The 288,358-nt window shown below is 42.9% G+C and overlaps 1 protein-coding gene and 1 long non-coding RNA gene across 3 annotated transcripts; one reads left to right on the top strand and one right to left on the bottom strand.

The window, feature by feature from the left end:
- Window positions 1-64,229: 64,229 nt before the first annotated feature.
- On the bottom strand, window positions 64,230-258,868 carry CNTN1 (contactin 1). 2 transcript variants are annotated; one of them, XM_056573941.1, is made up of 24 exons: window positions 258,624-258,868; window positions 187,380-187,463; window positions 164,595-164,718; window positions 154,652-154,778; window positions 151,246-151,421; window positions 136,868-136,963; window positions 129,227-129,433; window positions 126,167-126,263; window positions 123,339-123,520; window positions 121,667-121,791; window positions 121,036-121,153; window positions 120,369-120,519; window positions 113,621-113,748; window positions 105,818-105,990; window positions 100,166-100,292; window positions 89,140-89,298; window positions 88,011-88,160; window positions 87,823-87,893; window positions 87,437-87,671; window positions 82,799-82,902; window positions 76,407-76,593; window positions 73,884-73,996; window positions 70,222-70,378; window positions 64,230-68,838 (listed from the first exon to the last, which is right to left on the bottom strand). In XM_056573941.1, the coding sequence occupies exons 3-24, from the start codon at window positions 164,644-164,646 to the stop codon at window positions 68,759-68,761; spliced, it is 3,015 nt and encodes a 1,004-aa protein (XP_056429916.1). In that variant the 5' UTR covers window positions 164,647-164,718; window positions 187,380-187,463; window positions 258,624-258,868; the 3' UTR covers window positions 64,230-68,758. The 2 variants fall into 2 exon arrangements, with proteins under 2 accessions (XP_056429916.1, XP_056429917.1); XM_056573942.1 differs by lacking the exon at window positions 258,624-258,868 and adding an exon at window positions 219,883-219,905.
- Window positions 220,214-256,035, top strand: LOC130369135 (uncharacterized). The gene is made up of 3 exons (XR_008892675.1): window positions 220,214-220,257; window positions 252,270-252,322; window positions 255,791-256,035. It is a non-coding gene; the product is annotated as an uncharacterized LOC130369135 (long non-coding RNA).
- Window positions 258,869-288,358: the final 29,490 nt, after the last annotated feature.

The following is a 288,358-nucleotide window of genomic DNA, read 5'->3' as shown; positions in this document are numbered from 1 at the left end:
ACAAAGTTGTTAAAATTTACAGTTCAAGCATACCTTTTTCTGCTTTCTAGCAGCTTTAATCAGGTTTAAAAAAATGCTCTTTATTAACCACTTAGGAACCCTGGGTGTACAGGTACGCCCTCGCTCCTTGGTACTTAAGGACCCAGGGTGTACCTGTATGCCCGTGTGCAGCGGGGCCCGGACCAGGATGCCTGTTGCCCATGACAATGCCCCCCCCCCCATGTCGGTGATCGCTGCAACTCAAACCGGCGATCTGCGGTGATTCCAGGTCATACGGAAATAAATACCCAAAATAAAAACTTCACCCCTCACAGAATGTAACAAGGAGTATAATGAGCCTTAACACCCCACAGGTTTTGGACAAATTTTCTGTAAATTTGGATGGGAAAACGAAAAAATAATTTTTTAACTAAAATGCTGGTGTTACCTTAAATTATTCATTTTCACAAGGGAAAATAGGGAAAAAAATCCTCCCAAAATTTTTAACCCCATTTCTAAGGAAATACCCCATATGTGGATGTAAAGTGCTCTGCAGGTGAACTACAATGCTCAGAAGAGAAGGAGCGCCATTGGGCTTTTGGCGAGAAAATTTGTCCGGAATTGAAGGCCACGTGTGTTTACAAAGCCCCAATAGTGCCAGAACAATTGACCCCCCCCCCCACATGTGACCCCATTTTGGAAATTCCTCACAGACCCCTCAAGGAATGTAGTAAGGGGTACAGTGAGCATTTACACCCCACAGGTGTCTGACAGATTTTTGGAACAGTGGTCCGTGAAAATGAAAAATGTTATTTTTCATTTGCTCAGCCCACTGTTCCAAAGATCTGTCAAATGCCAGTGGGGTGTAAATGCTCACTGCACCCCTTATTAAATTCTGCGAGGGGTGTTGTTTCCAAAATGGGGTCACATGTGGGTTGGTCCACTGTTCTGGCTCTACGGGGGGCTTTGTAAACGCACAAGGCCCCCGACTTCTATTCCAACCAAATTCTCTCTCCAAAAGCTCAATGGCGCTCCTTCTTTTCTGAGCATTGTAGTGCGCCAGCAGAGAACTTGACGTCCACACATGGGGTATTTCCATACTCAGAAAAATGGGGTTACAATTTTTTTTGAGGATTTTCTCCTATTACCCCTTGTAAAAATGTAAAATTTGGGGAAAAACCAGCAGTTTAGTGAAACATTTTTCATTTACACATCTGACTTTAACGAAAAGTCGTCAAACACCTGTGGGGTGTTAAGGCTCACTGTACCCCTTGTTACATTTCTTAAGGGGTGTAGTTTCCAAAATACTACGCCATGTGTTTTTTTTTTTCCATTTCAGAAAAACTCCCTCTCCAAAATCCCACTGTCGCTCCTTCCCTTCTGAGCCCTCTAGTGCACGCACGGAGCACTTGACATACACATATGAGATATTTCCTTACTCGAGAGAAATTGGGTTACAAATTTTAGGGTGATGTCTCTTCTTTTACCCCTTGTAAAAATTCAAAGACTGAGTCAACAAGAACATGCGAGTGTAAAAAATGAAGATTTGGAATTTTCTCCTTTACCTTGCTGCTATTCCTGTGAAACACCTAAAGGGTTAACACAATTACTGTCATAGAGGGGGGTAGTTTTTATAATGGGGTCATTTATGGGGTATTTCTAATATGAAGGCCCCTAAAATCTAATTCAAAACTGAACTGGTCCCTGAAAAATTTAGATTTTGAACATTTTGTGAAAAATTTTAAAATTGCTGCTGAACTTTGAAGCCCTCTGATGTCTTCCAAAAGTAAAAACTCGTCAACTTTATGATGCCAACATAAAGTAGACATATTGTATATGTGAATAGATATATAATTTATTTGGGATATCCATATTCCTTATAAGCAGAGAGCTTCAAAGTAAAAAAAAAAAGCAAAATTTTCTAATTAAAAAATTACAAGATTTTACCACTAACATAAAGTAGAATATGTCAAGAAAAAACAGTCTCGGAATCAGAATGAAAAGTAAAAGCATCTAAGAGTTATTAATGCTTAACTATCTTAGAAATAACTTTATGTCTGCCTGGTAGTGTGCTCACTACCAGGCAGACTTCCCCAGCAGGCGTGACGTCACTGATGCCTGCTGGAGGGGTCGACTTCCGCCCTTAGTTCACCTATACAGGGTGCCTCCAGCTGTTTCTCCACTACAACTCCCAGCTTGCCCTGACATCTATTGGCTGTCAGGGCATTCTTGGAGTTGTAGTGGTGAAACAACTAGAGGCACCCTTTGCTGAAAACAATTTTGTAATGTAACGGTCACGGGCCCTGCTCCCCTCATAACACCCCCCCCCCCAGTTCCTTAAAAGACCATGGCCACGGCCATGGTCACCAATTGTTCTTTGCAATTAAATCACTTATTTTACCATAAAATGTATGGCGCAATCAAACAAATATTATTTATGTGGGAAATTTGAAAACAGCAATTTAGCAAATTTTGGAAGGTTTTGTTTTCACGTTGTACACTTTCCGGTAAAAATTACGTTTTCTTTATTCTGTGGGTAAATATGATTAAAATGATACCCATGTTATATGCTTTTCTATAATTGTACCGCTTAAAAAAAATCTCAAACCCTTTTAACAAAATTTGTATGTTTGAAATTGCCCTATTTGACCACCTATAACTTTCAAATTTTTCCGCATATGGGGCAATATGATGGCTCATTTTTTGCGCCATGATCTGTAGTTTTTATCAGTACCACTTTTGCTTAGGTTTTACTTTCTATACATTTTTTATTCATTTTTTTTTTTTTATAAAATGTGACAAAAAAAGCAGTAATTTTGGACTTTTTAAAAAAATTTTACATTTACGCCGTTCACCGTACGGGATAATTAACAATATAGTTTAATATTTCAGACTTTTATGCACACGGCAATACCAAATATGTGTATTAATTATTTTTTTACGCTCTTTTGGGGGTAAAATGGGAAAAACTGACATTTAACTTTTTTATTGGGGGAGGGGATTTTTCAAATTTTTTTACTTTTTTATTTCAAAGTTTTTTTTACTTTTTTTTTACACTTTTTATGTCCCATTAGGGGACTATTCATAGCAATTAGTTGATTGCTAATACTGTTCAGTGCTATGTATAGGGCATGGCACTGATCAGTATTATCGGTGATCTGGTGATCTGCTCTGGCCTGCCGGGGACCTCCGGCCACCATGCTGGATGATCGGATCCCCACGGCAGCGCTGCGGGCGATCCGATCATCCATTCAAAGTACCGCACTGCTGCAGATGCCGTGATCTGTATTGATCACAGCATTTGAGAGGTTAATGGCGGACATCCGCGCGATCGCTGATAGCAGCCGGGACCTGCCGCGCATGACACGAGCACCGCTCCGGTGCTCGCGATCATGGCGGCGCGTAAATGTATGCCATGGTGCGTTAAGTACATTTATGTCCATTGTCGTTAAGGGGTTAAAGTGACAGTGGTCAGATGTGCAAAAAATGCCCAGGTCCTTAAGGTGAAAATGGGCTGGTCCTTAAGGGGTTAAAGTCAGCAACATTCGGATATCCCCTATAAGTCAGCGCTGGGACCGCTGTGTGATTGACACACAGGTCCCAGTGCATAAACCACTTATTCTTCTTTATATGCGGGGACGCATAAACAGTGCCCATTCTCCTGAGCCCAGCAATGATGTGATGCAGGCGGCCACAGCAAGCGCTCGCTCCCTAAGGCCCTATACACGGCGTAATGCAGTAGCGGAATGCCCATTCTCCTGTCTTCCTAGAGTGCGCTGCGGTGATGCGATGCGCACGGCCAGCTCATTCTGCCACCCATGGGGAGCGAGCGCTTGCTGTGAGAGCTGGCTGCCCGCATCACATCACTGCTGTGCATAGGAGAACCGATACTGTTTATTCTATTACAGTAGACAACTCGCCACCCACATATAAGAATAAGGGGCCTATGCGCTGGGACCTGTATATCAATCACACAGTGGTCTTAGTGCTAACATACAGGGGATATCCGACTGTTGCTGACTTTCATAAAAAGCATTTTTTAGCCCAATTAAAGCTGCTAGAAAGCAGCAAAAGGTATGCTTCCACTATAATTTCTAACAGCTTTGTCATACTGGGGCTAGTTTATGGGGGTTAAAAGACATGACAGTTGCGCTTTAACTGCAGGTACTACTGCCCCCAACATGGAGCACACTCAGCTCCATGCTGGGAGCTGTAGTACCTGTATTAACAGACAGATCGCAACAGGTGTCAGAAGTGACACTCGCTGTGATCTGTCTATTAATGCAGGTACTACAGCTCCCAGCATGGAACAGAGTGTGCTCCATGTTGGGAGCAGTAGTATCTGCAGTTAAGGACAGATCACAGCGGGGCACGGCTGCTCTTCTCTGGTCCCCTGCACTTCCATATATAAATATACCTATTATTCATATTTCCCCACAGAGAGTTGTGATTGGCTAGAACCATTTGGCCAATCACGGCTCTCTGTGGGAAATATGAATCTGTGATGTGAAGAACTTTACATCGCAGAACATAGTGCAGGATTCATCCGAATCGATTCGCTCATCTCTAGTTGTGACAACCCGGTGAGGAGTACAAAGACACATGCATTTTGCTAACAGTCAATGATGGTGGTGGGAGTGTCATGGTCGGTGGCTGCATTAGTGCTACTGGCACTGGGGAGCTACAGTTCATTGAGGGAACCATGAATGCCAACATGTACCATGACATACTGAAGCACAGCATGACATTTGAAGACTGTTCTGCAGGGCAGTATTCTAACATGATAATGACCTCAATAACACTTCCAAGATAACCCCTGCCTTGCTAAAGAAACTGAGGTATAGGAAGGATAATAATGTATTTAATATGTATAAAATAACATACATAAATAGGTGGTTCACAGGGCCCTTGTGAAACCACCCCTTGAAATAGCCACAAATAAAATCACATGAATAATATTGCACTGTGTTGATATTAAATATAGCCAATACTTAGAATGCCTATATTTAATATCTACACAGTGCAATATTCATGTGTTTTTTATTTGTGGCTATTTCAAGGGGTGGTTTCACAAGGGCCTTGTGAACCACCTATTTATGTATGTTATTTTATACATGTTATATAAATTATTATACCAATATCTATAGACTTTTGAGCTCCAACATATTATTATTTTACTTTTCTTGCATTTATACACCGTGGGTATAGGTGTTAGGTTGGGTTGCTAGCTGGTGCCATTTAGTATCAATTGAGCCGTATCCATTTTTTCTCTAGGTACTTAATTCCCCCTATTAGGTAGTGATACTAGTAGGTAAGTAGGTAATTTCCACCTCCCCATTAGGTGGATGCCCCAACAAAGTAGGTAGGTAGGTTGGATGCCCCAGTAGGTAGGTAATTCCCCCTGCCCTATTAGGTAGATGCCTCCAGTAGGTATGCAGATAATCCTCCCCTATTAGGTGGATGCCCCAAGTAGGTAGAAAGGTAATGCCCCCTATTAGGTAGAAGCCTCCAGTAGGTAGTTAGATTATTCCTTCTCCACCATAAGGGTATGTTCATATTGCGTAATTCCCGTGGAATTACGAGCAGTGAACAATAACATCAGCAGGGAACAATGGGTCTTCCGCAGACCCATTCACACTGTGGAATTTTAGCAGCGGAAATTCATCTGCACAAATTGATTGCAAAGGTCCACGAGCCCTGCATTGCCGTTAGTGGTGACAGCGAAGGGCAGCGCGGTCCTACCGCCTACCGCGGTCCTACAGCTGAAATTGATCTGCACAAAGAAAGAACATGTTCATTATTTGCGCGGAAGTCCGCAAGCACTGTATAGCCGTCAATGGTGACAGTGCCAGATGGAATCTCCGCTCGCGGAATTCTGCGAGCGGAGATTCCGTTCACATTACGTAGTGTAAACATAACCTAAGGGAGAAGTCCCCAGTAGGTACATAATTTCCCCTCCATTCAGTAAATGCCCCCAGTAGGTAAGTTACCCCCCCCCCCACACACACACACACACACACACACACCAGTACATAGATGACCTATTAGGAAGTTTTCCTTAGTACTTCACCTCCAAAAATATTATAAAACTCCCACTTACCTTGCCTCTAATCCACTCGCTGAAGAAGGGCCCTCTTTATCCTCTGCAGTGGGTTCCATCACCTGGAACAGCTCAGGACCTTTCCCTGCAGACTCTGCACAATGAAATTATTTAATTGTGTGCAGCCTGTAGAATAAGTTCTGTGCGGCTATGCTAAAGTAAAGGAGCAGGAAGGGCTGTTTCAAGCCAGACTTCCTGCAGATGTACAGTACTGAGTGGTAATGCATACAAGTCATTCATTTTACATTCTTATGGGGCTGCATTAGGTGGCTCTCACTGCACCCTCTAGCAGCAGCACCCATGCTGCAGTGCCTGAAGCCAGTGCCTCACTTGCCTCATTATAGCTACGGCCCTGTGTGGCGATGCAGGGCCAGCCCTGGTAACAATTATAGCAGTAAAATAAACTGTATGGGAACTTAGTAATGTGTACATTTTTGTACGTTATTAAGGGGGCAACCATCTTGCTTTACCTGTTTATAACGGCATTTACAGTTCTGCTTGGCAACAAGCTCCATTGACATATTCATAAATAGACTGAAGCTGGTCTGTTAATATGAATGAGAACGGTGTCTGGGCGTGCACAGTGACTTTTGCAGATGTCATTCTACAGTTGCTCCGTGAGCAACAGCTATTGTGTATCTCTGTTAGGGTATGTTTAAATTGAGTAATGTGAACGGAAATATTTTGGCAGCGGCCACTAGATGGAATCTCCGCTCACGGGATTCCATCTGGCAGCTGCTGCCGAAATACTTTGGCGGTAGGACCGCGCTGCCCTTCGCTGTCACCACTGATGGCAATGCAGGGCTCGTGGACTTTTGCAATCAATTTGTGCAGATCAATTTCAGTGGCGGAATTGTCCGCTGCTAAAATTCCACAGTGTGAACGGGTCTGCGGAAGACCCATTCACACTAATGTTAGGAGTTCCCACCGCGGAATTCCGATGAGGGAATTGGGCAACAATTCCTCAGTGTGAACATGCCCTTATCTATACACTGGTGTTACCTTTTGCTGTAATCCTATCAGTGTTGATAAAGAAAAAAAAAAGCAAAGGCGCTCCTTGTGGAGTAACGTAGGTGGTATGGGTGAGAAGATAAGGAGATTCAATAGCGCTTACCAGATGAGGTTGTGCAACAACATACACAATAATGGCTAAGTTGTGTAGTTAGATAAGGTCCATATGCAGCCTTCCTGGATATGAGTAGAGTATTGTAGAAAAGGGCTTCGTTTAGACCAGGATTCGTGGCACTGATTAGGACACAGGACTCATAGGATCGGGATAATATCCATCAGAATTTATTATCAATAATGCAACGTGTTTCGCTGCGCATGCGCAGCTTCTTCTCCTGAAGAAGATGCCCATGCGCAGCGAAACGCGCTGCATTATTGGTCTAAACGAAACCCTTTTCTACAATACTCTACTCTTATCAGTGTTGATAAAAGGTGCTCACAACTTAGCAGGAGAGGGCATGGCCCAAAATTTGGCATACAAGATTACTAAACTCCCCCTTATTGCCTTTTAATACCTGATAGCTTATATCGTAGAAAATACAAACCCACACTGAATAATAATTTCACTTTATTAGCTTGTGCACCATGCTACTGTATGCAATACAATTCCACACAATCACACTGAACTATGAGTTTATTTGGTTTGTTGAATGGATGCATTTCCTGATTCCAAATAAATCTTCATGCCTTCCAGGATTTGTTACCATGACCATTTGTATGAAAAAGTTTCAAATTTGTATAAAATACGATTTTTCTAGAGGCAAGCTGTGAGCCAAGATGGAATGAGGAAGCATTTTTCATATTTAACTCCAGCACATTGTAGAGTGCCCCTTTGAGAGAAATGAGCATTTGTTTCATGTAGAACAGTAAAGAAAGCTGAAGATTACCTATGTGTACCGTTTCCAACAATGCTATGCCTTCCAGCTGCAGGCTTGGATTGTCAGCCTTGATTTGTGTTCATTAATCACAACAACAAGTACAAGCGAGCACAGTTCTCTCCTCCAAGAGGTGGTGATTAATCACCACTGATTGGTCCTTTAACTCCTCCATGGCTGGGAATACCAGGCATAGTAGCTATTGGACCTGTGCCGTCTAGGCATGAAAAGGTTAACTTCATTTTGACTCATTTTAACACAGATGCTAGCTAAGAGCACATGAAAGCCAGAAATGCTTTCATAATTGGCAGAAGTACATACACAGAAACAGGTCAAAATTATAAGAGTATTGGGAGATGGGAAACCAATTATGCAAATGCAGACTCTTACAACGTCAAGTACTTACCACCAGAGCTGCACTCATGAGTTAGTTTGACAAATAATGTTAAAGAATTACCGTAAATTTGTATATTGTACTTACTACCTATAGGAAAAGCTTAAACTGTTCCCTTTCATATCTTACCTTTTACATTATGGGGGCACTGATCTTATTTAGTGCCCTTTTCTAAGAGGCTTTGTGTACTTATTACTGTTCACTTTTTGATGAAGATTCTAATATTAATAAAGAAACACATCAAAACTGACAAATGAACATGTTGAAAAATGCACATTGCACCAGTGAGAGAACTTAATAGTTTATTCCAGCAGATCTATTATGCCTAAAGGGCCTTTTACATAGGCGGATTATTGTCTGAATGAGTGTTTGTAAGAACACTTGTTCCTAATGATTGCCCCATGTAAAAAGGCCCTGCATTAAGCCTACGAAAGCACCAGCGCAATTTGTTAGCTGATCTCTGAAAATCATTGTCAGCAGCAAATCTTCCAGTACCCTGACAACTGGCCTATATAAATGTAAATGCTCCTTTTAACATGTTGCATTGTCATGTAGGTTAGTATTATTTTAAATCCAATATTAATTATCTTTACATTAAAAATGTCATAACAAACCAGCATATAACCACCCTCCTTGGTTTGATCACTTTTGCATCTGTTGAACATTTGGTTTTAAATCCACTTTGTGAAAAGCTTCTACAAATGTGTATAAAGAGATGTGCTTTATGTTTGATTAAGGTGTATTTTTGGTGGTAGTAGTAGTAGTAGAGGGATAAATGCTTGCTTTAAGAGTGGTGATAACTGACAAACAAAGACGCAACTTGCAGCTTCTGGTACCCAATGCAAAAACTGCAACAGGGCCCCCATGTGCCATTTATAAAACTGGTCTCTTATGGGACAGATGTACCTTGGGACCCCCTTAGGCACCAGGGCCCCAATGCAACTGCTACCTCTGCACCCCATATAGCTATGTCCCCGCTGACAAGTAAGGTTTACAATCATGTAGCTTTGGGCAATTTAATTAAAAGCAGCATAAAACAAGGACAGCCTCACTTATTACAATGGACTATGATTTACTCCATAACGCTGCAGCATTTTGGCTGAATCATAGCTTTAAAACTGCCTGGGAATTGGATTCCAAGTCACCATGGTAGTCCCAGATAGTTTTTCCCCGTGCCATTGATCTTAATAGATAGATCTCTCCGTATACACAAATAAGTACAGATCTATCAATTAATGCTGACAGGGTAAGAAAAAACCTCTGGGACCACCCTATTAACTTGGAGCCCAGCCCCATTCCCAGCCAGCTTTATGGTAAATCAGCTTTATTAAAGTTTTAACAAAAAAGAACAATGAAATAAACAACAGCATGGGTCACACATGTATTATACAAAAAGGGTGGGCGCTGGGACCACATCAATAAGAACATGGGATTAGATAAGGCAGGTACACCATTGGAATCATCACAGGAGAAAAAAATACAATAACACAACACCCAACATCCACTGGCAAAAGGCATCAGCAGAAACCCAATATAGGTATGCAACCCCCTCTAAAAGGCAATGCAATGCGTGACCATGAACAGAAAACAGAGCACATGGCCCCAGGAAAAACAAGAAAAGAACAAGAAAAAGATAAGAAAGATAGAGAACAAGAAATAAAAGCAAGAGGAAGGGGGAGGGAGAGGGAAAAAGGGAAGGCATGGGGAGGGAAAGACAGGGTAAAGGAAAAACTGCACAGGACAAAATCCAACGACAAAGTCAAACCACCCAAGCCAGAGTCCCAGGACTGCCATACCCTAGTAAAGGCATCAATTGTATCCTCATCTGAAGCAATTATTTCCTCCATCGTACTCATACGTACTCTATTCAAGGTCTCCACAAACTCTGCTTTGGATGGTATCACTGGGGATTTCCAATGACGGGAAATCACTACCCTTGCAGCACCCAGAAAATGTCTCAGAAGTCCCCTTTTGGCCCGAGTAAGGGAGCCAGGGAGAGGAGACGAAAGAGCAATTCTAGGAGACAGTGAGAGAGAGTCCGAGGAGACCCTGTTGTAGAGTTCAAACACCGATTCCCAAAAGGGAAAGAGAACAGGACAGTCCCACCAGGCATGCAAGTATGGTGCTCTGCCACAACGCCAAAACGTCACGAGAGCCGTCGGAAACATCTCATGGATACGAACCAGGCAGTAATACCACCTCGACAGGATTTTAAAATTGAATTTCTGTATGCCAGAAAAGAGAGAATCCTTGTGAGTTTGAAGGGAAATATGAGATAAATCATCAGTGGTGAATTCACATCCCAGATCAACCTTCCACCTAATCAAATAGGAAGGTTTCGCCAGATCCTCGATTGTACATCGCAACACTCCGTAAATCAAAGATATCGTGCGAGAGGGAGAGGAAAGGATGCATAATTGTTCAAAGGGTGTGAGTGGCTTATGGAGTTGTCGTTTGGGGAGCAATGAGGAATAATAATACCTCAGTTTTTCATATGTGAACCAACCCCCAAGTGGTGCAGAGGGGAAGGAGGCCAAGGGCAGTAAAGCTGTATCTGAGGTGACGTCGCAAAGCCGTTCTGTGCAGCTGAAAAATGGGGGTGCTGCAGGAGAGATAGAGGGGTCCCCAGCAGCGGGATCTAACATCTTATCCACTATTCTTTTGATAGGGGATAAGATGCTTAGCGCCTGAGTACCTCTTTAAGAAGCTCAGATTTATTGGTATTTACTTTAAGATGACTAAGATCCCCATATTCTGCAAATTCTGATGGTATTTCGGGCAGGGAAATCCCAGGATTAGTTACATACAGGAGGAGATCATCAGCCCATAGGAAGAGCTTATAAGAATAGTAATGTAAGAAAAGGCCAGGGATGAACGTGTTTTGCCTTAAGGCCACTGCCAGGTACTCCATAGCAATAACATAAAGAAGAGGGGACACCCATGTCTGGTTCCATTGCTAATGAAGAAGGGTGTAGATAAGGTACCATTAACCCTAACCTGTGCTGTAGCACCACGATAGAGAGTCATGATATGTCCATGGAAGCAAGGTCCCATACCCAGGTGAGATAAGGCCAAGTTTAAGATGTCCCACCCAACCCTATCGAAGGCCTTCTCGGCATCAATAGAAAGTAAACAGACAGGTAGGTCACAGGACCTGGTGGCAGCAACGAGAGAAAATGTTTTCAGGGTGTTGTCCCTGGCCTCTCGACCGAGTTAAAGGCCCTCAACATAGGGGAGGTCACAAGGTCAACAAACTGTTTATAGATACGAGCCGTAAAGCCATTGGGCCCAGGGCACTTCCCATTTTTAAGACCCTTAATGTCCTCCTGTACCTCCACAGGCTCCAGCAGGTGTTTAAGATGGTCCCATTTCTCAGGGGGCAGAGAAGGGAGACTACGTTTAGATAAATACTGCTCAACCTTACTACGGAAAGTAGAAGGAGAGAGATCTGAAAATGTGGCCCTTGTTTTGCTAGGGACTGGTAATAGGAGAGGAATTCAGTCACTGAGTGAGTGGTATGGACCTTACCCAAGGTAGGAGAATAAAGTGAAAGAATATACAGAGAAGAAGTTTTGGGATGCAAGGCCCTAGATAACCATGTGCCACTCTTGTCCACAAATTCATAAGAGCCACGGTGCGCCCTCTCCCTGTAGCAGAACAACTGCTGGTCAAGACAGCTGAGCAATTGTTGTCCCACTGTGGACTCATTTATTAGACACTTCCAGAGAAGCCATAGCCTCAAATAAAGAGCATAGTTTTTGACCATTGGATTTTTTGAAGCGAGAGACGCCAATGTGTCCATATCGTGCATTTTAAAGCCTCCCATTGGGTGGAGAATGGGGTAGGGTCAGATCAATGTATCTCCAGGAATTCGGAGTACAATGAACCTCAGAGGAACACATAGTATATTGTATCAAATTGTCGTTCAGCCATCAAGGAGAAGAGATGAGGGCCACTATCAGAGAATTGAAACCGAGCAAGGACTGGGGCATGATCCGACCAAAGTATGGAATCAATGGAGGACAAGGGGAAAGCAGAGAGTAGGGGGTGACTAACGAAAATCATGTCAAGGCGACTATAAGAATTATGGGCTGGGGAATAATAAGTGAAGTCCTTGACCCCGGGGTGCACTACAAGCCAACATCCACCAAGCTGCAGTCAAGGACTGCCTTACGGAGTTTACAGAGTTCAGCGAAGGACAAAGAAGACTTAAGGGTCAAAAAATCAAGAACAGGATCCCAAACCAAATTAAAGTCACAACTGAGGATTATCTGTGAAGGTCCAGCAAAATTGTCCAACATACGAAGAACTCTAAAGGCAAACATCACTTGACCGTGGTTCAGAAAGTAAACAAAAGCAACTGTAAATAATCGGTAGGCATATGAGAATTGGAGAAACAGATAGTGGCCCAGTGGGTCTCTAGAGGACTTCAAGATGGTAGGTGAAAGGACCGGTGAAAGGCAAGAGAAGCCCCCTTAGATTTGGAATCAGCATTGGTGGAATGAAACCAAGTAGGGTACTGACAGTCCAACTGGACAGGCAGAGGTCTGAAAGTGAGTCTCTTTTAAAAGGGCAACCGAGCCCTTATGTTTATGGAGGTAACGGGATATTTGCTTACGCTTCTCAGGCGGATTAAGCACTTTCACGTTAAAGGAACAAACCGATAAGGTATCCATGGTGGATCAACAAAAGGAAGGGGAGGGGAGCTGGGAAGGGAAAAAGGAAAATGAAAGGGGTGGGAAGGGAAAGGGCAGGAGTCAGAAAAGAGGGAAGAAGAGGGAAAACATAGAAAAGTGACAGGAGCCAACAAGGAAAGTCAGAAAGGAAAAAGATAGAAGAAAGAAAGAAAACAATCAGGAGAGAACCAAACCAGACAAAAGTCCCAAAACCCAAAGGAGCACAGAACCTAGGAAAGCACGGGGAACCCATCCTCCGCAGACCCACAGCAGGGGCAATACCAGCCTACTACGGAATAAGGACAGAGAAAAGGGAAAAAGCCCAATACAATACAAACTATCCCCTCCTACAACCAATCCCCGCCCCCAACCCTCCAAATGACACAGAATAAACATACAAAATACAAATAAAAGAAACCCCAGGTAATACAAAACTGAAAACAGACATAAGATAACACCCAGCAGGATTAGGAAGACCCTCTGACTAGAGTTCTTAATACAGGAAAAACTTTTCATCAGAATGGAAGAAAAGGTCCAGCAACTACAGTATACCCGTTAAACAGGTTTCAAGGGAAGAACAGGAACAATACATTCAGGTTACTGGAAAATAAAGTGCAGAAGAACCCCTTGCCCGGCCCACGACCAGGCACCACCGATCATTTCTCGTGGGCGGGCCGGGGGGGGGTTGGGGGTGAATTAGGCACATGGGGGCCGGACAGTCTGGGAGTTCCAGAGTAGCAAGGAATTTAGAGAGATCCCCCAGGTGACGGAACACAGCTTTCTTGCCCTTATAGCGAACAGACAGTTGAAAGGGGAAGCCCCATCACGAAGCAGTTCCAGCAATGGCTTCAACGCATGGCGTTGCTGCAGAATGGGTCTCGATAAATCAGGTAAGAGCATAACAGTAGACCCATCTAGATCAACCGGCCCATTGTCCCTGGCTGCAGGTATGATTCTGTACTTCTTCCTTTAAAAATGGAATCGGTAGATCACATCACAGGGTGGAGCATTATCGGGGGGGTTTAGAACCCAGTGAATGATGAATACGGTCTAACTCAAAGGCAGTCGGGTCCTCAGAACCTAGGAGCACCACAAGAATTTCTGGGCCGTGCCATCCAAATCAGGAGGTAGCACCGATTCAAGAATACCACGTAGATGTATATTATTCCGTCTATGGCGTTTTAAATTTCCCCTTTAAGGGAATCCACCTCACGTCTGTAGCTGGCTTCAAGTCTATGCACACATTGCTCAAAGTCTTTCTTAGTGGGGAGAGCTTTAAGATAAGATTTCAGGTCTAACTCACCCTCCTAATTAGAGTCATCACACACGGAGCCCTGCGATGCATTAGAGAGTGGGGGAGAGTGAGGTGGTGCCACTGCAGCCATTTTGGAGGGAGCAGGGCCGCGTTCCACAGTCGCCTAGCTGGAGAAGAAATGCATGATGGAGCTAGAATCTGTGTCTAAGGAATTGGCAGTCATCCTCAGCTTCTTGTGAGGCATCAGGAGAGCCGGGTATGAGTGCTGGGGAGCCAGGGAGGGCCGTAACAGAGGGCTTGCCATAAGCAAGCCATGCCCCCCCGGACAGTTTTAAAGCTATGATTCGTCTTAAATGCTGCAGCATTATAGAGTGAATTATAGTCCCTTGTAATAAGGGAGGCTGTCCCTTTTTAATGCTGTGTGAAAACTAATGACATGTTCCCTATAAATTATATCATAGTCAGTATCTCAATCCTACCACATGCCCTTTTACAAGTTTGTTGAAGCCTATTACAGAACATGTTTAAGTCTAAAATATTGCTGTTTGCTATTTGTCTTAAGAATCTTTGCTACATACTTGAAGAACAAAGCCATTTGAAGGGTTACTCTGGTGTAAAATTATTGTTTTCAATTCAACTGGTGCCAAAAAGTGAAACAGATTTGTAAATTACTTCTATTTAAATATCTTAATCGTTCCAGTACTTATCAGCTGCTGTATAATACAGAGGAAGTTGTATAGTTCTTTTCAGTCAGACCACATTGCTCTCTGCTGCCACCTCTGTCTGTGTCAGGAACTGTGTCAGAATACAGACAGAGGTGGCAGCAGAGAGCACTGTGGTTAGACTAGAAAGAACTACACAACTTTCTCTGGAGCATACAGCCATGGATAAGTATGGGAAGGCTTAAGATTTTTTAATAAAAGTGATTTACACATCTGTCTAGCACCAGGTTATTTGAAAAAAGAAAATTCCACTGGAGTACCCCTTTAATTGTATTGCATCTTCTGGGTGGGCCATCTGGTTTTATGTACTTTTGGCTGGCCTTTCACAGTATCTAGGCCTTTAAGACTTTAACAGGAACAAAATAGTACACCACTTAGATGTACATATGTGGTATCCACTTATGAGGGGAGGACAATGCGCTCCAGTATGCTTAAAACAGTATTTGTCTACAAGACCAGCAGGTGTGTACTTTTGGATGGCCTTTCACAGTATCTAGGCCCTTAAGACTTTCACAGTAACAAAATAGTACACCACTTAGATGTACGTATGTAGTATGCACTTATGAGGGGAGGAAAAGGCATTCCTCCCCTGACCCCCTAATAGGTCCCCAAGCTTTTTCAGCGTGACCCGAGCCCTATAAGGGGTTCAGGGTGCTGCGTTTCCCTACCTTTTTTTGGTCTGCACCCCTTCCCCATATAATGGTATGTGATTTCCAATCACACACTGTTATAGATAAAGTTACACACACCAAACACACACGCTACATACTCTCCACACACACAGCCACACACAACCAGTCTAACCCCCCCCCCCCCCCCGCCACCGTAGAAAAAAGGTAATGGCTCACCGTGCATTTTCGGCAGCGGAGGCTTGCGCTTTACTTGCCTCTGACTCCGAATCTGCCAGTGAGGATGGCCTACATTCCTATGTTCTTCCTCGTCCTCCTCATCTAGAACTGATGATCAGTCTCCTTTGTAGCGGCGGAGATGCCACCAGGTGAGGCCACGCACCCCCCATGAAAGTGACCCAGTGGCCGGCACTAGTACGAGTGGCCATGCCGCTTAGGAGTCTGACTCCCCAGACAATTTTACCGGAGCCCCCTTCCGGTGAACCTGTCTGGAGACCCCCAGAGGCTTATCAGCCACGGATTCCTGAGTTTTTAAGTGACTCAGGAATCCGGATTGACACGGCCAGATATACTGAAATTTACTATTTTAGTTATTTTTTCAAAGACAGCTTTGTCAATCTAATGGTGGAGCAGACGAATTTGTACGCCAAGCAGTTCATCGCCCACCAACCAGATTCTTTTTTGGCCAGGTCCAATGAATGGTACGCCATTGATGCAGCAGAAATGAGGACATTTTGAGGCCTTGTGCTGCATATGGGCCTGGTCAAAAGGCGCAGTGTCAGACAGTACTGGAGCGGGGATATCCTATACCAGACCCCGCTTTACAGTATGGTCATGACACGGAAGCGGTTCGAGGCCATTCAGAAATGTCTCCATTACACTGATAATGTGGCATGTCCACCCCAAAGTGATCCCGCCTATGACCGGCTTTACAAAGTGAGGCCTTTCATAGATCACTTTGGGGCCAAATTTTTGGAGGCCTACGTACCGCTCAGGGAGCTCTCGGTAGATGAGTCTTTTATCAGTTTTACGGGGAGACTCAGTATATTCCCTTGAAGCGGTATATTCCCAGTATATTCCCTTGAAGCGGGTGCGGTAAGGCGTGAAGCTCTACAAACTTTGTGAGAGTACCTCCGGGTACACTTACAAGTTTAGAGTATATGAGGGATGGAATTCCCGTATTGAACCCCCAAAATGTCCCCCCACTCTGGGTATTAGCGGGAAACTCGTTTGGGACCTTGTGCACCCATTGCTGGATAAGGGTTACCACGTGTACGTGGACAACTTTTATACCAGCATCCCTCTGTTCACACCCCTTGCCGCCAGATCCACGTCCACTTGTGGGACTGTCCGGGAAAACCAGAGAGGCCTCCCTCTAAATTTTGTTCAGTCACCTATGCCCAAGGGTGAGTCCCATGCCCTTACCCATGAAAACCTGTTGCTGGTCAGGTATAAGGATAAGAGGGATGTCCTTATGATGACCACGATTCATGGTAACGGCAGCTCACCTGTCCATGTGCGAGGTACCACAACAACGGTCCTCAAGCCTGCTTGTATTCAGGACTACAATCAGCATATTGGGGGAGTTGATCTCTCTGATCAAGTCCTCAAGCCATACATCACCATGCGGAAAACACGGGTATGGAACAAAAAAGTTGCAGTCTACTTGTACAGGTTGCCATGTACAACTCTTTTATACTGTCCCAGTACGCTGGCAACACAGGGACATTCCTCCAGTTCCAAGAAGTCCTAAGGGTCCTAATCTTTGCTGACCGGGAAAGAGCAGGCCGGACTTCCCAAGAAACTGGAGTTATAGGTGCCAGGATCGTCCCAGGCCAGCACTTTCCAGGTGAAGTACCCCAAACTGAAAAGAAGGGACGATCCCAGTGGGGTACTTCCATACTCAGAAGAGATGGGGTTACAAATTTTGGGGGGTATTTTCTGTTATTAACCCTTGCAAAAATGTGAAATTTGGGGGGAAAACACACATTTTAGTGGAAATTTTTTTTTTTTTTTACATATGCAAAAGTCGTGAAACCCCTGTGGGGTATTAAGGCTCACTTTATTCCTTGTTACGGTCCTCAAGGGGTCTAGTTTCCAAAATGGTATGCCATGTGTTTTTTTTTGCTGTTCTGGCACCATAGGGGCTTCCTAAATGTGACATGCCCCCCGTGCAAAATTTGCTCTCAAAAAGCCAAATATGACTCCTTCTCTTCTGAGCATTGTAGTTCGCCCGTAGTGCACTTCAGGTCAACTTATGGTGTACCTCCATACTCAGAAGAGATGGGGTTACAAAAATTTTGGGGGGTATCTTCTGCTATTAACCCTTGCAAAAATGTGAAATTTGGGGGGAAACACACATTTTTGTGAAAATTATTATTTTTTTTACATATGCAAAAGTCGTGAAACCCCTGTGGGGTATTAAGGCTCACTTTATTCCTTGTTACGTTCCTCAAGGGGTCTAGTTTCCAAAATGGTATGCCATGTGGTTTTTTTTTGCTGTTCTGGCACCATAGGGGCTCCCTAAATGCGACATGCCCCCCGAGAAAAATTTGCTCTCAGAAAGCCGAATATGACTCCTTCTCTTCTGAGCATTGTAGTTCGCCCGTAGTGCACTTCAGGTCAACTTATGGGGTACCTCCATACTCAGAAGAGATGAGGTTACAAATTTTGGGGGGTATTATCTGCTATCAACCCTTGCAAAAATGTGAAATTTGGGGGGAAACACACATTTTAGTGAAATTTATTTATTTTTTTTTTACATATGGAAAAGTCGTGAAACCCCTGTGGGGTATTAAGGCTTACTTTATTCCTTGTTGCATTCCTCAAGGGGTCTAGTTTCCAAAATGGTATGCCATGTGTTTTTTTTTTTGCTGTTCTGGCACCATAGGGGCTTCCTACATGCGACATGCCCCCCGAGCAAAATTTGCTCTCAAAAAGCCAAATATGACTCCTTCTCTTCTGAGCATTGTAGTTCGCTCGTAGTGCAGTTCAGGCCAACTTATGGGGTACCTCCATACTCAGAAGAGATTGGGTTACAAATTTTGGGGGGTATTATCTGTTATTAACCCTTGCAAAAATTTGAAATTTGGGGGGAAACACACATTTCAGTGAAATTTTTTTTTACATATGCAAAAGTCGTGAAACCCCTGTGGGGTATTAAGGCTCACTTAATTCCTTGTTACGTTCCTCAAGGGGTCTAGTTTCCAAAATGGTATGCCATGTGTTTTTTTTTTGCTGTTCTGGCCCCATAGGGGCTTCCTAAATGCGATATGCCCCCCAAAAACCATTTCAGAAAAACGTACTCTCCAAAATTCCCTTGTCGCTCCTTCGCTTCTGAGCCCTCTACTGCGCCCGCCAAACACTTTACATAGACATATGAGGTATGTGCTTACTCGAGAGAAATTGGGCTACAAATACAAATATAAATTTTCTCCTTTTACCCCTTGTAAAAATTCAAAAATTGGGTCTACAAGAACATGCGAGTGTAAAAAATGAAGATTGTGAATTTTCTCCTTCGCTTTGCTGCTATTCCTGTGAAACACCTAAAGGGTTAAAACGCTGACTGAATGTCATTTTGAATACTTTGGGGGGTGTCGTTTTTATAATGGGGTAATTTGTGGGGTATTTCTATGATGAAGACCCTTCAAATCCACTTCAAACCTGAACTGGTCCCTGAAAATTAGCGAGTTTGAAAATTTTGTGAAAAATTGGAAAATTGCTGCTGAACTTTGAAGCCCTCTGATGTCTTCCAAAAGTAAAAACACGTCAATTTTATGATGCAAATATAATTTAGACATATTGGAAATGTGAATAAAAAGCAGAGAGCTTCAAAGTTAGAAAAATGCTAAAGTTTTAATTTTTTCATCAAATTTTGGGATTTTTCACCAAGAAAGGATGCAAGTATCGACAAAAATTTACCACCATGTTAAAGTAGAATATGTCACGAAAACACAATCTCGGAATCATATCGGAATGATAACTAAAAGCATTCCAGAGTTATTAATGTTTAAAGTGACAGTGGTCAGATGTTCAAAAACCGCTCTGGTCCTAAGGTGTAAAATGGCCTGGTCCTTAAGGGGTTAAGGACCCAGGACGTCCCCGGACAGAGATCGGAAGCGGATGCCTGCTGAAAGGCCCCCCATGTCAGAGATCGACGCAGATCGCAAGGGAAATCGCCCCTGCGATCTGCAAAGTTACCGGGCTGATCGGGTCTCTGGGACCCGACCGCCCGGAAATTTTGCATGATACCGGTTGTCACAGAAAGCCAGGATCATGCTGAAGTATAGGAGTGAGGTGGCAAGCCTGCCACCTCCTCCTATCCTCTGCGATTCCTCGGTTAGCTAATCGACCAATCGCAGGGGGGGGGGGGTTACTTCCTCCAACCCTGCCCGGCCCCTGGAAGTCCGGAGAGAACGGGAGGAAGACCGGAGGACGCGGCAGGGGACGGGGGAGTGCTGGGGCCCAGCGCTGGTACTTACCTCGTCCCTGAAGACCCGGATCCCAGCGGCAGAGACGGCGGCGGTGGCGACAGGTGAGTGGATCTTCGGCGCCGTTGCGAGACCTTTTCAGCAGTCCAGACCGAAGCTCCATCTGCTCCCCTTGCTCCATCTGGTCCCCTTGCACTACAACTCCCAGCATGCCCAGACAGCCCTTGGCATCTGGGCATGCTGGGAGTTGCAGTTTTGAAACATCTGGAGGTCCACAGTTTGGAGACCACTGTGCCCTTCCAGATGTTGCAAAACTACACATCCTCAGCATGCCCTTACTGTCCAGGCATGCTGGGAGTTGTAGGTCTGTAACATCTGGCCCTTCAGATGTTGCAGAGCTACAACTCCCAGCATGCCTGGACAGTTTTGGCATACTGGGAGTTGTAGTTTTGCAACATCTGGAAGGGCACAGATTGGGAACCACTGTATTAGTGGTCTGCAAACTGTAGTCCTCCAGATGTTGCAAAACTACAACTCCAAGCATGCTGGGAGTTGTAGTTCGGCAACATCTGGCTCTAAAGATGTTGCCGAACTACTACTTCCAGCATGCCTGAGATTGTTTGGGAGCTGTGGTTTTGCAACAACTGCAGGCACACTGGTTGGGAAACATTGTCTGTTTCCTAACTCAGTGTTTCCCGACCTGTGTGCCTCCAGCTGTTGCAACATTATAACTACCAGCATGCACTGATAGACTGTGCATGCTGGGAGTTGTAGTTTTGCAACAGCTGGAGGTCCCCCCCCCCCCCCCCCGTGAATGTACAGGGTACATTCACAGGGGCAGGGGGCTTATAGTGAGTATCAGGCTGCAAGTTTGCGATGCAGCAAATTTTGTGCGGCAGCTCAAACTCGCAGCGGGAAACTCGCTGTAATCCCTCGCCCGCGTGACTGTACCCTAAAAACACTACACTAACACAAAATAAAATAAAAAGTAAAAGACACTACATATACACCTACACAGCCCCCCTCCCCTCCCCAATAAAAATGAAAAACGTCTGGTACGCCACTGTTTCCAAAATGGAGCCTCCAACTGTTGCAAAACAGCAACTCCCAGTATTTCCGGACAGCCGTTGACTGTCCAAGCATGCTGGGAGGTTTGCAACAGCTGGAGGCACCCTGTTTGGAAATCACTGGCGTATAATACCACTATGTCCACCCCTATTCAAATCCCTAATTCAGGCCTCAAATGCACATGGCGCTCTCACTTCGGAGCCCTGTCATATTTCAAGGCAACAGTTTAGGGTCACATATGGGGTATAGCTGTACTCAGGAGAAATTGCCTAACAAATTTTGGGGGGCTTTTTCTCCTTTCACCCCTTTTGAAAAGGTGAAGTTGGGGTCTACACCAGCATGTTAGTGTAAAAAAATTAATTTTTGACACTAACATGCTGGTGTTGCCCTATACTTTTCATTTTGACAAGAGGTAAAAGAGAAAAAAGCCCTCCAAAATTTGTAATGCAATTTCTCCCGACTACGGAGATACCCCAAATGTGGGCGCAAAGTGCTCTGGGGGCACACATCAAGGACCAAACGGGAGAGTGCACCATGTACATTTGAGGTGATTTGCACAGGGGTGGCTGATTTTTACAGCGGTTTTGACAAACACAAAAAAAAAAAAACACATGTGACCCTATTTCAGAAACGACACCCCTCACGGAATGTAATGAGGGATGCAGTGAGAATTTACACCCCACTGGTGTCTGACAGATCTTTGGAACAGTGGGCTGTGCAAATAAAAAATTTTGTACAGCCCAATGTTCCAAAGATCTGACAGACACCAGTGGGGGGTAAATGCTCACTGTACCCCTTGCTACGTTCCTCAAGGGGTCTAGTTTCCAAAATGGTATGCCATGCGGGGGTTATTTTGCTGTCCTTGCACCATAGGGGCTTCCTAAATGCGACATGCCCCCCCCCCCCCCCCCCCCGAGCAAAATTTGCTCTCAAAAAGCCAAATATGACTCCCTCTCATCTGAGCATTGTAGTTCGCCCGTAGTGCACTTCAGGTCAACTTATGGGGAACCTCCATACTCAGAAGAGATGGGGCTACAAATTTTGGGGGGTATTTTCTGCTATTAACCCTTGAAAAACTTGAAATTTGGGGGGAAACAAACATTTTAGTGAATTTTTGTTTATTTTTTACATATGCAAAAGTCGTGAAACCCCTGTGGGGTATTGAGGCTCACTTTATTCCTTGTTACGTTCCTCAAGGGGCCTAGTTTCCAAAATGGTATGCCATGTGTTTTTTTTTTTTTTTTGCTGTCCTGGCACCATAGGGGCTTCCTAAATGCAACATGCCCCCCGAGCAAAATTTGCTCTCAAAAAGCCTTATATGACTCCTTCTCTTCTCGCCCGTAGTGCACTTCAGGTCAACTTATGGGGTGCTTCCATACTCAGAAGAGATGGGGTTACAAATTTTGGGGGGTATTTTCTGCTATTAACCCTTGCAAAAATGTGAAATTTGGGGGGAAACACACATTTTAGTGAAAACATTTTTTTTTTTTTTACATATGCAAAAGTCGTGAAACAACTGTGGGGTATTAAGGCTCACTTTATTCCTTGTTACGTTCCTCAAGGGGTCTAGTTTCCAAAATGGTATGAAATGTTTTTTTTTTTTGTTTGTTTGTTTTTTTGCTGTTCTGGCACCATAGGGGCTTCCTAAATGCAACATGCCCCCCAAAAACCATTTCAGAAAAACGTACTCTGTGAAAAATTGGAAAATTACTGCTAATTCTTTGAAGCCCTCTGATGTCTTCGAAAAGTAAAAACATGTCAACTTTATGATACAATCATAAAGTAGACATATTGTATATGTGAATCAATATATAATTTATTTGGAATATCCATTTTCCTTATAAGCAGAGATCTTCAAAGTAAAAAAATCATAATTTTGGAATTTTTCACCAAGAAATTATGGAAGTATCGACAAAATTTAACCACTAACATAAAGTAGAATATGTCACAAAAAAACTTTCTCGGAATCAGAATGAAAAGTAAAAGCATTCCAGAGTTATTAATGCTTAAAGTGACAGTGGTCAGATGTGCAAAAAATGGCCGGTTCCTACACTGAAAATTGGCTGGGTCCTTAAGGGGTTAACTCCTGTTGTGGGAGGGGCTACTGTCCCTACTTAAAGCATTCAGGTTGTCTCCTACACTGATGTCCTCACTGCTTGCCCAACCCGACCGACCCTTTTTTATTTATTATTTCATACTTACCTTTTTACATGGTATGCCCACTTTATAGGCATACTTTCATTCGGTGGCTAGGGCACAATTCAAGCTGCTTATTGGATATATAAGGTAAGTCTTACTCAGTCATCATGCTTGGTCAACCTCAGGTCACGATTTATGCTGCATTGTAGTATAGAGGTAGTCAGGTTCGAGGCTTTCTGATAGTTGCCCTGACCACAAATATATATATATATATATATATATATATATATATTTATATATACATATATATACTCTTTAACAGTTCCGCACACTGAATGAACAAACGCACACCAAGTTATTTCTCTTTGCTAGGGCTGTTATCTTTCTATCTGGGAGTAGTGAGCTTCTGCTAAAGGCTGTTTTGGAACCTAATTGAATCAGCTTGGATCCTTACTATGTCTTCTGGCCTCCAGCAAGCACTATCCTGGTAATAATGGCTCTCAGCCACTAAAAAATGTCACCAGTAGCCAGGAAAATGAAAATATGCCATAAAAATGATTGACAACATAAATATACTTTATGGATTATGTCAATCAGCTAAATCTAATACATAAATCACATGTAGACACCTAACAGTAGCACAGTAATGAATGTAACACACAAAATAACCCTTTGTGTTTGTTTGTAGTGGTTGTTATGTTGCACTATGGAATATTCAGTTATGTTAAATAATTAATAAAATTAAGAAAACCTCAACAACACATGGTGGGTATAACATATCACATTATAAAGGAGGTACTCTGTTGACAGGCTGGTGTTATGTTTTTTATTCTTTAGTGGATTGTCTGATACTCCGAGGTGTTCTTATATATCAGCTTTTCAGAATTTGTATTTTTGTTTACTCACAATTTTTTGATAGTATGCTTTGGTACAATTTTTTGCTCAATGTTTATGAATTAAAAAAAAAAAGTATGGTGTTAGCTTGTCCATTATAATTTGTTTCCAAATTCTTTATCTGTTATCAGTTGAATTTGTCCATTTAGCCTTATTTCACTTAATTAATGCATTATAACTGCAGGCAAAATTTATAGTATATTAGAGGCATTATGGATTGAACACATTGAAGTTCTTTATTGTACAGGGGAAATACTGTATTTATTCCCTTATAACACGCACTGCCGTATAACACTCACCCTAATTTTTTTCAAGGAAATCTGAGTAAAAGATAAATAAATGACTTGGAAGCTCTAAAGCTTATGCCACATCATCCCCCCCCAAGTCTGACTTCCCCTGTGCCATCTTTACCCCCCCCCCCCCCTGTTTGTTCCCTGTGCCATCTTTCCCCTCCTCTGTTTGCTCCCCTGTGTCATCTTTCCCCTCCTCTGTTTGCTTCCCTGTGCCATCTTTCCCCTCCTCTGTTTGCTCCCCTGTGCCATCTTTCCCCTCCTCTGTTTGCTTCCCTGTACCATCTTTCCCCTCCTCTGTTTTCTCCCCTGTGCCACCTTTTCCCTTCTCTCTCTTTGCTCCCCTGTGCCATTTTTCCCCCCTTCTGACTGCTCTGCTGTTTCCCTTTTTTCTTCCCTTGCCTGGCCTGTGTCTCTCTCCGGATGCGCTTCATCAGGCTCAGGTAGCGCGTCTTGCGTGGCTGTGAAGTCACTGAAGCAAGTGACAAGGGACGTCTCTTGCTGGCTCCTCTGCGCGGCATCAGGGAAGTTACTTATGAGTCCCCGCAGCTGACGATGGTCACTGATTTAAAATGGCCGCAGCACCGGCTACTTGCTTAAGATCAGCAAATAAAACGCATGTAGGGTTTCTGCATCATTTAAAATGTGTGTGTTATATGCCCATAAATACAGTATGAATTTTTTATTATATAATTTCTGTAGCATTTATCATTATTCAAGACCTCTGCTTCCTGTTATTCAGTAAGAACCTTTATTGTTTATTTCCAGTGGATAATAATTTCTCTTGTTATTAAGATGTGCACCCCAGTGATCATTACATGACCAGAACAGAGTTTTATCTCCTTTAAGTACACAATAAAGGCTCCTATCGACTGACACCATACAGGTGCATTCACACTGCAGTTTTTTCTCTGTCTCACTGTTTCCTTTACAATACGTATAAATTTGCTGTATACCAAAGTGTATTTACCTGCGCCATTGTGTACAGCAAAAAAAACAAATGTTATATATGTTGCAATCCATTTTTTTTTTAGGATGCAAACCAAGGGGAAACAGTTTCTGCTGCATATACACTTTTCAAGTGTATAAAATGTATATGTAAGGGGTACTCCTGTGAAAATGTTATTTAATTTTTTTAAATCAACTGGTGTCAGAAAGTTAAACAGATTTGTAATTTAAAAATCTTAATTGTTCCAGTATTTATCAGCTGCTGTATGCTCCACAGGAAGTAATATTTATTTCAGTCTGACCACAGTGCTCTCTGCTGACACCTTTGTCCACATCAGGAACTGTCCGGAGTACAAGCAAATCCCCATAGCAAAACTCTTCTACTCTGGACAGTTCCTGATATGGACTGAGGTGTCAGCAGAGTGCACTGGGGTCAGACTGAAAAGTACTCCAAAAGAAATACAACTTCCTGTGGAGCATACAGCAGCTGACAAGCACTGGAAGGATTAAGATTTTTAAATAGAAGTCATTTACAAATCTGTTTAACTTTATGGCACTAGTTGATTTAAAAAAAATAGTTTTCCACAAGAGTACCCCTTTAACCTCTTAAGGACCCATGACATATGCGTCCCGGTCCCGGTCCTGCGATATAACGTGGGGTCAAGCGGTGACCCCGCATCATATCGCGGCGGGCCCGGCATCATAGTGAAGCCGGGACCCGCCTCGGCACTGAGCGCTGCGGCTAAAAACAAAAGTAAAAGTGCCCGGCTAGCTCAGGGAGCTGTTCGGGATCGCCGCGGTATAATCGCGGCGTCCCGAACAGCTGTAGCACAGGAGGAGGTCTTCTTACCTTCTCCTGTGCTGTCCGATCGCCGAATGAATGCTTCAAGCCTGAGATCCAGGCTTGAGCATTCAATCGCCGAAAACACTGATTGATCCATTCCTATGGAGATGGATCAATCAGTGTAAAAGATCAGTACATGCAATGTTATAGCCCCCTATAGGAGCTATAATATTGCATAAGAAAAGTGTAAAAAAATCATTAACCCTTTCAATTATCCCTTCCCCTATTAAAAGTTTGAATCACCCGGCATTTCCAAAAAAAAAAAAAAACATTATGTAAATAATAATAAAAATAAACATATGTGGAATCGCCGCGTGTGGAAATGTCCGAATTATAAAAATATACTGCTTTTTAAACCGCTTGTTCAATGGCGTACGCGCAAAAAAATTCCAAAGTCCAAAATAGCGCATTTTTGATCACTTTTTAAACCACAAAAAAGTTAATAAAAAGTGATCAAAAAGTCTGATCAGAACAAAAATGGTACCGCTAAAAACTTCAGATGATGGCGCAAATAATGAGTCCTCAAAGCACCCTGAACACAGAAAAATAAAAAAGTTATAGGGGTCAAAATATTACCATTTTAAACATATAAATTTTCCTGCATGTATTCATGATTTTTTTCGGAAGTGATACAGATTCAAACCTATACAAGTAGGGTATCATTTTAACCGTATGGACCTACAGAATAAAGATAAGGTATAATTTTTGACAAAAAATGTACTGCGTAAAAACAGAAGCCGCCAAAACTTACAAAATAGTGTTTTTTCATCAATTTTGTCGCACATTGATTTTTTTCCTGTTTCACCGTAGATTATTTTGTAAAATGACTAATGTCATTACAAAGTAGAATTAGTGACGCAAAAATTAAGCCATTATATATAATTTTAGGTGAAAATTTTTAAGAGTTATGATTTTTTAAAGTTAAGGAGGAAAAATTGAAAATGAAAAAACGGAAAAAGCCCGGGTACTTAAGGGGTTAAGGACTCAGCGGGGAGATTTATCGAAACTTGTGCAGACGAAAACTTCCCCAGTTGCCATAGCAACCAATCAGATTGTTTCTTTAATTTTTCAGAGGCCTTGCTAAAAATGAAAAAAGCTATCTAATTGGGCAGCTTTTCCTCTGCACAGGTTTTGAAAAAATCTTCCCAAGCGAATTTTCGCTTTTGAACTTTAGTTTTTTCTTCCTCTACTTCTAAAAATCATAACACTTTCAATTTTGTGCCTATAGACATATTTAATGGCTTGTTTTTTGCGTCACCAATTATACTTTGTAATGACATCACTTATTTCATAACATATTTTGCGGCGAAACAAAAAAATGCTTCCGTTTCTACGCAGTACACTTTTTGGTAAAAATGACACCTTATCTTTATTCTGTAGGTCCACACAGTTACAAGGATACCCAATTTCTGTAGGTTTTATTTTACTACTTATTACTTCTTCATTTTTCCACATATGGGGGTAAATGAGGGCTCATTATTTGCGCTGTGGTCTGTAGTTTTTATCAGTACTATTTTTGCTATGATAGGACTTTTTGATCACTTTTTATTAATTTTTTTTATGGTATATGAAGTGACCAAAAATGCACAATTTTGGAATTTGGTATTTTTCTATGTGTATGCCATTGACCGTGTGGTTTAGCTAACCTAATATTTTAATAGTTCTGTACCACATTTGATTATTTTTATTTTTGATTACCGTATTTATCGGCATATAACAAGCACTGGCGTATAACACGCACCCCCATTTTAACATGGAAATTTAAGTAAGAAAAATAAAATGTAAAATAAATTACTTGGACTAAATGCCACATCACCCCCCCCCCCCCCAACTTTGTTTTCTTCTGCACCTCAGTTTGGTCCTGTCCCCTCCAGTGCCACATCATTCCTTCCCTTTTATCAGTCCCTGTGCCACATTTACCCCTCTCATCGCTACCCCCCATGTCTCATCATCCCCCCATGTCTCATCATTTCCCCCTGTCATAGACCACCACTAGCCATACAGACATTAAGCATTTAGTGCCTCCCCACCATAATTTCCCTCTGTCTCATCATCCCCCACCCTGTCTCATCATGTCCCCCTCATCATGTCTCCATCATTATCCCCCCACCCCCTCATCATGTCCTCCATCATTCCCCCTCATCATTTCCCCCTGTCTCATCATGTCCCTCATCATTCCCCCCCCTCATCATTTCCCCCTGTCTCATCATCCCCCACCCTGTCTGATCATGTCCCCCATCATTCCTCCCTCATCATCCCCCCCACTCTGTCTCATCATTCCCCCCCACTCTGTCTCATCATTCCCCCCCAACCTGTCTCATCATCCCCCATCATTCCCCCCCCTCATCATTTCCCCCTGTCTCATCATCCCCCCATCATTCCCCCCTCATCATTTCCCCCTGTCTCATCATCCCCTCATTATTTCCCCCTGTCTCATCATCCCCCCATCATGTTCCTCCTAAGAGTGGTCTTCAACCTGCGGACCTCCAGATGTTGCAAAACTACAACTCCCAGCATGCCCGGACAGCCAACTGGAGGTCCGCAGGTTGAAGACCACTCTTCCCCTTTCCTTACCTGGCTGCGCTTCGGCAGGTCGAGTCCGGTATAGGGTCTTGCGGGCTGCGGTCAGTGAAGCAGATGAGTGACGTCCTCTCCCGGCTCCTTGCGCAGCATCAGGGATGTCACTTTTCAGCGGCGACTACAGGAAATGAAAAGTGACGTCACTGATGCGGCGCAGAGAAGCCGGGAGAGGACGTCGCTCATCTGCTTCACTGACAGCAGCCCGCAAGACCCGCCGCCTGACCTGACCTGCCGAAGCACAGCCAGGTAAGGAAAATAAAAAAAAACTATAAAAGCAGGGAAAAGGGGCAATGATGAGGGAGGGGGGAGGTAGGGAAAATGAAAAGTAAAACTGTCACTTGTTTTCTCCCGCACTATACACAGGTACTGGTGGATAGTGCGGGAGACGCTGATTAAAAGGTAGGACAGATCCAGACAAGGAAGGGCTCATTTTAATCAGCGTCTCCTGCACTATTGCGGCTTCATCGCAATGGTCCCGATCAGCTCCACTGAGCTGCCGGGATAGTTTCACTTTCATTTTAGATAGAGATGAGCAAACTTACAGTGATTCGATTCGTCACGAAGTTCGCGGCCCGGCAGTTACTGACTTAAGCCTGCATAAATTAGTTTAGCTTTCAGGTGCTCCGGTGGGCTGGAAAAGGTGGATACAGTCCTAAGAGACTCTCTCCTAGGACTGTATCCACCATTTCCAGTCCACCGGAGCACCTGAAAGCTGGACTAATTTATGAAGGCTAAAGGAAGCAACCGCCGAGCCGCGAAGTTCGTGTTGAATCGAATTACTGTAAGTTCGCTCATTTCCAATTTTAGACAAGGCGATTAACATCTAAAGGGTTAATGCCGGGCATCGGCCTGATCAGTGATGCCCGGCATTAACCCTGGGTCCTGGCTGCTGACAGAAGTGGGAACACACTGGGTTTAACAAACACTCAGCCCATGAGCATGTTTTAAATGCCATGTACGCCCTGCGTCCTTAAGGACTCGGGCCCAAGGGCATACCTGTATACCCTGTGTCTGCAACAGGTTAAGAGGAGGCAAAAACACAGTGCAAACCCACCCTAACATTTTATTATGTAATTAACAAACCTAGTAGCTTAAACTGTAAAATAAAGATTAAAATGATGGCCATGACAAGGAAGTAGAATACACTGCCAGATGCACTAGTATTTCTAAATATAGCATATGAATATTGGACATTAATTTCAATGGTTATGAGCTACATGTTTTACAATCAATTTTAATTATGTTCCCTGTAAACCATCCTGCCTGAAATGCATGGCTCTTGTGGCCCCTTTTGTTTTCTCTGGCTGCTTGATATTCTTTGCCATGCTTTCCTCCCCTTGCCTACATCTCCCAGCAATCATTGCAGCTCTGCTCTTCCAGTCCCCACCGTCCTGCTCTGAGCATTAGAGAGAGGTTCAGTGTCTGACTGACTGAGGCTGCACACGTCTCTCAGCACTAATGAGAGCATGACTCATCAGTGCATAGCAGAAACCTTGTGGTCTGTGTCTTTTAGGAGGATGGGGACTGCTTTCAGAGAGGGAATTGGACAGAGACAGTGTAGATGGCCGGATGATGTCATTCCCTCACTTCATGCATGTGACAACCAAAGAGGAGAACTGTTCAATATAGCTAATGAATGATATTAAGACAATTTAAAAAGCCTGATGAGAGGAAAAGGATGGGCTATGGGTTTAGTTGCCCGGAGCACCCCTTTAAACTTACATGACAGTATTCTGACATCAACTGCATATAACTCATCTCAACTAAGATGAGTATAAGTAGAGCATGTCTATAAATAACATTTTCTATAACTGAACTGCGCAACAGTGTAACGCATTTTCCTGATGTGCCACAATGGATGAGGACTTCTGTTATAACCTTGTGCTCTTGGATAGTAGACATTCTAGACATTCTAATTAAAATCTACCTGCCTCAGGCAACTAACAGTGGGCACACTAGTTGTCTGATGAGTTCTAAACATATGGAGATGAAGAATGCCAATGCCATCCTGGGTCTTTGTGTGATAGGACATTTGCTGATGCCAATTACTGTACATAATTTATTGCTAGTCATTAGTTTTGTTGTCATCTGGTGACTTTGTAGCATGTGAAATGACAGCTTAACAAGTTTTTATATATATTCTAAAGCAAATGGCGAATAGAAACATGAAATGGTTAGTGGAAAACTTGGGTTGATAATCAAATTATTATACAGACTCCCCAAAGAAACTTCCCCTGTTGTGAACAGTTTTCTAGCTACTACAAGAATTCAAGGAAAGCAGATTTTTTTTAAGGGGTTGTCAATGATGTTTAACCCATTAACAACCACCCACTTACTGTCTTTTGGCTGTGGCTGGTGCGGGCGTTCAGTCTGCAGCAATGTTATTTAGCATTGCTTCTTGGGACCAGGGGAGCATCCCCGTGAGAGCTTCTACGCCGTTCTGATCCCTGCTTGTTTATTTTCTATGCATTAATAAATTGCATATTACATCTTATTAACATTAGGCATTTTCCCATCACACAGACAGAATGCTTGAGCAGATGAGATGTGCTGGCTTAACTAAAATATGTCTGTGTACAATTAATGTATATAACCAGAGAGCTACAGTGTATATGCTAAACATATCTATAGGCCCACATTTAGCCGACCAAGATCAAAAGAGTCTCCATTATGTGTCAATATACTTTTTTTTTTTTTTTCTTGCTGCATATTAAGGCTGAGTATGCTATTGTGTACAAAGGCATCCCACAAGGAAACCCTGTAAAAAAAAAAACAAAAATATATATATATATATATATATATATATATATATATATATATATATATATATCCTGTAGAAAACTGATCTGATATATACACAGCAAATTCAGTATGAATCTACCCTAAGTCGATTTCGGATAGCCGTGGTCATGACGTCATGTCCCGCCTTCTCCATTCATGTCTAAGTCAGGGGGCGTGACATGAATGGAGGCGGCGGGCATTATGTCACAACCATGGCTGCCTGAAATCAGCATTCTGATCTTAAATGTTAAGAACGCGGAGGTACCGGGCTGGGGTTTGCAGGGGTCCCAGTGGCTGGACACCCTACGGTCAGTCATCTTATCTCCTTTATATAAGGGATAAGATGTCTAGTGGTGGTGTACCCCTGTAAAACAATATCTGTTTATATGTGATCTAAGACCATGCAGATATAACAATAGAGCTGACTAAGAGCAGCTTTCATTCAGAACTGGTACGTGGTCAATAATTTAATACCAGCTTCATCGCTGCAGACCCTTCAACTGGAACCAAAGTGATCAGGCGGTTGTGCTAAGAGAAAGGGTTTCCCCCATACATAGGCTAATAGTCTTCTCATTCTTTTTGACCCAGATGTCTAGCTAAGGTAAGCACCGTGAGGTATGAAAAGTGGATTGAAGGCTCAAAGATTATAAAAAAAAAAAACACCTATTGTATGGTCCCGGGAGGGCAAATATGACATCATAAAAATAAAAATAAATGAAAATTTGTCATTGTTTCAGGAATTAGATTAAATTTATAATTAAATTTAAAAATTAGAAACTTTAGAAATTAATAAAACTAAGGCGGTGAAAACAAGACAACATACAAGTGTAACAGCCTCCAGAAAACAATTTGTCATGACTAATGATACCCTTTAATATAGAAGAAACATAATGTATTAGTTAACCCAGGGGCATAGAAATCACAGGGCCTCGGTGCAAAAAATTGCCCTGGGCCCCCCTACCTCCCTACGTTCCACTTCCCCAATCCCTGACGGCCCCTTTACTCTGCCTCGGCTGTACAAAGATATTAATGACTTACAGGCAGGGTTGAACTGGGAACAAAAATAGGTTCGGGGATTTTAAAATAAGCAGCCCATTTTTATGGTGGGGGTCCTTGGTTCAAGTGGCTGTTCAGCTGTTGCAAAGCTACAACTTTGTCTGGAGAGCCACCGATTGGGTCAGACAGAATACACAATATCAGTGACCTGAGTGACGTCTTCTCTGTTGTCTTTTCTCCCTAATCTTGTCTGGGCCCCAGGTCTTTTTCCAGATACATCTGGAACCCGCACATCATTGGTTCCTCACATTGATAGGAGATCCTCATTCTCTATATAAAGACCTTAATCCTTATAATCCTGCCAAATACTGTGTCCCCTGAATATAATGCTGCCAGAAACTGTACCCCCTGAATATAACCCTGCCACCCACTGTGCCCCTAAATATAATACTGCCAAACACTGTACCCTCTAAATATATTATTGTCACACACTGTACCCCATGAATATTATACTGCCACATGTTGTAACCTCTGAATATAACCCTGCCACACACACTGCCCATAATAATAACTATACTGTTTCACAGTGTTTTTTCTCAGTTCAGCTGAATCCCACCACTGCACTGTCCTCCTACAGACCCATATGTCCTCCTCCAGGCTCCTCTGTTCTCCTCATCCTCCTCATGAGGCGTCCTCCATCCCTTTTATCCTCCTCATGAGGCCTCCTCATCAACCAATTGCACCCCCCCCCCATCCTCAGTCTCCTCATCACCTCATACACTGCCACCCCCTCCTGCACCCCATCCTTGTCTCCTCCCCTCCGTACCCTATCCTTGGTCTCCTCATCATGCAATATACAATATAGTATTATACAATATATATATATATATATATATATATATATATATATATATATATATATATTACAGTAGATGTAATGTATTTATATATATATATATATATATATATATATATATATATATATATATATATATATATTTTATACAGTACATGCCTGATAATGATTGCATATAAAAGTCCCCAAAAAATAAAAAAAGACTCTAAAATTATATAAAACCCCCTCCCCTAGTAAAAAAAAATCCCCCTTATGTTCTCATTTTACAAAAAAAACACCAAAAATACCAATTTTTTATCATATGATATGTTGGAATTATTATTTTTTTTTTATGTAAGCGATCAAAAAGTCCCATCAAAACAAAAAGTATACCAGTAAAAAGGACAGATCACGGCGCAAAAAAATTAGCCCTCTCCCCTGTATAAGGAAAAATTAAAACGTTGTAGGGGTCAGAAAATGACAATTTTATGCATACCAATTTCTGCGTTACAACCAAACCCCAAAAGGATGCAAAATTGCAGCTTTCTTATAAATTTCCGCCCACAAATGATATTTTTTGGGTTGGGCTGTACATTTTGTGGTAAAATAAGTGCTGTCCTTACTAAGTTCAATTATTCATGCAAAAAACAATTCCTCATATGGGTCTGTAGGTGAAAAAAATAAGAATTATGGATTTTACGAGGAGAGGAGGAAAAAAAAAGTGCAAAAATAAAAAATTGGCTGTCTTTAAGGTTAAGCTCAAAATTGCTTCTTCTGTAGTGTGATGACAGAAGAAGATATTTTTGGGTGAAACTTTGGATGAAGGAGGCTTACTTGGCTGTGCAACTTTATAATCACGTGATTATTTTGGCTGTATTCTTGTGCACTGGTATATATAGGGGTGTAACTTACATCCCCCATTAGCCTCCACTGTTTATTCCGTTTTATCTGTGCTGTCCAGGCATGCTGAGAATTGTAGTTTTGCAACAGCTGGAGACACACTGTTCGTACAACACTCAGAGGTAAGTTAGAGCAGTGTTACCTACGCTATTGCTCATTAGCTTTTGCAACACTACTACTCCCAGCATTCCCCGGCAGCTGCAGGCTTTGTAACTGCTGCAGTTTTACTACCCTCAGAAAGACTACAAGTCCCAGCATATTATAAAAGCTGTAGACTCTCCAGCTGTTGCAAAAATTACAACTCCCATCATGCCCTATAGTGCAAAACTCCAAGCTCCGCATGCCCTGATAGACCTAGGCATCTCTAGCTTGGTGTTTTTCAAACAGTGTGCCACCATCTGTTTTAAAGCTACAACTTCAGCTTCCCGGGCATGCTGGGAGTTGTAGCTTTGCAACAGCTGGAGGCACACTGTGTTGGAAACCTGCTCAAAACCACAAGGAAGGAACATCTTATCTCTTTCTACCACAGATGTGTCCTCGAAACAATGGTTCATTATATCTCAGCTTAAGCAAATGTACCCTTGTATCTAATTTTTTGCTGACTACGCAGATTTACTGTTTGCTGTCTTTGATAAAATTTAAAGTTCACTGTGCATGTCCCATATACGTGTACAAGAAAGTTTTTTTTAAGTAAAGAGACAGTCTTAGAGACTGCACTCGACTTGGTCACAGCTGATGTGTCTGTGTCTTGATTTGAGTGGCAGGTGGTGTGGAAGGAACGTAGGGTGACTGCAGCCCCTTACAAGCCTTCCACACACTAATTGGGCATCCGCCGACAGAAGATGTCTCGGCCTTTGAGGTTGAACCTAACATTATCTGGCGCCCGAACAGGGACCCACTGACGCTGAATCACAAGGAGTATCTCAGATATAGTGCGGGAACACTACGGCTCGGGCCTCCGGAGACCACAGATTGAAATCACCTGGCCAGGTAAGGAAAAGCTTTATTTTTCTTATATCTGTGGCTGTGGGTCCTGCACTTAGACTGGGTTTTAGAATAGCTAAACTCCTGTGATAGTGGGTCTATTTGAATAGACAAAGAACCATATACCTTCTGTCGGTTGGATAAGTACATTGTTACTCCGCTGGGAGATATGGAATGAATGTATGAGCCAAGAGAGGATGGTATGTGATTTTATGAGGGTATTGCCGAACTGATCTGTGAAAGCGCCTAACGGGGTCACAGATTATGCTTAAATCCCATATTATCACATAAACCATTATCTGGTTGCTAGCATGAGCCTGGAATACATCATAAGTCCAGGACAGGTTTTGTGTGATAAGCCCGTGTAGTCTCGGGGAATAAGGTGTGGATAAAAAAATAAAATAAAATAAAAACACACCTAGACGGACACTGACCCTATAAGAGTGATGTGGATGACGGTGAAAAGGCCAGGTGAGCCTTTTAGCATATTAGTCGCCTAGGAGGAAGGCAACGAGGGAAAGACACCTTACGAGGGTTTCCCCAATAAGTTACCTAGGACCGGACGGCTAGTATGAGTTAGCTCATGTCTAATACAGAATTGTCATACATCACAGGAAAAGGCCAGGAGAGCCTTTTAATCAGGTAAAGGCCAGGAGAGCCTTTTTAACCTATTAGTCGCCTAAGAGGACAGCAACGAGGGAAAGACACCTATGGGTTTCCCCAATAAGCTACTTAGGGCCGGACGGCTAAGGATGGGTCAGCTAATGTCCAAAAAGAATGATGGAGAACCCCACATACACGCTCTTAAAACAATCCTTGAAGAATTACACGGCAAGGATGCAGTAATCCAGACTGTATCTGACTATTTCCCTAGTCTAGAAGGTTCGGACATGAACAAGGACGTAATACAGAGACTGTTTGTACGTGCTTTTGTGGAAAGGTCTAAGACCCCAGAGAAGGGAACAACTGAAAGCCCAGGGGGTAGGACCTGACCTACGGGGAGCCCCTAAAGAGACTACAATAGCATATGTCTCTGAAAAATCCCGAGGTGGGGATCAGAATAACAAAGGAGACAGACCCCGGAAACCCCCAATTTGTTATTATTGTGACAAGTCAGGACACATAAAAAAGAACTGCAGAAAACGTATTGCTGATGAGGGGAATGACAAGCAGGACTAAAGGGATGTACGGAGTTAAGAATGAAATCAGAATGTGACAGTGATGGAATACTGAGTAATCAGCGTTTGGAAAGATAGCAGGTTATGGGAATGTTGACAAGTTGAGTTGACTAAAGCTAAGTGAAGGAAATAGAAGCTTTCTGTGAAATCTATGTGTATGTTTGTTATTGCCATACAAATGGTTTGTTTTGTCAAGTTGTGTTGTCCACTGTGTATGCAGGACATGGTGTGTTTAACATGCTACATTTTTACGTGAGTCTTGTAATGGTAGAGAACGTGAAATGAAACACTTTTTCTCTTATGTGAGGTATGATACCTTTATGGTCTAAATATAGCGTCTAGGGACTAGCCAGCGCCAAAAATTCCAAGAGGAGGAGCTTGTACGTCACATACTGTAGACAAAGAAATAAGTGTTTACCTTATGGGATAGTTTGTGAAAACTTTTTAGTAAATGTGGAAGTTGCCGGATAAGTGGAAATTCTGGAGTATGCAATGTTTTAGTTGAATGAAGCGGAATATAATCTCTCAGTGAGACTGTTTTAGAAGGCTACTGATAAGCTTTTTGTGTTCGAGTAGATATATATATATATATATATATATATATATATATATATCTTTGTGTTACTACTAGTTTTGTTTGGTTGTGATTTCTGATCTCCAAAGATAATATTCCATGTTTGTGTTTGAACACTAGGTCTTTGTGACTTTTTTTTTTGTTTACTAATCCTGATCCCGTGTCTTGATATCTGTTTAATATTTTATTTTTCCCTATCTAATTGTATGTCACAGATCATTCTTGGATTAGTCATTTAACCCTTGCCTCTTCTTGCTTATGCTGTTCTGTTTAACACCCGTGTATTGTACAGTTCAGGAATAGGCTGGTGACTAGTTGTCATGCAATCTGTGATTTATTGCTATGTGAATCCCTTTTTGTGTTTGTATTTTTTGAGTCTTAACGGTCCGTCCCGTGTAAAAGCTGACACAGCATTCTAACCTGTGTGTGAACAGCTCGATGCTGCAGAGGGGGGCAGCCCCCCTTCCTGTCTTTATCCCTGAAGATTTTCTGTGTGAAAGCGGCATTCCTGTAAAAGTTTGTTTCCCTTGTTTTTCTTGTGATTATTTAAATGTAGTTTATCTCTTATGATAAAAATATTAAGTCACCTTTTATTTTGCGTAATTTTGCCATAGTGCTGAAACCTTGTTGTCTTATTGGGTTAAGACATTACTCAGGGGACGGAGCCAATTTAAGAAGACTTGGTTCCCTCAGACAACTCGCGGTCTGGGATAGTACCTGAGGAAAGACCTGCTATACACCTAACCTGGAGGATCCAGTTCTTTCAGATGATGATGTCAAAGGGGGAAATGATGGAATTGGGTAGAAGAGACTCCATTTTGTCTTCTAGAGAATCACATTTTTTTTTTAAGTCTAAGTGACTGCATTCTATAATTCTTGTTTTTTTCTACATAACTCCTGTGAATAGACTAGAGACAATTAGCATCTTATATTCAAGGCTAACGGGATACAAGGAAGGAACATCTTATCTCTTTTTACCACAGATGTGTCCTCGAAACAATGGTTCATTATACCTCAGCTTAAGCAAATGTACCCTTGTATCAAATTTTTTGCTGACTACGCAGATTTACTGTTTTCTGTCTTTGATACAATTTAAAGTTCACTGTGCATGCCCCATATACGTGTACAAGAAAGTTTTTTTAAGTAAAGAGCCAGTCTTAGAGACTGCACTCGACTTGGTCACAGCTGATGTGTCTGTGTCTTGATTTGAGTGGCAGGTGGTGTGGAAGGAACGTAGGGTGACTGCAGCCCCTTACAAGCCTTCCACACACTAATTGGGCATCTGTCGACAGAAGACGTCTCGGCCTTTGAGGTCGAACTTAACAATGCCCTTATAGCTTGTCAGGGCATTTTGGGAGTTGTAGTTTTTGAAAAAGGTTCGGGAGCAGCAACTAGGGCCCCAGCCAAACATTAGAAAGAATGGACTTTCTGAGTAAGTTAGGTAGAAACCAACATACAGTGCTTCCCCCCCCCCCCCATATAGTGCTTCCCCCCCCCCATACAGTGCTTCCATATACAGTGGACTAACACATCTACCTCCCCTCACCATCCACAATATCCTCAGACAGTCCACTCACCTCCCAGTGCTGCAGTCTGCTGCTCCTGTGCACTGCTGCTGGGAATGTCAAGGGGTCAAAGGAGGAACAGGTGAGGGGCTTGGAACAGGCCCTCTGGGCCCCTCCTGGCTATGAGGCCCTGTCGCAATTGCGACCTTTGTGACCTCTATAGCTACACCACTGAGTTAACCATAAAGTTCACTAGATACGATTTATAATCTAGCTTCATTTTCATAATGTTGCTGTAAAACCTATAAATATTTCTCTGTTATAGTACCGCTTAAGGTTTGCCAGTAGATGGCTCCATAACATCACTTCACCTTTAGGAGAGTACAAAAATATCAGTGATAGTTTATTGCCACCTGCTGGCAAACTTTAGAATATAAGTAGAACATATGATATCGAGTAAGTTTGTGATAAATTATTGAAATTGCTTACACAAAGTAAAAATATTACTCTGCACCTAAAGTGGATCTGCCATCTGAATGTTGTCACACGCTGCCTGCAGACAAATATAATATTACAATGAGCTTAATGGACCTTTTATTACATATAGTGGGTATAAAGGATCCCAGATGTAAAACTAAATTTGCATGATGAAGGCATTTGTTAGGGGAGACCACGATTACACTATTATGTTCCTACACATAGGGAATTAGTTCACCAGATTTATTTACACAGATTTGACTATTGGGAACTCGGGAACAGGGACGTCCTTAAGCAGAAAGGTTAGGCAGTATACAATCTGACGGGAATTGGACAACTGCTATTGATAACTGTCACGATGCCGGCTGGCAGGTAGTGGATCCTCTGTGCCAGAGAGGGATTGGCGTGGACCGTGCTAGAGGATCGGTTCTAAGTCACTACTGGTTTTCACCAGAGCCCGCCGCAAAGCGGGATGGTCTTGCTGCGGCGGTAGTGACCAGGTCGTATCCCCTAGCAACGGCTCAACCTCTCTGGCTGCTGAAGATAGGCGCGGTACAAGGGAGTAGACAGAAGCAAGGTCGGACGTAGCAGAAGGTCGGGGCAGGCAGCAAGGATCGTAGTCAGGGGCAACGGCAGGAGGTCTGGAACACAGGCTAGGAACACACAAGGAAACGCTTTCACTGGCACTAAGGCAACAAGATCCGGCGAGGGAGTGAAGGGGAAGTGAGGTGATATAGGGAAGTGCACAGGTGTAAACACTAATTGGAACCACTGCGCCAATCAGCGGCGCAGTGGCCCTTTAAATCGCAAAGACCCGGCGCGCGCGCGCCCTAGGGAGCGGGGCCGCGCGCGCCGGGACAGAACTGACGGAGAGCGAGTCAGGTACGGGAGCCGGGGTGCGCATCGCGAGCGGGCGCTACCCGCATCGCGAATCGCATCCCGGCCAGAGGCGGTATCGCAGCGCCCCGGGTCCGTGGAACCGACCGGAGCGCTGCAGTGAGAGGAGTGTAGCGAGCGCTCCGGGGAGGAGCGGGGACCCGGAGCGCTCGGCGTAACAGTACCCCCCCCCTTGGGTCTCCCCCTCTTCTTGGAGCCTGAGAACCTGAGGACCAGACTTTTGTCCAGGATATTGTCCTCAGGTTCCCAGGACCTCTCTTCTGGACCACAACCCTCCCAATCCACTAAAAAGAAGGTTTTCCCTCTGACCTTTTTAGATGCTAAAATTTCTTTGACGGAGAAGATGTCCGAGGAGCCGGAGACAGGAGTGGGGGGAACAGATTTGGGAGAGAAACGGTTAATGATAAGTGGTTTAAGAAGAGAAACATGAAAGGCATTAGGAATACGAAGAGAAGGAGGAAGAAGAAGTTTGTAAGAGACAGGATTAATCTGGCGCAAAATCTTGAAAGGACCAAGATAGCGTGGTCCCAACTTATAGCTAGGGACACAGAAGCGGACATATTTGGCGGAGAGCCATACCTTGTCTCCAGGGGAAAAAATGGGAGGAGCTCTTCTTTTCTTATCCGCGAATCTCTTCATGCGTGAAGAAGCCTGTAAGAGAGAATTTTGGGTCTCTCTCCATATGATGGAAAGATCACGAGAAATTTCATCCACAGCGGGCAGACCAGAGGGCAAGGGGGTAGGGAGGGGGGGAAGAGGGTGACGGCCGTACACCACGAAAAACGGGGATTTGGAGGAAGATTCAGAGATTCTGAAATTATACGAGAATTCGGCCCAAGGTAGAAGATCTGCCCAGTCATCCTGGCGGGAGGAAACAAAATGTCGTAAATAGTCACCCAAGATCTGGTTAATTCTTTCTACTTGTCCATTGGATTGAGGATGGTATGCAGAAGAAAAATTTAATTTAATCTTGAGTTGTTTACAGAGAGCCCTCCAGAATTTAGACACAAATTGGACGCCTCTATCCGAGACGATCTGCGTAGGCAACCCGTGAAGACGAAAAATGTGTACAAAAAATTGTTTAGCCAACTGAGGCGCTGAAGGAAGACCAGGAAGAGGGATGAAATGTGCCATTTTGGAGAATCGATCAACGACCACCCAAATAACAGTGTTGCCATGGGATGGGGGTAAGTCAGTAATAAAATCCATACCAATCAGAGACCAAGGTTGTTCGGGAACAGGCAGAGGAAGAAGAAAACCAGCGGGCTTCTGGCGAGGAGTCTTATCCCGGGCACAGATAGTGCAGGCTCGCACAAAGTCCACCACATCAGTCTCTAGAGTCGGCCACCAATAGAAGCGAGAGATGAGTTGCACAGATTTCTTGATGCCCGCATGACCTGCGAGATGGGAGGAGTGACCCCATTTGAGGATTCCGAGGCGTTGGCGTGGAGAAACAAAGGTCTTTCCTGGAGGAGTTTGCCTGATGGAGGCTGGAGAAGTGGAAATCAGGCAGTCAGGAGGAATGATGTGTTGAGGAGAGAGTTCAATTTCAGAAGCATCTGAGGAACGAGAGAGAGCATCGGCCCTAATGTTCTTATCAGCAGGCCGAAAGTGAATTTCGAAATTAAATCGGGCAAAGAACAGAGACCACCTGGCCTGACGAGGATTCAGCCGTTGGGCAGACTCGAGGTATGAGAGGTTCTTGTGATCGGTGTAAATAATAACTGGAAATCTTGATCCCTCCAGCAGATGCCTCCATTCCTCAAGTGCTAATTTAATGGCTAGAAGCTCTCGATCCCCGATGGAGTAGTTCCTCTCCGCCGGAGAGAAGGTCCTAGAAAAAAACCCACAAGTAACAGCATGCCCGGAAGAGTTTTTTTGTAGAAGGACAGCTCCAGCTCCCACTGAGGAGGCATCAACCTCCAATAGGAAGGGTTTAGATGGGTCAGGTCTGGAGAGCACGGGAGCCGAAGAGAAGGCAGACTTGAGTCGTTTAAAGGCGTCTTCCGCTTGAGGAGGCCAAGACTTGGGATCGGCATTTTTTTTGGTTAAAGCCACAATAGGAGCCACAATGGTAGAAAAATGTGGAATAAATTGCCTGTAATAATTGGCGAACCCCAAAAAACGTTGGATGGCACGGAGTCCGGAGGGGCGTGGCCAATCTAAGACGGCAGAGAGTTTATCTGGATCCATTTGTAGTCCCTGGCCAGAGACCAAGTATCCTAGAAAAGGAAGAGATTGGCATTCAAACAGACATTTCTCAATTTTAGCATAGAGTTGATTGTCACGAAGTCTCTGAAGAACCATACGGACATGCCGGCGGTGTTCTTCTAGATTGGCCGAAAAAATTAGGATATCATCAAGATATACAACAACACAGGAGTATAACAGATCACGAAAAATTTCATTAACAAAGTCTTGGAAGACAGCAGGGGCGTTGCACAGGCCAAAGGGCATGACCAGATACTCAAAGTGTCCATCTCTGGTGTTAAATGCTGTTTTCCACTCATCCCCCTCTCTGATGCGGATGAGGTTATAGGCGCCTCTTAAGTCCAATTTAGTAAAGATGTGGGCACCTTGGAGGCGATCAAAGAGTTCAGAGATGAGGGGTAAGGGGTAGCGGTTCTTAACCGTGATTTTATTAAGTCCGCGGTAGTCAATGCAAGGACGTAGAGAGCCATCTTTTTTGGACACAAAGAAAAATCCGGCTCCGGCAGGAGAGGAGGATTTACGGATAAAGCCCTTTTTTAGATTCTCCTGGACGTATTCAGACATGGCAAGAGTCTCTGGGGCAGAGAGAGGATAAATTCTGCCCCGGGGTGGAGTAGTGCCCGGGAGGAGGTCGATAGGACAATCATAAGGCCTGTGAGGAGGTAGAGTCTCCGCTTGTTTTTTGCAGAAAACATCCGCGAAGTCCATATAGGCCTTAGGGAGACCGGTTACTGGAGGAAGCACAGAGTTACGGCAAGGGTTACTGGGAACCGGTTTTAGACAGTCCTTGGAACAAGAGGGCCCCCAACTCTTGATCTCCCCAGTGGACCAATCCAGGGTTGGGGAATGAAGTTGAAGCCAGGGAAGTCCAAGGAGAATTTCCGAGGTGCAATTGGGGAGGACCAAAAGTTCAATCCTCTCGTGATGAGATCCGATGCTCATTAGAAGGGGCTCCGTGCGGAAACGTATGGAACAGTCCAATCTTTCATTGTTTATACAATTGATGTAAAGGGGTCTGGTGAGACTGGTCACTGGGATGTTGAACCTGTTGACGAGAGAGGCCAAAATAAAATTTCCTGCAGATCCAGAGTCCAAGAAGGCCACAGAAGAGAAGGAGAAGGCAGGGGCAGACATCCGCACAGGCACAGTAAGACGTGGAGAAGCAGAGTGGACATCAAGGATTGTCTCACCTTTGTGCGGAGTCAGGGTACGTCTTTCCAGGCGGGGAGGGCGGATAGGACAATCCCTCAGGAAGTGTTCGGTACTAGCACAGTACAGGCAGAGGTTCTCCATGCGGCGTCGTGTCCTCTCTTGAGATGTCAGGCGAGACCGGTCGACCTGCATAGCCTCCACGGCGGGAGGCACAGGAACAGATTGCAGGGAACCAGAGGAGAGAGGAGCCGAGGAGAAGAAACGCCTCGTGCGAACAGAGTCCATATCTTGGCGGAGCTCCTGACGCCTTTCGGAAAAACGCATGTCAATGCGAGTGGCTAGGTGAATAAGTTCATGAAGATTAGCAGGCATTTCTCGTGCGGCCAGAACATCTTTAATGTTGCTGGATAGGCCTTTTTTAAAGGTCGCGCAGAGGGCCTCATTGTTCCAGGATAATTCAGAAGCAAGAGTACGGAATTGTACGGCATACTCGCCAACGGAAGAATTACCCTGGACCAGGTTCAACAGGGCAGTCTCAGCAGAAGAGGCTCGGGCAGGTTCCTCAAAGACACTTCGAATTTCCGAGAAGAAGGAGTGTACAGAGGCAGTGACGGGGTCATTGCGGTCCCAGAGCGGTGTGGCCCAAGCCAGGGCTTTTCCAGACAGCAGGCTGACTACGAAAGCCACCTTAGACCTTTCAGTGGGGAACTGGTCCGACATCATCTCCAAGTGTAATGAACATTGGGAAAGGAAGCCACGGCAAAACTTAGAGTCCCCATCAAATTTATCCGGCAAGGATAGTCGTAGTCCAGAAGCGGCCACTCGCTGCGGAGGAGGTACAGGAGCTGGCGGAGGAGATGGTTGCTGGAGCTGTGGTAGTAACTGTTGTAGCATAACAGTCAGTTGAGACAGCTGTTGGCCTTGTTGCGCAATCTGTTGTGACTGCTGGGCGACCACCGTGGTGAGGTCAGCGACAACTGGCAGAGGAACTTCAGCGGGATCCATGGCCGGATCTACTGTCACGATGCCGGCTGGCAGGTAGTGGATCCTCTGTGCCAGAGAGGGATTGGCGTGGACCGTGCTAGAGGATCGGTTCTAAGTCACTACTGGTTTTCACCAGAGCCCGCCGCAAAGCGGGATGGTCTTGCTGCGGCGGTAGTGACCAGGTCGTATCCCCTAGCAACGGCTCAACCTCTCTGGCTGCTGAAGATAGGCGCGGTACAAGGGAGTAGACAGAAGCAAGGTCGGACGTAGCAGAAGGTCGGGGCAGGCAGCAAGGATCGTAGTCAGGGGCAACGGCAGGAGGTCTGGAACACAGGCTAGGAACACACAAGGAAACGCTTTCACTGGCACTAAGGCAACAAGATCCGGCGAGGGAGTGAAGGGGAAGTGAGGTGATATAGGGAAGTGCACAGGTGTAAACACTAATTGGAACCACTGCGCCAATCAGCGGCGCAGTGGCCCTTTAAATCGCAAAGACCCGGCGCGCGCGCGCCCTAGGGAGCGGGGCCGCGCGCGCCGGGACAGAACTGACGGAGAGCGAGTCAGGTACGGGAGCCGGGGTGCGCATCGCGAGCGGGCGCTACCCGCATCGCGAATCGCATCCCGGCCAGAGGCGGTATCGCAGCGCCCCGGGTCCGTGGAACCGACCGGAGCGCTGCAGTGAGAGGAGTGTAGCGAGCGCTCCGGGGAGGAGCGGGGACCCGGAGCGCTCGGCGTAACAATAACAAATTGAATATTGCATCTTTACTGGATAATAAACTGAGAGGGACAAAATCTGCATTAGAGTTCACAAGAATCTACCTCCATGATAAGTAATTCTTTATATGATTCTTTGTTTCTTCCTCCTCTGGTGTCTCTGTGAGATTAATTGTTTAGTCATAAAATATTCATGTCAGCACTTTATCTGAGATGTGTATGAACATTAATTGGTTTTTAATTAAAGAATTAGAGGTTAGATTTCAGTCATTTTTTTCTCAGTGTTCGTGTAAAGTTGCATACACTAAAAAGAAACAATCAACGTATCAAGATATTGCGTTATTTACTAGGCCACCCTTAAAGGGGTACTACCGTGCTGACAACTCATCCCCTATCTAAAGCATAGGGGATAAGTTGCCTGATCGTGCGGGGTCCTGCCGCTGGGGACCTCCGCGATCTCGCACGCAGCACCCCGCTCTCATCAGGCCCCGGAGCTAACATCCGCTCCGGGTATGATGACGGGGCCAGTGATCGTGACTTCACAGCTCCGCCCCCGTGTGACATCACATTCCACCCTCTCAATGCAAGTCTATGGCAGGGGCGAGACAGCTGTCTCGCCCGCTGCCATAGACTTACATTGAGGGGACGGAGCGTGATGTCAGATGGGGCGGAGCTGTGATGTCACGAAACTCCGGCCCCGTGATCGCTAGTCATCAGACCCGGAGCGATGTTCGCTCCAGGGCCTGATGAAAGCGGGATGCTGCGTGCGAGATCGCGGGGGTCCCCAGTGGCGGGACCCCGCGCGATCAGGCAACTTATCCCCTATCCTTTAGATAGAGGATAAGTTGTCAGCACGGTAGTACCCCTTTAATGATAAAACTCTTGTTTTTTTTTAGCTGGTCAGTGCTCCAACACTCGCCTACAGATCAGAAAAAGTGAACTATGAAACACAGGTTAATCAATCTCTCTGAGACAAAGCTGGCCTGACCCTTCCATAGCAACTACAATTTTTTGCAGTTTTTATGATCTGGGGAGACCTAATGTCAGGCCAGGCAAAACAATAGAAAGCACTTTTGGTGGGAGCTGCTATTATTAATGTAAAAGTAAGTGAAGCTAATGAGGAAGGGAATGCTAGGGAAATAAGTGGGTCAAACAGCAAGGTGTCTACAGTGGGGATCAAAAGTTTGGGCACCCCAGGTAAAAATTTGTATTAATGTGCATAAAGAAGCCAAGGAAAGATGGCCACATTTCCAAAAGGCATCAAATTACAGATTAGACATTCTTATAATATGTCAACAAAAGTTAGATTTTATTTCCATCATTTACATTTTTAAAAATAACAGAAAACAAAAAATGGCGTCTGCAAAAGTTTGGGCACCCTGCAGAATTTACAGCATGCACTGCCCCCTTTGAAAAGCTGAGACCTGCCAGTGTCATGGATTGTTCTCAATCATCATCTGGGAAGACCAGGTGATGTCAATCTCAAAGGTTTTAAATGCCCAGACTCATCTGATCTTGCCCCAACAATCAGCACCATGGGTTCTTCTAAGCAGATGTCTAGAAATTTGAAACTGAAAATAGTTGACGCTCACAAAGCTGGAGAAGGCTATAAGAAGATAGCAAAACATTTTCAGATGTCAATATCCTCTGTTTGGAATGTAGTTAAGAAATGGCAGTCATCAGGAACAGTGGAAGTTAAAGCAAGATCTTGAAGACCAAGGATTGTGAGAAAAACAATTCAAAACCCACGGTTGACTGCACAATTCCGCCATAAAGATCTGGCAGACACTGGAGTTGTGGTACACTATTCCACTATAAAGAGACACTTGTACAAATATGGTCTTCATGGAAGGGTCATCAGAAGAAAACCTCTTCTACATCCTCACCACAAAAATCAGCGTTTGGACTTTGCAAATGAACATATAGACAAGCCTGATGCATTTTGGAAACACGTTCTTTGGACCGATGAGGTTAAAATTGAACTTTTTGGCTGGAATGAGCAAAGGTACGTTTGGAGAAGGGGAACAGAATTTTATGAAAAGAACCTCTGTCCAACTGTTAAGCATGGGGGTGGATCAATCATGCGTTGGGGTTGCATTGCAGCCAGTGGCACATGGAACATCTCACAAGTAGAAGGAAAAATTGATTCAATAAAATTTCAGCAAATTTTGGATGCTAACTTGATGCCATCTGTGAAAAAGCTGAAGTTAAAGAGAGGATGGCTTCTACAAATGAATAATGATCCTAAACACACCTCGAAATCCACGGGGGATTATATCAAGAGGCATAAACTGAAGGTTTTGCCATGGTCTTCACAATCTCCTGACCTCAACATAATTGAAAATCTATGGATAGACCTTAAAAGAACAGTGTGTGACAGACAGCCCAGAAATCTCAAAGAACTGGAAGACTTTTGTAAGGAAGAATGGGCTAAGATACCTCAAACAAGAATTGAAAGACTCTTGGCTCGCTACAAAAAGTGTTTACAAGCTGTGATACTTGCCAAAGGGGGCAGTACAATATATTAACTCTGCAACATGTGTAAATGAAGGAAATAAAATCTCACTTTGGTTGATATATTATAAGAATGTCTAAACTGTTATTTGATGCCTTTTGGAGATCTTTCCATCTTTCCTTGGCTTCTTTATGCACATTAATACAAATGTTTACATGGGGTGCCCAAACTTTTGATCCCCACTGTATGCTAAAGTAGGTAAGAAGCTGCTGTGACTACAACGGTAGCGAGTCAGAGGTCCCTGTAACTATTGGTGAAGTAGGTAGTGGGACTGTGCTGTCTACTGGAGCAGTAGGTAGTGGAGTAGGTAGTGGCTGCTGGGAAAGGGGCATTCACTGTGACTATTGGGGAAACTGGAGGGAATCTGTTGTGCTTACTGGGGACATGTGTAACTGCTTTGATCAATGGGGAAGAAAGATAAAAGGGTCAAAAATACTACTATGGGTGAAAGAAACAATGTTGTAGCCCTTAAAGGGAGATTTTTTTTTTTTATAGCTATGGCCATTCTATAAGTTATATATAAAAAATAAATTAAAATAAACCGCTACTCACCTTGAGTTCTCCAGCTGTGCTTCCGGTATCCTTCATCGTCCCTAATGCAATCATCTTTCATCTTCCTGGACCCAATACGTTATGGGCTGCTCAGCAAGTTGTATGAAATCAAGATTCATCAGACCAGTCGATTTTTTTAACAGTCTTCCACTGTCCAATTTTGGTGAGCCTGTGAAAATTGTTGACTTAGTCTGCAAAGTCTGCTCTGTTCCTGATCAGTACAGGAATTAAGAAATAAGAAATGCCCTTATAATAATAGGGGGGGGGGGGGTAACAGTTCAAAGAACACTGTATAGTAGATGAGGTAAGGAAAGTTAGGATACCATCTGATATCAGGTTCTACATTTTTATTCAAATGTCAAGATACCTTTAGAGAAGGAATATCAATGTATACAAATATGATGTCATTACTATGTGGTATTTAATGTGGTATTTAGGGATTCTTTAAGTACTGCCTGACCTAATGTAGGAAAATTATTAATTACTTTTATAATAGCTCCAGGGGCAGAGCTTGAGTTTACAAAGGAAGGCAGCTTCTGAACAGATCTTATGAGAGGAGTGTAAGCAAGCAACTGGCAATTTGGTGGATGGAAGGCAGGGCTAAAGTCCTGCAGGAACTCATGGGAATGGAGTTCCTGCACTTTTTTCACAGCAGGAACACTGTTCCCATTACCATGAGCCCTGCAGGACCAGCCATTAAGTGGAAATCTTGGGTGAGTTCCTGGACTTTTTTTTTTCCACAGGACTTGACCCCTGATGGAAGGTATGTATCACTGAGGTTTCTAGACTCAGGGACAGAAGACTGGAGTTTGGGTCCAGGTTTTGGGAGTGTCTCAGGTTCCCAGATATAGGATTACAGGTGTGTGATCACTGCTAGAGAGCAGGAGAAGGAATTGCTGTGGAGCAAAACCAGTGTGTCTGTAGAATATTGAATGCTGATACACTGCATCAAAAGCCTGAATTTTGAGAATGAATGTGCCAAGTTTATGGTGAGAACTTCAGAAGTTTATGTTGGTGTAATGGACATTTAAGGTTCTGTTTTACTGCATGCTGCAAGCCAAACTTTTTGCTGTATGTGAACTGCTACAATAAACCCAGAACTATTGAACTGTGAACCTTCCTTTTTGGCTCTGTCTGCTTGGTGGAAAGACTGTTTGAAGGGTCCCGTTCTACAAGAGCCACTTATAAGGTGACTGGAAATCTGCTTAAAAAAACAAAACAGTTTCCCCCGATCTAGTTCTGAGGACTACAACACTACTGAAGACAGGGATAAACTTTTCAACTAAAAACCTGCAGGCTGCTCCCAGTCACCACACTGTGTAGCAAGCAATAAGATTCCTCCTCAGCAGCACTTCAGTGGCCAGAGAGTATATCACAATCTGCATAGCAACGCTGCTGGGACCTGTCATATCTAGTTATTTCCCGGAAAACCGCCAGAATGATCCCTAGCATTTGGGTAGGACAAAGAGCTTCTTACCAGTGTCTGAGGCCTGGAGCTAGCCTGGAGCTGCATGTACTAACTCCTAACTGCAAGCGCAATACCTGAGTTGACAAAAAAAAAACTGAAAAAACAAGGGGCTATGTGATGTCCCAGAGCGGGATGACCTTTTGCTGCCCTGAACATTGTGTGATGTTCGTTTCTGTGTGTTTCATGTGTATCCTGAGTTATTAAGCGGTACTCCGCTGCTCAGCATTTGGAATAAACTGTTCCGAATGCTGGCGCTGTGAGCTCGTGACTTCATAGCCCCACCCCCTCATGACATCACACCCCGCCCCCCTCAATGCAAGTCTATGAGAGAGGGCGTGATGGCTGTCACTTCCCCTCCCATAGACTTACATTGAAGGGGGCGTGATGTCATGAGGGGGCAGAGCTATGGCGTCACGACGCGCCGACTCCAGCGTTCGGAACAGTTTGTTCCCAACACTGAGCAGCGTCGTACCCCTTTAACCATGGTTACCTGTCCTGTTTGATATACTGTATAGAGTTTAGTCTGCTTTGTTTTAGTACAGTTGTCGAGTTTTAGTATTTTGTATTGTTCATCCTGCATTTGCTTTGTGTGGCTGTGCCTTTTGTCAGTCTTGTTTTGACCTTGTTCATTCCTGCTACTCCTAGGATAGAATTCTGCTCTGAGCCTTGGGCTAATCTATCTAGGAGTGAGTAAGCCTTGTGCCTGTACCCCTGTTTGGTTGTATTTAGTATTTCTGTTTCCTACTAGGCCAGTATCTTGATCCCTCAGTGGCGAGTGCCCGCTGGCTAAGAGTCTATTTGGCTTGGGTATTGATGTCTCTTCATGTTTGGAGTGGAGTGTCTAGTGCGTTTTTTGTTTTGAATCCGGTGTGAACAGAGCCCTTGATTTCCTGACCAGTTTTATGTTAGTATGCTATTTCCTGCCTTGTTTGTATTTGTTCATGTGTCCTCTGAACTTGTATTAATTTGTAGCTGCGTGGTATTCACATTATGTTTCTTACTAGTTCCCTGTCTAAGTACAGTTTTGTTGACTTTGACGCCCATTCACTTTAGTACAAGGAAGGGACTGGCTTCAAGTTGTCAATCCTTCAATTAGGGTGTGGATGGGCAAGTAGGCAGGGGAAGTGGTCTTAGGGACAGCTTTAGGGCTCACTTCTCCCTGCCCCCCGTTCAGGATCCACTGTTTAGGTAACTGTAGCCTCAAAGGTCTCCAGCTCTAAGGTCTATCTCTTTAAATGTATTTCAATGTATTCAGTGCATTTCTCTGTCAATATATATTTTCTGCATAGACTGAGCATATATAGGTGCACATGTTTGCGTTAGACTGGCCTTGGCCAGAGAAGGAGTAACACTACACATCTACAGCTCTTTACAGCATGTGGTTGAGGTTATGAAACTTTTAGCCATGTTGATGCTACTGTAAACATTGCTGATTTTCTGCACTGAAATTCCACGTGGGTAATCTCCAGAAAAACTGCCACACGTGACCATACCCTAAAGGTCTTTTTTCACTATGAACTCTTGGTCTTTTGGAGTGAGAACACTGGGAATAAAATATGGTCTAATATGTCTTTCCATTTTGGGCCGAAATCATTTAATAAAAATTATTGCTTTTCCTATACTGCATTTTCCTTTACAAACACTGCCAGTCATCTTACAGAAGGCTGATGTCAAACTGCTATATAGTAGTAGACATATGGAGGAAAAAAGAACAGATATGGTGCTATCTTAGAGGGCGGAGCCTGGCGGCAGACTGGAAAGGCTGAGCAAGACTGAGCTCTCCTACCACACACCCATGTAGTACTCATGTATTTACACCCTCTTCATCCCACTTGTAATGGGCAAAATTGGTCACTACCAATCTGGTGACTCTGCTGGAACACCTAAATCCCACAAAAACCTGGCTGACGTCCCTACATTCTTTGTTAAGAGTTGACCGCTCCCCTGACGAATCATCCAAGATGATGCCTGACCAGGCTTCGTGCTACAACTCTGAGGAGGAGGGAGGCCAGGACAGCGAGTCTGAAAGAGCAGGCGCCTCTGCTCTAACCCTAGCCTTCTTGAAAACGTTAATAAATAAAGCCCTGACTCAGGCTTTAAAACCAGTTTGTGCAGACCTCGCAGAAATCAAAGCCAAAGTACAGACCATTGGTTTCCCCACAGAAGCACTGGAAATGGCGTGCACAGAGCGTAAATCTCACTTAGCCATGCTGGCCACCAAGACGGAACTGATGGAAACTCATATAAATAATGCTCCAACTATGATCGAAGATCAAGAAAATAGAAGCAGAAGAAAGAATGTATGCTTTAAGGGCTTACCCGAGTCCTGGGTGAACAAAACACTCCCCAATATGGCGAAGGAGATCTTTGCCGGCCCCCTAGGTCCTGAGTGGGCTGCTTGCATTGTCATAGAACGCATACATAGGGCTCTACGGCTGAAACCCAAGCCGGATGAACCACTGAGAGATGTCATATGTGGCCTATTCTCCTACGTGGATACTGCAGCTATCCTCCAGGCCACAAGATTGTAGAGAACGATCTACTATGGTGGTGACGAAATCTCTCTTTATCAGGACATTGCTCCTACGAATCGGATGAAGCTGCTGGAAAAGCTTAGAGACAAGGGCCTCCAGTATGCATGGCTGTTCCCTTTCGGCCTATCTGTTCTCAAAGGTGGGAAACGTATTGTCATAAAGACCCCTGCTGACCTGGAAGCGGCTTGGTCCCCGCTGGGTACCCTCATGGCTGCCGGTCTTGGAGCACGTTCCTCTCCTACCACTACCTTGCACAGAAGAATGGAAACAAGTAACCCATTCCCAGGCACAGAAGCCCAATGGACGCATATTGCTCTTGCCCCTCCACCCCCCTTGCACCATCATTTTCCCCTCTAGGTCATATCTGCTGGAACTGCCTCTCCTCCTGTATGCCATTAGGACCAATCCAGTGCTGTTGCCGCAATTTGGTGGACTCCTGGATGAATAAATGGTGAAACCCCACACTACCACCGAGGTGGACCGGCTCGCATCTCCTTGCCAGTTATTTACTTGTATTATCATCTGTTTACTCATCTGTATGCTAGTTGTTGAGGGCTTCCCCTTTTCCATCACCTTTTCCTCCTCCGTTTATGTGCATTGCTGTATATTTTCCTGTCCTCTCCCCTGCTGTCCTTCCTCCTCTGCCCTCCCTCCCTTTTTTACATCTTTCCTTGCTGTTCCCGATTTCCAACATTGTGTTCGCTCACCCCTGAAGGTTGGTAGCTGTTCAGCTACTTCGTTATATGATTACATTGCCATGTTTGATATGTTTTATATGGTCTATATCTACCTGTTGCCGGATTACTTTTAGTGCTATGGGAGTGCTCCACAGGTTAGGTGCTCCTCTTCCTCCCCCTACTCTTGACACATATCTCTTATCTTTTTTTCCCTTACAATATTCTTGTCTCCTGACTTCTCTCGCTCACCCCTACCTCTGTTTTCCGCTTCTACTTGCAGACCCCCTAGGGTTCCCTACTCCCATTCTCCTACTAGCTCTATTGCAAACAACCTAGCTTATACATAGTTGTGCTACCCCTCTCCTTACAAACCTTCCCTACTTGCACCTGACCTATCCCACCCTTGCTTTCCTCTGCTCCTCCCCCTCCCTTCTCTGTCCTCTGACTCCGCACCCCTCTCCTTCACTTGTTGTTTCTCTTTCCCGCCTCTCTCATCATGTCCAGCCTTTATTGTGTATTGTTAAATGTCCGAGGGCTGCTGATGCTGATATGTCTCCATGACAGGAGTTGTAGTTTAGAAACAGCAAGACTCCAGCTGTTGCTAAATTACAACTTATATCTTTCCCAGACAGCCAAAGGCTGTCTGGAAATGATGGGAGTTGAACTTTAGCAACAGCTGGAGGCTCTCTGTTTGGCAACACTAGTTTATGGGCATTTTCCCTAAGGGAGGGCACCATAAATGTACTAACCAATTTTCCATGTTTTTTTCTCATTTCAGATCCGTGTATGCGGAGGAATTCTTCAGAATTTGTGGACTATGTCGATGACCAGCGTTTTTGTTTTTTTTAAATTAACAAAATGGTTAAAGGGTTACTCCGCTCCCCAGCGTCCGGAAAATTGAGTTCCTGAATGCTGCGTGCGGGCTTCTGTGTTCACGCCCGCCCCCTCATGATGTCATGTCCCGCCCCCTCAATGAAAGTCTATGGTAGCGGGCGTGATGGCCATTGCGCCCCTTCCCATAGACTTTCATTGAGGGGGCGGGACGTGACATCACGAGGGGGATGGGTGTGAACACGGAAGCCCGCACACAGCGTTCAGAAACTCAATGTTCCGGATGCTGGGGAGTGGTAACCCTTTAACAAGGGATTGTGAGGAAGTGTTTTTTGGAATAAAAGTTTAAAAAGTGTTGTCTCTTTTTTATTTACTTTACAGGCTTAGTAGTGGAAGATGTCTGATAGACAGTCCTTTTACCAAGCCGGGCTTAGCGTTAGCCATAAAAACAGCTAGCGCTAACCCCCAATTATTACCCCAGTACCCACCGCCACAGGGGTGGTACCAACAGGCCGGGAGCATCAAAAATGGCGCTCTTGGGTCTAGGCGGTAACAGGATGGCGTTATTTAGGCTGGGAAGGGCCAGTAACAATGGTCCTCGCCCACCCTGGTAACATCAGACTGTTGCTGCTTGGTTGGTATTTGGCTGAGAATAAAAATAGGGGGAAACCCAATGCGTATTTTTATTTATTTATGCAAAATATGTGTGGGGGTTCCCCATATTTTCATTCTCAGCTAAATACCAACCAAGCAGCAACAGCGTGATGTTACCAGAGTGGGCAAGGACCATTGTTACAGGCCTGTTACCGCCTAGGCCCAGGAGGGCCATTTTTGACGCTTCAGGCCTGTTGGTACCAGCTCTTCCTGGCACCCCTGTGGCAGTGGGTACTGAGGTAGTAATTGGGGGTTAGCGCTAGCTGTTTTGGGGGCTAACGCTAAGCCCCGGCTTAGTAATGGATTCCGTCTATCAGACAGCTTCCACTACTAAGCCTGTAAAGTAAATTTAAAAAAAAACACAACACTTCTTAAAAACTTTTATTCCAAAAAAACACTCCCCCACAAGCCCTTGTTAACCATTTTATTAATATTAAAAAAAAAAACATACAGAATCCAAATAAGTTCTCTGCATACACGGATCAGAAATTATAAGAAAAAAAAAACACGGAAAATTAGTTAAATTAGCATTTCCAAACAGGGAGCCTCCAGCTGTTGCTTAACTACAACCCCCATCATTTCCAGAAAGCCTTTGGCTGTCTGGGAAAGATATAAGTTGTAATTTAGCAACAGCTGGAGTCTCGCTGTTTCTAAACTACAACTCCCGTGATGAAAAAAATGAGCCCTCACACATTCCCATATACAGAAAAATAAAAAAGTTAAAGGGGTCAGAAGAGGACAATTTTGAACATGCAAATTTTCATATAAACAGTTATATATATATATATATATATATATATATATATGTGTATATATATTAAAAATATTTAAATTAGCTCACCACATCACCTTCACCGGTAGTGTGTCCTGCAAAACAGCTCAGGCTCCATTTAAGAAGTCTCAGAACTGATTGGGATTTATGCCAAGCCAGAACTCTCTACAGAAGTAAAGAGGACCCATCTGCAGACAGCTGTTTCGGGGTGTTTGCCCCTCGTCAGTACAGAGCAGGGTGATCTGGCTTGGCTGTGGTGAGAGGCCTGTGGCTTTAAATGGGGTCATTACTTTCCTCAGGGAGAGAACACCTCTTCAGAAGCCCGGGGAGTGCTAAATGGCCTAACTTGAATCTCTATTACACCTGAAGAGGTGTCCTCTCCCTGAGGAAAGTACTGACCCCTTTTAAATATATATATATATATATATATATATATATATATATATTTTTTATAAGTAAAACAAAATTAAACCTATATAAGGCCCCTTTCACACTGCTGCAAACGTCCGTCAGCCACTTTTTTTTGTGCTTTTACAGACAGACAGAAGCCATTGTTTTTTGATGGGAGTAATGGGAGGAAAAAACGTTGCATGATGTATTTTTCCTCCTGCTATTCTCCCCGGGTTCCCCCACGGACGTCACACTGTTATGTCACAACGGCACTGAGAAACAACCTAAGTTTGATATTAGTTCAACTGTATCGACCTACAGTATACATAGAATGTATAATAAATTGGAAGGTCCTAAAATTTACAAAATGGCGCTTTTTTTTCTATTTTAGTATTTATTTCTTTATTTTTTGTTTTGCCACAGATCTTGTGGTGGAATTATTGATGTCATAACAAAGGAAAATTTATGGTGCAAAAAAACAAGGCCTTATATGTAAGGTGGAAAATTGAAAGCGTTATGATTTTAAGAAGTTGAGGAGAAAAAAAACTAAATTTCAAAAATAAAAAAACCTGTGTCCTAAAGGGCTTAAAAAAAATCTATCTATCTATATATATATATCAAACTCAATGTGTGTGTGCATATGTGTTCATGTTCCAGCATCACGTCCAAACGGATAAAAATATTAACATAAAACTTGGCAAACACGTTACTTATATGTCAACAACAAACATAGGATAGGTGATTTAACCCTTACTCACCCCCATTTGCCAGGGTCGGGGTTTTTGTTTAAAATCCCATACAAGTCTATGGGAAATATATGTTACTGCATAACTTCCAAACAGCTGGAGATATTTCGATAATACTTGGTCACATGTTACTTATATGTCCACTTAAAATATAGGATAGTTAATTTAACCCTTAACTATCCCCATTTGTGAGGGTCGGGGGTTTTTGTTTAAAGTGCCATGCAAATCAATGGGAAATGTATGTTCCCACATAACTTCCGTACAGCTGGAGATATTTCAATAATACCTGGTACACATATTACTTATATGTCAAATAAAAAGATATGATAGTTAAATTAACCCTTACCTACACCCTTATATAAAAGATGTGTTTTTGTTTCAAGTCCCATGCAAGTATATGGGACTTTCAGTACCTTACTCCACAAGCTCCGTTCTGCATCTCCTGGTGAATGTGTCAATCCGGCTTGCAAGCCACACCCCATCTCACAAAGACACGCCCACATTTTAAGCCATGCCCTTTTTATTATCTACCCTTTTTGTGCATCGGTCTGGCTTGCAAATCACGCCCAGTCCCACAAAGCCACGTCCCCTTCTATTTTCAGCTTACAATATCTTCCTCACAAGTCAGTCCCACCTGAGGACAGGATATGAGGATTAGACATAGGGACGAAATATGAGGTCGGGATATGAGGACATGAGGTCGGGATATGAAGTAAAGATAGGAGGACAAGAAATGAGGTCGGAATATGAGGATGGGATATGAGGACGGGATATGAGGTTGAAATATGAGGATGGAATATGAGGACGGGATAGGAGGATGGGATATAAGATCTGGATGTAAGGATGGGATAGGAGGATGGGATAGGAGGTCGAGATAGGAGGTCGGGATATGAGGTCAAGATATGAGGACAGGATATGAAGTCAACATATGATGACTGGATAGGAGGTCAGGATATGAGGTTGAGATATGAGGATGAGATATGAGGATGGGAAGGGGTTGGGATATGACAACAATATATGTGGACGGGATATGAAACTTCCTGCTTTGTTGATTTTCTTCCCCAACAAGGATTAGGAAGGAAAAACTGGGCAACGCCGAGTACTCAGCTAGTATATATAAAACTCAATGTGTGTGTGTGTATGTGTGTATGTATGTTCCAGCATCACGTCCACACGGCTAAAGATATTAACATGAAACTTGGCACACGTTACTAATTTGTCAACAACAAACATAGGATAGGTAATTTAACCTTTACCCACCCCCATTTGCCAGGGTCGGGGTTTTTGTTTAAAGTCCCATGCAAGTTTATGGGAAATATATGTTACTGCATAACTTCCAAACAGCTGGAGATATTTTGATAATACTTGGTCACATGTTACTTATATGTCCACTTAAAATAGAGGAAAGTTAATTTAACCCTTAACTACGCCCCATTTTTGATATGAGGATGGAATAGGAGGTTGGGTTCTGAGGGCGGGATAGGAGGTCGAGATATGAGGACGGCATAGGCGGTTGGGATATGGTCGGGATATTAGGAGGGGATATGGAATTGGGATATGACAACAATATATGGGGATGGGATATGAAGTCAAAAGCTTCCCCCTTTGTTGATTTTCCTCCCCAACAAGGATTAGGAAGGCAACACCGGTTACTCAGCTAGTATATATATATCTCATACATTTTTTTTCAGAGGAGAGGAGGTGGGGTTACAAAGTGCTATTCTGGATTAATTTATTGTTTTTTGCTTATGTGTGCTTAAAAAAAATGATATTCAAAAGTGATTTATTGTTTTTTGCTTATGTAAGCCAAATTTATCAACCCCCTGTGATAGTATAATAAATATGTTACACATAAGCAAAACCAAAAGCAAGAAAAAATGCCTAAAGACCTTGCTTAAAGGAAAACTGTCAGCTTGCTTCCCCCACACTAACCAGCAGTGCTGGCTGGTATTGCGGGGGACGCTGATCAGTTTGATGCTTAACGTGCCCGGATCCGCCGCGCCGTTCGGCCGAGATGTTCTCTTTTCGGTATATGCTAATGAGGTGCTAACTGGCACCGTCCGGGTTAACTGGCACTCTGACGTCAGCGCCAGCTGGCCGCAGCGCTACCCAGCTCATCAATATTCCTCCTATCCCTCCGCCTCTCCCTTTTCTCCTCTGTAATGAATAGAGAGGGAAGGAATATTGATGAGCTGAGCGGCGCTGTGGCCAGCGGCACTCAAGTTGGAGTGCCAGTTAGCCTGGCTGGTGCCAGTTAGCACTTCATTAGCATATACCGAAAATAGAACATTACGGCCAAATGGCGCGCCGGATCTGGGCACGGTAAGCATCAAACTGATCAGCGTCCCCCGCACTACCAGCCAGTACCGCAGATTAGTGCGGGGGGAGAAAGCTGACAGTTTTCCTTTAACAAAGCAACGATGATAAATGTCCCCGAATGTAACTCCAAGTCAATCATACTTCTGTGAAATCACACTGTTCACTCAGGAAGCAACACATTGACAATCAATTTCACATGCTGTTGTGGAACAAACAACAGGTGGAAATTATAGGCAATTAGCAAGACACCCCAATAAAGGAGTGGTTCTGCAGGTGGTGACCACAGACCACTTCTCAGTTCATATGTTTCCTTCACTTTTGAATGCTGGCAGTGCTTTCACCTAGTGGTAACATGAGATGGAGTCTACAACCCACACAAGTGGCTCAGGTAGTGAAGCTCATCCAGGATGGTACATCAATGCGAGCTGTGGCAAGAGGGTTTGCTGTGTCTGTCAGCGTAGTGTCCAGAGCATGGAGGCACTACCAGGAGACAGGCCAGTACATCAGGGGACGTGGAGGAGGCCGTAGGAGGGCAACAACCAAGTAACAGGACTGCTACCACTGCCTTTGTGCAAGAAGGAGAAGGAGGAGCACTGCCAGAGCCCTGCAAAATGACCTCCAGCAGGCCACAAATGAGCATGTGTCCACTCAAACGGTCAGAAACAGACTCCATGAGGGTGGTATGAGGGCCCGACATTCACAGGTGGGGGTTTTGCTTACAGACCGTGCTGGACGTTTGGCATTTGCCAGCGAACACCAAGATTGGCAAATTCACCACTGATGCCCTGTGCTCTTAGCAGATGAAAGCAGGTTCACACTGAGCACATGTGCCACACGTGACAGAGTCTAGAGATGCCGTGGAGAATGTTCTGCTGCCTGCAACATCCTCCAGCATGACTGGTTTAGCGGTGGGTCAGTAATGGTGTGGGGAGGCATTTCTTTGGGGGGCCGCACAGCCCTCCATGTGCTTGCCAGAGGTAGCTTGACTGCCATTAGGTACCAAGATGAGATCCTCAGACCCCTTGTGTGACCATGTGCTGGTGCGGTTGGCCCTGGGTTTCTCCTAATGCAAGACAATGCTAGACCTCATGTGGCTGGAGTATGTCAGCAGTTCCTGCAAGAGGAAGGCATTGATGCTATGGACTGGCCCGCCTGTTCCCCAGACCTGAATCCACTTGAGCACATCTGGGACATCATGTCTCGCTCCACCCACCAACGCCACGTTGCACCACAGACTGTCCAGAAGTTGGCAGATGCTTTAGTCCAGGTCTGGGAGGACATCCCTCAGGAGACCATCCGCTACCTCATCAAGAGCATGCCCAGGCATTGTAGGGAGGTCATACGGGCACCAAGAGGCCACACACACTACTGAGCCTAATTTTGACTTGTTTTAAGGACATTACATCAAAGTTGAATCACCCTGTAGTGTGGTTTTCCACTTTGATTTTCAGAGTGACTCCATATTCAGACCTCCATGGGTTGATAAATTAGATTTCCATTGAAAATTTTTGTGTGACTTTGTTGTCAGCAAATTCAACTATGTAAAGATGAAAGTATTTCATACGATTAATTTATTCATTCAGATCTAAGATGTGTTATCTTAGTGTTCCCTTTATTTTTATGAGCAGTGTATTTTATTCAAATTTTTCAAATTATAAAAAAAAAAAAAAACATAAACACACAAAAGCACTGAGACCTTAACTGATCTTAACTTTTAACATGTTTATGCGACATGGCAAAAGTTAATTTTAATGACATTAAAGGGGTACTCCGCCCCTAGACATCTTATCCCCTATCCAAAGGATAGGGGATAAGATGTCAGATCGCCACGGTACCGCTGCTGGGGAGCCCCAGGATCCCCGCTGCGGCAACCCACTATCACTACAGCACAGAGCAAGTTCGCTCTGTGCGTAATGACGGGCGATACAGGGGACGGAGCAGTGTGACGTCATGGCTCCGCCCCTCATTAGAGTAACCTGTTTTATCATGTCATATCTCTATATGTGGGTTTAGGCCCAACAATAAGGATTTGTTTACATACATTCCTGTGTATTATATTTATACCATTGGTAGCCACCATTCTTTAGTCTGGTCCATTGTGGCCATTATCATAATGTTTTTTGTATTTTCTACAATCCCTTTTATGGGTTTTTAATGTTTCTGTGTACTCAATAAAGTATTGTTTGATCTCTAAAACGCATTTTCCTTGTTCTTGTTATGCTCTTGTAAGTAGCGTGGGATCAGTTACCTATTGGGGTAATTTTTTGGTTCTCATATAAGTAACGTGTGCCAAGTTTCATGTTAATATCTTTAGCCATTGGGACGTGATGCTGGGACACACACACACACACACACATACACACATTGAGTTATATATATATATATACACAGTGGGGCAAAAAAGTATTTAGTCAGCCACCAATTGTGTCATCCCCCTTAAAAAGATGTAATTTTCATCATAGGTATATACCTCAACTATGAGAGACTTAATGAGAAAAAAAAATCCTTAAAATACATTGTCTGATTTTTAAAGAATCTATTTGCAAATTATGGTGGAAAATAAGTATTTGGTCACCTACAAACAAGCAAGATTTCTGGCTCTCACAGACCTGTAACTTCTTCTTTGAGTCTCCTCTGTACTCCACTCGTTACCTGTATTAATGGCACCTGTTTGGGGTTGTGGACAGGTGTCTTTTATACTGATAACAAGTTCAAACAGTCACACTCCAAACTTTACTATGGCCAAGACCAAAGAGCTGTCGAAGGACACCTGAAACAAAATTGTAGACCTGCACCAGGTGACCAGGACGACTGATCCCTGTAAAGGAAAGAATGAATGGGGCCATGTATCGTGAGATTTTGAGTGAAAACCTCCTTCCATCAGCAAGGGCATTGAAGATGAAACGTGGCTGAGTTTTTCAGCATGACAATGATCCCAAACAAACCATCCGTGCAATGAAGGAATGGCTTCGTAAGAAGCATTTCAAGGTCCTGGAGTGGCCTTTTTGCCCCACTGTGTGTATGTGTATGTGTGTGTATATATATATATATATATATATATATATATAATCATTTTCATGCATTCTCTTTCCCATTGTTTTTCTAAATCATCTAGCCTGTGTCCTGATGCCAACCCCAATGTTTCTTCTAAGCTGTATGCTCTGGAAACTAAAGAGTTAAAGGGGTACTCCAGTGGAAAACTTTTTTTTTAAATGAACTGGTGCCAGAAAGTTAAACAGATTTGTAAATTACTTCTGTTAAAAATCATTATCATTTTGGTACTTTTTAGCAGCTGTATGCTACAGAAGAAATTCTTTACTTTTTGAATTTCTTTTTTGTGTTGTCCACAGTGCACTCTGCTGACTCCTCTGTCTGTGTCAGGAACTGTCCAGAGCAGGATAGGTTTGCTATGGGGATTTTCTCCTGCTATGGACAGTTCCTAATACAGGCATCAGGTGTCAGCAGAGAGCACTGTGCACAACCTAAAAAAGAAATTAAAAAAATTAAGATTTTCCTCTGTAGCAAACAGCTGCTAAAAAGTAGTGAAAGGATTGAGATTTTTTAATAGAAGTAATTTACAAATCTGTTTAACTTTCTGCACCAGTTGTTAATAAGTCTATTAACAGGTTTACCTGTGAACATTTTAGCTCTTACATTTCCAGAGCACATAGCTTATAGGAAACAGTGTTCATCTCTACTTTTCTCTCTCACTGTACTATCAACCCTGAAGAATAATAGTTTTAACTAACGTAATTTATTACAATACTATGATATTTTACATCAAAGCTATTTGAATTGCTTTTTGAGTACCGTATATACTCGAGAATAAGCCGACCCGAGTATAAGCCGAGACCCCTAATTTCAACCCAAAATCCCAGGAAAAGTTATTGACTCGAGTATAAGCCTATGGTGGGAAATACCTCATCCCCCCCTGTCATCATCCAGACCCGTCATTAACATCCTCATCATCCCCTTGTCATCATCCCACACATCCCCCCTTCATCATCCCCTTGTCATCATCCCACACATCCCCTTATCATCCCACACATCCCCCCTTCATCATCCCCTTGTCATCATCCCACACATCCCCTTATCATCCCACACATCCCCCCTTCATCATCCCCTTGTAATCATCCCACACCCCCCCCCTTCATCATCCCCACCCCCCTTCATCATCCCCACACCCCCCCCCCCTTCATCATCCTCTTCTCATCATTCGCCCTCAGTGGTCTTCAACCTGCGGACCTCCAGAGGTTTCAAAACTACAACTCCCAGCAAGCCCGGACAGCCATCGGCTGTCCGGGCTTGCTGGGAGTTGTAGTTTTGAAACCTCCGGAGGTCCGCTGGTTGAAGACCACTGCGGCCTTCAACATGCGGACCTCCAGAGGTTTCAAAACTACAACTCCCAGCAAGCCCGGGCAGCCATCGGCTGTCCGGGCTTGCTGGGAGTTGTAGTTTTGAAACCTCCGGAGGTCCGCAGGTTGAAGACCACTGCGGCCTTCAACATGCGGACCTCCAGAGGTTTCAAAACTACAACTCCCAGCAAGCCCGGGCAGCCATCGGCTGTCCGGGCTTGCTGGGAGTTGTAGTTTTGAAACCTCCGGAGGTCCGCAGGTTGAAGACCACTGCGGCCTTCAACATGCGGACCTCCAGAGGTTTCAAAACTACAACTCCCAGCAAGCCCGGGCAGCCATCGGCTGTCCGGGCTTGCTGGGAGTTGTAGTTTTGAAACCTCCGGAGGTCCGCAGGTTGAAGACCACTGCGGCCTTCAACATCATCCAGCCCCCTCTCACCCCCTTTAGTTCTGAGTACTCACCTCCGCTCGGCGCTGGTCCGGTCCTGCAGGGCTGTCCGGAGAGGAGGTGGTCCGGTGAGGAGGTGGTCCGGGCTGCTATCTTCACCGGGGGCGCCTCTTCTCCGCGCTTCCGGCCCGGAATAGAGGCGTTGCCTTGACAATGACGCATAAGTACGTTGGCAATGAACGCACCTCTGCGTCGTTGTCACGGCAACGTGACTATTCTGAGGCCGGGCCCGAAGCGCTTAGAAGAGGCCTCCCCGGTGAAGATAGCAGCCCGGAACCACTATCCCACCGGACCACCTCCTCACTGGACAGTCCTGCAGGACCGGACCAGCGCCGAGCGGAGGTGAGTTCTCAGAACTAAAGGGGGTGAGAGGGGGCTGGATGATGTTGAAGGCCGCAGTGGTCTTCAACCTGCGGACCTCCGGAGGTTTCAAAACTACAACTCCCAGCAAGCCCGGACAGCCGATGGCTGCCCGGGCTTGCTGGGAGATGTAGTTTTGAAACCTCTGGAAGTCCGCAGGTTGAAGACCACTGCGGGTGGGGGAGTTCACTCGAGTATAAGCCGAGGGGGGTGTTTTCAGCACGAAAAATCGTGCTGAAAAACTCGGCTTATACTCGAGTATATACGGTAACTTGTTGTTATCATTGTTTTTTCTTTAGGTGCATTGTACAATAAGATGTAACAAAGATGCACCTAAAATTTGCAACAAAAACATGAAATTAAGAAAATAAATGGAAATATAAGATTTTTTTCATGATGCTAGAAATAATGTGAGGAAGCAGGTGGCAGTACAAGCATGCAAGACAAAAGCCCTGTACACGGAGAATGACTCGTAGTTCTAAATTTTAGAATAAATATTAGAAACTTGAAGAATGACCTCTTCTACAACATATTACAAAAAAATATTTTGTTGGCATTTAGTAAGGCAGAATGAACAGCTCACCAAAACATAGTTTGTCAAATGCCTTTATTTTGGAGATTTTTTTTTAAACAAAACATAACATTTTGGCAAATTTAAAAGCCAGCAGTTACATGGTGAGTAATACTGATATTTAATTTTGACAAAAGCCAAAAAATTGATAACATAAGATTCCTGCCTAATCCAAATTAAAAAAACAAAAACAAAAAAAACATATGAACAGACAGCCAAAGTAAACATAAACAGTGCATCTATAACAAAACCATGTATTTTTTTAATTAGCATTCTAACATAATAAAACTAGCATTTATGATGTTATAAGGAGATTGAGCTTTAAGTAGCTGATACAATATATTTAGTTATATTCGCTAATAAAAACTTGATAATGGGGTTGCAGTATTGGCTGTAAAGCTGAAAAGCACAATTGTGTTGCATTCCCAGGTCTTACTTTTACTCTTAAATGTCTATTTTAGACATAAAAGGACACATTCTTTCCTTCACATGGCATAGGAACTAAACAAAATAAAGAATAAATAGATAAAATAAAAAATACACATTTTGATCACTTATTAGAAAAATTAAAAGGCCATCATGCATTTGGCAAAACATTAGCTGAGTTGGAGAGTACATATAAAAATGAGAATGGGAACTACACAAAAGAAACGGTATGCCTGTGCTTTAGCATACTACCAAAGTGGGATGCATCACCTTTCTATGAAAGCTGAATTTGTAACATTTTATAGGTATAAGTACAGAGTAGTAATGGATCATGAAAGGCACTGCACCCCAAAAAACATCCTTTCCTTTCATACTTACATTTGGGGCTTCACCCATGATCCACGCATGTGCACTCGTACACATGTTTTTTTTTTTATTTAGTAGTGATACTTCCCATTTAGAGTCTTAAAACTCTTTTGTAATTTCCTTACCATTAAATGTATATAGTAAAAATCTCTATTGTTGAAATAACCATTTAAGAAACAAAGAACGTGAATTAATCAACACTGAGATATTATCACATATGTAAACAATACAAAAAATATAAAATTAAAGACGGGATACACAGTAGAATTGATTTAATTCAGAATACATTATTAAATACTTCTGTGGTATTGAATCTATAAAGGTAAAGTAACTGGACCCAATCAGCTAACAAGTTTGTGCTAAGAATAAAAAAAAGAATAACATTTTAGTATTTCTTGGAAATAAATCAAAACATTGCACTATTACTGGACCCGGTTTCATAATACTGTGTTGTACCATTCACACATGAACTGAAATACTGAAGCACAACTATGAAATAAAAATGACTGAACAATACAAAAATAAAAAAAATAAAATAAAATAGACAAAGTCAGAACAAACACATTCATTAAATTCGGAAGTGTCAGCAACACAACAGTGTAAAAAATTACTGCTTGTGTTCATCATCATTCACTTATTTCTTCTAATATATTTCTCAAACTTATATTACTATACCACAAGCTGTACCACTTTCCACATCATCACCTACACAACTATTCCCAAATATGGCCACATTTACATTTACCATACCATATCAAATGAACAACTTGTTGTGATGTCGTACTCTCTGTCCGTAACTATGTGGCTAATGACGTTTCTCTAGGATAATAAATAAAAGCCAATTAAATGTCTTCTCTTGACTCTCAAACCATGTTGGGCGGGGGTCACAATAAAACACGCTAACATACATGATACTATGCACGTGCATTTTACATTTCAATTATAACTTACAATAGATTATGTGCAGATGTAGTGTGTCTTATTGCTACATCTGACCCAGTATTTTTAACGTTCACATACGGGAAATCCCATTGCCAGCAATGGGCTTGTAACTGTAAAGCTACCATATTATGGTCGAAATAAAGAAAAATATTTCTAAGATATTTAAAGGCTATGAGCAACTTTAAATAGGGATTTTACATATGTTGGTATATAAAAAAGGTTGCACTAAAATTCAGTATGTAGTCTCCAATTCTGTATTCATTTCTGACCTCATGATATGCAGTTGGCAACCTGCTCCTAGTTTCAGACCTGGCTACTATGAGCATGTTACTCCAAGTGATACATGCTGGATGTGAGTTCTGTGAGTCCAGGGTTGTCCTACCTTCACAGCTTCTTTCCTGTACTGACCTACCCTTCTTGGTGAAGACATTAGACACCGATATACAATTTCTCTGTCCCTACCCCTGCTAAAGGTGCCCTCCCCTCTCTTTAGATACATACACCATCTGTGTACACATACCCTCTCCATGCCATGTATGTTGTTCCCTTCATTTACACTGATTCTCTTTAGCTTGTATGATCTGACCTTCCTAATGACTTGGATGTTTTCCCTTTGTATGCTCTCTGATCTGCCAATACAATTTTGTCCCTATTCCTGCTGTTATTTTAAACTCTGAAAACAATGGAGGACGAGAGCAGAGAGCCAGGTACAGTGTGCTATCCCATGTATGTCAGAAGAAACAGGACAGCAGTATTTATGTGGAGTGTTACATAGATTCTACAGTAACAGGACATTTTTACTGAAGATTATTAGGGTCAATTATGTTTCTTAAATTTTCATTTACAAACAAAACGGCCAGTAAAAAAAAACTGTTCAAAGGTGCCCATAGCCTTTATTCTATTTTAAGAGCAGACAACTACAATATTACAATTATTATTGTATTGTATTATTAGAAAAGTGGGCATAAAGGATCACATAAAACAAAATTTTCATACAATGAAATGCTGCAGTAAAGAAAAACCTCACTGTATCTTTGTTGTGTGTTGTAGCTGAAGACATTGGCCCTGATTTACTATTGTAAACCCGACATGATTTGTCGGGTTGTGCGCCAGACTCTAGTGCATTGCGCCAGAAATTCTGTCTGCGCCAGAATTTGCACCAGAATTGAAAAAAAAAACCAACTTACTTTAGATTTTACTGAGAAAACCCGAAAAGGGGGCGTGGCCTCCGGGGAAAGTGGGCATGGTCGCCAAAAAGGGGGCATGTCCCCGACATTTTCACAAAAACCCAACATATTTACTAAGGTTTCCACAGAAAATGTAGTGGATTTGAGCTGAAGAAAACCCGACAGATCAGCAGGTGTAAAAAAAAAAAAAAAAAAATGTAGGGAAAAGTGCAAAATTTTGGGAAACCTTAGTAAGTACCGTGGGGAAAAAAATTGTTGGGAATTAAAACCCTCAAAGAAACCTACACAACACTCTTAGTAAATCAGGGCTACTGTGTTATTGACTATGCCATCTAACACATAATGATGGGGCTCTTGCTTCTTCAGCTAGACACTGCTCCAACAGATACGGCTTACAGATACAGTATAAGAACAAGTGGAATGATAGGTGGTCCTGATTTATCAATCTTGCCTATAGCAACCAATCACAGCTTAGCTTTCATGTCCTAAAGCTCTGGTACAATGAAAGCTGAGCTGTAATTGGCTGTTATGGGCAAATCTTCTGTATCTTTTGTATCAGATTGATGAATCTGGGCCAGAATTTCTCAATATTTTTATATTTTTAACATGCCAACATATTTTTAGATAGTGCATGCAGATTTGGAAAAAGAATCCTGCTAACAAGGGAGGAACTACATGCACACTGCAAGAAGACCTCTGGGCCTTTTGTGCACCCTTACATACATGTTCTCCACAATTTCATTATTAATTATAGATGTCTGCTCTTTTATAGATTTTATTTAAAATATTTTAGTTATTCAAATACCCTTTGCCTCATATCTAACATTACACACTAATGCTTTGAAATATTTCTGTCTATTATGAAGTATACTTTATATGCTATTTATACTTTACATTCATAAGTGGGCCATCTATTGCACTATTTACAGTGTATCATCTATTGCATGTGCAAACTCTAGTACTGAAAAGAGGTCACTCTGCTAATAGGAACTTTTTATCCCATGTTTGCACAAGGAATCAATGATATGTGTACAATACAGAGTTCTAATATTCAATTATCATTTTTCGGCATTTAGACCCTACATTCATTTGTTGTAAAAATGAAATTCTGTCTAATACAATGACTGTTTTTGATCTGACTGTATGTCTGGAGGCCTTGACAGGACTCTCTCAAAAAAATATGCAGCACACAAAACAGATAGTACAGACAGTTGTAGTTACTCTACACGTACCATATACAACATTGGAATCTAATATATTTCATTATTTGTTATTGTTAAGTCTTATCACCTATGGATGGTGACTACTTTCAATGTACAGTTTTTGTAATTTAACACTGTAACTTGCCCCATTTGATCATGCAACTGTCAGAGACTGGCATAAGTGTTTTATAAGGCAAACTGGAACAAATTAAAAATGATCTATTATCCTTGAAAATAATTTCCTTGGAGCAGTTCCTGAATGCCTTAATCCTATTTTAAAGTTCATCATAAATCTGCTGGGTAATATATATGTATTTTTCAAATTTTTGGCTTAAGTTGGTTCTGCAGGAGTCATAAAAGAATGGTTTCCTCCATAGTTGTGAAAGGAGTACACTGCACTCAGGATGTTCTAAAGAGACCTACATTCAGAATTCTAGGTAAACCAAGAGTCCAAAAGTTGGTAGCAAAATTCCAATAATACTGGGAAATATCCCTGACGTGTCACCTGTAATACAAATACACAAACAATATTTATTGCAATTATTATTATTATTTTCAAAAGACATTTAAAGGGGTACTCTGGAAAAAACACATGTTTTTCTTTTCTTAAAATCAACTGGTACCAGAAAGTTAAACAGATTTGTGCATTACATCTATTTAGAAATCTTAAAGGGGAACTCCGGTGGGAAAAAAATGTTTTCAAATGAACTGGTGCCAGCAAGTTAAACAGATTTCTAAATTAATTCTAATTCAAAATCTTAACCCTTCCAGTACTTATCAGCTGCTGTATTCTACAAATAACTAGAAAGGATAAAAAAAAATTCAGCTCACCTCCTCCACGGTCTGCACGGACTTGAGCCTGGCCTGGCTTGGTACTTGTACGTAAATGAAGAAAGAGTAGTCTAGCAGTGCCTTAAAATGTAGATCCTTTATTAAATTCTTCTTTTAAAATGCAGAGCACACACCATCAACCTTCACCTGGTCAGCAAACCTCCTCTATGGACGCGTTTCGAACGCATGCGCGTTCTTGATCACCACCTGGTGGTGATCAAGAACGCGCATGCGTTCGAAACGCGTCCATAGAGGAGGTTTGCTGACCAGGTGAAGGTTGATGGTGTGTGCTCTGCATTTTAAAAGAAGAATTTAATAAAGGATCTACATTTTAAGGCACTGCTAGACTACTCTTTCTTCATTTACGCACATTCTACAAATAACTACAGAGAAATGTATGAAGTTCTTTCCAGTCTGACAACAGTGCTCTCTGCTGACACCTCTGTCCGGGTCAGGAACTGTCCAGAGCAGGAGAGGTTTTCTATGGGGATTGTCAGCAGAGAGAACTGTTGTCAGACTGGAAAGAACTGCACAATTTTCTCTGTAGTATACAGAAGCTGATAAGTACTGGAAGGATTAAGATATTGAAATAGAAGTAATTTGCAAATCTGTTTAACTTTCTGGCACCAGTTGATTTGAAAACATTTGTTTTTCACTTGTTTCCACTGGTGTTCCCCTTTAATCCTTCCAGTACTTATCAGCTGTTGTATGCTCATGAGAAAATTGTGTAGTTCTTTCCAGTCATTTTTTATACAGCATATGACTATGCACATATAACCAGTATAAAACCCAAGCTGGTGGACACAAGCTTGGATACAATAATATATTTATTCCAAAGGTCCAGCAGACAACCTTATTTGGACCTATTCACTTAGTTTGACTTCTCCTAAATGATGGACAATAATAGACTGTCTGAGTAAACAGCAAAGACTAAAATGTTTTTTTACAGCCACAAGGCAGAATACAAATATTCTAAGGAAACTACTTCATACCTTTGTGTAACACTATCGCTAGTTTAACTATTATAAAGATGCTTAAGCAGGACGAAGACACTCACTAGTAAGTTTGATATAAGCAACCGCTCCATCTCCTCCTTCACTGTGGGCTCGAACCTCAACAACACATTCACCTTCCCTGGGCACTGGCACATGTAATGAATGTTCTCCAGTAGAGTACAAGGTGCCTGCATGTTGTCCAGCTGGCTTGTACAGAACCTTGAGAAACAAAAAGCATTGTATGGGATGTTACATGATGCAAATCTGTTGTCTGTGTTTATACTGTACAGGCTGTGCCCAAAAGTTTGCATATCCTTAGAGAATTGGAAATATATGGAACATTTTTAAAGGGGTACTCCACTGAAAACATCTTATTCCCTATCCAAAACGATCTCTACTGCAGCACCCCTGTCATTCTGTGCATGGAGCAAACACTGCTCAGTGCACGATGACTGTCAAACACAGCTGCCATGCCCCCTCCATTCATGTTCATGGCAGGAGGCTTGATGGCTACGTACTAGCCATCATGCCCCTTCCCATAGACATGACTGGAGGGGGCATGGCATGACATTACTAACGAGGAAGCTCCAAGCTTCCGTGTTCCGAACGTGACTGCTGCCAGCCCAGAGATCAAGGTAGTCCCCAACGACAGGACCCCCACAATAAGACATCTTATCCCCTATCCTTTGGATAGGGGTTAAGATGCTTTCAGCGGAGTACCCCTTTAAAGAAAATGGGATTCATATTCAACTATAGGTTATAACAAAATAGGTTGTTGCCCCCTTTAGCTTCAATGACAGTGTGCAGTCTCTGCAATAGTTTTGTCTAACAACCCGCTGTGCTCAGCACAGAGCTGCTCATCAAACTGACAACCCTGTGACCTATCGTGAGGTGGAAGTGCTGGGCCAATCAGATGTGGCTCCATTGCTCACAGCTCCTGAGGACAGGCTATATTGGCCAACTGCTTCAGTCAGACACCCATGATTGTGAATTTATCCCTTCACTGGCATTCTTGCTTCCTATGCCTAGATAATCTTCTTACCTCCTGTCACCTGACCATCTGACGGCTTTCTAACATTACTTTTGTCTACTGATTTTTTCAGCTGTCTGGATTTGACCCATTGTCTGTTTTCTGACATTGCCTTTGCCTGTGGATTTTTGAACCTTATATGCCTGTGTGTTACCATCTTGGTTTGTCTGACTACTCTGATGCCCCCGCCCATAGTTCAGTGTAGGGACTGTCACCCAGCTAGGAGCCACCACATTTAGCATGGATGGTCCAATTAGGTAGGGCCAAGTTGTCGATGAAGAACCAAATTTAGCCCATTCATTCACCTTGGAAAAATGCCTCCAGGTCATGTATAGTCTTTGGTCTTCTTGCCTGAGCTGCAAATTTCTGATCTCCCTAGAGTAACTTGATGATATTAAAGAGTCCCTTGCCTTAAGAGCTCTCACATCCCCACAGTACCAGTGAGCCCATACCATGCTCCACAGTGGGGGTGGTATTCTTTTTGCGATGGCCTGGTTGAAAGACTTCCACAAATAGCATTTATGGTTGTTGTGACCATAAAGCTTTATTTTGGCCTCATCACTCCAGTATGCTAGAAGCTTTGAGGCTTGGCAAGGTGTTGTCAGCATATCGTAACTGGGCTTTTTTGTGGCATTAGTGTCAAAAAGCCTTCTTATTGGCAACTTGACCATGCAGCTAATTTCTGGTCAAATATCATCATATTGAGCTCCTCGACGCAACCACATGGAGAAGCATGTATTTTTCCTAAAGTTACTTGTGAATTGTTCTTTGCTTCCTGAACAATTCTTGTAGTAGTTGTTTCTGAAATCTTTCTTGGTCTTCCTAACATTGGCTTGGTATCAAGAGATTCCCAAATTGTCCGGTTTTGTTTTATAAGTTATTTGAACAGTACTGTCATTTTCAAGGCTTTGGGTATCTCCTTACATTACAGCTTTTTCCATCTTTACAAAGTTTCATTACCTTGTTACGCAGGTCTATTGACAGTTCTTTTCTGCTTCCCATGGCTCAGTATCTAGTCTGCTCAGTGCTACCATGTGACAGCTAACAAACTCTTGAGTATTTATACAAGAAGCTTACATTGCAATTTAACCTTTAATTGACATTTAAACCTGTGTGTCCCCTTGTGTGTCTATAATAAGGCCAAACATTCAAGAGTATGTAAACTATAAGGGCCATTTGGTGGATTTCTGGTATCATTATGAACTGAAAATGAGCCAATCAAATATGTGATAATAAATGGCTTCATATAATAACTATTCTAAATAAAATAATGATTTCTGGCATGATTAGTTATATTTTTAAAAATAATACATACATTTCCCAATTTCTGCCAAGGTATACAAACTGTTTAGCACAACTGCAGATAAACAGGAACCCCTGGGGAAAATATTTAATCACATCTTACCCTCCACCCCACAGCAGTTATTACATACAGGGTTAACATCTCATTCCCCCAGGAGTGATCCCATTTAGGGTAAATATTTCATCCATACAGAAGTATTCCCATTCAGGGTAAACATTTCATCCGCCCCAGCAGTGATCACATTTGGGGCTCACATCTCATTTCCCCAGCAGTAATCACATTTGGGGATTACATCTCATCTCCTCAGCAGTAATCGCTAGGTTCACATTGCCATTTGCATCCGACCCATTAAAGGGGTATTCTGCCCCTAGACATCTTATCCCCTATCCAAAGGATAGGGGATAAGATGTCAGAGCGCCGGGGTCCCGCTGCTGGGGACCCCGGGGATCGCCGCTGCAGCACCCCGCTATCATTACTGCGCAGAGCGAGATCGCTCTGCACGTAATGACGGGCAATACAGGGGCCGGAACATCGTTATGTGACGGCTCCACCCCTCGTGACGTCACGGCCTGCCCCCGTCAATAGAAGTCTATGGGAAGGGGGCGTGGTGGTCGTCACTCCCCCTGCCATAGACTTGCATTAAGGGGACGGGCCGTGATGTCGTGAGGGGCGGAGCCATGACGTCACGCTGCTCCGGCCCCTGTATCGCCCATCATTACGCACAGAGCAAACTCGCTCTGCGCAGTAATGATAGCGGGGTGCCGCAGCGGCGATCCCCGGGGTCCCCAGGAGCGGGACCGCCGCGATCTAACATCTTATCCCCTATCCTTTGGATAGGGGATAAGAAGTCTAGGGGCGGAATACCCCTTTAAGGATCTGATCGGCTCAAGAAAAAAAAAACGAAACAGCCGATCGGTCCCTACAAACTGCCGGGTCTCGATGGATCTCTTTCACTTGCATGTGGTCCCTCGATGATTTAGTAATTTTACAGGGATTCAGCAGAGAGAAAAATAGTGCTTACATGTCATCTCCCCAGCAGTAATCACATTCAGGGCTCACATATCATCTCCCCAGCAGTTATCACATTCAGGGCTTTCATGTCATTTGCCCAGCAGTAATCATAATTAGGGTTCACATGTCATCTTCCCAGCAGTAATCATATTCAGGGCACAAATCTCATCTCCCTAGCAGTAATAATATTCAGGGCACACATCTCTTCTCCCTAGCAGTAATAATATTCAGGCTTGATGTCTCATCCCCCAGAAGTAATCACATTCAGAGCTCACATCTCATCTCCCCATAGCAGTAGGCACACGCACTCCCTGAATCACTGTCATAAGGTAAGAAATTCAAATTCAGAAAAATCAATAATAAAAATGGACAAAACTTGCCTTATATCCTCTAACTTCTGATTCATTGTTCAATGGTTTTACATGTTCCCAAGTGATGATATATTGGGAGCCAGACTTCACCGCACTTATAATTCTAGGTTTCTGACTGGGAGCTGTTCACAAATGAAAATTAAGGTTAGATCATAAATAAAATATGACTAATTCAGAGAATAACTATGCCACTGCCCAAATTCTTATAATTAGATAAGCACTTAAAGGGGTACTCGGGGGGAAACTTTTTTTTTAAATGAACTGGTGCCAGAAAGTTAAACAGATTTGTATATTACTTCTATTAAAAAATCTTAATCCTTTTAGTACTTTTTAGCAGCTGTATACTAAAGAGGAAATTCTTTACTTTTTGAATTTCTTTTTTGTGTTGTCCACAGTGCTCTCTGCTGACACCACTGTCCATGTCAGGAACTGTCCAGAGCAGCATAGGTTTGCTATGGGGATTTTTATTTTCCTCTGGACAGTTCCTGATACGGGCATCAGGTGTCAGTAGAGAGCACTGTGGACAACACAAAAAAGAAATACAAAAAATAAAGATTTTCCTCTGTAGTATTCAGCAGCTAATACTGAAAGCATTAAGATTTTTTAATAGAAGCAATTTACAAATCTGTTTAACTTTCTGGCACCAGTTCATTTAAAAAAAAAAAAAAGTTTTCCACCGGAGTACCCCTTTAATACAATGCATTTGACCTGGAATATGTGACCTTTCAATTATCAGGAGTAATTAAAACTATATATATATATATATATATATATATATATATATATATATATATATATATATATATAGCCAAAGAACAGATCACTGCAGCACTCAGAATAAAAGAAATAAAGTAAGTAGTGTTTAATCAAAGACATCAAACATCAAAAACATCAGGCAATGTTTCTAGTTGGAGCCCTAGAAACCGGGGGCTTCCCACTGGTTTGCACCTAGCCTTCTACCATAGTCCTTTAAGGTGTGCTGCTTCATCCTTTTGTGTGTATATATATATATATATATATATATATATATATATACACACAATATGTAAATTATTCTGAATTTTATTCCAGTCTACATTAAAGCAAAAAATGTATAATAGTTTTATGTGTTAAATGGTGGAAGGTGTATGAGTTAAAGTGGACCTGTCTGCAGAAAAACATGTGTACATAAAAGCATGACTATATAGGGCTAGTCATTAGGATTCTGAGCATACAATTTTTGTCTCGATAGTCCTTTCCAGAGCCAGGATATAAGCCTTTATGGTATTATGTAAATGAGGCTCAAAAGTCCAGGGAGTGTTTCCCAGCATGGCAAGAGCACAGGTAAGTCTAGCCCATAGGGATAGAAAAAAAGGTACGTCTGAAATTCTGCTGACTAGACTTATCTAGCCAAGTGCTTATTTACACCCATATAGTGTGCTATACCATACATACTGCATACTTTACCAAATAACAGGATATAAGACATCTTTTACATATTTTACAACTTTATATTTGTATAAATGTTGTACCAAACACTAAAATTATCAATACACAAATATCAAAAACAATATAAATTTAGTTGTGACTGCAATGTACACTGATCAGCCATTATACGGTATTAAATCTACTTGTAAGTGACATGACTAGTGATTATCTAGTGGCAATAGACCTGTCAACTGGTGGGATATATTGGCAAATGAAGTTCTTGAAGTTGACGCAATGTAAGCAGTAATAGCAGGTAAGCATAAAGTTCTAAGTGATTTTGACAAGGGCAAAGCTGATGTCTAGATAACTGGGTCACAACATCTTCAAAATAGAAGCTTTTGTTAGTTGTTAGTAGTATGAAATAGTGGTCCAAATAAGGAAAAACTGCAAAAGGGTGATGACAGCTTCACCATGCACTTGGGCAGCACGAGTTACACAAATGCTACACAGATAGCACAGTTTTCTAAAAGAAAACATAATATTGACTATACTTGAATGCTGTCATAATACACAGTGCATTACAGCTTACTGCATATGGGGCATTACAGCTCATTGCATATGAGGCTGTTTAGCACAAACTGGTTAGAATGTTCATGTTGACCTTTTCCGAAGAATGATATTGTCTTTTCTATCACGTGCATGCCCAGTTGTCTCTGGGAAAAAGATGGCACTGAGATACGCATGGGAAGAAGGTAAGCCACCAGTGCTAGATGATCTAGGTAATGTTCTCCTGGGAAACCATGGGTCCTGGCATTTATGTTATTGTTTCTTTGACATATAGCAACTACCCAAATATTGGAGCACACCAAAAATAGCCCTTCATGACAATGGTATTCTGCAGTGGCAGTGGCCTCTGTTAGCAGGATAATGCACCCTACCAAACTGCAAAAATTGAGTAACATGACAAAGTCCAAGATATTGACTTGGCTTCCATATTCCTCAAGTTTATTGAGCTTCAAAATCAGTGTCAGTAACTACAACAAACTTGCTACACTAACTACAAACCACATGCTTTAACTGGAATATAGCAATGACAATAATAATAGTGAAAGATTCTGGACTTACGTGCTTTTTTGGTGGTGAAATGGGTAAGTCTACTCTTCGGCCCATCACCGGCGCTATTAAATGCAAAAACATCCAAGTAATAGAGAGTGTCTGGCATCAATCCTTCAAGTCTGACTGATTCATCTAACTGCTCCACTTGTACTCTGTGCGCTGCAGCTTCCTTGTCTTGACTTCTCCAGTAACGAATCTGCCATATAGAAAATGCATGTAAACATGATACTCATGTGCAAATACATAGCTCTGGACTACAAAAATGGAACTCGGGAGAACAGCGGGAGAAAAACTACGGCATGTGCCGTCTTTTTCTCCCACTACAAAATAATGGTGCCCTATGGACCCCATTTTAGTAAATGGGATCCATTGGGACCCGTTATTGCCTGTTCTGCTCCATCCTGATAACAGCCATTAAAGGCTTTTTAACCTCTTAGGGATGCAGGGCGTATGCGGCGATGTTCATGGTGACGGCAGCTAAGCAACAGCGATCTGGGTAAGTTGCCTGGAGATCTAGAGGACCACAGTTTAGAATCTGCTGTCTGGGCATGCTGGGATTTGTAGTTTTGCAACATCTGGAGGGCCAAAGTTTGGAGATCACTGTGCAGTGGTCTCTAAACTGTGGCCCTTCAGATCTTGCAAAACTACAACTCCCAGCATGCACGAACAGCAAACTGCTGTCTCGACATGCTGGGAGTTGTAGTTGCGTGCCTCAAGCTGTTGCATAACTACAACTCCCAGCATTCCCTTTTGCTGTCAGTGCATGCTGGGAGTTGTAGTTTCACCATAGCTGGAGGCACACTGGTGAGGAAACACAGAGTTAGGCAACAGAACCTAACTCAGTGTTTCCCCACCAGTGTGCCTCCAGCTGTTGCAAAACTACAACTCCCAGCATGCTCTGACAGACCGTGCATGCTGGGAGTTGTAGTTTTGTAACAGCTGGAGGGACACTGGTGGGGAAACATTGAGTTTGTCTGTTACCTAACTCTGAGTTTCCTCACCAGTGTGCCTCCAGCTGTGGCAAAACTCCAAAATGCACGGTCTGTCAGTGCATGCTGATAGTTGTAGTTTTTCAACAGCTGGAGGTTGGAAGGTACATTCACAAGAGCAGGGGTTTACAGTAAGTTTTCTGCTGCAAGTTTAAGCTGTGGCAAATAAAGTAAAACACAACATACTACACACACCCTTACACAGTCGCCCCCCCCCCCCCCCCCCCATTAAAATTCAAAACGTCTTGTACAGCAGTGTTTCCATAAAGGAGCCTCCAGCTGTTGCAAAACAACAACTCCCAGCATTGCCAGACAGCCATTGACTGTCCAGGCATGCTGGGAGTTTTGCAACAGCTGGAGGCACCCTGTTTGGGAAACACTGCTGTAGGGTATTTGTAGTGGCGGAGACAATTGTGAAGCTTGCATCCGGGTCCGTCCTTATGAAAATCCCTAATTTAGCCCTCAAATGCACATGGCGCTCTCTCACTTCGAAGCCCTGTTGTATTTCAAGGCAACAATTAAGGGCCACATATGGGGTATTTCCGTACTCTGCAGAAATTGCACTACAAATTTTAGGGGAATTTTTCTCCTTTTACCCCTTATGAAATGGAAAAGTTGGGGTTTATACCAGTATGTTAGTGTAAAAAAATAAAAATTTTTACACTAACATGCTGGTGTTGTCCCATACTTGTAACACAATTTCTCCTGGATACGGAAATACCCCATATGTGGACGTAAAGTGATCTGCGGGCGCACAACAGGGTTCAGGAGTGAGAGCGCGCCATGTACATTTGAGGCTTAAATTGGTGATTTGCACAGGTGTGGCTGGTAGTTACAGCGGTTCTGACACTGCCAAAATAAAGACACACATGTGACCCCATTTTGGAAACTACACCCCTCAGGGAACGTAACAAGGGGTACAGTGAGCCTTAACACCCCACAGGTGTTTGACAAATTTTCATTAAAGTTGGACGTGAAAATGAAAAAATTTTTTTTTTTCACTAAAATGCTGGTGTTACCCCTAATTTTTCATTTTAACAAGGGGTAATATGAGAAAAAGTCCCCAAAATTTGTAACCCCATTTCTTCTGAGTATGGAAATACCCCATATGTGGATGTAAAGTGCTCTGCGGGCACACCACAAGGCTCAGAAGAGAAGGAGCACCATTGAGCTTTTGGAGAGAGAATTTGGCTGGAATTGAAGGCCACGTGCATTAACAAAGCCCCCATGGTGCCAGAACAGTGCCCCCCCCACATGACCCCATTTTGGAAACTACACCCCTCACGAAATGCAATAAGGGGTGAAGTGAGCATTTACACCCCACAGGTGTCTAACAGATTTTTGGAACAGTGGTCCATGAAAATGAAGAATACAATACACAGCCTACTGTTCCAAAGATCTGTCGAATGCCAGTGGGGTGCAAATGCTCACTGCACCCCTTATTACATTGCGTGAGGGGTGTAGTTTCCGAAATAGGGTCACATGTGGGGGGGGGGGGCATTGTTTTGGCACCATGGGGGCTTTGTAAATGCACACGGCCCCCGACTTCTATTCCAACCATTATTCTATTCTGTCTCCAAAAGCCCAATGGCGCTCCATTCCGTAGTGTGCCAGTGCAGAGCTCTTTACATGCACATATGGGGTATTTCCTTATGCAGAAGAAATGGGGTTACAATTTTTGGGGGGCTTTTTCTCCTATTACCCCTTGTGAAAATGAAAAATTTGGGGTAACAAGCATTTTAGTGAAAAAATCCAATTTTTAATTTTCACGTCCCACTTTAACAAAAGTTTGTCAATCACCTGTAGGGTGTTAAGCCTCACAATATCTCTTGTTACGTTCCTTGAGGTGTGTAGTTTTCCAAATAGTGTGCTATGTATTTTTCTATTGCTCTGGCACCATGGGGGCTTCCTAAATGCGACATACCCCTCAAAAATCATTTCAGCAAAATTCTCTCTCCAAAAGCCCAATGGTGCTCCTTCTGTTCTGAGACCTGCAGAGCACTTTACGTCCACATATGGGGTATTTCCTTACTCGGGAGAAACTGGGCTTCAAATTTTGGGGTCCATTTTCTCCAATTACCTCATGTAAAAATGAAAAATTTGGAGTAACACCATCATTTTAGTGTTAAAAATCAAATTTTTCATTTTCAGGTCCAACTTCAATGCAAACCTGTCAAACACCTGTGAGGTGTTAAGGCTCACATTACTCCTTGTTATGTTCCTTGAGGGATGTAGTTTCTCAAAAAGTGTGCCATGTGGAGTTTTTTTTTTCTGTTATAGCACCATGGAGGCTTCCTAAATGCAACATGCCCCCCAAAAACCATGACCGCAAAATTCACCCTCCATAATCCCACAATTGCTCTTTCCCTCTTGAGCCAAGTTGCAAGTCCGCAGAGCACTTTACATCTACATGTGAGGTACTGCCATACTCGAGAGAAATTACGTTACAAGTTTTGGGAGGCATTTTCACCTTATAACCCTTGTAACAATGAAAAAAATTGGGCTACATGAACATGTTAATGTAAAAAATGGAGATTTAGATTTTTCTCCTCCACTTTGCTGCTGTTCCTGTGAAACACATAAAGGGTTAACAAACTTTCTCTATGTCCTTTTGAATACTTTGAGGGGTGCAATTTCTATAGTGGGGTCATTTATGGAGTATTTCTCACAGAAAGGCCCCTCGAATCCACTTCAAACTTAACTAGTCCCTGAAAAATTCAGATTTAGAATTTTTCGTGAAAATTGCTGCTATACTTTGAAGCCCTCTGATGTCTTCAAAAAGTAAAAACATATTTTATGATGCAGTTATAAAGTAGACATATTGTATATGTGAATCAATATGTCATTTATTTGGGATGTCTATTTTCCTTACAAGCAGAGAGTTTGAAAGTTAGAAAAAAGTAACATTTTCAAAATTTTCAGGAAATTTGGGGATTTTTCATCAAGAAAGGAAGCAAGTAACAACGAAAATTTACCACTATGTTAAAGTAGAAAGCGAAAGCATACCAGAGTTTTTAATGCATAAAGTGACAGTGGTCAGAATTGCAAAAAAAGAGTCCTTAAGGTGAAAATGGTCTGAGTCCCTAAGGGGTTTAAGGACATCCGCAGTGTGAAAGTAGCCTTACGTGTTAGTATGGTGAAAAAATTTCTGGCGAAAAAATAATTGGCAGTGTAAATACAAACTAACAGCGAAAAGCGGCTAAAACTATTCCTTTTTTTCAAATGAATACTTGACTAAAAAAAATAAATAAATAAATAAATCTATAGTGATATGTGAAAATCACACTAGTCACATCTGATGGATGTCAAAAAGATCAAAAATGTTCATAAACACTTCTGAATTGCCCGAATATACTTGGAAATTAACTGTGTGTGTGTGTGTGGGGGGGGGGGGGGGGGGGGTATGGAAAAAATATGGGGAGTTTTTTTTTTAGTTTGCTTGCACCTAAAATTAAACACAATGGGGGACATTTACTAATCTAGTCTATTCTGGGTATGCTTATAGACCAGCGTATGTGGTAGTCTCCTGTCTATTGTGCTCCTAATTTATCAAAGGTCTCACAGCCCTTGATAAATTCTGTGCTCAGACTTCAGGGTCTACAGCTTAAACTGCATTTAGACCTGCTCCAACATGGTCTGACATTTCAGCGTATTTTGGGCAGATGCGACTTGTCGCACAAAAGTCGCACTTGATAAATTCAGCACCAATGCATTTTCCAATGCATTTCCGTCTAAAATAGACTTGCATGCATCATGTTCTAAAAATCCTCCACAGCAAAAGTCGCAGAAAAGTCGTACATATTTAGACTGCGACTTTCTGTGCGACAAATTTAGACAGGAAAAAACTGTCTAAATTCTTTGATAAATCTCCCCCAATATGTCTAAAATATGTCTATTTCTGGTGCTACACAAATCCACTGCATCTAACTTGTTAAGATGTCTTAACTCAACAAAGAATGTGGCTTAGGGGAAGGAGTGTGGCTTGGAACTTCGGCCTGCTTCCAAGACAAGAAGTCTTAGCAGGACCATCCTGCTTAGCCAATCACTAGCCAAGATGCTGTGGCCAGTGATGGGCTGAGCGGGCAGATCCTATTCTGATATCCCATCTAAGAAGCAAGCAAAGCAGGCAGACAGACAAGCATCAGGGAACCAGACGGGGCAAAATTGGTGCGGCAGCAGCATCTGTGGGCTATCAGGGGTAGGTTAGTATAGCTTTTATTCTAATATAAAAATTTGGGAGACACTGGAATAACTAACTTTAACTTTTGAGATGTAAAAATTCACTTATGCCCTGATATGGTGATCTAAGACAGATGCCCTAATGGTAAAATCCAGGCAGGTCCCAACCATTCTGAAAGCATTGAGCACAATTATGGACATTTATCAACGGGTTTAGTCAGGTTTTCTTTACTATAATTGTCTCAAAATTGTCGCAACTGCGACTACGCGATTTTTCGTGCGACATTTTGCCTGGAAAGCGAGAAAAGCAAGTTTTCCTAAAATTTACTATGTAGTAATAATTTTAAAATGGACTACGGGTAGTCAGGTATTTATTAACTGCGACAGTCGCAACTGCGCAAAAAAAAGTCGCAACAGCGTTAAAAATTGACTAAATTTACTCCAGCTCAAACATGGAGCAGAAAAAGCTACTACCAAAGTAAAAAAGGAAAAATTGCTTACGTGAAAGAAAATTATCAACAGGCTGAAACAAGTTGATAAATACGTCGCACATAAGCAAAAAAAAAGTAAGGAAAAAATTACTAAAAAAAAGAATACATAAGCAAACATTGATAAATGTCCCTCAATACCTTCATCCTAAAGGGGTATTCCCATCATAATGTGTATTCTCTTCTCATGAAATTATCCTGTATCCACAGGATAGAGGATAACACTCTGAATGGTGAGAGTCCAACCATTGGGGTTAACCACATTGCTTCAAAGAATGAGGACAAATTGTCCATAGAATGAATGGTGAGCGCCATTCCTTTCATTTTCTATGTAGCCATCGAGCTCAGCACTTTACAATGTTCATCGGCCCAGTAGATAATGAATGGATCAGTGGCCCTGCTCAAACAGTGCCCTTCATTCATTCAAGGTACAATTTGTCCCCGCTCTCTGGAGCAATGAAGGTTCCAACAGTCAGACCCACATCCCCACCTGTTATCTTGTAACTTCATGATAAAAAAAAAAATAGCCTCGTAAGCTTCTTGTCAGTATGTTTAAAGTTAAGTTAATCTTTTAACTAAAAAATCGTACTGTGATAAATATTCGATTACTAGAAGATGACTTTTTAAAACAGTTATGTTCTGTCCATACTGACCTCATATTCATTCATGATGTCCACTTCATGATCAGTTTAGGTCAGTATGGGCAGCACATTACAATAGAAGTACTATGTCTTGGGAAGTTTACCTGGTAACCTGTAACCGTCTGCCCAATCACTGGCTGCCAAGTTACACGTGCTTCAGAGGATGAGATCACTTCGCCTTTGACTTCTGTAGGCGCTTCTGTTGGTGCTGGGTAGAAAGCACAAAAAAACTAAATTAAAATTGGATTTACCTATTGATATACAGACTGCTGTGTATCTATGTATGCCCTTCCAACAATGTTGGAAGGGCCACATGAACAATCCAGTGGCTGTTTTTACAACCCTGCCTGCACAATAATTGAGGCATGTATTAGGCTGCATGATCAGAATTTGAGTCTGAATGTATAATACTGCTCTAAGGCTCTGTTCACATTTGTGTTGTGGTTTATGTTTTTATAAGAAACCAAGACTCAGTGCCAGATCCGTCATGTGATGGATATCACTGATGGACCTTATTGCTTTACAAAGAGGTCTGTTTAGATGGAAAAAAAAATACAGCAGCATGTGGCACTTTTCTTTATGCCTAATGTAATAGACTTTGGGGGACATGTATCATTGCATTTAGACCATTTTTCACGTCTACAAATTTTGCGCAATTGCGCTTTTTTTGCATAGAGCTGCGTTTTTTTTGGTGGACAGTTTTCTAAAGTTGTCACCAGTTTGGTCTACAGTACACCACCTAATCCAGTGGACTGGTATTTATCAATTGCGCAAAAAAAAAGTAGATGTTTTTTTTTGCGCAATTGCGCTTTTTTGCAAGAAAAGTAGTCTAAACCTAAGAGTGCTAGCAAGGACTCGTAGAAAATGGCAGACGGTGGAAGATGCAGGTGGGGGATGCAGGAGCTGTCTCTCAGCACTGCAGTACTACAACTACTCCCATCATGGGACAGAATCTGTCCCATAATGGGAGTAGTTGTAGTACCGGAGCGCTGAGAGACGCACATCCCCTGTCTGCGGGACTCTATTGTGACTGTTAGGACTACTACTCCCATCATGGACATACTCTGTCCATGATGGGAGTTGTAGTCCTCGGGCTGAAGGACAGATCGCAGCAGGTCATTCTCCAGAGACCCGCTGCAATCTGCATTTATTAACTTAAAAAGCCGGCGGTACATGCGGCTCCACTGCGCTGCCGCCGGCTCCTGTATACAGATGTCACGATTCATAATCCCCGCCTCCGGGAGAGGGGAGCTCTGATTGGTGGAAAGCTGTTCACCACTATTAGCCAATCAGCTCCTGTCTTCTGGTGGGGATTATGAATTGTGACAGGTCTATACAGGGGAGCGAGTGGAGCCGCTTCTACAGTATATAAATGTTATGTGTACTGTACCCCTCCCCCAGACTAATACTGACCCCTTCTATAGTATATAATTGTTATGTGTACTGTACCCCCCCCCACCCCAGACTAATACTGACCCCTTCTATAGTATATAATTGTTATGTGTACTGTACCCCCCCCCACCCCAGACTAATACTGACCCCTTCTATAGTGAGCGCTGGGACCGCTGTGTGATTGACAGGTCCCCAGCGCAAGTGTCCGGCCCCACTGACCTTTATATGTTATAAATCTTTATGATACACACTGCCCGTCCTCCTCTTCATTCTTCTCATACCGGAGTCGCGCGACTTCTGTATCATAGTCTATAGTCAGAGCGCCCCCTCCCTGCCTCCACACTGCACGGGGCTGGTGCCAGACAACGGCAGGGGGCGCTCTGACTATAGTGAAAGCAGAAGCCGCGCGTCTCCGGTATCAGAAGAATGAAGAGGAGGACGGGCAGTGTGTATCATAAAGATTTACAACATGTAACAAGGTCAGTGGGGCCGGACACTTGCGCTGGGGACCTGTCAATCACACAGCGGTCCCAGCGCTCACTATAGAAGGGGTCAGTATTAGTCTGGGGGGGGGGGGGGGTACAGTACACATAACAATTATATACTGTAGAAGCGGCTCCACTCGCTCCCCTGTATAGACCTGTCACAATTCATAATCCCCGCCAGAAGACAGGAGCTCTGATTGGCTAATAGTGGTGAATAGCTTTCCACTAATAAGAGCTCCCCTCTCCCGGAGGCGGGGATTATGAATCGTGACATCTGTATACAGGAGGAGGGGGGGGGGGAGGGGAGTACAGTGTTGCCGCCGGCTTTTTAAGTTAATAAATGCAAATCGCAGCGGGTCTCTGGAGAATGACCTGCTGCGATCTGTCCTTCAGCCCGAGGACTACAACTCCCATCATGGACAGAGTCTGTCCATGATGGGAGTAGTAGTCCTAACAGTCACAATACAGTTTCGCAGATGTGTAAGAGCCATCCCTCAGCACTGCGGTACTACAACTACTCCCATCATGGGACACAAAATTTCCCATGATGGGAGTAGTAGTCCAAGGGCAGACTGACGGATCTCAGGGGTCTCACTCTTGAGACCCCTTGCAACTTTTCCGCCCCTGCCCCCTAGTGATGACATCATTAGGGGGCGGAGCTTCACAGTCCAGGCCTGAAGCCAGGGTGGTAAGTATGGCTCTGTTCTCATTATGCGTTTTGCATAATGGGAACAGAGCCTTTTTGGCAGTGTGTTCCCAAACAGGGAGACTCCAGCTGTTGTTTACCTACAGCCCCCATGATGGGAGTTGTAGTTTAGCAACAATTGGAGGCTCCCTCTTTAGGAACACACTGCATTATGTGTGCTCTACCCAGGGGAGAGCGCCAAAAATGTACTGACCCATTTTTCGTGTTTTTATTTTCTTGTCATTTCAGATAAGTGAATGCAGTGGACTACCTGAGATTCGGTGGAGTGTGACGATGACTAGCATTTTTTTTAATGTCAATAAAAGGGTTAACGAGGGCTGTGGGGGAGTGTTTTTTTAAATCCATTTTTTATTTCATGTGTTATGTTTTTTATAATTGAAATTTCAGGCTTAGTAGTGGAAGCCGTCTTGTAGGCGGAATCTATTACTAAGCTGGGCTTAGCGTTAGCCCCGAAAACAGCTAGCGCTAACCCCCAATTATTACCCCGGTACTCACCGCCACAGGGGTGCCGGGAAGAGCCGTTACCAACAGGCCCGGAGCATCAAAAATAGCGCTCCTTGGCCTAAGCGGTAACAGGCTGGGGTTATTTAGGCTGGGGAGGGCCAGTAACAATGGTCCTCGTCCATCCTGGTAATGTCAGGCTGTTGCTGATTGGTTGGTGTCTGATTGACACTGAAAATATGGGGAAGCCTATGTGTTGTTTTTTTTTTGTAATAAAAAAAAAGTGTATGGTTCCCCATATTTTCAGTGTCAGTCAGACACCAACCAATCAGCAACAGCGTGACGTTACCAGGGTGGGTGAGGACCATTGTTACTGGCTCTCCCCAACCTAAAAAACCCCAGCCAGGAGCGCTATTTTTGACACTCCAGGCCTGTTGGTACTGGCTCTTCCCGGCAACCCTGTGGCGGTGGGTAACGGGGTCATAATTGGGGGTTACCGCTAGCTGTTTTTGTAGCTAACGCTAAGCCCGGCATTGAAAAAAAAATGTATTTAAAAAAAAAAAAAACACTCCCCACACACCCCTCATTAAACCTTTTATTGACATTAAAAAAAGCTGGTCATCATCGCAATACACTGAATCTGACGTAGTCCTCCCCATTCACGTATCTGAAATGAGAAAAAAAAAAGGTTAGGACATCATTTGCCATCTCACCTGGTGAGTGCGCCCATACTGCAGTGTGTAACAGGGAGCCTCCAATTGTTCTTGTCTGCCTACTGTATCCTGTATATACAGTCATCTATAGATGGCTGTATATACAGGAGAGCGCACAAAGATTTAACTCAGAGCTGCAGTGTGGGTTAACTCTTTCCTTGCTGGGCTCCTGTATAGTATACATGGATACACTATGCCCCCTGTATACTATACAGCGGGCGGAGGTAAGTAGTGATGCTCTGCACCCTGTATATGTATATGCTATACATCACTCCTTACCTCCTTACACTCCTTAGGGCTGGCGCTCTGCATCCGACCCATGGAGTAGTACCTGCAGTGAAAAAAATGCACACAGGGTACAAAAATGTTTGTTTCCGCACATCAGCAAAAATGCAAGAAAAAACACAAGGGGGAGATTAATCAAAACCTATGTAGAGGAAGAGCGGTGCAGTTGCCCATAGCAACCTATCAGATTGCTCATTTCATTTTTGTAAAGAAGCAATCTGATTGGTTGCCATGGGCAACTGCACTACTCTTCCTCTGTACAGTTTTTGATAAATCTCCCCCAAGAAAAATTACCAAAATGCAGGAAAAGCTGGGACCGTTTTTCAGGCGTTTTTGCTGGTGGACAAAAAAAAAACCTCAGTGGAATCCTGAAAAACAATAGAACAAAAGCCCAGCGTCCAGGATACACCACTATTCCTGTGAGGTGTAGAACAGGTCTACAAATAGAACTTTGTGGAGATTTAGACCATTGCACGAAATTTATCATGGGGCTTGCACAAGTTTGATAAATTTGGAGAAATTGCTCCAAATTTAGACCAACCAAAATGATCTACAAAAAACGTCTACCAACAACAACATTGATACATCTCCCCCTTTGTGCCTAAGACTACAACTCAAATGAGAATGAGGCCTTGCTACGTGAAACCTTTATATTTCCTATGAACCGTTTCCTTAGCCCTCCAACCACATGTATTTCAGATGGTGTTCCTGGCAACTCACCTTCATCTGCTGAATAAATTACAGCGGTACTGCTGAATGGACCATCTCCCATCTTATTAAAGGCTTTAACTTTTACTTGAAACTGTGTGGCAGGAGTGATGCTATCATCTTTATGTATATATCGTCCACTTTCTGGATTAGTTACCGTTACCTTTCTCCATTCTCTTTCATTAAAAGGCTTAAAGGCAATAATGTAGCCAAAGTCATCACCATAATGGTATTCACGGGCTAAAGGCTGTAAAGGAAAATATTCTGTCAATAACATGATCTGATATGGAAGTGTTAATACTATGATCTGCACTAAATTGCTACTTTGTTATTTTTTATATCAGATTTTAAGCCTGCAGTATACAAGAAGATGGAGATTTTTTTTAATCTTTACTCACCACCCAGGTTACTGTTAACTCTCGGTTAGTTCCGCCTCCACCATTGACATCAGAAGGAGCAACAATGGGTGCTGTAAAAATGCAATATTACCCAAAATATTAGCTTAGTTAAAAGCAATTGCAATATAAATGTAAACATGCATTATACCAAAGGTATGGTAAAAATATACATTAATCATCATACTTACCAGCTCCTTCTGTTCTAATTTTTGGAGATGGCAGACTTGGTTCACCGGTCCCTAATGTATTGGTTGCTACAACTCGAAATTCGTAATCCATCCAAGGAATCAAATCTATAACTCTTGCTGACTCCATATTTCCTTCAATGGTGGGGATTTCTAAAAACAGATACGGAATTTGAAGGGTACATAATAATTTTTAACATAGTTCTCCTAGTGATATAAGTATTTAAAAATGATGTATTATAATAAAATACTATTGACTAGAGATTCTAATGATTTTATCGATCTTTATTGAGGAGATGGGGGGGTTTGGGAGCACAGCTAAGTTTTGCCACTTCCCTGTGCTGTGTGGTCTTCCCCTCCCTCTCCTCAGTTGCCCTTCTGCTGCACAGACCAGGAGAAAAGCAGAGGGCATAAACATGAGATGGGGGAGAATATGAAGAGGAAGTACTGCGCACAGTGCATAGAGAGTAAGTACTTAATGCCGAATAATAGCTCAAACACACTTGTCATTTTAACATAGTATATTATCCAGCATACTCTTATTACAGATTCACTTTCATTAAAGAGGTTGTCTTGGGCTAAATTTTATTTATGGATGGCTGGGAGTGGGGGAGTGGGGTGGGGTTGGGGTAAAAATAAAAATTAGAAAAAGGGATACTCCCCTACCCCAATTCTCTGCAGCTGCCACTCTGACACTACCAGTCCCCACTCATCATCATTGCCTCCTGTCTTCACCTTAAGAATTGGCCACCCAACCATTCACTGACTGAGAAAGGACACCACTGCAGCCATTAATTGGCTTATTGGAACAGTTCTTGTGGGGACATATCTAAGATATCAGTAAAATGTTGTAATAAACAGGGACTGGGGATAGCAGCTGCAGGGGAATGGGGTAGGTGAGTATCACTTTTTTTTATTTCTTAACACCACCTCTGGCCATAGTTAGATAGATAGATAGATAGATAGATAGATGAATAGATATAAAATAGTATGTATATATATATATATATATATATATATATATATATATATATATATAGACAGATAGATATAAAATAGAGTATTTTTTTTATTTATTTAATCCCCTGATAACCCCTTTAAGGTTAGAAGTAAACAGCAGGTCACGGCATACCTGTCTTGACATCTTTCCAGTCTTCCGACAGTGATGTTTTAGCTTGAATAGTATACTTGGAAATTGGCTGGTGATTATCTGTACCACTACTCCATGTAAGTTTTACTGATGTGTCTCTTATTTCTTCTGTTCTGACACCTCCTGGGGGACCAGGTGGACCTAAAATAGATATTTATTTAGTTAGAAATGTGCAAAATAAAAAGCAGCCTTTCGTGATAGTAGAAAGCTTTAATGTGTCACCATCTTACCATATTTCTTTTGCACAATCAATATAATATGCATAGTATTTGTGTATAAATTATATTTCCTCTGGATTAACAGATTTTATTAGGTGTCATTGATTGTACAGCATACAATAACATTATAAATGGCTGAAGTGTTTACATTCTATTTCTATCTAACTCCCCACAATAATCTTCGGGGAGGCAATAATGGGTCTGTGGAGTAAGCAGTTGACTAGGGCACCATTGGGGGAGGGAGCAATTTCTACGGGCACGGAAAACAGAATTTCCGTGCCAGAAACATCTGAGATGGAAATTCCGCCATGTGCACAGCGTAGCAGTATTCACATTGAATTCAACGGAACTCTGCTGCTCCGGAATTTCTGTACAGAATTCCAATGCGGAATTCTACACAGAATTTTTGTGGTGTGAACATGGCCTTATTGTAAAAAATAATCAAATATGGAAAAGGACAGACAAATGAAAACTAAATAAAATAAAATTAAAATAACTCAATAACATATTTAGCTACCCTTAAAAACTAGCAGGGGCTGCTCAGCACACCCCTAAGTTGGTACTAGTCCGAGTGTATAGGAAATAAACAACTCCAGTCATTTCTTCATAAATCAAGGTAAAAATAAACAACCATCTGTGTAGGCCACATACATAAAGTATTAATAATGAACATAAGTGTCTAAATATGATCCCCCGAAAAGCAAAAACAGACATATATAGTCAAAATAATCCGGTTGCTATAATGAAGTACCCTACAGCCAAGGGTCAAATAAATGAGGCATATATGTGAATGTAATACAAGTACAGTTCCTAGCTAAGAGCTAAGAAAAGCAGCAGGACTGATGCAGATGGAGGCATAGAGAGCCAAACCATACTAAACCCACGGACATATGCCTCCAATGGAACCCCACGTTTCATTGCCTAATCGGCCACTTTCTCATGGGTGTTCTTTATTTGCCAACATGAGTAAGAAATAATGGCTGGAATAACAAAATCAGACCATCAAAAACATGAAAATAGACAAAAATAACCTGCAGCAATTATGACCAGAAATACACAATGTGAACATTAGCCAAGACTAATGTATTTAATATAATGTATACTGGTGTTTTCAAAAGTTACAGTATGAACTGATGGTCTACCTCAAAGTGGTTGCCCAGGTAGCATTTTTTTAAATAATTGTAAGGTAAAAAATAATAAATATTTCTCTTCTATAGACTACCAGGAATGCTAGCATTAACCCTTGTAGTATAGCACCAGAAATGTAACTTAACTCCACGTACTGCTATATACCTCAAAATATGGTGTGAATAACCTCTTTACTGTCCTTTAAAAGGGTACTCCTGTGGAAAACAATTTTTTTTTTTAATCCTCTGGTGCAATAAAGTTAAACAGATTTGTAAATTACTTCTATTTAAAAATCTTAATCCTTCCAGTACTTATCAGCTGCTGTATGCTCCACAGGAAGTTCTTTTCTTTTTGAATTTATTTTCTGTCTGACCACAGTCCTCTCTGCTGACATCTCTGTCCATTTCAGGAACTGTCCAAAGTAGGAGCCAATCCCCATAGCAAACATCTCCTGCTCTGGACAGTTCCTGACATGGACAGAGGTGTCAGCAGAGAGCACTGTGTTCAGACAGAAAATAATTTGAAAATAACTTTTTTGTGGAGCATACAGCAGCTAAGTACTGGAAGGATTAATATTTTTAAAGAGAAGTAATTTACAAATCTGGTTAACTTTCTGGCACCAGCTGATTAAAAAAATGGTTTTCCACCAGAGCACCCCTTTAACTACCAGGGATATAAACAATAGCCCCTTGTTTGCTCAGACTAGCAGAAATATTGACTTTAAGCACCAAACTGCCCTAGACCCCCAAGAATCGAGAAAATAACCCTTTCTCTGCTTTGGGGTGGGTTCACACTACAGATTCACTCTATGGATGTCAGATCTGGCTGGGGGGAGCGAAAACCGGGCGCTCCTGTATCCCAGCCGGACCCAGCTCATATCTAATTAATTTCAATGAGCCGACCGGAGTCAAACGGTGACTCCGGTCAGCTCATTTTAGCCCTGTATCCGGTTTGGTGAACAGACCTAAAACCGTAGCTGGGTACTGTAATGTCCATTTGTCTGTGTTTTGCATTTTTTGGAAATTTTCGAGGTTTGTGTCTGAACAGTTTCTGTGTTTATTCTCCCTTGTTTGGGAAGAGTTTACACTTCAGCACTGGAAAGATATTGAAGGCCTCTTTAGGTGCTGCTCTGAGCTGGTATTTATATCTGTTATTCTGACTATGTTTGCATTATGTTCACTATGTCTGTCTAAGCACATGTATCCTGAGATTTAAAGGGGTATTCCAGGCAAAACCTTTTTTTTAAGTATATCAACTGGCTCCGGAAAGTTAAACAGATTTGTAAATTACTTCTATTAAAAAATCTTAATCCTTCCAATAGTTATTAGCTTCTGAAGTTTTCTAACTGCTCAATGATGATGTCACGTCCCGGGAGCTGTGCATGATGGGAGAATATCCCCATAAGAACTGCACAGCTCCCGGGACGTGAGTCATCAGAGAGCAGTTAGACAGAAAACAAAAACTCAACTTCAGAAGCTAATAACTATTGGAAGGATTAAGATTTTTTAATAGAAGTAATTTAAAAATCTGTTTAGCTTTCCGGAGCCAGTTGATATATAAAAAAAAGTTTTGGCCTGGAATACCCCTTTAACCATGGTTATCTGTCCTAGTTATTTGATATAGATTTTAGCCTGCTTTGTTTTAGTACCTTTTTTGGGTTTTAGTATCCTTATATTGTTTGTTCTGCATATACTTTTTGTTTCCTGAGTCTGTATTCACACTGTGCATTTGTCAGTCCTGTTTTGACCTTGTTTGATCCTGGATCTCCTAGGATAGAATCCTGTTGAGAGCACTGTGCTAATCCGTCTATCTAGGAGTGAGTTAGCCTTTTGTCTATACCCACGTTTGCTTGTATTTAAGATTTTTGTTTCCTCCTAGGCTAGTATCCTGATAACTCGGTAGAGAGTGCCCGCTAGCTAGGAGCCTATTTGGCTTTAGTATTGTTGTCCCTCCATGCTTGGACTGGGGAGTCTAGTGTGTTCCTTGTTCAGAGTCCATTGTGAACAGTGCTCTTGATTTCCTGACACATTTACTGTTCTAACATTCAGTTAAACTGTTCACAACCTGCATCTCCTGATTTTGTCTGCTGTATATTTATCCTCATATCTAGTCTTGTTGATATTATCACATCTGCCGTTAATCTTGATTCTGGTTTTTGAACTGTTTGTTAGTTTGCTATATCATGCCTAGTATATCTGTTTGTAGCTTTGTAGTATTCCCATTATGTTCCTTACTTGTTTCCCGACATGTACAGTTTGGCTTATTTTTTTTGACTCTTACGCCCATGCACTTTAGCGCAGGATGGGACCAGCGCCCAGTTGTCATTCACCGCTAGGGTGTCTAGGCAAGTAGGCAGGGAGAGTGGTCTTAGGAACAGCTTTAGGGCTCACAACTCCCTGTTCCCTGCCCCCAATTCATGACACCCATTAGCTAACATTGATCATTATGGCTTAACATTTTGTGCCATCAAAATCGTTATTTACCTTTTTATTTTATTTTGGATCACCCCCTCCTTTTTTTTTTTATATGCCATTATCTATTAATAGAGCAAGGATGATAAAGGTCTGGGACTTAAATTAGGGGTCTGGCCTTGAGTCTAGCACAAAAGTGGTAATGACTGTTTATATACCGTATTTATCGGCGTATAACACGCACTTTTTAGGCTAAAATTTTAGCCTAAAGTCTATGTGCGTGTTATGCGCCGATAAGCCGCTGCAGTTCAATGATTTAAAGCGGGCGCTTTAAATCAATGAACTGCAGCGGCTTTGCAGGTGCAGAGACAGCCAGCGCTGCCGGCTTCTCTGCCCCTGCCTGCCCTGGGGTCAAGAGCCCTGCTGCCGGCCCTTCTCTCCCCCTGGCTATCGGCGCCGCTGCCCGTTCTCTCCCCCTGACTATCGGTGCCGGCGCCCCATTGCCGGCGCCGATAGCCAGGGGGAGAGAAGCGGTGACGACAGCCAGGGGGAGAGAAGGGGCAGCGGCACCCATTGCCGGTGCCGCTGCCCCGTTGCCTCCCCCCATCCCCGGTTGCATAATTACCTGTTGCCGGGGTCAGGTCCGCGCAGCTTCAGGCCTCCGGTGTGCGTCCCCTGCGTCGTTGCTATGCGCTGCACGGCGCATGACGTCAGTGGCGCCGGCACCGATAGTCAGGGGGGAGAGAACGGGCAGCGGCGCAGATAGCCAGCGGGAGAAAAGCGGCGGCAGCAGGGCTCTAGACCCCAGGAAAGGCAGGGGGAGAGAAGCGGGCAGCGACGGCCTATCTCCCCCTGCCTTTCCTGGGGGTGTATAGGGGTATACACGCGCACACACACGCACCCTCATTTTACCATGGATATTTGGGTCAAAAACTTTTTTTACCCAAATATCCTTGGTAAAATGAGGGTGCGTGTTATAGGCCGGTGCACAAAGTTTATTTCCTCACCACAGTCTTTTTCAAGCATATATATATATATATATATATATATATATATATATATACATACAGTGTGGTAAAAAAGTATTTAGTCTGCCACCAATTGTGCAAGTTCTCCCACTTAAAAAGATGAGAGAGGCCTGTAATTTTCATGAGTGACATAATGAGAAAAAAAATCCATAAAATCACATTGTCTGATTTTTAAAGAATTTATTTGCAAATTATGGTGGAAAATAAGTATTTGGTCACCTACAAACAAGCAAGATTTCTGGCTCTCACAGACCTGTAACTTCTCCTTTAAGAGTCTCCTGTGTCCTCCACTTGTTACCTGTATTAATGACACCTGTTTGAACTTATCAGTATAAAAGACACCTGTCCACAACCTCAAAAATTCACACTCCAAACACCACTATGGCCAAGACCAAAGAACTGTCCAAGGACACAGAAACAAAATTGTAGACCTGCAAAAGGCTGGGAAGACTGAATCTGCAATAGGCAAGCAGCTTGGTGTGAAGAAATCAACTGTGGGAGCAATTATTAGAAGACTGAAGACATACAAGACCATTGATAATCTCCCTTGATCTGGGGCTCCACGCAAGATCTCACCCCGTGGTGTCAAAATGATCAAAAGAACAGTGAGCAAACATCCCTGAACCACACGGGGGGACCTAGTGAATGACCTGCAGAGAGCTGGGACCAAAGTAACAAAGGCTACCATCAGTAACACACTATGCCGCCAAGGACTCAAATCATGCAGTGCCAGACTGTCCCCCTGCTTAAGCCAGTACATGTCTGGGCCCATCTGAAGTTTGCTAGAGAGCATTTGGATGATCCAGAAGAGAATTGGGAGAGTGTCATATGGTCAGATGGAACCAAAGTAGAACTTTTTGGTAAAAACTTAACTCGTCGTGTTTGGATGAGAAAGAATGCTGAGTTGAATGCAAAGAACACCATAACTACTGTGAGGCATGGAGGTGGAAACCTAATGCTTTGAGGCTGTTTTTCTAAGTGATCAGGACAACTGATCCCTGTAAAGAATGAAAGGGGTTATGTATTGTGAGATTTTGAGTGAAAACCTCCTTCCATCAGCAAGGGCATTGAAGATGAAACGTGACTGGGTCTTTCAGCATAACCATGATCCCAAACACATCGCCCGAGCAACAAAGGAGTGGATTCATAAGAAGTATTTCAAGGTCCTGGAGTGGCCTAGCCAGTGTCCAGATCTCAACCCCCATAGAAAACCTTTGGAGGGAGTTGGAAGTCTGTGTTGCCCAGCGACAGCCCCAAAACATCACTGCTCTAGAGGAGATCTGCATGGAGGAATGGGACAAAATACCAGCAACAGTGTGTGAAAACCTTGTGAAGACATACAGAAAACGTTTGCCCTCTGTCATTGCCATCAAAGGGTATATAACTAAGTATTGAGATGAACTTTTTTTATTGACCAAATACTTATTTTCCACCATAATTTGCACATACATTCTTTAACCCCTTAAGAACCACGGGTTTTTACGTTTTTGCACTTTTGTTTTTTCCTCCTCACCTTTTAAAAATCATAACCCTTTCAATTTTGCACCTAAAAATCCATTTGATGGCTTATTTTTTGCGCCACCAATTCTACTTTGCAGTGACATCAGTCATTTTACCCAAAAATCTACGGCAAAACGGGAAAAAAAATCATTGTGCGACGAAATTGAAGAAAAAAAATGCAATTTTGTAACTTTTGGGGGCTTCCGTTTCTATGCAGTACATTTTTCAGTAAAAATGACACATCATCTTTATTCTGTAGGTCCATACGATTAAAATGATACCCTACTTATATAGGTTTGATTTTGTCGTACTTCTGTAAAAAATCATAACTATATGCAGAAAAATGTATACGTTTAAAATTTTCATCTTCTGACCCCTATAACTTTTTTATTTTACTGCTTATGGGGTGGTATGAGGGCTCATTTTTTGCGCCGTGATCTGAAGTTTTTAGCGGTAACTTTTTTTATATGGATCGGACTTTTTGATTGTTTTTTATTCATTTTTTCATGATATAAAAAGTGACCAAAAATACGTTATTTTGGACTTTGGAATTTTTTTGCGTGTACGCCATTGACTGTGCGGTTTAATTAATAATATATTTTATAGTTCGGACATTTTACGCACGCGGCAATACCACATATGTTTATATTTATTTTTATTTACATGGTTTTTTTTTTTATGGGAAAAGGGGGTGATTCAAACTTTTATTAGGGAAAGGGTTAAATGACATTTAATAACTTTTTTTTTTTTACACTTTTTTTTGCAGTGTTATAGCTCCCATAGGGGACTATAACACTACACACACTGGGGGAGATTTATCAAAAGCTGTCAAGAGGAAAAGTTGCCCAGTTGCCCCTAGCAACCAATCAGATCGCTTCTTTCACTTTTAACAAGGCCTCTGCAAAAATGAAAGAAGCGATCTGATTGGTTGCTATGGGCAACTGGGCAACTTTTCCTCTTGACAGGTTTTGATAAATCTCCCCAACTGATCTTATACCCTGTTCACTTCAAAGTCATAGCTTTGCATTGATCAGAGTTAACGGCGGTCGATTGCTCAAGCCTGCATATCAGTCACAGAAGGGACACGCTGGAGGAAGGTAAGAGGACCTCCGCTCGTGTCCCAGCTGATCGGGACACTGCATTTTCACTGCGGTGGTCCCGATCAGCCCCACTGAGCCGCCGGGCAGCTTTCACTTTCGTTTTAGACGCGCCGGTCATCTTTGAACGCTGCGTCTAAAGGGTTAATAGCGTGCGGCACCGCGATCGCTGCCGCACGCTATTAGCCCCAGGTCCCTGCTTCAGATACATGCCAGGACCGACCCGATATGGCACGGGATCACCGCGTGACACCGCGTTATTTCGTGGGATGTGATTGTATGCATTTTTTGTTTTTCTCATTATGTCTATCATAGTTGAGGTATACCTATGATGAAAATGACAGGCGTCTCTCAACTTTTTAAGTGGGAGAACTTGCACAATTGGTGGCTGACTTTTTTGCCCCACTGTGTGTGTGTGTGTGTGTATATAATTTTTTATTTAAAAAAATATATAAATACTTGAAATATTTTAAACAAAGTTTCCAGTGATTTAGATGACACATTTAATGTTGCCCTAGTTAAAGGAATAAAGTAGAATGCTTGAATAGCAGAATAATTTATAGAACTATGGAATACATCTTATCCCACTTAATCCGGTTAATGATTAATGAATTACCATGTCACAGCTCATCTGTGGTTTCCTAATAAGAACAAAGACCATTGTGGGTGCTATTTCACAATTAATGCTTTGCATGATAAACCTCTGAATCCTCACAATACCAAAAATATTATCCAGATATGCTGTAGCAATGTCACTATTGATGACCTTTAACCCCTTAAGGACTCAGGGTTTTTCCGTTTTTGCACTTTCGTTTTTTCCTCCTTACCTTTAAAAAATCATAACCCTTTCAATTTTCCACCTAAAAATCCATATTATGGCTTATTTTTTGCGTCGCCAATTCTACTTTGCAGTGACATTAGTCATTTTACCCAAAAATGCACGGCGAAACGGAAAAAAAAATCATTGTGCGACAAAATCGAAAAAAAAACGCCATTTTGTAACTTTTGGGGGCTTCCGTTTCTACGCAGTGCATATTTCGGTAAAAATTACACCTTATCATTATTCTGTAGGTCCATACGGTTAAAATGATACCCTACTTATATAGGTTTGATTTTGTCGCACTTCTGGAAAAAATCATAACTACATGCAGGAAAATTTATACGTTTAAAAATGTAATCTTCTGACCCCTATAACTTTTTTATTTTTCCACGTACGGGGCGGTATGAGGACTCATTTTTTGCGCCGTGATCTGAAGTTTTTATTGGTATGATTTTTGTTTTGATCTGACTTTTTGATCACTTTTTATTCATTTTTTAATGTTATAAAAAGTTACCAAAATACGCTTTTTTGGACTTTGGAATTTTTTTGCGCGTACGCCATTGACCGTACGGCTTAATTAATGATATATTTTTATAGTTCGGACATTTACGCACGCGGCGATACCACATATATCTTATGGGAAAAGGGGGGTGATTCAAACTTTTATTAGGGAAGGGGTTAAATGACCTTTATTAACACTTTTTTTTTACTTTTTTTTTGCAGTGTTATAGGTCCCATAGGGACCTATAACACTGCACACACTGATCTCTCATCCTGATCACAGGCGTGTATTAACACGCCTGTGATCAGCATTATCGACGCTTGACTGCTCCTACCTGGATCTCAGGCACGGAGCAGTCATTCGTCGATCGGACACCGAGAAGGCAGGTAAGAGCCCTCCCGGTGTCCGATCAGCTGTTCGGGACGCCGCGATTTCACCGCGGCGGTCCCGAACAGCCCGACTGAGCAGCCGGGATACTTTCAGTTTCACTTTAGAAGCGGCGGTCAGCTTTGACCGCCGCTTCTAAAGGGTTAATACCGCACATCGCCGCGATCGGCGATGTGTGGTATTAGCCGCGGGTCCCGGCCGTTGATTAGCGCCGGGACCCACGCGATATGATGCAGGATCGCGGCGCGATCCCGCTTCATATCGCGGGAGCCGGCACAGGACGTAAATATACGTCCTGCGTCGTTAAGGGGTTAAGGTTAAAAATATTCTCATCTCGCTTGTTTCCCCATGGCACCTCTTTCAGATCAAAGCTTTAGAACATAGGGTTTCCCTGCCTGTTTCACTCTGTGTGCACTCCTCAAGTGCACCACTGTATGCAGTGGTACTGACCTCTGGGAGGCATTACTTACCGGCTATCGATTTGAAGGAAAAGTTGTGCGAAGTTAACCCTGGCCCACACGGAGTTCAGTGCAATATATTGATGTTGGCTATTGCTGTTTAGGGTGAGACCAATAAGAGAGTATATAGGGTGGAGCTCATAGGAAGTAGGAGGCAGTGTGGTAGTGACTACATGTAGTTTTAGAGGAATATGCTGCATTTGTTACAGAATAGAAGGCTTGTTTATAGCTGTTGTGATATGAGCCGGTGGGCTGAAAGAAAGGGACTGAAGGACACTGGAACCCACTTTATAACTTGTGTAGACTGAGTGAACACCTGCAGGAGAAAGTCCAACCAGAAAAAAAGAATAACTGGCTGCTATGAGGCCTTCTGAAAGGCCAATGATACGAGCTAAACACATAAGTGGACTGGAGGGGTAAAGGGAGCAACTGTGAGATTCTTCCTTCTCCTGTATTCCATAGTGAAATATTCAAAAGTTACCATTGTGTTGTGCAATTATTCAGCCCTTTGTCATCAGAAGTTACTGTCACTATGCAATTTATGTTGAGTGGTCCTTTAAAGAAGTGGTACTCTGTCAGTAAGGACTTGGATTAGAACTGTTCCACTTTGTGTCTTTGGGTCCATACTACTTTGTTAAACAGAGCAAGTTATGAAGTGCATTTTGCACGCTTACTACCAGGAGTAGTCACAAATCTGTAAAAAGTAGTGTTCTAGCAACCATGAGGACCTGTGATGACACAAAGAAGTTTTTAAGTGACTTTTGCAACCCTGTAAATTGTGTAAAGATGGGTCGGGCTTTGGCAGAAAGAAGTCTCTCAGAGACCAATAGAGACACATTGGGATGAACTAATAGCCTACAGTCACTTTGGTGCAATTGGATTTGTTAGGAACTTCTTTAGTTTAGAAAACAAATGGCTCAATAGCTATGTATAAATATAAAAGGGGGTAGTACAGAGATATTTCTCATGATTAATTTATACCCAGGACTAAATCTAAAACAATAAGGCATCATCTATGTCTAGAGGAAAGAAGGTTTCTCCACCAGTACAGAAAAGGGGTTCTTTACTGTAAGAGCAGTGAGACTATATGGTGAACTCAATAAAAGAGTTCAAAAGGGGTCTGGATGCATTTCTGGAGAGTAATAACATTACAAGTTATGGATATTTGATCTAAAGGGACAGAACGTTGATCCAGGGATTATTCTGATTGCCTTATTTGGAGTCGGTATGGAATGTTCACCTTGGTATAGGGCGATTGGCATCAGCCTCAAGGGTTTTTTGCCTTCCTCTGCAGCAACACATTAGTGTCATAGGTTGAATTTGATAGATTCTTGAATTTGATAATTTTTTCAATGAAAAGTGTGACCATCTCCTTTAGGCATAATCAGGACCTTCCAATAAACATCTAGCCACAAATCCATGAAAGTAGTCATATGAATCTGATAATAAAAGTTCTTACCTCTAACAACCAGATCAGCGGAGGCTGTGGAGTTGTCCACAATGCTTTGTGCAGTACAAGTGTATCTTCCAGCATGCTTGAGCTGAACGTTTTTAATAATAAGTTCACATTTATCATTAATCACATCCTGTTAGAATAAGTAAAGCAAGGTAACATTAATAACATATACATTTCTTAAACGTAATGATAGAAAAGCATTTAATTTACTTAAATGCAAAAATTCATACCGTATATACTCGAGTATAAGCCGACCCGAGTATAAGCCGAGACCCCTAATTTCAACCCAAAATCCCAGGAAAAGTTATTGACTCGAGTATAAGCCTAGGGTGGGAAATACCTCATCCCCCCCTGTCATCATCCAGACCCGTCATTAACATCCTCATCATCCCCTTGTCATCATCCCACACATCCCCCCTTCATCATCCCCTTGTCATCATCCCACACATCCCCTTATCATCCCACACATCCCCCCTTCATCATCCCCTTGTCATCATCCCACACATCCCCTTATCATCCCACACATCCCCCCTTCATCATCCCCTTGTCATCATCCCACACATCCCCCCTTCATCATCCCCTTGTCATCATCCCACACATCCCCTTATCCCACACATCCCCCCTTCATCATCCCCTTGTCATCATCCCACACATCCCCCCTTCATCATCCCCTTGTCATCATCCCACACATCCCCTTATCATCCCACACATCCCCCCTTCATCATCCCCTTGTCATCATCCCACACATCCCCTTATCATCCCACACATCCCCCCTTCATCATCCCCTTGTAATCATCCCACACCCCCCCCCTTCATCATCCCCACCCCCCTTCATCATCCTCTTCTCATCATTCGCCCTCAGTGGTCTTCAACATGCGGACCTCCAGAGGTTTCAAAACTACAACTCCCAGCAAGCCCGGGCAGCCATCGGCTGTCCCGGCTTGCTGGGAGTTGTAGTTTTGAAACCTCCGGAGGTCCGCAGGTTGAAGACCACTGCGGCCTTCAACATGCGGACCTCCAGAGGTTTCAAAACTACAACTCCCAGCAAGCCCGGGCAGCCATCGGCTGTCCGGGCTTGCTGGGAGTTGTAGTTTTGAAACCTCCGGAGGTCCGCAGGTTGAAGACCACTGCGGCCTTCAACATCATCCAGCCCCCTCTCACCCCCTTTAGTTCTGAGTACTCACCTCCGCTCGGCGCTGGTCCGGTCCTGCAGGGCTGTCCGGTAAGGAGGTGGTCCGGTGAGGAGGTGGTCCGGGCTGCTATCTTCACCGGGGGCGCCTCTTCTCCGCGCTTCCGGCCCGGAATAGAGCCGTTGCCTAGACAACGACGCATCTGCGTCGTTGTCAAGGCAACGTGACTATTCTGAGGCCGGGCCCGAAGCGCTTAGAAGAGGCCTCCCCGGTGAAGATAGCAGCCCGGACCACCTCCTCACCGGACCACCTCCTTACCGGACAGCCCTGCAGGACCGGACCAGCGCCGAGCGGAGGTGAGTACTCAGAACTAAAGGGGGTGAGAGGGGGCTGGATGATGTTGAAGGCCGCAGTGGTCTTCAACCTGCGGACCTCCGGAGGTTTCAAAACTACAACTCCCAGCAAGCCCGGACAGCCGATGGCTGCCCTGGCTTGCTGGGAGTTGTAGTTTTGAAACCTCTGGAAGTCCGCAGGTTGAAGACCACTGCGGGTGGGGGAGTTCACTCGAGTATAAGCCGAGGGGGGTGTTTTCAGCACGAAAAATCGTGCTGAAAAACTCGGCTTATACTCGAGTATATACGGTAATTTAAAGGAGTTTCCAGAAAAAAAAATCATGGTCCACCCATAAAGGGGAACTCCAGTCTGTAAAAACTTTCCCCTATGCTAATCACTGGGTGTCTGACTGCTGGGGCCCCCTGGGATCTCCAGAATGGGCCAGACTCACTTTTCTAAGTGCTCATGATGAACTGGTTTAAGAAGTGACAGCCCGCTCAGGCAATCACAGGACATAGCTGTGGTCTCTTCATTGCTCTTTGCCAAGAAAAGAACAGAATCAATCTTTGAAAGATTGATGCATGTGTGGTGTCCCGGTACCGTATCCTATCCAGTACCTGCGTGTGTGGGTCCCCTTAGCCAAAGTCCCTAGGACGTCGGGGTCCCCATTGTCTAGTTCCCCCCCTGGTCACCTCTCATCCAGATAGTTATTGCGCTAATAGTTTACTTAGAAAGCATGTAAATATGATATAAATGTCTATAAATAGTTAATTACCTGTCCTATAGCGTAAGAGGACCTGCGGGTCACGTGGTCAGGTGAACTCTATGGTATTTCTGCTTAAGGACCTTTGTAGGTCCCTGTGACGAATGCTACCTTTCACACTGTGTAACGGTGAATGACGGATGTTCGGACCAATCAGATTCACCCCGCCCCTGCCCATATAAGGGAGCAGCGGCCATTGTTCTCTCTCTTGTTCCCGGGCTGTCAAACGAGCAGGATCTGCGCAGCTGTCTATCGCAGTGAGTTAGGCCTGAGCCTTGCGGCAACAGCTGATATATTCAGGATCGCGAGTGTATCAATCCCTAAACACTCTGCAGGATCACTGGACCTTATCTATCCCCTAAATTCGGACGGATCTGCAATAATTACCCTAAATTCAGAGACTTTAATTTAATTCAAGGTCCGCAACAATTGTCAGTCATTGAGATATATAGAGACTGTTTGCCTGAGACTGTTATTGTTCATTGGATGTACCGCAAGCATCTAAGTAAAATTCTTCAAGTTAAAGTTCAACTACTTTGTGGATCTTCAGTCATTTTATTACATGCACCTATCGTTACTGGGAAGGGCGGCAATAGGCCGGAGAATTACCTCAGCATACTAGCCCTCAGCCTGGCGTCACGAACTATAGGGTTAACATTAACCCCTCATTTACCGAAACAATACCCCACTACCAACACCCCCCAAGGGCTACCACACATGCATGTATATGGACACAAAACAATAGCCAAAGGGTACAGTTCTTGGTAGGCATCTCAAACCTCTGGCAGAAGCCTTGCAAAAATATTTGCCTTTTGCATGAGGACCTTTACTCAGCATGTCTATATATATTCCCAACATCCACAGCGGCCACAGTAACAGTTGTCCAGTACAAATAGGAAAAAGTGTTGTTACAGCACAATCCAACAGTTAGATAGTGATAGATTATGTCAGTGATAGATAGTGATAGATGATGTTAGATGATAGATGATGTTCCCCTTTGTCTGGTGTACTGCAATACACTAGATAACTGTACCATTTGGCAGACGTGTTTTCCGTGCCAACATCTTGAAGGCTGCACCACTAATACTGTGCCTGCATAATTGTTGTGTCCGTTACACAGCCGATAAAGGTAAGCAGACCCCTTAGAGGGTCCCCTTTTTCTTACACTTCTCCATTTATCAGACGTATTGCCCTATGAGGAGCTCTGCTTCCTCTTGTCTATATATATATATATATATATATATATATTAATGTGGCAGGACATGGCATGCTGCTTCATCAACATAAAAAATGCAGAAGGAGTCAATGACTAATTTATAGAGGCCACTTTGAGTTTACCTGAAATAATGAAATGAGGTCTTCATCAAAAGCGGCCATGAGAGCTGAGCACTAATACATTGGAAATTCTTAGCACTATGGAGCCTTTGGCACCCTGGGCACTAAGATGTGTCTGATCTGTGTAGTGCATTAAGTCATTAGAGATGATTGAGCGTCTAGTGCACAAACAACTCTAGCAATTAAACGGGTGGTAAAAGTGCCCTTGGCTCTTCTGCAGGAAATGTAACACATTGTAATCTGCTGCCAGCTCTTATAACCCACATTAAAATATAAAATGAATCACATGTTATGCAACTAGAACAGATAAAGGGATTTCATGTTCAGATAAAAGCAGAGAACATTTTGTGACTCATTTTTTCTCTAAATACTACTATTCAATTTTTCAATTTAAGGGCATGGCCAAAATTGCATGTAAAAGTAAACTCACTAATACAATTCAGTCTTCACAGAAATGTACTGTAAATGACTTACTAAAAAGCTTTCCTGTAGAAAAATATGACTAGGAGTAAAGATAAAACAGTACTTATGGTACCAGAATAACATTTCCTGTATGCTAACATTGTCTCTTAAAACAATTGTTAGTAGAACAGATTTTGCTGTAAGTCCAGAGAAAATACAATGTATGATCCAAACTTTAATAAAGTGTTTGTGTTTTAGGAATGGGAGTATTCTTGGGACATATACATAATGGGTAGACATATGAAAACAGTATGTTGAAATTGTGCCAGCTACCAACTATGTTTTATAGCATTCCCTCGGGATAAACATCAGATGCCATAATTTGGCTTAAAGGGAATCTGACAGCAGGATCACCTTTACTGACTTGTTCTTACAGGTTAATGCTGCAGGTGACCCTGTTTAAAACCTCTGTACTTGTCCAGAGGTTGCTGAAAAATCTTCAGCGTTGCGAATTGTTGTCTGTGAGCAATGGAGGTGGAATCTGGCAGGTCCAGCAATCCTTCATCCGTAGCCAAATATCCCCTCCTGCTCCAAACATATTCATTACAGCCTCTCTCTCTCACTCCTGGATGACGTGAGAGTCTTTTCCCAAGTGACCGTTCTGCTTCCAAACCAGAGCATGTGAAGGTAGAGTGCACGCTCTGGTGACTCTGTACACCCAGAAGTCAGAAGCAGAAAGATCATATGGGAAAAGACTGTGACATCATCCATACATTCCGATGCAAGAGAGAGGCGACAATAAATATCCATGAAGCGTGAGGGGATATCTTGCCACAGGGGGCGGACTCACAGAGGAAAATGAGCATACCACCCTCATGAAGTCTGTTTCTGACCGTTTGAGTGGACACATGCACATTTGTGGCCTGCTGGAGGTCATTTTGCAGGGCTCTGGCAGTGCTCCTCCTCGCACAAAGGTGGAGGTAGCGGTCCTGCTGCTGGGTTGTTGCCCTCCTAAGGCTTCCTCCACGTCTCCTGATGTACTGGCCTGTTTCCTGGTAGCACCTCTATGCTCAGGACACTACGCTGACAGACAGAGCAAACCTTCTTGCCACAGCTCACATGGATGTGCCATCCTGGATGAGCTGCACTACCTGAGCCACTTGTGTGGATTGTAGACTACGTCTCATGCTACCACTAGAGTGAAAGCACCGCCAGCATTCAAAAGTGACCAAAACATCAGCCAGGAAGCATAGAAGTGGTCTGTGGTCACCACCTGCAGAACCCCTCCTTTATTTGGGATGTCTTGCTAATTACCTATAATGTCCACCTGTTGTCTGTTCCATTTTAACAACAGCATGTGAAATTGATTGTCAATCAGTGTCACTTCATGAATGGACTGTGATTTCACTGAAATGTGATTGACTTGGAGTTACATTGTGTTGTTTAAGTGTTCCCTTTATTTTTTTGAGCAGTGTATATGAAGGATTAAAATTTTTAATAGAAGTAATTTACAAATCTGTTTAACTTTCTGGCACCAGTTGATTTAAAAAAAAATGTCATGGGGAGTACCCCTTTAATTCTGCTATTACCTTGCATATGGTTTTTATACAGGGGTTTTATTTTATTGTAGCTTATTTCTTTGTAACATTTAAATAAGATTTTAACATTTTTCTACATGATTTATCAGCTTACCCTGAAATGGTCCTCATAGTAGCTAGTGCCATCAGTCTCTATTATAAATCCATTTAAAGACCAGATAAACTCAATTTCCAGATTAGGATCATGAGATGCATGGCACTGTATGGTGGCATTTTCTCCAACTGATACATCAGCGTTAGAAGGTGCAAGGGTAATTTTTGTGGCAGCTGTAAAATAACAAAAAAAATCATAAGGCAATATTAAACGGAAAAGCAATTCACATAAATAGACACTTTTTGCTATAGAATAACATACTTGACATCAACGGGATTCTACTGCGCTGTGCACATGGCAGAATTTCCGTGCCAGATGTTTTCGGCATGGAAATTCCGTTTTCCATGTCCACAGAAAGAAGGAACATGTACATTTTTTCTGCAGCCTCTGCACGGAATGTATAGCCGTCTATGAGAGGGCGCATGATAATACAATTACTGGGGGTGTGGCGAGGCGCCATGGAAGATGGAGGCTTAGTGCTGGAGCTCCTGCACCACGAGGCCCTATGCCAGCTATATTAAGCCCTGACGGCAAGCTGCCTTATGGGGAAGATCTCTTGTAAGCCTTCTAGGAGACCCCCCGATGCCCAACATCCTCCTCCGGTACCTTGTGGCATCCAGAGGTACCTCTGTTGTCATCCAGTTCCCGGAGCTGCCGGCCTGCCCACCATTGCTGGTCCCGCTTCTGGCTTGAGCTTCTGTTCGGGGACTCCCTCTTAAAGCCGGGTGATCTCTGCAGTGACGCTGCCACACTCTCCGGCACCACAGGGATGCGCAGAAGACTCCGGAGCCTGCGCTGACACACCCTCAACTACAGGTACAGAGTTTGGCCCTCCTGGCCGCACTGCCCCTTGACTCTGTGGCCGATGATCCTGCAGGAACGGATCCTGTCTCCCTCCTTCATCACTGGGCCCTCTCCATAGAGGGTCCTTGGATGCTCAGCTGACCTCGTGGGCTGCCATAGTGAGGGGTTCCCTCTCTCTAATTTCTCCCACATCAGGACTGCCTGTCACCACTGCTGCCCAGGACCCCCAGGTCTCACCTTTGGGTCACCTATCTGCCACGCTGGACTGGGCCTCTCCCCCTACCCATCCGCCCCCCCAAACCCTTGGAGATATCCTGGACTTCCCATCTGCCCACTCCTCACGCTCCCCAGTTTGTGCTCCCAAGCCTCCCAGGAGCATGTCCACTAACAGACCATCTGCAGGGGTTTCTACCTCTGTACCCTTGAGGGATTCAGGTGACAACTACGGTCTATGACGCCCCTGCTCCGGTGGGTGGTGGGTCTTCTTGGGACAATCTATCTGAGGCGGATCTAGAGTGTCCGGGGATCCCAGGCCCCACACCTACGCTCCTTGATTTGTGTCAGCTCCTATCCCAAATTCCTACTAAGAAGGACTTCTGCTCTTTAATCTCTGAGGTTAAGGATGCCTGCCGTTCTGAAATATCCTCTCTTCGCCAGGACTTGCAGCATATTTTGGATAGAGTTGAGAGTCTGGAAGAGGCGCACGATTCTACTAGGGCATATATCGCTCAGCTTCAATCAACTGTTGCCTCACAGTCAGAGTTCCTCTGTGATTTGCATAACCATATGGAGGACCTGGATAATAGGGGACTCCATAACAATATCCGAGTGCCGGGTCTCCCCGAAGCCACCTGGGAGGAAGATCTTCATGCTACCCTGGAAGCTATTTTTAATCTTCTCTTGGGTGAACCTCTGTCCCACAAGATCAATTTGGACAGGGCACACCGAGCCATTAGGTCTAAACCCTCCAATGGCCCACCTAGAGACGTCATTTGTTGTGTAAATGACTTTCAACTCAAAGAAGCTATTATGGCTAAGGCCTGCTCCCAGCGGAATTTTGATTTTGATGGTGCTCCTATCCCGCTATATCAAGAGCTCTCATGGATCACCCTCCGGAAGCGACGCCTACTCCAACCTCTTCTGGCTGTCAGCCAGAACCATCAAGTACCTTACTGCTGGAGTTTCCCCTTTGCCCTACAAGCCCTGGGCTCACACTCTGATATCCTGTCTTTCTGTTCTGCTTTAGACATTCCTGCACCCCAAGTGATGGACTGGGGCCTCTCCCCTCCACCCCCCCCCCCCCCTTCGTGTGGCAGCCGGTCCGCAATCGGCAGTCTGGAGGGAGCAGGAAATCAGCCCCCCCTGTCCGACATGACTTCCCCGTCCCCATCCAGATGGGGTCTGGATGTCTGCAGGTGATCCTATGGGACTCAGCTATTTTTTCATTCTTCCTTGGGATACATTATTTATTTGTTATTGTTTTTTCTTGTTTTTCACTTATACAGAAGTTGTTACTAATGTATCCTATGTCCTTCTTGGTGGTCATCTGTTTTTGCTAACTTTGGCACGCCCTCGTGGGTGGAGCTTTCCTGGACTGGTTCCGTTTCTTCTGGACGATGATCTCTCATGTCCCCACTGAGGCCTTACCAAATGGAAAGATATATTGGAGGTGCTTTTGTACCTCAGTCATACTGATGTTTTGTGCCTCTTCTTTGACCTGTAGTCAATGGTTTATTTTTTGATTCATTGTTTTTTTGTTCTTCTTTATGTCTATGTTCTCCCTGTCTTATTTGTTATGTTTTGTCCCCCCCTTTCCCTTTGTGTACCCCCCCTCTCCCTCTTTTCCTCTAGGCTTCCGGAGGCAGCTGCGTCTTCCTTTGACTCCTTTATCCCTCGGTGGTGCTCTTGGCTGTGGAAGTTTTGCCACTGGCGGCTTAACAACTCTTTACTTAAATCCTTGCCCTCCTGGGAGTTGATCCAGGGCTCTATTGCTGAGTATCTCCTCTCAGGCTGTTCTCTGGGAGACCCATAAATCGGTAGTTCAGGGGCCTGTTCCCGGGAGCTGCAAACACAAATTCGTAACCTTGAAACAGCCTTGCTTCCGCTCCTTCCCTTCCAGCGCTGAGCGACAACTTCTTTATGCTAAAAAACAGTTTTACGAGAAGGGTAACAAGGCCCCCTTGATGTTGGCTAGACACTTGCGAGACCGTGCTGCGGCCCAGATGCCCCCGGCTCTGAAGGATTCCTCCGGTACCCTTCACTATCACCCTGATGCTTTTTCTCTCTTTCGGGACTACTACTCTACGCTTTACTCTCTTCCATCCCAATTACCTTCTGACCCAGAGGAATGTGATGCTCTATTGGACTCTTTTTTTTCGGAGTGCCACTTGCACTCTCTCTCGGCATCTAACCGGGCCACTTTGAATGCTCTGATCACGCTTGAAGAAGGTACTGAGGTTATTCGGTCTTTGCCTTCAGGACGCTCCCCTGGTCCAGATGGCTTCTCCTATTTATATTACAAGACCTTTTCTGCTCTTCTTCTTCCTCACCTTGTTCCTCTTTTTAACTCATTCCTGGGGGGTAAGGGGATTCCGCAGTCCTTTTTGCACTCTCTACTTACCCTTATTCCCAAACCAGGTAAGGACTTGCATGAGTGCTAAAGCTATAGGCCCATAGCCCTGCTCAATACCGATCTGAAGATTTTATCAGCTCCTCTCGTTTGTTTCCTCCCCTCCCTCATCCATAAGGATCAGGTGGGCTTCATACCTTGCCGTCAGGGGGGGTGAAAACAAGAGGCGGGTGATTGATCTGACAGATCTGGTTAATTGGCAGTCTGAGCAGGCTGTTGTCCTTACTTTGGATGCTGAAAAGGCCATTTATAAGCTGGGTTGGCACTTTCTCTTTGCCACCCTTCGAAAATTTGGGATTACGGATATTTTCCTTACCGCACTGCGGGGTCTCTACTCTTCCCCTACGGCCTCCCTCAAGCTTCCTCATGCCTCCTCTTCACCTTTCCCTCTGTCCAATGGTACTATACAGGGGTGTCCGTTGTCTCCTCTGATTTTCGCTTTATGTATTAAACCTCTTGCTGCCATGATCACCCTGATCATGGCAGCAAGAGGTTTAATACATAAAGCGAAAATCAGAGGAGACAACGGACATCCCTGTATAGTACCATTGGACAGAGGGAAAGGTTCAAAGGGAGGAATTCAGTTTTAGAAAGATTAATTTTGTAGCCAGAAACAACACCGTAGGAATGTAGAACCCTATAGAGGTTAGGGAGAGAAGTCAAAGGTCTTGTGAGAGTAATTCCAGAGATGTCTGTGTCCCCCCTGGACACAGATATCTCTGGAATTGCTCTCCATGATAGAGAGTTCAAAACTTGCCTCTTTGCGGACGATTTTCTTCTCACTCTCACAAGACCTTTGACTTCTCTCCCTAACCTCTATAGGGTTCTACATTCCTACGGCGTTGTTTCTGGCTACAAAATTAATCTTTCTAAAACTGAGTTCCCCCCTTTGAACCTTCCTCTTTCCCTCTCCACTTAGCTGCGAGCTGCCTATTCTTTTCGACTGTCCCCTTCTGCTTATTAGCTACCTTGGTGTCCATCTTACTTCTTGCTATTCCTCTCTTTATTCTAACTACTGTCCTCTTTTCCGACATCTTCAATCCCTTTTGGACAAGTGGTGGTCCCAATATGTCTCCTTTTTCGGGCGTATAGTGGCGGTCAAAATGACGGCACTCCCTAAGTTGCTTTATTTATTTGAAACATTGCCCGTCAGAGTACCTTTGTCTGCCCTGCGAGCATTTCAGTCTGCCATTTTTCGATTCATTTGGGACGGTAAGATGCATTGCTTCCCGATGACAGTCATGATGGCTAGTAGGTCTATGGGGGGCATGTCAGTACCGGATGTCACTAAGTATTACTGGGCTTCTCATCTACGCCACCTAGCTACCTGGACCCCATATCACGCTTATAGTCACTGGATGGAGTTAGAGAAGCTGTGGTTTGCACCCACCCACTCACCCAAATACGTTCCTCTGGAGTCCCTTCCCCCTGCTGTTCCCCTAGGCCTTCTGCTAGGAGCTATGTCTTTCTCCCGATATGTGTGGGGGTATTGTTCCAGGAAACTCTGACTCTTTTCCTCTGCCTCTCCCCTGCAATCTTTTCTTTATCACCCCGCCTTCCCCCCGGGCCTAACTTCCTGTATGGTTAGGGAATGGGGTGGTAGAGGGCTCTTCTTTTGGGCTGCCATAGTGGACCCTCTTTCCCACACACTGCCATTCTTTGAGAACTTAGTCTCCCGAGATGGTCTTCCCTCCTCTCAATGACTTCACTATTTCCAGCTTAGACACTTTATGTCGTCTGCGCTAGGAACTCATGTAGTCTCCCTACCTACGGCCTTCGAGCGGTTGTGCCGCTCTGGCCCACAGACAAATGACCTTCTCTTGGAAATATACTTCATTGTTAACGCTCCTCTTGACGGGAGTGCCCCATCTCTCGTTACATGAGTGGTGGGGAGGAGGTTTTGAACACCACCATCACACTTCCCCAATGGCAGATTATTTGGCAACGGGCCTCTAAGGCTTCCATTTACACAGCCTACAAAGAATGGCAATTTAAGATGCTAATGGGCTGGTACCATACTCCTGAATTGCTTAATAAATTAAACCCGAATATTCCCCGTCAATGTTGGCGTTATGGTGTGGGGTTAGGCACGGTCTTCCATATATTCTAGTCCTGCCCTACGATTATTGCTTATTGGGATATGGTAAAGCGTTTGGTTACCGAAGTACTAGCGGTTCTGGTCCCTTTAGACCCACTAGTTTATTTGTTGCATCTCTCCAGTAGGGCCTTATCCAAACGACCTTTCAAGTTGTTCATGCACATTGTCTTGGTGGATAAAACTCTTATTGCAAAATGCTGTAAGCAATCTCTCCCTCCCTCTGAGATGGATCTTGTAGCAAGGATCTGGGAGATACATTCTCTTGAATCCCTCACTGCCTCCCTCAATAATTCCTTGCCTCTCTTCCTCTCCATGTGGAAGTCCTGGGACCGGTTCTCAGACAGGCAACCTCCTTAGTTCTTTTACTCTCTTCTGGTTCTGCCCCCCCTCCCCTTGCTATTTTTTCCTCCTCTCTCCCTATTCCCCTCGTCTTACTTTTGGTGTCCTGTTTTTGTCCCTGTTTGTCTCGTCTTTAGGATGATCTGACCTCTTCTATTTTAGATGAGCTTGTTCACGGGCCTTTTGGGGTCCTACCCAAGAAACTACTAAAGTATAGGCGCTGATTGATAACTGAGTATTTCTTGTGAGGCATTTATGGAGTTACTTGCTCAGTTTTCTTATTTTACTCTTGGTCATTCCTTGTGCCTATTTTCTGATTGAAAATTTTAATAAAAATTTACAGTTGAAAAAAATACGATACAATTACTTACATAAATCATCATTGCATTCACACATATAAAAATTTGATTCCAACCAACAATTACTTCTTGGTGCATGTTTTTTGAATGTGTGTATATATGTTTATCAAAGTGGCTCAGGCTGTTTGACAAATCTGTCATATTCTTAGACTGTCTAGTCTAAGTTAAGACCAACTAAAACTAAATCCTGGCACATTTTTTGCCACACAGTGGCAGGGGGTACTCCAATGGAAGTATTTTTAAATCAACTGGTGACAGAAAGTTAAACAGATTTGTAAATTACTTCTATTAAAAATCTTAATCCTTCCAGTACTTATTAGCGGCTGTATACTAGAGAGGAAATTCTTTTCTTTTTGGATTTCTTTTCTGTCTGACCACAGTGCTCTCTGCTGACACCTCTGTCCATGTCAGGAACTGTCCAGAGCAGGAGAAAATCCCTATAGCAAACATATGCTGCTCTGGACAGTTCCTAAAATGGACAGAGGTGTCAGCAGAAAGCCCTGTGGTCGTGAGAGAAAAAAAATTTATATGTAGTATACAGCTGCTAATAAGTACTGGAAGGATTAAGAATTTTTAATAGAAGTAATTTACAAATCTGTTTAACTTTCTGGCACCAGGTGATTTAAAAAAAATAAAAAGTTTTCCACCGGAGTACCCCTTTAAGTGCTATATCTTAATTTCCCTTTACTGAAGCCACAGCCATATTGTCAGGGCCATTGGAGGATGCAGAAACATTTCTTAAATTCATGTGCAGTAAAAATACATCAGAATTCTGGAAAACAATTTAATAGTAAATCTGCCCCAATATTTTTATGGGTGGTCTGACTAGTTATTTGTACAATAGTAGAATTATGTTTTTGTCACTGTTCATGCACTGCATGATCCTATCTGCCTTTGCAGCAACTGCCTGACCGTTTTTTTCAGTTTTCTGAAACTCCTAAATACTTTTCCATGTCCGTTTTACTCAGTAATTTCTAATTTAGTCATATACTTCTGAACAATAGGCTAATGGCCTCACATGGGTACAAGCACATATTTTTTTATGCATTCTGCCCTTGTCTATGCAGTAAAAAAATATATTTTAAAGCACTCAACATATTGCAGTTTACATGTTTTTAACCAATTCGGGAAGATAAATCTGTTTTAAACTATTTTAATTACACTTCAGCCTATTAAAGTGTACTCCGCTGCTCAGCGTTTGGAACAAACTGTTCAGAATGCTGGAGACGGCATCGGGAGCTCGTGACGTCATAGCCCCCTCACGACTTCACGCCCCGCCCCCTCAACGCAAGTCTATGGGAGGAGGCGTGACAGCTGTCACGGCCCCTCCCATAGACTTGCATAGAGGAGGTGGAGCGTGACATCGTGAGGGGGCGGGGCTATGACGTCACGAGCTGCCAGCTCCAGCGTACGGAACAGTTTGTTCCAAACCTTGAGCAGCAGAGTACCCCTTTAAGTAAGAATAAAACAAGGTACAAAAAGTTAAAAAATCTATTACGGTGGAAGAAGTGATTCATGGGCACATATCATTTCTAAGGTTATATAGTCATAATGGGCTTTTCTATAAGCATTACCTTTAACAGAAAGAGTTGTCGTACTATTTCCTTTTCCTTTATTGTTCTCAGCAAAGCAAGTATAGCTTCCTTCATCCAGCATTGTTATGTTAATGATTTCCAGGCTACCATCATCCCATATAGCGACCCTAGAGACAAATTATACAAATAATGATGGGGTTTCTCATATTCACATATTAATTACTAAGTGCAGAACATACAGTATTTTTTTTACTTATTTTTACTTTTTTTTTTTTTTTCATACAGGGATCTTTACCTCTTGATGCATTTGCCATTAAGGGTGCTTAGGACTATCTACACATTTGGAAAGATTTATAAAACAATCTAAACAAAAAAAAAAAAATCTTTATTGCCTAAAGCAATCAATCACAGGACAGATTTTATTTCTTTTAGTGTTTTTGAGAAATTAAATCTGTGTTGTGATTTGTTGCTGAGGGCAGTAAAGGGTTACTGCAGTTCAGATCCCACTAAAGTGAATGAAAGCTTAGCTGCAGTAACTGAGCACGGCCACTACACAGTGTACGGAGCTTTTTTACTTTTCGTTCCTATCTCCTCCTAAACTAAAAAAAAAGATATTTTGCAGGCAAGTATTTTAATTTATATTAATCTCAGTATAATGGTTGTTTTTCCTTTTAGATCCACTAGATGTCAGGAGAGTTAGATCATAAACCGTGAAACAGGTTTGCAATTAAAAAAAACTGATTTGCAGTATTAGCAGCCCTGTCCTAATCTCCCAGCCTCCAGGACAATATATAATAGAAGATGCTTAGGGATGTACAGAGTGTTATGATTTTATTCAGTCTTTTTATGTAAAAAGCTGATAACATGGACATAGAAAAAGCCATTAAAGGGGTACTTACTGGAAAACATTTTCTTTTAAATAAACTGGTGCTAGGAAGTTAAACAGATTTGTAAATTACTTCTATTAAAACATCTTAATCCTTCCAGTACTTATCAGCTACTTTATTCTACAGAGGAAGTTATTTTCTTTTTGAATTTCCTTTCTCTCTGACTACAGTGCTCTCCGCTGACACCTCTGTCCATGTCAGGAATTATCAGAGCAAGAGAGGTTTGCTATGGTGATTTGCTCCTACTCAGGACAGTTCCTAAAATGGGCAGAGGTGTCAGCAGAGAGCACTGTGGTCAGGCAGAAAGAAAATTCAAAAAGAACTTCCTCTGTAGTATACAGCAGCTGATAAGTACTGGAAGGATTAAGATTTTTTAATAGAAGTAATTTACAAATCTAAAAATTTGGTGCAGCTCACAACCAAAAATCTAAATACCGGAATCCACCGCCCAAAGAAATATCAAAGTATATGTAATATAATCGCTCCTCTAAGATTTCACCTACAAAAGGTGCATAATGATGATTCAAGAATTGCAAAATTGTAATAAAATTTTAATTTATTTAAAATGTCAATGTAAAAAATATGATCAAATATATATCTTGGCACTAATACAAGAATAAACCACCACTGGGCCCTAGTGGGGATATTCATACAATATGTAAAATTTAGGACAATGTTCACATTTCTAGAAAAATACTAAATTAGCATCAATCTAATAGTTCGGCATCCAATGGTTCGGCAACTGATAGTTCAATGTAACGGCAGTCTATGTGATAAATTTGTAAATGTATGGTCCGATCTCAGCTGGACATAAAAAAGACTGCTATGAGTCCAATAAATCGAACTGTCACTGACTTCAATACATGTATCACTGTTGTAATTGTTATGGTCTCACCAAATCCTGGGAATGCCCGATGAGTACTGCTGTAGTAGTCTGCTGTGATGGTACAGGCAGCGATGTTAGAGCTGTCACCGATCCAGGGGTGCGCTTAGCGTAGCGCGTTATGTACCGGCCGTACTCCCCCTCTGTGATGGACAAGCAGATGCAGTGACAAGCAGATTTCATCCACCACAAGGGATGCCACGATATACCAACACTGCATCTGCTTGTCCATCACAGAGGGGGAGTTAGGGGGGCGCAGGTCCGTAGCACCTTAAGCTGTGTGACCCTGGCATTACAGGGTCTCTGCAGTCTGCCCCCAGAAATTTCTTTTTTTGCAGCGTGCCATCTGTAGGTGTCCGCAGGTCTGCAGCACATTTAGCTGCATGACCTTGGCTTTTTTGGGGGCGCAGACCTTTTTTTTTTCTGCTAATCATGTGGCCGGGCCCTCTTCTGTATAAAAGAGCGGCCTGCCACAGTTAGCTAAAACCCACCCACCGCTGATCAGTCCCATAGTACTGATCAGCGTTTGTTTTGTGGTGATTATAAGAGTCTTTTTTTATTTTATTTTTAGCACCTATAGTCGGTCCATGCCACCAGCAGCAGACCTATGCCGTGTGGACGGACCGTACCTGTGTGTGCGGCCTGGCCCACCGGTGTCAGTGATTTATCACTGGTACATGCCACCAGCCACTGTTCTGGGCTGAGTGGCAGGACCCCCCACTGACTTCTGCGCCCCCTGCCGCCACCAAGCGCTAATCAGTGCGCACACCAGTTTTATTTTATATTTTTTCTGTTAGGTGGTGGGTTAGGGAGGGTTAGGACGGGTTAGGGTAGGGCAGGAAGTAAAAGCGCACACCACACGCAGCACATACAGCAATTACACTTCACCCCCCATTAGAGTAGGGAAATGGCCTGCAGGGCGTTTTCAGCGGAGGAGGCATATGCCTTACTTGTCTCTGACTCTGAAAGTGCCACAGATGACGAGGAAGACCCCACCTTCCTTATTTCCTCATCCTCCTCATCATCTAGTTCTGATGATGAGCCACCAAGGCGGAGTCGCCGCCATGCAAGACCGCAAACCTCCTCTGCTCCTGACCCTGTGCCCCATGCTAGTATGAGTTCCACTGGCGCTCATACTAGTCGAACCCCCCAGCCACGTTTACTGGTTCGAGGCATTTGGAAATGTTTGCATTATACTGATAATGCGGCATGTCCCCCCTGAATTGATCCCGTGTATGACCGCCTGTATAAAATCAGGCCGGTCATCAATCACTTTGGGGCCAAATTTTGGGAGGCCTATGTCCCGGGGCGAGAGGTCTCTATTGATAAGTCTCTCATCAGCTTTAAGGGGAGACTCAGCTTCTGGCAATACATCCCAACCAAGCGGGCACAGTATGGCGTGAAGATGTATAAACTTTGCGAGAGTACCTCAGGGTATACTTGCAAGTTTATGGTGTATGAGAGATGATATTCCTGTATTGAACCCCCAGAATGTTCCCCCACTCTGGGTGTTAGCGGGAAAATCATTTGGGGCCTTTTTCACCCATTGCTAGATAAAGGTTACAACCTTTATGTGGATAACTTTTACACTTGTATCCTTCTCTTCACATCTCTTGCCACCAGATCCACGGTCGCTTGTGGGACAGTCCGGAAGAATCAAAGAGGCCTTCCGCCCCATCCCCTACATGCTCCTATGTCCCGGGATGAGTCCCGTGCCTTTTCCCGAAAACCTGTTGCTGGTCAGGTATAAGGACAAGAGGGATGTCCTTATGCTGTCCACAATTAATGGGAACGGCAGCACCCCTGTCCCTGTGGGAGGTAACACGGAACTGGTCCTCAAGCCTGATTGTATTCTGGACTACAATCAGTATATGGGGGGAGTTGATCTCTCTGATCAAGTCCTCAAGCCATATGATGCCATGAGTAAAACACTGACATGGTAAAAAAAAGGTACGGTCTACTTGGTACTCTTTTGTACTGCCCCAGTATGCTGGCAACACATTCCTGCAGTTTCAAGAGAAAGTTCTAAAGGCCCACATCTTTGCTGTCCACTGAAGAGCGGGTCAGAGCGCCTCTGTAACTGTGGGCCCCCGGATCATCCCCGGCCAACACTTTTCAGGTGAGGTCCCCCACACTGGAAAGAAGGGACAATCCCAGAAAAAATGCAGCGTGTGTCAAAGGAGGGGGATTCGGAATGACACCACCACTGAATGTGACACTTGCCCCGATTGAGACACTGAATGTGACACTTGCGCAATTGAGGTAACAGAATAGGGACAGCCACAGACATCACATTCAAAGAATGATGATTCAGAGCATTGGGTTTGGGGCGGGCATCATTTTTACTTTTGGCTGTACTCTGGGTCATCATTCTGGGAAAATAATTGGCATATATATATGAGGGGTGTAGTTTCTAAAATGGTGTCACATGTGTGGGGTTTCTGCTGTTCTTGCACAATGGGGGCTTTGTAAACACACATGGCCCCCAACTTCAATTCCAACAAACTTTTCACTCCAAAAGCCCAATTGCGCTCCTTCTATTCTGAACATTGCAGTGAGCCCGCACAGCACTTTTCATCCACATAAGGGGTATTTTCTTTCTCAGACGAAATTGCACTACAGATAGGCCTTTTCCCCTATTACCCCATGTGAAAATGAAACATTTGGGGTAACACTACATCAATATAGTGCGAAAAATCCAAGATTTCACTTTTACGGCCCACTGTTCCTGGAGGGGGGTAGATTCCAAAATGGTGTCACATGTGGGGGGTTTCTGCTGTTCTGGCTCCATGGAAGGTTTGTAAATGCACATTGCCCCCAATTCCAGCAAAATTCTCTCTCCAAAAGTCCAATGGTGCTCCTTCTGTTCTGAGACCTGTAGTGCGCCAGCAGAGCACTTAACGTCCACATATGGGGCGTTTTCTTAATCGGGAGAAATTGGTCTTACAATTTAGGGGTCCATTTTCTCCTATTACACCATGTGAAAATGAAAAATTTGGAGTAACACAAAAAATAACATTTTTCATTTTCTCGTCCAAGTTCAACACAAACCCGTCAAACCCCTGTGAAGTGTTAAGGCTCAATGTACCCCTTGTTACATTCCTTGAGGGGTGTAGTATCCCAAATAGTGTGCTATGTGTTTTTTTTTTTTTTCTTCTTGCTGTTCTGGCATCCTGGGGACTTGCTAAATGCGACATGTCCCCCAAAAACCATTTCAGCAAAATTCTCTTTCAAAAAGCCAAATGTTGCTCCTTCTCTTCTGAGCATATGGGGTATTTCCATACTTAGAAGAAATGGGGCTTTACATTTTTGGGGGGCTTATGTCCGATTACACAATGTGAAAAAGAAAAATGTGGAGTAACACCATCATTTCAGTGTTAAAAATTTTATTTTACATTTTCACGTCCAACTGCAACGCAAAGTCATAAAACAGCTGTGAGGTGTTAAGGCTAACTATACCCCTTGTTACATTCCTTGAGGGGTGTAGTTTCCCAAATAGTATGCCATGTGTTTTTTGTTTTTTTGCTGTTCTGGCACAATTCGATTTTCCTAAATACAACAAGGCCCCCAAAAACAATGACAGGAAAATTCGCTCTCCAAAATCCCACAGTTGTTCTTTCCCTCTTGAGTCATGTTGTGAGCCCGCAAAGCACTTTATGTCAGCATATGAGGTATTTCCATACTCGAGACAAATTAGGCTACACATTTTGGGGGCTTTTCTCCTTATACCACTTAAAAAAAAAAAAAACAGGGCTACAAGAACATGTTAGTGTAAAAAATGCAGATTTAGATTTTTCTCCTCCACTTTGCTGCTATTCTTGTGAAACACTTAAAGGGTTAACAAACTTTCTGAATATCATTTTGAATACTTTAAGGGGTGCAGTTTCTAGAATGGTGTCAATTATGGGGTATTTCTCACAGAAAGGCCCCTCAAATCCACTTCAAACTTAACTGGTTCCTGAAAAATTCAGATTGTGAAATTTTCGTGAAAATTTTGAATATTGCTGCTATACTTTGAAGCCCTCTAATGTCCTCAAAAAGTTAAAATAGGTCAACTTTCTAATGCCAACATAAAGTAGACATATTGTAAATGTGAATAAATATATAATTTATTTGGAATATCCATTTTCCTCACAAGGAGAGAACTTTAAAGTTAGAAAAATGCTAGATTTTCATGACATTTTGGGATTTTTCACCAAGAAAGGATGCAAGTAACGACAGATATTGACCACTATGTTAAAGTGGAATATGTCACAAAAAAACTATCTCAGAATTATAATGAAAAGTAAAAGCATTCCAGAGTTATTAATGCATAAAGTGACAGCGGTCAGATTTGCAAAACAAGGGCTGAGTCCTTAAGGTGAAAATGGTCTGACTCCTTAAGGGGTTAAGTGCCACTTCTTCCCACACACACAACGATTGGCAGTAATGCATTTAGTCATTGCAGTTGATTTCAATGTTATGGCTTTCTGGGTGTTGGCCATTTTGAAAATTAGAAAAAGTGCATGATCGCAGGAGTCTACCACTAGGACCCCCCTCGATGTCTGGATCCCAGTGATGATGAGTCTCCTGTTGGAATGGAGCAGTGGTCATACAAGTAGAATGTTTAGCTATTCTGGCAACCCCTACAGACAATGAATATAGAATTAGTGGGCATGTGTGGCCACTGCCCTGTTCTGATGGTAAACCTGATACTTCGGTTCTTGAGTTTGTGGGGGGTCCCAGCAATCTAACCACCTATGATCATACACTTACCCCTGAGGATAAGCATTAATAGGGCATCAATGTGCACATGAGATCACCGCTCGTTTCAACAAGAAACTCGGGACCTCTGTCCTTGAGTTTGCAGGGGTCCCAGTGATTGGATCCCCTGATAATGATTCATGGTGGGACAACCTTAAAGGGCTAATCTTTAGAGGTTTATCTGAATTCAGAATAATTAGTAATTATAATGCACAATTAGTATGTATATGATGGGTACAAATATTCCTAGAATTAAGACTTTCTCAGTACAAACCGGCTATTATTCGTCAGCAGTTCTGTTCCTTTACTCCATGAGAACCTGGGTTTTGGTGCCGCCTTTGGTTTACATTCTATGATAACACGTCCTCCTTTTGCAGCCAATACCTGTTTCCTCATAGGATTTAGTTCAAAGGTTGGCGCTAAAGCTGGAAAGAAAAGAAACCAAAGCAACAAAGATTACTACCACCTTGTGGTTTGCTCCCAATCCCTAACACAGCCAAAATGTGCCACCTTACCCCCTCCCAACAAAAAGCCTTTGTGAAATGATGGCCTGCTACCCCTACAGATCCCCTGACATCTTAGAAGAAGAAGGTGGCCCTGCATGTGATATACTGTATGCTTTGAAAGTTCTTTTACAAATAATTATTAGGTGAATAAGTGAATGTTCAAGTTACCTTTAATACAATAACATATAATTGCTGTAGCAAATATGAATGTGCAACAATACGAAGGCAATGCAAAAAGCAATAGATTACACAAAATGTGTAAATTTTACTTTTATAATACTTTGTTAAACTGTGTGATATTGTGATGTTTTCTCCATTCATATACATAGGTGCTTTAGCTATTTACTATTGTAGAATTTGTACAGTTTCATTCTGTATTAAACCACAACATGTTAGCACAGCCTATAGTAATAAATAAAGGAAAATGTCACTAACATAGGATTTTAAGTTCTGCATTTGCTTGAATAACTCCATAGTGGTTTTCTGCTATACATTGATACATTCCAGCATGCTGCATAGTAAGTCCTCGGATCCTCAGTTCTCCTTTACCATACTAAAAGAAAACATAATATATTAGCAAACTGCAGACTCATTTAAGATGTTATCTCATTTACTTAAAGGGGTACTCCCACCCTAGACATCTTATTCCCTATCCAAAGGATAAGGGATAAGATGTCTGATCTCGGGGGTTCCGCCGCTGGGGACCCCCGCAGTATTGCATGCGGCACCCACCTGTTTTTTGTCCGGAAGCGCTGGAGGGTCTGAGTCGCGACTATGGGAACGGAAGTCCGTAACGTCAGGACTCCACTCCCGTGTGATGTCACGCCCGTCCCCTCAATGCAAGTCTATGGGAGGGGGCGTCCTGACGTCACGGACTTCCGTTCCCGTAGTCGCGACTCAGACCCTCCAGCGCTTCCGGACAAAAAACAGGTGGGTGTCGCATGCAATACTGCAGGGGTCCCCAGCGGCGGGACCCCCGAGATCAGACATCTTATCCCCTATCCTTTGGATAGGGGATAAGATGTCTAGGGTGGGAGTACCCCTTTAAGGAACCTATATGACTTACCGACTCTCCATTTTTTAACCATCTGATTGAAGGAATGGGTTTTCCTTTAGCAATACAAGGCCAGTGCAAATCACTGCCTATATCCCTTTCTGTATCATTGATATGTTCTACCCACTCAGGAGGAGCTACAGGGCAAAGGAAAGAGATGAGTAATGATTAAACAATTGACCAAAAAAAACAAGTGTTTGTTTCCAAAACAGTAAACAACATCTTAAATTGCTTTCAACTGCTTCAATGTCATGGGGACAGGACTGATCAATGAGGCGATAGAGGACAGGGCTGGCACCATCTATAGGTGAGGCGGGTGCTGGCCTAGAGCGCTCAGTGGATAAGGGGCGGGGCCAAAGGGTCAGCAAAATTAAGTTTTGTCTAGGGTTGCAAAAATCCTTGTACCAGCCCTGATAGAGGTAAGATGCACGCTCTGTTGTTCTATTTCTAAGGCCATGTTCACTCAATTTATTCATATTTATGTCAATTTTTGGGCTGTAAAACACCTATAAAACAATGTTTTTGCTACACTCTCGTGTGGTGACTGATGTGTGTACAAGTACACAGATACTTGTAGCTATTGTAATTCTGTAGCCTCTATATAGCTACTATCTGCATAAGCTTAGCGTGCTTCTGTATATGTTCTATACATTTCTTATTTTACATGCTTCATATATGTAGTAATTATATATTAAATAAAGCTTAAATAATGTTCTAGATGAGTCGCATTGATTTAAGAGTATGCATAACCTTTGTCTTTTATATACTCATTTGTTCATTACTCATAACCGATAAATCTTAATAGTTAATAATACCTGTGTGTTATTTCAAGATAATGCAAAACATACCGCGTTAGCGTAAATCAATGAACTTTTAAATATTTTGGGTAAATAGTCAGGCCCAGACATATGAATTGCATTACATATTAATAGTGGTCTCACCGTGCATAATCTCCTCCCTCAAATTTAAGGAGGTCCGCACATGGGTCACCATCGTGTGTGATCAATCAGACTGACATATTTGGTAGGTCCTACCGAGATCAGATAATACTGACATTATTTGGTAGGTGCCACCGTAGATCAGATCAATAATACTGACACATAATCCATACAGCATGCCCCGGGGGGAAACTGATGCTAGAAATGATCCCATTCGTTTTAATGGAACAGTTCACAATCATTCAGTGTTTCAATTTTGACTCTGAATGGTTGGACACTTCGGACAGCACCAGACAAGGGAAAGCAGCTTGCTGCGTTCCCATGTCTGATGTATAGAAACAATGGACGCTGGATGCCATACAAATGATGCACGTTGTCATCATTTATGGCATCTGTTGTGTCGAGTTCTAGACTGAGTTCACCTATGCAAAATGCCAGACATATGTGAACCCAGCCTTAGAGAGTCCATCCAGCAATGATCAATAAGGAGCACCATGTATCAAATGGTACTAAACTTTTTAGCCCATAATGCATGCAATTCAATAACAGATTGATCCAAAGATGTCCATAGATTTTAATGTTTAGTCCACTTTAAACCATTTGAATGCACCCAAAAGAGCATTGTATTGCAGCATACACTGTAACTATGGCTCCATATTAAAGGTGCGGCAACATACTACTTCTTGCACATAGAAAATACAACATTTTTATGCGTACCAAAATTTTAAGAAAATAACATATCTTACCCTGTACATAAACATTTGCTTTGTGTGTATCTCTTCCTTTAATATTTTCTGCCTCACATTCATAAGTTCCTTCATCTTCAGGTTGAATATTGAATATTTTAAGCACAGCCCCTGAGGCATCAACTTCAGCTGTAGCTGGCATTGGCTCATTCACTTTACGCCATCTTATTACTGGCACAGGACTAAAGAGTACAGAACAAAAATAGAAATAGTTTACTTACTATCCAAGACACTTTACATGTGCCTGCTAAATTCTTTCCTTCCTCTAGTGGAGCACATATTAGGCTCATGAAATGTGGACTTATGTTTACATGCTATAAGCACATTTTTATCAAACCACAATGGCCTTCGTTTATCATGAGGGGATTCTTTCAAGTATTTTTTTCTTTGCTTGTCACTGTTTTTATACCAACATTTAAAATTGTTACAAATTACAATACAGCATAACCTATTGAGTGTAAAAGTGTCTGAATTTGCGTGGTCTTCACCCACCATTTTAATAAAGAACATGGTTGTGATGAGTCTCTCCTGAAAATTCAATGTATTGACTGAGTTTATATTGCTTTTAGGCGAGGTGACTAAAAAAAGCTGCTGACACAGAATAAATCCAGACAGATCTATAGGCTAGATATGCTAGTCCTCAAGGGTCATACTTTTGTATGGTATCTTCATGCTTACTTTTCTTTGGTCTGTAAAAGGGCCAGCTGATACAATGGACACTGGGCCGGCTGATACTGATGCCACTACGAAAGATCGGCTTTTTGACTATGGGTGTGCTGATTTGGCTACATAGCTATTTAAATTTGTGTTTGTTTGCATAGGCAGTATTATGTTCCTTATACCAGTGTTTCCCAACCCAGTCCTCAAGGCACACCAACATTCCGGGTTTTTTCAGTTACTCCATTGGAATAGAACAGGGAAAAATGTAAATCCTGTACTGTTGGTGTGCCTTGAGGACTGGGTTGGGAAACACTGCCTTATACAACTGTATTTGGAGAATGCAGCATAGTGGTTAAAGCACTGGTCCCTTTTGGCTGGAGCGCTGATCACTTGCCCTATTAGTCTGGGCGATATTGGTCTGTTCGGCTGATAATCACTTTGTGTAATAAGGCCCCTAAATTTTGCCCTTGTTTTGATTTGACAGATTAATTTTTTTATAGATCTGTCCCTGCTGGTAACAATTTAGTCATTATTCTGCCCTGACCTTATTGGATGTAAGTATATACAGCATAATAAACATCTACTACAGACTTACAAGCCCCTGACAAAGCATTTGGGTGTGGTAGGTCTCCTGCTGACATCCCACTGTTGTATGATTTCTTATTTCCAGGGTGGATCTGGTATTTGCCTTTATTGCATAATTTGTCTTTTCTTGTGTGATGTTAATATACTGTGTTCATAGAGAGCTCATTTTGCAAAGTTTTTTATTATTGTTTCGTTGGTAACTTAGTTTGGTATTTGATATACATTTTTTTATATGTTTTTTTTTCTATAGGCATTATGACCCAAGTTCTCAGTTTCTTTACAGGATTACCACTATTCATGTGTGTGTTTAATAATTCTTTTTGTGACCTTTTTATGTGTAATTATTTTAGGTGACCAATTTCCCTGCATAGTCCTCTATGCATTTGCTTCCTTCTTTTTTATTGGGTGTACTTTGCCATGAGTTACAAAGCAAGGGATACACTATAATAAAGCTTCAGTTATCAAATTATGTAAAGAGTTAAATTTTTCTCCTTCTACTTCTATTGTCTTCTGAACAATCTACAAATTATCGTTTATTAGAAAAGGCCAAAAATATATTCAATATAATATACAGTATTTCCCAAACATAAAAAATACTATAAAAGGTATCATCCTATCATCTTAACCTATGCATAGTACAATGTCCCAGTATGGATAAAAGAGTGCAGAACACATTCAGGGATGAATGCAAAAAGAGAGGGGCCAATGTCCAGTATGAGATGAGGGAAGAAAAATGGAGTGGAAACAAAGCGTTAATGGTTCCCGTGTCAATTCGATGTCCATGTGATGCATGAGCATGTCAGGGCCTCTTCTCTCCACACTCGCTAACAGATGAGATCCTGAACTTCCCTCTATTAGCTCACAACTCTCTAATTTATCATTTAAAGGGGTACTCCGCCCCTAGACATCTTATCCCCTATCCAAGGATAGGGGATAAGATGTCTTATCACAGGGGTGCTGCTGCTGAGGACACCCGCGATCTCTCCTGCAGCACCCCCGAGTCATCAGCTCTCCGGAGCTAAGTTTGCTAAGTGGCTGATGACAGGGGCTGGCGGTTTGTGACGCCATAGCTCCGCTCCCTCATGACATCATGTCTCGACCCCTTAATGCAAGTCTATGGGAGGGGGCGTGGCAACAGTCAAGCACCCTCCCATAGACTTTCATTAAGGGGGCGTGGTGTAACATCATGAGGGGGCGGAGCCACAACATCACGAACCGCCGTCACCTGTATCGTGAGTCATCAGTCATGGAGCAAACCTAGCTCCAGAGAGCTGATAACTCGGGGTGCTGCAGGAGAGATCGCGGGGGTCCTTGGATAGGGGATAGGATGTCTAGGGGCGGAGTACCCCTTTAAGAATGGGTTTTCTGATGGCATGAGTTTTGTAAAGTATTGTATCATTGATTTCTAGATGCCACACAGGGATATGGGTTGGGCTATCTAGAATAAAGAAAAAAAAATGTTGTTCAAAATGAATTAGAATTGTTATCAACTGGAAAAAAGCTGTTCTTGGGGACAATTCATATGCTAATGCATACAAATGGTTTCTATACCACAAAGGAAAACTTGCTAGTACATCACTTACTTTCCCAATGCAAAACACTCCAATGTCACATTTTGGTCTTTCAAAGCATAAGTATCTGAAAATGCGACTTGAATGTCTGCGGCATAGCGTTTTGAAACTGAAAAAAAAATGATAGCAAAATGTTAAGTATTTAGGAAATATTTGATCACTGAAGGTAGCAGTTATCCAAAATGTGTATTTTTTCTCAAGATTAACTTAGATACAGTCAGATTTGGAGGCAAGTTTGTGGTACAAAATGTCAATGATATGTATACCGCAATATGAAATCAAACAAGTTAAAGAAAATACTATTCCTAAACATAAGGCTTAAGCTGCAGTTTTTTTTGTACACCAGAAAGAAAAACGCCAGAATAAACGCCAGAAAAACTGCGACTGATTTTCCCTGCGTTTTTGCGTTCTTTTCTTGGAGGTTTTTCTGGCGTTTTTTACCTGTGTGTGTAAAACTAATATATTTTTTTAATTAATTTTGTAAAAAAAAAAATGTATTAATGTATTTTAATGTAATTTAAAAAAGCTATAATATAAGCTATATTTCCGTCATTATTTAGGTACTACTACTCCCAGCATGGAACAGTCTCATTCTTGAGACCCGTTGCAATCCGGATTTATAATCCAGAGGAGCGGGCTGCACTCTGCAGTGCTCCGCAATTTCTGCTTTGACCTCCAGTCGGCCAGTGATGTGAATAGAAATTCACATCACTGATTCATATTTGCCGCTCTGAGCGGTGAAAGCCGGCACCATCTGGCCAATTACAACTCTCAGCGGCAAATATGAATCAGTGATGAGAAGGTATTTTCTGGCTTTTTTTTTTTTTTTTTTAAAGCTGCCACTGCAGTTTTGAGCCAAAGTCAGAAGTGGTCCTTCCTTATAAGTCCTTCAGAAAAAAAAAACTGTCTGGAAGCCTAGCCATACAAAGAATGAACACAAACTACATGGTCCAAACGAGAAAGAATAACGGAGAACTCACCCCAATTTCAGTAGACATGTGGATACTTCTTTATTTCATAGCTCATGTGTCCCGGCAGGAACATCAAAAAGGGAAGGCAGACAAGCTGGTAAGCGGGGGGTTCTCAGTCCCAGTTTGTCTGCCTTCCTTTTTGATGTTCCTGCCGGCACATGAGTTATGACATAAAGAAGTATCCACATGTCTACTTAAATTGGGGTGTGTGCTCCGTTATTCTTTCTTGTTTGGATCATATGGCTGTTTGCTCTTTTCTACATGTAGCACCACCATTAGAAGTGGAATAGTAGAAGTGTGAACAGGACACCTTCATTACTGGCACCTGTATTGTTTTATTAGTGGTAGTGCCAGGATTACATTTATTCTCTGCGAGTGAACTACAAACTACATGGTGGCATCAAGTCAAAAAAAGCAAAAATTGGGATAGTGCCTAAAACTTTGCTTTTAATAATACAACTAAAAATTCACCAACAATCATGAGTCCCTAATTCCATAAAAAATAGCTCTCTCCCTTTCAGGTAGCCAGAAATGTGCTAAGTATGAGTGCATGATCACCTGCCTGTTCAAACTCATCGTTTCTACTCCTTTGTTTACAACCTCGTACCCTTGCTGACGGCGTCCAATCATCGTTGTCAGTGGGAATGTCCAATGCGTTGCCACCTAGGGTTTCCCCGGCTGACGTCAGGTGGGGTGGCTCTGGAGCGTGATGACGTGGACACCGGACGGAGGATATGAGGTCAGACACTAGCTCAGACCGACATGAGCAGCAGTAGCCGGAAGTCACGGCTCCCTGCTACAAGCAGGTTCTCCTCATCGTCGGACCAAGCATGATACGCTGTATAAGCATTCTTTTACAGGAAAATGGAGTCCAGGTTGAAAAAGAAACTCTGCAACTGTCCTCTCTGTTTCCTTTTTTTACAGGCTACACCTAGATGTTGCACTGACTCTCTGGAGGAGTTATAGAATTACAAGCACCTGCTCTATGTTGTGTCCAGGGAACACTATATGCTAGTAGAAACAAATATTTGTGGCTTCTCTTTCAGGTTCCCTCACTAGGGACTACTGGGACCAGCTATATATATTTTTCTTGTGCAGGTTCTGTCTGTATGCAAGTGAGGTGTATAGATATATCCTTTTTTCCTCTAGGTTACTGCATCAGGAACCTCTATATAATTTATATATACATATTAAAAGGGTACTCCGGCGCTAAGACATCTTATCCCCCATCCAAAGGATAAGGGATAAGATGCCTGATCGCGGGGGTCCGGCCGGTGGAGACGCCCATGATCTTGCACGCAGCACCCTGTTTGAATCAGTCCCCGGAGCGTGTTCGCTCCGGGTCTGATCACTGGCGATCACGGGGACGGAGCATTGTGATGTCATGGCTCCGCCCCGTGTGATGTCATGCTCCGCCCCCTCAATGCAAGACTATGGGAGGGGACGTGACAGCTGTTCAGTTTGACTATTACAGTGATTTACTACCAGGTGTAGGTGTATCCTCAGAGATCTCTAGTTATTTCCTTCAGTGTACTACTTGTGTACTATACTCCAAATAGTACTACTTACATACGCTATCCTGAGGACGTCGGCAATTACTGGCTGACAGAAACGCATTGAGGGTGATGTTGATACTCAAAAAATGGTTTATTTGATCTCTTGTAAATCCTAAACTAAATTCTATTTGTTCAGGTGTCCACTATAGTGAGCAGAGTGGCTGTTCCGTGATGGACAAATATACTTTTGCTTACAATATTTTTAATGGTATTAGGGACTCACAATTTTTGGTGAATTTTTAGTTGTATTATTAAAAGCTAAGTTTTAGGCACTATCCCAATTTTTGCTTTTTTTTATTTAAGTGCTGGATAGATTACGCCCAGTGTGGCAGATGGGACCAGAATAAAACCCATAACCTTATTTCCATCAAGTCTTCATTGATGTCTATATGGTAGAAAAATAGACAATTCCTTTAATAAAATTAACTAAAAGTTTACTTTCATAAAAGTAAGGATCGTGCACTTTTTATTTAGGTTTAGCAAAAATAAAATAAGATGCATATTCAAAAAAGTCTTTATTGATATACAAAATGTATACAACATACCTTCAGGTTGTGGCAAAAGAGACGTATATTTGCTAAATACGCTTTTTGTTATTGAAGGGCTAGAAACAAAACATGAGTAATTGCCTCTATCAGATTGTTCTACTTTTGCAATATAAAGATTTCCATTTTTTTGAGTAATAAATCTCCGTGAATCCATATCGATAATGCTTGGAAATTCATTTATAATCCATCTGTAATTGAGGTCATCTGCACATTGAAAGGAAGCAAAGATGCAAATTAATAATCTGAAATCTCTGGGTCACTGAAATATTGTGTTAGAAAAGTAAAATAATCGGTAAAACAGTTTATGAATCTTCAGGGAAAAAATCCTGTGGTTACTGTTTGTTTAGACATAGAATTTTGGTGAGTATTTTGCTCAGTCATTTTAACCGAAACCAACAATACTGTTATTTGTAATTTCTTCTGTGTCAGTTCCACTCCTGGTTTTTATTTAAAAATACTGAGCAATATACTCACCAAAATAATATGTGTGAACATAGCCTTAAAGGGGTACTCCGCCCCTAGACATCTGATGTCTGATCGCAGGGGTCCCGCTGCTGGGGACCCCCGCGATCTCTCCTGCAGCCCCCCGAGTCATCAGCTCTCCGGAGCTAGGTTTGCTCCGTGGCTGATGACTCACGATACAGGGACCGGCAGTTTGTGACATCATGGCTCCGCCCCCTCATGACATCACCCCGCCCCCCTTAATGCAAGTCTATGGGAGGGGGCGTGCCTGTTACCACGCCCCCTCCCATAGACTTGCATTAAGGGGATGGGGCGTGACATCATGAGGGGGCGGGGCCATGACATCACAAACCGCCGACCCCTGTCATCAGCCACGGAGCAAACTTAGCTTGCAGGGGTTGCAGGAGAGATCACAGGGGTCCCCAGCACAGGGACCCCTGCGATCAAACATCTTATCCCCTATCCTTGGATAGGGGATAAGATGTCTAGGGGCGGAGTACCCCTTTAAATGGGTACTCTGGTGGAAAACATTTAGTTTTTTCAAATCAACTGGTGCCAGAAAGTTAAACAGATTTGTAAATTACTTCTATTAATGTATTTTTATTTATTCTTCCAGTACTTATCAGCTGCTGTATGTTCCAGAGGAAGTTGAATTCTTTGTTGTTGTTTTTTTCAGTGGGACCACAGTGCCCACTGCTGGCACCTCTGTCCATGTCAGGAGAGGTTTGCTATGGGGAGGTGTCAGCAGAGAGCACTGTGGTCAGACTGAAAAGAACAACAACAAAGAATTCAACTTCCTCTGGAACATATAGTAGCTGATAAGTTGTTTTAATAGAAGTAATTTACAAATCTTGTTTATTTTTCTGAAACCAGTTGATTTGAGTGTTATAGAGTCCATTAGTTCCCGCATCAATCATTATTTAGCATTTATTTTACTATCAAAGCTTCTGGTGCATCCATATTGTGCTGATGAAGCCAATAAGAGTACACTTCACTTCACTAGTCATGCGTAATGAAGTGAGGCATACTGTCCACGGGTTCATCCGCACAATGTGCATTTGCCGGAAGCCACGTTTTCAAATCCAGGTGCCCGGCCCGCTAAGTTAAAATAAATGTTAAAGGGGTATTCCAGGATTTTTTTCATTTGACTATTCTACAGGGGCTGTAAAGTTAGTGTATTCCATAATATAGTGTCTTTACCTGTGTGTGGCGGTTTTCTCACAGTTCTTATGTGATTTTCACCCCAATATTTATGTTTAACAGCATACAAAATGACTGTTGTCTCAGATTTTTCCCAGGTTGCAATGCGGCCGAGACCTGACTCACTAGTCATCTGATGACAGGGAGCCTGTCTGCTTCAATGGGTGGAGGGATCGCTTGGTGGGAGAGAGATCAATCTGCAACTAATGCAACAGCTGTAGGCACCCTGATTGAAAACCACAGGTCTTTTGAATGGTTGCAGCTCATTTATGTTTCAATGGGTGGGGTGGCTGATGTGTGGGAGGGAGGAAAATGGAATTATGGGATTTGTAGTCAAAAAAAGAAAACTCAAACAGGAAATACCAGTTCACAAAAAGCTAGCCACAGTGCTATGGTAATCTCATGACATAGCCATTTAGACTCAGGACAAGCGCAGATCCTTCCTAAGCATGTGTATTACTGCCTGCCCGATACATACTAAAATCACCTTATGGTGGATAACCCCTTTAAATGTATGTGTGCTTGAGGGGACACGTAGCATTCATATAAGCAGATATGGCACACTATGCTGGTGGTTTAGTGGTCCAAAATTTAGTGACAGGTTCCCATTAAATCACAACTTCATCAGAACCACTGTAGGCATGTCAAAATCTACATAAGATCCTTTTTACAGGAATGTATAATTACATTATTGTATTGCACCAACATACTTCTGTTAGCTTCTTCTTTAGTTCATAGATGTGATGATCTCTCATAATCTTACTCATTTCTGCCCCATCCTGAACCCAGTTGGATGGTAATAACTCATTGTATATTTCCTTTTGCTTTGTACAACATTTAAGCTAATTTCCATATCCACCTACTTATTATGATGTGTTTTTTTTTACATTTAGACTCAATGCATTACTCTTTTCCAGAACATCAGTAAATTTAACTCATGCACAGTAAGGGTATGTTCACACTAGGGATTTGTAGCTGAATCTCCGCTCGCGGAATTCATCGAGCGGAGATTCAGCCTGGCAATCGGCGGCGGCGGTAGGACCGCGCAGCACTGCTCCATCACCATTGACAGCTATGCAGTGCTCGCGGACTTCCGCGTACAGAATGAACATGTTCTTTCTTTGCGCGGAACAATTTCAGCGGCAGAATTGTCCACCGCTGAAATTCCGCAGTGTTAACGGGTCTTGCGGAAGACCCATTCACACAGATGCTAACGTTCACTGTGCGGAATTCCACAGTGTGAACATACCCTAAGAAAGACATATCACTTGCCCTAGAAGAGGACTGTCTAATCATATTAGGATAGGCCTTATTTAATGCTTAAAGACAAAGTAATTTTTCCATTTGCGCATCAATGAATTCTAGAGGCTTTAACTATTTAATTTTTTTTTTGTCAACAGAGCTATATGAGGGTTTTTTGTATTGTAATTCTGCCATTATTTTGGGTAAATTAAACAGTCATTATTTGGACTGTTTTGCGGGAGGTAAAATTTTTCAATTCTTAAAATGGCATCCGATTTAAAACTGTAATAGTCAGGGGCCTGCCTGAAGCCTTGAGCTTTAGTGACATGGTTGACTAGTTTTTAAATCTTTTATGAAGACTATGGCTTCTCCTGCATTTCCTAATAAAAGTAATCAATATGTCTCTCAACTATCCACCCTCTGAGGAGTCATCAGTGATTTCAAATGAGTTCTCTACAATTCAAGAGATATTGGCTGCAGCATGAGTTAAGTAAATGACTTCTATTTAAAAATTCTTAATCCTTACAGTACTTATCATCTGCTGTATGCTCCACAAGAAGTTGTATTTCTTTCTGGAGTTCTTTTCTTTCTGACCACAGTACAAGCAAACCCCCATAATAAACCTCTCCTGCTCTGGACAGTTCCTGATACGGATAGATGTCTCAACAGAGAGCACTGTGGTCAGACTGAAAAATTCCAGAAAGAAATACAACTTCCTGAGGAGCATGCAGCAGCTGATAAGTACTGGAAGGATTATGATTTTTACATAGAAGTAATTTACAAATCTGTGTAACTTTCTGGCACCAGTTGATTTAAAAAAAAAAAAATGTTTTCCACCAGAGTACACCTTTAAAGGGGTATTTCAAGAAAAAAATGAAATTTTCTTTCATATCAACTGGCTCCAGAAAGTTAAACAGATTTGTAAATTACTTCTATTAAAAAATCTTAATCCTTCAATCCTTCCTGCTGAAGTTGAGTTGTTCTTTTCTGTCTGATAACACTGCTCTCTGCTGACACCTCTGTCTGTCTCAGGAACTGTCCAGAGCAGGAGAGGTTTGCTATGGGGATTTGCTGCTACTGTGGACAGTTCCTGAGAGGTGTCAGCAGAGAGCACTGTGATCAGACAGAAAAGGACAACTCAACTTCAGCAGCTGTTTAACTTTCTGGAGCCAGTTGATATGAAAAAAAAGTCTAGTGTGTCCCTGACCTACCTATTTCATTATCAAGCTTTAGAGAGGGGATATGTATCTATGCTCTCTTCCATGGATAATATCTGCTCAAATACCTTTAGACCACCATGCTTCCATTGTTAGCTCTTCCTATTTTATATCTGTGTGCCATATGTCTTAGGCTATAGATTCCAGAGATTTCAGAGTGAGTATAATCTTAAATGTCAAACCTTATTATACACTTATTGTACACACTGCAGGCACACTCTTCTGGGTAAAAGCCAAACTCCTGTACACCTCTACAGTGACCCACAGTAGTTCAAAGGGTTACAAATTAGTAGTGATATGATATTAAGATGGTCTGGTCAGTCAACCCCATGTCCTTTGAGTGGAAACTGAGCTGATATATGGGGGCGTGTTGCTTACCGAGAGCCACTCTATTAGAGATTAACCTAATCTTAGTTCTGTAAGGCTACTGGCAATAAACTGTATACTATATACGGTATACATATATACATATAGACTGTTACATGAAATGAGCAAAAACAATACAAAGTATCTGTTTAACAAACAAGTATGACAAACCCAAAAAGTGTGCATATAAAATGGCCACGGGGTTTAAATTCCCATAGACCCCTATAATGCATAAAGCAGGGGTGGACACACCATATGTGTAACCTATGCTGCTGCACAAGGGCCCAGTAGAGAAGGAGGCACACCCATACTGTATGTACACAGCTAAGCTTATCATTTTATGGCTCGTAATAACTGATGGATTGTTAGAGAGACATATAATGGGGGGATGGGGTGCTCCATGATTAGTGACTGAGGAGCAAGGGGCCAATTTACTGTTCTTGCACCATGCCCTCTACTGTCTATGTCTGTCCTTGGCGTAAAGCTAACAAGGAATATTTATATTCCTATTTTATCTTTAAGGCCTTCAGCAGGAGTACATTTGTGTTTTGAGCTACAGCAGAAATGTGTTTTTAGCTTCTGTGAAATCGGTACTGCCTAGAACTCCACATAACCTTTATAATTTCCAACCCCTTAGTAGAGTGTGAAGGTTTCATCTTCAAAGCCTGGCACACTGCAGACTGCTCGGAGAGAGTAGATAATCTTCTTTCAACACATACACCTTATCTGTGTTAAAGGCAGTGCAAGGACAAGAAATACTGCAAGACAAATCCACCTGCACTATAACTTCATTTTTCGATATTTCAAAATCCGACAAAGAATTATCCAGCATTTCACTTGGCACATTATAATGGCATTGTTAGAATATAAATGGAGATTTAGAGGGAAATAAATGTTCAAAGACATTGATGTGATAATGGTAATAATCGGCTTTTTAACTTTACAGGAACTAAACTTAGTTTACTTCAAATTATATTTCATTACATTTTTGGAGGGTTATTTGTATATTTTTTCATACATTAAATATTCAGATATGATAAGCCTTAACAGGACAAAGAATTTTTGAATTAAAGACCCCAAGGACCAATGCAATTCATTGTATTGCTGCTCCAGGTTGCAAAAGCCAAGAAAGGGGTACTCCACTGGAAAACTTTTTTTTTTTAAATCAACTGGTGCCAGAAAAATAAACAGATTTGTAAATTAAAACAATATTTTCAAACAGTAACCAACCCCTCAAGACTAGTACCAGTTACCTGATACATGGATGAATGATAATATAAATAAATAGCTGGATCGTGCTTCAAATATAGGATACAATTTTATTTAAAATATATATAAAATGTCAATTGATATGACTTAGCCTCGTTGCACAAGGCCCTTGTGCCAAGGAGAAGAAATAGATTTACTTAGACATATACTTGTAATATATAAACACCGATATTTTTACAAAAATATAATATAAAATATAAAAAAATAATAAAATATATCACTTTCGATAGTCCGGTAACTGAAAATCCAGAGATGTATTAAAGTCCTGTAACTGATACAGAATCCAGATATACTGAAAGGAATGGGTGGGTTAATATTTACCAGCTTGAATAAGGTCCCACTGTAGCGTCACCTGAGGACAACTGGTGAGGTCCGCAAATCTCGGGTGGTGAAGAGACGCTTGTATGCGTCACCGCGGCGGTCTGCCTGCCACAGACCAGTGTGAATGATAGCCGCTCCCGTGATCTTTCGCTGCAGTTGGAATCTTAGCGGTGCAGACCTCGTGGTATCCTGATGGCGTGTGACGTCTCAGGCTTTTGGCAACGTCGCCTGGATGTGTAGACTTAGATGGTATTGCTGGTTTGACCCACAATCGATCCTTCAGAGGTGAGTGAGATATCGGTGCTAAAATCATACACCTAGACGCGTTTCAGGGCTCTTACAAACAGAACACGGCCCTTTCCTCAGTAGGTATGTATAGGTATGTATAGATATGTATCTATACATACCTACTGAGGAAAGGGCCATGTTCTGCTTGTAAGAGCCCTGAAACGCGTCTAGGTGTATGATTTTAGCACCGATATCTCACTCACCTCTGAAGGATCGATTGTGGGTCAAACCAGCAATACCATCTAAGTCTACACATCCAGGCGACGCTGCCAAGCGCCTGAGACGTCACACGTCATCAGGATACCACGAGGTCTGCACCGCTAAGATTCCAACTACAGTGAAAGATCACGGGAGCGGCTATCATTCACACTGGTCTGTGGCAGGCAGACCGTCGCGGTGACGCATGCCAGCGTCTCTTTACCACCCGAGAATGGACAGAGGTGTCAGCAGAGAGCACTGTGGTCTGTGGATCATACAGCGGATTATAAGTACTAGAAGGGTTATTAATAGAAGTAATTTACAAATCTGTTTAACTTTCTGGCACAAAAAAAAAAAGGTTTTCAGTAACGTACCCCTTTAAAGGGGCACTCCGCTGCCCTGCTTCGGAAGCTCTGCTCCCCAGCGTCTGGAAGTTTATTGTTCCGAACGCTGCGTGCGGGCTTCCGTGTTCATGGCCGCCCCTCGTGACATCATGCCCGCCCCCTCAACGAAAGTCTATGGGAAGGGGGCGCGACAGCCCCTTCCCATAGACTTTCGTTGAGGGGGTGGGCGTGATGTCAGGAGGGGTGGTCCTGAACATGGAAGCCCGCACGCAGCATTCGGAACAATAAACTTCCGGACGCTGGGGAGCGGAGTACCCCTTTAAGGAGCACCCACACAGTTGCATGGGTCCTTATAGGGGTACTGAACGTCCCCTCAATGCAAGTCTATATCCATAGATTTGCATTAAAGGGGCGTGGCGTGACAGTATGAGGGCGCGTGGCCAACCACCGCAGCGCACACACAGTGTTCCGAGCTAAATGTTCCGAACGCTGGCCAGTGGAGTACCTCTATAATGAACCTTTGTGTTCCTCTGATGTAATTTCAGTTTTTGTCTGCCTTTAACAAAACTAGGAGTAGATCCTAAAATGAATTATGAGCCCCTTGGCATGGAAACTGTGCAGACCTAAAGAATGTTTAGTGTTAAAAACAGGTTACGATCTCATACTATGAGATCATGATAGCTTAGGAAAAGGCAATTTCACAAGCAAAACAGTAGGCTACTGATCATCACCTGGGAAGTGTGGAGGTGGGTCACAGATCAGCATTACTCCAGTTCCTTCCTTCACTTTTACTGCTGGGCGTTCTTCTACAGGAAATAGATCTAAATCTGTGTGTAAAAAAATGACTGCATGTTAGCCAAGAATACAAAGGACAGAATACATTTAAATACTCCCTCAGTTTATCTTTAGCATATTTTCAGTGGTAGGAATTTTGTTATCTAATATTCTGTATTTTAAACACATGAAAACATTTATTAGACAAAACATACAAAAGAAGTAAAACTTGGAGAAAAGCATGAGCACCAATTTGATACCCTACCCATTTTAATTTTGCTCTTCAACATGAGGGGGCAGAGGTAGCACCGGAACACTTTGTCTACATGGAAAACAAGGGTAACTCCTCTTCACCATCTGAATAATTCCTTTTAGCCCTACCTCTTCCCCTCATGCATCTTTATTTATCTGGAACAATCTTTTAACAATACTGGAACAGACACAGCATTAATGCTGACTTAACCTCTGGATTACGTGACTACCAATGGTTGCTTATTAGGTGTTATTACCAGATTTGTTGGCGCTAGGGATGAGTAAATCAAATCTGACGAATCTGAATTTGCTACGAACTTCAGGAAAAATTTGTTTAGAAAGAATGCAAACATCGCTGCGATTCAAATCGCTTCATTAAACTCCATTTAGTGTGGTCCGGGCTCCAGGGGCAGGGCATGTAAAATGGCGGATCAACATGTGAGGAAATGGAGCAAGGAATCCTGGAAAGGGCAGGAACAAGGGTCGGTGGGATGACCCTGAATCACATGCAGCATGCAGCCTATCAGCAACCAGCCAACCCTGGGATGTCACAGCCCTATATAATTGGCAGCCATCTTGCAGCCACTCACATGAGCATTCTAATACAGAGAGAGAGGGACAGACATCAGTGTGTGTTGCACAGAAAAGCTTTTTTACATCAGCAATTCACCTCCAAGGCCAAATCCAGCCTAAAAGCACCGAAGGGAGTGAGACAGAGAGAGAGTGCAAATTTGGGTGTAGTACACAGCGACTGTGTGTACAACAACTGAAAAGCTAATAGTAGCCAGCCAGTTAGGGTGAGCAGAGCACTAAAAGTATATTGTCTTCTATTAAGTGTAACCTGTTTGTACATCTGTGTGGTGTACCATTTAGTTCCTGCTAAAGTCTTAAGGGCCTAGATACTGTGAAAGGCCAGCCAAGAATACACATTTGCTGGTGTTGTAGACAAATACTGTTTTAAGCATACTAGAGCGTATTGTACTCCCCTCATATACTCACTAAGTATGTCAGGCAGAGAAGTGCCAGTATGTGCACAGAGGAGTGGCAGAGGCCTAAATTCATCAGGCAGAGGTCGAATGCAGACTAGGGGCAAGTGGCAGCAAGAGTCGCAGCGAGAGGCCTGCCGCTGAGCCACAAGGTGGTAGCATGTTTGGCAGTCAGCATGGTGGCAGAAGTGGAAAGCCTGGAGCCAAACATGCCTGGGGTAGACCACCTGCTTGGAGGAAGTGGAACAGAGGCTCCTGGAGTTGGTGGCAGTAGCACTCAATCAGTGCAGATGCTCAATCAGTTGGTGGGAAAATCAGCTACTTGGCAGTGTGGCAGTTTTTCACCAAGCATCCAGAGGATGTTAACCTGGCCACATGCAAGATGTGTCGGCAGAAGGGGAAGCGTGGCCAGGGTCCCAATGTTGGCACCACGGCCCTGCGTCAACATATGCAGCGTCACCATAAAGCGGCCTGGGAGAACCGTGGCTCTGATGTGGTGGTCAAGCCTGCTGCATCAGCCAGTGGCACGCCGCTCCCTGTTTCAGCCAGCCAAGGCTCCACCACCTCATCCAAAGGGAGCTGTGTGTCATACCCATCTTCTGTCGCTCCAGATGCTCCTGCTCCTCCAACTTCGAGTCAGTCATTCCCCCAGCAATCCATCGGCGAAGCCATGTCCAAGAGACAACAGCACGCCCCCACTCATCCAACGGTGCAGAAGCTGAATGTGCTCCTGTCCAAGTTGCTGGTGCAGCAGTCCCTCCCTTTTCAAGTGGTGGACTCTGCACCTTTCAGAGAACTGATGGCTTGTGCCGAACCGAGGTGGAGAGTCCCAAGCCATCATTTCTTTGCGAAGAAGGCAGTGCCAGCACAATTTTGTGGAACAGAAGGTGGGCCAGTCCTTGAGCCTGTCGGTGTGTACCAAAGTCCATGGTAGCGCCGACGTGTGGAGCTGTAACTAAGAGACAATATATGTCCTTTATGGCCCACTGGGTAAATGTGGTTCTTGCACAGCCACAACAGCAACTTGGACAGGTCACTGCTTCCACCTCCACGGTCCTGTGACAGTGTGCGACTACGCCTCCTCATCCTTCACCGCGTCCTCAGCCTCCACTGCACGGACAAGTGTGTGGTGGTGTCACACTGTTCTTCACATGGTTTGCCTTGGTGAACGGAGTCACACAGGGGAGAAACTGCTAAAAGTCATTCATCAAGAAATTAAATCATGGATTAATCCATGAAAACTGGAAATAGGAACCATGGTGACTGACAACGGGAAGAACATCTTGTCTGCGCTGCGACAAGGAAGCCTGAGACATCCGCCCTGCATGGCACATGTGTTCAATATGGTTGTCAAGTGGTTCCTGAAGTGTTCCTAAAGCACACTCTCTTTGAGTTGCAGCGTCAGAATGGTATCCCACAACAAAGTCTGATTTGCACCGTTTCCACATGGAATTCCATGCTCCATATGTTGGACCAACTATACGAACAGAGAAAAGCAATCATCGATTTCTTGATGATCCAAGTGGATAGGGGGACTCCCCTGTGTAACTTAAATTTCAACCAGTGGCTCATACGTGACACCTGCCGTTTGCTCAGGCCCATTGAGGAAGCCACATTATTAGTCAGTCGACAGGATTGCAGGATGAACGACGTCATTCCACTGCTTTATTTACTACAACACATGATGGAAATGATGGCTGGTCAGGGCACTGGAGACATGGAGCCTTCATCTCATGGCCACAAGAGCCCTGTGGGGGCTGAACTAGGAGGAGGGGCACAGTGGAGCACAGTTTAGGTTTCGCAAGATGGGCGGTTTCGCGAGAATGGTCAGAGGACCCAGACACGTTGTGGCAGTATGCAGTGGATATGGAGGCAGGGAGCCCCTCCGAGTCACTTGTACAAATGGCACGATGCATGCTCACTTGCTTGCGTAGTGGCCGCCAAATTGTCACCATTCGGCAGCGGGATGATTTCTGGCTCTCACCTTATTGGACCCTCGCTACTGCCACAAAATTGGAGCCTTTTTTAGACCCACTGAGAGGGAGGACAAACTGACATCCTATGCAGTCAGTTGGCCGATGCCTATCTGCGCCATCGTCAATCCTCTCGCAGGTCTGACTTGGGGGTCCCTGTGTGCTCACCTTCCACTGCCATGGCTGCTGGGGAGGGGTGGGGTGGTAGGAGCAGTACCAGCTACATCAGCAGCAGCCTATAGTTGCTGATGAGTAGCTTTATTCACCCGCATAGTGAAGCAACTCATCAGTAGCAGGTAGACCTGGAGCAGGACCTGAACCAGCAGGTGGTGGCATACTTTTACATGACCATGCCAACACACCTTGAAGATCCGCCGGACTTCTGGCCAGTCAAACTTTTTGGCCGCAACTAGCAGAGTTTGCCCTTGAAAAGCTGTCCTGCCCGGCCAGTAGTGTGCCATCAGAGCGAGTGTTTAGTGCGACGGGGGCCATAGTAACTCCAAGGAGAACTCGTCTGTCCATGAAAAATGTGGAGAGACTGACCTTTGTGAAGATGAATCAGGCATGGATCAGCCATTATTTCCACCCACCAATGCCTGATGCATCAGAGTAGATTGACCAAGGTGCCACACCAATACTTCACAAATATGGATAGTGCAAAACATATTTAAGGTGCTGCTCCCAAGTTACAGACATTCCTCGGCATCAGACCACAAGTAAGTATTGAGGATATGCATTAGCTATAACTTAACTCTTCTTAGGATAAAATATATGTACCCCAAATTTTTGGGAAATCAAACAAAAGGTAAGGTGTGCAAAAAACACCATGTGCCTTCTACACCACCAAGTTTTGATGTGATGCAAAGACCTCTAAAAGGAGGAAGGGGACAACGTATGGTCCATTGTAACCGGTGGGGGTAAAAACTTCCCCTGTAAGGCCCTACTCTCGCATTAATAATTCCGTTCTTGGCAAGTGTTACTCACCCTAAAAAGGGCGGGCCCACACAGGAACCTCTCCCTCTCCCTTTTCACCTACAAACACTGCCGTTTTCCAGGGTTTTTAGGTGAAAATAGGGATTGCTTCCTGTGTGGGGCCGCCCTTTTTAGGGCAAGTAACACTTGCCAAGAAGGGAATTAATAGGGCGAGAGTAGGGCCTTACAGGGAATTTTTTACCCCCCACCTGCCAAAATGGACAATATGTTGTCGCCTTCGACCTTATCGAGGAAAGTGTTACTTGTCTTAAAAAGGGTGGCCCAACACAGGAACCTCTCCCTATTTCCACCTTAAAACCCTGGGAAATGGCAGTGTTTGCAGGTGGAAATAGGGAGAGGTTCCTGTGTGGGGCCGCCCTTTTTAGGGCAAGTAACACTTGCCAAAAAGGGAATTAATAATGCAAGAGTAGGGCCTTAAAGGGGAAGTTTTTACCCCCACTGATTACAATGAACTAAACGTTGTTCCCCCCTTCCACCTTTTAGAGGTCTTTGCATCACATCAATACTTAATGGTGTAGGTGGCACAAGGTGTTTTTTGCAAACCTTTCCTTTTGTTTCATAAAAAAAAATTGTAATGTATTTTATAATGCATATCCTCAATACTTACTTGTGCTGTGCACACCAACACTTTTACAAAAGAGACCGTTTTCTTCTGCCTACCTTCCTCAGCTACTATTCTTATCCTGCCAACTGCCTGATGCCACACATCTGATGCCAAATTCTCCTTTTTTCACCCACCTTAATCACAGGATACTGGTATTGCCACCCACCGCCCCACTACGTCACAGGGTCACTTTCAAGACTCCTGATGCTGCTGATGCCACCTCAAGGCTGTCTCATACTGCCACCATATGTTCTCCACATGCTGCTGCCACCTCCATGCTGTCTCATTCTGCAACTATATGGTCTCCTCATGCCTCAGCCAACTTCAGGCTGTGCCATTCAGACACTATATGGTCTCCTCATGCTTCAGCCAACTCCAGGCTGTGCCATTCAGACACTATATGGTCTCCTCATGCTGCCACCAACTCCAGGCTGTCATTCAGCCACTATATGGTCTCCTCATGCTGCCGCCAACTACAGGCTGTGTCATTCAGCCACTATATGGTCTCCTCATGCTTCCGCCACCTCCAAGCTGTGTCACTGTACCGCCATGTGGTCTCCTCATGCTGCTGGCACATTAAATAAAACTTTTTAGGTTCATCTATTTGAAATCTTCAATTTAAGTGTTAAAAAATATCTTTAATCTTTTCAATAGTGAGGCCCTATAGTCTTGACAGGCTGTTGCCACCTCCACCCTGGGTCATTTAGCAACTATGGAGGAGATTTATCAATCCGTAGTAGATTTTTTTTCCATAAAAAAGTTGCACGTACTTGCGCACGTGCGACTTTTCTATACATGCTGCGACTTTTAGACTTTTGCTTATTCCAAAGCACATTTCTGAAATCTGCTCACGTAGTAATTTTTTTTTTTTACTTTGCAGTGGCGATGTATTTATCAAATGTGTGTCGCTATTTATCAAGAAAAAAGTTGATTCTCCATTTAAAAGTCGCATATGTATTCCTGGTCCAACCTGGCTTACAGAAAGTGCATACATCCGCAGAAAAGGACATTAACACCCACTTTAACAACTGTTCTTGGTCTGCATGATGAAACAAAGCTAGAAGGAGAATAATAAATCTCCTTCTATATGGTCGCCTCATACTGATGCCACCTCCAGGCTCTGTCATTGTGCCGCTCTGCGACAGTGATTCCAATAGCGATGCCTCTAATCTGCCTACTGAATAACAATATTATTTCTCTAACCCAGCACACTCCCTATGCGTGTTACAGCAAGGCAAAGTGTTCTACGCCCCTATTGAGGCTCTCTGTAGGCCAGAAATAGTCATTTTTAATACAAATCCACCACGAATAAATTCGGACCGAACCAAATTTTTTCGGAAAATTCGGAGAATCGGCCAAATGGAATTTTTAAAAAATTTGCTCATCTCTAGTTGGCGCAATCATTATCAATTGGACTAGTCATTAGAATTTGTTGTTATGACTTTGTCCATGTAGCAGCCACTTGTTGACTGTAGCCGTTACATTTGGTCCTTTTGGATTTTTGATCATATTTTGTTCGGTTTATTGTTTTTAATAAGTTATATTTTAGCTGATTGTTGTAACTTTGTAACATAGCAGTGCCAAATCTCTACACTACTTCTCGACAAAAATGTCATACATGCCAGATACCTGATGGCTTATCACTCTGATAAGAAAAGGTTCAGGATAGGAGAAGAGTGTCTTATCATTGGAGGTCAGACCTCTGGGACCCCTTGTGATCTCCAGAATGTGTCCCAGAATCTTTCAGCTGCATAGAGGGTGGGGTCGGATTGTGCTCCTCACAATGTTAATGGGAGCGAGGTACTGTATCTCCGATGCTTCCATAGAGAAATGCATAGAGTGCCTGATGATCATATACCTGTGGGATACAGGTCTCTGTTTTGGAGACTGTGGGGATCCCAGAGGTGCCCCCACCATGTGTTTAGACACAAATTCTCTTTCCTGTGGATATGGGGTAAGGTGTTAAATGCTGGAGTACCCCTTTATACGCCAACATGCCTGACTTTTCTCTCCCTTGACATAATTTTTGGGCTGAAAGTCAGGAGGGCCCCATACACTTCAGGAAATCTTTCAGTGACAGAAATGTTGTGAACAAAAGGCTTTGAGTCCACATTTTTGGATGGCTGCTGGCAGTGTTTGTGCAACCAATATAAATAGTTAACTGGAAGCACTAAGAACTAATACCTCTTCCGTTCCCATTAATCTCTCCGAACCGCTGCTGGTAAAGAGTGGCTCGCTCTCTTGCTGCAGACAAGGATCTTGGAGCCTGCTGTTTCTGCAATTGGTAAAGCCCCAAGTGTCAATCCCTTAACCCCTTTTACTTTACCTTTCTCTGTTGGGCCAGTGACTCTTTCTTAATAGATTTGGGCTTCATGGTTCACCCTGTTGTATAGTTTGTAGTGTATGTACTATAATTCCAAAGCAAAGTGCCATTTCCATGGCAACAATCTTCTGGGAGCACTGCCAATGACTTCATGATGCAATGTATTTGATATATTCCTTAAACCTTACAAGGAATAACAGCACAAGGGCTCAATCATTTCTAGCACAGGAAAGTCCAACCTGTTCCTTCATTCTGCCCAAGTACTTTTTGCTTCCTACACACAAAATTTAATGGACTGCACATCATTGCTGGTTATATGGAAACATGGTGACTCAATATCCAAAATGTAAAAAATAAGTGCAAAAGATTAATAATAATTATACTAAACATAGCATTATAATAGTTTTTGCAGGTGTTTGCACACCTTGGTCTTGTATTTGCATTAGGCTGTACAGTGTTCTCATATAGGCACTGCTGTAAAAGCACAAACTTGAATTTCATGCTGACATACAAATTGTCACGATGCCGGCTGGCAGGTGGTGGATCCTCTGTGCCAGAGAGGGATTGGCGTGGACCGTGCTAGAGGATCGGTTCTAAGTCACTACTGGTTTTCACCAGAGCCCGCCGCAAAGCGGGATGGTCTTGCTGCGGCGGTAGTGACCAGGTCGTATCCCCTAGCAACGGCTCAACCTCTCTGGCTGCTGAAGAAAGGCGCGGTACAAGGGAGTAGACAGAAGCAAGGTCGGACGTAGCAGAAGGTCGGGGCAGGCAGCAAGGATCGTAGTCAGGGGCAACGGCAGAAGGTCTGGAATCACAGGCAAGGAACACACAAGGAACGCTTTCACTGGCACTAGGGCAACAAGATCCGGCGAGGGAGTGAAGGGGAAGTGAGGTGATATAGGGAAGTGCACAGGTGTAAACACTAATTGGAACCACTGCACCAATCAGCGGTGCAGTGGCCCTTTAAATCGCAAAGACCCGGCGCGCGCGCGCCCTAGGGAGCGGGGCCGCGCGCGCCGGGACAGAACTGACGGGGAGCGAGTCAGGTACGGGAGCCGGGGTGCGCATCGCGAGGGGGCGCTACCCGCATCGCGAATCGCATCCCGGCCGGAGGTGGTAACGCAGCGCCCCGGGTCCGTGGAACCGACCGGGGCGCTGCAGTGAGGGAAGTGTAGCGAGCGCTCCGGGGAGGAGCGGGGACCCGGAGCGCTCGGCGTAACAGTACCCCCCCCCTTGGGTCTCCCCCTCTTCTTGGGGCCTGAGAACCTGAGGATCAGACTTTTGTCCAGGATATTGTCCTCAGGTTCCCAGGACCTCTCTTCTGGACCACAACCCTCCCAATCCACTAAAAAAAAAGTTTTTCCTCTGACCTTTTTTGAGGCTAAGATCTCTTTGACAGAGAAGATGTCCGAGGAGCCGGAAACAGGAGTGGGAGGAACAGATTTAGGAGAAAAACGGTTGAGGATGAGAGGTTTAAGAAGAGAGACGTGAAAGGCATTAGGGATACGAAGAGAAGGAGGAAGAAGAAGTTTGTAAGAGACAGGATTAATTTGACACAAAACTTTAAAAGGACCAAGATAGCGTGGTCCCAACTTATAGCTCGGGACACGGAAACGGACATATTTAATCTTGAGTTGTTTACAGAGAGCCCTCCAGAATTTAGACACAAATTGGACGCCTCTATCCGAGACGATCTGTGTAGGCAACCCGTGAAGACGAAAAATGTGTACAAAAAATTGTTTAGCCAACTGAGGCGCTGAAGGAAGACCAGGAAGAGGGATGAAATGTGCCATTTTGGAGAATCGATCAACGACCACCCAAATAACAGTGTTGCCATGGGATGGGGGTAAGTCAGTAATAAAATCCATACCAATCAGAGACCAAGGTTGTTCGGGGACAGGTAGAGGATGAAGAAAACCAGCGGGCTTCTGGCGAGGAGTCTTATCCCGGGCACAGATAGAGCAGGCTCGCACAAAGTCCACCACATCAGTCTCTAGAGTCGGCCACCAATAGAAGCGAGAGATGAGTTGCACAGATTTCTTAATGCCCGCATGACCTGCGAGATGGGAGGAGTGACCCCATTTGAGGATCCCAAGGCGTTGGCGTGGAGAAACAAAGGTCTTTCCTGGAGGAGTTTGCCTGATGGAGGCTGGAGAAGTGGAAATCAGGCAGTCAGGAGGAATGATGTGTTGAGGAGAGAGTTCAATTTCAGAGGCATCTGAGGAACGAGAGAGAGCATCGGCCCTAATGTTCTTATCAGCAGGCCGAAAGTGAATTTCAAAATTAAATCGGGCAAAGAACAGAGACCACCTGGCCTGACGAGGATTCAGCCGTTGGGCAGACTGGAGGTAGGAGAGGTTCTTGTGATCGGTGTAAATAATAACTGGAAATCTTGATCCCTCCAGCAGATGCCTCCATTCCTCAAGTGCTAATTTAATGGCTAGAAGCTCTCGATCCCCGATGGAGTAGTTCCTCTCCGCCGGAGAGAAGGTCCTGGAAAAAAAACCACAAGTAACAGCATGCCCGGAAGAGTTTTTTTGTAGAAGGACAGCTCCAGCTCCCACTGAGGAGGCATCAACCTCCAATAGGAAGGGTTTAGATGGGTCAGGTCTGGAGAGCACGGGAGCCGAAGAAAAGGCAGACTTGAGTCGTTTAAAGGCGTCTTCCGCTTGAGGAGGCCAAGACTTGGGATCGGCATTTTTTTTTGTTAAAGCCACAATAGGAGCCACAATGGTAGAAAAATGTGGAATAAATTGCCTGTAATAATTGGCGAACCCCAAAAAACGTTGGATGGCACGGAGTCCGGAGGGGCGTGGCCAATCTAAGACGGCAGAGAGTTTATCTGGGTCCATTTGTAGTCCCTGGCCAGAGACCAAGTATCCTAGAAAAGGAAGAGATTGGCATTCAAACAGACATTTCTCTATTTTGGCATAGAGTTGATTATCACGAAGTCTCTGAAGAACCATACGGACATGCTGGCGGTGTTCTTCAAGATTGGCAGAAAAAATCAGGATATCGTCCAGATATACAACAACACAGGAGTATAGGAGATCACGAAAAATTTCATTAACAAAGTCTTGGAAGACGGCAGGGGCGTTGCATAGACCAAAGGGCATGACCAGATACTCAAAGTGTCCATCTCTGGTGTTAAATGCCGTTTTCCATTCATCCCCCTCTCTGATGCGGATGAGATTATAAGCACCTCTTAAGTCCAGTTTGGTAAAAATATGGGCACCTTGGAGACGATCAAAGAGTTCAGAGATGAGGGGTAGGGGGTAGCGGTTCTTAACCGTGATTTTATTGAGACCGCGGTAGTCAATGCAAGGACGTAGAGAGCCATCTTTTTTGGACACAAAGAAAAATCCGGCTCCGGCAGGAGAGGAGGATTTACGGATAAAGCCCTTTTTTAAATTTTCTTGGACGTATTCAGACATGGCAAGAGTCTCTGGGACGGACAGAGGATAGATTCTGCCCCGGGGTGGAGTAGTGCCCGGGAGGAGGTCAATGGGACAATCATAAGGCCTGTGAGGAGGTAGAGTCTCAGCTTGTTTTTTGCAAAAAACGTCCGCAAAGTCCATATAGGCCTTAGGGAGACCGGTTACATGAGGAAGCACAGGGACACGGCAAGGTTTACTGGGAACCGGTTTTAAGCAGTCCTTGGAACAAGAGGGCCCCCAACTCTTGATCTCCCCAGTGGACCAATCCAGGATTGGGGAATGGAGTTGAAGCCAGGGAAGTCCAAGAAGGATTTCAGAAGTGCAATTGGGGAGGACCAACAGTTCAATCCTCTCATGATGAGATCCGATGCACATTAGAAGGGGCTCCGTGCGGAAACGTATAGTACAGTCCAATCTTTCATTGTTTACACAATTGATGTAGAGGGGTCTGGCGAGACTGGTCACCGGGATGTTGAACCTGTTGACGAGAGAGGCCAAGATAAAATTTCCTGCAGATCCAGAGTCCAAGAAGGCCACAGCAGAGAAGGAGAAGGCAGAGGCAGACATCCGCACAGGCACAGTAAGACGTGGAGAAGCAGAGTAGACATCAAGGACTGTCTCACCTTTGTGCGGAGTCAGCGGACGTCTTTCCAGGCGGGGAGGACGGATAGGACAATCCCTCAGGAAGTGTTCGGTACTAGCACAGTACAGGCAGAGATTCTCCATGCGGCGTCGTGTCCTCTCTTGGGGTGTCAGGCGAGACCGGTCGACCTGCATAGCCTCCACGGCGGGAGGCACAGGAACAGGTTGCAGGGGACCAGAGGAGAGAGGAGCCGGGGAGAAGAAACGCCTCGTGCGAACAGAGTCCATATCCTGGCGGAGCTCCTGACGCCGTTCGGAAAAACGCATGTCAATGCGAGTGGCAAGATGGATGAGTTCATGTAGGTTAGCAGGGATTTCTCGTGCGGCCAGAACATCTTTAATGTTGCTGGATAGGCCTTTTTTAAAGGTCGCGCAGAGTGCCTCATTATTCCAGGATAATTCTGAAGCAAGGGTACGGAACTGTACGGCATACTCGCCAACGGAAGAATTACCCTGGACCAGGTTCAACAGGGCAGTCTCAGCAGAAGAGGCTCGGGCAGGTTCCTCAAAAACACTTCGAATTTCCGAGAAGAAGGAGTGTACAGAGGCAGTGACGGGGTCATTACGGTCCCAGAGCGGTGTGGCCCAAGCCAGGGCTTTTCCAGACAGCAGGCTGACTACGAAAGCCACTTTAGACCTTTCGGTGGGGAACTGGTCCGACATCATCTCCAAGTGTAATGAACATTGGGAAAGAAAGCCACGGCAAAACTTAGAGTCCCCATCAAATTTATCCGGCAAGGATAGTCGTATTCCAGAAGCGGCCACTCGCTGCGGAGGAGGTACAGGAGCTGGCGGAGGAGATGATTGCTGGAGCTGTGGTAGTAACTGTTGTAGCATAACAGTCAGTTGAGACAGCTGTTGGCCTTGTTGCGCAATCTGTTGTGACTGCTGGGCGACCACCGTGGTGAGGTCAGCGACAACTGGCAGAGGAACTTCAGCGGGATCCATGGCCGGATCTACTGTCACGATGCCGGCTGGCAGGTGGTGGATCCTCTGTGCCAGAGAGGGATTGGCGTGGACCGTGCTAGAGGATCGGTTCTAAGTCACTACTGGTTTTCACCAGAGCCCGCCGCAAAGCGGGATGGTCTTGCTGCGGCGGTAGTGACCAGGTCGTATCCCCTAGCAACGGCTCAACCTCTCTGGCTGCTGAAGAAAGGCGCGGTACAAGGGAGTAGACAGAAGCAAGGTCGGACGTAGCAGAAGGTCGGGGCAGGCAGCAAGGATCGTAGTCAGGGGCAACGGCAGAAGGTCTGGAATCACAGGCAAGGAACACACAAGGAACGCTTTCACTGGCACTAGGGCAACAAGATCCGGCGAGGGAGTGAAGGGGAAGTGAGGTGATATAGGGAAGTGCACAGGTGTAAACACTAATTGGAACCACTGCACCAATCAGCGGTGCAGTGGCCCTTTAAATCGCAAAGACCCGGCGCGCGCGCGCCCTAGGGAGCGGGGCCGCGCGCGCCGGGACAGAACTGACGGGGAGCGAGTCAGGTACGGGAGCCGGGGTGCGCATCGCGAGGGGGCGCTACCCGCATCGCGAATCGCATCCCGGCCGGAGGTGGTAACGCAGCGCCCCGGGTCCGTGGAACCGACCGGGGCGCTGCAGTGAGGGAAGTGTAGCGAGCGCTCCGGGGAGGAGCGGGGACCCGGAGCGCTCGGCGTAACACAAATGCATATAAATCAGTGAAATGAATGCATCTGATAAAAACATCTTTATTTATCAACTGGATATGACATTAGGACAGAGATATATGAAAAAGATTAGATGATATATGATGCATATTTTTATACATGTTATTCTACCGTATTTTTTGCCGTATAAGACGCACTTTTTCTTCCCCAGAACTAGGGGGGGAAAGTTGGTGCGTCTTTTACGGCGAATACACACCTATCGCGGCGATCCCTGCGGCCATCAATGGCCGGGACCTGCGGCTAATACAGGAAATCACCGATCGCGGTGATGCCCTGTATTAACCCTTCAGACGCGGCGATCAAAGCTGACCACCGCGTCTGAAGCGAATTTGACACTAACCCGGCTGCTCAGACGGGCTGTTCGGGACCGCCGCGGTGAAATCGCGGCATCCCAAACAGCTTACAGGACACCGGGAGGGACCATACCTGCCTCCTCGGTGTCTGCTCCATGCCGGGATCCCCTGCATGGCCGGCGCTCTCCTTCGACGTCATCACGTCGTTGCGCACGCCGTCCCGTCATTCAATAGGAGTGGCGTGCATAGCGACGTGATGACGGCAACGGAGAGCGTGGATCCCAGGGAAGAAGATGTCCGTAGCGTCGGGAACACCACGGGGACGCGGCGACAGCGATGGAGCGACATCCAGGGCAGCGGTGACGGGTCCGGAGCGGCGGGGACACGTGAGTATTACCTCCTATACCAGTGGTCTTCAACCTGCGGACATCCAGATGTTGCAAAACTACAACTCCCAGCATGCCCGGACAGCCGTTGGCTGTCCGGGCATGCTGGGAGTTGTAGTTTTGCAACATCTGGAGGTCCGCAAGTTGAAGATCACTGTTGGGTTCAGAATCTTTTTTTTCTAGATTTTGCACCTTTAAAATTGGGTGTGTCTTATATGCCGATGCGTCCTATAGTGCGAAAAATACGGTACTTAAAATATTTTGTTTCAAGAATAAAAGGTTTATTCTCACATTGCTTAAATAAAGGAAAGGTAAATACTGTTCCAAAGCCTATTCTACTTAACTGTCCCATAAGTATATATGCTTGGCTTGGTTGAGGGTACATATCATTTTTTGGGGGTTAAAGAGAGAGTGGCTGCCAAGTATGTACAACTTGATAAATATTAAAATACAGTAATAAAGAAAGACAAGCAATAGATAGTGATGGAGATTTAGCAAAAGTTTTGTAAAGGAAGAGTGGTGCAGTTGCCCAGCGCAACAATTAGATCCCAGCTTTATTTTTTCTAAGGCCTTTTTAAAAATAAAAATTGGAATCTTGTTGCTACGGGCAACTGATCTGCTCTTCCACTGCACAAGTTTTGATAAATCTCTTCCACGTCTATATAATGCATGAATATAGACAAGATAAACATGAGTGGTTTGACATTTTATGCCTCAACGTTGTTGGCAAAACTACATGCAATGAATTACTTACATCCAAAGTTTAAGTTGGCTTCCATACTCCTGACTGTTCCATATTCATTCGAAACTATACAAACATATTTCCCAGAATCTTTAGACTTTTGTGGATTGCTGATAACAAGGTTTCCTCCTATCATGCTGTATTGTGGGGAATTTAGAAGATCAATTTCCCAGTTGTTGTATCTCCACCTAAAATAAATATGCAAACCAACATAGTAAAAAAAACGTATAAGGCTCGGTTCACATATGTCCAGCATCCGGCATAGGTGAACTCAGCATAGATTTTGACGCAACTGATGCCACAACTGATGACAAGTCATCATTTGTATGACCTCCGGTGTCCATTGTTTCTGAACGGCAGACAGGGGAATGCAGAAAGCTGCGTACCCCTGTCTGGTGCCCTCTGGCGTGTCCTACAATCCGGCGCCAAATTGAGATGCTGGATGATTGTGAACTGTCCCATTCAAATGAATGGGATCAGTTCTAGCATCAGTTTACCTTCGGTGTACGCTGGAGGGAAACTATGCCGGATGCCTGATATATGAAAACCCAGTCTAACAAAACAGACAGACATAAAGACAGACAGACAGATAGATAGATAGATAGATAGATAGATAGATATGAAATACTTAGTGAACAGATAGATCATGACATGTAGCTGCAGGCATACGCCAGTAAAATATTTAGTTTATGTACAATGCCTAATTTACAAGGCATTTGGAAAGTTTTCAGACCCTTTCACTTTTTTCACATTTATGTTGTGGGCTTGTGCTAAAATTAAAAATTAAAAAAACTTTCCCAGATCATTCTGCACTAAATACTCCATAATGAGAATGTGAAAACAGAATGTTACAAGTTTTTGAAAATTTATTGAGAAGGAAAAACTATAATATTGCATTGACAAGTATTCAGACCCTTTACTCTATACCTAGTTAAAGCACCTTTGACAATGATTACAACCTACAGTCTTCTTGGGGATAAAGCCACAATGATTGCACACCTGGGTTTGGGGATTTTCTGCCATTTTTCTCTGCAGATCCTCTCAAGCTCTGTCAGGTGTGATAAGAACCATCGGTGGAAGCCATTTTCATGTATCTTTAGAGATGTACAATTAGGGTCAGGGCTCTGTCTGAGCAACTCAAGGACATTCACTGTTGTCTTGGCTGTGTTCTTAGGGTCATTGGGGGGAATTTATCATTGTCTGTGTAAATCAAGTTCTTTTTACCCCTTTTGGCTACGTATGTACGTCAAGTGTACTTCCCCACATTAATAAAGAGGTGCACCTTCTTCATAAATAGCAAAGTGGCTTAGATGTAAACAAGTTAAATAAGCGTGGTCTGGGCTTGTGTAAAATGGTGCAAAAAAAGTCACAGTTGACAAAACCCTGATCACTGCAAAAAGCTACATTTTAATTGTTTTTTGCCACACTACATTTTAATTGTTTTCTTGAATCTTCTTAATGCATTACGCAAAAATGTGTAACTTTTTATCACCAAAAAAAAATCATAAATCCCTACTGTTGCCTTGTTGGAAGGTGGATCTTCAGCCTAGTCTGAGGTCCAGAGCATTAGATTTCATTAAGAATGTCTCTGTACTTTGGCCCAATACAGCCTGGAATTGAGGCCAAAAGAGAACCTTTCTTTTCACAGTCTGAGAGTCATTTAGCTGCTTTTTATGCAACCTTTAGATGGGCTTTCCTGTCTTTTATTTTGGAGAAGCTTGTTCCGGGTCATTTGCTATAAAGCCCAGATTGGTGGAGTGCTGCAGTAATGGGTCTGAAAGTTTCTCCCATCTGCACAGATAATGTTTGAAGCTATCTTATGGATTTTTAGGTGGAGAATTGAAAGAGTTATGATTTTTAAATGGTAAGGAGGAAACAATAAAAATGCAAAAACTGAAAAACGCTGAGTCCTTAAGGGGTTAAGAATAATGGAGGCTACTGTGCTCTTGGCAAATGTTAGTGCAGCAGAACTTTTTACACACCCTTCTCAATATCTGTGGCTCCACACAGTCCTGTCTCTGAGCTCTACAGACAGTTATTTCTACCTCATGACTTGCTGTGATATGTATGCATTGTCAGCTGTGAGACCTTATATAGACAGGACAGTGTCTTTCCAAATCCTGTCTAATCAACTAAATGTACCACAGGTGACTGTAATCAAGGTGTACAAACATATCAGAGATGATCAAGAGAAATGGGGACTCCCAGGGCTATAGTTTAAAGGGGTACTCCGGTGCTTACACATCTTATCCCCTATCCAAAGGATAGGGGATAAGATGCCTGATCGCGGGAGTCCCGCAGCTGGGGAGGCCCGCGATCATGCACGCGGCACCGGAGCGTGTTCATTCACCGGAGCGTGTTCGCTCTGGGTCTGATTACGGGCCCTCCCGTAGCTATCACGCCCCCTCCCGTAGGTTTGCATTGAGGGGCGGAGCGTAACGTCACACAGGGGGGGAAACATGACGTCACACGCCGCCGGCCCTGTAGTCGCCTGTAATCAGACCCGGAGCGAACACGCTCCGGGGACTGATTACAAACGGGGTGCCTCGTGCATGATCACGGGCATCCCCAGCTGCGGGACTCCCGCGATCAGGCATCTTTTCTCCTATCCTTTGGATAGGGGATAAGATGTGTAAGCACCGGAGAACCCCTTTAAAGGGGTTATCAATCATAAGGTGATTTTAGTACGTACCTGGCAGGCAGTAATGGACATGCTTAGGAAGAACCTGCGCTTGTCTTGTGGCTAAATTGCTATGTTGTAGGATTACCATAATACTGTGGTTAGCTTTTTGTGAACTGGTATTTCCTGTTTTTTGACTACGAATCCCATAATTCCATTTTCCTCCCTTCCACACATCAGCCAACCCACCCATTGAAACATAAATGAGCTGCATCCATTCAAAAGACCTGTGGTTTTCAATCAGGGTGCCTACAGCTGTTTCATTAGTTGCAGATTGATCTCTCTCCCACCAAGCGATCGCTCCACCCATTGAAGCAGACAGGCTCCCTGTCATCAGCTGACTAGTGAGTCAGGCCACATTGCAACCTGGGAAAAATCTGAGACAACAGTCATTTGTATGCTGTTAAACATAAATATTGGGGTGAAAATCACATAAGAACTGTGAGAAAACCGTCACACAGGTACAGACACTATATTATGAACTACACTAACTTTACAGCCCCTGTAGAATAGTCAAATAAAATAAAAATTCCTGGAATACCCCTTTAAGCAAAGATCTGAATACTCATTTTTAGTAAGTAAATTAACATAGTGTCTTAATTTCTATTTTTAAATTCTAATTCTTGAGTAATGAGAATAGAATGATGGAGATTTTTTTTTCATGACAAAGCTGCAACATAAAATGTAAAAAATGAAAAGGGTGTAAAAATGTTATGAATGCATTGTATCCCTATTTACCTGTATGTGGGCATTGGGTTTGCTCTGGCCCTGCAGTTCATTGATATCTTCCCATCTGAGGATTCTTCAGCATGAATAGTGTCAATAGGCTGCTCTTCAAAAACTGGTCCATATCTTTTTCCTTCTTCTAAAATAAGAAAGACATTGATTTATTTTAGGACACACTTTCACAATGATATGATGCAGATGAAAAACAGGCTACTGTAGTACGTTATGAAGCTCTGCTAAGAATACGTATGATAACAAGCTCGTCGACTTTTGCTTATGGCAACCAGAAAATGTATTAGTACAGCCCTGGGATTAAAAAAGGCTGTCATTTAGGATCAAAGCAAATACAAAATGCAATATATTACCACGTTTCTGCAGTTTTTGCTTGTAAAACAAAATGATCTTAGTCAATACTGGATACCTAGTTCTTTGAAGAAATGCAGTAATAATTTACACAATACATGGTTCCCACAGCCACATGAAGCATTAGTTATACCATCAAAATTATAAAAAATAAAATCTATGAAACCTGACAAACACATTATTATTCAATGGGTTCCATAAGGTTCTGGAGGTAACTGTCATACAAGGTACCAGTAATGTGTTTCTTTGTTAAAAAAAAAAAACATCCAATACAACCTTAGCTTAGTGAAAAAGTGTTGTCTCTAGTAGCAACTTATGGTACCTGTCAGTATTAATTCAGATGACTGGAAATATGGAAATATGAATGTCATTGGTTACCATCATTTTTACAATAAAGTATCGAGAAAATTATGTGGATCCAATGACAAGAGCGAACACCAAAAGCAATTGGCATTATCCTGGTTTAATACCAAAACTCACTTTTTCCAGAAAATAATAGGCATTAGCAGTTGGCCAGTTGTCTGGATCAGTCATAACTGAATAACATCTGCAGAAAATGACTAGGATGCAGATGAATTTTGTGGCATTCCTCAATGGTATATGAATTGTGTATCATTAAAATGTTTACATGCAATTGTATTTATTAGTTATTTATTTATATCTATCTATCTATCTATCTATCTATAAAACACATTGGCCCTCATTTACTAAGAGTGTTGTGTAGGTTTCTTTGTGGGTTTTAATTCCCTACAATTTATTTTCCACGGTATTTACTAAGGTTTCCCTACATTTTCCACTTTCCCTACATTTTGCTTTTTTTAACACATGTTCTGATCTGTAGAGTTTTCCTCAGCTCAAATTCACCACATTTTATGTGGAAACCTTAGTAAATATGTTGTTTTTTTGTGAAAATTTCAGGAACACGTCCCCTTTTCGGAGACAACGCCCCCTTTCCCCGTCGGCCACAACCCTTTTTCAGGTTTTCTTAGCAAAATGGAGAGATAGTCAGGGTTTTTTCAATTCTGGCGCAAAATCTGGCGCAGACAGTATTTCTGGAGCAATGCGATAGAATCTGGCGCACAACCCGACAAAACACGTCGGGTTTGCAATAGTAAATGAGGGCCAATATGTGTGTGTGTGTATGTATGTATGTGTGTATGTTCCAGCATCACGTCCAAACGGCTGAAGATATTAACATGAAACTTGGCACACATGTTACTTATATGTCAACAACATACATAGGATAGGTGATTTAACCCTTACTCACCCCAATTTGCCAGGGTCCAAGTCTATGGGAAATATATGTTACTGCATAACTTCCAAACGGCTGGAAATATTTCGATGATACTTGGTCCCATGTTACTTATATGTCCACTTAAAATATAGGATAGTTAATTTAACCCTTAACTACCCCCATTTGTGAGGGTCAGGGTTTTTGTTTAAAGTCCCATGCAAATCAATGGGAAATGTATGTTCCCACATAACTTCCGTACGGCTGGAGATATTTCAATACCTGGTACACATATTACAGGTCGGGATATGAGAACGTGATGGGAGGTCGGGATGGGAGGTCGGGATGGGAAGTTGGGATAGGAGGTCAGGATAGGAGGTCGAGATAGGAGGTCGGGGTATGAGGACCGGATATGGGGTTGGGATGACAACAATATATGAGGACGGGATATGAGGTCGAGATAGGAGGACGGGAAATGAGGTTGGGATGACAACAATATATGAGGACGGGATATGAGGATGGGATATGAGGTTGAGATATGAGGACGGGATATGAGGATGGGATAGGAGGACGGGATAGGAGGACAGGATATGAGGGCGGGATAGGAGGTCGAGATATGAGGTCAGGATATCAGGTGAAGATATGAAGATGGGATATGGGGTTGGGATATGACAACAATATATGGGGATGGAATATGAAGTTAAAAGCTTCCTCCTTTGTTGATTTTCCTCCCCAACAAGAATTAGGAAGGAAAAAACGGGCAATGCCGGGTACTCAGCTAGTCTATATACATAAAACTCAATGTACGTATCTATGTGTGTATGTATGTGTGCATGTTCCAGCATCACGTCCAAACGGCTAAAGATATTAACATGAAACTTGGCACACATGTTACTTATATGTCAGCAACAAACATAGGATAGGTAATTTAACCCTTACCCACCCCCATTTGCCAGAGTTGGGGTTTTTGTTTAAAGTCCCATACAAGTCTATAAGAATATATGTTACTGCATAACTTCAAAACGGCTGGAGATATTTTAATAATACTTGGTCACATGTTATATGTCCACTTAAAATATAGGATAGTTAATTTAAGCCTTAACTATCCCCATTTGTGATGGTCGGGATTTTTGTTTAAAGTCCCATGCAAATCTATTGGAAAAGTATATTCCCACATAACTTCCGTACGGCTGGAGATATTTCAATGATACCTGGTACACATATTACTTATATGTCAAATTAAAAAAAATTATAGTTAAATTAACCCCTACCTACACCTTATATAAAAGATGCCTTTTTGTCTCAAGTCCCATACAAGTATGTGGGACTTCCAGTACCTAACTCCACAAGCTCCGCTCTGCATCTCCTGGTGAATGTGTCAGTCTGGCTTGCAAGCCACACCCCATCTAACAAAGACACTCCCACAGTTAAGCCCCACCCCTTTTATTATCTACCCCTTTTGTGCATTGGTCTGGCTTGCAAATTACACCCAGTCCCACAAAGCCACGTCCCTTTCTATTTTCAGTTTTAAATATCTTCATCACAAATCTGTCCCACCTGAGGACAAGATATGAGGATGGGACATAATGACAGGATATGAGGAGAGAATATGAGGTCGTGATATGAGGACAGCATATGAAGACGGGATATGAGGACGGCATATGAGGACGGCATATGAGGACGGCATATGAGGTCAAGATAGGAGGACGGGATATGGGGACGGGATATGGGGATGGGATATGGGGTCGGGCTATGAGGACGGGATATGAGGTCGGGATATGAGGATGGGATATGAGGACGGGATATTCGGACAGGATATTCGGACAGGATATGAGGTCGGGATATGAGGACAGGATATGAGGTCAGGATATGAAGACGGGATATGAGGTTGAGATATGAGGATGGGATATGGTTACAGGATATGGGGTTGGGATATGACAATAATATATGAGGATGGGATTTGAAGTCAAAAGCTTCAACCTTTGTTGATTTTCCTCCCCAACAAGGATTAGGAACGAAAAACCAGGCAACGCCAGGCACTCAGACAGTAATAAGATAATTTATCATTATTACTTGTGTACATAGCTGAAGGTTGAAGACATTTGAAGGGGTGTAACAGTCATTGTCCTGGTAGTCTGCACAATGTAGAAGCAGTAAATGCTAAATATTTTTCTATATTTGAGGCAAAAGCTAAAACTACCGTTCGATGCAATGTTTTTTAAACATGTTTCTTGGGTTGAGTTGTGGTCATAAATATTTAAAACATTTTCATTTCCAGTCATTTAAAATCAAATGTTATTTCCAGTAATATTAACTCACTTTAAATAAAAAGCGTATTCTGTCAATACATTTATAAAAGCAAAATGAACTCAAAAAAGCCAAACTAATGCAGTCCCTAAAACATGTAATTTGATTCCAACAAGAGCCTATATAGCACGTATGCAGGGCAGTGAAAGGAGTAATCCATCTTAAAAAAAAAACTATCTACCCACAGGCTTCTGAGATTCATGGAGAGGGCATGCCAGCCACCGTTTTGTGCCATAGCTGGCACAGCTTCATACATGGGCAGAGCTGGAGTGCCGGGCAGGAGATTGTGGGGGATCCCAGCAGTCCTGCAGATAGGGGATAAATTTTTCTTAAACTGGACTACTTATTTAATAACTCATCACCAAAGTACATAACAATCAATTTTTATTTCATACTATAAAATCAAGAAGCCATGCACAACACAGTGGGGATAGGAGTGGGTGGACCTAAAAACACATATGCAATATTGCAGTACGGTTAGAAAGTATTATCAGTACAGTGTACTGCATGTTAATTTTAAAATATGGGGCAAGTATCCTAAAATAGAGCAGCATTGAACAGTGTGAACTGAGGAGAGGAAAGTTAACTACATACTATGGGGTATGGCATTGATGAATGAATTGGAGAGGAATAAGCGAGCAGAATTACTCGTCGAAATTCCTCTCCAATTCCTCAGTGTGAACATACCCTAAGTATGAAATAAAGATTGGTTATTGTGTACTCTAGCTATGTGAGTTATTAATTGTCCTGACTATCTGCAATATAAGCAAAATAAACTAATTGCAATTATTTCAATACTGTAATGATAAAAGTAGTAAGAGAAAGGGATTATATATCCTGTATATTTTTATTTTTATTTTGGCCTCTTACTCTTTAAACAAAAAAATAAGTTGAGTACCGTGGTATGCAGATTAAAACCTTCAAAGGTTTATGTCAAATAGTGGGAAGCAGGATACAGAAGCAGGAGATAAAGGTCATGGGTTTCATATAAAAAGCCTTCAAACGTAGCTGTGTCTAAAGGGGTACTCCGGTGGAAAACTTTTTTTTTTTTAAATCAACTGGTGCCAGAAAGTTAAACAGATTAGTAAATTACTTCTATTAAAAAATCTTAATCCTTCCAGTATTTTTTAGGGGCTGTATACTACAAAGGAAATGCTTTACTTTTTAGATTTTTCTGATGTCATGACCACAGTGCTCTCTGCTGACCTCTGCTGTCCATTTTAGGAACTGTCCTGAGCAGCATATGTTTGCTATGGGGATTTTCTCCTGCTCTGGACAGTTCCTAAAATGGACAGCAGAGGTAAGCAGAGAGCACTGTGGTCATGACATCAGAGGAAATGCATTTCTTTTTTGGATTTCTCTTTAGTATACAGCCCCTAAAAAGTACTGGAAGGATTAAGATTTTTTAATAGAAGTGATTTACAAATCTGTTTAAAAAAAAAAAAACTTTTCCACGGGAGTACCCCTTTAAATAATAGTAGGAATGAGCGAATCGAATATGACAAATCCGAATTTGTTATGAATTTCAGGAAAAATTAGATCCGTAACGAATGCGAATATCACCGCGATTCGATCGTGCAAATTGCTTCATTAAACTCCATTTAGTGCGGTCCAGGCTCCAGGGGCAGGTTATCTAAAGTGGCGGATCCACATGTGAGGACATGGGGCAAAGAATTCTGGGAAGGCGGGAACAAGGGTCGGCGGGATGACCCTGAATCACATGCAGCATGCAGCCAGCCAGCGACCAGCCACCCCTGTGATGTCACAGCCCTATATAATCAGCAACCATCTTTTGGCCTGTCACGTCAGCATTCTATTACAGAGAGAGGGACAGACAGCAGTGTGTGTTGCACAGAAAAATTTTTACAGCAGCGATTCACCTCCCAGTCACATCAGCATTCTATTGCAGAGAGAGAGAGAGAGGGACAGACAGCAGTGTGTGTTGCACAGAAAACCATTTTTACAGCAGTGATTCACCTCCCACTCACATCAGTGTTCTATTACAGAGAGAGAGGGACAGAGAGCAGTGTCTGTTTCACAGATAAGCATTTTTACAGCAGCGATTAACCTCCCACTCACATCAGTGTTCTATTACAGAGAGAGAGAGGGACAGACAGCAGTGTGTGTTCCACAGATAAGCATTTTTACAGCAGCGATTCACCTCCCAGTCACATCAGCGTTCTATTGCAGAGAGGGAAAGAGAGCAGTGTGTTGAACAGAAAAGCTTATTTACAGCAGCGATTCAACTCAAGCCCCAATCCAGCCTAGAAGCACTGACAGGGAAGGGAGTGAGATTGAGAGATAAATTGCAATTTTGGGTGTAGGACACAGCGACTGTGTGCTGCAGCACTGGTGTGTACAACATCTGAAAAGCTAATAGTAGCCAGCCAGTTAGGGTGAGCAGAGCACTAAAAGCATATTGTCCTCTTTTAAGGGTAACATGTGCGCACATCTAAGTGGTATACCATTTTGTTTCCCAGAGGCAGGCTCCCCGCGATCATACATCTTATCCCCTATCCTTTGGATTGGGGATAAGATGTATTTGGCCAGAATACCCCTTTAAGTAAGGGTCCTGACCTTTATCCACTGCTTCTGTATCCTGCACACTACTATATGAAATATACAGAGAGAGGGACAGACAGCAGTGTGTGTTGCACAGAAAACCATTTTTACAGCAGCGATTCCCCTCCCAGTCACATCAGCATTCTATTGCAGAGAGGGAAAGAGAGCAGTGAGTTGAACAGAAAAGCTTTTTTACAGCAGCAATTCAACTCAAGCCCCAATCCAGCCTAGAAGCACTGATAGGGAAGGGAGTGAGATTGAGAGAGAAATTGCAATTTTGGGTGTAGGACACAGCGACTGTGTGCTGCAGCACTGGTGTGTACAACAACTGAAAAGCTAATAGTAGCCAGCCAGTTAGGGTGAGCAGAGCACTAAAAGCATATTGTCCTCTATTAAGTGTAACATGTGCGTACATCTAAGTGGTATACCATTTTGTTTCCCAGAGGCAGGCTCCCCGCGATCATACATCTTATCCCCTATCCTTTGGATTGGGGATAAGATGTATTTGGCCAGAATACCCCTTTAAGTAAGGGTCCTGACCTTTATCCACTGCTTCTGTATCCTGCACACTACTATATGAAATATACAGAGAGAGGGACAGACAGCAGTGTGTGTTGCACAGAAAACCATTTTTACAGCAGCGATTCCCCTCCCAGTCACATCAGCATTCTATTGCAGAGAGGGAAAGAGAGCAGTGAGTTGAACAGAAAAGCTTTTTTACAGCAGCAATTCAACTCAAGCCCCAATCCAGCCTAGAAGCACTGATAGGGAAGGGAGTGAGATTGAGAGAGAAATTGCAATTTTGGGTGTAGGACACAGCGACTGTGTGCTGCAGCACTGGTGTGTACAACAACTGAAAAGCTAATAGTAGCCAGCCAGTTAGGGTGAGCAGAGCACTAAAAGCATATTGTTCTCTATTAAGTGTAACATGTGCGTACATCTAAGTGGTGTACCATTTTGTTTCCCAGAGGCGGGCTCCACGCGATCATACATCTTATCCCCTATCCTTTGGATAGGGGATAAGATGTATTTGGATAGAATACCCCTTTAAGTACGGGTCCTGACCTTTATCCACTGCTTCTGTATCCTGCACACTACGATATGAAATCTACCTTTGAAGTTTTTTTTATCTGCATACTATCTAGTTGGCCATTTTTTCTGGCTTATAGTTTGTGGTGCTTGCCTTCAGGTAAGCTGAGGTTTTGTTACAGGGTTTTACAGGGTCCACTGACCTGAGCGCCACTGCATGTAAGCACTGCCGTGGTGATCAGGTCTATATATATGCCCCACCGTACAGTTCACAAAACTTGTGTTGTGGCTGTCACAATGACAGTTTTCTGTTGCTGTTCGAAGTAAAACATCTGTCACAGCTCGCTATGTCATAAACACATTTGAATTGCCTTTAACTCTTACTGACCTTTATAACCACCGCTATTTCTTTTTGACTGCAGGCAGTCACAACTTCAAACTGTGTTATATTATAAAGAATGGATAAAGATGTGTCTATATAAACTGAGCTACAAATTTGAGTTGGAATTACACACATCTCCTTTACTGGCACCCCGAAGAATACATTTGGAAAATACACTGCTCAAAAAAATAAAGGGAACACTTAAACAACACAATGTAACTCCAAGTCAATCACACTTCTGCGAAATCACATTGTCTACTCAGGAAGCAACACTGATTGACAATTTCCCATGCTGTTGTGCAAATGGAACAGACAACAGGTGAAAATTATAGGCAATTAGCAAGACACCCCCAATAACGGGGTGATTCTTCAGGTGGTGACCACAGACCACTTCTCAGTTCTTATTCTTCCTGGTTGATGTTTTAGTCACGTTTGAATGCTGGCGGTGCTTTCACTCAAGTGATAGCATGATACGGAGTCTACAACCCACACAAGTGGCTCAGGTAGTGCAGCTCATCCAGGATGGCACATCAATGAGAGCTGTGGCAAGAAAGTTTGCTGTGTCTATCAGAATAGTGTCCAGAGCATGGAGACACTACCAGAACACAGGTCAGTACATCAGGAGATGTGGAGGAGGCCGTAGGAGTACAACAACCCAGCAGCAGGACCGCTACCTCCGCCTATGTGCAAGGAGGAACAGGAGGAGCACCACCATAGCCCTGCAAAATGACCTCCAGCAGTCCACAAATGTGCCTGTGTCCCCTCAAACGGTCAGAAACAGACTCCATGAGGGTGGTATGAGGGCCCAACGTCCACAGGTGGGGGTTGTGCTTACAGCCCAACACCGTCCAGGACATTTGGCATTTGCCAGAGAACACCAAGATTGGCAAATTTGCCACTGGCGCCCTGTGCTCTTCATTCATGTCCGTTCTCAAATCCATTCAAGCCTTACAAAAGGCTGTATATAGATCCAAGTTTTTTTACAGTCCTTTGTCACCCTTTTTCACTTATTTGGTTTCTATTCCGTTATTTTTAGAGAAAAGAAGTTGCATGCAGTATTTTTTCCCCTCAAAAGTAACAGATAAGAAACAGATATATGAAATTTAACATTGAAGTTCATAGCAAATGGATGAGCTTGTAATGTCATCCGTTTGCATCAATTTTTTCCAATTCACTTTTGATCCGTTATTACTTCTGAGCATTCTCAGAAGTCTGAGCAACCATATCCAGACAAAAATAAAAATGGCAACAAAGGATACAAACAGATTAAAAACTAATGCAACAGGATGCCACCTAATGTAGTCACACTGCCTATGTCCTCCACCAGCCAACTCAATCTTGAGTGCAGGGCTTTGCACAAAGTTCCTGACTTTCAGGATGTCAATCAGGTGGGAGGAGGACGTGCACAGCATGTCTAGATGCTGTGGCTCCTCCTCTCTGCCTACTTACATGACGATAAAAAGTGTTTTTTTACTAAGTGCTGCATCAGAGAAAACTTATAGACAAAGCATTAAAATGCTGAGCCCTACAGCCAACCGGGAGCTTAAAGGGCATTAGAGAATGTATGGTTCCCTTTAACATAACAATATAATACAAAAATATGTATACACAAAATTTATATATAATTAAACACAAACATAATAAAAAATAATTAAAATTCACTAAACATAATTAAAGTAATCTTCTGTCCAATTAACATTGATGGCCTATCCAGAATATATCCTGCCAATGTCTGATTGCCAGGGAGCCAACACCTGGCACCTCCACGATTAGCTGTTTGGCATAGCCATGGCTCTGGCACATACACAATGAACAGGCAAAATCAGCTGTCTCCGTTCATGACATAGTGGTGGTGCTGGGTTACTGCAGTGCAGCCTCCAATCACTTCAATGGGAGTTACACTGCAGTAACCTGTCACCACCAATGGGGCCAGCTGATTCTGGGTGATCAAGCTGAAAAACCCAACATAGTCAAATAGAGACACTTATCGCATTGCTAACATTACAAAGTCATTGCATCAGTAACTCATTAAAGAGAAATTGCATATTAACGAAGATGCAATATGTGACCACATTTCTTACCTGCCCAGCAGAAGAATATGTACAATAAAAGTTGCGTTACAACAGGCCACATTTTAGATGATGTTGAGAATGGAGAAAATGACCAAATACTTCTGTTAACCTTCTTAAATTGTTCTGCTTTCAACTGTAAGAAAAATAAAATGTTGGTCAGCACCATCACAAGCAATGGTAATACGTTACAGTATGTATAACAACTAATGCAGATAACATGGCATTATCACAACAAAATTTTATTAAAACACTTGTCATCGGTAAATAGCATTGAAATAGGATTTGTTAATTAAGAGTGAAGCTAATAGGGGTATAACCTGAACACGGTATTTGAAAGACAAACAGTAAGCGGTCTACAATGCACTACCTAACCTGCAGCAATCCTCCTTCCTTCTGTTACCAGGCCATCTAGCACCATTACTTCTACCCAGCTGGTGGCCATAAATAGAATTAACCCTAAATTGGAGAGATTGGACATTAAAAATGTGGCCAACTTTGTGGACTAAGGACACAACTGAAAGTGGCCAGTGCCAAAATATTGGCATTGTTGTATCTCAGCCTGGTCCAACTCCTCTTTCATCTAACTGAAAAGCACTATTGTTACACTTTCTTCTGTAATCTCACATCATGTTTAATAAAGTAATGACCTATTATATTCCAAAGCTGTGACTGCTGTCTCCGCATTATGAATAAGGATTACCACCACTAGGGTAAAGGATTTCATGAGATATGTACCAACAAATTTGTTGGACATGCTGCTGTTTATTTTGCATTTGTAGACATTTTAATTGTTCTGGCTCAACCTAATCTCTGGGTGGTGGAGCCTCCTGTTGCTTATATAGCTATATATTTGCTCAAATCCACCCTTTTGCACTTGGATGTAATTAGGCTCTATTTTCATGGTATCGACCCATCGATACCCAACTTTACTGACACGCCATGTTTGTGTTCCCTTCCCTTCCTTTCTTGCCCTTACACATAACTTTAAAATCTTCCAGGCTGGAACTATATACAAGATATAATGTTATTCCCTAGTGTACCATTCTAATGATATACAGTCTACGTTTATACTGTCTCATTATCTGTTTTTACTGTTATGTGCTCTTCCAGAGAGACTCATTATGTCCCACTTTCGCTCAGTCCTTTGTGGGTAATGTCTTTCCAAGTGAGACTTAAACTTACTACAACTTACATATGATGTCTAGGTTTTTTGTTTTTTTTAACCAGCAGCTTTATCCAATGCCTTCCAACCATCCCTAATGATGTGTGCTAATATCTGTGTAACCTCTTTTTACAAAGCTCTAGACCCATTTATTGATAGACCCTTCTAAACAAAAACCCTCCTTCTCCCATTCCTCTTTCAGAAGTTTAAGAAAAAAAATTCTAAGCAACTTAGATTTTGTTGATGACTGGTGTCTATACCACCTTTTGGCCTTGAGGACACAGCTAATTTTCAGTGTTGCATTTTCTTTTCCTTCTTGTATTTTAAAATGCATAAACTTAATTTTCCAATAACAGACCCATATAAGGGCTTGTTTTATGCAGGACCAATTGTGCTTTGTGGCTACAGCACTTAATTTACCACACAACATTTTGATCGCTTTTTATAATTTTTTTTCTACGATATGTAATGAACAAAAATCAGCAGTTTTGGCTTTTGGTATTTTTTTCGAGTTTACGTCCTTCACTGTGCAGTTTCACTAACAATATATTCTAATATTTCAGACATTATACCACGTGGAGACACCACATGTTTTTATTTTTGTTAACATAATTAAAATAGAAAAATGGGGGGGTAGCATATTCACATTTATAAAAGAAATATATAATGTTTTCACTTTTTATTAGTTCACTGTTTATCGTTGCAAATACTATTCAATGTTGTGCCATAGGCATAACATTGATCAGTGTTATTGGCGCTCCACTTATACAAGCTGCTAAGGCTGCCTGTATTCTTGGAACAATAACCAGACATCCCTGAGGCAGGTAAGGACCCTCCACTTCTCATCTAAGCTAATTGGGACCCCAGCATGCCTCCGAAGAAAGGAGGCATGTAGCAAGTAATAGTAAGGGTTCATTCAAGTTATGGAATCTCCACCTGGAGATATTTGGGGCGGAGATTCCATCTGTAGCCGGGGTCCGCAGAACAAGCTGATGTTTGGACTGTTCGGAAATGTACAATCTCCATGAATGAACATTCTTTCACCTGAGGTCCGAAAATTCCATAGTTTAAATTGTGCAGCAGAATCCCATTGAAATCAATGGTAGGCTGCTGCACAGTTTTTTCCATTGTGGAATTCGAGAGCAGAATTCCCCTCGGCAAATATGTTGCGTGAATGGGCCCTAAAAATAATTTTCATCAGTGAAAAGTTTAGTGTGGGTGATACTGAAGACAGATTTACTTTAAAGTGAACTACTACTTCAATTTTCACATTCAAATGTTACCAAAGGTTAGGCAACTTTTTCTTCAAGGAAGAATACTTGGTATATGGTGAGCTCCTCCCACCTAGATTCCATACCATTATGTGACCATGTGTTAACATCACTACCCTTTCTCCTTCACGAATATCCTACCCAGATCTAGGAAGTGGTCACTGAACAAAAACTACAAGACCGTCTGCACCACCGACTTGTTAGAGAACTACTGAATGCCTTCCTTTCCTGGCTAAATGGGATATGCTGCAGGCTGTCATCATCAGAGACATAAGGACATGCGGGTGGTTTAGAGTCCAAAGCGAGCTGACAGGTTCCTACAGATTAAAAGTTGCCGGCACATGGCATGAACATTTCCTGCTGTTATGGAAATTACCAGTGATATACCACAACATTACTACATAGGAAAACCTCTTTAACTGTCTACCTAGCAAGCAATCATTTACTATAATGTATTTCATATATATATATTAGGGATGTAAGAAAAAATCGATTCCCGCGATTATCGCGATTTTTCACTTGCCGATACTGAATCGATTCAAAAATATTTTGAATCGATTCAGTATCGGCAAGTGAAAAATCGCTTTAGTGATGTGGAATTTGTATCTCCTGATGCACAGAAAGCATGTCCCGGGCATCAGGAGATACAAGTTCCACATTTTGTCAGCCGGATCTGACACGGCGGCGGCGCTCTGGATGTATGGAGCGGGCTCCGACTCGTGCCCGCTCCATACTCTGCAGCCCCCGGCTGTTCTTACTCTGATTTCAGTATCCGGGGGCCGCTGATGCTTCACCGCCGCTAATATCCAGCATGCGGTGCTCTGCAGCATGTATGGAGCGGGCTCCGGACTCGTGCCCGCTCCATACTCTGCAGCCCCCGGCTGTTCTTAGTAGCCGGGGGCCGCCGCTAATAGCCAGCATGCGGCTATCGCCGCGGCTGGCTATTAACCCTTTAGATCGCCGCTGTCAAAGCTGACAGCGGCGTCTAAAGGGAGATGTGTAGGCTCTCCGTGGCTCTGTCATTGATAGAGCCTGGCTGGACCAGGCTCTATCAATGGATCGCAGATAAATGGAGTTCAATAGAACTCTATTCATCTGTCTGAGGAATCTAATTATTCCTAAAAGACTAATAAAGTGTACAAAAAAAAAAAGTTTTAATAAAAGCGTAAAAGACATTGTTTTTTAAACAGAATCGGGATATATCGCGATGTATCGTCACCTAGACGGTATCGCGATATATCGGGATATATAGAATCTCCACACTGGTATCGCGATTCGAATCGAATCGCCAAATTCTTGGCGATTCACACCCCTAATATATATATATATATATATATATATATATATATATATATATATATTTTAAATAAGACAAATATTTCAATGGATAGCATGTTGCACAATGTGTAGTATCTATCTCAAATAATTGTGATATCTTGAAGTCTGCCGACAGGAAAATCTTGTCTTCCGAAGGATGTGACAGGAGTATGACTACTGTATGACTATTACCATTGTCTAAAGACAAATTTCTGTCATACAACAGCCTGATCTTGCATAGAATATGTGTCTTAAAAAAACAAGACATTTCTTTATTTTTTTTCTGTTTCCCCCTTATTCAACATAGCAAATTATAATTTAAAGGGGTACTCCGGCCCTAGACATCTTATCCTCTATACAAAGGATAGGGGATAAGCCCCACCTCCTCCCATAGACTTGCATTGAGGGGGTGGGGCGTGACATCATGAGGGGGCGGATGACTCCGGCCCCTGTATCGTGAGTCATCAGACACGGAGCGATCTTTGCTCCGTGAGGCTGATGACAAGTGGGTGCAGCAGGGAGTAGACATCTTATTCCTATCCTTTTGATAGGGGACAAGATGTCTAGTGCCGGAGTACCCCTTTAAGCTTTTGCTCCTTTGCAAGCTTTAATAATGCTTTTTTGATCTTTGCTTCAAATGGAATGACTATTGTTGGGGGTATTTCAATAAAAACTTTGAGGGGCTTTTTTTTTTTTTTTTTTTTTGCAATTACTGGGTTCTAAAATGTATTTTATTGATTTTACAGAACCTCCATTCCCTCGCTTTACATTTCCTTACTCTTCTGTTAGGTTTCAAACTGTTTTGTTTTGATAATGAACATTTGTACATTTATTTTTATGTTCTTACTCGGTTACTACCTTATTGAACTGAGAGAGTAATAATGTGATATAACTGATAATACTAGTTCTACGGACAAATCTCTAAAGGGCCATTGTTCTTCCACACCTCCGCTAAAGTGTCTATGCATAAAAGGCTGTAAACTATGCCTGGTAAGAAAAAAGCTGCAGGAAAATCTTTAAATTTACACAAAAAGCTTTACACCAAGGATTAAAAGCAGTTGCCAGCTTTCACAGGCATTCATACGAAATGAATCAGTCAGATGGAAGGGTGTAATGTGATTGGATTCATGGATTGGCTGTCAGGAGCTGCCAAGTCTTTTCAGAGCATTTCTTTCACTCACATCCTGGTGTCAATTTAGTAATTAATTTTACATTGGCATTAATTACTGTGTGACCTCGTCGATGGGTAATCTGTTCCCATCTCACCACCAGTAAGCCCTGCTAACATGTCATACCTCCGATAGCAATAGAGCATTGTATATAATGCTTATCACTGTATTTGTATACACTGGCTGAAAACCCTTGGCAGGCAGAACACTCCAGCTACCTTTTTTGGTACAACCTGTGATCATATTATAAAACACATAAAGATGCATTATGCTGAATTGTTCAATAATAAAACACCAAGATTGCTGCTCCCAAAAGTAAAAAATAAATTCCCAGAGGTATTCGTCATTGAGCCAATGTCATATTTAATGCATACCTGGAAGGTAAGGAATGTTACAAATTCATTTTGCATCACAGTAGCTCACTTTAACAAGACTTCAATTGTATGTTCAGCATATGAATTGAGAAATTTTCACATATTTTATCCATTCTCTATTAACCCTTTTTGTCCTTCATAGTATAGACAGCATAGGAGTATGTGGCGTACTTCTCATTGCACCCAACTTTCCAGAAATTGTAAGGGAAAAATGAAGCAGTGTTTTGGTCACTTTACATTACAGAAAATATGGATTTAAAGGCAAACACTAAGTCTCATTTACTCCATAATTTTTCCATTAAATGGGTATTCTGACGTCAGGAAAAAAAAAAGAAGCATATAGCATTGCTTACCTGTCTGACCCGTATATGAAACCACCAAAATCTATTTGTTTTGTGAGTCTGTATCCTCTCATTTTATTTCACATAATCAACGCATTTCCTAGTTAAGCAGTTGCTCAGAACTATAAATTCACAGAATGCATTGCTTTCTCTAAGGTCTTTGAACAAGCCTGCCACCATAATTGAAAACTGGTCTCAGCTCACTACCGGTGGGGTGCACGGTCCAACTCTCAGCAAACTGAAGGATGAAACAGGGATGCCGGCACTCTTTAAAACTCCAGATTTATTGCAGCTATAAAAACATCAGGACAAAGTGAAGACAGACACGCATGCACGCATGCACGGTTGACACGTTTCGAGTCTCTGACTCTTTAAACATTCATAGACTCAAAATGCGTCCCAATTGTTGTGATGTTTTTATGGCTACAATAAATCTGGAGTTTTAAAGAGTGCCGGCATCCTTGTTTCGTCCTTCAACGCTGCCACCATGCCTTCTTCTTTTCTACAGTACTCCCGCCAGTGATTTACCAAAAGCTGCTACAAAACATTGCTTTACAAATCACATCACTTTGCAGCAGCAGCTGTATACATTACCTGTCTGCTCCTCTGCATTTGGCATTCTTTAGTACAAGGCAACATACTGTAAACAATTGTCATTTCTCCCTAAGGGTGCGTTCCCACGGAGTAAATGGAGAGTAATTCACACTGAAAAATTTACGGGCAGAATTTTTTTTTCTTTTTTCGCACAAAATTTTCGGGAAATTTGCACGCAATTTGCGCAGAATTGTGCACGGAATTGCGCGCGGACATGGGGGAGAAAGAAGTGAAGGGTTTTTCAGCCATTTCTGCGCAAATTGCATGCGAATTCCGCGCAAATTGCCCGCGAATTCCGCGCGAAAACGATGTCGGGCAGAATTTTTTTTTACCATTGACTTCAATTGATTTCTGCTAGCGGATTCCGCTTGAAGAATGAACATGTTCTTTCTTCAAGCGGAACGGAATTCAGCGTCGGAATTCCGCTAGCAGAATTTCCGCAGTGTGAACAGGCCAGCAGAAATAACATTAAAGTCAATGGGCAGAGGACATGTGCATTAATTTGGAGAGGAAAATTCAAGAGGAATTACTCGAGTAAATTCCTCTTGAATTACTCTGTGTGAACGCACCCTAAATATCCAAATGAAGATATATGTGTATTTGACAGGGAGATGTTGATGTAGGCTGTAGGGGCTGGTCAGAGGAGGTGACATCATTCAGGGGTTGAGCATGGATTCAGAGACCAGATCTAGCCAAGCTGCTAAGACAATACTATACTAAACTAAAAATAAATGAACTTCCCAACTTCTTGCCAGGAATCAGGCAAGCAAAAGCATGCTGAGGAAAGTACAAGTTGTTACAACACAATACTAGTGAATTACTTTTGGTTGTATATAAAAAGATTTGCATCAATGATGTGTAAAGCAATTTAACATTTTAGTGTGGCTATGTGCTTATAAGAGCATTGGCATAGGTTTTATACCAACAGAAGATTTTGCGATATGTAGTCTCACTCGAACTGTTAATTCTAGTTCAACCCAAAGGTGTTAAATGGGGATCAAGGCTCTCCATGGGCCAGAAAAGTTCTGAGGTCATGCCCGCCCTCAATATGGCGATCAGAATAAATCCCTGGATCAACTTTCTATCCCAATAAATCTAGAATCCATAACTGTAATGTTGTTCCTCAAGAAAAACATCCAGGCCCCACTTCAACTTGTTTATGGAGTCAGACATCAAAACATTACGTGGCAGAGAGTTCCATAGTCTCCCTATTGTTTTTACAGTAAAGAAACCCCCATTTCTGATGATCCTGAAACCTTCTTTCCTCTAGACGTAGAGGATGCCGCCATTGTCATGGTTACCGGCCTAGGTATAAAAAGATCACTAGAATGATCTCTGTTCTGTCCATTCGTATGTTTGCATATTGTGATAAAATCGCCTCTAAGACGTCTTTTCTCTGGACAAAATAACCCAAAGCTTGATAACCTGTCTATCTAAGCCTCTATTGCTCTCTTAATACATTACATGACTCTGTTAGCCTTGGCAGCAGCTGCCTGGCACTGATCACCAAAGTTGAGCTTACTGTCCATCACTACCCCAAAGTTTTTTTCGGTAGAAGTTTTACCTAATGTTTTATTATTTGGCACATAAATGTACATTTTGTTTTCATGGTCCAAGTGCATAACCTTACATTTATCCGCATTAAACTTCATTTGCCATGTCTGTGCCCAAGCCTCCAGCTTCCCCAGATCCCCCTGTAATATTATGTTATCATCCTCTGTGGTGATCACTTTACCCAGTTTAGTGTCATCAGCAAATATAAGAATTCCACCTTGTAATCCCTCTACAAGGTCATTAATAAGGTCATTAATAAACATATTGAAGGTAATATTCTTCTTGAATTTTCCAAACCCAGACTCAACTATCAGACTTCTAGATAGAGAAGAGTAATTCATTACTTCACAGGACCCATTTCCACTGCTTCAGAATTGAATTGTGGGGTGCTTTATATCAATCCATCCAATGCTTGGCATTGTGCTTGGTGATGTAAGACTTGCATACAGCTGCTCGATGATGGAAACTCATACCATGAAGCTTTCAGTGCACAGTTTTGGGATGATTTTAATGCCAAATGAGATCTAGAACTCTGCACTCTGCAGTTATTGAGTCAGCAGAGTTTTTGGCAACTTTTATTCACTATGGGACTCGGCACTCGAGGACCCCACTCTGTAAGTTTACATGGTTTCCACTTTGTGTTCACACGGTGTGAATGTCCACACGGAAAACTTCCATAAGAAACATTCCCCCGACAGCAGAGCGTTGGCAGAACATGCTGGTGCTAGGACCACTTGAAAATGCGCCGTCTCATAGACGACGATGCATTTTCGTGTGGACTCCACATAAAGACTAGATATGTCTATTCTTTCTGTGGACACCAAAATTAGAATTTTTGCGTGTGAATAGTACAAGAGAATCCCATTAATATCAATGGGACTCTGCTGCTGCAGAATCTCTGCATTAGAATTTCGCACAGAAACTCCATCATGTGAACATGTCCTAAATGCTTCCACTTTTTAATAATACCCCCCAAAGTTGATGGTGAAACTAATGTGATGCAGTGGTGCCACCATGGAATTCAATGACCCACTCTTTCACAAATACATGGATAGGTGTTTGATTTTACATGCCTTTGGCAATGGAACTGAATAAAACACAGTATTTCAATGATTAAGATGATTATGTCCATATAGTGAATGTGCTATAATGATGTTTATCTTGTAACATTATTTATGCTGTATTTATTAATATTATACAGATCTAATGTTGTGCATGACTATTGCTGATTATATCTCATTTAGGGGAGAAAAATGTGACTGACCTGGATGTACATTATAAAACACTGACCTGTCATATAAGGCAAAATGATATATGAATAGATTGGGGGACAGACCAACAGTTTTCTTTTTTGGATGTTTTACATATTGCTACTCCTAAAAGAAGATTGCCATTTCTTTTCTGCACTGTCTTATATACTTGGGTGGTTTATAAATAGAATCATGGTGTAATTGTATCAATCTGCTTCCATTGTACACAGCGCACACTGTATTCGTAGAAAAAGAAAATGTCTATGATCAGTTTTGCTGTATGTTATAAATTGTCTTGTTTAATTTTCTATCTTATTGGAGATTGTGCTAGCGTGTACAGTACATTGCCTATTCATGTAGCCTCATAACGGAATATGGGATGACAACTGTTTTCCTGCATATCTAAAGGCAAACTCAGCAGGGAATTGCATCTACGATCTCCATGTTACCTAGCAACTCTCTCTGAACTGGAGCTTTATACATCACCCTTTACATCTGTCAAGGGTTTTTAAAAAACAACTATTTCATCCTGTGAATGAGCAGGGGAAATTCATTATTTACCATATGAAACAAGAAGCAAGTGGAAATGTTTGTTGAACGTCTAAAAACCAGTGGAACCTCTTTGAAAGGACCGACCACAATTGCAGTGAAAATGGTCCTTTACATGGGTGGTGTTCTCAAAAAAGTCCCTCCATTTGATGAGTGAATGTGATCTATAACATATTTGTAAGTCACTCCATTTGTAAAAAAAAATGATGGCCAGAAAAACAAAAAAACTTTTTTTTTGCCCAGTAGATATCTCTCTTAGTCTCTCTTCATCCATCTCTTAGTAACAAAAAAAAACCCAAGATAAAACACAGGATGTGTGGGTGAAGTTTTACTACCGCTATGTGCAAAAGAGGGAGCCTGGACTGTGTACCTACAATATATGAGCCAGTATGCCTTCTCCAGAGGATTTACACTGTCAATGAAAGGTAAACCAAGACTTCTCTCTTATCTCTGTCTACTTTTTAATTTCTGGGCAATTGTCATTTGTTTTGTTATTGCTGTATTTACACAGTGCTGCCTCTTAAATGTAATCTACTCTCTCACTTTAACCCATAGAGGACACAGGACACAGCTGTATGCCCTGGCTGTCTGATACTTGCCCCCCCCCCCCCCCCCCAGAACATACATGTACATCCTAAGTCTCTTCTAAACTATGAAGAGTGCACAAGGGCTGTGTTCGCTTCATAGACCGCTAGTCCTGGATGCTATCAGACAACAGCAATCACGCGAACATCAGACCATAGAAGTAGATCACAGATATCCCTAATGAGTGCTATGGTTATGCATAGCATCAAACAGTAATAGCAATTTAGATATGAAACAAAAATGTTTTTTAAAAAGTTTAAAAAAAGTTTTTAGAAAAATAAATAAATAAAAAATAAAATCACCCCTTTTTCTAATTTTAATAAAAAAAAATAAAGAAACATATTTGTTATAGCCATGTGCAGAAATGACCAAACTGTTAAAATATAATGTTCATTATCTTGTAAGGTAAATGTAAAAAAAAATACCAAAGTCCAAAATTGATTGTTTTTGGTCACATCACATCCCAATAAATAAGGAATAAAAAGTGATCAAAAAGTCAAATATATACAAAACTGGTAGTGATAAAAACTACAGATCACAGCACAAAAAATGCTGTATATACAGAAAATATCATATCATAACATTGTGTATACAGAAAAATAAGAAAGTTATATGGGATCATATTAGGGCAATATTAAATTGATTAATATTATATATTATTTTGTTTAAAAAGTTTGCCTTGAGGACCGGGCCATTTTTCATTTTTGCACTTTTGTTTTTTCCTCCTCCCGTCATCATAACGCTTTAAATGTTCCACCTACAGACCCATATACAGGCTTGTTTTTTGCGCCACCATTTTTACTTTGTAATGACATCAATTAATTCATGACAAAATCTATGACGAAACAAAAAATCTATATTTTTGGGGCAACATTTAAATAAAAAAAACGCCATTATGAAACTTTTGGGGGCTTTCAATATCACCCAGTGCACTTTTCGGTAAAATTATACCCAACTTATATAGGTTTGATTTTGTTTTACTTCTTTTAAAAAATTGTAACTTTTTGTATGAAAATTTGCATGTTCAACAATTTACCCCTTCCGACTCCTATAACATTTTTTTTTTTTTCGGTATATAGGTATGTGTAAGGGCTCATTTTTTGCGCTGTAAACTGTAGTTTTTATCTGTACCATTTTTGTTTTGATGGGACTTTTTGATCACTTTTTATACTTTTTTTTAGGGTATACAAAGTGACCTAAAATACCCAATTCTGGACTTACCGTAATGTTCACGCCACTGTGTGGTTAAAGGAACATTAAATTTTTATAGTTCGGACATTTACGCACGCGGTGATACCACATGTTTACGTTTATTTTTGTTTACATATTTATTTTAATGGGGAAAGGGGGGGATTCAATCTTTTATTAGGGGTTAAATCAATTTTATAAACTTTTTTAAAAACTTTTTTTTACACAATTTTATAGTCCCCATAGGGGACTATTATATGTAATCTTGAGACTGTATACTCTGTTCATTGTTCAATGTTATTGGTGCAGCCTGCCATGGCTGACTGGAGCTTTGGATTACCGATCGCATGGTGAGCAGGCAGGTAAGGACCCTCCCATTATCCTCTCAGCTGATCAGGACACCGCAGTTTCAGCAGGGTATGTGTTTTTTAACATTTTACATCAGTAAATCAGCAATCAGCAAAAGGAGGCAACGTGATCGCAGGGGTTCCGTGAGCCCCTCTAAGTTACAGCAGGGGTTTCACTTTCAATTTATATGTAGTGATCGGCATTGAATACAGTATCTAAAGGGTTAATGACTGGCAGCTGCGGATCGCTGCTACCTGTCATTAGCAGTGAGTGTCTGGCTGCTAATAGTAGCCGACACTCACTGTTCTAAAGCGAGCACAGCTTCTGCGTATGCTTCAAAGCCGCTTAAGGATTGCAGGCGTACAGGTACGCCCTTGGTCCTTAAGTACCAGGACGCAAGGGTGTACCTGTATGCTCTTTGCCCTTAAGATGTTAAAAGGGGTAGGGGGATTTATCAATTATTTCACCAGAAAAGAGCATACTATTTTTGCACAAAATAAAAAAAATGCCACAATTTTGGACAAAACTTACACAAAAACCATTACTAAATTCTCCCCACCCCCACACACACTGTTTACAGTGTTGTGCTCTAACCAGCATATTATCTGCTTCTCTTCTTCAGTATTCATATATACCACAAAAGAGAATTCCACTCAATACATTGAAAAAGAAAGTGTCTTCATCTCATTTCATATTCCTATTCAATGACATAATTGCATGTAACATCCTCTATTCCGATAAAGGGTTGATATCACTGCTAATGTATATCAATTCAGAAATCTATAGAACATTATGCAACCAGGAGGACCAGCTGATCTTATTCTGTTCTAACCTATTATTGACCCAACTATTATCTATCCCACAGTGCTTGTTATGCTTTGTTTGTTGCGTTCAGTAACCCTTAACCTTAATACACTTTTCTTAACTCATGAATGTCATGTGAGCCGAATCCCTCTAATGTAAATGCGTATTGTAAACTCTGGCTTACTGGATTATGTGGTCACTACTTGGCCAGAAAGAATTAAGCCTGTGATTCATATTCTCCCAACTACAGTACTAAAGCAGATAGTGGATTATTATTTCACTGGTGATCGGCACAGCTTAGTTTATCTGTAAACTGGTAGTATGAACTGTGTTGTACCAAGGATAGTGGAATTAAATGGAATGTATTAACTATTACTTAGGTGCAAAATGTTGACGTAAAGTAGAGCTGGGCGGTATGACCAAATATGTGTATCAAGGTATTTGTGTAACTTATGGCGGTTCCACGGTATATAACGGTATTTCTTTCACCCCCCAAATCATGTGACCCGCATGTGACCCACTGTTCTGCTCCCCCCCAATTAATGATCAGCCCAGCGGGGTACTACTCACATGGGTCACCCCCAAGCACTGCCATCCTCCTCTTTGTTGGAGGCCGCCGGCGCTGGAACTCACTGTACGCCAGTGGTCTCCAACCTGCGGACCTCCAGCTGTGGCAAAACTACAACTCCCAGCATGTCCGGACAGCCAACGGCTGTCCGGGCATGCTGGGAGTTGTAGTTTTGCAACAGCTGGAGGTCCGCAGGTTTGAGACCACGGCTGTATGCTGTATGCCCGGGCTGCAAAAGATAAAGAATATGAACTTTAACTTACCTACGTCGGCCTTACGCTGGGGACAGGAACGTCGGACAGCCGTCAGCCTATCACCGGCCGCAGCGATGTCCTGCCCCAGCCAGTGATAGGTTAAACGCACTGTCATGTAAGAAGCCGGCCAGAGCTCCTAACATGACAGTGCGCTCAGCCTATCACTGGCAGCGGGACGGTGATAGGCTGACGGCTGTCCGACGTTCAAGTCCCCAGGAAGAGCGTAAGGCCGACGTAGGTAAGTTACAGTTTATTTTCTTTATCTTTTGCAGCCCAGGCATAGAGATATAGCATACAGCCGTGGTCTCAAACCTGCGGACCTCCAGCTGTTGCAAAACTACAACTCCCAGCATGCCTGGACAGCCGTTGGCTGTCCGGGCATGCTGGGAGTTGTAGTTTTGCAACATCTGGAGGTCCGCAGGTTGGAGACCAGTGAGTTCCAGCGCCGCGGCCCCCAACAAATAGGAGGAGGGCAGTGCTTGCGGGTGACATATGTGAGTAGTACCCCGCTGGGCTGATAATTATTGAGGGGGAGCAAAACAGCGCTGGGGGGTCACATAGGATTAGTTCCCCGATGTGAGGTCAGCGCTGCGCTGGGCTGATAATTCATTCCCAAGGGGGAGGGGCCAAACCGGTATTACGGTATGGGGGAAAATTCATATCGTGCAGCCCAAAAATTTCGGTATTCGGTATGAACCGGTATACCGCCCAGTCCTAACGTAAAGTATGCCAATGAAAGGAAAAAGGAAAAATAAGTGTCTGAAATAGTAAGACACATGAAATGTATCTCATACAGCAGTAAACACCACTGTGATACATTTGGTGCAGGTTCCGCTCCCTATTGGCTCAGTTTCCAACAGGTTAGGTTAATAAATAATATTTAAATAATAAATATCTTACATTTATTTTTAGTATTGGATTTATAGATATACAAAGATAGTTGCAGATAAACCTAGCTGAGGATTAACATGTGCATGTCCAGGCAGAAGCTTATGCCCCCTGCTGTGATGAAATAACATTCATGCCTAGATAACAGAAATGTGGAAACTGGGACTGTGATTTTTTTCCCCCTTTTATTTACTTTACATCAAGAGTAGAGGGTCATGCCAAAGAGAGCAATAAAACAGGAACACACAGAGTATTGTGGCATAAAGGAACAAAGAAATGCGCAGTATGAACAACATCAGTATCCACTTAAAGGGGTACTCAACTGGTGCCAGAAAGTTAAACAGATTTTTAAATTACTTAATCTTTCCAGTACTTTTTAGGGTCTGTATACTACAGAGGAAATTGATTTCTTTTTGGAACACATAGCTCTCTGCTGACATCTCTGTCCATTTTAGGAACTGTCCAGATCAGCATATATTTTCTCTGGGGATTTTCTTCTACTCTGGACAGTTCTTAAAATTGATCGAGATGTCAGCAGAGAGCACTGTGGTCATGATGTCAGCAGAGAGTTCTGTGTTCCAAGAATAAAACAATTTCCTCTGTAGTATTCAGCAGCTAATAAGTACTGGAAGGATTAAGATTTTGTTAATAGAAGTAATTTACAAATCTGTTTAACTTTCTGGCACCAGTTGATTTAAAAAAAAAAATAATTTTCCACAGGAGTACCCCTTTAATGTGAGAGGGGCCTAAACTCTCTGCGACCAGTTCCAGAGTTCTTCTGAATTTAGAAGTAGAAACATTTCTGAAGACAGGGTGCAGAGGATGTGAAGGAAAGAAGAAGAAAAGTGCTAAGTAAAAGGAAGGGAAAAGGAGGTAAGATAAGGGAAGAGAGCAAAAGATAAAAGGGGGGGGGGGCTCAAAAGGCAAGTCAGAATTAAACCAGTCAGGTGAGTCTAAATCTGGAGGATCTCAAGGTGGGCTGTCTGCAACAAGTACATTGCATTCAGAGACTCGTGAAGGGAGGCAGTAAGGTTCTCCACATACATCAGACAATTCAGTTTAGAAATCCATAAGGTAAGGATATCCAGGAAAGGGGGGTGGGGGTCTGGAGGCACAACCTGGCAGCCATGGCCATGAAGGTAAGGATAGATTTCTTGTAAACTTTTGTTGGGATCTCACAGTAATAAAGACATAAGAATTCTTAGGCTGCATTCACATCACGATTTCTCCATCCGACCTGAGTACACGATTTTTATAACTTAAAATCGTATGAAATCGTATATAAAGTCGGATCCATTGACCTCCATTAAAAAATCGGATCCATTACACACATCCGATTTGATCCGCATGCGATTTCACGCGATTTTTGTTCATGTCTGAAATCGGGGTTGACCACGATTTCAGACCTGAACAAAAATCGTGTGAAATCGGATGTGGATCAAATCGGATGTGTGTAATGGATCCGATTTTTTAATGGAGGTCAATGGATCCGACTTTATATACGATTTCATACGATTTTAAGTTATAAAAATCGTGTACTCAGGTCGGCTGGAGAAATTGGAGAAATCGTAATGTGAATGCAGCCTAAGCCTAAATCGATTCTGAGATTTGTGACTAAACAAATCACCCATTTCACATTAGACCAGAAGGAGTCTAAAACTGGGCAGGACCAGAATGTATGAAGGCCACATGGCCACAGGTCCAACAGGTTGGAGGAACTTGAGGAAATAAAGCATTAGGTTTTACAGTGTGGTGTCCCGGTAACGTATTGCATACTGTACCTTGTATGATGGTCCCCAAAGTCAGAGTTACTACGTTCAAGTAGGGTCCCCCAGGTGGGACAGCCCCTAGTCGCCTCCTCCTTCTCTAATTTCATAATGTTTATGTGTATATATTTAATAATGTGTATATTTAATATAATGCATATTAATGTGCTTACCTTGTTAGCGTCACAGGACCTTCGATCATGTAACTGTGTTAATTCCTCTATGGTATGTTGGAGGACCTTTGGAGGTCCTTGGGTCACATGATTACCCATAACCTTTTGTAAGGATGATTGACAGAAGTATTGGACCAATTAGCTCTAGTCCAGCCCCTGCCCATATAAGGAAGCTGCAGCCAATTATCGCTCTCTTGGGTTGCAGCTCTCGTGGATGCCGGACTAGCAGGACGGATCTGCGCAACTTTCAAAGACAAGCTAGGCCAGAAAAAATGCCGGCCTCAGCCTAAACTAAACTGTGAGTTCTAACCTAAATCCCTGCTAAAGCTAGAGTGACTACTGGACCGAAACTAAATCCCCTAAATCCAGTGGAGTCTACGTTTTAGAGTCTACGGACTCTAAAACGCTTACAGTCCCAACCACTGTCAATCTCTAAGAGACTTTGCCTGTATAGAGACTGTTCCGGTTATGAAGCTTGCATAAAATCTTCAGTAAAGTTCCAACTGTTTTCAGCAAACTCTCCGGTTGTGGACATTCAATTATTCTATACCTCCCTATCGCTCTTGGGAAGGGTGGTGGTAGGACAAGCGTTACAGAGGAGCCCCCACCCTGGTGTCACGAATATAAAGGGTTAACCAGACACCCTTTAGTCACCGCACAGCTACACCCCCTATACCCTACTCCCCCAGGCTATCACAACAGGCACTTCATACCAGCACAAAATAAGATTACAGCTGGCTTCCTGATATTTAGAGCTGTTAGACAACTTGTAAACCAGAGTGAGTATTCTTGTCTTATGAGCAGGTGAGAGTAGAAGACATAATTCTGATTCCCAATTCTCCAAAAATGGAAGGGGAGGTAAATCAGGTAGGGATGGACTCATGGAGTAGATAGTGTGTGGCACAACAGACCAGAGCCAATGCATCCTCTGAGCAGGTTTTATCCCGAGGTAACAGGTTTATGGTAGGATTTTGATAAAAAAAATAACACAGCTAGGTCCCTCTCCAAGAACCCCCCTAAAGTGATTTGCAGTAATCCAGGACTGTGCAACATCTGTACTTGAGTAAAAGGACGGGTTCTCCAAGATCGGTAACAAAGGGGAATACATAGGTGAGAAGAAAGAACAGGTCATTATATTTTTGCAATGTAAAATGATTAAACCAAAAGTTGGGTGAAAGTCCACCTATGTTATCTGATCATTTCATTTACGAGTCATGCCGTATACTTATGTATTATGTAATGTAATATCCTCAAAATGCAAAAAAAAAACGTTTACATAGGCCCTAATTTACTATTGCAAATCCGACATGTTTTGTCGGGTTGTGCGCCAGATTCTGTCTGCGCCAGATTTTGCACCAGAATTTGTGCCAGAATTGAAAAAACACCAACTAACTCTCCATTTTGGTAAGAAAACCCAGATTAAAAAGGGGCGTGGCCAGTGGGAAAAGGGGGTGTGGTCCCCAAAAGGGGCGTGGTCCCGAATTTTTCATAAAAACCCAACATATTTAATAAGGTTTCCACATAAAATGTGGTTAATTTGAGCCAAGGAAAACCCTACAGATCAGTGCATGTGTTTAAAAAAAAAAAAAAAAAAAAAGCAAAGTGTAGGGAAAGTGGGAAATGTAGGGAAACCTTAGTAAATACCTTAAAAAATAAATTGTATGGAATTAAAACCCACTAAGAAACCTACACTCCACTCTTAGTAAATAACGGCCATAGTCTTTATTAGGAATTTATGTAGGTCAATTAGGATACCATGTACCAGTTGCTGTCCCGTCCCCCCCCCCCCCCCCCGAGTCATCACTGTACGGAGCTAAATTTGCTCAGTGCATGATGACTCATGATACAGGGGCCCGAGTATTGTGACATCACAGCCACGCCCCTCGTGATGCCCCGCCCCTCAATGCAAGTCTATGGGAGGGGGCGTGACAGCCACCACGCCCCCTCCCATAGGCTTGCATTGAGGGGGGGGAGCGTGATGTTGTAAGGGGGCGGAGCCATGACATCACGATACTCCAGTCCCCTGAGTCATCACGCACTGAGCAAACTTAGCTCCATACAGTGATGACTCAGGGGACTGCAGGAGAGATTACGGGGGACCCCAGCAGCGAAACCCCCATTATCAGACATCTTATCCCCTATCCTTTGGATAGAGAATAAGATGTCTAGGGTGGAATACCCCTTTAAGGACACCGCCTGTTTTTACCTTATTGACCAAGACCAATTTCTTTAATCTGGCCTGTGTCTATTTAAGTGGTAATACCTCTGACATGCTTTTACTTAGCGATGCGATTCTGAGATTGTTTTTTCTTGACATATTGTACTTTATGTTTGTGGTTAAAGGGGTATTCCAGAAAAAAACTTTTTTTATATATATCAACTGGCTCCAGAAAGTGAAACAGATTTGTAAATTACTTCTATTAAAAAATCTTAATCCTTTCAGCACTTATGAGCTTCTGAAGTTAAGGTTGTTCTTTTCTGTCTAAGTGCTCTCTGATGACATGTGTCTCGGGAACCGCCCAGTTTAGAGGAAATCCCCATAGCAAACCTCTTCTAAACTGGGTGGTTCCTGAGACAGGTGTCATCAGAGAGCACTTAGACAGAAAAGAACAACCTTAACTTCAGAAACTTTCCAGACCGAAACATCAGGTATATTATTTATGGTACTTCTAGTACACCAACATATTATGAATGTAGCTAACTGAGAAGTTTTCTGTAAGGGTGCATGCACACCACGTTTTTGTTATACAGTTCCCGTATACAGTTTCAAGTAGTATTCCACAACATTGAGCTGTCTTCACATGGAATAATTAATCCCAGAAGTTTGAACTGTGCCTCCCTTTCTTGTGAACCCATGTATGTGAATGGGATATCCACAACTCTATTCACAAGCTACATGGACATGGGAATGCTGAGATTAGATCTATTCAATGAGAATGGGGCTGATAGCACTATTAATGGACTGACACCTCCTGCTCAATGGAATGCTGTTCCCAGGAATCCTACACACAGACACTGTGCTCAATGGCAGTAGTGAACACACTGCTTATGTACAGGATTTGTTGATCAAGTGCATACAAATGGCATGCGAATCTTTCAACAGTGGGCAGGACATGGCATTGGCATGATGTCTTTATGAAACATATGACCTTCTTGTCTTATGAGTCCAAATCTGAGGTTTGAAGCGAACACATATAGAAGAACACCATTTCAGTAGGCCCTCCAACAGATTTAACACAGGCTAAGGTGAAGAATGGCATAACTTCCCGAACCATTTTCTCTATTTTTCTACTATTCACACAATGTTCTAAACAAGAAGACGGTTAGCCAGTGGTAAAGGATGTCAACTATACTGGAAGCGTAAAAATACGCAACATGCGCTACAGCCAGGCAAAACTGCAGCATTCAGGAGAAGCAAGTGTGGACACGTTTCGGGTAATACCCTTCATCTATGCAGGCATTGGTGCATAGATGAAAGTGTATTACCTGAAACGTGTCCATGCTTGCTTCTCCTGCATGCTGCAGTTTTGCCTGGCTTTAGCGCATGTTGCTGTTTTTATCCGTTTCCTATAGAGTTGACATCATTTTACCACTGGCTGACCGTCTTCTAGTCTGCAATTCGTATGGAGTTTCTGGCCAGGTTGGCGATCATGTGAGCGGACTTTCTATTATCACACAGTGTTATACTAATTTTAGAAAAAGAACATTTTAAAGTAAGGCCTTGTTTACACATAATAGAGTCAACATAGATTTTGATGTACAGCATTAAATGGAAAAAATGAATCGTGTACTCACCATGTCCACCGCTGCAGAAAAGGAGGCTTCATGGAGGGGTGAAGACAATTGATGGGGGGCTCAGAGGCAACGACATTCGTCGTTGCCTCTGAGCCCCCGTCAATTGTCTTCACCCCTCCATGAAGCCTCCTTTTATGCAGCGGTGGACGCGGTGAGTGCAGGATTAATTTCTTCATTTACTGCTGTACACCAAAATCTATGTTGACTCTATTATGACTCTTATTGACTCTATTTCATGTCTTCTGCTTATCCGTTCACCACAAGCACCACCCCACTATTCCACAACATTGAACTGTGCCTCCCTTTCTTTTTTTTCTTTTTTAGCTATAGATTGTGGTGTAGATTCTGTGCAGAAGTCCACATCAAATCTGACGACAAATCTTAAACGGTGTATATTACCTAGAATGTTTTTTCCCAGTTAGAGGCAGATATCTTTTTTAAAAAAAATATCTGTTTCTATTATCTGCTTTTATTTAATTTGCTTTACATTACTGTGTAGGCTGCCATCTTTTCTGAGCAGGTTTTAACAGCATCTAACGATATGCTTTACAGCAGGACCCATGGACCATAGACAACAATAGAGAGGACCTCGCCCATTCACATGAATTTAAGTCGCTACTGAACATTCTCTGTGACCTTTTCAGAGGTCATTGTATGATGCCAAATGTGGAGATGCCGACCTCTGTTGTGAATAGTAGTGGATCCAGTGTTATCATGTACTAGTGTCACTGTACTCCTGTCTTTGATGATAGGGAGGATTCTGCTTTTGTACAAAACAGGAAGTCCCAGTTTAGTTTAAGGCCTAGTGGCAAGAAAAGAAACTGAAAGATTTAAATAGGCACTGTCAGATAAAAAAAATCTTTTGATATGTTGTAAAACATGCAAAACCAATAGGTTTTGCAATTGCTTTCATTAGAAAATGTTCAGTATTTCATACTGAAAAAGCCAGTCAAACAATTGCCCCCCTGCCTGCTTGGACACATACTAGTCCTGCTGTGTCCATGCATCATCACCTATGTCATGGACACACTTCCTTGATTGACAGCTGTGAGCGCAGGGCTCACAGCTGGAGGAAAAATCCTCCCACTGTCAGCTTGTGTCCCACTACTGTCAGTGAGGACAAGCTGGGAGTTGTAGTTTTGCAGATCCTTTGCAGATGTTATGCTGTGTTATATTTGATCTAGTGCTCTACAGAAACAATGCTAAATACTGAACAACTTTCCTGAGAGGTTAGCACTGTTGCCTAGCAGTGCTAGGTAATATTCATCATATTATTGCAAACGTAAATTTAACTGAAGAATGACTTTGAATGACTTGGTCCATCTACATAACCCCTGTCCACATGCCACATTAGGACATCATATCATAAGAGCATCATATTGCCATCTATAAGTCAGAGCAAAGAGACACTGCTCAGGATTTTTTGCTTTCCTGGATGACACCCACTGGGTATGTATTGTACATAAACATCATGTATTTGAATGGACGCCATGTAATTGTACATAAACAGGACAAAATAGTAATGCTACATTTTAGGCTGCTGGCAAGATTCCTAACCATAACAGCCGATTCCCAAAGGTTAAAGGGGCGATGGCGATCCACCATAAGGTGATTTTAGTATGTAGCTGTCAGACAGTAATGGACATGCTTAGGAAGGATCTGCGCTTGTCTTGAGGCTAAATGGCAATGTTGTGAGATTACCATAACACTGTGGCTAGCTTTTTGTAAACTGGTATTTCCTGAATTACTTTTCTTTTTCTTTACTACAAATCCCACAATTCCATTTTCCTCCCTCCCACACATCAGCCACCCCACCCATTGAAACATAAATGAGCTGCATCTATTCAAAAGACCTGTGGTTTTCAATCAGGGTGCCTACAGCTGTTGCATTAGTTGCAGATTGATCTCTCTCCCACCAAGTGATCCCTCCACCCATTGAAGCAGACAGGCTCCCTCTCATCAACTTGTGAGTCAGGTCTCGGTCGCATTGCAAGCTGGGAAAAATCTGAGACAACAGTAATTTTGTATGCTGGTAAAAATAAATATTGGGCTGAAAATCACATAAGAATTGTGAGAAAACCATCACACACAGGTACAGACACTATGTTATGAACTACAGTAACTTTACAGCCCCTGTAGCATAGTCAAATAAAAAAAATTACTGGAATACCCCTTTAATACAGCCAGACCCATAGTGATCAAAGTGATGCATGTCCACCTTTAGGTGTATGATTATAATATATTATCATTACCCTCTAAAAGAGACCGTCTAGCAGCAAGTCATTGGCTCCAAAGTCACCTCCACATGAGGTTGTCATCTACTGGACCTTAAGGCCCAGGATTTTCTGATACTCTGGTGTCCATTCAGACTGCATGTAAGTAAACTGCATGTAAGTTCACATGTAAGAAACTGGCCAGAGCCCCAGAACACAAGGACCAAAGTGGTAACTGATATATTTAAAGTAGAGAAAAAAACTGATAAACTGCTATTGCATTGTAAAACCCCTTTAGAGAGGAACAACAAGGTTTTGCTTTACTATAATCACATTTATTCTTAAGAAGCCATTCCCCTAAAGCATAACATAGCTGTGTATAAATTGACATTCCAGCTGATAATCCTAACAATGAATTAGAAGGGATATGGGCCTGATTTTAGAAACAATCCCCAGTGTCTGAGGCTTTAGTCCTGCATAACACCATTTATAGAGCACTGCAGTGAACGTGCTGCAGAAAGGGCGTAAGGAGTCAGCTATCACATAATCCTGACTCTGCACTTTACACTGAAATACAACAGTTTTAACACATCTTCCATTAAAATCTATTTAAAGAACGGATGCCTCTTACCTGGACTCCTCCACCAGTTGGCTATTGAGAATAGAGATGAAATACGGATGTCTGTCCCATCAAACTGCTCCACATAGTATCCGTCTGCAGCAGAAATAGGAGATATCACAATGTGATCTCAGGAAAAGTCATGCACAGAATATGCTCTGTCCTTTCTGCAATAATCCGCTACATGCAACATTCTGTAACCACTGCAGAGCCCCCCTCATAGCAGACATTTTATGTCCGAAGCCCAGGATTCTCTTCTTTTAGCCTATCAGCCAAGACATAGCTCCTGTATGTATACATTTCTTGTGACTGCAGTGACTTGCAGAAAAATCTCGTAGTCAGTAGACAGTGCTCAGAGACAGTGAATGAGAGCTGCATGCATAATTCAATGCATTAAAATCTTCCTGCACTTCCTGTAGTCACTGGTATATCCAGTAATGGGATATTGATTGCTCGGACAATTCAAGTCAGGAGATTTTTTGTTACGTTTTTCTGGAAACACGTAGATAAAAAGGTGAGTACATGTATACCAGAAATATGCTGGTTAGATTTAGCACGGTGGAATTTCTGCGGCAGATGTTTCTATGACAGAAATCCAAATTCCAGCGGGTTTTTAAGGTTGCTTAGCAAACACCAAAGATAATCTTTATAAAGAAACTAGCTGAGTACCCGGTATTGCCTGATTTTTCCTACCTAATCCTTGTGGGGGAGGAAAAGCACCACAGGAAGAAGTACTTTCTCATATCCCGACCTCATAGCCCAACCTCATATCCCAACCTAACAACTTGGCCTCATGTCCTGTCCTCATATCCCGACCTTATATCTCAACCTTATATCTCAACCTCATATCCCGACCTTATATCCCAACCTCATATCCAGACCTCATATCCCAACCTCATATCCAGACCTCATATCCCAACCTCACACCTCGGCCTCATGTCCTGTCCTCAAATCCCGACCTTATATCTCAACCTCATATCCCGACCTCAAATCCAGACCTGATATTTCATCCTCATGTCCCGCTCTCATATTTCGTCCTCCTCTCTCACCCTCATATCCAGTCCTCATATCACATATCCCATCCTCAGGTGGAGCTAAATTGTAATGAAGAGATTGTAGGCCGAAAATAGAAGGAGGCGTGGTTTTGTGGAAGTGGGCGTGACTTACAAGTTGGACCAATGCACAAAAAGGGTAGAAAATAAAAGGAGTGTGGCTTAAATGGTGGGTGTGGCTTTGAGAGATGGGGTGTGGCATGTAGGAGGGGTGTGGCCAGACTGACGCACTCACCAGGAGATGCAGAGCCGAGCTATTAGAGTCCTATATACTTGCATGGGACTTAAGACAAAAAAACATCTTTCACATAAGGGGGTAGGTTAGGGGTAATTATTTAACAACCCAATTTTTTTTTTTTTTTTTTACATAAAAGTAACGTGTACTAAGTTTCATCAAAATATCTCCAGCCATTTGGAAGTTATGCTGGAACATACATTTCCCATATACTTGCTTGGGACTTTAAACAAAAACCCCTGGGGGTGGGTTAGGATTAATTTATCTATCATATGTTTGTAGTTGACATATAAGTGACATGTGTACCAAGTTTTATTGAAATATCTTCAGCCATTTGGAAGTTATGCTAGAACATACACACACACACACATACACATAGGGGGAGATTTATCATTGCTTTTAGAGCATTTTTTTGTCTATGATTTGTCCCAGTTTAGACGCAAGCAGCATATTTAGCGACTTTTATGTCTCTTTTGATATAGACAGTTTCACTCTTTTTGCCTACCCGTAGAACATTTTCTTTTTGCCCATGCAGTGGTCGCGTATTTATAATTAGCGACTTTTGTCAAAAGTCGCTATTTTATGCGCAAAGGTCCTTTTTTAGGCGCAAAGCTACACCACCTCCCAGAAGGCGTGAGAATAATTTCTACCTTCCACAATTCATCCTTTAACCTCTTGTGGATGACAGTGTCCCACTCCCCTTCTATGTCATGTGCTCAGGAGCCGAGCGCAGGTCATAGCTGGGTGGTCCTGGCAGCCATCTGCCACCAGGACCCATCTCTAATGCCAGACATCACCGATCACGGTGATGACCGACTTTAACCACTTAGACACCGCAATCAAATTTGATTGTAGCGTCTAAAATGCAAGTAAAAATGTCCCGGCAGCTCTGTGAAAGTAAATAAAAACACCTAACCTGCCAAATTCAGGACCCGGGAAAGTGTCTACTTCCCTCTCTCACAAGTGTCCAGAAAAAGTGTATGTGGTAGAGCGATTCCTACCACAGCAGAGCTGCGCAAAATTCATCATCCTGCTGCACCTTCTTGATAAATAAGATGCACGCTAGAAAATAGCTCTACCGCAGACATTCTTTGATAAATCTGGGCCAGTGAGTTTTATATATATATATATATATATATATATATATATATATATATATATATAGATGGTCCTTCCACTAGATATTTTAGTATTCCCCAGAGGGACCTAGTTGATTTCCTAAACACTTTCTCCTCATGGTCCATAAGCTCATGGATACCCAGGATACAAATATGATTTCTATATGCAGTCCAACAAGAATGTTTACTTTATGCCCCTTGTGTAAATAAATAAATAAAGGTGCAAAACTAGTGCTTAAAGGGGTACTCCGCTGGAAACATCTTATCCCCTATCCAAAGGCTAGAGGATAAGATGTTAGATTGCGGGGGTCCCTCCGCTGGGGACCCCCACCGCGGCACCCCTGTCATTCGGTGCATGGAGCAAACTATGCTCCCTGCCCGATGGCTGGCAATGCCAGCCGCCATGCCCCTTCCATTCACGTCTATGGGAGGAGGCATGACCACTATGTGCTAGCCATCACGCCCCCTCCCGTAGATATGAATGGAGGGGGAGTGGTGTGACATCACGAATGCAGAAGCAGCAAGTTCAGCAGTGGGACCCCCGCATTCCAACATCTTATCCCCTATCCTCTGGATAGGGGATAAGATGTTTCCAACGGAGTACCCCTTTAAAACTGCTGAATACTGAAACAAACAGTGTGTCTTTTTTGAGAGTTACAGTGATATTTGTGGTTGATATAGTTAGATAAAGTGTATAATTCGCCCCCAAATTAACCTATACTGTACATTTCATAAATATCTTAGTTCTGATGTAAGAAGGTTTCACGTGGATGGCTTCAGTACTGTGGTTTTACAAAAAATATTAGCACTTGGTGAATATTTAGAATATAGCGATATATATTCTTAATGACGAATATTATTTATTTATTTATTTATTTTTTTCATGGTAAACATCACAATGATGTGTACTGTGTAAAAAAAAAAAAAAAAAAAGGATCATCCCTCCCTGCTTCCAGCTTGTGGTCCAAAGAAGGCTACAATATTATTTACTGTATGAGAATATTCCCGAATATCGGCACTTCCAGATGACACTGATTCCTCCCTTCTTTTCGCTTGTGAAGGATGTAAATACAGTTGTCAGAGGTTAGCAACATCCCTAGCGACCAACAGGAATGTAGTTAGTTGAAAGATATAATCATGCATGTGCACTATACAAATTTAATTACGAATTTCGCATGGAAAAAAAGTGAACGAATATGCGAAATTTGCAAACATAGGACGAATATTCGTCCAAATATTCGCAAGATATTGCGAATTTTAACATGGCCTATGCCGCTCATCACTAATTGTCTTACAGGCCTTGTATCTCAATGCCCAATAATAAAAATGTAATAATGAAATTTTATAACATTGAGATAATTTTTAAGGAAAAACTAACATCTTGCATGGACCTAAGTATTCAGATTTTTTACTTTGGGTACGAATACTTAGTTGAAACCAATTTTCTCTGGGATGGGGAACGTCAGTGAAAGCCATTCTTTGGTCTCTCCAGAGTTGCTTTGATATAAAATACACTGCTCAAAAAAATAAAGGGAACACTTAAACAACACAATGTAACTCCAAGTCAATGACACTTCTGTGAAATCACACTGTCCACTCAGGAAGCAACACTGACTGACAATCAATTTCACATGCTGTTGTGCAAATGGAACAGACAACAGGAGGAATTATAGGCAATTAGCAAGACACCCCAATAAAGGAGTGCTTCTGCAGGTGGTGACCACAGACCACTTCTCAGTTCCTATACTTCCTGGCTGATGTTTTGGTCACAGAATGCTGGCGGTGCCTTCACTCTAGAGGTAGTATGAGACGGAGTCTACAACCCACCAAATGGCTCAGGTAGTGCAGCTCATCCAGGGAGGTACATCAATGCAAGCTGTGGCAAGAAGGATTGCTGTGTCTGTCAGTATAGTGTTATGAGGATGAGGCGCTACCAGAAGACGGGCCAGTACATCAGGAGACCTGGTGGAGGCAATAGGAGGGCAACAACCCAGCAGCAGGACCGCTGCAAACAACCCATCAGCAGGAGCACTGCCAGAGCCCTGCAAAATGATGTCCAGCAGGCCACAAATGTGTATGTGTCCACTAATACGGTTGAAACAGACTCCATGAGGGTGGTATGAGGGCCCAACGTCCACAGGTGGGGATTGTGCTTACAGCCCAACACTGTGCAGGACATTTGGCATTTGTCAGAGAACACCAAAATTTGCAAATTCGCCACTGGCACCCTGTGCTCTTCACAGATGAAAACAGATTCAAATTGAGCACATGTGACAGACATGACAGAGTCTGCATATGCTGTGGAGAACGTTCTGCTGTCTGCAACATCCTCCAGCATGACCGGTTTGGCGCTGGGTCAGTAATGGTGTGGGGTGGCATTACTTTGGGGGGCCGCACAGCCCTCCATGTGCTTGCTAGAGGTAGCCTGACTGCTATTAGGTATCGAGATGAGATCCTCAGACCCCTTGTGAGACCATATGCTGGTGCGGTTGGCCCTGGGTTCCTCCTAATGCAAGACAATGCTAGACCTCATATGGCTGGAATGTGTCAGCAGTTCCTGTAAGAGGAAAGGAAGGCATTGATGCTATGGACTGGCTTACCCGTTCCCCAGACCTGAATCTGACTGAGCACATCTGGGACATCATGTCTCACTCCATCCACCAACGCCATGTTGCACCACAGACTGTCCAGGAGTTGGCGGATGCTTTAGTCCAGGTCTGGGAGGACATCCCTCAGGAGACCATCCGCCTCCACATCAGGAGCATGCCCATGCGTTGTAGGGAGGTCATACGGGCACGCAGAGGCCACACACACTACTGAGCCTCATTTTGACTTGTTTTAAGGACATTATATCAAAGTTGGATCAGCCTGTAGTGTGGTTTTCCACTTTGATTCTGAGTGTGACTCCATATCCAGACCTCCATGGGTTGATAAATTTGATTTCCATTGATAATTTTTGAGTAATTTTGTTGTCAGCTCATTCAACTATGTAAAGACAAAAGTATTTCATACAATTAGTTCATTCATTCAGATCTAGAATGTGTTATCTTAGTGTTCCATTTATTTTTTTGAGCAGTGTATATATATATATAATGCTTGGGACAGAGTACCACCTTGGATGGACTACATTTATCTAATCCTTTTCCACCACAAAACTTACGGCTCATACACTGGCAGTTTTGTACTCAGCGGTGGCATACCATTTTATTGCTACATGTCAGATTGTTGAGAGTTGCAGTGATGGTTTACCTTCTAGAAATTCCTACCATCTGTATACAGGATCTTTGGAGCTCAGACAGGGTGACCATTGGGTTCTTGATCCCTTTTATTATTCTATTAAAGAACTATGGGGACCATTTTTTTTGTATCATTGTTTAAATCTGTGCCTACACACAATCCTGTCTCTGAGCTCTTCATGCAGTTATTTCCTCTTCATGGTTTGGCCATGATATGCATTGTCAGCTGTAAGACCTTATATAGACAGGGTTGTGTCTTTCCAAATCCTGTCCAATCAGCTGAATTTACCACAGGTGACTGTAATCAAGGCGTAGAAACATCTCAGAGATGATCAAGAGAAATGGGAAAACCCAGACCAAAGTTTCAAGTGTCAAAGCAAATGGGTCTGAATATGTTTGTCCATGTGAAACTTTAGTTTTTTCATTTGAAAACATTTACTAAAATGTCTATAATTCTTTTTGTGACTGTGTCATTAGGAGGTACTGAGTACTCAGTCATGAGTAAAATTAGATTTTTATTTTATTATAGCACATGACCAAAACATGAAAAAAATGTGAAAATAGTCAAAGGTTCTGAAAAACTTCTATATCAGAATGGGAGTTGAAGCTTTGGAACATCTGGAGGGCCACAGTGTGAGACCCCTTTTCTAAATGCACCGTAAGGGCCAAGTCATTTCTCCCCAGAGATATTCTGGACAGATATTCCTTATGCCGCTGCTATTAATTAGTGCCATGACCACACGGGCGTGCGTTGTTCTCACTGACGGCAATCCAGTCAGAACCGAATTTCTACTTAAAGGGGTACTTCGCTGGCCAGCGTTTGGAACATTTAGTTCCAAACGCTGTGTGCGCACGCTGCGGGGGTCGACCCCGCCCCTTCATGTCATCAAGTCACACCCCCTCAATGCACGTCTAAGGGAGGGGGCGTGAACTAAATGTTCTGAATGCTGGCAAGAACATTTTGGAGAGTCGTTTTTCTAATGGAATTGACAACATCATTTTTTAATTATCTAAATATGCTCATAAAGTTCATGTATATTTCATGTTTATAGGGTGATGGCTTTGTTTTTCTATTGCAGTGCTCAAAATCCCCTGTTTCTCTTCACATTAATGTTAAATGGGTTTGCCTTGTGATTATAATGAAACTCTAAAAAGTATCAGTTTGAATAGATATCATGCAATGTTACCATGCAGTGGAAAATCATTTTAGAAGTCCAACCTTCTAAAAAGGGGTTGTGTAAAGACAATCTACACTTTTAAGTAACTTTTCAGGATTAGTTGCCATGTGTACATGTGTTCATGTACATCAGAAGTAGCCCTATTTCCAGCTATTATGTAGCGTGTATATGCCATTGTTAACCAGTTTTCTTCTGTATCTCTATAGCATACCTCCAAAAGCAGCAGCATGGAAAATATCACAGAGCAGTACTCTAATCTGTGGATCCAGCACTGGGGTGAGATATAACACTCACTACAACCTGTAGCCCTTTCACTATATATCTATCCTTCTCCTGCCTCAGTCACATTAACTTCCGCCTTCTCCAACCTTCCCACCCTGCCTCCCTTCACTATAGACCTCTATGATCAGCTATAATCTGAGACTTCGGTGAGCTGATCTGTCTGGAGTAGATTTTTAGTAGTTTTTGCAGAATGAATAATGAGCTTGAGAGGGAGGAGAAGCCTTAAGATAAGCCTGATGAATGGGCATTTATGTTATAAAAGATATTTCAACTTCCAATTTCCTTGTATTATTGATTTAACCCCTTAAGGACGCAGGACGTAAATGTACGTCCTGGTGCGGTGGTACTTAACGCACCAGGACGTACATTTACGTCCTAAGCATAACCGCGGGCATCGGAGCGATGCCCGTGTCATGCGCGGCTGATCCCGGCTGCTGATCGCAGCCAGGGACCCGCCGGCAATGGCCGACGCCCGCGATCTCGCGGGCGTCCGCCATTAACCCCTCAGGTGCCGGGATCAATACAGATCCCGGCATCTGCGGCAGTTCGCCATTTAAATGAACGATCGGATCGCCCGCAGCGCTGCTGCGGGGATCCGATCATTCATAACGCCGCACGGAGGTCCCCTCTTCTTCCTCCGTGCGGCTCCCGGCGTTTTATAGACATATTTGGTATCGCCGCGTGCGTAAATGTCCGAACTATTAAAATAAAATGTTAATGATCCCGTACGGTGAACGGCGTGAACGAAAAAAAATTTAAAAAGTCCAAAATTCCTACTTTTTTAATACATTTTATTTTAAAAAAAATTATAAAAAATGTATTAAAAGTTTTTTATAGGCAAATGTGGTATCAAAAAAAATTACAGATCATGGCGCAAAAAATGAGCCCCCATACCGCCGCTTATACGGAAAAATAAAAAAGTTATAGGTCATCAAAATAAAGGGATTATAAACGTACTAATTTGGTTAAAAAGTTTGTGATTTTTTTTAAGCGCAACAATAATATAAAAGTATGTAATAATGGGTATCATTTTAATTGTATTGACCCTCAGAATAAAGAACACATGTCATTTTTACCATAAATTGTACGGCGTGAAAACAAAACCTTCCAAAATTAGCAAAATTGCGTTTTTCGTTTTAATTTCCCCACAAAAATAGTGTTTTTTGGTTGCGCCATACATTTTATGATATAATGAGTGATGTCATTACAAAGGACAACTGGTCGCGCAAAAAACAAGCCCTCATACTAGTCTGTGGATGAAAATATAAAAGAGTTATGATTTTTAGAAGGCGAGGAGGAAAAAATGAAAACGTAAAAATTAAATTGTCTGAGTCCTTAAGGCCAAAATGGGCTGAGTCCTTAAGGGGTTAAGCAATGCAAAGTTTGTTGAACTTTTAGTTCCTTTTTTAAAAATAAAAAAAATTGTGCATGTTGTTACCACTAGGTGGAGCCCAAGAGCTTACTAAAGCACAATAATGTTTTTTTTTTGTATTCACTGTTTTAATTTAAGCTTCAGTTAAAATTATGTACTTATGTTCTGTGCCTTTATTAAAATAAATAAATGTTATTAATGTAACAGAAAAGCTATGACTACTATAATAATATCAAATTGATCATCAAAGAAAATTGGAACTGGAAAAAAATAATTAATACACTTTAAATTTCCTTTTTTCTCACTTCTACAAAAGGATCTGACTGTTTACATGCTTTCTTCTTAGGCAGGCCTTGCATTTTTTTCAGACCCTAAGATTTTGATGCTCAAAGATAGTTATAAATGATAACAACAGAAGAATCTGTAGCAGAATTCCATTAAAGGGGTACACCGCTGCTCAGCATTTGGAACAAACTGTTCTGAACACTGGAGCCGGTGCCGGGAGCTTGTGATGTCATAGTCCCGCCCCATCATGGTGTCATGCCCCACCCCCTCAATGCAAGCCTATGGGAGGGGGTGTGACGGCTGTCACACACCCTCCCATAGGCTTGCATTGAGGGGGTGGGGCATGACATCATGATGGGGCAGGAGTATGACATCACGAGCTCCCTGCGCCACCGTTCGGAACAGTTTGTTCCAAACGCTGAGCAGCGGAGTACCCCTTTAATTTGATTTTTATAGCATAGTGCCTAAGAAAGAATCCCTAACACTGTTAAAATTGTGCAGAAGGAATATTCTATATTTTCTAGAACAAGCCTCAAAAAAATTTAGAAAACTGAAAATAATTATACTTAAAAAAATGTAGAAATATGACATCATATATTTCTAGCACTTAACAGAAGGTATTTGTGCAATAGAATAAACCCATGCTGGGAAGTAAATTGCATTCAACCTACAGGGCAATTTTAACCTTCAGTGTTTTTCTTCAAAAAAGGAAACAGCAATAGAGTGCTCTATAGGAGACGTGAGTTTGGTACATTTTCTGAATACAAAAGATAGCTAACTTGAAAGAGACTAAAATACTAAAATTGCACATGACACTTTGAAAGCTATTAAGGTATTCACAGCCCTCGTATTTCTCCAGTAGCCGTTAACAAAACTTGTTTTTCGTTGATTCTATGAAGGATATATTTACAAATACCAGCAGTAACATCTAGCCAACATTTTATAAACTGCACTTTCCTTGTTGCGGTTCTATTAAATACTGTTTGTTGTAAACAGAACAATTTACAATTGACATCTTCCTGACATTTATCTACTATAATATCAGCAAAGAATCTGTTTTTCATTTCACCCATCATTTAGCTTGTTCCAATGGTTCCAATGTATGAGTGCAAGCTCAGCACACAGGCTCAATATGTGTGCAAAACCAGAAGATGGGAAGGTGATTTCCATTACAGCAAGAATGGAATGAATACAGTGTCAAAGCAACTAGACCACCAAAGCAAAGGTGGCTCAATACTAAGGGATCCTGGAATCACTATTCAAAAGTGAACAGTTGTAGGATCTTTGGCATTTAACAGACAGTGCCATCTTATATATATATATATATATATATATATATATATATATATATATATATATATATTTACACAGTCATGGCCGTAAATGTTGGTAGCCCTGACATTTTTCAAGAAAATGAAGTATTTCTCACAGAAAAGGATTGCAGTAACACATGTTTTGCTATACACATGTTTATTCCCTTTGTGTGTATTGGAACTAAACAAAGAAAGGGAAGAAAAAAAGCAAATTGAACATAATGTCACACCAAACTCCAAAAATGGGCTGGACAAAATGATATGCACCCTTTCAAAATTGTGAATATATAAGATTGTTTCAAGCATGTGATGCTCCTTTAAACTCACCTAGGACAAGTAACAGGTGTGGGCAATATAAAAATCACACCTTAAAGCAGATAAAAAGGAGAGAAGTTCACTTTGTCTTTGCATTGTGTGTCTGTGTGTGCCACACTAAGCATGGACGACAGAAAGAGGAGACGAGAACTGTCTGAGGACTTGAGAACCAAAATTGTGAAAAATATCAACAATCTCTTGGTTACAAGTCCATATCCAGAGATCTAGATTTGCCCTTGTCCACAGTGCGCAACATTATCAAGAAGTTTGCAACCCATGGCACAGTAGCTAATCTCCCTGGGTGTGGACAGAAGAGAAAAATTGATGAAAGGTGTCAACACAGGATAGTCCGGATGGTGGATAAGCAGCCCCAAACAAGTTCCAAAGATATTCAAGCTGTCCTGCAGGCTCAGGGAGCATCAGTGCGAACTATCTGTAGACATTTAAATTAAATTAAATGTTTTGTCAGGAGACCCAGGAGGACCCCACTGCTGACACAGAGACATAAAAAAGTAAGACTACATTTTGCCAAAATGAACTTGAGTAAGCCAAAATCCTTCTGGGAAAACATCTTGTGGACAGATGAGACCAAGATAGTGATGTTTGGTAAAGCACATCATTCTACTGTTTAACAAAAATGGAATGAGGCCTATAAAGAAAAGAACACAGTACCTACAGTGAAATATGGTGGAGGTTCAATTATATTTTGGGGTTGTTTTGCTGCCTCTGGCACTGGGTGCCTTGAATGTGTTCAAGGCATCATGAAATCTGAGGATAACTAATGGATTTGGGGTCGCACTGTACAGCCCAGTGTCAGAAATCTAAGTTTGCATCCAAGATCTTGGGTCTTCCAGCAGGACAATGACCCCATACATATGTCAAAAAGCACCTGGAAATGGATGGCAACAAAGCGCTGGAGAGTTCTGAAGTGGCCAGCAATGAGTCCAGATCTAAATCCCATTGAACGCCTGCGGAGAGATCTTAAAATTGCTGTTGGGAAAAGGCACCCTACTAATAAGAGAGACTTGGAGCAGTTTGCAAAGGAAGAGTGGTCCAACATTCCGGCTGAGAGGTGTAAGAAGCTTATTGATGATTATAGGAAGCGACTGATGTCAGTTATTTTTTTCCAAAGGGTGTGCAACCAAATAATAAGGATGGCAATAATTTTTTCCAGCCCTTTTGTGGTTTAGTTCCAATACACACAAAGGGAATAAACATGTGTACAGCAAAACATGTGTTACTGCAATCCTTTTCTGTGAGAAATACTTCATGTTCGTGAAAAATGTCAGGGGTACCAACATTTACGACCATGACTGTGTAAATATTATATATATCTATATATACTTTATCTGATATTGCAGTTCAGTTCTGCCCTAGTCTCATTCAAGAACTGTAATCTTTAAAGGGGTACTCTGATGGAATTTTTGTTTTCTTTTTTTCTTATCAACTGGCTCCGGAAAGTTAAAGTGTACCTGTCGTCAACAAAAACTTTTTATATAATGTAGATAATACCGTTATATGTATATTTGTAATATACATTTGTTTAAAAATTGTGTATATTTTTGGGTGAAAAAATGCTGTCCCTGCAGCTATTGTCTGTGTGTCTCTATGAGGAGTCCAAAAACAGGAAGTGAGGGCAGGACAAGCAGGGATCTGTGCAGACTCCTAGCTTGTCAATCATCCTGATGTATGAGCCATGTTATAGAGCCTCAGTGCACACTGTCCTGCTTTTTCTTAGCGCACAGAGCCCTGCTTGTCCATCCTCACTTCCTGTGTTTGGACTCCTCATAGAGACACACATGCAATAGCTGCAAGGACAAAAATATACACATTTTTTAACCATTGTATACTACAAATATACATATAATGGTATTATCTACATTATATCAAAAGTTTAGCTGTTTAGCTTCCTAAAGAAGAAGTTGAGTTGTTATTTACTGTCTGACCACAGTGCTCTCTGCTGCCACCTCTGTCTGTGCCAGGTGTCCAGAGTACAAGCAAATCCCCATAGCAAACCTTTCCTGCTCTGGACAGTTCCTGACATGGAAAGGTGTCAGAAGAACACTGTGGTCAGACAGAAAAGAAAAACTCAACTTTCTCTGTAGTATACAGCAGCTGATAAGTACTGGAAGGAATAAGATTTTTTAAATAGAAGTAATTTACAAATCCTTTAAACTTTTTAGCACCAGTTGATTTGAAAAATAAATGTTTTCCACCAGAGTACCCCTTTATGTAGTCAGACATGTGCGAATCATATACCAATGAGATGGTTTAGTAATATAGCTAGTATAAATCATTATCACTACTATATTTTTAAATGGGCAATGTCAAAATCAAATTTCGTTTATAAAATTAATTAATTTGATATAAATCATGGCTTATTAAAAAGACCACTAGGGGTCCCCATACCATCCAGAACATAAGCCGCATAATCCCCAGAACATCATCTTTGTCCCAGCTGAAGCACAGGCAGGGACAAAGTCCAGGAAGTAAGAATGGGACTATTACTTCTCTGTGCTTTCTCCTGTCCTGTCTATCAGACTACTATCTGAAAAAAAAGAGAGGAAGGGGTTATATAGCAGCCTACAGTGATTGGATGAAGAGACCCAGGACAGCACAGTAGTTTTAGGGAGGAAGTTAATGCATGGTGAGTTAGGGCGGGCTTAGTGCTTGCCTTAGACACGCCCCTCCCTGAGCAGTGGATGTCAGAATGAGTGAGCAGCAGAACAGATGGATTTGTGAACCAAATGCAGAAGATGGACACACAAAAAAGACATGAAAAGCCTCTGCATGACCTAGTGAGTAAGATATATAAGGATTATTTTTTTCTGTGATATTCCAGGTAAAATTAAGTAACACTCTTTGTTTAATAACTAAAATGGGCACTGTCTTTTTGATAAACTTTTGTAGAGACATGTGAAAAGTTTTGGTCCCAAAGAATGAGTGGGAAAAGTACACACTTAGGACATTCTCTCCCAGCTCTGTGTCTGAGACTTTTTTTAGTAAGTCTATGGGACCATCTTCTGTCATGTGCAGCAGGGAAAAGCAACATTCAGCTGCGTGCTTCTCCCTGCTCATTCTTGCCATCAGTCAAGGTATGAACCAAGTCCTCATCCAACACGTCTCTACAACATGTCAAAAGTCATTTAACCCCTTCCCGACCTATGACCTACCAGGACATGATGGGTCAGGGAAGGGGAATATGGTGCGGTCCCGCCGGTCAGGTGCACGTCATAGCCAGCAGATCCCTGCTGCTATCAGCATTTGACATCTGCCTGTAATGATGGACATCGGAGCTAGCTTCAATGTCCATCATTTAAATGGCTAAATGCAGTGATCAATAGTGATCACTGGATTTAAAGGGGTACTCCACTGCCCCAGCATTCAGAACATTTTGTTCCGAACACTGGGTGCGGGCTGAGGGGGCCGTGATGTCACGTCAAAACCATGCCTTTCATCGAGGGGGTGTGGCATGATGTCACGAGGGACGTGGCTGTGAGTCATGACCCCCGCTGGGGCAGTGGAGTACCCCTTTAAACATTAAATGCCAGTAATCCCTGGGGTCTAGAGGACCCATCTGCAGCTCCGCGATGTAATCCTGTGTTGCATATTGGTTGCCGGGAAGAACATGGGATTTACCCATCCTTCCTGGTCCTCATTGCTTAAGGCTACCTTAGTCAGGCCTATGCAATCAAGCACCGAAAACATAGATCAATGTAATGCAATTTCATTACATTGATCTATGTAATCCATCTAATAATGGCTTATGATAGGCCCCTAGTGGGGCCCAAAAATTTTTAACCCCTTAAGGACCCGGGGAGTTTCCGTTTTTGCACTTTCGTTTTTTCCTCCTTACCTTTTAAAAAATCATAACCCTTTCAAATTTGCACCTAAAAATCCATAGGATGGCTTATTTTTTGAGTCACCAATTCAACTTTGTAATGACATCAGCCATTTTACCCAAAAATCTACGGCAAAACGGAAAAAAATCATTGTGCGACAAAATTGAAGAGAAAATGCCATTTTGTAATTTTTTTAGGGGCTTCCGTTTTTACACAGTACATTTTTCGGTAAAAATGACACCATACCTCTATTCTGTAGGGCCATACAATTAAAATGATACCCTATTTATATAGGTTTTAATTTGTTGTACTTCTGAAAAAAATAATAACTACATGCAGGAAAATGTATACGTTTAAAATTGTCATCTTCTGACACATTTCTGTATCGATCAGACTTATTGATCGCCTTTTATTCATTTTGTCATGATATAAAAAGTGACCAAAAATGCGTTATTTTGGACTTTGGAATTTTTTTGCGCATACACCATTGATTGTGCGGTTTAATTAATGATATATTTTTATAAGTTGGACATTTCTGCACGCGGTGATACCACATATGTTTATTTTTATTAACACTGTTTTTTTGTTTTTTTTTAATGGGAAAAGGGGGGGGATTCAAAATGTTATTAGGGAAGGGGTTAAATGATCTTTATTAACTTTTTTTTTCACTTTTCTTTTGCAATGTTAATACTCCCATAGGGCTATACATTGATCTTTTACATAGATCATAGGATAACATAGATCAATGATTCTGCCGCTTGACTGCTCGTGCCTGGATCTCAGGCACTGAGCAGTCATTCTGCGATTGGACACCAGGAGGCAGGTAGGGGGACCCTCCTCATGTCCTACAGCTGTTCGGGATGCCCCGATTTTGCCGCGGCAATCCCGAACAGCCCCCTGAGCTAACCGGCAGTAGTTTAGTTTTGCTTTAAATTCGGAGATCAACTTTGAATGCCGCATCTAAAGGGTTAATAGCACCGCGATCAGTGCCGCACGCTATTAGCCATGGGTCCCGGCTGTTGTTAGAGGCCAGGCCTGACCCGCTATGGTGCGTTATAGAAAGGGAGCGGACTCAAGGCGTACAGGTATGCCCTAGGTCCTTAAGTGGTTAAAAAAACAAAAGTTACATTTAAAAAAAATATATATTTAAAAAAATCCCCTCTTCCACCCCCCTCTTCCCATTTTTCCAATAAAACACAGTAAAAATTAAATAAACATATTTGGTGTTGCAGCATGCGGAATTGCATGAACTATTAAATTATGATGTTCCTGATCCTGCATGTTGAAAAGCCAAATGCCAAAATTGCTGATTTTTGGTCACATTACATCCCAGAAATTTTTAAAGCGATCAAAAAGTCATATATACGCAAAAATTAAACCATTAAAAACTACAGCTCATAGCACAAAAAATAAACCAAAAAATTGCTGGAAATAAAAAAGTAAAAAAAAAAAAAATGTAAAAACATGGCATTGAAGAAACATTTTCTTTTTCAAGTTTTCCTTTTTTTTTTTTTTTACCTTAAAACGAGACTACGAGACCGTGATACTAAAAGATAATGTTTATCTAAACAGATCATGTTCTGGGTAGATAATATACTCGAAAATCACGAGAATTGTCATTAATCATTTCTAGAGCCCCACCATATTCTGTGGGGTATACACAAGTATAATAGGATTAAAATGTTATTGTATGGATGGAAAAAATACTACAGACACAAGGAGCCACTTACATTACTGTGAAGCATTTTGACTTGTCTATATAAAAAAGGATTGTATTTGTTTGCGTCCATAATTTAATAAGATGTCAGTTTTTAGCTAATTCAATTTAACTATCTCCTTCCAAAAGGGTGCATAAAAGGGCAGACTGAATTTGAGCTTTGACTTTCTAATGATGTGGGTGGGTGTGGCTAATTAGGGGCCAGGTGTATGAGTAATTAAAAAAAAAATCACCAAAAATGTTACCCAATAGATGAAAAATAAGATTAGCTGAAAATACTGACAGAAATAGAAAAAAAAATGCCTCTGCTAAATAATAAAAACATCCAACCGTCATTCTACAATATGACAGGATTATTTTATGCAGCAAAAATATGCCAGGAAAAAAAGTTGTGTGAACATGATCTTATATACTATCATAATTTATTATCCTGTATCATATATTATTATACAGTACAGTATACACTCGAGTATAAGCCGACCCGAGTATAAGCCGAGACCCCTAATTTCAACCCAAAATCCCAGGAAAAGTTATTGACTCGAGTATAAGCCTAGGGTGAGAAATACATCATCCCCCCCGTCATCATCCAGACCCCCGTCATTAACATCCTCATCATCACCGCCTGTCATCATCCAGACCCTCATCATCATCACCTGTCATCATCCCCTTGTCATCATCCCACACATCCCCCTTTATCATCCCCTTGTCATCATCCCCCCCTTCATCATCCCCTTGTCATCATCCCCACCCCCTTCATCATCCCACACCCCCCCTTCATCATCCTCTTATCATCCCACACCCCCCCTTCATCATCCTCTTGTCATCATCCGCCCTCAGTGGTCTTCAACCTGCGGACCTCCAGAGGTTTCAAAACTACAACTCCCAGCAAGCCCGGGCAGCCATCGGCTGTCCGGGCTTGCTGGGAGTTGTAGTTTTGAAACCTCCGGAGGTCCGCAGGTTGAAGACCACTGCGGCCTTCGACATCATCCAGCCCCCTCTCACCCCCCTTTAGTTCTGTACAGTACTCACCTCCGCTCGGCGCTGGTCCGGTGCTGCAGGACTGTCCGGAGAGGAGGTGGTCCGGTGGGATAGTGGTTCCGGGCTGCTATCTTCACTGGGGGCGCCTCTTCTCCGCGCTTCGGGCCCAGAACAGAGGCGTTGCCTTGACAATGACGCAGAAGTACGTTGGCAATGAACGTACCTCTGTGTCGTTGTCAAGGCAACGTGACTATTCTGGGGCCGGGCCCGAAGTGCTTTGAAGAGGCCTCCCCGGTGAAGATAGCAGCCCGGAACCACTATCCCACCGGACCACCTCCTCTCCGGACAGTCCTGCAGCACCGGACCAGCGCCGAGCAGAGGTGAGTACTGTACAGAACTAAAGGGGGGGTGAGAGGGGGCTGGATGATGTCGAAGGCCGCAGTGGTCTTCAACCTGCGGACCTCCGGAGGTTTCAAAACTACAACTCCCAGCAAGCCCGGACAGCCGATGGCTGCCCGGGCTTGCTGGGAGTTGTAGTTTTGAAACCTCTGGAGGTCCGCAGGTTGAAGACCACTGCGGGTGGAGAGTTCACTCGAGTATAAGCCGAGGGGGTTGTTTTCAGCACGAAAAATCGTGCTGAAAAACTCGGCTTATACTCGAGTATATACGGTATATGTATTCTCTGTACATTTCGATTAATCATGCACAAGACAATACTATACAATAACAGTTGTCAAAAAAAACAAAAACATAAAAATGGGTAACCATAAATATAGTATGCGTTTTAGATAACATTACAAAGGTATAGCAATTAAGGGGGAAACGCATTGCTTAAAGGACATGGCATACTAATGCTAGCACTGACTGGCACCAGCTATGTTCAATAATCCACTGTTCACATGTAAGAACAGACAGCCTTTTGTGACATGTTTTCTACTGAGCCTTATGTGACAAATACCTAAATACATCATGACCGTACCATTATCTTATTAATGCTGATATAAATACTGCTAAATTATATTGTTTTACTAAAAGATAGTAGGGAAGTGAAGATTATATGAATGGGTATGTGTTTTTGTTACTTGTATCATGTCCATTTCAATTAGGGCAAGTTTCATTGAGCATATACAAAAGCTTAACCCCTTAAGGACTCAGCCCATTTTGGCCTTAAGGACTCAGACAATTTAATTTTTACGTTTTCATTTTTTCCTCCTCGCCTTCTAAAAATCATAACTCTTTTATATTTTCATCCACAGACTAGTATGAGGGCTTGTTTTTTGCGCGACCAGTTGTCCTTTGTAATGACATAACTCATTATATCATAAAGTGTATGGCGCAACCAAAAAACACTATTTTTGTGGGGAAATTAAAACGAAAAACGCAATTTTGCTAATTTTGGAAGGTTTCGTTTTCACGCCGTACAATTTATGGTAAAAATGACATGTGTTCTTTATTCTGAGGGTCAATACGATTAAAATGCTACCCATTATTACATACTTTTCTATTATTGTTGCGCTGAAAAAAATCACAAACTTTTTAACCAAATTAGTACGTTTATAATCCCTTTATTTTGATGACCTCTAACTTTTTATTTTTCCGTATAAGCGGCGGTATGGGGGCTCATTTTTTGCGCCATGATCTGTACTTTTTTTTGATACCACATTTGCATATAAAAAACTTATAATAAATTTTGTATAATTTTTTTTAATAAAATGTATTAAAAAAGTAGGAATTTTGGACTTTTTTTTTTTTTTTTTCGTTCACGCCGTTCACCGTACGGGATCATTAACATTTTATTTTAATATTTCGGACATTTACGCACGCGGCGATACCAAATATGTCTATAAAAAAAAATTACGCTTTTTGGGGGTAAAATAGGAAAAAACGGACGTTTTACTTTTTTATTGGGGGAGGGGATTTTTCACTTTTTTTTTACTTTTACTTTTACATTTTTTTACATTTTTTTTTACACTTGAATAGTCCCCATAGGGGACTATTCATAGCAATACCATGATTGCTAATACTGATCTGTTCTATGTATAGGACATAGAACAGATCAGTGTTATTGGTCATCTTCTGCTCTGGTCTGCTCGATCACAGACCAGAGCAGGAGACGCCGGGAGCCGGACGGAGGAAGGAGAGGGGACCTCCGTGCGGCGTTCTGAATGATCGGATCCCCGCAGCAGCGCTGCGGGCGATCCGATCATTCATTCAAATCGCGCACTGCCGCAAATGCCATGATCTGTATTGATCCCGGCACCTGAGGGGTTAATGGCGGACGCCCACGAGATCGCGGGCGTCGGCCATTGCCGGCGGGTCCCTGGCTGCGATCAGCAGCCGGGATCAGCCGCGCATGACACGGGCATCGCTCCGATGCCCGCGGTTATGCACAGGATGTAAATGTACGTCCTGGTGCGTTAAGTACCACCGCACCAGGACGTACATTTACATCCTGCGTCCTTAAGGGGTTAAAGGGGTACTCCAGTGGAAAAGATTTTTTGTTTTTTGATCAACTGGTGCCAGAAAGTTAAACAGATTTGTAAATGACTTCTATTAAAAAATCTTTACCCTTCCAGTACTTTTTAGCAGCTGTATGCTACAGAGGAAATTCTTTTTTGAATTTCTTTTTTGTCTTGCCCACAGTGCTCTCTGCTGACACCTGATGCCCGTATCATATCATGACATTTCCAGCGGAGTACCCCTTTAAAGCATAACTGTCATTTGTAAAAAAAACTTTTGACAGGTCGTCTAGATCGCACTGGGTCATGACTAATAGCCAATGAAGTTAGCTTCACTCCCTGGCTGTAAATGCAACTCATTTACTGTGCTATGGCCGGGGAGTACATAGCTCTGCCGTGCACTTCACCGACCTTTACTGAGATCTGGTGCGATCTTATGTTTTAACAAAAATCTAAGTCCCAGTAATTCCCAGTGTAAAACAATATTTATCACAAACCTTAAAGGGGTACTCCACTGGAAAAAAAAATTTAAATCAACTGATGCCAGAAAGTTAAACAGATTTGTAAATTACTTCTATTTAAATATCTTATACTACAGAGGAAGTTCTTTTATTTTTGAATTTCCTTTTTGTCAGATCACAGTGCTTTCTACTGACACCTCTATCAATGTCAGGAACTGTCCAGAGCAGGAAAGGTTTGCTATGGGGATTTGCTCCTACTCTTAACTACTCTGGACAGTTCCTAAAATGGCCAGAGGTGTCAGAAGAGAGCACTGTGGTCAGACAGAAAGGAAATTCAAAGAGAAAAGATCTTCCTGTTGAGCATACAGCAGCTGATACATGCTAGAAGGATTAAGATGTTTAAATAGAAGTAATTTTCAAATCTGTTTAACTTTATGGCATCGGATGATTTAAAAAAAAAAAAAAAAGTTTCCCAGGGGAGTAACCCTTTAAGGGGAAACACCCTAAGGGGAAAACCCTTACTAAAGCCCCCCTACAATATGTAATTTTATTATGCTCCTTGGAGTAACTAATACTTATAATAAAAGATAATTAAAACCACAGTGATGCCCTAGTTTTTTTTGTAGTTCCAGAGTGTGCTTCTCTCACCAGTTCCACCCTCACTTTATTTATTACTGAGGAGGATATTCCGATAATATGCTATTGTATAATCGATATGGCACATTTATGGCTTCCTTCACAGTTTTACTGTTAAACCACACTAATATCTAGAGCATCTACTGTAAGTTAAAATCACTGTATAGCCTCCACGACGTTTCGCCGGCTTGTCGACTTTGTCAAGGGCAATGAGGCTAATGTGTGCATAGCGTTCTTCACTTCCTTATATAATCTTATTTTTCAACAGGCATTGATTAACATGATTTATAGCTGAAAATGTATTAACTAAAACCCAAGACCACACCCCCACATCTCTTGTGGTATATAACACTGAAAAGGTTTTAGGCTATATTAGGCTAAGTTTCCAATTGGTTTTTTTTCTGGCAGTTTTTGGATATCTGCCACTGCAGTTTCTGAGCCAAAGTCAGAAGTGGATCTATAAGGGAGGAGAAGTGTAAGTCCTTCCTTTATATGTCCTATTCCTTTTGAATAGACTTCTGGCTTTGGCTCAAAAACTGATTGTACATTGCTATGGAGGAGACTTTTTCAAACCCCATTTAAATAGTGTGAATATAATCAGTACTAAATTGTGGGCATGCTCTATATTTTTCAGATTTGTTAAAGGATTGTGCAGTAGATATTACAATTTATTGCAAATATGCTATAATTTTGCCATGGATTTGTTGATAAATATGTAACAGAAATTTCCACTACGTCAGGCCGCTAGAAGACTTCAATAGTAGTCTGCAATATCAATAAATCGATTATCTTTTTTTTATTAATATCAATACTTACTGTTTGAATTGTACAATACTGTGAAATACTCTAGACTTTGGCATGTACTATGTCAAGAGAACTACAATTACAGTATATATATAGGCATCCTTCCCGCTGAAGTCTATTTAAACCACACCTAGTGGAGATTCCAACAGCTAATTCATTAACTAGAAAGATGTTAATTAGCCATGTTTTAGCAGAACCAAGAGAGAAATAATGTGTTAGACATGCTAAGAATGATGTCATCTGGGAAAGACAAGAATATAAATAATTATAACATATATAACACATTTCAGGGATTTTCTACAATAATATGCAGCAGTTTTTTACTGAATTACTGTATTTTGAGTAGATCAGAGAAATAAAACCACAGGCCTCACTTTCTAATTAAACCATACAGAAAAATGCACTGCTTACATAAACATATACATTCAATGTGGTATCAATCTATAATGTTCATCTACAGCAAAAGAAAAAAGGTGAGTAACCTCAAGTGTGAGGCTAGGTTCACACTGTGGTATTTCTGGGCAGAATTTCTGCCGGAGATCGAACTGGCGGCACTATGACCGCACAGACTACACTGCCATCCCCATAGATAGCAATGCATTTCTGAGCAGATCTCCCAAAAGATCCACCCAGAAATGCACTGCAGTCTATGGGAGCAGCAATGCATTCTGCTCGCTCCTAGCGCTTAATCGCCGGCAGAAATTCTGCCCAGAAATTCTGCAGTGTGAACCCAGCCTTAGGGTCTATTCACACTGCAGAATTTCCTCAAGCAGGCTGGATGCATGTTCCGCCATTAAGACGTGTATACTCGTCCTTGGTTCTCGTGGGTGCTGCCCAGTGCACCCACGAGATAGCGGCAGGGACTCTGCCGTAACACAAAGACGGGACCCTGCCGCACTGCCAGGACCAAAGTAAACTTCGGTCCTAGCAGTTTAACCCTTACAGCCACGGTCGGAAGTGACCATGAGCTGTAAGTGTTATGACAGAGGGAGGGAGCTCCCTCTTTCTTCCCTGCCGCATTCCACAGCGCAATCGCGGGGTGCTGTGTGTGCTCCCCAGCAAGCGGGGACCTGCCGCACTTCCGGGACCGAAGAAAACTTTGGTCCCGGCAGTTGAACCCTTACAGCCATGGAAGCAACTGCGAGCTGTAAGGAGTTTTGACAGAGGGAGGAGGCTCCCTCTGTCTCTCTCCTGTAGCACCCCGCAACGATCGCAGGGTGCTGCTGGTTACCTAGCCAGCCGAGGGACTTTACTAGGACCCCCAGGTCTGCCCCAGTTATTGCCTGTCACTGCCTGCCAGTGTAAAACTGGCAGACAGCATATAACTGCAATGCTTTGGAATACTAAGTATTCCAAAGCATTATAAAAAGTGTAAAAAAATATCAAATAAATAAAAGTGTAAAAAAGAAAGTGTAAAAACAATAAGTGTAAAAAAAAGGTGTAAAAAAAGTGCAAAAAAATGTAAAAAAGTGCAAAAAAATAAAAATACATTTATTAAATAAATATAATCAAAAATAAAAATGCATACTGTGTAGGAACACACGACGCACATCCACAGCATATTACATGTTGCGGATGCCCGCTAGCAGTCACAATAATGAACTCCCTGCTGCAGCTGGGTAGCTTTGTGTGTCCACTCATAGCGGCGGACTTCCTGCCACCAGTCATGAGCGGACATATTGAGCTACCCAGCCACAGCAGTGATCTTGCCATTGTGACTGACGGGGGGCATCCGCGTTGTGTGAAATAAGCCGTGGATGTGCTCTATGTGACCCTACACTGCGTCCTGTTCATACTGCGTTTCAGTAGGATGTTACAGCCACGTGTCACTGCTAGCCGACCAGGGACCAATCAGAGTGGTCCCTGGTCCAGCCAATACAATTGTAGAGATACGGTATTGTTCTGCCAGCTCCGATCCTTTGCAGGCATGGGGTGGGGTCTATAATTCATATAATGATGCCCTGAAAGCCAAAGGGGGCTCCTCTCCTTCTTGGTCCTACCAGGTGGTCAGGCAACCAGATATGGCCTAAGTTGGGGTACTGCCCAGCCCGGGACAAACAGCGTGATAAAATATGGGCGCATTTCCTCCATTTCAAAAGCGACTTACTAAAATGATGTCCCACAAATAAAGAATTTGTGGAAAAAAAAGCTAATTTATTTTTTTTCCCACTGACTTTAAAATAATTATAGACACACAATAACGTGCTCAACGTACTTACTTTTGTCCTAGCTGAATACTTTAGGGGGTGTAGTTTCGAAAATGGAGTCACTTCTGGGGGTGCAGTATTGTTCTGACAGCTAAAATGCTTTGCAAGGTGAAGTGCGGCCTATAATTTGTATAATGATATCCTGAAAGCCAAATGGTGCTCCTCTCCTTTTGGGTCCCACCATGTGGCCATGCAACCAAATATGGCCTAAGCGGGGGTATTACCGAACACGGGACGAACAGCGTAATAAAATATGGGACACAGTTTCAACTTTTCAGATGCAATGTACAAAAAATATGTCCCACAAATGATGCATTTGTGGAAAAAAATTTCCACGGACTTTGTAACCATTCCAGCCACACAATAAGGACTCAAAGTACTCACTTTTGGTCTAGGTTAATACTTTAGGGGGTGCATTTTCCAAATTGGGGTCACTTGTGGGGGTTCTGTATGGTTCTGGCAGCTAAAATCCTTTGCAGCCTATAAGCCATTCGGCCTCAAATGATGCCCTGAAAGCCAAATGGCGCTCCTCTCCTTCTGGGTCCTACCACGCGGCCAAGGAACTGAATATGGCCTAAGCGGGGGTATTTCCAAACACGAGCCGAGCAGCTCAATAAAATATAGGGTGTGTTTCTTTCAATATCAGAAGGGATGTACAAAATATATGTCCGACAAATTATGCATATACTCACTGTACCCCCTAGTGAATACCTTGAGGGGTCTAATTTTTAGAATGGGGTCATTTGGGGGGCTCCTATGTTTTACTACCTTCAAATTTCTGCAAACCTTGCATACCACATTTAAAAATTTTGAAAATTTCAAGTTAAATTGCTAGGCTTCTAATTCATTTAAAATGTTAATTAAAAACAAAAGAAATGCTTCCAAAATAAAGAAGACATGTGAAAACATATGTTTCATAAGCTATTTGGTCAGAAAGTATAAATATTTGCAACTTATTAGTGTTAAAATAGCGAAAAATCTTACTTTTTTTTTTTAAATGTCATGATTTTTTGCATTGTAAAAAAAAAACTACAAATGATATCGGCTTACTTTTACTAAGTACATGAAGGACAAATTGTGACAAAAAAACTATGTCAGAATTATCGTGATTGGCAAAATGTTACCAGAGTTATTCTCTAATAAAGACAGACATTCCCGATTTGAAAAAACAGGCCTGGTCTTTTCAGGGGTGTACAGGTTTACTTGTGTTGGTCCTTAAGCGGTTAATAATTATTGTTTTCATATACAGGATCAGAATGCGCTGACATAGTGAGGAGCCAATAGCATCTGTGCGTCACGTTCTACAAAGAGAAGATTTAGCTGAAAAAGTCCTGGCGGTGTGTATCAGCTGAATTAGATAAGGAAAGAATTGACAGAAGAAAAAATGAGTCACTTATTTTATTGTCTCATATACCCCATCAGAGCTGTAGTCACTTGTAAGTTCTGCAGTTACAACAACTCCCAGCATAGCCTTACCACTGCTTAGGTTATACTGGGAGTTGTAGTTATACATGTTAAAAACTTATTCAGCACTGTCCACTTAATTGGCAATTGATATATCTGATTATTGTACTGGAAATAATTATCCCCAACATGCTACACTGTGGGCTTCCTTTACAGCAGTCTAAAAAATGAGGGGGCTATGGGGTGACACCACTTCCAACCGCAACGGGTGACACCAACCCTAGCAACGCCAGTGCATCCATGAGCTGCATCCATTCAAGACCAATGTTTCCTAATCAGGGGGCCTACAGCTGTTGCAAAATGATCTCTCTTCCACCCAGCGGTCGCTCCACCCATTGAAGCAGGAGAGAATCCCTCTGATCACCTGACTAGTGATGTCAGGTCTTGACGCACTGCAACCTGGGAAATCCTGAGACATGAGTAATTTTGTATGCTGTGAGAATTGTGAGAAAACCGTGACATACAGGTAAAGACACTATATTATGAACTACACTAACTTTACAGCCCCTGTAGTATAGTCAAATAAAAAAAAAAATCGTGGAATACCCCTTTATGGAAAGAAGATTCAATCTTCACCCAATGCGAGGAGGAATCTCTGTGCCTCCATTTTCTAATTGAATTAGGATAGAGGCTACATAACAATGTAGGAGGTGAGGGCACCCATACCCCCTTGACTAGTGAGTAGGTATAAAATTCTAGCAGTAAACATTGCTGTACTATTTTGCCAGATGTAACGTAGAAGGAGGAATCCTAATAGGCAGGTTCCTAAAAATATACAGGGGGAGATTTATCGAAACATGTGCAGAGGAAAATGGAGCAGTTGCCCATAGCAACCAATCAGATTGCTTCTTTCATTTAAAAAAAAAAAAGCCTCTAAAAACTAAAAGAAGCAATCTGATTGGTTGCTATGGGCAACTGCTCCATTTTCCTCTGCACATGTTTTGATAAATCTCCCCCATAGTATGGGAGTAGGAAGATTTTAGAGACAGCTATACACACAGCCAGGAACATTGCATTTAGAGAAGCTTTTAATATCATCTTAAAGGGGTTCTCCGGTGCTTAGACATCTTATCCCCTATCCAAAGGATAGGGGATAAGATGCCTGATCGCGGGAGTCCCGCCGCTGGGGACCCCGTGATCTTGCACTCGGCTCAATGCAAGTGATAGCTGTCATGCTCCCTCCCGTAGGCTTGCATTGAGGGGCGGAGCGTGACGTCACACGGGGGCGGAGGCATGACGTCACACGCCGCAGGCCTTGTGGTCGTCGGTAATCAGAACCGGAGCGAACACGCTCCGGGGACTGATTACAAACGGGGTGTCGCGTGCAAGATCCCGGGGGTCCCCAGCGGCGGGACTCACGCGATCAGGCATCTTATCCCCTATCCTTTGGATAGGGGATAAGATGTGTAAGCACCGGAGAACCCCTTTAAAGATGGGAGATAAGTATGTCTAAAGGCAAGAAGAGAAGAAGGAGTTGGATGCCTAAATATGTGGCATAATCTTTAGCCCATATAAAGGGATATTGCAAGGATGGTTTTGTTTAGAGGAATCATCTAGAAACATTAAGGGAGCTACAGACATGCTGAAAAAACGGCTCCATTATTATGGCAAAATAAAAAGTGAAAAGCAGACACCCTTGACGGGTGCCATTTGTGATGGAGAACTGCTTGGATAAAGCTCCTCATGTGAAGACCCTTGCAGAAGGCTGCTAATAATGGCTTAATCAGGATAGCGGAAAACCAAATATGGGAAAACCAAATTTTCTCAACACTGCACAAAAATAACCCAGAGGCACACAATTGAATGCCTTCTCCGTATCCAAAGAGAGAGAAGAACAGAAGGCATCCGACTGCACACTGTCGTGGCCATGATGTGACATCCAAAGTCTCCTAGCAACAATTTCGCATAGAGCTTGATGTCCGTATTGAGTAAAAAAAAATTACCTAAAATTCCCTGGCTTTGGAAGGGTGATAATCACCATCTTTGACATCTCTTTTGGAAGCACATCACCTGTGAAGATCTCATAATGTAACGCTGTGAGATGTGCAACTATTACAGTTGGTGTGGGTCTTATAAAATTTGTTGGTAGCTCATGGGACCCGATGGACAGCGATGAGATCTGGGCAGAAGGAAGAGTAAGAAGAGAGAGGGAAGTGAGAATAGAGGAGATAGTGAAGTAGATTGGGAAGTATCTGCAGAGGAGCATTTGTTATACAGCTCAACTGTAACGGGACACGGCAGGGGGTGGATCCTCTGGGCCTGTGTGGATGATGACGTGAGCCATGCCAAGGAGTGGAGTCTAAGGTGCCGCTGGTCTTCACCAGAGCCCGCCGCAAAGCGGGATAGTCTTGCTTCGGCAGGTGGCACCCAGGTCGCTACCCCTGGCATGACTTGTCCACACAGGTAGCTGGGAGGTGGTGTGGCACAGAAGGAGACTGGCAGGATGTGGCAAGATGGCAGTAGGTCAGGGCAGGTGGCACAGGTGCAGGGTCAGGGCAGGATAGCAAGGAACAGGGACACAGGACTTTCACTATGACAATAGACAACTAAAGATCCAGCAGGGAACCAAGGGAGGAGCTGATATTTAAGGACCAGGGTGCAGGTGTAGACACTTGATTAAATGAGCACTGGCCCTTTAAGAGTACGAGCACAGGGGCTGCGTGGACACGGAGAGGCGGAAGATGAGGGCGGTGAGTGACGGGCTGGGACTAGCATGCAGGCGCGTCCCCCGATGCGAATTCCAGCCCCGCCAGCAGCAGGGACAAGAGCAAAGATTGCTCACGGCCGGCATGTCTGGCCGGAGCGCAGGCATTATAGTGCCCCCTCCTTTGATCTCCCCCTCTTCTTTGAAATTCTGAGAGTTCCTCGCTACATGAGACCAGGGGGTTTCTGGAATGGACATATTGCCATTTTTTTTTGTTTTCTGTTATTTTGAAAGGGTAAATGATGGAAATAAAATTTAACTTTTGTTGACATATAAGAATGTCTAATCTGTAATTTGATGCCTTTTGGAGATTTTTCCATCTTTCCTTGGCTTCTTTATGCACATTAATACAAATTTTTACCTGGGGTGCCCAAACTTTTGATCCCTACTGTATGTGAAGCTGTATCTGGAGAATATGCAGATTTATTCCCCCCATGCAAATCATCCAATTTTGTGTTTAGGATCATTATCCATTTGTAGAAGCCATCCTCTCTTTAACTTCAGCTTTTTCACAGATGGCATCAAGTTAGCATCCAAAATTTGCTGAAATTTTAGTGAATCAATTTTTCCTTCTACTAGTGAGATGTTCCCTGTGCCACTGGCTGCAATACAACCCCAAAGCATGATTGACCCACCCCCATGCTTAACAGTTGGACAGAGGTTATTTTCATTAATTTCTGTTCCCCTTCTTCTCCAAACGTACCTTTGCTCATTACGGCCAAAAAGTTCAATTTTAACCTCATCGGTCCAAAGAACTTGTTTCTAAAATGCATCAGGCTTGTCTATATGTTCATTTGCAAAGTCCAAATGCTGATTTTTGTGGTGAGGACGTAGAAGAGGTTTTCTTCGGATGACTCTTGCTTGAAGACCATATTTGTACAAGTATCTCTTTATAGTGGAATAGTGTACCACAACTCTAGTGTCTGCCAGATCTTTCTGGAGGGATTGTGCAGTCAAACGTGGGTTTTGAATTGTTTTTCTCACAATCCTGCGAGCTGTTCTGTCTAATAGTTTTCTTGGTCTTCCAGATCTTGCTTTAACTTCCACTGTTCCTGATGACTGCCATTTCTTAATTACATTCCGAACAGAGGATATTGAGATCTGAAAACGTTTTGCTATCTTCTTATAGCCTTCTCCAGCTTTGTGAGCATCAACTATTTTCAGTTTCAGATTTCTAGACAACTGCTTAGAAGAACCCATGGTGCTGATTGTTGGGGCAAGGTCAGATGAGTCTGGGCATTTAAAACCTTTGAGATTGACATCACCTGGTCTTCCCAGATGATGATTGAGAACAATCCATGACACTGGCAGGTCTCAGCTTTGCAAAGGGGGCAGTGCATGCTATAAATTCTGCAGGGTGCCCAAATTTTGCAGACGCCATTTTTTTGTTTTCTGTTATTTTGAAAGTGTAAATGATGGAAATAAAATCTAACTTTTGTTGACATATTATAAGAATGTCTAATCTGTAATTTGATGCCTTTTGGAGATTTTTCCATCTTTCCTTGGCTTCTTTATGCACATTTATACAAATGTTTACCTGGGGTGCCCAAACTTTTGATCCCCACTGTATGTGAAGCTGTATCTGGAAAATATGCAGACTTATTCCCCCCATGCAAATCATCCAATTTAGTCGGAAGAGTCATATGAGTGAGCATAGTCTTTTTTTGGTTGTAGGTCATCTGCCTAATAATATGGCCTCTAGTATTTGCTTTTAAGACACACCATATGGTATATCTAGTGAAGTGAATGTGCACATACAGAACAAGTCCATTATTAGCCGCAGAGGCTTGGTAAACATGGGGGAAAAAATAATGTTGCAGACGATGAACATCAGCCACATGGAGATGTATCTCCTCGAGACACAATATGTCAGTACAGAGATGTTTAGCCTCATCCCACACCATAGATTGTTTAATTGTTTAAAAGGGGAAGTTAACCTTTTACAATTCAAAGATGTAAGCTGCCCAATGACCTAAGCAGGAGCACAGAGCAAAATAAGGGTTTATCATATAGAAATCATCATGCATTCTCAACAAACAGGATAACTTGCAGTTATCCATAGAGAAGTACACAAACATAAAAAAGAATGCAGGTAGATGTCCACACAAAAACAAAGAACTGTGGAAAATCCCATACATAGAAGCCCCTTAGGTGATATTACATGCTTCAATCCATTGTAGGCAATGACCACTTGAACAGGGAAGCTCCTTTTTAAATTGATGTCATCCTCCCTGTTGCAAACGCTTGTCTCTCCAGGGTAGCAGTGGACAGATCTGCATAGATAAAAAGGTTAGGAAACCAGTGTCTGGCAGCAGCCAAAATTTTCTCCATGATGTGAAAAAAGTGTACCTGCATGATAATGTCAAGAGGAGATGCAGCAGGAACTGACTTGAGCTTTGGCAGCCTGTGAGCATGATACAGAAGATCATATATGGAAGCATTAGGCAGCAGAGCAGCAAAATAGTCCAGGAGAAAGTCCTTAAGGTCTTCAGTTTTACAGACTCTCGAACTCCACAGATCCAGAGGTTATTTCACTGTGACTGTTCCTCCATTTCGGCAAGCTTGAGTTTTAGAGAGTCTATGTTGTCTTTAATAGGTGTTACTTTATCAACCACACTATTGTGGGACAAGGCCAGTTTACCAATTTTATTCTCTACATGAGAGGTGCGAAAGCCCAAGGATTGCAGCTCTTGTTGTATGCTGGAGACAACTGAATAGATCTCCTGTTGTATAGAATATTTAAACTCCATCATCAGAGAAACCAACATGGCTTTAGTAAGAGGTGGAGAGGAGGCCAATCCTATAAGGTCAGAAGGCCAAATGGTTGTTGTGCGTAGCCCAGAAGAGCCAGGGATCCCTTTTTGATGCGTACCTGGTAGCATGAGAGGGGAGGCAATCCCCAGTAAAGGAGCTGAGCCTGGAGATGAAGAAGCATGCAATGGGCTCACTGTGGCAGGAGACTGGTAACCGCCACCCAAGGCAGCCCCAGCACACTCCACAGCATGAAAGCTGCTGGTGCCATCTTGAGAGGCCTCTACTGCATGCAAAAAACTTGGTGAGTTTTAATGGGCCCCTCTTAGTCTTCTTTTGAGCCATTGTTGTGGCAACCTAATGCTGGGCAATCTCTGGTGATTTGAGCTCATTTGGACTTTGTTAGGCCAAGTTGCGCTGGTGTTTGAGGTAGTAGCAGACAAGGGCTTACTTGCAAAATCCTCATCATATCCTTGATATCAATGGATCTTTAATTCTATGAGGATTTTAGGCAGAATTTCCACATGAAAATTGGTGTTGTGTTGTCAGGACAAAAAAATTATTGTAAGCAGGTAAACAATGTACAAAAATCATCTGACTATGCTATGCTCGCTCCCTACTCAGCCAATGCTTCTTAAAGAGTTACTCTGCTCCCCAGTGTCTGGAACTTGAGTTCCTGAATGCTGTGTGCGGGCTTCCGTGTCCACGACGGCATTCTCGTGACGTCACGGCCTGCCCCCTCAATGAAAGTCTATGGGAAGGGGGCGTGACGGCCCATAGACTTGCATTGAGGGGGTGAGACGTGACGTCACATGGCGGGGTGTGACATCACGAGGGGGCGGGCGTGAACACGGAAGCCCGCACACAGCGTTCAGGAACTCAATGTTCCAGATGCTGGGGAGCGGAGTAACCCTTTAATTTTCCAGTATGTATATAAGAACTAAGCAAACCATGTGCTCATACTATTTAAGTGTGTATATATATATATATATATATATATATATATATATATATATACATGCTAAGGTAGCGCAGTCTTCAAATAAAATGTTTAGGAAATCTACAAAGTAGCTTCTTAGCAGAGAAAAAGTTTGTTGTAGTTAGAAACTTTGAGCTGGATACATTACTTACATACTAATGTGCTAGTGGAAAGTTTCAATCTTCTTACAAAAGAGAAAGAAACAAATGTCTAGACCTGCATGGAAACATGTCCAAGCCTAAGCATTACTGACTGCTACTCCATGGTTACTTTGCTTTATAAGCCAGCATTTAAACCCGTCCATGCTTTTCATAAATCACTCTGCACAAGGGAACTTTCTTAATATGTGACAGTATTAAATAATAGTATCAGTGTCATAAACTATCCTTCCGTATGTTCAACATGTTGAAAATCTAAGGCACAAATGGTCCACAATATTGGCCAATAATCTATTACTACTGATGTAACGCTTATAAAAATGAGAATATAAATAGCATTGGCATTCACAATTTACCAGGTTTCCAATCTTCTTTATTAAGAAAACATCAGAAGAGGTAACAGGTTACAACAAAGGAGGGCGCAGAGTGATAGCGGACAATGATGGTTTTGCAGCTCCTTATGGATTCGACTGGTCCATATGTCATCACAATATATCTAGCTTTATAGTGCAGGTTCCTTCAGGCTTGCCAGCATTGACGTGGAGAGCCTGTACACCTGCATTCATGGAGTGCCCTATACACCTGTACAGTCAGCTATCATCTGTTGGTAGTTTTGGGGATCAAGTTAAGGAGCAAACCCTAGCCCACTAATAGTTGGTCTAAACTAGACAGTCTAAATATGAATCAGATTTATCAGCAACTATGTTGTTTTCTCTGTCTATTAGACAGTATTAGTAAATATAGGATAATAGTTTAAAGGGAATCAGAAAATGATTTACTATTTAAAGAGGAATTATTGGTCGGGTTAAAAAAAAGAGGCTCATATTCACATTCCCCTGAGTAACCAAATAACTTTAAGATCACCTGTATTAGAAACCAAGTGGCAGCTAGTGACCAGGTAGTGTAGCCAGTGTTTCCACAACTGTCACCATGATCCTACTGTCAATAACAAATGCAATGCAGCCATACCTTTGGCTGCGCTTTTCCATGCTTTATCAGCCCTAAAATCATATTATTTTGTGGTCAGCAACGTCGGATAGGCGTTGCAGGGGTTCGCAAAGCCCTGCAGCCACCGCGGCTATCCTCTGTGCATGCATGTGCCCCTGATGTCCTGGATGTGCGCGCCTGCCCGACATGAATTCACAGACCGAGCGCTTGCTCCCTCTGCTCATGGAGGGGAGCATGCACTGAGGACCTCTGTGTCTATCACTCAGCGGTCCCAGCGGTGACGTACAGAGGACTGGCGTGGTGACTGCGGGGCTTTGCAAATTCAGCCATGCCTATCCTACTGTGCTGAAATATATATGGTTTTTGGGCTGATGAAAAGGAAAAGGACAACCAAAGGTATGGCTGCATTGCATTTGTTGTCAACAGTACTATCATGGTAGTAGTCTGGGGGTTAAAAAAAATTTGACAGTTGCGCTTTAACTTTGAACTTGCAAACTATGCTTTCAAGGTATGATATTATCTCTTCAATTTTTGGGCCACTCTTTTGTCTTAAGTCCCACTTCTAACGTTCCATCAAACATCACAGTCAACAAAATCCTAGCCAGTCCTGTTATTTGATGTCTTTACTCTTAGCACACCTAATGCACCTAATGAACCCCTTTATGTTTGAGACAACACTTGATTTGCCAATGTAAAATGAGAAATTCAGGGGGTTAAATCATTTTGAGACTGAAATGGTACCAGCAAGTGCCCATTTGTGTTGAATTTAGAAAAACCCCTTGTAATAATAATAGTGTTGAGCTATTTACTTGTTTGAATATTTTTTGTTGTAGCTGGAATGCAGGGAGGTATAGTGTGAAATAATTCTGCAGAAATATTCTTGCCTCAAATCAGATATGCTCTGGACAGCCACTTTTATCGCATCCCATATATGCTTTATATGACTGATATCTGGGAATGATCATGTATGCTTGTACCCAGAGCATTGCCTTCCTGACAATAACCTTCTTCCATAGGATAAACAGTTGCAATTAAAAGAGGAACATGGTCAGCCACAATAGTTAAATAACTCCTACCATCCAAAGCCTATCAACAGATATCATAGTATCCAAGGTGTGTGAAAATTCCCCACAACAGTATGCCACCGCTACCAGCATTAACTGTTGACACCTGATATACAGAGTTCATCTATTCATGCTGCTTACTCCAAATTCTGACCCTGGTCATGGTGCAACAAGAATCAGAATTCATCTGACCGAGCAATGATTTTTTACAGCTCAGTGATCGCATTTTTGCATTATTTTGCCCACTGGAGTCTACCTTTCTTGTTACAATTAGACAGCAATGGCACTAAAACCAGTCATCTGCTGTTACAGCCTATTCGTGCTAAGCAATGATGAGTTTTGTTCTGACACGTTAGTTGGAGCATCAGTATTGTTTTCCACTGCAATTGTGTACTGACTGTTCATAAGAATGATAGATTGATTCTTGTTATCCTCCTCTGGCCCTTTATGTTGATAAGTTGTTTGTGGTGTCCCAGTACAGGATATTGCCCTGTCGGGTAAATGCTGCCTCAGTAAAGGCAGTTATCTGTAATCCTGCATCTGGAGTACTTTTTAGCTCATTGCTTGGCCTAGGAGGACTGCTACACCTTGGAGCGTGGATGGAGCGCTCATCACGTTTATATCCACAAGATCCCTTTTTGCTGGATGTATTTTTACAGTCTCATTATATCAATAACAACAAATTTAAAAATAAGAAAAACATTTTCATATTTTCCACTGTTAACAGCAGAGGGAGCTAACATGGGAATGTGAACAAGCCAAGCAATTTGTAACTTGGTTGCTATAAAAAAATTTGGCCTTGCCCCTCTCTCTACTGGTGACCTCACACCATTTTGTTTTGCGAATGAGTGCAAACAAAAGCAGGAGTAAGCTTTTTTAATCACTGTGCAGTGCCATTTTGTTGGTGCCTACACAGTGGTAAATTACAGTAATGTTATTTTAGCACCTTCTTCTCTACCCAAATTTTTTTTTTTTGGCTTGTTTTCTGCTTCCTCACATTCTAAGACTCAAAGTGCCCTTATCTTTCTAATGTTGGTATTTTTTTAAATAAAGTTTATATTACATGTTAATAGTTCGGACAATTACGCACACAGGTATACTGAATATGATTACTACACAGCACCCTGCGGTTACGTTGCTCAGTACAGTCAGGGGCACACATATGCACACTGTTACGCCGAGCGCTCCGGGTCCCCGCTCCTCCCCGGAGCGCTCGCAACATCCTCGCTACGGCAGCGCCCCGGTCAGATCCACTGACCGGGTGCGCTGCGATACCGCCTCCAGCCGGGATGCGATTCGCGATGCGGGTGGCGCCCGCTCGCGATGCGCACCCCGGCTTCCGTACCTGACTCGCTCTCCCTCGGTCCTGTCCCGGCGCGCGCGGCCCCGCTCCCTAGGGCGCGCGCGCGCCGGGTCTCTGCGCTTTAAAGGGCCACTGCGCCACTGATTGGCGCAGTGGTTCCAATTAGTGTCTTCACCTGTGCACTCCCTATGTATACCTCACTTCCCCTGCACTCCCTCGCCGGATCTTGTTGCCCTTGTGCCTAGTGAAAGCGTTCCCTTGTGTGTTCCTAGCCTGTGTTCCAGACCTCCTGCCGTTGCCCCTGACTACGATCCTTGCTGCCTGCCCCGACCTTCTGCTACGTCCGACCTTGCTTTTGTCTACTCCCTTGTACCGCGCCTATCTTCAGCAGTCAGAGAGGTTGAGCCGTTGCTAGTGGATACGACCTGGTTACTACCGCCGCAGAAAGACCATCCCGCTTTGCGGCGGGCTCTGGTGAACACCAGTAGTAACTTAGAACCGGTCCACTAGCACGGTCCACGCCAATCCCTCTCTGGCACAGAGGATCCACCTCCTGCCAGCCGGCATCGTGACAGTAGATCCGGCCATGGATCCCGCTGAAGTACCTCTGCCAGTTGTCGCCGACCTCACCACGGTGGTCGCCCAGCAGTCACAACAGATAGCGCAACAAGGCCACCAGCTGTCTCAACTGACCGTGATGCTACAGCAGCTACTACCACAGCTTCAGCAATCATCTCCTCCGCCAGCTCCTGCACCTCCTCCGCAGCGAGTGGCCGCTTCAGGCCTACGACTATCCTTGCCGGATAAATTTGATGGGGACTCTAAGTTTTGCCGTGGCTTTCTTTCACAATGTTCCCTGCACTTGGAGATGATGTCGGACCAGTTTCCTACTGAAAGGTCTAAGGTGGCTTTCGTAGTCAGCCTTCTGTCTGGAAAAGCTCTGTCATGGGCCACACCGCTCTGGGACCGCAATGACCCCGTCACTGCCTCTGTACACTCCTTCTTCTCGGAAATTCGTAGTGTCTTTGAGGAACCTGCCCGAGCCTCTTCTGCTGAGACTGCCCTGCTGAACCTGGTCCAGGGTAATTCTTCCGTTGGCGAGTACGCCATACAATTCCGTACTCTTGCTTCTGAACTATCCTGGAATAATGAGGCCCTCTGCGCGACCTTTAAAAAAGGCCTATCCAGCAACATTAAAGATGTTCTGGCCGCACGAGAAATTCCTGCTAATCTACATGAACTCATTCATCTTGCCACTCGCATTGACATGCGTTTTTCCGAAAGGCGTCAGGAGCTCCGCCAGGATATGGACTTTGTTCGCACGAGGCGTTTTTTATCCCCGGCTCCTCTCTCCTCTGGTCCTCTGCAATCCGTTCCTGTGCCTCCCGCCGTGGAGGCTATGCAAGTTGACCGGTCTCGCCTGACACCTCAAGAGAGGACACGACGCCGCATGGAGAATCTCTGCCTGTACTGTGCCGGTACCGAACACTTCCTGAAGGATTGTCCTATCCGTCCTCCCCGCCTGGAAAGACGCACGCTGACTCCGCACAAAGGTGAGACAGTCCTTGATGTCAACTCTGCTTCTCCACGTCTTACTGTGCCTGTGCGGATATCTGCATCTACCTTCTCCTTCTCTACTATGGCCTTCTTGGATTCCGGATCTGCAGGAAACTTTATTTTGGCCTCTCTCATCAACAGGTTCAACATCCCGGTAACCAGTCTCGCCAGACCCCTCTACATCAATTGTGTTAACAATGAAAGATTGGACTGTACCATACGTTACCGCACGGAGCCCCTCCTAATGTGCATCGGACCTCATCATGAAAAAATTGAGTTTTTGGTCCTCCCCAATTGCACTTCCGAAATTCTCCTTGGACTACCGTGGCTTCAACGCCATTCCCCAACCCTGGATTGGTCCACAGGGGAGATCAAGAGCTGGGGTACCTCTTGTTTCAAGGACTGCCTTAAACCGGTTCCCAGTACTCCCTGCCGTGACCCTGTGGTTCCCCCTGTAACCGGTCTCCCTAAGGCCTATATGGACTATGCTGACGTATTTTGCAAGAAACAAGCTGAGACTCTACCTCCTCACAGGCCTTATGACTGTCCTATTGACCTCCTCCCGGGCACTACTCCACCCCGGGGCAGAATTTATCCTCTGTCCGCCCCAGAGACTCTTGCTATGTCCGAGTACATCCAGGAAAATTTAAAAAAGGGGTTTATCCGCAAATCCTCCTCTCCTGCCGGAGCTGGATTTTTCTTTGTGTCCAAAAAAGATGGCTCCCTACGTCCTTGCATTGACTACCGCGGACTTAATAAAATCACGGTAAAGAACCGCTACCCTCTACCTCTTATCTCTGAACTCTTTGATCGCCTCCAAGGTGCCCACATCTTTACCAAACTGGACTTAAGAGGTGCTTATAATCTCATCCGCATCAGGGAGGGGGACGAATGGAAAACGGCATTTAACACTAGAGATGGACACTTTGAGTATCTGGTCATGCCCTTTGGCCTGTGCAACGCCCCTGCCGTCTTCCAAGACTTTGTTAATGAAATTTTTCGTGATCTCTTATATTCCTGTGTTGTTGTGTATCTGGACGATATTCTGATTTTTTCTGCCAACTTAGAAGAACACCGCCAGCATGTCCGCATGGTTCTTCAGAGACTTCGAGACAATCAACTTTATGCCAAAATGGAGAAATGTCTGTTTGAATGTCAATCTCTTCCTTTCCTAGGATACTTGGTCTCTGGCCAGGGACTACAAATGGACCCAGACAAACTCTCTGCCGTCTTAGATTGGCCACGCCCCTCCGGACTCCGTGCTATCCAACGTTTTTTGGGGTTCGCCAATTATTACAGACAATTTATTCCTCATTTTTCCACCATTGTGGCTCCTATCGTGGCTTTAACCAAGAAGAATGCCAATCCTAAGTCATGGCCTCCTCAAGCGGAAGACGCCTTTAAACGGCTCAAGTCTGCCTTTTCTTCTGCTCCCGTGCTCTCCAGACCTGACCCATCTAAACCCTTCCTATTGGAGGTTGATGCCTCCTCAGTAGGAGCTGGAGCGGTTCTTCTACAAAAAAATTCTTCTGGGCATGCTGTTACTTGTGTTTTTTTTTTCTAGGACCTTCTCTCCGGCGGAGAGGAACTACTCCATCGGGGATCGAGAGCTACTGGCCATTAAATTAGCACTTGAGGAATGGAGGCATCTGCTGGAGGGATCAAAATTTCCAGTTATTATTTACACCGATCACAAGAATCTCTCCTATCTCCAGTCTGCCCAACGGCTGAACCCTCGCCAGGCCAGGTGGTCTCTGTTCTTTGCCCGGTTTAATTTTGAAATTCACTTTCGCCCTGCCGATAAGAACATTAGGGCCGATGCTCTCTCTCGTTCCTCGGATGCCTCGGAAGTAGAGCTCTCTCCGCAACACATCATTCCTCCTGACTGCCTGATCTCCACTTCTCCAGCCTCCATCAGGCAAACTCCTCCAGGGAAGACCTTCGTCTCTCCACGCCAACGCCTCGGAATCCTCAAATGGGGTCACTCCTCCCATCTCGCAGGCCATGCGGGCATCAAGAAATCCTTGCAACTCATCTCTCGTTTCTATTGGTGGCCGACTCTGGAAACGGATGTTGTTGATTTTGTGCGGGCCTGCACTGTCTGTGCCCGGGATAAGACTCCTCGCCAGAAGCCTGCTGGTCTTCTTCATCCTCTGCCTGTCCCCGAACAGCCTTGGTCTCTGATTGGTATGGACTTTATTTCAGACTTACCCCCATCCCGTGGCAACACTGTTGTTTGGGTGGTCGTTGATCGATTTTCCAAGATGGCACATTTTATTCCTCTTCCTGGTCTTCCTTTAGCGCCTCAGTTGGCAAAACAATTTTTTGTACACATTTTTCGTCTTCACGGGTTGCCCACGCAGATCGTCTCGGATAGAGGCGTCCAATTCGTGTCAAAATTCTGGAGGGCTCTCTGTAAACAACTCAAGATTAAATTAAACTTTTCTTCTGCTTATCATCCTCAATCCAATGGGCAAGTAGAAAGAATTAACCAGGTCCTGGGTGATTATTTACGGCATTTTGTTTCCTCCCGCCAGGATGACTGGGCAGATCTTCTTCCATGGGCCGAATTCTCGTACAACTTCAGAGTCTCTGAATCTTCTTCCAAATCCCCATTTTTCGTGGTGTACGGCCGTCACCCTCTTCCCCCCCTCCCTACTCCCTTGCCCTCTGGTTTGCCCGCTGTGGATGAAATAACTCGTGATCTTTCCACCATATGGAAAGAGACCCAAAATTCTCTCTTACAGGCTTCATCACGCATGAAGAAGTTTGCTGATAAGAAAAGAAGAGCTCCCCCCATTTTTTCTCCCGGAGACAAGGTATGGCTCTCCGCTAAATATGTCCGCTTCCGTGTTCCCAGCTACAAATTGGGACCACGCTATCTTGGTCCTTTCAAAATCTTGTGCCAAATTAATCCTGTCTCTTACAAACTTCTTCTTCCTCCTTCTCTTCGTATTCCTAATGCCTTTCATGTCTCTCTTCTTAAACCACTCATCATCAACCGTTTCTCTCCCAAACTTATTTCTCCTACTCCTGTCTCCGGTTCTTCAGACATCTTCACCGTAAAGGAGATACTGGCCTCCAAAAAGGTCAGAGGAAAAACTTTTTTTTTAGTGGACTGGGAGGGCTGTGGTCCTGAAGAGAGATCCTGGGAACCTGAGGACAATATCCTAGATAAAAGTCTGGTCCTCAGGTTCTCAGGCTCTAAGAAGAGGGGGAGACCCAAGGGGGGGGGGTACTGTTACGCCGAGCGCTCCGGGTCCCCGCTCCTCCCCGGAGCGCTCGCAACATCCTCGCTACGGCAGCGCCCCGGTCAGATCCACTGACCGGGTGCGCTGCGATACCGCCTCCAGCCGGGATGCGATTCGCGATGCGGGTGGCGCCCGCTCGCGATGCGCACCCAGGCTTCCGTACCTGACTCGCTCTTCCTCGGTCCTGTCCCGGCGCGCGCGGCCCCGCTCCCTAGGGCGCGCGCGCGCCGGGTCTCTGCAATTTAAAGGGCCACTGCGCCACTGATTGGCGCAGTGGTTCCAATTAGTGTCTTCACCTGTGCACTCCCTATGTATACCTCACTTCCCCTGCACTCCCTCACCGGATCTTGTTGCCCTTGTGCCTTGTGAAAGCGTTCCCTTGTGTGTTCCTAGCCTGTGTTCCAGACCTCCTGCCGTTGCCCCTGACTACGATCCTTGCTGCCTGCCCCGACCTTCTGCTACGTCCGACCTTGCTTTTGTCTACTCCCTTGTACCGCGCCTATCTTCAGCAGTCAGAGAGGTTGAGCCGTTGCTAGTGGATACGACCTGGTTACTACCGCCGCAGCAAGACCATCCCGCTTTGCGGCGGGCTCTGGTGAACACCAGTAGTAACTTAGAACCGGTCCACTAGCACGGTCCACGCCAATCCCTCTCTGGCACAGAGGATCCACCTCCTGCCAGCCGGCATCGTGACACACACTTGTACGCTCAATATGGTCAGGGACATGCGCACCCATATGATCAGTTCAGTGAGGGACACACACACAATTACACACAGTACAGTCAGAGAAACACACACAAGTATGCTCAGTACAGTCAGGGACACACACACACTCGGGACAGTCAAGGACACACAAGTACACTCAGGGACACATACACTCATGCACTCAGGACAGTTAGGAACAAACATACGCTCAGCACTCTCAGGGGTACGCACACAAGTATGCTCAGAGACACATGCACTCATAGGCACAGTACAGTTATGAATACACGCACTTGTACACTCAGGAGAGGTATGGATCAACATATGCTCAGTACAGTCAGTACATGCACACATGTATGCTTAGTACTGCAATATACATGCACAATTTTTTTATTTGTTAAGTTTTTATTTTTTTCTCATTTCTCATTTCTCATTTTATTCTTCCATATATTATTCTTCTATTTTTCCATTTAACTTTACACAGGTTAGCATGGGACACATGCAGCAGCACATAGCATGTAGCTGCAATTTTTTCTAGTCACATGACAGTAACCAGTGTACTCCATTACAGTTGGCTCTGTCTGGTGTCTGTAATTTGACAATTACAGACATGTCAATTCTCTTTTACACATATCGCTGTCTCATATTAAAGTCAATGGAAAGTGATACTGAAGTGATACTGCAAGGTTTTTAACACATAAATTAATGTGGTTTTCACATCAGAGCACACATCTTTTGCTCATGTGAACCTACCCTTATACAGTTATTGATAATTAATGCTGTTACATCACACATCCAGGTAAAGCACATGAAGTCAAAATGTTTTGTGTGTGAGGCCCTGCGAAAGCATAGGGGGCACACAAAACAGCCATAGGCACAAGTACTGCGTCTGCTTTGCAATGCACCATATATGAAATAAATGAAGCATATCCTAATGACCAGGTGAGTGCCACTTATTTCTACACTATAAACTTCATGTCTGTCTGTGCTAAAAAAAAAATGGCATCAATAAGTGCAAACTACATGTGGCATGTGGGTCTGTTATGACCCCCCATTGGAATAACTGCAGCTCAAACACTACATTTACAGATGTTATGAAATAATTCACAATACAGTTCATAATGGAAGCAACCAACCAAGCTCTGCTGTAACTGCCCCATCACTACACAATAGTTTAAACCTGCCATTCCCAATCTGTGTCCACAAGCTCTTGCAGAACTACGGCTGCCAGCATTCTGCAAATTATATTTTTGCCACAGCAGGTCAAAGGTTGGATCGCAGGCACATACTAGACCAGCCTCCATCAGCTGCCCATTGCCTTTTTACAGAATATAACAGCCATAAAGGACAATTGTAGATGAGGGAGGAGGTATTGCAAGTCTTCCAAATGTCCTGCCCCCATAAATATATGACATCTGTTAACTGTCCCACCTGACCGCCAATACCAATATAACTGTATATATGTTGCCTCCTACGCCCATCTGCTGAAGCCCCCTGGGAAAGTGATAACACTTGCCAATCCACTGTCACAATCTTGTATACATGTTTTACTTGCATGCTCCTTCTCCAACTCGGTTTCCTAAACACCCACTGCTGATGGATGGTAGAGTTGAACCCAATTCTTCTCTTTTCAGACAGCAACCTCCCAGGACCAGGCATTAGAAAAAATCTGGTTAACGCTGGGGAACTGGAATTATACCACTCCCATCTGAAGAGCGTGCCACTATGTTGTTCTGGCTCGGCCTTTCTGTTTACAGAAACCACTGCCAATCTAAGTGTGACCATGGCGGTGGTTTCTCCCCTATTCCATTGATGCTGTGTATTGCACATGGCACTAAGCATGCACAATACACAGATTCTGCAGCTCTAACATAGGAAATAGAGTGAGAAAGCATATGTATACGCTTATGCCCATTGTGTGCCCTATAGCATCTGTGTTTCTGTTGCTCAGTGACACACTACACAGATCCTATAGCAGATAGCAGCCCCTGTGCACATGATATAAATCATTGGTAAAAAAATAAATAAAAAAAATTATTTAAAAAAAGGAATGTACATATCACCTTGTTTTCTAAAATATATTTTTTAATTAAAAACAAAAAATAAAGTGATACATTCCCATTCATTTCTATAGACTACCACACAGCAACATTAAAATGCCTGCACAGAGCCGTAGGAATAATGATTTTGGTCTCCATGACAACAGAGGATTAGAGCTATCTCTCATTACATTGAAATTAGCTGCATCCCTCATTTTGTGATAGATGATGGCCAATATGCAAATAAAACTTTCAGAAGCCTGGTTTAGAAGTGCACATACAGCCAGAAACAATATGAGCCCCATAAAATTAATTACCTGTTACACATGACCTTGAGTAATGATTTGCCGGGTCTGTTAAGTTGCTATGATTATAAGACCTAAATGGTCACTGTCATGTTAAACAACTTCTCTTAATGCGATTTCTAAAAATTTTGTATAATACATCATTTACCAAAAATGAATTCTTACTCCAGAAAAAAAACAGTCCTGCCCACTAGGTGTCTTCCTTCTATGCAATCTGCTTTTTACTGCCTGTAGTTAGGGGAACTATGTCTTTAGTAACAGAATCTGCAGGGCAATTAACCCCTTAAGGACCGGGGGTTTTTCCGTTTTTGCATTTTCGTTTTTGGCTCCTTGCCTTTAAAAAATCATAACTCTTTCAATTTTGCACCTAAGAATCCATAGGATGGCTAATTTTTTTGCGCCACCAATTCTACTTTGTAATGACGTCAGTCATTTTGCCCAAAAATCTACGGTGAAACAGAAAAAAAAATCATTGTGCGCCAAAATGAAAAAAAAACGCCGTTCTGTAAATTTTGGGGGCTTCCGTTTCTACGTAGTAAATTTTTCGGTAAAAATGACACCTTATCTTTATTCTGTAGGTCCATACGATTAAAATGAAAGCCTAATTATATAGGTTTGATTTTGTCGTACTTCTGGAAAAAATCATAACTACATGCAGGAAAATTTATACCTTTAAAATTGTAATCTTCTGACCCCTATAACTTTTTTATTTTTCTGTGTATGGCAAGGTATGAGGGCTCATTTTTTGCGCCGTGATCTGAAGTTTCTAATGGTACTATTTTTGCATTGATAGGACTTATTGATCGCTTTTTATTCATTTTTAAATTATATAAAAAGTGACCAAAAATGCACTATTTTGGACTTTGGAATTTTTTGCGCGCACACCATTGACCGAGCGGTTTAATTAATGATATATTTTTATAATTCGGACATTTCCGCACGCGGTGATACCACATATGTTTATTTTTATTTACACTGTTTTTTTTTATTGGAAAAGGGGGGTGATTCAAACTTTTAATAGGGGAGGAGTTAAATGATCTTTATTCACTTTTTTTTTCACTTTTTTTTTGCAGTGTTATAGGTCCCATAGGGACCTATAACACTGCACACACTGATCTTCATCATTGATCACTGGTTTCTCACAAGAAACCAGTGATCGACGATTCTGCCGCATGACTGCTCATGCCTGGATCTATCTGGCTATCCCGAACAGCCCGACTGAGCTAGCCGGCAACTTTCACTTTCAGCCGCGCGGCTCAGCTCTGAGCGCGCGGCTAAAGGGTTAATAGCGCGCTATTAGAGGCGGGTCCCGGCTTCACTATGACGCCGGGCCCGCCGTGATATGATGCGGGGTTACTGTGTAACCCCGCGTTATATCAGGAGAGCAGGACCAAGTATGTACCGGTACGTCCTTGGTCCTTAAGGGGTTAAAGGAAGTGGGGGTGGGGCATACCGTGCGATCTGTGCAGGAAAGGGGAGAGAAAAAAGCCTGGTCTGAATACAGTACCTGCAAGCTGTGAGCCTCTAAACTGCAACATGCATACAATGTTAAGACCTCCCTCTTATGTTAGCTGCAGAAGGGCTTACTATAACCCATTCCTTGTTTTGCTGCTACTGTTTATTTAATTTCTGTTCATAGAACCTGACAAAACCAATGCATCAGTAACCCCTTCCCCTCCACATGCTACCTAGGGTAGTTTCTCATCCTCCAACACAGTACAAGCCTGTACAGTGCACTTTCACTTGCATTGCATAGAAGAGTATGTGATGTGTTGTGCTGTGATTGGATAGAGAAGTAAGAGAGAAAGTCCTCTGTGTGTACTACTGTCAAACAGTCCAGCTCAGTCCAAATCATAATGATACCCTTTAACCTCTTAAGGACTAAGGGCATACCTGTACGCCCTGAGCCCGGTCCTGGTGTGAAAAACAGGGTCACGCCGGGCCCCCGCATCACACCGGGTCGGACCCGGCTGCTAACGATAGCCGGGACCCTGGGCTAACAGCATGCGGCACCGATCGTTGTGCTGCGCGCTGTTAACCCTTCAGACGCGGCAATCAAAGTTGACCGCCGCGTCTGAAAACGAAAGTAAACGCTTCCCGACACCTTAGTCGGGCTGATCGGGACATTGCGATAAAATTGCGATGTTCCGATCAGCTGGGACACAGGCGGAGGTCTCCTTACTTGACTCCGCGGCGTCCGATCGTCGATTGATTGCTCCAGGCCTGAGCTACAGGCTTGAGCAATCAAGCCCCTATCTGACTGATCCGTGCAAAGCTATGGCTTTGCAGGGATCAGCATAGGAGATCAGTGCGTGCAGTGCTATAGCTCCCTATGGGAGCTATAGCACTGCAAAAAAAAGTGAAAAAAAAAGTTAACAAAAGTCATTTAACCCCTTCACTAATAAAAGTTTGAATCACCCCCCTTTTCCCATAAATAAAAAAAAACTGTGTAAATAAAGATAAAAATTAACATATGTGGTATCGCAGCATGCGTAAATGTCCGAACTAATTAATTAAACCGCACGGTCAATGGCATATGCGCAAAAAAATTCCAAAGTCCAAAATAGCGTATTTTTGGTAACTTTTTATATCATAAAAAAATAAATAAAAAGCGATCAAAAAGTCCAATCAACACAAAAATGGTATCGATAAAAACTTCAGAACACGGCGCAAAAAATGAGCCCTCATACTGGCTCGTACGCGGAAAAATAAAAAAGTTATAGGGGTCAGAAGATGACAATTTTAAACGTATAAATTCTCCAGCATGTAGTTATGATTTTTTTCAGAAGTGCGACAAAATCAAACCTATATAAGTAGGGTGTCATTTTAAACATATGGACCTACAGAATAGAGAAATTTTGACCAAAAAATGCACTGCCTAGAAACGGAAGCCCCCAAAAGTTACAAAATGAAATTTTTTCTTCAATTTTGTCGCACAATGATTCTTTTTTTCTGTTTCGCCGTGGATTTTTTTGTAAAATGACTAATGTCACTATAAAGTAGAATTGGTGGCGCAAAAAATAAGCCATCATATGGCGTACACGGCGACATGATCATGGCGATGAAGAGAGAAGATCCAGGGAAGCGGTGACGGTCCGGAACTGCGGGGACACATGAGCATAACTTTGTCTTTTATTATTGCTCAACATCCCTCAACATATGATGGATTCAAGTAACAATGGTTAATTTGGAACCAATTACCATCGTATGATGACGACGAAGGAGAGCAATGGCCATGCAGCAAAGCATGAAGACGACGGTCTGGAGCGGCGGGGACAGATTAGTGACACTCATAGGGACACGTTAAATGGCTATCCGGTGGCAGCTGAAGCAGTCTGCGCTGCCAGATTGCCATTTATGCAATGGCCCCGACATAAAAAAGCATTGTATGTTGAGAGGCCATTGTGTGTCGAAATGATCGTATGTCAGGGCCAGCATAAGTCGGGGGATCAATGTATATGGGTTTCTTCCTAGCATTCTCCCAGCCTTCTGGCAGGGAGCATATGGTAGGTTTTCACACTGGTCAGGTGCTCTGTGGCGGCCATTGTTGCTTTGATGCTTTGTCTGTGCGGTGGAGTGGCCTGGAGCTGGTGGATTGGTTGGACAGCAGTGGGTCTGACCAGCCACTGAGTCATTCCTCTTTGGGTATGGTGTTGCGGAGGTGGTGGTCGCTGCCGAGCACTATGCCAGTTTTAGGTTAGGTACCCACTCTGACTAGGTGGCCTTGACATGGCAAGTGGGCTTGTACTTTTTAATCAAAATGTAAACTTACAACCTGTTAGTTTTGAAATTCTGCTGAGAAGCAAGTAGATCAAAATACAAATTGTGGATGTGCGACTATGTTTTTGTTTCTTTATTTTTGTTTTACATTGTTAAAAATTTGGCACATTTCTGACACATATAGACAAAAAAGCTAACAATCCTCCAAGTTAAACTTGGAAGACAATGTGCCAAAAATCTGCACCAGAAAATGACAGGCGCTATTTTAAAAATTAACTTGTAGTGTCAGTGAGTAGTGCTTTCAGTTGGTAAATGTATTTGTGCAGTCTGAACCACAAATTGGTTCCAAAACCAACCAAACAAATGTCAGACACAGCCTTACTTGCTCCCCCCCCCCCCACACCGTGTAAAAGACATGCGTACTACATGCACAAAATGAATAGCAACAAATGGTTGAAATTAATTACATATACAACAGTATATATAGATAAAAACACGTAAGAATTCTAGCTACACAAAATATTTTTACATTTATTAATCATGTTCATAAAACATTGGTGGCTAGAACATCAACATCACGGCCTAATCATGGCTAGAACAACAACATCAACAAGTACAAGTTTTTAGAACATGAGGTTTGAAAGTAATTTACGAAGCTGGAAGTCTTACAGTGTTTTTGTCCTATAAATATGTCTTGATCTAGACTTGTTTCGTTTGTAGTGTTTATTTGATTAAAGCCTTACAAATTAGGGATAGGTTACGAAAACAAGACTTTTATAGAACTTTCCATTTTCCAATGAATATGTTTTGCTTTGGATATACATACATGCATGTCCTTTTATTGGAAAATTACAGTACTTAAAGGAAAACCACAATAAAATGTTAACAAAGAATCACTAAGCCTCAGAATTCTATGTATTTAAAGGCTATATGGCTTTGTGTATCCCACATTGAAACCTAAAAATAGAAAAGAACAACATGACCTACTTTCTGATCCATAATTGTTTTATAACTTGGAAAGCCAATCAGGGATTCTCAACAAAAGTTTACTTATTCATCACATAGCTAATGGAGGAGAAAGTCCATCATTAAAGCCATTTTCCCACAAGGACAATGCCATCATTACATGCATCACAGCAGAAATATAGATAGGAAGCAAGTGAGAAGTAAATATTTGACACATCTATATGATTCCCCTTTCTTCTAATTTGAACACAAGTAGAAAAGAAGATTCTCTAAATGGGTTATTCTTGAACTGAGCCTACAGCCATGCATGAAATTGACAATATTAAAAGTAGACCCACATAAAGAGAAGGTGAAGAACTGTTTTAAGAAAGTATCACTTAGGAATCAGTGACAACAGTTGCTATAACCCCTATGCTCCTAATTCTTATACTGCACTGCAGTTATACTATTCTCAAACAATTGTATTGCCAATTAATTATGTTTTCAATTACTGCCTCTACCTATCCTTCCAAACATTGTGCTGAGCGGTGTAGTTCGTATGGCTTCTTCAAGTTAGCACTTCAAAGTAACATTGTTCTAATATAGTGGCCTGTTACACGCGGCAATTATCAGGCGATCTGCCGACGAATGAGCCTCTAGATGGTTTTGTTTTGTTATGTCTTATATTTCTACATTGTATTCATTCATACAACATGTAAACATGTAAGAAAAAGGTTGGCATTAGACTTGTGCATACTGCATGACGCTAGTCATATTCTGTAAATAAAAGTATGACAAATCCATCAAACATCAATTTCATTACCACAAGTAATTGGGCTTCTACCAGAGGTGTAACTTGTTGCTCAAGGGTCCTGAAGCACAATCAGCAACAGGGCTCCTTGTACCAATTATAATACTGCTCCCTTATGGGGCAGATGTGCTTTGGGGCCCCCTTAGGCACCAGGACCCCAGTGAGACTGGTACCTCTGCACCACCTATAGCTACACCCCTGGTTTCCGCTGGTAGGAAGCCATGAGCATCTATTACATTTTCATTTCACAATCTTTATATTTCTTCGGTATTTCTTAAAACCTCTGAATAAGATGACATATAGCATGGGTACTTGACCAAGAGGTTGCCCTTTAATAGCTTCATCTACCAGTCATGGGCAACTAGTCATGCTTTGTACAAATAACCATGCTATGTTTATCACTACTATTATATCTGTTCTAGAGAATCCTCCTTTGGAGACGACAACCTTATTCAGCGCTCACTTGCCCCTCACATTTTTTAGTTGACTAGTGATTTTTTTCCTACTAGCCCTCATTGGTGATAGGTTATGTGTATGCAATGGTAAAACAAAGTTTATGATGCAATTAAAGTGGACATGTACATGTTCTGGATGGATAGCGAGTGAGCTCTCAAAATCATTTGGATGGGTTAAAGGGGTACTCCACTGGAAAACATATATTTTTTTAAATCAATTGATCCAGAAAGTTAAACAGAATTGTAAATTACTTCTGTTTAAAAATTGTAATCCTTACCAATTCCATCTCTTCATCCCTTTTCTCATCTCATCTCATGCCCCTTTCCCTTCCACCTTTTTTCTCCTACTCACATTACCTTCCCCTATTCCATTTTTTTTTTCTTTCTGGTCCAAGCGACCCTGTTGGCTGTTCTTGAATTGCAAGAATGATTTCATAACGCATGGAATTGCTACACTGCTATTACTCTTACGTGTTAAATGGGTTTACATATGCTCCCACTCGGAGTCCGCTTTAGTTATGTGTATACATTGAATATGCTGATTATGGATCTCTTGTATTTCGATTGTGTTATGTTGTCATGTGACCCAGTATGCAAAAAAAACGTTTGTGTTGAATGTTAAAAATTGTAATCCTTCCAGTACTTAATAGCTGCTGTATGCTCCACAGGAAGTTCTTTTCTTTTTGAATTTCTTTTCTCTATTGAAGTAAATTTTACAATAAGTTGCAGTGGTAATTGATTTATTATTCACAACTTTTTTAAACTGTCGCAAATTTTTGCACAAACAATTCCAAATAATCGCAGATACACGCTAGCCCAGACAGGGCTTAGCTTATTGTTTTATGTAGAAAAGCTCCAAAACATTGCACAATGGAATAAACAGTTGCAAAAAAATGTGTACTGGAGTGAAATTTCAGGAGTTTACCCGTGCAAAGTTTATCAAATGCGGTGCAACCATTTAATAAATTTGGTGCATTTACATGTTAGCACCACACAAAATAGGGGGTAAGAATCTGCTCACTGCTTAAGGGAACACTAAGATAACACATCCTAAATCTAAATAAATGAACTAATCGTATGAAATACTTTCATCTTTACATAGTTGAATGTGCTGACAACAAAATCACGCACAAATTATCAATGGAAATCAAATGTCTCAACCCATGGAGGTCTGGATATGGAGTCACACTCAAAATCAGTGGAAAAAAATCAGTGGAAAACCACACTACAGGCTGATCCAACTTTGATGTAATGTCCTTAAAACAAGTCAAAATGAGGCTCAGTAGTGTGTGTGGCCTCCACGTGCCCGTATGACCTCCCTACAACGCCTGGGCATGCTCCTGATGAGGTGGCAGATGGTCTCCTGAGGGATGTCCTCCCAATCCTGGACTACAGCATCCGCCAACTCTTGAACAGTCAGTGGTGGATGGAGCGAGACATGATGCCCCAGATGTGCTCAATCGGATTCACGTCTGGGGAACAGGTGGGCCAGTCCATAGCATCAATGCCTTGCAGGAACTGCTGACACGCTCCAGCCACATGAGGTCTAGCATTGTCTTGCATTAGGAGGAACCCAGGGCCAACCGCCCCAGCATATGGTCTCACAAGGGGTCTGAGGATCTCATCTCGGTACCTAACGGCAGTCAGGCTACCCCTGGCAAGCACATGGAGGGCTGTGCGGCCTCCTAAAGAAATGCCACCCCACACCATTACTGACCCACCGCCAAACCGGTCATGCTGGAGGATGTTGCGGGCAGCAGAACGTTCTCCACGGTGTCTCCAGACTCGGTCACATGTGCTTAGTGTGAACCTGCTTTCATCTGTGAAGAGCACAGGGTGCCAGTGGCGAATTTGACAATCTTGGTGTTCTCTGGCAAATGCAAAATGTCCTGCACGATGTTGGGCTGTAAGCACAACCCCCACCTGTGGACGTTGGGCCCTCATACCACCCTCATGGAGTCTGTTTCTGACCATTTAGGTGGACACATGCACATTTGTGGCCTGCTGGAGGACATTTTGCAGGGCTCTGGCAGTGCTCCTCCTGCTTCTCCTTGCACAAAGGCGGAGGTAGCGGTCCTGCTGCTGGGTTGTTGCCCTCCTACCGCCTCCTCCACATCTCCTGATGTACTGGCCTTTCTCCTGGTAGCGCCTCCATGCTCTGGACACTACGCTGACAGACACAGCAAACCTTCTTGCCACAGATCACATTAATGTGCCATTCTGGATGAGCTGCACTACCTGAGCCACTTGTGTGGGTTATAGACTCCGTCTTATGCTGCCACTAGAGTAAAAGCACCACCAGCATTCAAAAGTGACCAAAGCATCATCCAGGAAGCATAGGAACTGAGAAGTGGTCTATGGTCACCACCTGCAGAACCACTCCTTTATTGGAGATGTCTTGCTAATTGCCTATAATTTCCACCTGTTGTCTGTTCCATTTGCACAACAGCATGTGAAATTGATTGTCAATCGGTGTATCTTCCTGAGTGGACAGTGGGATTTCACAGAAGTGTGATTGACTTGGAGCTACATTGTGTTGTTTAAGTGTTCCCTTTATTTTATTGAGCAGTGTATTTACATACAAATACAATGAAAACTCATCAAAAGACCAACTCATTAAGAAGACCATCTCCTTCTCCAGACCAGATTTTATGTCCAGCATAAATTTTTTTAGAAGACCACCCCCATAGTAGACTGCTTGTTAATGTTAGGTGGTCATATCAAAGAGATTTTACTGTAGTTAGATTACATATTAAAATGTGCATTATTATTCTGTGACTCATTCACACAACTCCTGAGAATCAGCTGACTGATTTACTACTCTATATGTCTTCTACATCAGCGGATGGCTAGGAATGTGAACAAGGTCTTTATGCATAACCAGAGAAAAAATAGTTCATGTCCAAAGAAATATAGAAAGCGCTGTGTCATAAAATAATTGATGTGGCTGATATATTAACAAAAAGAACAGCTGAAAAGTCATAGGATCCCTTTTCATGTCTCTATTTTTTATCTAGCAAGAGACAAACACTACTCCTGTGTCCTATCTATTTCTGGGCGATGCCATCTCTATCTACTGCATGTATCATCAATTTCCAAAAGAGAAATGGCAATGTCAGCCATAAGCAGCAATGTCTTAAAGGAGAACTACGGGATTGAACATTTTATCCCCTATCCTAAGGATAGGGGATATGTTTCAGATCGCGGGGGTCCGACCGCTGGGGCCCCCCCTGATCTCCCATATGGGGCCCCAGCTCTCTGCACAGAGAGCGCGTGTCGACCACCGCACGAGGCGGCGGCTGACACGCGCCCTCCATTTACTGCTATGGGAGAGCCAAAGCGCTGCCTTCGACAATTTACGGCTCTCCCATAGCAGTGTATGGAGGGGGCGTGTTGGCCGCTGCTTCGTGCGGTGGTCAACACGCCCTCTCTAACCAGAGAGCTGGGGTCCCGTATGGGAGATTGCGGGGGGCCCCAGCGGTCGGACCCCCCGCGATCTGAAACTTATCCCCTATCCTTAAGATAGGGGATAACATTTTAAATCCCGTAGTTCTCCTTTAAGATGAATGAGTATATAGCTCAGATATGTAGAGTAGTTATGTAAATAACAGTGGTCATAGAATGTTTTTTAGGTACCTTGTCCAATGGGTACTATAGAGTACATACACCCCTGTAATATCCCTGGAAATAGATGTGGTTCGACAGCTGAAATCACTGCCACATATACAACTAAAGTTTAATTTGCCTTGAAGCAATGTTAACACACATTTTCTTGCAAAATAAGAAAAAAAAGTAATAAAAACAAGTCTGAAATGTCTCATTAAAAAATTATGTGGAATCTATTAGCGCTCGCATTGGGTTTTCTATTCTGATTTTTTCTGAATGCAAATGATATGAGAAAGGGACGTGTAACGAAACGAGGCCGGTTAACCGTTCACAAGACTTGTACAGAGTGACAACCACAGTCGGAGCTGTAATGGTGGCCAAGTAGCGTATATACTCGAGTATAAGCCGAGTTTTCAGCACGATTTATAGTGCTGAAAACACCCCCTCAGCTTATTCTCGAGTGAACTCTCCGCCTGTCAATCCCTTCTCAGTGGTCTTCAACCTGCAGACCTCCAGATGATGCAAAACTACAACTCCCAGCATGCCCGGACAGCCGACGGCTGTCCGGGCATGCTGGGAGTTGTCGTTTTGCAACATCTGGAAGTCCGCAGGTTGAAGACCACTGATGAAGGGATTGACAGGCGGTGATTATGAAGGGGGGGGGTGATGACGGGGGTGTTAATGACAAGGGTCTGGATGATGACAGGGGTCTGGATGATGACGGGGGTCTGGATGATGATATGAGGGGGATTATGTATTTCCCACCCTAGGCTTATAGTCGAGTCAATAACTTTTCCTGGGTTTTGGGGGTAAAATTAGGGGCCTCGGCTTATATTCTGGTCTGCTTATACTCGAGTATATACGGTAAATTGTTAAACAGCTTTCTAAGAAACACATATTATTAAACAATTGAACTGAATGTTATACAATAACAGAACTAGACGAAAGAGAATTTACTGTATATTTTTCAGTGGTTTATTGATGTAGAGCTCTTTAAAGGAGAACTCCAGAATATAAAAATTGTCCCCCATACTGCCGGCAGTAAAAAAAATAAAGATGTACATACCTTCCTCCGCTCCCCCGGGGCCTCCGGTAACCGGCTCCGGTCACCGCCGTGATCCTCTTCCTGGTTGCCGGTGGTTGGAGAATCATACTGCGCTCAGCCAATCACCAGCCGCACTGAAGTCATACTTGGCCGGCGATAGGCTGAGTGGCAGTGTGAGAACGCTTCAGGACACTAAATTCTTCACTACACCGGCACCTGCTGCCGGGGCCGAAAACATCACACTGCCGATCAGCCTATCGCCGGCCGAGTCGGAACTTCACTGCGACTGGTGATTGGCTGAGAGCAGTAAGACTCTCCGACCACCAGCAACCAGGAAGAGGATCGTTGCGGAGACCGGAGACGGTTACCGGAGGCCCCGGGGGAGCGGAGGAAGGTATGTACATCTTTTTTTTACTGCCGGCAGTATGGGGAGCAATTTTTATATTCCGGAGTTCTCCTTTAAATCCTGCTGCTTTATTTTTTTCAAACAGACATGTGTGGACAATGTTTGGCAAGCTTTGGGATCCCCTCACACGTTCTAGAATGGGGCCCTAGGTATCTGTTATGCCACCAAAGATTATGGGGAGTCCCATAGGTTATCTAGCAATGTGCCCAGGATGTGTAAAAAAAACTGTCTCTACTCACTTCCATCCTTATCAGCTGCCTCCAGTATGGTGTCTGCTGCACTGCACACTTACCGGGGCTGCAGACAGTACGTCACTTTGCATTGATGTCTGATATTAGTCAGCGATTGTCAGTCTGACATTAGTCAGTGATTGTCAGAGCAGTGATGTGAAGTACCATCTGCAGCTCCATGAAGTGAAGTGTGGTAGAGACTGGGTGCCGATACCAGAAGCTGCACAAGAGGGAGTATTGGCTTTTTTTGTTCTACTACACATCCTGGGCACATTGCTATAAAAAAACTAAAAAATTTTACAGCTAGAGATGATTGGCTGAAGACATGTCAAATGTGACAATGCTATATTTGCTTAAGATTTGGTGCACGTGTTTTATATTTTAGAGCAGTTTGTTGTGCTATAATTTAGCCCACATTGGCCCAGATTTACTAAGATTGTCATGTTTTTCAAATCTCTACGCATTAGGGTTTTTCCTATATTCCGTCAGATGTCTATTTCTTGGTTAGTGTGTCTGGTTGGTTTTCGCAGAATACTGACTAGAATGAAGCTGGCCAGCTGTGTGCAAAGCATCTGCTCCAATTTGTACTAAAACTGTACGAAAATCCTTAGGAAACATCTAAGGACACGTGGAAAAAACAAAGGGTAACCTTTTAGGGTTTCTGAACTGCTTGGTCAGTCTACAAAAAGTGTTTGCTTTTTGCTTAGTGAATTATTATTATTTTTTTATTAAGTAAATTCCCAATTGACAAAGCCAATGCTACCCTTACCCTAAAAATGTTTTAGAAGTGTCTAGCAAGGCATAAAAATGTCTAACAAATATTTTATTAAATGTGGCACTGCCACCAGTTTTTGGAGCATTACAATTCAGAATTCTGGTGCACTTGCCTAAGGGAACCTTCCTCATCATTTTTTATATTATAAAAAGCAGATAAAGCATGACTGGATTTTCTAACATCAAATTATAGAACTGATATAGTTTTGCTAATGCATGCAAAAACAAGTTTCCATTATACAGCCGAAAGCTCTTCCGTTAGCGATGATAGCTTCCGTGGTGGAGCTTTCTAAAAGGGTTCTTTACAGTAAGAGGGAGGGACACTAAACCTAAAATGTATTATCTACTTACAGGTAAAAACGATATTCTGCTGATACAGTAGGCAACAATTTCTGGGAAGGTTCTTACTGTAGTCTTTATCTTAGGTACAAATGTTAGGAAGTCCAGAAAAGGTGTCTGTCTGCATGATCACTACATTTATACATATGTATACTTACATGCATATACATGTTATATTTTAAATAGGCATGCCATAAAACAAAGAGACTTTCATTAAAGCGTACGCGTCAGGTCCAACAAAAAAACGTTTTTTTTAATATATCACTCAGTACCTACCATATATACTCGAGTATTAGCTGTTCTTAATATAAGCCAAGGCCCTTATTTCACCCCAAAAACCCAGGAAAACCTATTGACTCGGGTATAAGCCAGGGTGGGAAATACATCATCCCCCCGTCATCATCCTCCCCCCCTAATCATCATCCCGCCCTCCTCTGTCATCATCCCGACTCCCACTGTCATCATCCAGACCCCCCTCATCCCTCCTGTTATCATCCAGACCCCCCTCATCCCCCATCATACAGATTCCCCTTGCCCCCATATCATTATCCAGATCCCCCTCATCCCCCCTGTCATCATCCAGACCCCCCTCTCTTGTTGTCTACTCACCTCCCCAGTTGCAGCTCTGTCAGTCCTTCCCTAACAGCCATTCAACGTCGCTGCAGGGACCGTCCGACTTCTAGTGGGGAGGGTGAGCCGGTTCGGGCCATCTATCTTGACTGAGAGGCCCTCTTCTCCGCTGTGGGCTGGCCCCAGACTAGTGATGCTGCATTGACGCCACCGCGTAGGGATGCCCCTGACGTCACAGACATCTGCTGCGCATGGACGTCCCTGTTCAGTAGCGTCAATGCACCGTCACTAGTCCAGGGTTCACCCTCCCCACTGGAAGTTGGACGGTCCCTGCACGGCGGCGTCAATGCAGCATCACTAGTCCAGGGCCAGCCCGGAGTGGAGAAGTGGGCCTCCTGGTCCGAGGAGGATCTTTTCAACACAAAAAATGGGCTTATACTCGAGTATATACAGTAATCCTGACCATGTACATCTAATTTTTATGTGTCTAGCACCTTTATTTCTTTATTACACTTTTAATTCTGAATTCCTCTCAAAGGGAGGGGGTGTGGCCTCACTGCGCAGATCTCCGCCCCCTCCCTCAGTATGCTGTCTGCTCACATCTCCTCTAGCATTAGCAAAACTACAACTCCCAGCTTGTCCTCACTGACAGTAGTGGGGCACAAGCTGACAGTGGCAGGATTTTTCCTCCAGCTGTGAGCCCTGCGCTCACAGCTGTCAATCAAGGAAGTGTGTCCATGACATAGGTGATGATGCATGGACACAGCAGGACTAGTATGTGTCCAATCAAGCAGGGGGCAGTTGTTTGACTGGCTTTTTCAGTATGAAATACTGAAATTTTCTAATGAAAGCAATTGAAAACCCTATTGGTTTTGCATGCTTTACAACATATCAAAAGTTTTTGTATCTGACAGTGCCCATTTAAATGTCACTTAAAATACATGATCATATTTATGTAAGTTGCACATCTTGAAGGAAACCATGTCAAGGTTAAAAATTTTACTACAGGCTACTTATAAACTACGTCCCACAACTTTGACTATACGATAAATGTATTTAAATACCCAAGAGAGAATATTATAACATATAAAAAGAGTGCTCATGGCTGATCTCACATCTCTCATTAATTTCAATGGAAAATATTGTACATGGCCACCTCTTTATTAGGGACTAGACTCCTTTAAACAATTTTTTGTGCCATGTTTTAGGCCTACTTAATAAAAAGTGTGTCCCTTTAAGAAAATAAAAGTGCTGGTCCAACTATGGAATTTAAAATGACATTTTAACCATGGCAACACTGACCTGTAATATAAGATGCTAAAAGTAGCATAGGAAAATATAGTGGTTTTTCACATACCTATTTTTTCATTGATAATGACCGCCTATGGCAAATCTGAACTCATGTAACCTAGCAACACTTTACAGGTTATTTATAAAAGAAAATTAGTAATGGCACTCAACGGCGTAATGGCGTTAAACAACCAGTTCCTTACTTATACTTTCTGACCAGACATTGCAGGTGTCAGGTGGCTTGTCATTAGCGACATATTTTTGTATACTAATGTAATGGCTTATCGGTAGGACATGCCACATCATTCTGAACTTTGGGGCTCTTACTTATGGGACCCTTGCAGACCCTAAGAAGTAAGGGACCTAGATTCAACATAGTCCCATCCAAGCAAATGATAAAATGGTAGTGTATTCTAGTTCCCAGGACAATGTAAGGCTAGGAGTTCCGCTGTGTATGGAAAACCTTTAAAGGAGTTGCCCCAGCTCATCATCTTGCTTTTTCTAGCCATCTCCTGCCTGTTAGTGGCGGCCGGGGGTGGTGAAAAAAGCGAGACGCATGTAGGGTGAGTGAAAAGGTGGCATAGGTGGCACAGTCTGTGAGGGAGAAACACAGCATGTGGAACAGCCTATTAGAAAAGAGGAAGCCATTGGGAACAGTCTGTAAGGAAGAAGCAGGTAGTCTTGGAAGACATATGGGAGCATATAGAGCAGATTGTTAGAGAAGAATGGACAAGGTATCAGTCTGCAAAAAAAGGAGAGGGACAAGTAAAGCAGTATGTGATGAGAGAGGGGTACCACAGAGAGCAGTGAGTGATAGATGGGGGAATGGGTGGCAGCCACTAAAGGAGGGACATGAGAAGCAGTCTGTGAAAAAAGGAGAGCAGATGGCAGTCTGTAAAGAGGAGGAGCCTCTTTGAAGCAGTTTGTGAAAGAAAAGAACACTATGAAAAGCAGTCTGTAAAAGAGAGGCAAACGTAAGTCCCACCCAGCCTGTGAGGAATAGGGGTACATCGGAAACTGTCTATTAGAAAGGAAAGGGGGAGCATGGGGAGTGTTTGAACAGAAGGGAAAGGGAGGACACAATCAAAACTAACTTTAAATAAGTTAAATGGTAAAATCTTACCTGTCCTGTAAAAAAAACTTTTGACACGTTACAGAGACATTTCAAAAGTTTTGATCAGTTAGCGACCCAGTGCTCAGACCCCCAACTGATCAGAATGAGAGGAAGAAGTGCGAGGGGGGGAAACTCTCAGTGATTTTGTAGAGCCATTATAAGTCAATGCATTATAAAGTCATGGCCATAAATGTTGGCACCCCTGATATTTTTTAAGAAAATGAAGTATTTCTTACAGAAAAGGATTGCAGTAACACATGCTTTTCTATACACTTGTTTATTACCTTTGTGTGTATTGGAACTAAACCAAAAAGGGAGGAAAAAATCAAATTGGACATAATGTCACACCAAACTCCCAAAATGGGCTGGACAAAATTATTGGCACCCTTGACTTAATATTTGGTTGCATACCCTCTGGTAAAAATAACTGAAATCAGTCACTTCCTATAACCATCAATAAGCTTCTTACACCTCTCAGCCGGAATGTTGGACCACTCTTCCTTTGCAAACTGCTCCAGGTCTCTCTTATTGGAAGGCGCCTTTTCCCAACAGCAATTTTAAGATCTCTCCACAGGTGTTCAATGGGATTTAGATCTGGACTCATTGCTGGCCACTTCAGAACTCTCCAGCGCTTTGTTGCCATCCATTTCTGGGTGCATTTTGAAGTATGTTTGGGGTCATTGTCCTGCTGGAAGACCCAAGATCTCGGACACAAACCCAGCTTTCTGACACTGGGCTGTACAGTGCGACCCAAAATCCGTTGTAATCCTCAGATTTCATGATGCCTTGCACACATTCAAGGCACTTGGTGCCAGAGGCAGCAAAACAACCCCAAAACATCATTGAACCTACTACATATTTCACTGTAGGTACTGTGTTCCTTACTTTGTAGGTCTCATTCCATTTTCGGTAAACAGTAGAATGATGTGCTTTACTAAAAACCTCTATCTTGGTCTCATCTCAGATGTTTTCCCTGAAGGATTTTGGGTTACTCAAGTTCATTTTGGCAAAATGTAGTCTTGCTTTTTTATGTCTCTGTGTCAGCAGTGGGGTCCTCCTGGGTCTCCTGCCATAGCGTTTCATTTCATTTAAATGTCGACGGATGGTTCGCACTGACACTGATGCTCCCTGAGCCTGCAGGACAGCTTGAATATCTTTGGTACTTATTTAGGACTGGTTATCCACCATTCGAACTATCTTGCGTTGACACCTTTCATTAATTTTTCTCTTCCGTCCACACCCAGGGAGATTAGCTACAGTGCCATGGGTTGCAAACTTCTTGATAATGTTGCGCACTGTGGACAAAGGCAAATCTAGATCTCTGGAGATGGACTTGTAACCTTGGGATTGTTGATATTTTTCCATAATTTTGGTTCTCAAGTCCTCAGACAGTTCTCTTCTCCTCTTTCTGTTGTCCATGCTTAGTGTGGCACACACAGACAAACAATGCAAAGACTAAGTGAACTTCTCTCCTTTTTATCTGCTTTCAGGTGTGATTCATATATTGCCCACACCTGTTACTTGCCCCAGGTGAGTTTCACATGCTTGAAACAATCTTATTTTTCCACAATTTTGAAAGGGTGCCAATAATTTTGTCCAGCCCATTTTTGGAGTTTGGTGTGACATTATGTCCAATTTGCCTTTTTTTCCTTCCTTTTTGGGTTTAGTTCCCATACACACAAAGGGAATAAACATGTGTATAGCAAAACATGTGTTACTGCAATCCTTTTCTCTGAGAAATACTTCATTTTCTTTAAAAAATTTCAGAGGTACCAACATTTACAGCCATGACTGTATGATCTCTGCAAGCCATGGAGTGAAGTTCTCCTGATGGATTGTTCTCCTGATTATTGGGGGTCTCAGTACTCAGGCTTCTGCCACATATACAAAGATTTCTAAATGAAGTGAAGATGATTATGCTTTGGATAAACAAATATCTATCATGAGATAAGAAGTAATATAAGGGCAGACATGATGGACCAGGTTGTCTTTTTTTCCTGCAAGCTCCACTTCAATTCATAATAATAAAAAACAGTTTAAATAAACATCACCTCATCTGGGGTCCTTGGGTCGCTTTCTCATCCTCTGACACATATAGAACCCTACACACACAGCCTTCCGACTTGTCACCTGGATAGTAACTCGGACGTGTTGAACATCTTATACTACTGTCATGCTACCCGAGGGGAATCCGATCCGCACACCGCGCTGAGAGCCTGCTTCTAGCCAAGCCTGTTTTTCCCACCTCTTTTCCTCTTCCCTCCCTGCCCCTCTTCCCTACACCCCCCCCCCTCTCCTTTAATTTTTTTCCCCATTTCTTCTTCTTTTCCTCTGCTTCCTCTCTCTTTTGGTCCTTAACCCTTCTGTTCACCTACATACCGCTACCTTTTCCCCCTTCTTCTTATTTAGTTAATTAGTCACTTGGAGCCTCCGTTAGCATTCCACTACCGTATTTTTCGCCGTATAAAACGCACTTTTTCTTTCCCAAAACTGGGGGGAAAAAGTCGGTGCGTCTTATATGGCGAATACACCCCTATCGCGGCGGTCCCTGCGGCTATCAACGGCCGGGACCCGCGGCTAATACAGGACATCACAGATCGCGGTGATGTCCTGTATTAACCCTTCAGACGCGGCGATCAAAGCTGACCGCCGCGTCTGAAGGGAAAGTGACACTAACCCGGCTGTTTAGTCGGGCTGTTCGGGACGGCCGCGATTTCACCGCGGCGGTCCCGAACAGCCCGACTGAATAGCCGAGTTAGTGCTTACAGGACACCGGGAGGGACCTTACCTGCCTCCTCGGTGTCTTCTCCGTTCAGGGATCCCCTGTATGGCTGGCGCTCTCCTTCCTCGTCATCACGTCGTCGCGTATGTGCGTCGGCGTGAGTAACGACGTGATGACGGCGACGGAGAGCGAGGATACCCAGCCGGCAGCAGAGACGTTCAGCAGCAGGCCGGCAGCAGAGCGACGGGGACACAGCGACAGCGATGGAGCGACATCCAGGGCAGCGTGACGGGTCCAGAGCGGCGGGGACACGTGAGTATTAGCTACTATGCAGTGGTCTTCAATCTGCGGACCGCCAGATGCTGCAAAACTACAACTCCCAGCATGCCCGGACAGCCGTATGCTGGGAGTTGTAGTTTTGCAACATCTGGAGGTCCGCAGGTTGAAGACCACTATTGGGTTCAAAATCTAAAATTTTTTAGATTTTGCACCTAAAAATAGGGTGCGTCTTATACGCCGATGCGTCCTATAGGGAAAGAAATACGGTAATTGCGTGTTGAGGTCTATATTTTACTATCAAGTGCCACATTGGGTGCCCTGCCAAACACTGTCTATGACGCTATCTTCCCGCTGTATGGACTCCGCCTTCCTTATATCCCACCTGGATGGTTGGACTATGTGGCACAAATATGATTACTGTTCTGAAATACTTGTTGGCCTACTTTGGCTCTATGTTTCTATTGTTTATGTTGTACTGTTTTATGAAAAGAAATAAACCTTTTACTATGAAAAAAAAACTGTTTAATATTAAAAGTGTCTTTGTTGCCCACAGCAACCAATCAAGGCTGAGCTTTCATTTTACCAGAGCTCATTAAAATGAAAAGCTGAGATGTGATTGGTTTCTATGGGAACAAAAGAAAGTTTTACTATTAGACAGTATTTATTACCTCCCCCACTATTTTTATACCTAAAAACACAAAAATATGTATGCAGAGATCCTTTATGTTTGCTTACAAACTCTTTAACAGTTCTTGTTATTTTCAACGGACCATTTGGAATACCTGAGATATATATATATAGATGACTGGCAAACACAGCCGCCACGCACCCTCCATTCATGTCTATTGGAGGAGGCGCGACTAGCCGTTACGCCCTCTCCCATAGACATGAATGGAGGGGGCTTGGCGTGACATCATGCCACATGCCTCGAGATTGCGGGGGTCCCTGTGACCGGACCCCCGTGATCAGACATGTTATCCCCTATCCTTTGGACCCCCTGCTTTTCTTGGATTGTAATATGAAGAGTTGAAGATACAATATTTTTTATTTTATTTTTTACCAATCAGAATCAATTTAATTTAAAATTACCTGTTACTGTATTTTTTACATTTGTTTGAAAAGAGATTTGGAATATTTTTTTTTTTTTTGTAATACAGAAAGTATACTAATAGGACAGCCGCAACAGAGGAATACTCTATAAAAGTACTTAGAGGACAGGAAGATAGAGTTGTTGGAAAGAGTTAAAGGGGTACTCCCGTGGAAAATATTTTTTTTTTAAATCAACTGGTGCCAGAAAGTTAAACAGAATTGTAAATGACTTCTATTAAAAATCTTATTGCTTCCAGTACTTATTAGCTGCTGAATACTACAGAGGAAATGGTTTTCTTTCTGGAACACAGAGCTCTCTGCTGACATCATGACCACAGTGCTCTCTGCTGACATCTCTGTCCATTATAAAAACTGTCCAGAGTAAAAGGAAATCCCCATAGAAAACATATGCTGCTCTGGACAGTTCCTAAAATGGACAGAGATGTCAACAGAGAGCACTGTGCTCGTGATGTCAGCAGAGAGCTCTATGTTGCAAAAAGAAAAACATCTCCTCTGTAGTATTCAGCAACTAATAAGTACTGGAAGGATTAAGATTTTTTAATAGAAGTAATTTACAAATCTGTTTAACTTTCTGGCACCAATTGATTTAGAAAAAAAAGTTTTCCACGGGAGTACCCCTTTAAGGTGCCCATACAGTGTCAATAACTGTCAGCCGAAGGTTCAGTCTGCTGGCAGTTATCTCTCCCAGTTTCCGCATTCATTTCCTCCTTGGGGAGGGGATGGGTAAGCCACAGCCTGAACCTTCTTTTCCCCGCAATCATCTGTAAGTCGAGGGATTGCCATATACCTTAGTCAACCAAGGCAGTGGGTTTGGCCGTCAGTAGTCTAAGGTGTATGGGCACATTTAAATGAATCACATTCAGGTTTTGTTCTCTCTGTGGAATATAGAAATAATATATTGAATCTTAAATATTTGTTATCTTTAGTTTTAGGAGGATATTCTTAGTTATGTCATAGGAGGGGGGGATTGTATGTAATGCTAAACTAAGTAAAACCCCTGTGGACAGGCTGGTACCTATGACATTCAGAAGACTAAGATGACCGTGAATTTGAATCCTTAGGCATTTAAATTGTGCAGATGGTGTAACTGTGATATGCTGTGATCCAGCAGCAAAACTTTGAAACATGTATGAATCTTCAATACAATGACATGTTATAATGTGACACAACTAAATGTGACACAACTAAGGTGTGGATCTTCACAGTCTTGGAAAATTGGAAGTTTCCATGGAATAAAAACTGAGATTTTATGAATGGATTATATTGCAGTTAACTAAATAAAATAAAGAAATTATATATATATATATATATATATATATATATATATATATATATATACAGTCATGGCCACAAATGTTGGCACCCATGACATTTTTCTAGAAAATGAAGTATTTCTCACAGAAAAGGATTGCCGTAACACATGTTTTGCTATACACATGTTTATTCCTTTTGTGTGTATTGGAACTAAACCAAAGAAGGGAAGAAAAAAAGCAAATTGGACATAATGTCACACCAAACTCCAAAAATGGGCTGGACAAAATTATTGACACCCTTTCAAAATTGTGGAAAACTAAGTTTGTTTCAAGCATGTGATGCTGCTTTAAACTTACCTGGGGCAAGTAGGTGTGGGCAATATAAAAATCACACCTGAAAGCAGATAAAAAGGAGAGAAGTTAACTTAGTCTTTGCATTGTGTGTCTGTGTGTGCCAAACTAAGCATGGACGACAGAAAGAGGAGAAGAGAACTGTCTGAGGAAAATTATCAGCAATCTCAAGGTAATAAGTCCATCTCCAGAGATCTAGATTTGCCTTTGTACATAGTGCGCAACATTCTCAAGAAGTTTGCAACCCATGGCACTGTAGCTAATCTCCCTGGGCATGGATGGAAGAGAAATATTGATGAAAGGTATCAACGCAGGATAGTCCAGATGGTGGCTAAGCAGCCCCAAACAAGTTCCAAAGATATTCAAGCTGTCCTGCAGGCTCAGGGAGCATCAGTGTCAGCGCAAACTATCCGTCGACATTTAAATGAAATGAAACTATGGCAGGAGACCCAGGAGGACCCCACTGCTGACACAGAGACATAAAAAAGCAAGACCACATTTTGCCAAAATGAACTTCAGTAAGCCAAAATCCTTCTGGGAAAACATCTTGTGGACAGATGAGACCAAAATAGAGCTTTTTGGTAAAGCACATCATTCTACTGTTAACAGAAAACAGAATGAGGCCTACAAAGAAAAGAACACAGTACCTACAGTGAAATATTGTGGAGGTTCAATGATGTTTTGGGGTTGTTTTGCTGCCTCTGGCACTGGGTGCCTTGAATGTGTGCAAGGCATCATGAAATCTGAGGATTACCAACAGATCTAAATTCCTTTCAACACCTGTGGATATATCTTCCAATAAGAGAGACCTGGAGCAGTTTGCAAAGGAAGAGTGGTCCAACATTCCGGCTGAGAGGTGTAAGAAGCTTATTGATGGTTATAGGAAGTGACTGTTTTCAGTTATTTTTTCTAAAGGGTGTGAAACAAATATTAAGTTAAGGGTGTCAATAATTTTGTCCAGACCATTTTTGGAGTTTGGTGTGACATCATGTCCAAATAGCTTTTTTTCCTCCCTTTTTTTGGTTTAGTTCCAATACACACAAAGGGAATAAACATGTGTATAGCAAAACATGTGTTACTGCAATCCTTTTCTGTGATAAATAACAATTTCATAAATCAATATGTTAAGTTGAATGTATATTGAAATATTTATTCTCTTTGCTAAGCTCTTCAGGATGCGCAAATAGAATTGGGATACCCCTTGGAAACAAATATTCAGGTACAGGATATATAGATTATGTGATTAATATCTAAACAAATAGATACATTTGAATAAAACCATTCATTTGCAGTCCCTTGAATAAGATAAAACACCAAATGTCTGCAGTATACTGGGTAATGAAATATATTAATACTACATGTTCGATGACGTCATATGCGGTGGTATAGATAGAAGCCATAGCAAAAAACAGAATTAGGCTCCCCTGCACAAAAAAAATGTTCTTTCAATGCGATCCACACTTAGCTTATTGCCGTTTCCCCCTGATCTAATAGTCCCTGCCACCATTTTCTCTTTATTGTGCTAGTCAAACCCCCTTCTGCTAGAAGACTAGGGACAGCTCCAGTTGCATCTTTCCTTCCACACATGTGAACAGCTAAACATTACCAACACAGTGAGAGACTTCCACACAACCAGTCCTTACTGGGGTAGCATAGAGGACAAACCAGTTCATACTGGGGGAGCATAGAGGACAAACCATTTCTTACTGGGGGAGCATAGACGACAAACTAGTCCATACTGGGGGAGCATAGAGGACAAACCATTTCATACTGGGGGAGCATAGAGGACAAACCAGTCCATACTGGGGGAGCATAGAGGACAAACCATTTCTTACTGGGGGAGCATAGAGGACAAACCAGTCCATACTGGGGGAGCATAGAGGACAAACCCGTCCTTACTGGGGGAGCATAGAGGACAAACCAGTCCATACTGGGGGAGCATAGAGGACAAACCCGTCCTTACTGGGGGAGCATAGAAGACCAACCATGCACAGCATCCAGGAGGAGCTACAACACCAGCAGGATGGACCAGACATGTCATTGGAAGTGCTGTCTGTTTATTGACCAGCCAATTTCTGGCTCCAGCTATGATACAGTAACTATGTAGTTGTCTTCATTTCTCTCAGTTCAATTGCTAATAGTTGCTAAATAGAGATAGATACAGCCAGATACAACAGGACACACAAACTACTGGAGAAATTGAGATTTTAGTATTGATCAAATGTCAAAATATAGCATCATATAGCATGTTAATCGGTAAGGGGAACGTTATCACCTTGCTTTTTCCCTACAAAAAGAAACAATGAGTGCAGAGTTTATATCACAGCAATATCTCAGCAACTCCCTGTCACACACTGTGCTAACACAGGGCGGCATGAAGAACATTTTCCAGACATCTGTGGTAAACTCAATTTAGCAGCAAAAAATGTAATAAAATTGAGAATGGTGCAGACTGGGCAGCAATATCTGTTCTATCCACATTTGTCCAGCCCATGTTGTGACATGTCTATGGAAAATCATTGCAATAGGGTGAGGTTGCTTCTTAAAGGTTAAAGTTCCTTTGACTGATATTTGAAATGTCTGAAAAAGCTGCATTCACCTTGATATTTTATATTAAAGGGGTTGTGCGCTGCCCTGCCTTTCGGAGCTCCGCTCACAGCATCCAGAAGTTCATTACTCTGAACGCTGTGTGCGGGCTTCCGTGTTCGCGGCCGCCGGGTGTGACGTCACGGCCGGTCCCTCGTGACGTCTTGCACGCCCCCTCGTGACGTCTCACCCGCCCCCTCAACGGAAGTCTATGGGAAGGGGGCGCGACCGCTGTCACACCCCCTTCCCATAGACTTTGGTAGAGGGGGCGGGCGTGACGTCACGAGGGGGCGGGCGAGACGTCACGAGGGACAGGACATGACGTCACACCCGGCGGCCGCGAACACGGAAGCCCGCACACAGCGTTCAGAGTAATGAACTTCCGGACGCTGTGAGCGGAGCTCCGAAAGGCAGGGCAGCGCACAACCCCTTTAACATAGTGTATAAGGTGAGGTATCTCAAACAGGGTGCACAGTCTGTTATTTATTCTTGTATTTTATTTCTATCCTTATGTTGTGGCTCAATAGTGTTCTCATATCCTGCACTTTGCTTACTCATTGTAGCCATTCCTGTTGATATGCACTATGTCCCAATAATGATTACATCTGTGTCCCATATACATATGGAAATATTTTTGAGTATACCCCTCATTTTTAAACTCTGATATTTGCTTGCTTTTTAACATTGTATGTCTATTTTATATACATCTATTTTATATACATTTAATAAAGATTTCATGTGCATTTTCTATTCATGATTACCTTGTGTCCTATTTATTTGGTGATGGATAGTGTACACTAGGGATCGACCGATATTGATCTTTTAGGGCCGATACCGATAATCTGTGAACTTTGAGGCCGATAACTTATACCGATATTCCGGTATAAGTTATCGGCTAGTCGTAGAAAAACTCGCGGCACCGGCTTCTTTTCAAATGCTTTATTGTGCATATAACTTATAAACGCAACAATAAAGCATTTGAAAAGAAGCCGGTGCTGGGAGTTTTTCTACGACTGGATTTGCTATTATCCATGTGCACGGGGAATATCCAGTGCCGCCCTCTTACCTTTGTTTAAGTTATCGGCTATTCCCCCCCCCCCCTCCCCCGCAGAAGCCGCTGCAGATCAATGATTTAAAGCGGGCGCTTTAAATCAATGAACTGCAGCGGCTTTTGCGGGGCCAGAGTCCGCCACCACCACCCGCTTCTCTCCCCCTGCCTGTCCTGGGGTCTTCCTGAGTCCAACCACCACCGCCGCTGCCCCTCCCTGCCTATCCTCTTGCCAGAGACCACTGCCGCCTGCTTCTCTCCCCCTGCCGCTCCTGAGTCCAAACAACGATGCTGCCCCATTGCCTCCCCCCATCTCCGGTTTTATAATTACCTGTTCCCGGGGTCCACACTACTTCTTGCTCCGGCGGCGTCCTGAGCTGTCACTGAGCGCACTGACGGTAACATTGCGTTAAGGATGTCACTCGTCATTACGCAGCGCACAGCAACAGCGCAGGACGCCGCAGGAGCCAGAAGTAGCGTGGACCCCGGGAACAATTAATTATAAATACTCAGATGGGGGAGGCAATGGGGCAGCGGCGGAGGCGGTCTCTGGTCAGGGGGCAGGGCATTATCGGCAAGGTAATTGCCGATACCGATAACGTCCAAAATCGTGAATAATATCTGCCAAACCAATAATCGGTCGATCCCTTGTGTACACTTCTCTGTAATATTGGATCTAGAAAGTAGAACTGCTTTCATTACTTGCTGGATGCAGGCTCTATTTGTCTGAGAAATCATCCCCTGCAAAAGGCCTCATTGGCTCTAATATCATCTATAAAGACCACTGCCAGAGCAGCGGATCTTCTTCATACAGAGGGCCAAGCAAATTGCTAGAAACTTCTGTGCTGTCACAATGATAAGAACAACAACACTTTTGCATGGACTATACCGAGATGCAGTTCTATATGAAATGACATGTCTAGCCCCTATACCTGAGAATGGCGCATGAATATTTATACTACCCTGATCATAGTCCAACATCTATGCCTCTTATCTGTTCTTATGCGGATTCTTGCACATAGTAACCCCCCCCCCCCCCAATTTAATTTACAGAAAATCTCAAGAACGTGTGAAATATTAATGAAGATGATGGCATACGTTTTCCCACAATGCAACAAAATCCAAATCAATTCTATGAGGTTTAGATGTGCAGTGAAATAATCCATGCCTTCCCTATGTAATTGAATTTCTTTGGGACTGCTCTATAATGTCAGCCTTAATTACTGTACATTTAGTGACGCTCTCCCAGATATGAGCAGGGAACAATGGCACCAGGCCAGAACTGGGCGGTATGCTGTCTTGGCAAAATGATGGAAGGAAGAAGCATGATGGCATTTTGGATGCACTGTGTAGCTCAGTGTTTCCCAACCAGGGTGCCTCCAGCTGTTGCAAAACTACAACCCCCAGCATGTCTGGACAGCCGAAGGCGGTCCAGGCATGCTGGGAGTTGTAGTTTTGCAACAGCTGGAGGCACCCTGGCTGGGAAACACTGGTGCAGCTTGTAAGATGAAGCCGGTATATAGCACTGAATGTGTGTGTATGTGTGTGTGCACTGAAATAAATACAATTTCTGTACTGATATAGTGCAGTAGCTAAATAAATAAATAAAAATAAATAAATATAAAGAAATAAAATAAAATAAATACAATTTCTGTACTGATATAGTGCAGTAGCTAAATAAATAAATAAATAAATAAATTAAAATAAATAAATACATTAAATAAAATAAATACAATTTCTGTACTGGTATAGTGCAGTATCTAAATAAATAAAAAATTAAAATAAATACAATTTCTGTACTGATATAGTGCAGTATCTAAATAAATAAAAAAATAATAAATAAATAAATTAAAATAAATACAATTTCTGTACTGATATAGTGCAGTAGCTAAATAAATAAATAAATAAAATAAATTAATTAATTTAAATAAATAAATTAAATAAAATAAATACAATTTCTGTACTGATATAGTGCAGTATCTAAATAAAAAATAAAATAAATAAATGAATTAAAATAAATCAAATAAATAAATAATAGGTGTGTGTGAAGATGAATTATATAACATATACATATTATGAATATTTTATAATATTGTTAAAGAATTTGCTTCTGGTGTATCGGACATCGCTCAGGAGAAGATGTATTTTCCCTTTCTGCTGTGACATTTCTAGATGCACCATTAGATACTATGAGAGTAGAGGGGGGGGGGGGGGAGGGGGGGTTATATTTGATAATGACAAATAATTCCCAAGTGAATGCCTCTTCTCACCAGCAGGTGTTACTGCAACCAGTGGGGACTTCAGATCATGACACTGCCCAGACATCACATACATGTCTTTACTATCATGTTACACATGCAGGGTACAGAGAGAGAGGGGGCTCTTTGGTGGCCAGAATAAAGGAGCAGATGCTGGGGGTTGATCCAGAGAAGTCACACTCTCCATAATGTGACAGTGTCTGGGGAATTCTAGGACTACAGTCTATATTACAATCAGCGCCCTGTGAAGCCCACTAATATATTCACACAATAACCTGCATTGATCATTAAGAGAGTGTCATTCCAGTACACAGCGCACGGTTGGTTAGCCATTTCTATGGAGGTTCCTATAAAACAGACACTTGCATTTCAATGAGCCCTATTATTAAAAATCAACATTTCTGCACCCTTGCTGTGTGACGAGACCCTGGGCCAGTGTTTCCCAACCAGGGTGCCTCCAGCTGTTGCAAAACTACAACTCCCAGGGTCAAAGGCTGTCCGGACATGCTGGGAGTTGTAGTTTTGCAACAGCTGGAGGCCCCCTGGTTGGGAAACACTGCCCTGAGCAGAGAATTAATCTTCTTAGGGGGAGAACCAAGGCTGATTACTTCTGGTGAGGGCTGATCCCCAGCCTTTAATATCCACATCAATCACAATGAATTCCACTTCCAGGACCAGGATGGATAAAGTGCCATACATTCCATCTGTAGTGACACTCCTTCCTAAGGTGTAGAGGTGACAATGACACCTAGCCACTCACCAAGACATGGCCAAGAAAACCCTCCCTGTTCATCGCAATAAACCCATCGCTGCTTAGTAGAAAGGCAAACTGCACATTATTTGCTCCGATCCGATAGAAAAGCATTGATGGCTAAGGGTGTGAATGGTACCATTTTTTTTTTTTTCCATGACATGGGGGGGGGGGGGGGGGTGAGTTGGTATAATTTAGCTTAGATTTCTATTCTACAGCATGTAATGACCTGATAATGGCACACATGTCATATATATATATATATATATATATATATATATATATATATATATATGTAGCCATATTAGTCCAGTGATGCAGAGGCAAATCTACCTTATCTATGTAGGCTATGTTCCCATAGCTGGACAGTTTATGGCCTATCTTAATGTGAATTCTCCACATCTATTGTCTTAACCCCTGCAAATCTGTGAGATTTTAACCTGTGTCTTCTGCTCCTGAGCTTAGATTTGCTTTGGACTTGATAAAGGGAGGAATCCCAACAGCTTGTCTCTACAAGATTCTGTTAGTCCAATAAAAAAGATACCGCAACACACACATATATATATATATATATATATATATATATATATATATGACTGTGCTCCTCATTTTAATATGATCACCATTTGTGGGTGAAGGATGCTCCTCTAAAAGGAGCATAGAATGGGAGCCCTGATTTGGAGGACCCCAGGCTCCCAGCATCAGATGAGCATTAGCATGCTGAGCACCAGGGCTTCTTCTGCACAGCTCCATGGCAGCAGTAGTCACCAGCCATGTCTTGCAGCGCATCCTGCTCATCGCCAGCTCAGCCTGTGCCCTTCAGCATGCCCTGGCATCCCCTACACATCACAGTTAATCCTGGGAAAATGGGTCCTACCTTCCCGCTGCAGCAGTGCACTGTCACCAGAGGAGCTCCGAGCACCTGGGGAAGCCCCCTCCCCCTGCTTTGCTTCGCTTTGCCCGCAGTCCCAGCCCAGCCAGCCCTTTCTGCAGCTCTGCACCCTCCCCGTGCCGTTATTGGGAGGCCGGGCAGGCAGACGGCTCGGCTAGAGGTGGGGAGCAGCCATTGGCTGTCAGTGATGTCACTAGAGGCCGTCCCGAGGAGCAGGGCTGCCAGCTGCAGTGTGTCCGCAGTTCCCGGGGTTCTGAAGTTCTCCCTCTCTCTGCTGGTACAGAATGGCTGCTAGTTGCTGCAGCCTGTGCTCTTTGCTATGTTAATGTAGCAGAGGCGATTGTTGAAAAAAAAATTAATAAATAAGAATGATGTTGTACAGGTGAGCACAGGCTGTGCTCTGCTATTTTAATGTAGCAGAGGTTATTGTGTTCAGCTATGTTAATGCAGCAGAGGAGATTGCGCACTACTATGTTAATGAAGCAAAGGTGATTGTATTATGCTAAGTCAGTGTTTCCCAACCAGGGTGCTTCCAGCTGTTGCAAAACTACAACTCCCAGCATGCCCGGACAGCCTTCGGCTGTCCGGGCATGCTGGGAGTTGTAGTTTTGCAACAGCTGGAGGCACACTGGTTGGGAAACACTGTGCTATGTTTATGTAGCAGAAGCCATATTGTTCAGCTATGTTCACCCCTTAAAGGGGTACTCCGGTGGAAAACTTTCGTTTTTTAAAATCAACTGGTGCCAGAAAGTTAAAAAGATTTGTAAGTTACTTCTATTAAAAAAATCTTAATCCTTCCAGTACTTATTAGCTGCTGAATACTAGAGAGGACATTCTTTTCTTTTTGGAACACAGAGCTGTCTGCTGACATCATGACCACAGTGCTCTCTGCTGACATCTCTGTCCATTTTAGGAACTGTCCAGAGCAGCATATGTTTGCTTTGGGGATTTTCTCCTACTCTGGACAGTTCCTAAAATGGACAGAGATGTCAGCAGAGAGCACTGTGGTCTTGATGTCAGCAGAGATCTCTGAGTTCCAAAAAGAAAAGAATTTCCTCTGTAGTATTCAGCAGCTAATAAGTACTAGAAGATTTTTAAGATTTTTTTAATAGAAGTAATTTACAAATCTGTTCAACTTTCTGGCACCAGTTGATTTAAAAAAAACTAAAGTTTTCCACCAGAGTACCCCTTTAACCTCTTAAGGACCCTTGACGTACGCGTACGTCATGACACCCTGGTACTTAAGTACTCATGACATACGCGTACGTCATGGAGAATTCCGGCCCCTGCCGCACGCCGGGCAGGTATCGGACCGGGATGTCTGCTGAAATCATTCAGCAGGCATCCCGTGCAAACGCCCAGGGGGGGTCATTAGACCCCCCATGTCGGTGATCGTGGCAAACGCAAGTGAATTCACACTTGCAATTTGCTCAATTCCGGGTCATTACGGGTCTATGGTGACCCGGAATATAAGGGGGATCGCAGTTGTCTAAGACACCTACGATCCCCCGCAAGGGATAGGAGTGAGGTGGCAGGGGTGCCACCCCTCCTATCCCTGCTATTGGTCGCCAGAAGTGACGACCAATAGCAGATCGGGGGCAGGGGGTTAACTTTCGTTTTCCCCCGTTCTGCCCAAGTACAATAGGCGGGGCAGGACGGGGAAACAACACAGGACCGGCGCCAAAGATCCACTTACCCATCCAGGCGGGCAACGGAGGAAGCGGGCGATGCCCAGACAGCTGTTTGGGCATGCTGGAATATGTAGTTTTGCAACAGCTGGAGGGCTACAGTTTGAGACCATTATACAGTGGTCTCTAAACTGTAGCCCTCCAGATCTTGCAAAACTACAACTCCTAGCATGCCCAAACAGGTGTTTGCTGTCTAGGCATGCTGGGATTTGTAGTTTTGCAACAGCTGGAGGACCACAGTTTGGAGATCACTTTGCAGTGTTCTCTAAATCTGTAGCCCTCCAGTTGTTGCAAAACTGCAAATCCCAGCATGCCCAAAGAGCAAACAGCTGTCTCGGCATTCTGGGAGTTGTAGTTGTGTACCTCCAGCTATTGCATAACTACATCTCCCAGCATGCCCTTCGGCGATCAGTACATTCTGGGAGTTGTAGTTTTGCAACAAATGCACACTGGTTGGAAAATACTGAGTTAGGTAACAGAACCTAACTGAAGGTTTTCCAACCAGTGTGCCTCCAGCTTTTGCAAAAATACAACTCCCAGCATGCACGGTCTGTCAATACATGCTGGGAGTTGTAGTTTTGAAACAGTTGGAGGTTTGCCCCCCATTTGTGAACGTACAGGGTACATTCACACGGGCAGGCTTACAGTAAGTTTCCTGCTTCAACTTTGGGCTGCAGCAAATTTTTCACCGCAGCGCAAATTCCTAGCGGGAAACTCACCATAACACGCCAGTGCGAATGTACCCTAAAAAAACTACACTACACTACACTAACACATAATAAAGGGTAAAACACTACATATACACCCCCTTACACTGTCCCCCACCAATAAAAATTAAAAACGTATTGTATGGCAGTGTTTCCAAAACAGAGCCTCCAGCTGCTGCAAAACAACAACTCCCAGCATTTCCGGACAGCCACTGACTGTTCAGGCATGCTGGGAATTTAGCAACAGCTGGAGGCACCCTGTTTGGGAATCACTGGCTTAGAATACCCCTATGTCCACCCCTATGCAATCCCTAATTTAGTCCTCAAATGCGCATGGAGCTCTCTCACTTTGGAGCCCTGTCGTATTTCAAGGAAACAATTTTGGCCCACATATGGGGTATCTCTGTACTCGGGAGAAATTGCACTACAAATTTTGGGGGGCTTTTTCTCCCTTTACCCCTTATGAAAAGGAAAAGTTCGGGGCTACAATAGCTTGTTAGTGTAAAAAAAAAAAATAATGTTTACACTAACATGCTGGTTTTGCCCCATACTTTTTATTTTCACAAGCGTTAAAAGGAAAAAAAGACCCCCAAAATTTGTAACGCAATTTCTCCTGAGTACAGAAATACCCCATATGTGGGCGTAAAATGCTCTGCGGGTGCACAACAAGGCTCAGGAGTGAGAGTACACCATGTACATTTGAGGCCTAAATTGGTGATTTGCACAGGGGTGGCTGATTTTATAGCGGTTCTGACATAAACGCAAAAAAAAGAAATACCCACATGTGAACCCATGTGGCCCCATTTTGGAAACCACACCCCTCACGTAATGTAATAAGGGGTACAGTGAGCATTTACGCCCCACAGGTGTCTGACAGATGTAATTTTTCATTTGCACAGCCCACTGTTCCAAAGATCTGTCAAACGCCAGTGGGGTGTAAATACTCACTGCACCCCTTATTAAATTTTGTGAGGGGTGTAGTTTCCAAAATAGGGTCACATGTGGGGGGGGGGTCCACTGTTCTGGCACCATGGGGGGCTTTGTAAATGCACATGGCCCCTGACTTCCATTCCAAACAATTTTTTTTCCCAAAAGCTCAATGGCGCTCCTTCTCTTCTGAGCATTGTAGTGCACCAGCAGAGCACTTGACGTCCACACATGGGTTATTTCCATACTCAGAAGAGATAGGGTTACACATTTAGGGGGGCATTTTGTCCTATTACCCCTTGTAAAAAAAAATAATTTGAGGGAAAACTAGCATTTTAGTGAATAAAAAATTAAAATCATTTACACATCCAACTTTAACGAAAAGTCGTCAAACACCTGTGGGGTGTTAAGGCTCACTGGACCCCTTGTTAAGTGCCTTGAGGGGTGAAGTTTCCAAAATAGTATGCCATGTGTTTTTTTTTTTTTTTGCTGTTCTGGCACCATGTGACATGCCCCCCAAAAGCCATTTCAGAAAAACTCACTCTCCAAAATCCCACTGTCAAACCTTACCTTCTGAGCTCTCTACTGCGTCCGCCGAACACTTGACATACACATATGAGGTATTTTCTTACTCGAGAGTGGGTTACACATTTTAGGAAGATTTATCTCCTTTAACCCCTTGTAAAAATTCAATAACTGGGTCTACAAAAACATGCTAGTGTAAAAAATGAAGATTTTGAATTTTCTCCTTAAATTTGCTGCTATTCCTGTGAAACACCTAAAGGGTAAACAAACCTTTTGAATGTCACTTTGAATACTTTGAGGGGTGCAGTTTTTATAATGGGGTCATTTGTGGGGTATTTCTAATATGAAGGTCCTTCAAATCCACTTCAAAACAGAACTGGTTCCTGAAAAATTTCGATTTTGAATTTTTTTTGAAAAAGTTGAAAATTGCTGCTATACTTTGAAGCCCTCTGATGTCTTCCAAAAGTAAAAACATGTCAACTTTATGATGGAAACATAAAGTAGACATATTGTATATGTGAATCAATATATATTTTATTTGGAATATTCCTTTTCCTTATAAGCAGAGAGCTTCAAAGTAAAAAAAAATGAAAAAGTTTGAATTTTTTCATAAAATTTTGGAATTTTTCACCAAGAAATGATGCAAGTATCGACACAATTTTACCACTAACATAAAGTAGAATATGTCGCGAAAAAACTGTCTCGGAATCAGAATGAAAGGTAAAAGCATCCCAGAGTTATTAATGTTTAAAGTGACAGTGGTCAGATGTGCAAAAAATGGCCGGGTCCTACAGTGAAAATTAAGGGGTTAAGGACCAAGCGTTTTTCTGTTTTTGCACTTTCGCTTTTTTCCTCCTTACCTTTTAAAAATCATAACCCTTTCAATTCTGCACCTCAAAATCCATATGAGGGCTTATTTCTTTGCGCCACCAATTCTACTTTGTAATGACATCAGTCATTTTACCCAAAAATTTACGGCGAAACGGGAAAAAAAATCATTGTGCGACAAAATTGAAGAAAACAACACCATTTTGTAAATTTTGGAGGCTTCTGTAAATTTTTCGGCAAAAATGACACTTTATCTATATTCTGTAGGTCCATACGATTAAACTGATACCCTACTTATATACCGCATTTATCGGCATATAACACGCACTTTTTAGGCAAAAATTTTTAGCCTAAAGTCTATGTGCGTGTTATACGCCAATACACCCCTAGGAAAGGCAGGGGGAGAGAGGCCATCGCTGCCCGCTTCTCTCTCCCTGCCTTTCCTGGGGTCTAGAGCCCTGCTGCCGGCCCTTCTCTCCCCCTGGCTATCGGCGCCGCTGCCCGTTCTGTCCCCCTGACTATCGGTGCCGGCACCCCATTGCCGGCGCCGATAGCCAGGGGGAGAGAAGCGGCGCCGACAGCCAGGGGGAGAGAAGGGGCAGCTGCCCCGTTGCCTCCCCCCATCCCCGGTGGCATAATTACCTGTTGCCGGGGTCGGGTCTGCGCTGCTGCAGGCCTCCGGCGTGCGTCCCCTGCGTCGTTGCTATGCGCTGCACGGCGCGGCGCATGACGTCAGTGCGCCGCGGCGTGCATAGCAACGATGCAGGGGACGCACGCCGGAGGCCTGCAGCAGCGCGGACCCGACCCCGGCAACAGGAAATTATGCCACCGGGGATGGGGGGAGGGAACAGGGCAGCGGCGCCGGCAATGGGTGCCGCTGCCCTTTCTCTCCCCCTGGCTGTCGGTGCCGCTTCTCTCCCCCTGGCTATCGGCACCGGCAATGGGGCGCCGACACCGATAGTCAGGGGGACAGAACGGGCAGCGGCGCCGATAGTCAGGGGAGAGAAGGGCCGGCAGCAGGGCTCTAGACCCCAGGAAAGGCAGGGGGAGAGAAGACGGCCTCTCTCCCCCTGCCTTTCCTGGGGGTGTATCGGGGTATACACCAGCACACACGCACCCTCATTTTACCATGGATATTTGGGTAAAAAACTTTTTTTACCCAAATATCCTTGGTAAAATGAGGGTGCGTGGTATACCCCGATAAATACGGTAGGTTTGATTTTGTCGTACTTTTAGAAAAAATCATAACTACAGGCACGAAAATTTATACATTTAAAATTGTCCTCTTCTGACCCCTATAACTTTTTTATTTTTCTGCATACAGGATGTTATGATGCTAATTTTTTTGCAAAGTGATCGGAAGTTTTAATCAGTACCATTTTTGTTTTGATCAGTCTTTTTGATCGCTTTTTATTCCTTTTTTTATGGTATAAAAATTTACCAAAAATACGCTATTTTGGACTTGGGAATTTTTTTGCGCGTACACCATTGATCATGTGGTTTAATATACAATATATTTTTATAGTTCGGACATTTACGCATGCGGCGATACCACATATGTTTATTTTTATTATGTTTATATATTTTTGATATGGAATTTGGGAAAAGGGGGTGATTTAAACTTTTATTGAGGAAGGGGTAAATGTGTGTGTTTTTAAACTTTTTTTAAACTGAATTTTTTTACACTTTTAGTTCCTTAGGGGAATTTTAGGAGGAATCATTTGATTCCTCATACAGATCAATGTGGTTCTATAAAACCACATTGTTCTGTGTGCTCTGCGCTCGATTGATAAAGCCTGGTCCTGCCAGGTTTTATCATTCAGAGCGCAGGAGCCAGCATGGAAGGAGAGGTAAGCCCTCAGGCTACCTCCACAGTGGATCGTCCACTGTCCACCCAAACCCCCACCCCCGCAATTGCGCTGCGGGAGGGCGATCCACCCCACTGGACCACCAGGGATGGGATACAGGCTCCTTTAGACGCAGCTGTCAGCTTCGACAGCGGCAATCTAAAGGGTTAATAGCTGGACACATGTTGGCTATTAACGCCGGCCCACAGCTACAGGAATCAGCTGGGGCCGGCCGGCATGACGCGGGCTCGAGTCGGGAGCCCGTTTCATACCCCGTTAACGGCCGTTGAACGAATATACACATCCATGGTAGTTAAGGGGTTAATGTAGCAGTGCTTTGGATGTGCGATTATGTTTCTGTTTCTCTATTAATGGGTGCATTCACACCACATTTTTGCAATACAGTTTCCATATGAGGTTTTTGATGAAAAACGGAGGAGGTTGAAGGAAAAAAGACAAAGAAAAAAACGAAGTCCAGGTAGTGGTTAAAAGGTCCTCAGCAGGACCATTTATTAGTAAAACAAGTGATTACGCGTTTCGGGAGGAGCCCTCCCTTCCTCAGATCAGGGTACAGTAACAATGATATGCAGGGTTTATATAAGGCACAAAATGGGTGCCAAGGTCAAGGGGAGTGGTTTACAGGTGTTTGAAAAATGTTACTTCCATTCATAAAAACACTATTTCAGACATCTGTATATATATAGGTGTTCACAATACATAAAGATGAGCAAAGTAATACATAGAAATTAAATGTATAAATCAACATCATACAGTGAGTGATGTTCTCAATACCGCTGGAGTCCCGGAAGTGGACTGCAGCAATGTTTATAAACATCCTCGTATGTGGAAAGCTGTGGGTGCGCTGAGCGTGATGCAATCGCGCCTGTCAGAGATAACTGACAGGACACGATTGCGCACACTAGATACTGCACACAGAGTGTCCCCGCGTGGTAACCGGGGACGCCTTGCTGTGCGCACTGATCACGTGGGTAATAGGCAGAGAGTGAGCCGCATAGAGGACTCGCTCACTGCTACAGGCTGCGAACCCTGTGAGTGAGAACTAGATGCGCATCGGAGAAGATAATGCGATCAGGGGCAAGTATATTGTGGCCATAAGTAGGTGTACAGCCAGTAGTACTGCACTGGATAAGTTGGCGGCATTAGTAGGGCCAAATATTAAGGCCATAATAGGTGGATCTAGGATCGCAGGATTAGGGATCGACCGATATCGTTTTTTTAGGGCCGACACGATACCGATAATTGGTGGAGGTTAGGGCCGATATCCAATAACTTATACCGATATTCCGGTATAAGTTATCGGCTATTTATCCCCCCTCCACACCGCTGCAGATCATTGATTTAAAGCGGGCGCTTTAAATCAATGCACTGCAGTGGCTTTTGCGGTGCCATAGGCCGCCACCGCCACCCGCTTCTCTCCCCTACCTGTCAGGGTGGTCCGGGCCATCCATCCATCCTTCCTGTAGTGTCCGGTGCCATTCCGGGTGGAGGGTGAACCGGTCCGGGCTGTCCTTCTTCTCCGGCGGTCATCTTCTCCACTCCGGGCAGGCTCTGGCCTAGTACGCTGCATAGACGCCGCTGCGCAGTGACGCCCGTGCGCAGCGACGCACCTGACGTCACGGCGTAGCGGCGTCTATGCAGCGTACTAGGCCGGAGCTTGCCCGGAGTGGAGAAGAGGACCCCCGGAGAAGGACAGCCCGGACCGGTTCACCCTCCACCCGGAATGGCACCGGACACTACAGGAAGGATGGATGGATGGCCCGGACCACCCCCATTACAGGCAAGTTTATTTTTATTTTTTTATTGACTCGGAGGGTGGGGGAGGGGCCCGACCGGTATAGCGGTATGGGCAAAAATCCATACCGGTACACCGCCCAGCACTACGGTGGGGGTGCGACGCGGGGGTTCGGGGGGGGGGGTCGGGGCGGTCGCGGTGCGGTGGGTCGGAGGGGGGCGGTCGCGGTGCGGTGGGGGTGGTGCGGGTGGCGGGGCATTATCGGCTTATCGGCAAGGTAATTGCCGATACCGATAATGCCCAAAATCGTGATTATCGGCCGATAATATCGGCCATACCGATAATCGGTCGATCCCTACGCAGGATGTACTGAAAATGTGGGGCAACAGAATGTAATGCTAAACCATAAACAGTGTGACATACCAAACAGACTCCAATAAATCATGCATGTGAATGTCTTGCTGCATAATGGATAAAACCTAAGACAATGAAAATGTAGAACCATAAATGCGGAGGGTATGATACATATTATAAAAATACACAGGGGCTAGATAAAATCGCTATTGCCAGTATACAATATATATATATATATATATATATATATATATATATATACATATATATATATATATATATATATATATATATATAAATGTCCAAAAAAATGCAGCACTACTATACCACAGTAGACGGGTGCCAGCTCCTCAGGCTCGATCACAGCCAATTGATAACTTCAAGAAATGGTGCGGCACTCCAAATATCCCAAAAATAACTTATTTATTCCACATGTCAAACAGTGCGACGTTTCAGCCCCTCAATGGAGCTTGAAAAAAGCTCCATTGAGGGGCTGAAACGTCGCACTGTTTGACATGTGGAATAAATAAGTTATTTTTTGGATATTTGGAGTGCCGCACCATTTCTTGAAGTTATATATATATATATATATATATATATATATATATATATATATATATATATATATATATATATATATATGATAAAATCACTATAGCCAACAGAAACCACACATAAATAGTCGTTAATAAATATCGCATATATATCCTAAAAATCATTAAAAAACAATTTATGAATGAACAGACAATTACAATGAACATTCTATCATTTCGTTAAGACCAGATGGGACTAATGTATGTAATTTGTAAGTCCAATAATTTTCACGTCTGCGGAGGGTATTGAACCTCTGTGGATTTTCTCTGGGTACACTTTCAATGGGGGTTACAGAAATACATCCTAAGTCATTGTTATGGTGCTAGGTGATATGTCAAGACATGCTATGTAATAAAAACCATTAGCAGAGTTGTTTCTGTGTTTAGTAATCCTTTTACAGAGACACCTGATCGTTCTACCCACATATTGGACACCGCACTCACATTCAAGTAGGTATACCACATATAGGGTAGAACAATTTAGCAGCATCTTAATGGGAAAGGTCTCTCCTGTGGAATTGGAAGTGAACGTTTTGGCCCGATGTTTTATATTGGCGGAACATTTACATCTAGGATGCCCACACTTGAAGGACCCAGTAGTGGAGAGAAAGTTCTCGATGGTGGATTTCTTAGTTGTTTTAAGCCGACTCGGGGCAATAATATTTTGAAGGGTTCTGCCCCATCTAAAAGTATCTCCTGGTATCTTGGGGAGGGTGCCACGTAAGAAAGGGTCGTTCATAAGAATGGGCCAATGTTTACATAGAATATTCTTGATGAGTCTGTGTTCTCTGGTGAAGGTAGTAATAAAATTCATGGACCAATCATTCTTGGTGTTAGCACTGACCGTACGTTTGGTTAGACATTCAGCTTGTGACAGAGTGCTCGCCCTCTTATAATACAAATTATACAATATACAAATTACATACGTAAGTCCCATCTGGTCTTAACGAAATTATAGAATGTTCATTGTAATTGTCTGTTCATTCATATATAGTTTTTTTAAATGATTTTTAGCATATATATGCAACATTTATTAACGACTATTTATGTGTGATTTCTGTTGGCTATAGTGATTTTATCATATATATCTATATGTTGTATTCTGGCAATAGTGATTTTATCATATATATATATATATATATATATATATATATATATATATATATATATATATATATATAATGTATACTGGCAATAGCGATGTTATCTAGCCCCTGTGTATTTTTATACTATATATCATACCCTCCGTCTTTATGGTTCTATAAGTGTATATACTACTACATATATTTTTATTGTCTTAGGTTTTTATCCATTATGCAGCAAGACATTCATATGCTATGGTTTAACAGTATAATTTATTGGAGTCTGTATGGTATGTAACACTCTTTATGGTTTAGCATTACATTCTGTTGCCCCACATTTTCAGTACATCCTGCGATCCTAGATCCACCTATTATGGCCTTAATATTTGGCCCTACTAATGTCCACCAACTTATCCAGTGCAGTACTACTGGCTGTACCCCTACTTAGGGCCACAATATACTTGCCCCTGATCGCATTATCTGCTTTAATGCGCATCTAGTTCTCACTCACAGGGTTCGCAGCCTGTAGCAGTGAGCGAGTCCTCTATGCAGCTCGCTCTCTGCCTATTACCCACGTGATCAACGCGCACAGCAATGCGTCCCCAGTTACCACGCGGGGATGCTCTGTACGCACTTCCAGGACTCCAGCGGTGTTGAGAACATCACTCAATATATATATAGATGTCCAAAACAGTGTTTTTATGAATGGAAGTACATTTTTTGCAAACACCTGTAAACCACTCCCCTTGACCCATTTTTGGCCTTATATAAACCCTGCATGTCATTTTTACTGTTCCGTGATCTGAGGAAGGGAGGGCTCCTCCCGAAATGCGTAATCACTTGTTTTATTGCTTTACTAATAAATGGTCCTGCTGAGGACCTTTTAACCACTACCTGGACTTTGTTTCTTCCATCTAAAGAGTTGCAGCGCCATGTTCTAAGGGTCTTTTTTCCTTCAACCTCCTCCACTTATCCACAGGACAACCATGGTGTGTTGCTGCAACCCATTGGCTTGTCAGCGACTCGTACCTGATGGTACTCCATTATCGCTGGGGTTATATGCCTTCTATTTTCCACCTTGAGGTGAACGGCCATCTATACGCCCCGTGGAGTATCCCCCCTCATATCTCCTCCCATACATATCCTGGGGTAATACACGAGGTGCCATCCGTCAGTCTTTCTCTCTTTTTTATCTTTAAACAGGTTGATGAAGAACGGATTCCTCAAAACCTGACTAAACTGTATCAAAACGTGTGTACAAATTTCAATGGGTATACGGTTAAAAACCGTATACGGCTTGAAAAATCCTGCCCGGTTACATCAGTTTTTTAAGAAAAAAAAACATATACGTTTTTGACTTTTCACTCCATTATGAGTAAAGAAAAATATAAAGAAAAAAAACTGTGCAAAGTCAAAAACCATATGGTGCGTCACCCTGAATGTGCAAGGTTTTAATATACCTGAAAAGAGGGCAAAAATTTTATACCAAATGCACTAGAGGAGGATAGGAATAGTTTGTCTCCAGGAGACTCACTTTAAATTGGGCCATATCCCTGATAAGATTAGTCGATACTACCCCACCTGGCACCACAGCTCTAACCCTGACTCTAGATCAAAAGGGGTGTCGATTGGCATTCACCGTTCGCTCTCTTTTACTGTACAGTCAGTCCGCTCGGACCCTGAGGCTAGTTACCTCTTCATACAGGGTTGTATCTTGGACCAGGTGGTGACAGCGACAATCTATGCCCCCAATAGTGCGGAAATTACGTTCCTCTCTGATGTGCTTGAGGATCTCTCCTCCTTCACTCAGGGGATGTTGCTGCTAGGAGGTGACTTCAATGTTCCCTCACAGCCCTTACTTGATACGTCTTCCCAGAGGTCTACTGTCCCCTACCCCCAATTGAGTAGATTGCGACATCTGCTTCACTCCCTGCAACTTTGTGATGTTTGGCGCCTCCAACATCCCTCTGACAGGGATTACACATTTTTCTCTAGTCCCCACAACACATATAGTAGGATTGACTATATTTTCATTCCTCATTTCTACCTCCCCCGCCTTACAGCTACACGCATTGGGAACATATGCCTTTCTGACCATGCTCCTGTTTTCTGCTCTTTTTTGCTCCCTTCTCATAACACTCCTCAATTTATGTGGCGACTCAATGAGTCTCTACTGACTGACACACTATGCCTTTCGGACCTTCAATACACAATGTCCCACTTTGTACTTGATCATGCCAGTGACCCCTCCACACCCCCGGTCTAATGGGAGGCTCTCAAATGTGTCTTGAGGGGGGTACTGATCAAACATGGCTCGCGCCTCAAAAAAGAAAAGGCGGCTAAACGGAAACATCTCCTTGAGACACTGTCTAAACTAGAAGCCCTACACAAGTAGTCCCTGCAGGAATCTGAGTTGCGGGACTTAATTAAGACTTGCCATGAGATCACTTCCCTACTCAATCCCTCATACAGGTACTATAAGCAACGATGCTCTCGCTCTTTCTATTAGTGGGGCAACAAGCCGGGGAGATACCTTGCTAGGGCGTTGAGGGAGAAACGGGCGGCATTGTATGTCCCTTCTATCACGACTCCGGAAGGCGCAAAGAGCTACCTTACTAGGGACATATTGAGAGCGTTCGAACATTATTACACGGACCTCTATAACCTTCCTACACCCACTGCTACCCCCCCATAGGTGACACACGGATCACGCTATCTTCGTACATTCAAAATACGGTGCTCCCGGTCCTGTCTCCAGAGACCAGGGAAACCTTGGAGGCCCCCTTTACGGAGGAGGAGATAGCAAACTCTATATCTTATCTACCCTCGGGTAAAAGCCCTGGACCCGACGGTTTCACGAGTAAGTTTTATAAGTCTCTTAAAGCTGGCTTGCTGCCCTTGCTGTGTAAATCTTTCAATAGTATTTCCTCTCGCTCTGGGTTCCCCCCGGCTGCGCTGAGGGCCCTCATGACGGTTATCTCAAAGGAAGATAGGGATCCCTGCAGGAATCTGAGTTGCGGGACTTAATTAAGACTTGCCATGAGATCACTTCCCTACTCAATCCCTCATACAGGTACTATAAGCAACGATGCTCTCGCTCTTTCTATTAGTGGGGCAACAAGCCGGGGAGATACCTTGCTAGGGCGTTGAGGGAGAAACGGGCGGCATTGTATGTCCCTTCTATCACGACTCCGGAAGGCGCAAAGAGCTACCTTACTAGGGACATATTGAGAGCGTTCGAACATTATTACACGGACCTCTATAACCTTCCTACACCCACTGCTACCCCCCCATAGGTGACACACGGATCACGCTATCTTCGTACATTCAAAATACGGTGCTCCCGGTCCTGTCTCCAGAGACCAGGGAAACCTTGGAGGCCCCCTTTACGGAGGAGGAGATAGCAAACTCTATATCTTATCTACCCTCGGGTAAAAGCCCTGGACCCGACGGTTTCACGAGTAAGTTTTATAAGTCTCTTAAAGCTGGCTTGCTGCCCTTGCTGTGTAAATCTTTCAATAGTATTTCCTCTCGCTCTGGGTTCCCCCCGGCTGCGCTGAGGGCCCTCATGACGGTTATCTCAAAGGAAGATAGGGATCCCGGTCTATGCTCTAGTTATCGCCCAATTTCCTTACTTATGTCGATACCAAACTGTTTGCCAAGCTACTAGCAAACCGCCTGGCGGCCATCCTGGGACCTCTGATCCACCCCGATCAATCCGGATTTGTCCGTTGTAGTGAAGCGAGGGAAGGACGTACTCAATAATACACCAGGCCATAGCCCGCAAACTACCCCTGATGCTCCTCTCCCTAGACACTGAAAAAGCGTTCGATCGGGTGGATTGGGGGTTCATGGAGGCAGCCTTGACACAAGTTGGCCTGGGCCCTAATATGCTGGGTTGGACATTGGCACTCTATCAGAATCCGAGAACGCAGGTGAGGGTTAATGGTTCTCTTTCAGCCTCCTTCCCTATACACAAAGGCACACGGCAGGGGTGCCCACTCTCTCCCATCCTATATGTTCTGTGTATGGAGCATCTATTAATTGCTCTTCGTAATGATCCTTCTATTAGAGGCCTCCAGGTGGAGGAGAGTGATCACCTCTGTTCTGCTTTCGAAGACGACCTTCTTTTATTTCTTTCTTCTCCTGTAACCTCTCTGCCAGCTGTCTCACGCACTATACAGTTTACAGAGAACATCCTTCTTAGGGATTTCAGAGCTTTACCTACTACCGATAGGCGACTTCCTGGAAGGCGCGATGCTCCGTCCTTACGAATCCCTTGTCCCAGAGCATCGTAGAACTTCTGCTTCTCACATGAATTACTTACAACTAAAACATTTTATTACGACTGACAGTACTCACTTAAATCTAGCATGACCTCTCACGCCTTTCGAGCGGATGTGCAGCTTTTCCTCCCCGTTCCGCAAAGCTGTCTCCCAGATCTATGGTTTACTGCTGGATGAATGTGCTCAAACTCCACCAGCTTTTGTGGTGGCCTGGGAGGGGGAGCTGCAAACATCCTTCGCTCCTGCTGACTGGTCAGCAGCTTTTACCCTTTATTATAAATTGTCCATTTCTTGCAAGGCGCAGGAGACTAACTACAAGCTACTATCCCGCTGGTACAGAGTACCGGTGGTGTTGCATAGGATGTACCCCTCGGTCTCTGACCGTGGTTGGCACTGCGGATTGGAACGTGGGACCATGCTGCACATTTGGTGGTCCTGTCCCTTCCTAACCTCCTTCTTGGAGGAGGTGGTCTCCTGGATAGAAGTAATTGCGGGAGTAAAATACCCCAATGACCCTAAAGTCCTTTTACTTACCATCTTGCCATTGTCCAGGAAAACTCCCTCAAAGAGACTAGCTTACTTTTTGCTTATGGCGGCCCGCACAGTCTTGCCTAGGAGGTGGAAAACTGTCCAACCCCCGACGCTGTCAGACTGGTACTCTGAGATCCTCTTTATCCACTGGATGGAGGACCTCATGGCAGACTCCTCAGGACGTACTGAAAAATTCAATGCTATTTGGGGTCCTTGGCTGGAATTCATAGAGACCCCTGTCTATAGAGAGGGGTAAAACCTTCCCCTCTTTTTACGATTCAACATTGCTCCCCCTGGTCTAGCCTCATGACCGGTTTCTGCTGGCTGGGCAGTGCAGGCAAGGGTGTCGAGAATGGGTGGTGGCCCAGGAGATACAGGTTAGTGTGCCCTCCTTGTCTGTAATCTGCCCCCCCTACCCTCCTCAACCTTATTGGTGTCTCACATTCCTCTCCCCTACTACCCCCCCCCCTGGTTTCTTCCCTCCGCCTTTATCTACTGCCTTTTTATTCTTCTTCTCTACTTATCCCCGTTTTTCCTGCTAGGTGATTGTTACGCCGAGCGCTCCGGGTCCCCGCTCCTCCCCGGAGCGCTCGCTTCACTCTCCCCGCGGCAGCGCTCCGGTCACGTCCTCTGACCCGGGGCGCTGCGATTCCGCTGTCAGCCGGGATGCGATTCGCGATGCGGGTAGCGCCCGCTCGCGATGCGCACCCCGGCTCCCCTACCTGACTCGCTCTCCGTCTGTTCTGTCCCGGCGCGCGCGGCCCCGCTCCCTAGGGCGCGCGCGCGCCGGGTCTCTGCGATTTAAAGGGCCACTGCGCCGCTGATTGGCGCAGTGGTTCCAATTAGTGTGTTCACCTGTGCACTTCCCTATATCACCTCACTTCCCCTTCACTCCCTCGCCGGATCTTGTTGCCTTAGTGCCAGTGAAAGCGTTCCTTGTGTGTTCCTTGCCTGTGTTTCCAGACCTTCTGCCGTTGCCCCTGACTACGATCCTTGCTGCCTGCCCCGACCTTCTGCTACGTCCGACCTTGCTTTTGCCTACTCCCTTGTACCGCGCCTATCTTCAGCAGCCAGAGAGGTGAGCCGTTGCTAGTGGATACGACCTGGTCACTACCGCCGCAGCAAGACCATCCCGCTTTGCGGCGGGCTCTGGTGAAAACCAGTAGTGGCTTAGAACCGGTCCACTAGCACGGTCCACACCAATCCCTCTCTGGCACAGAGGATCCACTACCTGCCAGCCGGCATCGTGACAGTAGATCCGGCCCCACACCAATCCCTCTCTGGCACAGAGGATCCACTACCTGCCAGCCGGCATCGTGACAGTAGATCCGGCCATGGATCCCGCTGAAGTTCCTCTGCCAGTTGTCGCTGACCTCACCACGGTGGTCGCCCAGCAGTCACAACAGATAGCGCAACAAGGCCAACAGCTGTCTCAACTGACCGTTTTGCTACAACAGTTACTACCACAGCTTCAGCAGTCATCTCCTCCGCCAGCTCCTGCACCTCCTCCGCAGCGAGTGGCCGCTCCTGGGATACGCTTATCCTTGCCGGATAAATTTGATGGGGACTCTAAGTTTTGCCGTGGCTTTCTTTCCCAATGTTCCCTGCATCTGGAGATGATGTCGGACCTGTTTCCCACTGAAAGGTCTAAGGTGGCTTTCGTAGTCAGCCTTCTGTCCGGAAAAGCCCTGTCATGGGCCACACCGCTCTGGGACCGCAATGACCCCGTCACTGCCTCTGTACACTCCTTCTTCTCGGAAATCCGAAGTGTCTTTGAGGAACCTGCCCGAGCCTCTTCTGCTGAGACTGCCCTGTTGAACCTGGTCCAGGGTAATTCTTCCGTTGGCGAGTATGCCGTACAATTCCGTACTCTTGCTTCAGAATTGTCCTGGAATAGTGAGGCCCTCTGCGCGACCTTCAAAAAAGGCCTATCCAGCAACATTAAAGATGTTCTGGCCGCACGAGAAATTCCTGCTAATCTACATGAACTTATTCACCTAGCCACTCGCATTGACATGCGTTTTTCCGAAAGGCGTCAGGAACTCCGCCAAGATATGGACTCTGTTCGCACGAGGCGTTTCTTCTCCTCGGCTCCTCTCTCCTCTGGTCCCCTGCAATCTGTTCCTGTGCCTCCCGCCGTGGAGGCTATGCAGGTCGACCGGTCTCGCCTGACACCTCAAGAGAGGACACGACGCCGTATGGAGAACCTCTGCCTGTACTGTGCTAGTACCGAACACTTCCTGAGAGATTGTCCTATCCGTCCTCCCCGCCTGGAAAGACGTACGCTGACTCCGCACAAAGGTGAGACAGTCCTTGATGTCTACTCTGCTTCTCCACGTCTTACTGTGCCTGTGCGGATGTCTGCCTCTGCCTTCTCCTTCTCTACAGTGGCCTTCTTGGACTCTGGATCTGCAGGAAATTTTATTTTGGCCTCTCTCGTCAACAGGTTCAACATCCCGGTGACCAGTCTCGCCAGACCCCTCTACATCAATTGTGTAAATAATGAAAGAATGAAAGATACGTTTCCGCACGGAGCCCCTTCTTATGAGCATCGGATCTCATCATGAGAGGATTGAACTTTTGGTCCTCCCCAATTGCACCTCGGAAATTCTCCTTGGACTTCCCTGGCTTCAACTTCATTCCCCTACCCTGGATTGGTCCACTGGGGAGATCAAGAGTTGGGGGTCCTCTTGTTCCAAGAACTGTCTAAAACCGGTTCCCAGTAACCCTTGCCGTAACTCTGTGGTTCCTCCAGTAACCGGTCTCCCTAAGGCCTATATGGACTTCGCGGATGTTTTCTGCAAAAAACAAGCTGAGACTCTACCTCCTCACAGGCCTTATGATTGCCCTATCGACCTCCTCCCGGGCACTACTCCACCCCGGGGCAGAATTTATCCTCTCTCTGCCCCAGAGACTCTTGCCATGTCCGAATACGTCCAGGAGAATCTAAAAAAGGGCTTTATCCGTAAATCCTCCTCTCCTGCCGGAGCCGGATTTTTCTTTGTGTCCAAAAAGGATGGCTCCCTACGTCCTTGCATTGACTACCGCGGTCTTAATAAAATCACGGTTAAGAACCGCTACCCCTTACCCCTCATCTCTGAACTCTTTGATCGCCTCCAAGGTGCCCACATCTTCACTAAATTGGACTTAAGAGGCGCCTATAACCTCATCCGCATCAGAGAGGGGGACGAGTGGAAAACGGCATTTAACACCAGAGATGGACACTTTGAGTATCTGGTCATGCCCTTTGGACTGTGCAACGCCCCTGCCGTCTTCCAAGACTTTGTCAATGAAATTTTTCGTGATCTGTTATACTCCTGTGTTGTTGTATATCTGGACGATATCCTAATTTTTTCTGCCAATCTAGAAGAACACCGCCAGCATGTCCGTATGGTTCTTCAGAGACTTCGTGACAACCAACTCTATGCCAAAATTGAGAAATGTCTGTTTGAATGCCAATCTCTTCCTTTTCTAGGATATTTGGTCTCTGGCCAGGGACTACAGATGGATCCAGACAAACTCTCTGCCGTCTTAGATTGGCCACGCCCCTCCGGACTCCGTGCTATCCAACGCTTTTTGGGGTTCGCCAATTATTACAGGCAATTTATTCCACATTTTTCTACCATTGTGGCTCCTATCGTGGCTTTAACCAAAAAAAATGCTGATCCCAAGTCCTGGCCTCCTCAAGCAGAAGACGCCTTTAAACGACTCAAGTCTGCCTTTTCTTCGGCTCCCGTCCTCTCCAGACCTGACCCTTCCAAACCCTTCCTATTGGAGGTTGATGCCTCCTCAGTGGGAGCTGGAGCTGTTCTTCTACAAAAAAATTCTTCCGGGCATGCTGTCACTTGTGGTTTTTTCTCTAGGACCTTCTCTCCAGCGGAGAGGAACTACTCCATCGGGGATCGAGAGCTTCTAGCCATTAAATTAGCACTTGAGGAATGGAGGCATCTGCTGGAGGGATCAAGTTCTCCTGTTATTATCTACACCGACCACAAGAACCTCTCAGGCAGACTCCTCCAGGAAAGACCTTTGTTTCTCCTCGCCAACGCCTCGGAATCCTCAAATGGGGTCACTCCTCCCATCTCGCAGGTCATGCGGGTATCAAGAAATCTGTGCAACTCATCTCCCGCTTCTATTGGTGGCCGACTCTGGAGACGGATGTTGTGGACTTTGTGCGAGCCTGCACTATCTGTGCCCGGGATAAGACTCCTCGCCAGAAGCCCGCTGGTTTTCTTCATCCTCTGCCTGTCCCCGAACAGCCTTGGTCGCTGATTGGTATGGATTTTATTACTGATTTACCCCCTTCCCGTGGCAACACTGTTATTTGGGTGGTCGTTGATCGATTCTCCAAAATGGCACATTTCATCCCTCTTCCTGGTCTTCCTTCTGCGCCTCAGTTGGCTAAACAATTTTTTGTACACATTTTTCGTCTTCACGGGTTGCCTACGCAGATTGTCTCGGATAGAGGCGTCCAATTCGTGTCTAAATTCTGGAGGGCTCTCTGTAAACAACTCAAGATTAAATTAAATTTTTCTTCTGCATATCACCCCCAGTCCAATGGACAAGTAGAAAGGATTAACCAGATCTTGGGTGATTATTTGCGACATTTTGTTTCCTCCCGCCAGGATGACTGGGCAGATCTCCTCCCATGGGCCGAATTCTCGTATAACTTCAGGGTCTCTGAGTCTTCCTCCAAATCCCCATTTTTCGTGGTGTACGGCCGTCACCCTCTTCCCCCCCTCCCTACTCCCTTGCCCTCTGGTCTGCCCGCTGTGGATGAAATTTCTCGTGACCTTTCCATCATATGGAGAGAGACCCAAAATTCTCTCTTACAGGCTTCATCACGCATGAAGAAGTTCGCGGATAAGAAAAGAAGAGCTCCCCCCGTTTTTTCCCCTGGAGACAAGGTATGGCTCTCCGCTAAATATGTCCGCTTCCGTGTCCCTAGCTACAAGTTGGGACCACGCTATCTTGGTCCTTTCAAAATTTTGTGTCAAATTAATCCTGTCTCTTATAAACTTCTTCTTCCTCCCTCTCTTCGTATCCCTAATGCCTTTCACGTCTCTCTTCTCAAACCACTCATCCTCAACCGTTTTTCTCCCAAATCTGTTCCTCCCACTCCTGTTTCCGGCTCCTCGGACATCTTCTCGGTCAAAGAAATTTTAGCTGCCAAAAAGGTCAGAGGGAAAAATTTTTTTTTAGTGGACTGGGAGGGTTGTGGTCCTGAAGAGAGATCCTGGGAACCTGAGGACAACATCCTAGACAAAAGTCTGCTCCTCAGGTTCTCAGGCTCTAAGAAGAGGGGGAGACCCAAGGGGGGGGTACTGTTACGCCGAGCGCTCCGGGTCCCCGCTCCTCCCCGGAGCGCTCGCTTCACTCTCCCCGCGGCAGCGCTCCGGTCACGTCCTCTGACCCGGGGCGCTGCGATTCCGCTGTCAGCCGGGATGCGATTCGCGATGCGGGTAGCGCCCGCTCGCGATGCGCACCCCGGCTCCCCTACCTGACTCGCTCTCCGTCTGTTCTGTCCCGGCGCGCGCGGCCCCGCTCCCTAGGGCGCGCGCGCGCCGGGTCTCTGCGATTTAAAGGGCCACTGCGCCGCTGATTGGCGCAGTGGTTCCAATTAGTGTGTTCACCTGTGCACTTCCCTATATCACCTCACTTCCCCTTCACTCCCTCGCCGGATCTTGTTGCCTTAGTGCCAGTGAAAGCGTTCCTTGTGTGTTCCTTGCCTGTGTTTCCAGACCTTCTGCCGTTGCCCCTGACTACGATCCTTGCTGCCTGCCCCGACCTTCTGCTACGTCCGACCTTGCTTTTGCCTACTCCCTTGTACCGCGCCTATCTTCAGCAGCCAGAGAGGTGAGCCGTTGCTAGTGGATACGACCTGGTCACTACCGCCGCAGCAAGACCATCCCGCTTTGCGGCGGGCTCTGGTGAAAACCAGTAGTGGCTTAGAACCGGTCCACTAGCACGGTCCACACCAATCCCTCTCTGGCACAGAGGATCCACTACCTGCCAGCCGGCATCGTGACAGTGATTGATGCACTTTAGTCTATGTTATTGATATTTTGATGTGTGCTGCGTCTCACGGCTATTACATCAGATACCACTGTCATGCAATAGTTTTTCTTGTCGACAGTTTGTTGATATACCTTTCTCTGTCCAAGAGAGTTCTTGCATTTCTGCCTCTTTCCAGCTCTATACAGTGGATTTGCTGTGTATCATGTCTTCATGTTGTTCGATTTGTTTACAATAAAGCATTTTTTTTTGAATATTAAAAAATAAGAACGGAAAAAAAAACAAAAAAAAAACATTGTTGTAAATCGGATGGAACTGTTCTTTACGGTTCCCATTCACTCCCATTTAAAAAAAAATAATACTTATATGGTTAAATACGGTTTTCGCACACCATGTCTTTGCTATACAGTTCCCATATACGGTTTCAAGTAAAAAAAAACGTACAGAATCGTATAGAAAACATTGCATTTGCTTAACGTTGTAAACCGTACATCAAACGCATCATACGGTTTAGTCCATTTTGCGTCTTATATGGTTTTGTCCGTTTCTTTTTTTTTTTTTTTTTTTATTACCACCACATATTACAAAAAGAAGAAAACGAATAATACATAATCCGTTTCTTTACCCAAAACCGTAGTCTACCACTGTTCTTGGTCTGGGTTAAAAACCATATTAAACCGTATACTTTTTTTAACATGGGAGTCAATGAAAACCATACCAAACCGTATGAGCGTACGGTTCCATCCAGTTTTCACCATACGGTTTTTGACTTTGCACAGTTTTTTTTCTTCTTGGAATTTCAATCAAACAAGTGAAACTTTATTAAAAATGAAGTGAAAAGTTAAAAACTTATAAGTTTTTTTCTTAAAAACGGATGCAACTGGACATCATTTTTCAAACCATATACATTTTTAACCATATACACACATTTTGATACAGTTTAGTCAGGTTTTGAGGAATCCGTTTTTCATCAAAAACCTGATATGGGAACTGTATTGCAAAATCTTGGTGTGCATGTAGGCTACGGTTTTGGGTTAGGGAAAGCAACCGGATGCATCGTTTGGCATACGGTTTTCAACGGAGAGTCAATGCATACGGTTTTCAATATGGCTCCGTATGGTTTTCACATAGAAAACGTATACAGGAACTGTATTGCAAAAACGTGGTGTGAATGCACCCTTTGTTGTACATTAGCAGTGCCAATTGTGTTCAACTATGTTAGGCAATGTTCACATTATGGAATGTTTGGATGCTGACATTTCCTGGAGAGGAATCAGAATTTTTTTTCCAGAAATATCTGGAATGGAAATTTTGCTGTGTAAACAGTGCATCAGAATCCCATTGAAATCAATGGATCTATAAATGAAATAAAAGGCACTCCATAGGGTAAATAACACCAGGGTGGGAATCTGGGAAAGATAAAAGCCACTGACCCTGGGTGGTTGTGTAGCAACATGCACAACAATGGTAATCGTATGGTATAAAAGGTCCGTCCGCAGCCCCCCCCTCAAAATAGATCAAAGTAGTATCGTACCAGCTTCAAAGTGTAGCGGGATCTGTCCGGTGCTGACAGGACCAGGACAACAGCGGGATCAGGTAGATTCAAGTATATTATCCAGAATGCAACGCGTTTCACTGCGCAAGCGCAGCTTTATTGGGCATGGCAAAACACAGTAAGGTTAAGACTTAAGTAGTAAGGTACCAGTTCACTGACAAACAATAATTGCAGAACAATTAACTATATAATAATAAATTTCACTTGATGCCCCACTGTAAGAACTTTACACAAAATAATTCTATTATACAGCCTAATTATAAGGAATATATAAATATATATATATATATATATATATATGTAACAAATATACATTCCTAAATATGTGTAGATAAAAAAAAATATGTAATATAATATATACATATGTTACCGTACATTTTTTATACTCTCATTAAGACCCTGGGGAGTACTGAATATAGCTCCCACGATCCAATATAGCTGCTGGGGACCCCCGGGATTTACCATACGGCACCCACCTTTAGAGGCTTCCAGAGCAGCTGGAGGTCCTCAGGCTGAGTCCATCTTGACCACGGGTACGGAAGATCATGACGTCACGACTCCGCCCCCGTGTGAAGTCACACTCCGCCCCTCAATGCAAGTCTATGGGAGGAGGCATGACACACCCCTCCCTTAGACTTGCATTGAGGTGCAGGGTGTGACATCACACAGGAGCGGAGTCATGACGTCACGATCTTCCATACCTGTGGTCGAGATGGACTCAGCTTGAGGACCTCCATTGGTTCCGGAAGCTGCCAAAGGTGAGTGCCGCATGGTAGATCCCGGGGGTCCCCAGCAGGTACTCCGCTCCTAGACATCTTATCCCCTTTGGATAGGGGACAAGATGTCTAGGGGCGGAGTACCCCTTTAAGTCAAGAATAGTGTCTGTATGTATTGCTGTATTGGTAGCAACAATCATGTCTACACAATTGAAGGAATTATTTTTATTAATATTAGAAATCAAGGGGACTCTGCTGCTGCAGAATGTGCATGCAGAATATTCACACGGAATTTTGCACGGACATTCTGTCGTGTGAACATGGCCTTAAAGTGATATTCCAGGAAAAAAATTTGTTTTTTTTTATATCAACTGGCTCCAGATTTGTAAATTACTTCTATTAAAAAATCTTAATCCTTCCAATAATTATCAGCTGCTGAAGTTGAGTTGTTCTTTTCTGTCTTGCAACAGTGCTCTCTGCTGACATTTCTGATTGTCTCGGGAACTGCACAGAGTAGAAGAGGTTTGCTATGAGGATTTGCTTCTACTCTGGACAGTTCCTGAGACAGGTGTCATCAGAGAACACTTAGACAGAAAAGAACCACTCAACTTCAGCAACTCATAAGTACTGAAAGATTAAGATTTTTTAATAGAAGTAATTTACAAATTGAATGGCACACTTCTTATTTGTGGCTTACTATGGACATCGAATCTTTGTATTCTTCCCTCCCTCATTCACTTTCTCTTCGAGCAGTGTCGGATATTATTTACAACTTTTCTACTTATAGTGAAGATCTGTGCCGGTTTGTTCTTGAGGCGTTGAATTATATATTAACTCATAATTTTTTCAAATTTCAGGATCAGTATTATGTTCAGAGGACCGGTGCCTCAATGGGGGCTAAATCCTCCCCTTCAGTGGCAAATATTTTTGTCCACTGGTGGGAGATGCAATATATATTTTCTGACATCAACCCCTTCTTTTCCAACATTGTTTGGTACAGAAGATACGTTGACGATGTCATCATAATTTGGTCATCCTCAGAACATAATGCTTCCTGCTTTGTTGACTATGTGAACAATAACCCTCAAAATTTATTTTTTACATCAACTTGGCACAGATCCGTCACTCCATTTTTGGATATTTTACTTGACTGCAGACAGGGACGTGTTCACACTTCTACATACAGAAAATCGACTGCAGGCAACACCATTCTGCGCGCAGAGTCATGCCACCCAAAACACACGGTTTTAGCCGTTCCTGTGGGTGAGCTGACTCGTGCTCACAGAAATTGTTCCACAGACGAATCTTTTCAAATTGAATCGGATAATATTTTTCATCGTTTGGGTCAGAGAGGTTACCAGCCCTGGTGTCTGAACAGAGCCAAACGTAAAGTTTTAGAAAAATCTAGAGATAGTCTTCTCACACCGAAACCTTATCTAACATTTTCGAATATGGTATCGAAGCCTACCTTTACTACCACTTACAGTCTAGAATTTAATAGTATTAAATCTATTATTAATAAATTTTTACCTATTTTTTGTCAGGATACCATCCTTAACAAATATTTAAAAAATGGCATTAATTTTTCGAGCAGACGGGCCACTTGTCTTTGCTGTTGGTTCTTGTTCATGGATTAAAACAAATGGGTTTTTCAAATGCGGTTTACCTAGATGCGTTGTGTGTGTACATGCTTCTAAGATCTACGATTTCAATTCCTGATTCGAATTCTGTACCGATTAAACAATTTATTAATTGTGAATCTACTCACGTCATTTACAAAATAGATTGCAATAGCTGCAATGTATCTTATATCGGCAGTACCAAAAGAACCTTGAAAAAACGCATCCAAGAACATCTTAGAGCCATTGGCAGCGGTTCTTACACTAACGCATCGAATGTCTCCAAACATTTCAAAAATGTCCATGATGGTAATGTAGCTTATTTTTCGTTCTCGGGCATCAAAATAATCCGTTCACATGACAGAGGTGGAGACCGCATCAAATCATTACGTAATAGGGAAATCTTTTGGATTTACTCCTTACGCACATTTCAACCACATGGGTTGAATTTAAAATCAGACGTCATCCTTCATTATTAGCTTTAGGTTGCTATTAGATATTGCACACACATTATTGCTTCATTATTTATTGGTGTTTTTTTTGCAACTTTTCCATTAGAAGGCTGGGATATATTCCCCCACCCCTCTGCTTCCCACCATGTATCTGATGAAAGGTCACATGACCTGAAACGCGTCATGCTTGGCGCTGATTCCTGGAATTTTAAATGTTTGTCTCTCCATGTTGATGATTTTACGTGGTTCCAATAAAGGTGAAGTTTCATAATCACTGGCATTTACCTGCTTTCTTCGTAATTTACAAATCTGTTTAACTTTCTGGAGCCAGTTGATATATATATATATATATATATATATATATAAAAAGTTTTTTCCTGGAATACCCCTTTAATGTAGCAGAGGTGACTGCTTTTTGCTATGTTAATGTATCAGAGGCAATTGTGTTCTGCTATGTTAATGTAGCAGAAGTAATTGTGCTCTGCTATGTTAATCTAGCAGAGAGGATTGTGTTCAGCTATGTTAGTATAGCAAAGGTGATTGTGCTTCGCTATTTTAATGTAGCAGAGGTGATTGTGTTCAGCTAGTTAATGTAACAAGGAGATTGTGTTTTGCTGTTATTGTAGCAGAGGCGATTGTATTTTGCTCTGTTAATGTAGCAGAGGCGAGTGCTCTATGCTATGTTAATGTAATAGAGGTGATTGCATACTACTATATTAATGTAGCAGAGACATTTGAGCAGAGGTGATTGTGCGCTGTTGTGTTAATACAGCAGGGCCAATTGTGTTATGCTCTGCTACGTTAAAAGGGTACTCCGGTGAAATCTAAATCCTTACAGTACTAATCAGCTGCTGTATGCTACAGAGGAAGTTGTTTTATTTTCGTATTTCTTTTCTATCTGACCTTAGTGCTCTCTGTTGACACCTCTGTCCATGTCAGGAACTGTACAGAGTAGGAAAGGTTTACTATGGGGATTTGCTCTTACTCTGGACAGTTCCTGACATGGACAGAGGTGTCAGCAGAGAGCACTGTGATCAGACAGAAAATAAATTCAAAAATAAAAAATCTTCCTCTGTAGCATACAGCAGCTGATAAGAACTGAAAGGATTAAGATTTTTAAATAGAAGGAATTTACAAATCTGTTTAACTTTCTGGCACTAGTTGATCTTCATCTAGAACAGATTAAGTTCTATCTCCAGGTTTAGGGGATGGAGTTGAGACTTGCACCTGTTTTGATTTGCTAAGGGTCCCACTTGTGACTTAATTATTCAGCTGTACAAGATGATGCAATACATGTTAAGACATTAACCTTCTGCATACTAAAGAAAATTCAGTGCATTCAGAAAATGGCAGACTATAACATATGTTATGCAGAAAACACAGTTACCTAGGCCCTTAGCACCTGAAATACACAAGTTACAGTTCCAGCAAACCTTTTATACTTCAGCCACCCAATAACTCTAGGGGTAGCAGCTGAAATAGCTGCACTGAGCCACCACAGAAGCATTGCATTGTATTAAAGTGTGATGAGTGATTAGACGAACATTTTAAGATTTGAAAAAGACAAAAAGCTAATAAAAACAATGCTAGAATTGCTGTTTGTTGATATCATGCCGCCATAAAATAGAATTAAAATAATAAAAAATTCATTAAAAACAAACCTATATATAATATAATATGTATATAATAATATATAATATATATATATATATATATATATATATATATATATATATTATAATTTTGGCATTAGTATAATAATATTTCATAATATTGACCCACAGAATGAAGATAACACATTGTTTGTGCTGCATGGGAAACTGCAAACAACCTATATATCATACCAAGCACTGCAAAACTTCAGTAACTTGTGGTCTTTGAAGTATTATCCAATATAGAGTTGTCCTAGCTGAAAATTCTTCAGCATGTTTTAATGGACTTGCAATGTCTAAAGGTACCTTCCTCACAAACATTGAAACAAAATGAAGGTTCCACAGTTGCAAATGTCATCTACCAGAGCAGTAACACCTTTGCTACTTGAACTCTGTTCGGGTGGTTGAAGTCCCCCAAGGAACCCGTCCCAAATGAAAATTTATTTTATTGTGTTTTTCAGTGTAATCAGCATACTGTCACTTTAGCTGCTGCTCAATGGTTAATTGTTTTCTACTGTAAGAGCTGGTGAATAGCCACATGTCTCCTGCAGCCAATCAGGGACGTCATTCTTGTTGTCACCATATCCTTTTTGCCACCAAACATGGTGTTATGCCTGTTTACGTACACAGTGCATGCTAGACGGGGTAGAGATTGACAATAGTAATTTAATCAGTTGTATCCAACCTTGAAAATAGAAGATGAAGAAGAGATAGCCGTAAAGAATAATAGAATCTGGCGCTGACCTGTACAATATGTGCATGATTAAACAACAGCAATGTTCACACATGTGATACTACAGCGATTCCTACAATTTCAGTCATGGAGGTCAACAGATTATACACAGTTCACTGGAAGCAAAAATTGGGGATATAATTATTTTTTTGGGCTTCAGGCAAGAACTCTTGTCCTGATAGGTTACCATTAATTTCTACTATGCTGTCCTAGACAGAGTTCATACCTAAGATACCTATTTTGCGTTGCCTTAAATAGAATCTTTTGAGATACCTGATTTCTCTTACCAGTTAATGAGTTTAAATGTTAAAATATGTATCGGTAATTATTGTTGTTCAAAAAAATCCTTCCCCTTATCATCCCCCTGATCAGATGAGACAAGCAGTATAATCAACACTGTCTCATCCCATAGCAACTAGAGTTGGATAAACTAGAATAAACCAAATATATATATATATATATATATATATATATATATACTTTATTAGACCAACTCTGCTAAAAACAACAATTAAAAATATCATTCAAGAAGGACCCCACCTGTGACATATGTTTTGCCTTCCCCAACTTCCTCGGTTCTGCTCTATTTCTCCATCATGTCTGGCAGTGAATGGTTTTGGCAAGTAGTATATGCATTCATTATGTAATAGGTACCTCTAATGCTCTTCCTGTAACCTATATTTTTCATGACTTAGGATTCTATATTTTGCACATATCCCAACCTCATATCCCGTCCTTATATGCCCCTACCTCATATCCCATCATCATATCCCAACCTCAAATCCCATCCTCACATTCTGTCCTCATATCCCCACCGCATAATGTGTCCTCACATCCAAACCTCCTTCCCCATCCTTTTTATTTGGCATATAAGTAACATGTCACCAAGTATTATCGAAATATCTCCAGCTGTACAAAAGTTATGCTGGAACATACATTTCCAATACTTTTGCATGGGACTTTAAACAAAAACCCAGACCCTCGCAAATGGCGGTAGGTTAGGGTTAAATAACTATCCTATATTTTTTGTGGACATATAAGTAATATGTGACCAAGTATTATCGAAATATCTCCAGCTGTTTGGAAGTTATGCAGTAACATATTTTTCCCATAAACTTGTATGGGACTTTAACCAAAAACCCTGATCCTGGCAAATGGGGGTGAGTAAGGGTTATTTACCAATCCTATGTTTGTTGTTGACATATAAGTAACATGTGTACCAATTTCATCTTAATATCTTTAGCCGTTTGGAAGTGATGCTGGAACATACACACATACAGTGGGGATCAAAAGTTTGGGCACCCTAGGTAAAAAATTGTATTAATGTGCATAAAGAAGCCAAGGAAAGATGGAAAAATCTCCAAAAGGCATCAAAGTACAGATTGGACATTCTTATAATATGTCAATAAAAGTTAAATTTTATTTCCATCATTTACACTTTAAAAATAACAGAAAACAAAAAAATGGCATCTGCAAAAATTTGGCCACCCTGCAGAATTTATAGCATACACTGCCCCCTTTGCAAAGGTGAGACCTGCCAGTGTCATGGATTGTTCTCAATCATCATCTGGGAAGACCAGGTGACGTCAATCTCAAAGGTTTTAAATGCCCAGACTCATCTGACCTTACCCCAACAATCAGCACCATGGGTTCTTCTAAGCAGTTGTCTAGAAATCTGAAACTGAAAATAGTTGACACTCACAAAGCTGGAGAAGGCTATAAGAAGATAGCAAAACATTTTCAGATCTCAATATCCTCTGTTCTGAATGTAATTAAGAAATGGCAGTCATCAGGAACAGTGGAAGTTAAAGCAAGATCTGGAAGACCAAGAAAAATATCAGACAGAACAGCTTGCAG

The sequence above is a fragment of the Hyla sarda genome, chromosome 4 (genome assembly GCF_029499605.1).
Source record: "Hyla sarda isolate aHylSar1 chromosome 4, aHylSar1.hap1, whole genome shotgun sequence".
NCBI classification, from domain to species: domain Eukaryota; kingdom Metazoa; phylum Chordata; class Amphibia; order Anura; family Hylidae; genus Hyla; species Hyla sarda.
Note: the sequence above shows the minus strand (reverse complement) of the source record. Positions and strands in the feature narration are given on the sequence as shown.

Excerpts from the sequence above, each read along its gene's own strand:
- CNTN1 (XM_056573941.1), bottom strand. The coding sequence starts at position 164,646 with ATGTGGCCTGTTGTAACGCAACTTTTATTGTACATATTCTTCTGCTGG. Across the intron at positions 87,894-88,010 it reads AATTAGAACAGAAGGAGCTG|CACCCATTGTTGCTCCTTCT; the intron begins GTAAGTATGATG and ends GCATTTTTACAG. Across the intron at positions 82,903-87,436 it reads AATTTATTCAGCAGATGAAG|CACCAACAGAAGCGCCTACA; the intron begins GTGAGTTGCCAG and ends CTTTCTACCCAG.